The following is a 221026-nucleotide window of genomic DNA, read 5'->3' as shown; positions in this document are numbered from 1 at the left end:
TCTTTAAAGTGGTTTGATGCTGCTTTAAATGTATGGTGCGAATGTGACCCAATGTCAAACATAACATCTTCTAATGGGTCACTTAAGCGAGATCACCAAAACAAAACCACCCTTATATTGTGCAATCCCCTTTTTTATAAGCGTGCTTTAGTTAATTTAGCATTACCGTTTGCCCTTTTACATTCCAACTCTTCTGTTTCAGTTGTGCTTTTCAAATGCAGGTGGTGGGGAAGAGATGTGGCTTAGCTCAGCCTCTTCCAACCCCCCATCCCCACCCAGTTTATCATTATTTTGAAAGCACTCCTCGACAACAAACAATGCCCATTTGAAATTCGGACAATACAGGCTGCATTGTATCTCCTAGTATCGGGGACTTCTTCCAGCCCGCCGCACAGGAGCTCTGGAAGAAAGAGTTGCCATCCTAACATCCGCTCACATGCATGGGCCGTGCTCTTGCTCCCGTTGCCTGGTAACCAGAGGGAGGCCTGCCCGAGGGCGAGCGGATGCTGAATTAAATAGCATCTCGGGTCGGTCGGTCTCAACTCTACTTTCTGCTTGCTGTCGGGGGCAGGCTGGGAATGGGCTTTATTTACAACTGATGGATCAACTTGTCTTTGTTCTGCTGGGGAGCATTTCAGCCCAAAGAAGCCGTACGTCGTTGGTGATGTGCTGATGGGGACTGGGGCGTGGCCCGCTTTCGACCATGAAAACCATTCCCGTTTACTGTCATGAACTTTCAAGTACTGGAAGCGATTTACATATGTTGACACGTAGTTCCGTCTCAATATATGTTGAGGGATTTGTGTTTGCTGGGGCTCCTACCCCAGTCAAGAAAGGAAGCCATAGAAGACTGGATTGATAAGGGGGGGAGCATTTAACCTTTTGTTTTCCAGCTGTGTGTTCATTCTAAATCTCCCTGGAGTGGGGGGTTTGGGACAGAGTGATAAAGGGATCCGCATCTTTCCTTGCCCTGGCTGGAACCAGCTCTCCACAAACACCCCAGACCTCGGGTCTCCTAGAACTTGCAGAGAAATGAAGAAGGCACAGGTGCAGCCTGAGACTGTGTGGGAAAGACCCTGGAGAAGAGGAGGCCTAGTTGATGCTGAGAAAGCAAGGGGCCTTTGGTCCTCTCAGCTGCTGTGTGAGAGCAAGACCTACTGGGAAGAGTTGGTGAGATTGCTAGGCCTACGCTGTTTTCGGTTTCATGAATAAAGAGTTGACTTCACTGAGACCATATTTTTCTTTGACTGCTGACTTTGGCTCCTGACAATTAAAATAATAATCTTCCCACTAGCCCCAGCCAATATGGACAGGGAGGGTGGGAACAGTTGTGCTAAAACACCTGAAAGATTATGAGTTTCCCATTTCTGGGGGGGGGGAACTGCTCCTTCAGTGTGGTGTAGTGGTTAAGAGCGGTGGACTCGTAATCTGGTGAACCGGGTTCGCTTCCTTGCTCCTCCATATGCAGCTGCTGGGTGACCTTGGGCTAGTCACACTTCTTTGAAGTCTCTCAGCCCCACTCATCCCACAGAGTGTTTGTTGTGGGGGACGAAGGGAAAGGAGAAGAATGGTAGCCGCTTTGAGACTCCTTTGGGTAGTGATAAAGTGGGATATCAAATCCAAACTTTTCTTCTTCCCCAGTGGCTGGGAATACCAGATGCTGGGAACCATAAAGTGTGGTTGCACTCATGACCTGCTTGCAGGCTTTCAATTGAGGCATCAGGCTGGCTACTGTGAGAACAGACTGCCGGACTAGATAGGCCTTTGGCCTGATTCAGCAGGAATCTTTTCTATGTTTCTACATCTCTTTACTTCATAAGCTGCTTATTGGAGGGCAAGGAAAGGCGTTTGCTTCTTAAGCTGTACTCATCTGCCTCTGACATTACATTTTTGCTCTAACTCTGCAGCTGCTTTCCACCGCCTCTCGAAAATGCTTTTGAGATCGAGCCTTTGCAGTGATCGTAGCTCTACACTCACAAAACATTTCAAATAGGCATGCCTAATGGGGCCCAGTGCAAAGTGTTGTGCAACCATTTCCCTGGGAATCAACCTATCCAGTAGGTTTCTTAGGCTTTTGCACGAAATCTAGGGAGATGTAGACCAAGGGATGCCCAAGTACAGTAAAACAAAAAATTCCTTCAGTAGCCTTCCTTTTTGTTTTACTTCGACCCAGACCAACACGGCTACCTACCTGTAACCGGTACTTTTTAGGATGGTGAAAAGCGTGAAAAGTGCCATGTAGCTGTGATGGGATTTGCTAGCAGTCATATTGAAGCTGGCTCATTTCATGCCACTCTTTAGGGAAGGTAAACAAAAAATATGCCTTTCAGCTGCAGGGCTAAGCATGCAGAATTTGCAAGTGAGTGCCATCGAAATCATAGAATTGTGTCATCAACTGGTTGGACGCCAAGGAACCAACTGGGTAACCCCCAAGGATAGAAGGCTCACAGACTGGGGATTGGTGGTAGGATGTTAATGAGCAGTCAGAGGGAGAAGATGGGGAGGAGGTGGTGTCAGAAGCTGAAGAGCTAACAGGGCTTAGTGAGATGGGAGAGTCTGTGGCAGAGAGAAGCCCAGATGCAGAAATGGAAGCGGAAGCAGGAAAGGAGGGAGACCAAGAGGCAGAGATGAGTCTGGCTGGTGAGGAAGCCAGGTTGCCTCCCCTGACCCCCTCCTGCTGTGACAAGCTCCTCTTCCCTGGTCTCCCGGAACCAAGAGAGGCATGAAGCGGGAGGAGCAAAGGCAGGCATGCCTGCAAAGTCTCAGATTTATTGGGGAAATGATTAAATGAGGAGGGGAACCATGTACACTACTCCTTTGAGGAAAAAGTGGGGTATACATGCAGTAAAATAAACACTGTAGGCATATCTATTTTGTATACCTGTGAATGATTGCTGTGGCACGTATTGCAGAAAGTAAGGCATGTTTATTTGAAATTGGGGTCAGTAGAAAGGTGATCTTTCATTCAAGCGCTCTCAACACTTTTCCTATTCCTGTGATCAGACAAAGAATTGGGCTTTCTTCACTAGCTGCTGGTTTTGGTTTTTGTTTTGAAAGAAAGGCAATGAAGGGCTTTCCCCCTGGGATGTCTTGCCCACTGCTGATCTAGAACATGTGCAGAGAGGAGAGCAGGGAAAGATTTCCTAACTGTTAATGTAAGTAGCAGGTATGTCAAGAGAGACTAGGCTGTAAAACACTTATTCCTGGAGCCCTGGCTTTCTATATGTGGGGAGGTCTTTCCGGGGGGGGGGGGGGTATAGAATTCAGACCTGCAAATCGCTGCCACCTGCAGTCCTAAAGTGGCTGAGTCCAGGAATTGTTTTACCTGCCGGATTCTGCAGATTGTGTAAGGAGGCATTCCCAGGGGAATTGTGTGGAGGAAGAACCTGGGAGATTCAAGCAGCTTTGCTCTAGTGTGGAGGGGCGGCTGTGGTCCTGTAGTCTCTCATCGCCCGGAATCTCAAGTCACCTGCATCTTTTCTTGCGATGGAGAGCAAATAATTTGGAAGTGGCCATCTTCAGGGGTAGCAATGGTTCCCATACGCCCTGTGCCAGCAGTCCCTGCCACGGCAGGATCCCCTTCCATCCCGGCTTGGTAGGTTTTGTGACACGCCCTGGTTTCTTGAATGGCGGGGCTTGCTTCAGGGAAGCAGAAGCCGCAGGTTTCAATGGGCTCTGGTGTCTGGCTTCCGCTAGATCCACTCCCCATGCTCCCTGCTTCCATTAGACAATCTGAAAAATAAGCCCATGTGCATTAAAGTGGGAGTCATCCCATAAGGTGCCAGTGTGGTGTAGCAGGCAGTGTCAGGTAAGGAACATGGAGTAAAGGTAAAGAGACCCCCGACAGTTAAGTCCAGTTGCAAATGACAGGAAGTGGTGTTTTTCCGCTTCCGCAGACAGTTTTTCCCGGTCATGTGGTCAGCATGACTAACCTGCTTCTGGCGAAGCCAGAGCACCGCACGGAAACGCCGTTTACCTTCCCGCCAGAGCCATACCTATTTATCTACTTGCACTGTGTGCTTTCGAACTGCTAGGTTGGCAGGAGCTGGGACCGAACAACGGGACCTCGCCCCATCTTGGGGCCCTGAACCACCGATCTTCTGATCGGCAAGTCCAAGCAGCACAGTGGTTTAAACCACAGCACCAGACACAAGTTCAAATCTCAACTCAGCCATGAAAATCATTGTATGATGTTTGGGCCTTTATTTATACAGGCCAAGTGTTCCTACTTTCCAGGGACAGTTCTAGATTTACAGAAGCCGTCCCGGTTTCTGGTTTTATCCCGGAATGTTCCGCTTGTCCTAAGGACGTCCCAATTTTGCATCAGAGAAACATTGGAGGTAATGGCGGGATGGTCCCTATTTTCATTGGAGAAATGTCGGAGGGTATGCAGTTATGCCAAGGAGATAAGTAACTATACAACCTTTAGCAGCTCTTTCCAGCCTAGGACAGCCCTTGCCCCTTCACAGAACTATTCCACAGGGAAGCAAGAATTAATGTCAAAGCCTAACCCTGTAGAGTACATACTAGTGTAATTTCTTTTTTAGCTGCACAACTGGTACCTTTAATAAAATGTTGTAGTGTGAAGGCTCTTTTGGGGGGTTCCTTCCCTTTCTTGCGCTGCTGCAAACCAAGGGGTTCCACCATTCCCCAAACTCCCTCTTGTGCACGAGCAATGCTATTTTGACTACATAAACACCAGCACCCCTAGCCTGAGCATTAGAAATAGGTGAAATGGTACTTTCCTGTTTTTCTCCTTTCTCTCCCCATCACTGTAATTTTAAAAAGTAAGAAAATAAAAGTGGAGGGGAGATAAAAGGGTGGTTGTTGTGACAACCTGTGGCATAGCCTACTTGTGGAATCTTTCCTTCCAAGTGAAGACCAGTGTGGTATAGCACTTGAGAGTGTCAGACTGGAATCTGGGAGACCAGGGTTCAAATCCCCACTCAGCCACGAAGCTCATGGGCTGACCTTAGGCCAGTCATTATCTCTCGAGAGTCGAGACTAACCTACCCCACAATCTTGCGGGACTATGATTGGAAAGGGACAGGGGAGAGAGAACCATGAACACTCCCTTTAGCTCCTTGGAGGAAAAGCAGGCTGTGAATGCAGTAAATAGCAATGCCATATTTAAAATACAAATGCATTAGGGGGAAAAAAGGCCTCTATGAGGCTGAAAATGTAAACGAGAAGAGGCAATAGCACGGTATCTGAAGAAGTGTGCATGCACACGAAAGCTCATACCAATGACAAACTTAGTTGGTCTCTAAGGTGCTACTGGAAGGAATTTTTTTATTTTGTTTCGACTATGGCAGACCAACATGCCCGGCTACCTACCCGTCACTAGAACAATGGCATGGTGCTGGGTTGCCAAGCCTCCAGGCCTCACCCAAAGTCTAAAGGTTTGCCTGGCTCCCTCCAGGTGGCATGTGGAGGGCTGGCATCAGAGTGTGTTTAATACTTAGTACTAAGAAGACTGTGTATGCATATTGCAAGCTTCTGCCCAGCGGGAACCGACTGCGAATTATAGCACAGACAGTCTGGGGATGTGTTGACTGCCGTCTTCCATTTCCCCCTCCCAATTAGCCTCCATCTCCAAGGTTCACTGATGTGACCACCAGATGCTGCTTCTGGAGCTCATGTATGTGCTCTGAAACCTCGGGGTCTGGGGTGCTCCTGGCCCGGCAACCCTACACAAGGCAAGCCACAGTGGGGTGAGGAATCCAACAACCTACGAAGCCTGAATTTGGCTTTGGGAAAGTTTCCAAGTCCTGGTGGCAAAGACACACTTGGAAATTGTAGATCACGGAGGTCTGAGGAGATGGAGTGTGGGCTAGGGAAGATTTTTGGTGGTGAGAGTGTGCTTTGGAGACGGGAGTGTGGGGCTTCCATTATCTTCGTAGTTTCCTGCAAAGTCCCCATGGCCTAGCAGAAGCAGGAAACAAGCAAGCATGTTTTTAAGTGGGTTAAATAATTTATACAGTTTTTCTTGGCACAGGAGGAGGAGAGAGTGTGTGTTTTTAAGGCTGTCCTCTATTGAAAGAGATTTGTTTGATTTCTCATAGGCACTTGATCACTTAATCTAGTGAAATACAGAAATTCACATATGGGCAAACAATTATAAAAGAGGTGGGTGGGGAAGAACCAAATATTTTGGGGGGTGGGGGGAGGGTGTTAGTGCCTGCCAGAACAGATGAAAGCATTCTCTCTTGCGTATGTCACATTTTTTTTGCAAATATTTAACGTTTCAAAAAATTAAATTAATGCCAGCTTTATCTAATGGATTAATTTACTGTGGGCTACATCCTTAGAACAAGGGACGCAGGTGGCACTGTGGGTTAAACCACAGAGCCTAGGGCTTGCTGATCAGAAGGTCGGCAGTTCGAATCCCTGCGATGGGGTGAGCTCCTGTTGCTCGGTCCCAGCTCCTGTCAACCTAGCAGTTCGAAAGCACACGAAAAAGTGCAAGTAGATAAATAGGAACCGCTACAGTGGGAAGGTAAACGGCGTTTCCGTGTGCTGCTCTGGTTCGCCAGAAGCGGCTTTGTCATGCTGGCCACATGACCTGGAAGCTGTACGCCGGTTCCCTCGGCCAATAATGTGAGATGAGCGCGCAACCCCAGAGTCGGTCACGACTGGACCTAATGGTCAGGGGTCCCTTTACATCCTTTACATCCTTAGAACAGGACAGTTTAGTGTGGCATAAACACAACTCTGGGACCTTTGATAAAGCAGAATGCTGAGGTGGGAAAGTAGACTGCGCTCCTTTAGACTTCAGCGGGGAATCGTACTTTTTAACATTCTTCAGACAAACCTCGCGGCAGTTAGAGTTCTAGCTCAGCCAACTTTACGCTCTGCTTTTCCTTTTGCGGGGAAAGCTTTAAAAAAAATAAAATAGGAGAAGCATCCACCAATGTGATTGCCACACCTACTTATCTAAAGTATACAGTCCTCCCCACCACCTGATTCATTTTATTTTTACAGTGGTGCCTCGCGTAACGAATGCCCTGCTTAACGAAATTTCCGCTTAACGAAAGGTTTTTTCTAGTGGAGGTTGCCTCGCTAGACGAATTCGTTTTATGAAAAATTCATCTAGTGAATCACGATTTCCCATAGGAATGCATTGAAATTCAATTAATGCGTTCCTATGGGCAAAAAAAAAAAAATCAAAAAAATTTCAATGCATTCCTATGGGATTCGCTAGGCGAATTTTTCGTTATAAGAAAAGACCCGTGGAACGAATTAAATTCGTCTAGCGAGGCACCACTGTATTTTAATTAAGAATAAAAATGTGCACCCCACCACCGAGACCATTCCATTGTAACTACCCAACCTCCCAAAACTTCAACACTCTTGTGATGGTTTGACTCCTATGGTTACCAGATGTCCCCAGATTTACAAATCTGTCCTCGGACAAAATACGTCCCCGGATTTCATTTAATGTCCCCGGATTTATATTTTTAATTGTTATAGATTTATTAGTAGGGAATGAATGTTGTGTGCTTGGTTCAATGGCACAAGACACCATATGGGGACTTCCAGCGAGGCAAAATGGCGGGCACCACGGCAGCGAGCAGCTCCTGAAGCCAGGCAGAGCCAACTGCACTACCAGGCTGGCTCCGGGCTGCTGATACTGCCGCTGCCACTGCCGAGGGGGAACCGGGGATGCCCGGCGCATCAACTGGGGGAACCGCGACGCCCCCCTCCGCGACCCAAATCGAGCTGGGAGTGAGAGCGCCGGGTCACCCGGCCGACTGCCCAGCGGCGCTCTGGGGCCAGGAAAACCCCAGAACCAGCACAGGGAGAAGGAGGGGAGAAGGAGAAGGAAGAGAGAGAAAGAGGAAGGAGAGAGAAAAGAGGGGAGCCCCGACCTTGCCGTGCCACTGCCGCCGCTGAGGAACACAGGTAGGAGAGCACCGGGAGGGCAAGGAAACGTGGCTGATCCCAGGCCCGTCACGAGCCTACTGCACGGCATCTAGCACTCCAAGAGAGCAGGCTGGGGCCCAGAGGAAGGCCATGCGGCAGCGGAGACCACAGAAGAGAAGATATTACTTCTTAATAACTTTTTCTCTCTCTTTTTTTTAAAAAAAGTGTCCCCAGATTCTTTGAAAAAAATCTTGTAACCTTACCCTTTCCGTTTTAACAGTACAAAATTCAACAAACTCCCTCCATATCTCCTCAAAATCATTCCTCCTGCATATTCCCCGTCTTCCTTAATGACATGTTAATTTATCATTAACAGCTATATCCCACACCTCTTTATACCATTCTTCTGTTTTATATTCTGCTTGCCCCTTCTACTTCCTAGCTACAATAATTCGTGCGGCTGTCAATAAATTTGTGAGCGAGTCCTCCCACCATCTGATTCTGATACACCTGTAGATCTGGTCCGATTCTACGCTGGACAATGCAGATTCGGCATTTGGAGAAATCTGAACTCTGCAAACCTTATATCAAATGATAGAAAGCATTTATTACCTTTGGGGCTGTCATTTCCTTTGCGGCAAGCGATGGTACGGGCTCGGCAGATCACCGCATCGCCCCATTTCCTAAAGTAAACCCAAGTCAACAGCAAGGAGAAGAGCAGAGTACACAGGCAGATGCCCAAGACCATGTAGATGACCGCCTGCTGGTCACACGCACTGTCCATCTTGCACTGGACACCCTGGAGAGCAGCCACTGCTGGTAAGGTGGGTGCAGCATCCTCTGGAAGTCAGTGGAGGGGCAACAAGGTCAACAGCTGCTTATCTAGCAGGCATCCTCCATGGAGCGTTGGTGAACATCCTGTGTACAGTGCCTAACGCAGGGACCGGGAGCCTTTCCCAGACCCAAGGGCCACATTCCGTGCTGGGAAAACCTTCCAAGGGCCATGTGCCAGTGGCGGACAGGGCCAGAGGTAAAAGCTAAATCTTACTCTGGTCAGACCTCACCTGGAGTACTACCGGTATGTCCAGTTCTGGGCACCACAGTTCAAGAAGGATACTGACAAGCTGGAACGTGTCCAGAAGAGGGCAACCAAAATGGTCAAAGGCCTGGAAACGATGCCTTATGAGGAACGGCTTAGGGAGCTGGGTATGTTTAGCCTGGAGAAGAGAAGGTTAAGGGGTGATATGATAGCCATGTTCAAATATATAAAAGGATGTCATATAGAGGAGGGAGAAAGGTTGTTTTCTGCTGCTCCAGAAAAGCGGACACGGAGCAATGGATTCAAACTACAAGAAAGAAGATTCCACCTCAACATTAGGAAGAACTTCCTGACAGTAAGAGCTGTTCGGCTGTGGAATTTGCTACCAAGGAGTGTGGTGGAGTCTCCTTCTTTGGAGGTCTTTAAGCAGAGGCTTGACAGGCATATGTCAAGAATGCTTTGATGGTGTTTCCTGCTTGGCAGGGGGTTGGACTGGATGGCCCTTGTGGTCTCTTCCAACTCTACGATTCTATGATTCTATTATTCTACTTTGTACGCACACGTTACACTATTCTCTCCCCACCCCACCACACCCTGCCTGGTGAGTTGGCACATCCACCGTTCATGCTATACCTTTAAAGCCTTCCCTCAGAGAATTCTGGGCACTGTAGTTTCCCCCTCACAAAGTTACGATTCCCAGCAACCCTTAACAAACTACAGTGCCCAGAATTCTTTGAGGGGAAAGGATGTGCCTCAAATGTGCTTTGAAGGGGACTGGATCTTAGCAGCAGCATAGAATTATCCCCCAGCGTTTTGGTTTTTACAGGCATCCTCCGACACAGAAGCTCTGTAAACTAATTCTGGAGTGTTGCGTTGGGGCGGGAGGGAGTTGAGCTGTATTCACACTCTGAGAGGGAACACTCTCTCTATATTATCATCTGGGGCTGAGAATCCAGTGAGGGAAACCCTGCTTTCCAGCTCTAGTGTGGCCCATTCACCCCAGACCCTTACTTTTGCAGAAAGGGTTGCATTCCCTGGGGTGCTGCCCACAGATACCAACACAACTGAAGCACTGCCTCAGGAGCCAATCGTAGTAGAAGCCCTCACGCTTGCTGCAGTCCATGGAACCTGAGGAGAAGGAGACAAAACAGGGTTTGCATCCATTGTATTCAATAAATAACGAGCGAGCAAGATGCTCCAGTCGCGAGTCAGCATTTTCTCCAGTCCTGCCTGCAGTTCATTGGCTACCAGCTCATGTTGCCATGGGAACAGCAGCATCCTTGAGGTTGGAGAAAGCTGGGAGAGGGATTGCTCTCCTCTCGCCACTGAACTGCTGGAGCATCTGGCTTACCAGCCGGTTCACCTTATTCAGTGAAGCTTTTTGCACCTATTGCCAGCTGTTAAATCTGCCTGCATCCACCAAGCATGGCTGATGCGCCCTTCAGATGTTGCAAAACGCTTCTTGTGAGAAATAAGTGGTGGTAAATAGTGGTCGTGGTTATTTTTATGGGCTTCATAAATTAGCTCATTATAATGTTTTGTTGTGACGGGGATGGGGGGGGGGTCTGTGGCACTCCCAATGTGGTTAGATTCCAGCTGCTGTCAACCCCGACCTTCGTGGTCAGGGATGATAACAGCTGTAGTTTAAAATACATGGCTAGTCACAGATTCAACATCCCTCTTTGTAAATGAGCTCCGTAACCCGTGCCACTTCCAATTAGGGTTGCAGCTATATTCAATTAGCCATTAGACCAATTGATTAAAACCTTTTCAAACGAAGAAAGTATGCTTTTTGCTCCAGAAATTATGATTGCATTGCATTTATAGCCCACCTTTCCTCCAAGGGGCTCAAGGGGGTGTGCGTGGTTCTTCGCCGCCTCCTTGAATCTTACAACAACCCTGTGAGGCTAGTTAGGCTGAGAGGTTAGGCTGGTTAGTGACTGACCCAAAGTCGAAGTCATGGACTGGCTGGGCACTGAGGAGTAGTGGAAGCAACCAGCTGGGGGAACCAAGGGACGAAGGCTCAGAGCCCGGAGATTAGTGGTGGGACGAGTCGTCACAGGGAGAAGAGGGAGAAGACTTGGGAGGAGGAGGTATTGGAAACTGAAGAGGTAACAGGGCTTAGTGAGCGGGAAGAGCCTGTGGCAGAGAGCAGTCCAGAAGCAGAAGCTGATGCAGGAGAGGAGGCCAAGAGTCAGAGATTAATCAGGCTGGTGAAGAGTTATGGGTGTCTCCCCTTCCTGCTGCGACAAGCTCCGCTTGGGCAGTATGTTGTCCAAGGACGAGCACCAGTGGGAACACCTGGTGGACTCTGGAAGAGGATGTTGATGAAAACACTCCCCCTCCGACCCTAGAGCTTCTTTCCTACTTGGGGGAGCCCCCGATTTGAAGGGCTGTCCAGTCCAAGTTTGCCCAAAAGATAAATACTAGAGTTGTCAGATCAGGAGCATCCCAAACCCTGAGGTTTCACATCCCAAACCTCTGAGCTAGGGTGGCCCCCTGGTGATGTCACAGGATGGGCCCTGGAGATGGAAGTTAATGGGGAGCGAGGGGCAGTTCCCCACCTCCGAGTAAGGTACAATTTGTAGCTGGCTCCTACTGGGCTTTGTAAGCTTGCAAGCTGCATGTAAGTATTCTTAATAATACGTATTATTATTATTATTAAAGGGACTTTTGTCCACCTGGAGATTCACCTCCACCTGACATCTACAGGGGGCCAGGCACACCTGGAGACTTCAGGTCAGACTGGAAGTCTGGTGGCAACACCAATAAATACCCTTTAGAAAGGAGGGCAAGAGAGCCCTTGAAACTTCCCATCAAAGGTTAGTAGCACCTAAACAGCAGGTTGTGCAAAACACACAGCTCACCTGACCATCCATTTCCCCAGGACAGAGAAATCATAATCATTAAATCATAGTCATTAATTTTGCATTTAAGCTTACAAATTAACATATTAGATTTTTGTGTAAATTTTATGCAAATGAACATCCTATTTTGCCTCTCTCTTTTTTTTACACTGTATCGCCATTTCCTACCACCATTTTTCCAGGAATGCGAGCCAGGAGCCAGGAGAGATGATCTTTCTCTGGGACCATCAAGAGCTATTTCAGAGCAGCAATTGATGTCAGCTGATCTGATTCCAGGATCTGGGAGCAGCATGGTTGAAAAGAGGCATGCAAATACTGCAACTTTTTTAAAAAAATAAATCAGCACATGATCGCAGGACACTCACTGCAGGCACTGGCACATCCTTTAAATGGGCGCGGGTGACATGTGACAGTGCATGAAACACACGCTTGCAAGAGCTTGTCCCAGAACTCGTCCTTTGCACACAACATGGCAACTCTGGAAATAGAGAAGGGTAGAGTGAAAATCCCACCGTTATGCGGCAATGGCGCCAGGCTCACTCTCTGCAAAAGGGGAACTAGCGGGACCACAAAGAAGGGTACTAGGGGTGGGTTTCTCTTAGCCCACATTTAAAGCAGTATCATACCACTTCAAACAGCCATAGCTTCCCCCCAAGGAATTCTGGGAGCAGTAGTTCATTAAGGGTGCCAAGAGTGGTTAGGAAACTCCTCTTCCCCTCCTCAGAGCTACAATTCCCAAAGTGGATGAAGAATCAACCCCCCTCATCACAGGGAACTCTGAGAATTGTAGCTCTGGTGAGGGGAACAGGGGCCTCCTAAAATGTCTCAGCACTCTTAATGAACTACTGCTCCCAGAATTCCTTGGGGGAAGCCATGGCTGTTTAAAGTGGTGTGATACTGCTATAAAGGCATGTCATGAACGTGGCCTTAGTTCTCAATCTTAAATTTCAATCTTGAGCATCCTGTTCTCACAGTGGCCAACATAGGAGCTAACTCCTGGGGGCTAAGGTCCTTTTGCTCCCCTGCCCATAAACTACTGAGGGGGCCTTGGACCCCCAAAGTGATGGGCACTGGCATTCAAATGCTGTGTGTGCATGTGATGTGTGCGTATCTTATGGTTGATCATGTGGTGCGGGGCTTAACTGGGCCCCCCAACATTTTGTTCAAGTTGGCACCCCTGCCAGCCAGCCAGCCAGCCACATGCCCATGGTTAGCCTAAAAGCAGGACCTGAACCTCTCTTTCCCCCCTCCCAGCTGTTTCCAGTAACTGGCATTCATAAACATACTCCCAAGCATTAGGAAGAAATTCCTGACAGTAAGAGCTGTTCGACAGTGGAACTTGCTGCCAAGGAGTGTGGTGGAGTCTCCTCCTTTGGAGGTCTTTAAGCGGAGGCTTGACAGCCATCTGTCACGAATGCTTTGATGGTGTTTCCTGCTTGGCAGGGGGTTGGACTGGATGGCCCTTGTGGTCTCTTCCAACTCTATGATTCTATGATTCTTGATACTATTCATGGATTTGCTTAATTGTCTTTCAAAGCCATCCAAGTTGGTGACCCATCACTGCTTCTTGTGGGAGCAAATTCCGTAGCTTAACTCTGTGGTTTGTGATGAAGGAATCATTGAAGAGTTAGAAGGGAGCCCAAGGGTCATATAGCCCAATGCTCTGCAATGCAGGAATTTCTGTTGTCTGTCCTGAGTCTTCCAACATTCTGCTTCTTTGGGTCCCCAAAGTTCTAGCATTTCGAAGGAGAATAACTACTTCTCTGTGCTATGTATAATTTTACGTGCTTCTATCATGCCCAAAATGCTATAATCTGTCCTCACAGGGGAGTCACTTCATGCCCCTTGATAATTTGGATGGTCCTTCTCTGAACCTTTGGGGGAGCAAGGCTCCAAACTGGAGGTGGAGCCCAGAGCCTATGACGGGCATGACCAACAAATTCCCCATCATCATCCTTGCTTATTTCTACAAGTTTATATTGAAGAATGGAAACCCTTTTTGGAATACTTGAGAAAGAACTGTAGTCAATTGAAATCGCAGGCAGGATTTGAATTATGAGCAGCGGATCGAGAATGGCAATAAGTGTAACAGAGGAAATATGTTTCAGATATAAGGTAAAGGTAAAGGGACCCCTGGCCATTAGGTCCAGTCATGACCGACTCTGGGGTTGCGCGCTCATCTCGCATTATTGGCCGAGGGAGCCGGTGTACAGCTTCCAGGTCATGTGGCCAGCATGACAAAGCCGCTTCTGGCGAACCAGAGCAGCACACGGAAACACCGTTTACCTTCCCGCTGCAGCGGTACCTATTTATCTACTTGCACTTTGACGTGCTTTCGAACTGCTAAGTTGGCAGGAGCTGGGACCGAGCAACGGGAGCTCACCCCGTCGCAGGGATTCGAACCGCCGACCTTCTGATCAGCAAGCCCTAGGCTCTGTGGTTTAACCCACAGCCCACAAAATGCAGCAGATTATGGGTGGGAATAAAAACACCATGGTAAGGTAAGGGTGGGAAGCCACCCTGTTTATTTTGAAATAGAAATATATACTGAATTTGAAGTTAATGTGTTTAAGTTTTCAAAATGGAATAAAATGTATTAGAAATGGGGGGGGGAGAGAGAGAGACTTAGCTGATACTACGATCCCCTGGAGTGGTTGCAAGTAAGAAGGTTGAGTGAGGCTGGTGGGGCAGTGCCCCCCCCCATCTGCCCTAATGGTCAAACCACCCCTGAATGCTGGACAACACATTGAGGCCAGTGAAAAAAGGAATGTGGCAAAGGAAAGTGATATATTTTTTTAACCTAATTTCCCAAGGAGAGTCTTTGGACCCCATTCTAGTTGTTTGCCCTACATAGAATCATAGAATCATAGAATTGGAAGAGACCATAAGGGCCATCCAGTCCAACCCCCTGCCAAGCAGGAAACACCATCAAAGCATTCTTGACATATGTCTGTCAAGCCTCTGCTTAAAGACCTCCAAAGAACGAGACTTCACCACACTTCTTGGCAGCAAATTCCACTGTCGAACAGCTCTTACTGTCAGGAAGTTCTTCCTAATGTTTAGGTGGAATTTTCTTTCTTGTAGTTTGAATCCATTGCTCCGTGTCCGCTTCTCTGCAGCAGCAGAAAACAACCTTTCACCCTCCTCTATATGACATCCTTTTATATATTTGAACATGGCTATCATATCACCCCTTAACCTTCTCTTCTCCAGGCTAAACATACCCAGTTCCCTAAGCCGTTCCTCATAAGGCATTGTTTCCAGGCCTTTGACCATTTTGGTTGCCCTCCTCTGGACACGTTCCAGCTTGTCAGTATCCTTCTTGAACTGTGGTGCCAAGGAACTGGACACAGTACTCCAGGTGAGGTCTGACCAGAGCAGAATACAGTGGTACTATTACTTCCCTTGATCTAGACGCTATACTCCTATTGATGCAGCCCAGAATTGCATTGGCTTTTTTAGCTGCTGCATCACACTGTTGACTCATGTCAAGTTTGTGGTCTACCAGGACTCCTAGATCCTTTTCACATGTACTGCTCTCAAGCCAGGTGTCTCCCATCCTGTATTTGTGCCTTTCATTATTATTTTTTGCCCAAGTGTAGTACTTTACATTTCTCCTTGTTAAAATTCATCTTGTTTGCTTTGGCCTTGTTGTCTAATCTGTTAAGGTCATTCTGAAGTGTGATCCTGTCCTCTGGGGTATTAGCCACCCCTCCCAATTTGGTGTTATCTGCAAACTTGCTCAGGATGCCCTCAAGCCCATCATCAAGTACATGTACCTTTGGAAGACCAAACATTTATACAAGACGCAACAATGGTTATATTTTCTCTCTTTTGAACAGTCGTTAGAGCATGCATTAGATGGCCTCTCCAACCTCATTCTCCTGTGATGCTTTCATTGGAAAACACTCTCTGCACTGTGACAATTTCAGCTTCAATACGCCCTCCTGTGGTCAGATCTGGTTGTTGCCATGGCAGGGCAACGCTTTCTTCTGTGGCAAATACCAGAATGTGTGGCTTTGGCTATTTCCATTCTGTGCCTCCCCCTGCCCGCCCCCCGCGCGATATACACTTAAAGCAGCAGCATATCACCTTAAAGCAGGGTTGCCATATTTCAAAAAGAGGCTAATATCCATCTGATATTATCAGATGGAGAGGCCATACGATGCAGGCTCTGAGAACCACGAAAGTTGTTGAGCTTTATTTAGGAACACCCCAAAATTATTGAGCTTTTTATTTTTTTAGACTAACCCCAAAGTTGTTGAGCTCTTTTAAACAAAAACGCCAAAAAATGCAATTTTTCGATTGACTTGCCTAAGATCCAGGACAATGTGGTGCCAGCTTCCCCCCGGACGTCAATTCCACCTTTGAAAGCCTGAATGTATCGCAGTCCTATTTAAAGAGTCAGGAAATATCCGGCATTCCTTTTCGCGGAAACGACCCTACAGGTAGAAAACAAACACAGACGCAGGGTGGGATCCAGCCTCCTTCAGGAAGGGCAACTTGCAAGGAGCTGTGACTTTTCAGAAGTTTGAACCGTCTGTGTGCCAATCTCTCGTGAGAAAGAGGTCTGGTGTGCCTGTCAGTGATTTTTCAGCACCAAAGCCTTTTTGTCTTCCCAGACCTTTTAGCATCTCTAATATCTTTTAACACAATTGATGTAATTTTCCCGCCAGGAATTACAGAATTACGACAATTCTACCGGTTTTAGGTTTTAGCATATGTTTTGTTATGCTATATCTATCTATCCATCCATCTGATTGGCTGCCAAGGTTTGATTTGTGCCTGCCTATATATGTTGGCTTTTATGAGTGAATTTTATTATTTGCTATACAGTGGTGCCTCGCTAGACGAATTTAATTCATTCCACGGGTCTATTCTTATAACGAAAAATTTGTCTAGCGAATCCCATAGGAATGCATTGAATTTTTTTGATATTTTTTTTTTTTTGCCCATAGGAACGCATTAATTGAATTTCAATGCATTCCTATGGGAAACCGTGATTCGCTAGACGAATTTTTCATAAAACGAATTCGTCTAGTGAGGCAACCTCCGCTAGAAAAATCCTTTCTTTAAGCGAAAATTTTGTCTTACGGGGCGTTTGTTAAGCGAGGCACCACTGTAGCTGGGTTGGTTTCTGAACTATATGGCATGCTATTTAAATTTGTCTATTTCACTCGGTATGCTGCCTAGAGAATTATTATTATTATTATTTAGGGTTTTAGGCAACTCAAGAAGGAATAAACATGGAGAGGCTTTCATGAACAGCATTTCCCAACAGCAATGGTTGTTAGTGTCTTTTGGAACTGATGGGGCAGAAGGCAGGGAGGTCAACAGGAGGGGCAGCCACAGCCAATGTCAGGCAGGGCCAAATAATTCTAGATTTGGCCCCCCTCTGCCTCTCAGTTGAGTTCTGCAAGGGCAACGCTGAGGCTGAGGAGGAGGAGCAAACTGATAGATAGCGCACACACACACACACACTCACTCCAACATTTCTCCAATGAAAATAGGGACTTCCTATTCCATTAGGGACCCAGGTGGCGCTGTGGTTAAACCACTGAGCCTAGGGCTTGCTGATCAGAAGGTCGGCGGTTCGAATCCCTGTGACGGGGTGAGCTCCCGTTGCTTGGTCCCAGCTCCTGCCAACCTAGCAGTTCGAAAGCACGCCAAAATGCAAGTAGATAAATAGGAACCGCTACAGCGGGAAGGTAAACGGTGTTTCCGTGTGCTGCTCTGGTTTGCCAGAAGCGGCTTTGTCATGCTGGCCACATGACCTGGAAGCTATACGCCGGCTCCCTCGGCCAATAATGCGAGATGAGCGCGCAACCCGAGAGTCGGTCACGACTGGACCTAATAGTCAGGGGTCCCTTTACCTTTATTCCATTATTATTATTATTATTATTATTATTATTATTATTATTATTTATACCCCGCCCATCTGACTGGGCTGCCCCACACACTCTGGGCGACTTCCAACATATATAAAAACATAATAAAACATGAAACATTGGAAAAACTTCCCTATATAGGGCTGTCTTCAGATGACTTGGGGGTCGGATAACTCCATACTCTCCGACATTGCTCTGATGAAAATAGGGACATCCTAAGGAAAAGCGGGGTGTCATGGATAAAATCAGAAACCAGGACAGCTTCTGGAAATCCAGGACTGCTCCTGGAAAATAGGGACCCTTGGAGGGTCTGGGGAGGTGGCTACCGGCTGAGGCCAGACTGAGGTTGCCCAGCCTCCACAGCAGCCTAAAGTGAGCCAATCTACCTCAGGATTCAATCTCCTCACCCTCTCTTGCAGGTGCGGCCCTCCAGAGATTGCTGGACTACAATTCCCACCAGCCCCTGCAAGCATGGCTGATGGCCAGGGATGATGGGAGTTGTAGTTCAAGCAACATGTTGAAGGGCCGATGGTTCCCCACTAACGGTTCTCTTGCCTGTTTTTCACCAGGCTTTATAGATGCTGGCTCTTTTTGCTTCTAAGTTTTGTGCTGACAGAGCTCATACAGTTAAGCAGGCCGAGGTGACGGACGGGGTGGGGCACAAGTTGAATTTTCCACCTTGGGTCCTGACACCTGGGCTGTCTCTGGGTTTTGGTACTGACTTTCACAATGGTGTGGCTGTTTTCAAGCTGCGTTCCGGTGAACCTTCCTCAACGAAAGCCGTAGTAACAGTGCTCCGGCTTCCCTGAAAGCCAAGCAGCCTGCCATTGCCCATCTCCACATGCAATGCAGCCCCACGGAGCAGTAGGCCCTATGGACTCTCCTTCGTGGCCACACTCCAACTAGACCAAATGTGCTCTCCCCACCCACCACCGCGATCCTTTGTACAGTGGTACCTCGGTTTAAGTACACAATCGGTTCTGGAAGTCTGTACTTAACCTGAAGCGTACTTAACCTGAAGCAAACTGTCCCATTGAAAGTAATGGAAAGTGGATTAATCTGTTCCAGACAGTCCGCGGAGTACTTAAACTGAAGCGTACCTAACCTGAAGCGAACTTTCCCATTGAAAGTAATGGAAAGTGGATTAATCCGTTCCAGACGGGTCCGCGGAGTACTTAACCTGAAAGTACTCAAATCAAGGCGTACTTAAACCGAGGTACTGTACTGCACAAAGGGTTCCTTAGATTCCCCAGCAAACAAGCCGGAAAGTTCCCATGAGGTGACAGTTTTGAAAGTCACTGGCTTAGTGACTCAGGCCATATCCCCACAGTACATTTAAAGAACTCTCATGCCATTTCAACAGTCAAAGCTTTCCCCCAAAGAATCCTGGGAACTGTAGTTAAGGCTGCTGAGACTTGTTAGGAGACCCCTCTTCCCCTCACAGATTTCCAGAGTTCCCTGGGAAGCAGGATGGACTGCTAAACCACTCTGAGAACTTGTAGCTCTGTGAGGGGAATAGGAGTCTCCTAACAACTCTCTCTCAACCCTAAATAAACTACAGTTCCCATAATTCTTTCGGTGTGGGAAGCCATGGCTTTTAAAGTGATATATGACTACTGTACTTTAGAAGTTTGGAATTATGGTGCTGGAGGAGACTCTTGAGAGTCCCATGGACTGCAAGAAGATCAAACCTATCCATTCTTCAGGAAATCAGCCCTGAGTGCTCACTGGAAGGACAAATCGTGAAGCTGAGGCTCCAATACTTTGGCCACCTCATGAGAAGAGAAGACTCCCTGGAAAAGACCCTGATGTTGGGAAAGATTGAGGGCACAAGGAGAAGGGGACGACAGAGGACGAGATGGTTGGACAGTGTTCTCGAAGCTACGAACATGAGTTTGACCAAACTGCGGGAGGCAGTGGAAGACAGGAGTGCCTGGCGTGCTCTAGTCCATGGGGTCACGAAGAGTCGGACACGACTAAACGACTAAACAACAACAACAACACTTTAGAAGTTAATGGCGTGCATGTGACCTTAGTGTGCTTCCACACGCCAGCTGTTGCAGGCTTGGTACGGTTCATGCATGCAGGGTTTTTTGAAATGTCCACACCCTGTTGGTGTCATTCCACACTTCTTCCTCCATGTAAACTGGGTTTGCTGTTTCCATGTTGTTCGGTTTATTACTTATTATTACAGGGGGGAAATAGGGGAGGGCATTTGAACGGCATTACAAGGGTGTTGTGCATCCATGAACAACACTGAGTCCATAATGCAGAAGTGTCCTAGCGAGCATGGGCAATGACGAAGGATGATGGGAGCTGTAGTTCAGAACATCTGGAGAGCCAAACACACAGCTGCTCCATTACGTGGATTTATTGTTAACGGTCAGCGACGTCACACCTTGGAAGAGATGGCCTATGCATTTTAGGCTCCATCTGCACATGCATTTAAAGCAGTATCAGACCACATCATGGCTTCCCCTGAAGAATTCTGGGAACTGTATTTTGTTAAGAGTGCTAACAGTTCTCAGAATCCCCTTGGAAGAGGGGGTTGATGTTTAAATCCCTCTGGGAATTGTAGGGAAATTGGGGTCTGCTAACATCTCTCAGCACCCTTAACAAGCCAGGGTTCCCTAGATTATTGGGGTGAAGCCATGACTGTTGAAAGCGGTATGATACCACTTTAAATGCATAGTGTAGATGTGGCCTTTAAAACTTAATAAACCTAAACATTATCTGGGCAACACTGATACTTTATTCACAAGGCATATTGAATAAGAATAATCTTATTATTTATACTCTGCCCATCTGGCTGGGTTTCCCCAGCCACTCCGGGTGGCTTCCAGAACATGTAAAAACATAATAAAACGTCAACCATTTAAAACTTCCAATGATAATATTTTTACATAACCGCACCACTTGAAGCAGGGATGGGATGACCATGGTGGCTGTGGCTGATGGGAGCTGGAGTCCAACACTCTCAGGAGGAACCCTGGCTCAATGCCATTTCACAACCAGACCTTGTCATACGTGCGGAAAGAATATGGCTCTGCTTGTCTGTTTGCTAAGACTGCATAAGTATTGCATGTGCGGAATCCCAGGTTTGTAAGATTTGTAAAGTGGGGAAGGGAATTAAATTGTCACAAGAGAGCAACTCTTTGAGGTTTGCATGAGACTCCTGTCATCTTGAATACAACATGGTTGGCTGCCTGAACATGGCTTTGTGCTGTTTTTTTCTATTTCTTTTGGGGGACAGAAAGCTCTCAACAAGTCACTCTCAGAATTAGTTCTGACTGAAACCAAAGCTGCGTAGCTGGGTTCTTTCTGACTTGCCAGACCTGTTTGTATGTCCGTATGTTAAGGCGCGCTAACTATCCTGACTCTCTGCGTCTGCTGAGAAAGTGAGGTTATTAAGGGCTTGGAATTTCCACAGCTCATGTGAATTTTAGAGTCGGGAGACCCAAAAGGATTTCCCCTGCCACTTTTCATTTCCTTACGTCACAGCTTGCGGTATTTATGCCTGCAGTGTGCTCTGGGTTTTCTCAACCAATATGGATTGGGTCCAGAGTAGGGATGGATGGATGGACCCATCCGTTCCAGTTTTATCAAATTTTTTCCAGTTTTAATTTGAGTTTTCCCCATTTCTACACCAATTCATGATATCCCCCTTCCCAAAAAAAGCTCATGAAAACTCAACAGCATTGTAGTGTGAATTTCGTATAATATACACATGTCTGTATGCAATTATGCAGATTTTTGGAAAATACTTTTCTCTAATAGAATGCATGTTTCTTTGCTGTTTTCAGTAATATATGCGTTTTTAAATGCACAATTTACCCTATCAAATGCATTTTTGTACAAGTTATTTGGCTGGAGAACTACGCTGCAAAAATTGGAGAAGAGCAGGTTTCGAAGGGTGGTTGTGCTTCCGTTCGCATATTGTTTTGGTAGGTGTGAATTAAATAGCTTTGCCTATAAATGTGATATAATAAAGCATGCAACACGTTGGCGACACACAATAGTCTTCAAATAAATTTATAAATTAAAATACAAAACTTAATGCAAAAGACTTCCGCTTGATCGCGGAGCTGGTCGGACGGGAGATTCCCAGCTGCGGGAACCTCCGGCACTCTGGGGGCAAGGAAACCGCGGCAACGGCGATGCGGGTTTCCATACAAGCCTCATATCGAGCGTTATGAGGACAGGATTCGGCAGGTGTCTGGACGTCTCCCTTACTCCCCGGTAGACCCTAGTAAGGGTCGCTGAGAGCGGGTGAGGTTGAAGACTAGGGCGCCATCGAAGCACTTTCGCTATCCCCGGAGTGCGCAGCCGCAAGTCCGACAGATCTTCAAGCGATCAAGTTCTCCAACCAAAACAAGGCTAAATGGACTAATTTGTACTCCGTGAGTAAATTCAATTAAAGCCTGGATAATTTGGACAATTATTCGATTTGCGGGGGGGAGTTAAAATGGAGGTCGCTCCCCCTTCTTGCTGCGTTAATAACGGAAGCAAGTAAGAATTGCTGCAATAACCAAGCCTCTTGGACTTTTTAATAGCAAAATCCCACCCTCGGGTCCCCCTCCCGCGATAGGGCAGTGGGGGGGGGGAAGATAGAGACTAATTTTGCCCTGTAAAGTCAGTGAAAGAGAAGCCGCATCCCACCCTGGGAGGGAGAGACCGGATCAGATCGTCAAATGCTTCGAACAACGTAAAGGGAATGAAGTAAAATACAGTATCGGACAGTGTTTCTAACGGGAGATAAAGTGACTTTGCAACAGCCTGGGCTCCTGAGAAAAGATATTTTAGACTCTTAAGCATAAAGACAATTGGCAACGATTCTGATTTCTTGTGGTTTGTAGCCTGTGGACTGTATTTGAAGCTGTTTTTGGCAGCACGAAAGTTTCCATTACTGCGGATTGGTGGAACTGATGTGTTTCGCAGCTGTAGCCGGCTGAGACAGTGAGAAAGCGGTGACCTTGAAATTCCAAGCTTGCAAGTAAGCAAGCAAAACGGCTCTTCAACTGTGGGAAGCCGCTATACAGGAGAGAAAGCCTGATTAACTCCTTAGTGACTGTATAGCTTAACGTTGCAGGCTGGCATGGCAGGCGAGGGGCCGGGTCCAGGTTCAGGAGCTAGACCAAGGAGGAAAGCATCGGTTTCGCCAACCTTTGAAGATGAGGTGCTTAAATTGCTAGGTTCCCTTAAGGAGGGGCAGGATAAATTACAAGAGACACAAGATAAACATACAGAGGAATTTAAGGAACTAAAAGAGAAGATTGGCACTTTGAAACAAGATGTTCAACAGGTGAAGACGGAAGTGGCAGGAGTGGAAACCAGAGTGGCACATTTGGAAAACATAAGAGTGCAAGACTTGGAAAGCCAGCAATATCAAACGCAGGTGCAAATTGCGTTTTTACAGTTAAGGGAGAGACAGATGAACTTGAGGATAAGGAATTTTCCGGAGATAGAAAAAGAGGACTTAAAAGCTACTTTAATTCAGGAATTCATGACGACCTGGAATTTAACAAGAGAGGAAGTAGAACCAATAATTGTAAAGGCATACAGATTTGGAGCAAAATCAAAGAAGAAAGATTCCCAATTTATTAGTGATTGTATGGTGGTTTTTCAGACAAAGGAGCAGAGAGATAAAATTTTGGGTCTACACTACCAGAGAAAGTTAAAGGTGCAAGGAAAACAGGTTATTTTTTTCAAGGATATTCCGAAATTCTTCCTGTCGCTCAGGGAGAGATACACTGATTTAACGAACCTTTTGACAAAGAAAGGTATTCTCTTTCGCTGGGAATTTCCGGAGGGAATCTTCTTTAAATTTCAACAGAAGAAAGTGTGGATTAAATCAGTGGAAGATAAGCTAAGATTTCTAGAGCAACACGCAATAGACTTTGAGAGAGAAAAAGAATCAGATACAGACCCACAGGTGAAATCACCACCTTTGTTTGATCCGAATCTGTTGGGAGGAGCGGGACCAGGAGCAGCACCATTTTCATTATTTTCAAATTAAGCAATCATGATGGCGTTGAGAATACTTACATGGAATGTTCACGGTTTTAACTCTAAGGTGAAAAGAAATCAAATCTGCCACGTGTTAAGAAAACAAAATTTAGATGTGATATGTCTGCAGGAAACGCATGTGACAAGATCTCATAGAAAAATTCTGCAAAATAAAAATTTGGGAAATGATTTTATATCATCGGACAGAGTTAAGAAAAGAGGAGTAGTGATTTATGTCAAGGACAAATTGGAAGCCAAGTTGTTATTTAAAGATGATGAAGGAAGATATGTTGCGGTGGAAATAAAAGCGCAAGGCGAAAAATTTTTGGTTATTGGAATTTATGCCCCAAATGATGCTAAATCTGATTTCTTCCAAAAGTTGCATGAAAGACTGCTGGATTACTTGGATTACAAAATAATTCTGATGGGAGATTTTAATGGAGTTGTATCGACGTTGATGGATAGGTCACAAAGACAAAGAATAACAAATGAAGGCAGACTCCCTAAGACTTTTTTTGAGTTGGTAGATAATTTTGACATGATAGATACATGGAGGTTGAAAAACCCATTAGAAAAAGAGTTCACGTATTTTTCAGATGTGCATCAAACAGGTTCCAGATTGGACTATATTTGGACCACAAGAGATTTATCTCCCAAAATAATAAAGGCGGAAATTTGCCCAAAGACTTTTTCTGATCATAATGCAGTTTTAATGGAACTGAAATTATTTCTGCAGGGTTCGTTTAGATGGAGAATGAATGATGCCCTATTAAGGAATGAACAGATAGTGCAAAAAGCTCAGAAAACCCTTAAAGACTATTTTGAACTAAATTCAAATAACGAAACGGACACAAGGGTTATATGGGATGCCAGCAAGGCGGTGATGAGAGGTTTTTTAATTCAACAAAATACATTAAAAAGGAAAACCCAAGAGGCAAAGAAAGAGGGTATATTAAATAGATTAAAAGAAGAAGAGAAGAAATTAAGAGCCAAGCCAAAAAATCAACAGATACAAAAAGAGATAAAGGCATTACAGACACAGTATTCTCAATTAATAAATTTGGAAATTGAGTGGAAGGTAAAGATGATGAGGCAAAGAACCTTTGAATCAGCCAATAAGTGTGGAAAATTGTTGGCATGGCAAATGAAAAAGAGATTAAAGCAAAGCACAATAAGTAAGATAATACAGGAGGATAAGATAATAGAGAAACCTGCAGAAATTAGGAAATGTTTTCAGAAATATTATAAAGAATTATATAAGAAGGATAAAGAAGATTTGGGAGAAATGGATCAATTTGTGACCAAATATGGATTACAAAAAATCTCATCTCAAAATAAAATTATACTTAATAGCAGGATAACAAGGAATGAAATCGAAACAGCAATTAATCAAATGCAATTGGGTAAAGCACCAGGACCAGACGGATTGACTGCAAAATACTATAAGACATTAAAGGACTGGCTAATACAGCCTTTGATGGAAGTTTGCAACAAAATATTGGAAGGGGATCGGGCACCAGAGTCGTGGAAAGATGCCTTCATCACATTGTTGCCAAAGGAAGGGGCGGACAGGACTCAAGTTAAGAACTACCGTCCCATTTCCTTATTGAATGTGGATTACAAAATTTTTGCGAACATTATGGCATCGAGATTGAAAAGAATCCTTAAGGACTTGATACACCATGATCAAGCAGGTTTCTTACCAACAAGGCACATGAAGGATAATATACGGAATATTGTAGATATATTAGAGTTTCTGCAGTCCAAAAAGAATACACATGCGATCTTGATGTTTATAGATGCAGAGAAGGCCTTCGATAATATTTCATGGGATTTTATGAAGAAAAATATGGAAGGTATGGGCGTGGGTTCAGGCTTTATGAATGGTCTGAATGCATTATATTATGAGCAAAAAGCGAAAATTATAGTCAACAATGTGGTGGCGGATGAAATCAGGATTGAAAAAGGAACTAGACAAGGGTGCCCGCTCTCCCCACTGTTGTTTATAACGGTCCTGGAGGTTTTGCTGAATATGATTAGAAGGGAAGAAGAGATTAGAGGAGTAGTGGTGGGGTCAAAGCAATACAAATTAAAAGCCTTTGCGGATGATTTAGTGCTTACTTTAGAGGACCCAGAAACCAGCGTAGTTAAAGCGCTGGAAATAATTCAGGAGTTTGGACATGTTGCGGGGTTTAAACTGAACAAGACTAAAACGAAGGTCTTAGAAAAAAATCTGACGTTAGAGGAAAGAAATAAGATACAAGAGGCCACAGGCTTGAACTTTGTAAAAAAGGTGAAGTACCTGGGGGTAAACATGACAGCAAAGAACTTGACTTTGTATAAAGACAATTATGAGAAGATATGGAATGAGATAAAAAGGGATCTTGAAACATGGTCTAGGTTAAAATTGTCATTGTTAGGTAGAATTTCAGTTATTAAGATGAATGTATTGCCAAGGATGTTGTTTTTATTCCAAGTCTTACCTATAATTGATAATGTGAAATGCTTCAAGGAATGGCAAAAGATGTTATCGAAATTTATCTGGCAGGGGAAAAAACCCAGAATTAAGTTTAAGATTTTAACAGATACTAAAGAAAGGGGGGGCTTCTCCTTGCCAGATTTGAAATTATATTTTGAAGCCGCGGCTTTATGCTGGATGAAGGAATGGTTTTTGCTAGAAAATACGGATGTATTAGACCTGGAAGGTTTTGATAATGTGTATGGATGGCATGCATATTTATGGTATGACAAAGCAAAGGTCTATAAAGGTTTCAAGACCCATATAATCAGGAAAGCATTGTTAAATGTTTGGTTGAGATATAAGGATCTATTAGAGAGTAAAACACCCAGGTGGCTTTCACCACTGGAGGCCAAAGCCTTTAAAAGGCGTAATATGGAAGCCAGATGGCCAAAATATAAGGATATTTTAGTACAGGAAGGTGATCAATACAAACTTAAACCATATGACCAGTTGAAAGATGTATTATCTGATTGGTTACAGTACCATCAAATCAATGAAGTGTTTAAAATGGACCAAAAAGTAGGTTTTCAAAAAGAAGAATCTAAGCTGGAAACATTGTTGCTAAATTCGAAAATTAAAAATTTATCTAAGATGTATAATTTATTGCTGGAGTGGCAAACGAAGGATGAACAAACAAAGTCAGTAATGATAGAGTGGGCTAAAGATGTTGGGCATAATATAATGATACAGGATTGGGAAAAAATGTGGAAAAAATCTATAAAATTTACAGCATGTAATGCTTTGAAAGAAAATATGTTGAAGATGATGTATAGATGGTATCTGACCCCAGTTAAGTTAGCAAAGATGTACCACACACATGATAATAAGTGTTGGAAATGTAAAGAAAGTGAAGGGACGTTTTATCATATGTGGTGGACTTGCCCCAAGGTAAAAGACTTCTGGGATAAGATTTATAACGAATTAAAGAAAATGTTCAAAAATACGTTCATTAAGAAACCAGAGGCCTTTTTGTTGGGGATTTTGGGGGGGGAGATACCAAAGAAAGAGGTTACTGTTTTTTTGTATGCCACAACAGCAGCAAGAATGTTGATTGCACAGAAGTGGAAGATGCAGGAGCTACCTTCAGTGGAAGAATGGCAAATGAAAATGTTGGACTATATGGAATTGGCTGATCTGACCGGAAGACTCCGTGACCAGGGGGAGAAAGCGACAGAAGAAGAATGGACAAGCTTTAAGAGCTATTTGAAGAAATATAGTATTGTAATTGATTAAGAAGATAGGGATTTTGAATGTTATTAGAAATTGTAGTGTATTATGAAAGTAAAGTGAAGAAAGATAGAGGATGAATATAATTATAGAACATTAGAAAAGAGGAGTGTGATATAGTAATTTTAGAAATGGGTAATGAGCTAGAATTGCTATTTGTGATTAATAGTGAATCGCAGCGAGTAGGGAGCAGAGGAAGTCGATGCAAGAAGATTAGGATAAAGATTCAGAATTGTGATTTTTTCTTTTTTCCTTTTATTGTTTTGTTTTTGTGTGTTCACATGTTTTTTGTTATTGTATTATTGTTTTGTGTATGTTAAAATGAATAAAAATTTTTGAAAAAAAAAAAAAACCTTAATGCAAAAGCCACTGAGACTTACAAACTACCAAAACTGAAAAAAATGTTGGTATCTGATTCTGATGACCTTTTCAAGTGTTTTCAAAATTTTGACTTAGTGTTGCATGCTTTATTATATCACTACGTGTACTAGCAGCATAGTTACATTCTTTGCCTATAAATGTGAACTGAATAAAATCTCTCCCCCTATGCAGGAGGAGAGGATAAGCAAATGGGCCACATTCACCTAAGGCCCGGGAAGCTACCTTATACTCTCTCAGGGCATTGATAACTCTAGCTCAGTGTTTCCCAAACTTGGGTCTCCTGCTGTTTTTGGACTACAACTCCCATCATCCCTACTCAGCAGGACCAGTGGTCAGGGATGATGGGAATTGTAGTCCAAAAACAGCTGGAGACCCAAGTTTGGGAAACACTGCTCTAGCTCAACACTGTCTACAATGACTGGCAAAAGTTCTCCAGAGTTTCTTGCAGGGAGTCTCTCCCAGCCCTACCAGGAGTTGCCTCTTACCTGGAGATACCCGCCAAGTGCCCTGGAAAAAATGGGACATCTGGGGGGTTTTTTGCCTGGGATAATGGCCGCCATTTTGGGTGCTGTGCCCTCACACACTCTTCTTGTGCTTCGCTCTTGCTCCCCAAAAGTGCTTTTTTTGGGGGGAGGGCAAGGTCATGTGACACATCCAGGAGTGCATCCTGGAAGACATGTGTCTCTGTTTTGGGTCCCCAAAATTGGGACGATATGCATTGGGGATTGAACCCAGGACCTTCAGCTGCTCTACCACTGAGCTATGCCTGTTTCCCTGCTGATCCTGAACGGAATTTGTGAAAAAGGCCTCACCACTAGTTGCAGATATTGTAAGTCCCTCTGCGGGACCCCCTCCTCCTTTCTTATTGCTCCAACAACCTGCTTTCTAGCAAGGCAGATGGCCTCTACATAAGTCGTCGTCACTCTTCTTTCTCACCTCTGCTTTTTCCTGGACCAGAGTGAGAGGCCGGTGAACATACCAGCAGGTTTTGGCGTATACCAGGGGGAGAAGGTCCAGTGTTCTCTTGGCAGTGGGCCCCCTAACTGTGGTAGGGCACCTCAGCAGATGCCCAACCTCGCAAAACTTTGACGCCAGCCCTGATATGGAAAAAGCCATGCTTGGTGAAATTCTCATTCCTAGATAACTCTCGGGGGTCTCAGAGTTGCCTCAGCAACTAGGGCAAGCTGGTCCATTAGGACGAATGAGTCACTGACCCTCCAATTTCAGCCAGCCCCACTTGCCTGCCTTCCTACTCCTATTCATCATCTAGTCTTGGCCATGCCTCCCTCCCAGACGCTCACGACCACGTAGGAAAAGAAAGGGACTTGCATTTACTTACGCTTCCTCTCCTTCCTGGCCTGCTCAGAAGTTCTCCTAGCTGTAGGTCATCTCCCCTTTGAGCCCTGAGCCCAGTCACTCTGGTCCTTGCCAAAGAGGTTTATTATTAGTGCTCGATTTGATTAGCCTCTCTGCTCTGTGTTTCCTGGGGGGTTTCCCTCGCATTCTCTTGATGCAAATGAACCACACAATGAACCTCTTGAAATGGTAGGAGGTCCTTTTTCTCACCTGTCCCAAGGGGATAGAGAAACTCCTTGCTACACCTTTTTTTTCTGGAGAGAGGGGATACAGCTGAGTTTGTGAATACCCAGTGATGTGAGTTGCCAGTTCGAACCCTGCCATGGGTCGTGGACCTATAAGAAGGGGCCGATTCTTCCAAATATGGCTTCACTCCCCCCATTGCTATACCCATAAAGGTAAAGGTAAAGGGACCCCTGACCATTAGGAGGTCCAGTCGTGACTGACTCTGGGGTTGTGCGCTCATCTCACATTATTGGCCGAGGGAGCCGGTGTATAGCTTCCAGGTCATGTGGCCAGCATGACAAAGCCGCTTCTGGCAAACCAGAGCAGCACATGGAAATGCCGTTTACCTTCCCGCTGTAGCGGTTCCTATTTATCTACTTGCATTTTGATGTGCTTTCGAACTGCTAGGTTGGCAGGAGCTGGGACCAAGCAACGGGAGCTCACCCCGTCACAGGGATTCGAACCGCCGACCTTCTGATCAGCAAGCCCTAGGCTCAGTGGTTTAACCACAGCGCCACTATACCCATACTATTCCCAATTTACTTGGTTGCTGTTGTTGTTTTTAATCTGAGAGATTGATCACTGTTTTCCAATATTAACGGTTGATTCAAGTTTTTTTCACCATCACATTGGCTCTAAAGCTGGGGAGATGGACTAAGGGTGGGAGAGAAATTAAGTTTGTTTGTATTTTAATGAGAAACTACATAATTCATACTTTATGAATTTGCACTAGACAACCTGAAACACAGTTCACACTCCTCCCAATTGTGCAATGCCCTTCTCCCACTCAACAAAGTTTACAAAAAAGCATAGAATGGGGAAAATGTACATAAAAGGCATATATGGGGGGGGGCATACACAAATTCATTATTGGGGGAAATTGCTTTCAGAAGTGTGTGTATTAGTCAAAACTGATGGGTTTTTTAAAAAAATTCTCATGCAAATTCATCAACATTTTAGCAAAAAAATTCCTAGAAAAATACTTCCCCCCTAATAGACACATTTTTGCAAAACATGTTTTTCGTCTTCTCTAATGCAATGCATTTTTGCATTGTTACTAATATATGCATTTTTATGCACAATTTATTTCAGTCCATGTATTTTTGTACACCACCTCATGAGAAAAGAAGACTCCCTGGAAAAGACCCTGATGTTGGGAAAGATGGAGGGCACAAGGAGAAGGGGACGAAAGAGGACGAGATGGCTGGACAGTGTTCTTGAAGCTACAAACATGAGTTTGACCAAACTGCGGGAGGCAGTGGAAGACAGGAGTGCCTGGCGTGCTATGGTCCATGGGGTCACGAAGAGTCGGACACGACTAAACAACAACAACATTTTTGTACATGCTACTTGACCAGAGAACTGCACTGCAAAATTCAGAGAAGTTCAAATGTCAAAGGATGGCTGAACCTTGGTTCTCTTTGGTTGCTTTGGAAAGTGCAAATACCAGTAAGTTTGCCTTTAAATGCAAACTGTACCGAAATTCTCTCTGGTCTCTTATTCCTCACCAACTTTCTTCAGAAGCATGCTTCCTCCGAGCACAGAAGTGGCAGCTTATAGCCATCATGACTAGTAGCCATTTTTAGTCTTTTGTTGGCGGCCCATCTCCACAAGCCATGGAAGCGGATTCTACAGCTTTATAACTATGGTTCAAACAGGCATACAAAGAGCCTTCAGCAGTGTGTATCAGTGGAAGGGGCGAAACTTGCGAAGTTGTCTTTCCCAGTGCTTTTATTCCTTTAAAAAAAATGTTTAGGGGTACTCTCATTTTCCTACCCATATTGAAATACTGCCCCTCAATGAGGCAAACTTAGATTCACAAAATGTTTAGGGGTATGCGCGTCCCCCCAGAAAAAAAGCATTGGTCTTTCCTATGAGCACAGGGGTGCTGCAGCAAGGACGCCCCTGTTTTTCACTTCTGGGAGGGGGCTTCTTCCTTGCACCTTCTCTTTTTCTGCTTCAGCTGCTTCTGAGCTTTAGGTCACCTTAATGACACCCTCACTGGAAGGACAGATCGTGAAGCTGAGGCTCCAATACTTTGGCCACCTCATGAGAAGAGAAGAATCCTTGGGAAAGACCCTGATGTTGGGAAAGACTGAGGGCACAAGGAGAAGGGGACGACAGAGGACGAGATGGTTGGACAGTGTTCTCGAAGCTACAAACATGAGTTTGACCAAACTGCGGGAGGCAGTGCAAGACAGGAGTGCCCGGCGTGCTCTGGTCCATGGGGTCACGAAGAGTCGGACACGACTAAACGACAACAAAATGACACGCATCGGGCGGCCGGGCGGCCAGAAGACATGAAGCCAAACACCCATCTTTCTGTTCCGCCTTGTACTGCTGCTTGTTGTGACATGAATAATGAAGGCCTTCTCCCGCCCGCCCTGCCCCGAAAGGTGTTTCATGGGAAATATCCCTCGGCATCTTTGATTTCCTGCGAGAAGCATCAGCAAGCGAGAGGGGGAACTTCGGTGCAAAGCAGCAGCCTCGCTCTACGATTCAGCTGGGCAGCTGTTAACTACGCACTGTGTTTTTTGGCAAGGGTGGGAAGGGAGAAGCTGCGAAACTGTCATCTGTGGGGGTGCCCCAGATTTCTTTTCTCTATTTTAGCTTTGCACGTAGCTGCTCTAAGCCTAATTTACCTGCATACCACAACGGCGGGGCAGAGGGCCAAAATGCAGAATGGACTGTACCACTTCAGACAGTTGTTAGGGAATGGCTTTTTTGAAAGTTCTCCTTTGTCGGAAACTCCTTGCAAACAGAAAACCATCACAGCAGGGAAAGAGCTGGGGCGAGAGCCTTTTTCCTTGATGTGCTAGCTTTCTGCTCGTGGGGATTTATTAACCTCATTTTACCCAGGAGCATGTACAACTGAAGTCCACCACAGTCATTCTAACACGTCATTCCTATCTCATTCTTTCACCTGTGTAGACCAGGTCTTACCCCTAAGCAGGGAGGAAGAGGAGGGAGTTTCCTGCCCTGGAAAATCCTTTTTCTTTCCAGTCTTAGTGCATCCACCACCCACAGTCAACCTGCAACTTCCCATTTTCTAATCCCATGCAAAGATAAGATATAAGGCTTCCTGCCTCTTCAATTATCCATTAATTTGTTTAACTGGGGGGGGAGAGCAGGTTACACAACTTCACATAGTTTATGTTCAATCTATAACATTTTTAGCCAAATCTAAATACTTGGTTTTTGTTTGTTTATGAAATGTTTTCGAGTCACTTTGGATTATGTGGTTGCTATGGTGTGTCACCCAGTTAAAGAATCTTAGCCAACTAATTGTGTGACGTTCACTTCATTTTAATTAAATTTATTTGCATATGAATAAAAATAACAGTTATGAGGAAAGTTGTGCTTTTTGCTCTGTGTTTAGATCATGGGTAGAGAACCTTTCCAGGGTAGAGATGGGCAAATCTGGTTCCAGATTTCTTCTCAGGTTCCGAGCTCTAGCCGTGGAACCGGGTTCTGGTGCCTAACCTCCATCCGGTGTGACACCTCAGCTTGCAAATAAGCCCTGTTCACTCAGCACTTTTGGCAGTCACCAAGGAGGAAGAAAACCACGACGCAACACTGCATCATGGGAATCGGTTCGCAGGCGCCAAAGAGCTTCTGTCACAGCCATGAAGGCCTGAGGCCTCCGCAGCAGAGAGAAGACCTAGCAGTTTTCTGACTCAACCGAGGAAGGCAACCAACCGTGTCAGGGAAGCCAGCGCTCTATAAATTGCCAACTGAAACCCCCAGAGCATTGAGGCAGCCCCCCCCCCCCAGAGGGGATGGAAACTCCTGCGGCTGAAATTCACCCAGTCAAGCAGACAGCAAAGAAAAAAGCCAGTCAGAAATATTATGTGATTCCGGCTTCCAAAGTCACTTACAAGAAGTGGGCTCGTTCCTGCTTGCAGAGCGGGGAAACCTAGAGAAAAGGCCGTGTTGCCAAAAAAACTGCTTGTTTGTTATCATATGTGCTGACTGCGTGGGGCAGCCCGTTTCCTGTCTCTGGGAAACAAGGGGGACAAATTAGCTGCAATGTTCGTCATGTTGTTTGTGTCGCTATTTCCCCCCTTGCTTTTTTAAATTTCATTTTACAAAAAGATGCTGCACTGTAGAGGATCCTGTGAGGAGAGGGTTAAGCCACCTCTCCGTGACATGTCCCAGTCTGGCTTGACCCTCTCCCTACACACCAGCAGTGCAATATGCCAAATTTAGTTTCGCTCTCATATTGCCCTTACTGTCTTCTCTGGAAGGGGGAATTTCAGACCCGAGGGCCGAATGTGAACCTCCTATGGATTTTCCCCAGCTGTGCCTGTTTACTAGGCCTGCTTCCCACATCCACTGAGTGGTTTTTGTTGTTGTTGTAGTTCTGGCAGGAGCGTGTCCTTGCACTCTTGCTTGTGTAGATGCAGGATGGAGACGGGTGTGTGAAGTGTCTACAGAAACTGGCCAGAGGTGAGATTTGCAGTCACCACTCCATCCATTTTGGCCCAACTGGTTTGTTAATTTGTTCCAACTACACACAGACAAGAATACATGTTCGAGGAGTGAATTGCATTTGGCTGCAATTTCATTGGAACTGGTGGGATTTACTTCTGAGTAGACATGTTTTGGTATCGCACGGTTAGTCTCAAACACACGCAGAGGATAGTTCCATTGTGGCACTTTAAAAACTAGTAGGTGTCAGGGCCGGAGTCAAACGGAGATCAGCAGGAAAGAAGCTGAGCTCCCTTGTCAGTGAAGTTAACTCTTTATTCAAATAAATGGCATACAACTCAGCAACCCTTCCCAGCAGCTCCTGCCCCTATGAACTGAAGTTCTCTGCCTCCCACCCTCCCTAATTGAAATATACTCGGAGTCCTGTAGTGGCTTCATGCTCTTTATTGTGGCTTGTAAAACAGTGAATGAATTGCCCCCCAAACCTCAGGTTTTTATATACATTCTTTACACAATGAGTCCCGTCTGATTGGCTGATTAACTTCTTCCTGGAGCCTGATTGGTCTTCTCCTGCAAGCCAATCAGCTGTTGCATTCTAGGATCCTACTTGCCTATTGTTCTAGGACCCAAGCTTAGCACATAACACTAATGCTCCTCTCCTAGATGTTTCCCAAGCAGTCTCATGTTGCATCTGCGCACCTCTGGTCTGCTCTCATTACTCTGCACTTTATTGGAGACCGGGGATGGAGCTTGTCGCAGCAGTAGAGGGAGACTCCCTGGATTCCTCAGCTGCCACTTGACCACCCCCCCCTCTGCTTCAGCCTCAGAGTCTGAACTGCTCTCTGTCACAGGCTCTTCCTGCTCACTAAACCCTTTTGCCCCTTCAGCATCCAGCCCCTCCTTCCAATCTTCTTCCCCTAATATCTCCTTAGTGTCCCACCACCAATCCTGGGGCTCTGAGTCTTCCTCCTCTAGGGTTTCCCTTGGGGGTTCCCTGGCTGCCTCCCACTGCTCCTCTTTGTCCAGCCAGTCCCTGACAACAGGTGTATTGAGACATTTATGCTGTCATATGCCTGCTCTAATAACTGTGATCTCATGCCCCCCCCCCACACTTTTCAATGCTACCGATTATATGCAGGGCCAAACTACAAATGGTTGACCAGTGCAATCCTATACATTTTCTGCTCAGGATTCCCAATGGATACAATGGATCCTACACAGAGTAGACCCGTTGAAGGCCATGAACATGCCTAAGTTAGGTGCATCAACGCATCTGAGAAATAAATTAGTTGGATACAACCCATTTACAGTGCATGTCTCCACCCCACAGGAATCTTGAGAACCATAGGGTGCTGGAGATTCCCAGGATTCTTTGAGGGGGAAACATGTGCTTTAAGGGCAGGTCCTTATTAGACATTTGAAGCACATTAAATGTGCATAACTCTCCCCAAAGAATCCTGGGACCCCCTAGCTTGCACAGGCTGCTGGGAACTGTGGTTCTGCACAGGGAAAATCTGCAATTCCCAGTACGGTTTGGTGGGGAAGTCATGTGATTTAAATGTACAGAGCGGATCTGCCCTCAATCTACAGCCGGTGTGGGAGACCCATCAGCCCCTCTGAGCAGGGCAGCACGGCCTGTTCTGCCGTGAACTGAGCAGAATGGAAGGCAAGAGGTGTGGAGGGTGGGTGGGTGTGCCCAATTTGAAAGACCAGGTGCTGCTGAGCTACAACTCCCACCTGCTGCAGTAATAATAATAATAATAATAATAATAATAATAATAATAATATATTTATATCCCGCCCATCATTTCCCCAGCCACTCTGGGCAGCTTACAACAGAAAAATGAAATAAAATAATCTATTAAACATTAAATGCCTCCCTAAACAGGGCTGCCTTCAGATGTCTTCTAAAAATCTGGTAGCTGTTTTTTTCTTTGACATCTGATGGGAGGGCGTTCCACAGGGCGGGCGCCACCACCGAGAAGGCCCTCTGCCTGGTTCCCTGCAACTTGGCTTCTCGCAACGAGGGAACCGCCAGAAAGCCCTCGGTACTGGACCTCAGTGTCCGGGCAGAACGATGGGGGTGGAGACGCTCCTTCAGGTATACTGGACCGAGGCCATTTAGGGCTTTAAAGGTCAGCACCAACACTTTGAACTGTGCTCGGAAACGTAGTGGGAGCCAATGTAGATCTTTCAAGACCGGTGTTATGTGGTCTCGGTGGCCGCTCCCAGTCACCAGTCTGGCTGCCCCATTCTGGATTAGTTGTAGTTTCCGGGTCACCTTCAAAGGTACCCCCACGTAGAGCGCATTTCAGTAGTCCAGTAAGCAAGAGATGGTGGGAGTTGTAGTTCAGCAACATCTGGCAGGCCAATGCTTCCCCACTCCTGGTGTGTGTGTGTGTGTGTGTGTTTGTGTGCCACCCCGATAAACAACGAGGAAATACAACTACCAGACTTTTAGGAGACACCTGAAGGAAGCCCTGTTTAGGGAAGCTTTTAATGTTTAATACAGGGGGTCCCCAAACTAAGACCCGGGGGCCGAATGCGGCCCAATCGCCTTCTAAATCCGGCCCTCGGACGGTCCGGGAATCAGCATGTTTTTACATGAGTAGAATGTGTCCTTTTATTTAAAATGCATCTCTGGGTTATTTGTGGGGCATAGGAAATCGTTCATTCTCCCCCCCCACCCCCGAAATATAGTCCGGCCCCCCACAAGGTCTGAAGGACAGTAGACCGCCCCCCTGCTGAAAAAGTTTGCTGGTTTAATAGATCATCGTATTTTAATGTCTTGTTGGAAGCCGCCCAAAGTGGCTGGGGAGAAACCCAGCCAGATGGGCGGGGTATAAATAATAAATAAATACATTATTATTATTATTATTATTATTATTATTATTATCATCATCATCATCATCATCATCATCTTCGCACGGGGCCGTCGGACAGCGCCACCCTCACCTGGAGATAACAGAACTCTCCTGTGCGTGCGCTGCCCCTTTAATATTTACGGTTCTCCTCCCCACCTCCCCGCTCGAAGTTCATGCCGCCAAGACCAAGCCGGGCTCCTCCGCAGTGGCTTTTCTTCCTTTTAGGATGGATGATTTGAAGACGTAAGCCTGCCCGACTGAGGACTATGCCTAGCTGGGGGTGTCTCCTGGTCAACCGTGAGGGAGAGGAAAAGGGGCCACCTCCTGCCGTTTGCTGGGAAAGAGCCAGGATTTGCCCCACCCCACCCCCCAGGAAATCCCTTCTGCCGAGGACCCCCTTCCCAGGGTAATAATACTATTGCAGGAGACCTTCTTATGGTTACACTAGCGCTAGATCTTCCCAACTAAGTCCATACTCGGGAGGAGACCCACTGAAGTCAATGGACGGAAGCTGGACGTGAGTTGCCAGGGCTTTCAATGGGTCTACTCTTGAGTAGAAGCTTAGTCGGAGGCACAAGCCACGGACCTCCCTTTCTCGCCCATTGCATCGCTCAGGAAGCGAGCGGTGGGGGAGCAAAGAGTACCGAATCTCACCCAAAGGTGTACATCTTCAAGCCTTCTAAAACTGAGAGGTTTGGTTGAGTGAAAAGTTTGGTTGAGAGGTCTGGTTCCTTGCAAAAGGAAATAAAACGTGTACGGAGGGACTATCCTGCTTGGGATCTCTATAATAATTGTGTGGATGGTTTATTATCCCAGCAAACCCCTATCCTGTCTTCCGAACACCTCCCTGTGATTATTCATTATTTCTTACTATTCTTGCACAGAAATAAGTATAATTGGTGTCACCACTTGCTGTCATTCCCTCACTTCCAAAATTTAAATGCACAGTTTACCTGGGAGCAAATGTCATTGAACTGGGTGAGACTTACACCTGAGTAATTGTGCCTAGGACTGCGCTCTTAGAAGGTTATTATTATTTTTTTGAAGTGGCGTTTTGGCAAAGCTATGGGTTAGCATACAACAGGTAATAAAACAATATTAAAAGTATCTCGCACATATCTGCCTATCTAGATATGATTATATCTGGGGTTTGTGCAAGGAAACCACAGGTATTTTCTTTATTTGAATGGGGGAAATCCTGTGGACCTCTTTCACTTGCTGTGACAAAGATCTTTGCTTTTTATAACAGAATGGTGAAATGGTTCTGTCTACATCATGGTTAATCCAAACACAGCCTAGAAGGCATCAATGATGTTTTTCCTACAAGTAAATAATTGACTTATAACAGGGATGCAGCAAAAGTTCGCAGTCCTAACTTTGCTCTCCCCCAACAATATCTTCAGATATTTTAAATAGCATACAGCTCAGTTTGAGCCCCACATTGGGCAGAAGATTCCCACGTTGCAGGGGGTTGGACTAGATGACCCTCTTGGTCCCTCCCAACCCTACAATTCTATGATTCTATGATTCTCCATGTCTTATGTCATGAGTGCAGAAACATGCAGCAAGGTTTGAAAAAAGTGAGAACTAACATGTGCTTGTAATGCAATAATAAATGCAGATGGAAGGCTGTGCCCTTTGTATCTGAAGTATTAAGATTTATCCAAAAATCACAGCCAAACTTCAAAGATGAATTCCCCAAATACTGGAACCCAAACAATCCCTGTGTGCCAATGAGAAGCTTTACATTTTTATTGTTTGCACTCCAAACCAAGACATGGTTACTCCAAAGTAAGTCCCACGGATTTCAGTGGAATTTACTTCCATGTAAGCACAACTGGGCATTGCTGTATTATCCCCACAAGAGGCTTGGGATAGAATTCTATTTAACTGCACCAACTGCCAGCAGAATGTCTCCTTTCAAACTGAAACATTCTGAAGCAATTGATGCAAGCAGTTCCCTGTTGCAGCAGCCTATGGTGAGAAGAGACTTATTTGCATATGTAATACGATTGGCTACCTTTTACACCAGATTCTTCATGGGGCAATGCTCATCATTTATTCATAACAAAATTTATATACATTATCGCTTGATTGTAAGAGAACCTCTGAGTGGTTTGCAAAAAAACCAACCACGTTGTGGGTTAGTAATAACTACCGTTCACCAACCCACCCTCTTCCCATTAAGTAAAATGAAAGCAAAATACAGCCCCAAAGCTGATATATTTTGTTTATTTCATATAATGATTTCCACCCAAGACCTCAAGGGGTATACAGGTGAAACTCAGAAAATTAGAATATCATCGAAAAGTGCATTTATTTCAGTAATGCAACTTATTTATTTTTTTATTTTAATTTATACAAATGCTTTCTTTTGGAAATCCCACAGTAATAAAACAAATAGTTACAATAACACAAAAATTAACAAAAATAAGCATCGCTATTACATTTCAATTATGTTCCATTTATAATTGAACCGCCTAACGACAAATAATTACAATTACAACAAATAAAGGCTTGACGTAGCTTGCTTTGCATGTCATGCATCTATCTCATATATTGGTTTCACCTTTTAAGTTGCATTACTGAAATAAATGCACTTTTCGACGATATTTTAATTTTCCAAGTTTCACCTGTATATGCTTACTTCCTTTCTCATTTTATCCTTGTGACAACCCTGCGAGGTTGGAGAGGCTGAGAGATCATTGTTGCTCCTTCACTCCCTACCAGGTTGGCAATGGGAGGTGTGATTGACAAGCAGCTACATAACGAATGAACTACTAGGCTATGGGTTCCTTCTATGGCCTTTCAGGCATCCTTTTTAGTCTCATTCATGATTCTTTGGGTTCCTAATGCTTTTGGGAGTGGTCACGTATGACCCCACCCATACAGTGATAACATACTAGCATTGCGGAAGTGTCGCAGAGCGAACGGAAACAGAATAATTCCACCACCAGTGCTTCATTACTGTGTGAAGAACACGTTGCAGAAAACACCAAAAGTTTAATGCTTGATTTTATCTAGATCTTGCCAGATTGAATGCAATCTAAAAAAACAGACCTGTCCCATGTAGGAACTCATTTCAAGCACCTATGGATGGCACAGTGTTTACACAATTAGCAACTGAGATAATGACTTTTTGAAGTAAATTGCAGGCAAGTAAATTTGCATTGGGAACCTGTTGCTGGGGGGCAGAGGGGCTTTAAACCTTTGCTTCTTGCAAACGTTCAAACCCTTAAACCTTTGTCTCTGGTTGGAAATGAAGCAGTATGGCCACCCCAAACTTTTTGCAAGTGTGGATTGTATGAAAAACAGAAGTGTGTATGACTTCCGTTAATAGCACTGTGAACACAAATGTATACAAATTGTGATAAAAAGGCTGGGGCGAGACCAGACTGAGAAACATGGAAATCTTAGAATCAAAGAATTGTAGAGTTGCAAGGGACCACAAAGATTCTAGACCAACCCCCTGCAGTGCAGGAATCTTAAACCCATGGTGCTGAGATTAAGAGTCTTATGCTCTACCAATGGAGCTGTTATTCCTGTAGCAACAGCAGCAACAAAATTGGTCTTTGTGCTCTTTAAACAGGTCATGAGGAGATACTCTTGCCCCTACCTCGGTAGAGTTTTTTAATACCAGATCCGGTGGATCGCTGAGCACCCCCTTAGTGCGCAATGGAGAAATCTCAGCAGAAAGACCGGAAAAACCCCAAATCCTCTAAACAAGATGCCCAGCCTGTTGAACAGAAACTTGACACCAGTAACCGAGGGCTGAAGAAAGTGAGCAACAAGACAGTGATAACAGGAGGTGCTGGCTATTTTGGCTTTACCCTTGGCCGTGCCCTTGCCAAATCAGGAACTAGTGTAATTCTCTATGACATTAAGCAACCTATCTGGGAAATTCCAAAAGGAGTAGTACTCGTACAGGTATTTATAATTTATTATTATGATCTTAACACCCCACTTTTCCATAAGCAAAACATCATTTAGAGAGAGATTATTATCTTTTTGTAGCCCTACCTCAGCAAGGTTGGGTACCTCTGGCTAGCAAACCTTAATTAAGACTTTTCAGGCCTCCCCAATTGGTCTGCAAGGCAATTTCCCCAACCCAGACCCACCTGCTGTCGGGTGTAAGGCAGGTAAAGTGTGCTTGTGGGGGAAGGGTTTGCAAGCAACAGTGATCATTGACACTTGCCCCAGTCGGGGGTGGGGTAGGTGACTATGATATCTGCACGATCGGGGAGGGGGGTGTCCAATCCTGGCTGTTTTGAACTTTCCAAGGATCAGGAAAACCCTCATTTAAAGGGGAGGAAAGGTCCAGGACAACACTATGGGGTGGGCAGGACAACCTGTGGCTATGCCTAGATCAGGCATCCCCAAACTGCGGCCCTCCGGATGTTTTGGCCTGCAACTCCCATGATCCCTAGCTAACAGGACCAGTGGTCGGGGAAGATGGGAATTGTGGTCCAAAACATCTGGAGGGCCGAAGTTTGGGGATGCCTGGCCTAGATTAATGAGACAGGCAAGTGCAAATCCAGAGTTTTCTGGTATGGACAAACGCTCTCTCTTTCTACACAGACATCTGTTGGATTTGCTTTGCATTCTTTCCATCAGAGGGATGGATGGCGTGTGAGGCCTCCTCCAACTCTTTGCAGAGTATTGTCTCATGACCCTTTGCAATGACAGAGAATATCTGCACGATCCTTGCCCTCTCTTCCCTGTTGCTAGTGACCTTAGAGTGTGTATCTTGGCTTCTCAGCATCCTTTGTTGTCTGTTGCTTGGGGGGGGGAACGTTGCTGACCCCCCCCCCAGCGCCCCACTCAGGAGTATGTGATCTCTGTGTTCTAGGCAGACGTGAGGCACTATGACCAGCTATATGCAGCCTGCGAAGGGGCAGACTGTGTCGTTCACGCAGCCGCGTACGGAATGTCAGGAATAGAACAAGTGAGTCGGCTTCTCTTCATCTTGAGTTTCTGCAAGGAATCAACCCCTTTTATGTGGCTTTTCCAGATTTTCAGGAAAAAAATTTCCCGCTGTCCTAAATCAAATGGAGATCTGTTGGTAGTTTTTTCCAGGGTCCGCCCCTTTCAAAAAGGAAAATAAAACACACTAGACTCCCAGGCAAAGAAGCCCTGAGTGGATACAGACAGTGGATAGAAGTCTGGGATAGCTCAGTCTGTAGAGCATGAGACTCTTAATCTCAGGGCCATGGGTCCAATCCCAACATTTGGCAAAAGAATCCTGCATTGCAGGGGTTTGGACTAGATGGCCCTCTGTCAAGGAGCTGTCAGGTGAGCACAGGTCATCCACAAGTCAGGAAAGAACTTGAGACACAGAATGCAATTAGCATTTAATTCACAGAAAGGACCCTCCCCCCCCCCCGATCACTCAGCCCTCTTGCATCGAGCATCTCCCTGATGGACACTTCTGCACACTGGCTCCCTGTGTCCCACCACCACTGTCCTGGGTCTAAGTTGTCATCTTCTGTGTCCTCCCTGGGGGTCTCTCAGACGGGCGGGTCCCAACATTCTTCCTCGTCCAGCCACACCCTGACACCCTCGTGGTCCCTTCCAATTCTATGATTCTTTGAAAAAAGATGCCTGAGTGCTGCTAAATTAGATCACAGACATTCCCATAAGCAAACGCAACAGTAAGAATATGTACATTTTTAAAGAAGAGAAATGTTTTACATTGTACCGAGAGGGGTGCTTAAGTAAATTATCATTTGTTGTTCCACATACACATACACTTTTGGCCCCACCCATAAACATGTGACCTCTGGAGGACTATAAAAGATTCCCTATGCTTGATTTCACCCAAGACTAACTAGCAGTTCTCCAGGGTCTTGGGCAAAGACTCTTTCCCATCACTTGTGGTCGGAACCTTCTAACTGAAGATGCCAGGGATCGGACCTGGGACCTTCGGCAGGTACACGGCCTCTGAGCAATGGCCCTTCTTGACCGCTTTTTTCAGATAATTTGTGTGTGTGTGCAAAAGTCAACTTTTACAAGCTGGCCTTCTTGCCGCCTAGGGAGCAAGCCAGGCCAATTCTGCAGAGAATGAAACAAGCTAAAGCAATTCATTTTGCTTTGATTGCAGCAGCTGGTGCGACATTAAACCTCTTCCTGCTTTTCCTAGTTGCACAGGAGACATATTCGGTCTGTCAACGTCGGAGGAACCGGGGTCGTCATTGAAGGTGAGTACTGCCTCAGTGCTTTGTTTCGGATGAGCCCGGGCTGAGGATCATCGATGGTCAGCGTTGTTTACATACCACGTCTCCCACAAATAAATCTGTGCTCAAAAGCAGTTTGCACAAAAGCCAGTCTAAATACAATGATAAAGAATAATAATACAGTGGAACCTCAGGTTGTGGACGTAATCCGTGATGGAGTCATGTCTACAACCCGCAGCGTTCGCTTCCCGCAGCTGCGCATGCGCGTGACGCAATTTGGCGTTTCTGTGCATGCGCAAACGGCGAAACCTGGAAGTAACCCTTTCCGGTACTTCCGGGTTTCCCGCAGTACACAAACTGAAAACGTGCAACCCGGATCGTCTGTAACCCGAGGTACCACTGTACTGTAGTAGTAATTTATGATTTATATGCTGTCCATCTGACTGGGTTGCCCCAGCTGCTCTGGGCAGCTTCCAACACATTAAAACATAGTAAGACCTAAGACATTCAAAACTTTCCTATACAGAGCTGCCTTCAGATGTCTTCTGACAGTCAGATGGTTGTTTATTTCCTTAACGTCTTGTGGGAGGGCATTCCACAGGACAGGCGCCACTACCCAGAAGGCCCTCTGCCTGGTTCCCTGTAGCCTCACTTCTCACTATGAGGGAACTGCCAGAAGGCCCTCGGAGCTGGACCTCAGCGTCCGGGTTGAACAATGGTGGTGGAGACGCTCCTTCAGGTATACAGGGCCAAAGCGGTCTAAGGTTTTAAAGGTCAGCACAGACACTTTGAATTGTGCTCGGAAAAGTACTGGGAACTAATGTAGATCCTTCAGGACTGGTGGTATAGGGTCCCGGTGGCTACTCCCAGTCATCAGTCTGGGAGCTGCATTTTGTCTTAGTTGTGGTTTCTGAGCCACCTTCAAAGGTAGCCCCACGTAGAACATATTGCAGTAGTCCAAGCGGGAGCTAACTAGAGCATGGCAAGACAGTGTGTAGGGAGGTAGGGTCTCAGCCTGCATACCAGATGGAGCTGGTAAGTGTGCATGCACACGAAAGCTCATACCAATAACAAACTTAGTTGGTCTCTAAGGTGCTACTAGAAAGAATTTTTTTATTTTGCCCTGGACAAAGAACACAATAAGACAAATAATATAACTGCAACTTGATGCAAAAAAACCAAGAATCAACAATTAATAATTAATTTAGCAAGGATAAACATTTAAGAAGTAAGTATACGGCTTACTAATAGTTCAAGCTAAAGTATTCATTGAGCAATTCCCTTCTGGAGGCTCCTCGGGCTGGAAGGTGGAGCGAAACCAATCACCTCCTGATAGCAACCCCAGAGTCCCACCCCCCACGGTTCTTTCTCTTGAAAGAGATCCCTTTTGAAGGCTCCTAGGGCAGGAGGATGCTGTAATGTGAGCTGGGCAGAATCATTTGTTGGCTGCTGTTGCTCGCAAGCATCCTGAGCCCTTTCCCTCCATTTGCCCCCTTCCCTCAATGAAGTACTTTGTGATTCCTATGTCTCTGCAGTCTGCAAGCGACGAAGCGTCTCCAGGCTGGTCTACACAAGCAGCATCAACGTGGTGTTTGGCGGGAAAAACCTTTTTGACGTCGACGAGCAGAGTGCGCCTTATTTTCCTTTAGCAGAGGTATTGGGGCTGCTCCCCTTTCTTAGCATTTGGCTGCAACCGATGGTGCGGGTGGCAAGAGAGAGGAGGGCCGAGTGTTTTTAAATAACCTCCCCGCAACACAAGGGAAATTATGTGGGTTTTTCCCCAGCCTGTTGCTTTGGATCCAAAGCGTAGGGGTGGATCCAAAGAACTGGCGGAGGCTGGTCTATTAGCCCTCGGTCTGCCCTCACCCCCACCTCCACCTCCCTGCCTTCTTGCTTAGAAGCTCAAAGGTAAAGTATGGTACTTTAGGGGCAGTGATGGCCAGTAACGTGGGTGGTTTTAAAAGAGGATTAGACAAATTCCCAGAGGATCAGGCTATCAAGGGCTATTAGCCATAATGGCTCGGCTCTGCCTCCACGGTCAGAGGTAGCAATGCTTCTGAATACCATTTTCTGGAAACCAGAGGAAGGGAGAGGGTTCTTGTGCTTGGGTCCTGCTTGTAGGTTTCCCACAAGCACCTGCTTGGCCACCGTGAGAACAGGATGCTGGTCTAGATGGGCCATTGGCCTGATCCAGAAGGGCTCTTCTTAGTGTTAGCATATTCAATTCTGTCCACTGCCCAGCTGCATGTGAGACAGGCTGATTGTTTGGATGTGTGATTGCTGTACTTTCCCACACAGGAAAGCCGCGCGGCCCTGCTTCTAGGGGGGGGGGCAACTGCCCCACTGCCCCGCACTGGGTACGCCCATGCAGGGGTTGGTTGGATGGGAGGAAAATGGATGCTTGCGCATTCGGCTGCCTAACAGCGTCCGCAATCACCCAAGAGATTGCAGCAGCAGAGAGAAGGAAAAAGAGCTCTTCCATTGTCTGGAGAGGTGGCTTCCCAGTTTGCATGGAGAAGCCGTTTTCAACGGAGCCCAGTGATAGAAGCGTGCAGTTGGATTGAGGCAGCGCTGGGTGTTGAAAGTGTCCAGGGAACCAATTTTGCTCCAAGCGCAACCACCCTTGTGCTACCTGCTACAACACTGCCACCAACTCTTGCTCCTGCTACTTCATCTCTAGACTTAGGTAACCACTAGAGACCCTGGGGCACGCTGGGATTCAGAACAGCCCCATTTTTCTCTCCGTATGATCCCTGTAGGGTTACACCCCATGCTTTGGGGAAATTGAATCCCATCTTCTCGCAGGTCTGTTAGGAGTAAGACACGTGGAATTCTTTTCACACCACATCACTTTCCCTACTGCTGTCCCATACTCCTTTCTGTAGGACAGACTGACCCCCTCCCCACATTATTTTCACTCTTAAAAAATAATAATGTTATTACAGTACAGTCTTGGGTACAGTATATCCTAAGGGAGCAAGTGTTCCCCAGATTCAGGGCAGCCAGAAATAAACCCCTCCCATCCATCTTTCTAAGTTGGCACATAGAGGTGTTCTGTGTGGTCCTCCTGCATTTGTGGAAGACCCTCTGCTGGGGATTTACCCATAACCCCGTGGTAAGACTTGGAGCTGTGATTAAAATCTCATGATATGGGCTGTTCTTTGGCACCTGGGATGTAGATGGTGACTGACTGAGTGGGAGAAAAACGTATTACTTGTTCAAGTACGTCTGTTGGCTTACACGCTTTGATATTTGCTAAATAATCCAAAACTAATTAATTTGATTTCTTTTTTAGCAACTGAATGAGTATTCCAGAACCAAATCAGTTGCAGAACAGATGGTTCTAGGAGCAAACGGAGTGTCCTTAGCAGGTACTTTTCTGTGATCTTAGCCTGTGATTTTATTGTATCTTTCGTGACCCCCAGAGTCAAGCATTTAGGTTCAGACTCAAGAGGCTCCAGCTATGAAGTTATTCCAGGTTCAAAGCTCTGGCCCTGCTCTTGGAGACTGGGAGACCGCAGAGCCTGGGGTTGGCAGGCAGGAGTCCGCAGAGGACACTCCCATACCACCAGGGCCTATAGGCTCAGAGCCAGGCCCTCCATGGACACCTGCCCTTGAATCTGAAGAAGCCAGTGCCTCCCATTGCACCTCACTGGTCCAGCTGTATAGGGAGGGATGCTCATCTTCAGGATAGAAGGTTGCCCCTTTAAGACTCCAAAGCTATCCATCAGAGGAGCCTAGAAGTGAGGGGGGGGGAGATATGCTGAAACCCCTGGCCTCTATTGTCCCATGTGGTACAGCATCAGCCCTAAACATGGCAGTTTCTTCGATCGACATGTTCGGAATCAGCCAGCGGCTTCTTGTCCTGTTTCCTAGGAGGTGGCAAGCTGCACACCTGTGCTCTTCGACCGCCTGGCATCTATGGGCCGGAAGAACAAAGGCATCTGCCCCGGCTAGCCGTACGTATTGTGACTTGCTCAGAACACTTTCCTGTGGATGAGGGGGGAAACACTACCATATGAACCTACCTGGACCCCGAGATCATCTTCTGAGGCCCTCCTTCGTGTGCCTCCTCCTCAAGAGGTTCGGAGGGTGGCAACACAAGTACGGGGCCTTCTCTGCAGTGGCTCCCCGTCTGTGGAATGCTCTCCCCAGGGAAGTTCGCCTGGCGCCTTCATTATACACCTTTTTTACCAGGCCTTTGGTTGATCAGATCTACATCCTATGCCCTTTTAAAATGTAGGGTTTTTATGGGGGAGGGGCTATTGGGTTGTTGTTTTTATTTTTATTAGGTATTTTGTGGTTTTATATCTTGATTTTATTCTGTGAACTCCCCTGAGGCCCCTGGGTATAGGGCCTGGGTATACATTCAAATAATAATAATAATAATAATAATAATAATAATAATAATACCACCATGGGATGAGACCAGTCATCCACACAATGGAAAGCCATGCAAGGAAAGGTTGAAACAGCTAGATATGTTTGGCATGGAGGTGAGAAGACCGAGAGTGGGGTGGGGGAAATGATAGATAGGGCTCCTCGAACGCAAGAAGGGTTGGCGCATTGAGAAGAGCAAATACATGCCCTGGGTTTACTCTACTTGTAACTGGCAATGTTATGCTTCAATCACACCTTCCAACAGTTGAATATTCAAAGAGGGATGTATATCTGCACATTTGGGGGACCAGAGACCCGGATGAACTGGGTTCATGTCAAGAATCTCGTGCAAGCTCACATCCTCGCCATGGACGCTCTCACTCCTGAGAAGAACTATATAGCTGTGAGTATATCGTTACATGTGCTCCAGTTTTTCAGGCGCCGAACCTTCTGGGGATGTGCAGAGCATTTCCTTGGCATCAGGCATCTGGAAGGCTGTGGCATTTTTGGGATAATTGATTTACTAAGCAGCTTTTCGGCAGACGTTGCTCGGTAATGCTAAGAAACCCACAAAAACACCAGTGTGGTTTGAAATCAGTGGTTAACATCAGTGCAGCATCAAAAGTCCACCATGTTGATTCAAAATGGCTTCCAGGTGTATCCAAACATAGATGAAAACCTGCTCTTTGCTCTCATGCAAAATTTGGCTATAGTATCTTGGGAGGTGTCCAATTCCCTAGAAAGCAGATGTTCCAATATATATATATTAAATTTATTATATGGCTCACTGCTACAACTAATTTCTCCCATGAACTTTCCCTGACCCTGAGGTAATAATCTGAGATTCTTCTCTGTAGCCCACCTCCAAGGAAGGTCTGAAGTGTGGGGATAAGAGAGCAGGACCTTTCTATAGCATCCCGCTATTTATGGAATGCTCTCCCAAGGGAGGCCCACCTGGAGCCACCAATTTGGCGCCAGGCAAAGCACAGGCATTTGGATAAAGGTAAAGGTAAAGGGACCCCTGACCATTAGGTCCAGTCGTGACTGACTCTGGGGTTGCGGCGCTCATCTCGCTAAGGGAGGCGCCCGGCGTACAGCTTCCAGGTCATGTGGCCAGCATGACTAAGCCGCTAGGCTCAGTGGCTTAGCCCACAGCGCCACCCGTGTCCCCACATTTGGATAGCACCAGCGAAATGACGTTGCACTGTTAAATCTGTTTTTGATATGTTTTGCCTGAGTTTATTGCTTTTTTATTGGGTTTTTCCCCGAGCACAATTCAGAGTGTTGGTGCTGACCTTTAAAGCCCTAAACGGCCTCGGTCCAGTATACCTGAAGGAGTGTCTCCATCCCCATCATTCTGCCCGGACACTGAGGTCCAGCGCCGAGGGCCTTCTGGCGGTTCCCTCACTGCGAGAAGCAAAGCTACAGGGAACCAGGCAGAGGGCCTTCTCGGTAGTGGCACCCTCCCTGTGGAACACCCTCCCATCAGAGGTCAGAGAGATAAACAACTACCTGACATTTAGAAAATACCTAAAGGCAGCCTTGTTTAGGGAAGTTTTTAATCTGTGATATTTGATGTATTTTGATGTTTGTTGGAAGCCACCCAGAGTGGCAGGGGAAGCCCAGCCAGATGGGCGGGGTATAAATAATAAATTGTTGTTGTTGTTGTTTTGTTTTGGTGGGCAATCAATTTAATGCACCTAAACCTTCGGAGCTCCCAGGAAATGATACAGTTCTCAGTTGAGCACAAAAGGTGTTCAGGTAGGTTATTTTCCTTCCTAAGGCTGCAGGCAAAGTGTACATGTAAAGTTTGTGGTTTCCCCTCAGCAAAAATGGATGAATGAATGAAGTGAAGTTCCAGCAACAGGTGGGTAGCTGCGTTGACAATGTCTGCCTTGCATGATCGTTGGCCATGCTGGCTGGGTCTGAGGAGAGTTTAATGTCCAACAATGTCTGTATGGCCACAAGTTCCCCATGTCTGATCTCTTTCCCCTGTGTTCTTTGTAGGATGGCCAGGCATATTTTGTCCACGATGGCGAGAAGGTCAACATTATAGAGTGGTTAACCCCACTGGTGAGTGCAAGAGCTGTTTGGTATAGACACAATTGTGCTCTAAAACCTCTTAAGCTTATTGGCTGTGGTGGTTGTGTGACGGATGGGAGCGCGAGTCCAGTATCATCTGGCCGGCTTCAGTTTCTCCATTTCTTTTGTAATGTGCCTTGAGTCTCATATGGCCTGATGTGATGCAATAATTAATAAAGGCAGCTGTATAGTGTTTTTTTGGGGGATCAGGTGAATATAGGGGGGGACCCCTTTACAAACCATATATTATTATGTATAATGCAGCACACCTTTGCTGAGTATTTTACCAGTGAAAATTTCCAGACACAGAAGTTTTTTGTAAGAAATTCAATAACAGGAGTTTTAATTTGTTTTGGTCTTATTTGACTGCGATTTTAACCTTCTCTGTATTTTAAATTATGGTTGTAATCTATGAGCGTTTCATTGTTTCATCTTTTTCGTAAACCGCTTTGAGGTTTTCCTACAATCAAACGGTACAGAAATGTTATGGAATGGATCGCATAGATCAATAAATGAAGAGCTGCATCCAAAACTGTCTGGATTCAGTATTTCAATGTTTCTTTCAGTTTAAAGCATTGGGTCACAAGAAGCCATGGATACGTGTTCCTATTCTTTTTGCTTATTATTCAGGTAAAATATTTCCAGTTGTTTGCTCAACAGTTGTTTGGGGTTTGCTTGTTTTTACAGTAGTTTAGACAAAACCTTGGGTTTGCACTCGGTGTGAACCAGGAATTTTATCTTGCAACAAACCATGGCTTGAGAAGCTGGCTTGTTGAACCGGCCATTGTGGTAAACCATAATGCTTAAACTGAGATGTTTGGAAGCAGAAGCTAAACTCTGCAGAAATCCTTCTCCCAATCACAAAAGATATGAGTTTCTGAAGCTTGTCAGCCATTGTTTAGCGTCATGTGCAGATGAGCCCATCTCAACTGAGACCTGAGGGGGCAGAGGTTAATGTTTTCCAACCCTGATGTTGTTCCATAAAAAATAGCATTCTCCGTACACACATACCCCTGGCCACAACTGCATTGCCTTGTGGGAAGGATGGGGAAAAGTTTCTGTGGGGAAGTTCACTCCTATGCAGGTGTTGAGGAGGGGAGGATTTTTGATCAGGACAACAGCACGTGAAGAGAAGGATCAGCCTTGCACAGCACGGCCTCAGCCCAAAGTGACAACTGTTCTGAAACCCAAATGTTACATATTTAATTTAATGTATAATTTAACCCAAACTTTTTGGAGCTGCGGTCACAGGGAATCTTATTAAGGAGACAAATAACAATCCTGATGCCAGAGAAGAGTTAAATTGCAGCTCTTTTTAGCAATACAGTGGTCCCTCGACTTACGAAGTACTCGACTTACGCAATTTCGAGTTACGAATGAAAAAAAATGGCCGCACACTTACGTTTTTTTTTGACATCCGAAAGGAAAACCGTTGCGGTTTAGATGGGGTTTTCTCGACTTACGAATTTTAGATGTGGTTTACTCGACTTGCGATTTTTTCTGTTTCCAATGCATTCCTCTGGGAAACCACTTTTTTCGACCTACAAATTTTTCGACCTATGAATGTGCATTCGGAACGGATTAAATTCGTAAGTCGAGGGACCACTGTATAAACAAATAAGTTGCTAAGGTTCGACTTGAGAAATGCAGTCTGGGCTCAGCGGCAGAGTGTGTATTTGCGTGCGGAAGGTCCCTGGGTTCAATCCCTGGTATCTGCAGGCAGGTATTGGAAATACGTCTGTCTGAATGGAGCATTGCTGCCTGTCTGTACTGAGCTAGACAGACCCAAGCATTTGACTCACAGCTTTGTGCATGCGCTGCTATTTCAAGTGACCATTGTATTTATCAAGTGCTTTTTTTTCTTTGTACAGCTGTGGCAATGGAACACATGCACCACGTGCTCGTGCCCATTGTTGAAATCACACCTTTGGTCACCAGAAATGAGGTAACGCATGTCTACGTTATTACGTACTGGGTTTGTTTCATAGAACCAGGAGTGTAGAGTTGGAAGGGACTGTGAGGGTCATCTACTCCAACCCCCTGCAATGCAGGAATCTTTTGCCCAACATGGGGCTCAAACCCACAATACTGAGATTAAGAGTCTCATGCTCTACTAACTGAGCCATTTGTTGTAGTAATTTATACCCTACCCTTCAAGCAAATTACCAGGGCGGATTACAAAATAGAAAAGCACAAGAAAACAAACTTAAAAACATACCAAAAGCCCTTGTAGTGCAGAGGGAGCTTTGCAATCTGGCTGGCTGGCTTTTGTCCTGCACAAAGAGCCCATTTTACAGGTGGAGAAATCTCCCAGGTCACACCCCAACATTCTAACCATTGCGCCACACTTCTTCCCCTTCTAATTTTTCTTTCGTCTTTTCTCTGTTGTTATTCTTGGCTTGCATGACATACATCTGATGTTCTTGATGAATTGGCATGCTGCCATATATATATATTGTTGTTGTTCATGTTGGCTATGATACCGCCCTTGAATCTCTGAGGCAAAGGCTCTGGGACATATCACATAGTGATCTCCAATCTCAATCTCATGTGGCCCATCAGCAGAAGGAATCCACTATGGGTTCGATTTCCAGACACCTGCATATCTTAGAAATTTGTCTGTACCAACATACTGGCGTCTTTTCACCAAAGCCAGATTAAATGTATTTCCATCAGAAGTGTTAAACGGCAGACTGAGAGGTATCCCTTATCAAAACAGGATCTGTGTGTGCTCTCAGGATGTCAACTGCATGAGGCATATTTTATTGCATTGCAGACAATATGATCAAGCGAGGGAACTATTGATTAAACCACTATTGGCAAATCGGCCGGGTCAATCTGAAGCCTACTATATTAAATGTTTTCTGGATGACAAGTCCAATGATATCACAGTGGCCGTGGCAAAGTTTCTATTAGTAGTCATACAAATCAAAGATCAACATACCCATGACTAAACAAAAAACCATTTGGTCTCTCTTCCCTGGGGGGTTGTCTATATGAGTCTGTATTTTATTCTGTATCTATGTTATGGGTCGTTGGACCGCAATAAAGATTATTATTATTAAAATAAACTATTGTGCTTTTAAAAAAGAGGGTTCAGCAGAGTCGTGGGTGAGAAAGCTATCACTGGCTACATACCACAATAGCTATGTCCTGCCTCCATTGGACGCCTCTTAATATCACCTGCTGGGTGTCGCAAGTGGGGAGAGGGCTGTTCTTCTCAGCTCCTGCTTCTGGGCTTGCCAAGGGCATCTGGTTGGCCACGACGAGAACAGGATGCCAAGACTAGGTTGGCCTTTGACCCTTACCTTCCAAGTCCCGGACTGCAGAATCCGGGACTGGAAGCCGCGTGACACCGGAAGTTGCGTCAACGCAACTTCCGGTGTCGCTTTGCCCTTCTATGGGCACCAAAAATGGCCGAAGCCAGCTTCGAAAGTGGCGTCTATGCATGTCCGGAAGTGCGTAGACACAACTTCCGGTGTCACTCTGCCCATCTATGGGCACAAACAATGGCTGCCGCCGACACTGGAAGTCGCATCTACGCACTTCCGGACATGCGTAGACGCAACTTTCGAAGCCGCTGGCGGCCATTTTGGGTGCCCATGGAAGGGCAAATCAGAAAAAAAGAGAAAATAACGGAGAAAAAACGGGAGACGAAGTGATACGGGGGACCGCTGGAAAACGGTAAGCAAAAACGGGGTACTTGGCAGCTATGCTTTTGACCTGATGCAGCCGGTGCCTTATTAGGTTCTTACGAAAAGCATCATTGTAAACGTGTGATGGAAACGATGATGGGATGAAGGGAATTGTGCTGCAGCGACATCTGGAGGGCATTGAATCTGGGAAGCCCACCCCAGAACAGGCACTCTCCGTTGTCATTTGCTTTCATGCTGTTTTAAAACCATTTTTAAAAGAAATCCAACTCCTTTGCTTTCGCTTCGCAGGTGTGCAACATTGCTTACACGAACACATTCAAAATAGATAAAGCCCGGCAACAGCTTGGCTACACTCCAAAAAAGTACTCGTTTGCCGACTGCGTGGATCATTTTTTGAAAACCAGGCCCCGCAAGAAGAGTTATTTCATGTTCAAATGCTTCGTGGTGATAGCCCTGTTCATTGCCCTGATCGTCCTGGCAGTTTACCGCCAAGAGGTTTTCGAGTTTGTTCACGAGAGCTGGGAAAAATATCGGCATCTCGTCGTGCGATAAACCAGCCGTTCTCAGGCACAGGGTTGGCCGGGGGAACATTGCCCTTGGATTGCATGGTCTGTTTTTCTTAGCTCTAAAGTAGTAGGCAGGTACATTAAGAGGAATAAGAAACATACAAGGAAATCGTCCAGTGGCGGCTAACGAACAGAAAGCCAAAATGGTCACCAAAAATCACACTCAGGAGACTAGCACAAGGGGAGAGGGTGTTGTTTTTATACCAGCGGCGTCTGCCTTCAGTTGGTTCCTCGTTTTTTTTGTCAAACTGAAGAAGTGGGGGGGGGGGCTTTCAAAGGCTGCGTACAAATAATCTTCCACAGACACATCAGGATGGCCTCTTGCCTCTCCAGGTGATGCTGAGAAACGGGGCCGACGAAAGTGAGGAGATCCGGGAGAACAGTGCCAAGAGCGAACCATTTTGCACAGCACCGGATGTCTCTCGCCAACTTTGTGGCATGAGCTGAAAATAAAAGCACACCTGAAAACCTGTGTGTGTTTCTCCAAGAGCCAAAGCGGACAAAACTGGCTTGTGGAAAAGCAGGTCCACTGGTCTCGCCATCTATATACAGTGGTACCTCTACTTACGAAGAACTCTACATACGAATGATTCTACTTACGAACGGAGCTCCGTCCGCCATCTTGGATGCGGTTTAGATAGGATTTTTTCTACTTACGAATTTTTAGATAGGGTTGCTTCGACTTACGATTTTTTTTCTCCCAATGCATTCCTATGGGATTCGACTTACAATATTTTTTTTACTTACGAATGTGTGTTCAGAACGCATTAAATTCGTAAGTAGAGGTACCACTGTATATAAAAATGTAGAACGTGCGTGTTTGTTATTCCACACCTTTCTCCACAACCGCTTGCCCGATCGCCCTCAACTTTGCCCACAACATCAGAGTGACATGTGGGGGTGTAACCATCCACTTACATTGACCAGATGACACACCTAGCACAGGTAGAAACCTGGATTTCTGTACAAAAAAGTGCTCCCTCCAGTGGACATCCGGGGAAGCTGGGAAATAGAAGGCAGAAGAAGTTGCAACACAGCGCCCTCTAGTGGCGGCTACACTGGTACTACAGCTAGAAAACCTTGGCCCTCTATCGGAGGCTACACTGGTACTGCAGCTACTAGGCCAAATGGAGGCTCACCTTTACGGACTAGGCTGAATGGAGGCTCACCTTTACAGACTAGGCCAAATGGAGGTGGGGGCTCACCTGGGTGTGGGTTGGGGGCAGGAGGGGACGGGATAGGTCATGGATTGGGACAGGGTGGGAGGAATCACAGGGATGAGCCACAGTAACGCGTGGCCTGGCCAGCTAGTGTTTACATATAATATGTGGTTGGAGAAGGCGGTGGTCTGTCCTTTACATGAGAATAAGCACACTTGAGGGCAGGGGAAGGTTTCTCTGTGTTGTTTGAAAAGGGATGGGGGGGAACCTGTGGCCTTCGAAATTTCATTGGACTCCAACTTCCATTGGCCCTGTGATGTCGTGAATTGAGCATAATGGAAGGCGAGAGGTGGGGGGTGGGGGCAGGCCGAATTTTGGCCTTTCCCAAGGTGAAATTTGAAAGACCAAAGACAATACATGGAGGTTGATGTTCCAACACCACCTGGAAGGCATTACAGTGCCCTCTGGTGTAAAGAGGGGAGCGCATCTGCCTCAACCATCTATTCTTGTTTCTTTTTATGTGTTGGCTCCTTCAGTTTTGATAGCGGGTTAATTTATAAGCCCCGCCTTTCAAGAATCCAGGTCCTCCCCAGCATTAAATGCAACATTTAATAATGCTTCACTACCGCACTTGGTCTAATCATCAAAAATACAGCATGAACTGAGACCAGGCCACACCATCTCATCCCTTAGCCATAGTCTGTTTCCATTAAGTCAAGGTAAAATATTAGGGTTTCAAAATATATTGGGATGGGGCCTGCCTAATGCTGTGTGTGTTAGCATTGCCCAATTGTGGGGCCACCGCCCAAAAGGCTCTGGCCGATGTGTATGTCAGCTGAACTCCCTTTCCTGGTGGGCATCTGAACAAGGCTTTGGACCTGAACAACTCCAGGTCTGGAGTTACGGACAGGCTTCTATGGATGTAGGTGAGCCTTTAATTTCAAGGTCACTGCCAGTATTTTAAAATGGGCCTGGAAGTGCACTGGTAACCAATGCAACTGGTACAATATTAGTGTAATATGCCTTGCCTGCCTGGTTCAGGGTATTAACTTGGTACTGCAGTACCTTCAATTTAATGTTGGAGGGGCTATTCTTGGTTTTAAAACACCGTATTTACCATATTTTTCCGTGTATAAGACTAGGTTTTCCCCCTAAAAATAATGTCAAAAAATAGGGGGGCGTCTTATACTCTGGGCCATTTCCCTTCATTTTCTTAAATCTGAGTCCCCCAAAATAGGGGGCGTCTTATATATGGGGGCATCTTATAGACGGAAAAATACGATACTTGAATGTAATGCGCTTTTTTTTCTTTTTCTTTTTTTTGCCAAATTACGTTGCGAAAATTAGGGTACACATTAGATTTGATGGCACCAGTCAGCAAATACTTATTTGGTTTCAAGGTTTTTGAAAATTCGATGGCACATTCAATTTGCGTAAATACAGTAGGTGTGATTGGGTAGGATGTGGCAAATCCATAAATTGGATTGTGTTCCATTGAACTAACAATCTTATGGTATACTAGCTGGCCAGGCCACGCATTGCTGTGGCTCATCCCTGTGATTCCCCCCACCCTCTCCCGACCCATGACCTATCTCGTCCCCTCCTGCCCCCAACCCACAGGCAGGCGAGTCCCCACCTCCATTCGGCCTATAAAGGCGAGCCTCCATTCGGCCTAGTAGCTGCAGTACCAGTGTAGCCTCCAATAGAGGGCCAAGGTTTTCTAGCTGTGTTCCTTCGACGTCCACTGGAAGGTGCTATTTTTCCCATAAAATGTTGTTTTTACCTGTGATAGGTATCACATTTCTTTAATGTAAGTTCATAGGAACCTCCACACAGTGGAATGGAACGTTGTCTCCAAATTTGAACGGAATCGTTCAAGCGATTTCTGAGAAAGGTGCTGTGTCACCTACATGCACCCTTTACATTTACTGTATATATATATACAGTATAGATAATTGTAGAGTTTGAAGGGACCCTGAGGGCCATCCAGTCCAACCCCCCTGCAATACAGAAACATTGCCTCCTGCTGTCCTTAGGTGAGCTCGAATTCAAGTAAGGATTACTCCCTTACTCCCAAGTAGGGATGGGTGGGGAAATTCGTTTCAGTTTACATTCAAAGATGGATTTATCAAAATCACCCTTTCCGAAGCAATACAAAATTCATGGATTGTATTCAGGGAAACTGATTGCAAAAATGTGTGCATTAGTCAAACCCTCATATGAACAAAAAGCTGTATTTTTAGGAGAAATTTGCACCAAAATCCTTAAGTTTTTTTTTTAAAAAATTAAATAAGAAATTGCTGTAGAAATAAGGAGAACTGAAGACTGGGGAAATGAGCAACGGAGAGAGTCGAAAGTGACAACCGAAATGGGCATGTCGTTCCATTCCTACATGGTTTTGCAGTTCGTATATATTTAGTTCACCGTCTTTCCTTCTTCTCCCCATTGAATACCCGTGGTTTTTGTCTAGGACGGTAATGAATGGGCTGATAACAGAAAGCTTTACCTGCACGTCAGGCCTGTTTTAGAGAACAGCTAGAGCTGCGAGACAGAACGGTATTTTCAGTCCCCAGGGGGAAACAACGAAATAAAAAGCTAAGTATAAAAGAGAATTTCACCCGGCAGTCTTGCGAGTGTGTGTCTCCCAACTGCATTTCTTAAGAAGAATGCAGGTATCTGAAGAAGTGTGCATGCACGCGAAAGCTCATACCAATGACAAACTTAGTTGGTCTCTAAGGTGCTACTGGAAGGATTTATTATTATTATTTTGCATTCCTTAAGGGCATTGCAGTGATCGAAATTGAATTGCAAGCGCAGCTCATCACGATCCCGAAACCCGCCCTAGCTAGAGAGAGAAACCGGGAATTTGAAGAGCAGCAAAATCTTTCAAGATTACCTTTCCAATCCAAATAAGATTTCGGGTGGATGAGAGAGAAGGGGGGAAAAAAGATATATATTGGCAGCGGTGGGATTCGAACCCACGCCATCGAAATGACTGGAGCCTAAATCCAGCGCCTTAGACCACTCGGCCACGCTACCATCCGATTGCAGAGAGGCTCTGAACGGCATATAAGGGACGTCGGGAAAGTCTTGCAGAGCTATTTCCAGCTTCCTGTCTTTTCCCCCTTCCCCGTTCATTGCAAAAGGGAAGAAGGAGCTTCGCAGCAAAAATTCCCCTCCAAATCTTTGTTGCCCGCCGCCGCCCTTCCTGCCAGATAAAATGGTTTCCCCGCTGCTCCGAGCAGAAAAGCAAAAAAGGAACCAGCCTGCGGACTCATCGCACTGCCATGTCCTGCCGGTTGCGGATTTATTTAAATAAGTGAGCAAGGAAATAAAACGCGAGCTCTCCGACACGGTTTGCTCGCAGTCCCCGCTCCGAAAGTTGTTTTTTTTTTAAAAAAAAAAAGGCCTGGAGATTAGGATTGCTCTGCGTTAACTGCGCCCTAGAAGGCAACCCCAGACGCCCAAAAATACATTAAATAATGGCGTCCCTCGCACCGAACTGCAAACGTGGACCTGATTATTGCAAGGGATGCTGTTGTTCCATATTGTGGGCACGGGGTGGCGCTGGTGCTCCAGCATTTTCCTCCCGGGTCGCAGAGTTAAGAGAAAAACGTCCTAGACTGAGACTATCATTTGCTTCATCCTATTTTCTTGCCCCCTAGTTGCCATAATTCCCAGAAGCTTTCATGTGTTAGATAAAATGGGAACCAAGGAAAGGACAGTGCTACTCTTATTTCCCCCCACTTCTCCAAATATGCATGCAAGCATATTGCAGTTTGCATTTACCCCCATACAAATGGGTGGGTCTTTATTCTCTCTTCCCCCCTCCAAATTTCCTGGGGTGGATGAGGGTGAACAATTGAGGCTATATGCCATGGGCAGGCAAACAAAGGCCCCGGGGCCGGATCCGACCCAATTGCCTTCTCAATCCGGCCCCGGACAGTCCGGGAATCAACATGTTTTTACATGAGTAGAATGTGTCCTTTTATTTAAAATGCATCTCAGGGTTATTTGTGGGGCATAGGAATTCGTTCACCCCCCCCAAAAAAAATATAGTCTGGTCCCCCACAAGGTCTGAGGGAACAGTGGACTGGCCCACTGCTGAAAAAGTTTGCTGGCCCCTGCTATATATGTCCAGATAATAACAGTTGTACTAGCATGTATGAATAAATTGTTGGTTTGCTACAGTCAGAGACCAACAGGATTAAATGCACAATTAAAGCCATCCATTTCCTTAAAACAGTTTAAAACAGATATATGAAAATATGCTCGCTTGCTCTTTCTTAAATGAAGCAGGCAAGACAAAATTATCCTCATCTGCACTAAACTCAGAAGCTTATTTATTTATTTATTCATTTAAAAGCTTCAGCAAAACAACACCGATCTACAGAAGATTAGGATATTCCTGAGAGATTTCTTAATGGGGGAGAATCAGCACACTATGCATTTAAAGCACAGAACAAAAAAAACCCTGTAGAGTTGGAAGGATCCCGAGGGTCATCTAGTCCAACCCCCTGCAATGCTGGAATCGCAGCTAAACAATTCCTGATAGAGGATGGCCATTCAACCTCTGTTTAAAAACCTCCAATGAAACCCTTGCACCCACAATAAAATACTTCTGGGAACTGTATAGACTTTCTGGGTGCTGGAAATTGTAGCTCTGGGGAGGAGTAAACTACAGTTCCCTAGGATTCTTTGACCGGGAATGTGTTTTAAAGGCACATTTCCATACCCAAGTATAAGGACATGACCAACAGATTCTACTCCTCCACATTTGAAGCACACTTGCTCTCTCAAATAATTCCGGGTGGTGTGGTTGGTTAAGGGTTGGTGAGGGGGGTGAAACTATAGTTCCCAGAATTCTTTGAAAGAACGCGCTCTGAATGTGCTTTAAAGGTGTGGTGTATACACGACAGAGGGGAAATGGACATTAGCCAATCGGAAGAGAGTGAGGGTGATAAAGGAAGAAGATGACAGTTTAACTGGCAGATAGGGCCTGGCTAGCGAAAGAGCAAGAGGTGCTTAAGGGTCTGTCTGGCAGGATAAAGCTTTTATAATTTCCTGAGGAAAATGACCTAGAAAGGGGCTAGAGGCAAATTAAAAGCAGATAGTCGTTCTATTATTATTATTATTAATAATAATAATCTATTTTTCCCTGACAGGAACTCAAAGCGGCTAGGAAGCAATAGATTTAACAGCAGTTGTTCTGTTGTGGGGAATTATAAGTGAAGCTCTTGTTTATAGTACCTGAAACAGTGTTTCTGACAGAAAATGAGCACTCATTCATGAAACTATAGTCCGCTATCTCATGAAAAACATCAAAGCGGTTTACAACAAAAGCACACAAAAACCGCACAGTAAAAACAAAAATGTCTGAAAGTGTGTGGGAGGGGGACCCACATCAGTCAACTATTGTGGAAAAGTTGTATTCTTAACTTCCTGACTAGGCCACTGTCTAAAGGTAAAGGGTAAAGGGACCCCTGACCATTAGGTCCAGTCGTGACCGACTCTGGGGTTGCGCGCTCATCTCGCATTATTGGCCGAGGGAGCCGGTGTATAGCTTCCAGGTCATGTGGCCAGCATGACAAAGCCGCTTCTGGCGAACCAGAGCAGCACACGGAAACGCCGTTTACCTTCCCGCTGTAGCGGTTCCTATTTATCTACTTGCATTTTGACGTGCTTTCGAACTGCTAGGTTGGCAGGAGCTGGGACCAAGCAACGGGAGCTCACCCCGTCACAGGGATTCGAACCGCCGACCTTCTGATCAGCAAGCCCTAGGCTCAGTGGTTTAACCACAGCGCCACCTGGGTCCCAGGCCACTGTCTAGTTTTATTTTATTTATTTTTAAAAAATTATTGAACAAATTTAAAATAATACATTATCTTTTCACATTGTCAATTACATTTTCCCCCTCCCCCCCTCCCCAAGACTTCCCTCAGCTCCCCGCCCCCCGGTTTTATTTTCACATTCTTTTCTCTGCATGTTATCAAATTGTACATATCTTCTTTACCTTGTCTACCTTATGTTCTACTAATCAATTGTGGGTATTTATTCAAAACCTGCCAAGGAGTCCAGTTCATTTTGTTGTCTCAAGTAATTTGTAAAAAGTTGCCATTCTTCTTTAAATTCACGGTTGCCCTTCTCTCGCAGTTTATATGTTAACTTTGCCAGTTCCGCATAACTCATCACTTTTTCTTGCCATTGTTCTTTCGTAGGGATTTCCTCAGACTTCCATACCTGTGCCAACAAGGCTCTCACCGCTGTTGTAGCAGAGGCTGTCTAGTTTTATCCCTCACCGGGTGTTAATAAAATTACAATTGTCATAAAATAAATCATTTTTTTAAGGCAGTTATTCAGGCATCCCCAAACTGCGGCCCTCCAGATGTTTTGGCCTACAACTCTCATGATCCCTAGCTAACAGGACCAGTGGTCAGGGATGATGGGAATTGTAGTCCAAAACATCTGGAGGGCCGAAGTTTGGGGATGCCTGCAGTTATTGTTGCCATCTGTGCCTCAGCTTCAATTTGCACCTGGTTCAAATTGGTCATGAGGAACCCCAACATCAAAGAGTCCTCGCTGCGGAATTATATCCTGCTCTACCACATAAACTTATTTATTTATTACATTTATACCCCACCTTTCATTCAGGGACCTCAAGGGGGCTAACATATTACCACCACCATCCCCGGCTTGACCCTCATAACAGCCCTGTGAGGCATGGGCATAGCCAAAGGGGGGGAGGGGGCAGCTGTACCCCTACATCAATACAAATACAGTAAATGCAAATTTTAGGTCCCCCCCCCCCCAACAAAGATCCTGGCCATGCCCCTGGTGCGAGGTAGGCTAGGATGAGCGAGAGTGACTGCCCCAACAGGGCTACAGGGCCAGATTTTAGGTTTGATGAAGCCCTAGGTAATTGGGCCGTTTATATCTCCAGCTGTCCTTTGTCAACAACAAATTGTCACTGTTTTTTGTGTTCAATATACAGTGGTACCTGGGGTTAAGAACTTAATTCATTCTGGAGGTCCACTGTATGCTATACATATAGTAATTTATGGACCTAATAGGTATCTAAAGCCATTTTGCACATGCAGGATGTAGGCACCCTACATATAGAAATGAGCAAACCGGTGATATTTTAGGGAGCAGACTAGCAGGCAGGGCCCATTACTTACATCGAAGGAGCCTACACAACACAAAACACTGTTGCTGTATGTAGGTTTTATTTCATTTGTTTTTTATCTTATATTTCGAAAATGTACATCCAGGTTTTTTTTTTCTTTACATTTTTGGGGCCCCCAAGAGAATGGGGCCCTAAGCTATAGCTTGTTTAGTTTATACGTAAATCTGGCACTGCAAGTCCAGCACGCTAACCATTAGGCCACAATGTGGAATACCCGGTTTCCTCGGTTGCTACTGACAGGGCGCGGCGACCAGGGCTGCAACCACCCTAGACTGTGCGGCCACCACGCTACCCAGTTCTGACGAGGCACCTCGCCCTCGCCTCGCGCTTTAAACGCGCGCTCGGTGCGCTTTAAACCCCGTCTGCAAGCGGACGCCCAGAAGCCCCGCCTGGCTCTGCTTCTCGGCTTGGAGAGCCGCCTCTTCTCTCCTTCCCTCCCTCCTGCTCCAGCCCGGGGTGAGAACAAGGCGCGCCGTCGGATCCGTCGCTGCGTAGGGAGAGTTCAGCAGGGAGGCTGCAGTCGCCGCGCTCCGGAACGTGCTCGGTGCGCCCCAGTCCCGTCCCCGGGGGAAGCAGCAGCAGCAGCCGGCGCGCGCGGCTCTTGCACGTCGTCGCCTCTGCTCCTGGCACGCGTGCAAAAGCCTGGCCCGCCTCTCTGGAGGCGAGTAGCTGGGCCGTCCTTCTGCAGAAGAGAGAGTGAGAGGGGTTGGCGAGGTGGAAAGCAAGCAGGAACCTTCGTTATTTTGCAGAGGTTGTGGATCTGGGTGGAAAGGTAGGCCCGGGGCTTGCAATTGATCCTGTGGTTTGTTTGGGGTGGGCAAAGCAAGGAAAAGCGTTGGTATTGGCCTCGTGTATATTTGTGTGGGTTTAGGTCAGCTTGCGTGCATAGGGGACGCTTGTGTTTGCAAGGCCGCCTTAGCTGCCTTTGCAGACGGCCCAAAGCTCTGGCTAGCGGCTATCGTGGCAGCCCGGGGAGGTTTCTCTTCCTGCCCCTCCTTAGGAGCGGTCAATGCAAGTAGCGCCCGGGCTGACCCTCCTGCCATCCTTCCCTCCCATCTTCTTTTGCTGACACGTCTGAATTCCTGGGAGCGTCCGCGCTGCTGACCTCAGTGTTGGCGACTGGGGTGTAGGTAAGGTTGCATCAACACAGAACTGTGCTCTGTGTGACGGTGGGAGTTGCGAGCGGCCGTGTGGACAGAAACAACCGTCTATTGTGTTCCTGGCTGCACAGTGGGCATTTTGTTTTATTTGCCTCTCGTGATTCGTTCTGTCGTTCATCGGGATCGGAAAGGATTTAGGTGAGATTGCTCGTGTGTATGTTGGGCTTTTGTATTTATTTTCTGAGATCATGATTAACTAGTGAGTGTTTCTATGAACCCATCTCCAGTGCATTGTCCTTTAATGAGAACAGATGCGGGGTGGGGGTGGGGGAGGACAGCTCCCCCAGAGCAGCTGTTGGTTGAATATGTCTCCTGATTTGTTTGCAGGGAGGTTAGACGAAGTTGGCTGTTTGTTGAGCGTCTGTCCTCATCTGTTTGTGGGGAGGTCTGATGAGAATGCATCAAGCGTTATCCCACGCTTTCCAGTGAACGTAAGAACCTGCCTTATACTGAGTCAGAAAATTGATCCATCTAGTTCAGTATTATCTCCACTGACAGGCAAGGGATACCCCTAGCTCTCTTTATTGGAAGAACTGATCTTTTGGGGGAAGCTGATATCTCTTGTACGAGATCACCAATTTTAATTGCACAATTCGAATTTGCTGCTGCAAAGTGATTGAATTGCACCCGAAAATAGGAAGAGTTTGGAAACACCTTTGGTTGCATGTGTCCTTCTGTAGAGTTGTTGGGTTCTCTTTTACTTCAGAGCTGACTGAACACCATATTTGGTTAGGGGAAGGAATTCTGTCCCCGATTAGACCGCAATCCTATGCACAACAACTCAGAAGTAAGACCCATCGAATTAGGAAAGCAGTTATAGGATTGCCGCTTTACAGCACAATCCTAGGCACTTAAAAACAAGTCCCAATGTGTTCAGTGGGGTTAGTCCCAGGTAAGTGTGAGCAGGATAGCAGCCTTAGTTATATTGTTTTGAAATTAATATACTGTATACTGCTTTATTCAGCTATGCATCCTGGTGGTTGACTGGCGATCCTCGACTACTTGTTCTGTTTAAAGGAAGGGATTTTCTCTTGTGGCTGAGAATGTGCTTTGCATATGGAAGGTCCCAGGATTTTACCCTCGGCATTTCTAGGTATGAATGGGAGTGAGCCTGGACAGTTGTTGGCAGTTGGTTTAGACAGCACCGAGTTAGATGGCACTAGTGGTCTGATTTGATACCCTGGACTGATCTGTGAGGAATACTGATACTTTGCTTCAGGGATGGGCCCAATTCTCACGTATCACCAAACCATGGCTAAGTGTGAACCGGTGAGTGTGTGAATGCACAAAGCAAAAACTGTTGCTGCTTTCAACCTCCGCCTCTCCTGCTGCTGCTACCGGTACACGATCTGTAGATAAGCCATGGTTTGGTATAGCGTTGTATCCAAACCTGGGCTTGTGGGTTGTCTCGCTCCCAACAAACCACAAACTCTGACCAAGATTTGTTCTTGGGGGAGACAAACCATGAGCCTAGGGTTGGAGGTAATCATAAGCCGAACTATGGCTGAACTCCACGTAATGCTTCTTCTTCTTCTTCTTTGGCGATCACTCGTAGCCGAGTAAGATTGTCTTCCGTAGACACGGTTTTAACAATGAGTCCGTAAGTGACTGTGGAGGCCAATTCTGGATCCACACCTCCTTCCACAGTGGGGACATTGGTTTCCGGGCGGGAGTTGATCACGGTTTGGATTTGCCAAGCGCGCCTTCCTCTTAGCACGTTTCTCCCTTGCGTCCTGAGTTCGAGTGTCTTCAAAGCCCATGACACCTTTCGTAAAGGCTGTTCTCCAGTTGGAGTACTCGCAGGCAAGTGTTTCCCAATTGCTGGTGTTTATACTTTTTTAAAAAATTGCCTTGTCTTTAAACCTCTTTTGTTGACCACCAACATTACGCTTTCCATTTTTAAGTTCGGAATAGAGTAGTTGCCGGGGGAGTGAAGCACACAGGATTTCTCCCAGCTATGTGGGCATTATCCCTTGTTCATGCCTGACCATGTGTTGAGTTTCTGCGTCACGTGAACAGGGCTATGGACTCCCTGTTTCCGCTTCACTCTGTAACATCTGTGTTAAAACCACTGTGATGTTGACAGTCCCTAGCTGTAGCTGCAGCAGGAAAAGGCTGAGCAGGCAGAAAGTCATTTTGTTCAAGATTCAGCTATCCCAGCGTCAATGCTCCCAAAAACAGGACGTTCTGTGCCTAAATGATGGGTAGCGTTCAGCTACCTCTTCTACGGTAGTACAGACACTAACCAGCTTGGAAACTTGTTTCTGTGGGAGCACATTTGAAAGTAATGAAGAACAAGAAGGCTGCATAACTGCTTGAGGAAGGAGAATGGGCAAAGGGTTTGGAGTCGTGTTGGAAATAAGGGGAATGAATGCTGGTTTCCCCCACAATGCCAGCACCCTAAATTAACATAGAACATGATTGAGAAGTGAGAGCTGGACCATAAAGAAGGCTGATCGCCGAAGAATTGATGCTTTTGAATTATGGTGCTGGAGGAGACTCTTGAGAGTCCCATGGACTGCAAGAAGATCAAACCTATCCATTCTTAAGGAAATCAGCCCTGAGTGCTCCCTGGAAGGACAGATCGTGAAGCTGAGGCTCCAATACTTTGGCCACCTCATGAGAAGAGAAGAATCCTTGGAAAAGACCCTGATGTTGGGAAAGATGGAGGGCACTAGGAGAAGGGGACGACAGAGGGCGAGATGGTTGGACAGTGTCCTCGAAGCTACGAACATGAGTTTGACCAAACTGCGGGAGGCAGTGGAAGACAGGAGTGCCTGGCGTGCTATGGTCCATGGGGTCACGAAGAGTCGGACACGACTAAACGACTAAACAACAACAACATGATTGAGAAACCCAAATGAGGCCTTCTAGGCCTCCCCCCCCCCCCCCCCGGCCCTTGAAATTCTCCCCAGGCCAAACTCCCCATTTTTACCCCCATGTAACGTGTGTCAGTGAATTCTGCTTGTCTGGGGAGAGAATAGGGGAACTAGCCTGCTGTTAGGATGGCCAAATCAGGAACACCCCAGACCCTGAGATTTCAGAGTACAACCTGGGACCTAGGCATTATACCCTCCAACTCCCGGTAAGAAAAATCCAGGATCAGCAGTGCCGTGGCACCGGAAGTTGCTTCTATGCATGTCTGGACATGCGTGGAAGCAACTTCTGGTGCCGGCGCTGCCCGATTTTCGGTGCCCAGACATGGGCAGAGCGGCACCCAAAATCGGTTCTGCGCATGTCCAGACATGTGCAGAAGGAGCCTCCCTGGCAGGTAGGAATTCCGGGGGATATACGGGGTTTTTCTCTATTCAGGATAACAGTGGGAAACGGGTTTAAATACGGGGGTTTCCCACGAAAAATGGGAGACTTGGCAGCTATGGACCTAGGGGTGGCCCCGGTGATGTCAGAGGAGTAGGGCCTGGAGACAGAGGTTAATTGGGAGAAAGGAGTGGAGGAAGTGCTTGGGCTGCAATTTGTAGCTGACTCTTGGTGAGTTGAAGCTTGCAAGTTGCATGCACAATCTGATAGATAGGTGATTAAAGACACTTTGTTGGACCTGGAGATTTAAGCTTTCCACCTGGAGGTGGGCCAGGCAAACCTGGAGGCATCAGGTCAGACCTGCAGGTAGGTCTGGCAACCCTGCTTACTGTACCAGGGTATTTGTCTGAGGGGCAAATTTGTCTGGTAGGACACCAGAAAAGTGTGTCATTTGTATGGTGTTTGTGTGGACAGCGTTTTAGAAACTGTGGCACCACAGTCCTGTACATGTTTACTTGAAAATAAGTCTGGCTGAGCTTTTTCCCTGGTGAGTGTGTCCCACTGAACACACTGGGACTTCCCCTGTGAGTAAACATGCTTAAGCTCACAGTGCAAAAGAGCATTTACAGTAGGACATTGCTGGGTTTTAATGCACCCAGTGTTACGTAATGGAATTAAAGATTCTATAGTTGAACAAAGGCAGGGATGATTCTGATACCCAGGAATAGCCATTTGTGTTTTTCCAAAAGTAGGCTTCTGCTAACCGGCAGTTCTGCTAACACTGAGGTCCAGCACCGAGGGCCTTCTGGCGGTTCCCTCGTTGCGAGAAGCCAAGTTGCAGGGAACTAGGCAGAGGGCCTTCTCGGTGGTGGCGCCCGCCCTGTGGAACGCCCTCCCAACAGATGTCAAAGAGGAAAACAACTACCAGACTTTTAGAAGACATCTGAAGGCAGCCCTGTTCAGGGAGGCTTTTAATGTTTAATAGATTACTGTGTTTTATTTTTCTGTTGGAAGCTGCCCAGAGTGGCTGGGGAAACACAGCCAGATGGGCGGGGTATAAATAATAAATTATTATTATTATTATTATTATATATTATTATAAATGACAACGAGATTGCAGCCTGCTTCTTTTTCTAAGCAGAGAATGTTCCTGGACTGTTTGATTGCAGGTTCTTGATGTAATGACATGGCAATCAAAGGCACTCAGTCAGCAGATCTGCTTATTGACAAGCTTGGATATATTCACATACCGTAGTTATGGGGATCTGAACATGGAACAGATGGAGGAAGGGGTGATACTTTTCTCCCCCCCCCAAAAAAAAACATGGCTGCAGAGTACCAACCTCCTGCACAGTTAAATGTTATGCAATCGTTGCTGTGCCAGCGCACCCAAGTGTTGCAAAAATAAATAAGTAAATAAACATTTAACTCCATATGTAGATATCTCATCATGTCCTACATTACTTGATCAGATTATAACTTCATGGGGCTGAATCAACACACCTATCTGGGTTTTAAGTCAAAGAAAACCATACTGTGGGCTTACCTGCATCACATACAAAGACGAATACGAATTTGAATTTTCTGCATGGTTTGTGCAGAGTCTACTTTGCATTCAAACACTGCATAATTCCTTCACGTTCTGGGTGTTACAACCCAAGGGATGGTTGTGTTTCCTAAAGCTCGATGTACACTGGGTACAAGCCCTAAAGAAGACGTAAAAATAAATTTTCAAGATAGAAAATGGGTGGGGAATTGTTTCCGACAGTATTTGTTGGAATGCTGTGTAAAAGAACCGCTGCTGTTTTCAACATAAGGTAGCAGGCTCTGGAAACCTCGTGGGACAAAGACAGCGTTCTGACTTACACTGTGAGCGCAGGCAGGAAGAAATGGAAATGACGGTCATAATCATCATTATAATAATTGATTCTGTGGTTTGGGAGAGAAAGTAGTTGTTGTCTCTGCAGATTTACTATTGAATAAATTTTGAAAGTAGCGTTAGAAGTATTCTGTAATGCTGTTTCCCTCCCTGTTAGTAATTCAATCAATCAGTCAATCTTTATTATTACAAGTAATTATTATTTTGTAATGCTGAATTTAGAGCCCTGTTGTACTGTTTCGGGTGCCGATTTATACACACCTAACCTGGGCACAAGCCTCTGAGAGCACAGGCAGAGGATAGCAGTCTTGTATGCTTTTCTGTACTCTGTTAGATATGGTTGTTTTACTGCGTTGCATTCCTGCATTGCAGGGGGTTTGAATAGATGGCTTTTGGGGGTCCATTGCATTTCCTTAGCACAGCTATAGCTTTGCAGCTCTAATCCTGGCAAGTAACAAAATGCACTTTCTAAATTCCATACTGAATCGGTAACCCGTTGAGTTGGCAATCCTAGGCACAATTACCTTGGAGTAAGTCCTAGTGGACTCGATAAGACTTTTTTTCCTGAGCAGACATGTCTAGGGTTGTCTCGAGCCTCGAGTCTTGTTCCATTCCCAACTTGCACACTTTCTCAAGATCGCAGGCAACATTTGGAGATTACAGAGTGTTTCCAGAGAGTGCTGAGAAACAGTTTGGGGCAAGACAGTTCTGGGAACCAATGCTTCTGGCCGGGTGGGGTTTTTAATACGTAGGCAAAAGGTGTTATTTTAATGCAGTGATGGTGAAGCCATGGCTGTCCAGACATTATTGGACTCCGGATCCCTTCAGTCCCAGCCAGCATGACCAACAGTCATGGATGATGAGCCATGTTGTGCATGTTGCATGTTTTATGATAGTCCACCATACATCTGGTTCCCCATGCTAGTTCTAAAGAAATGTGGGTTTTGAGTTAGAGGGAAAGCTGCATGAATCCCACTTGCTTTCAGCCTGATCCCTAGATGTGTCTGGGTATGTTTTTATAATCTAAATATGCAGAAATGTTCACGATCCGTGTGCAGGGGGCAATGTATGGAGATACAGGGGGGAGGGGACAACAGAGGACTCAGACAAAAGTAAATACTGGGAAATGCAACCCAGAAACTGACATTTCCTTCGCCAAGGGTGGGGGCCAATGTAGGAAGATACCGGGGGTAGGGGCCAACACTCCCCAGGGACAACAGAGGCCTCAGACAGAAGTGCATACTGGGAAATAAAACCCAGAACCTAACAGTTCCTTCTCCAAAGGTGGGGGCCAAGGTATGGAGATACATGGGGGAGGCGCCAACACTCCCCAAGGACAACAGATGAAAGGATATCCTACCAAAACACAGGGATGAGCCGGGGTGGAGGGAGGAGGGGCAGGATACGTCATGGATCGGGACAGGGTGGGGGGGATCACAGGAAAGACCCACAGCAACGCGTGGCGGGGTCAGCTAGTACTATATATAAAATGATAGAGTTGGGAAGGTACCCCATGCAGTACAAGAATCACAGCTAAGGTTTTGGTTGATTGTGTTTATTGTAATTGGTTTTAGGATTTATGCTGTCTTTGTAAGTTGCTTTGAGTCACTTCCATGAGTAAAGTGATGGGGGGGAAAGATAGTCTCACCTTTGTTTATTTGGAAGTAGGAATGGGGTAGAATTCAGTTCACACTTAAACGTGTTTACAGGCAAAATTGTAACTCTGAAGGGTAAACTATGGAGCCCAGAATGACACTTGCAGAATGGCGGCAAAAGCAGGAAGTGTCCAATTTCCAAATATCACAGCAGGAAACCTAGTTGTTGGTCATGGCCCTCAAGACCTAATTCGGGCTTATCAGCCGACAGATATTGTCGCAGAGAAATCAAGTGTAGTCCTAACAAGAGTCTAGGGACCTGTCCCAGAACACCTTGCTCAGTTCAGTTGTGAGATGCAATTTTAAACTTTGGCAGAAAAGCGGTATATAAATGTAGTCAGTAAATAAATAGGCTGTGTGTACACAACAGGCAGAAACTGATAACGGGTGCAGAAGTCAGCATTCTAAGAATTTCACCTTATGCTATTCAGTTTCTAGTCCTTATGCTTTTTGAAATTCAGGAAAGGGACAAAATGTTGCAAAAAGGAGCATATTCAATTAAGTTTCATCCTTCATCTCTTGGAGAATTCACAGAATTTGGGGGAAGCAGAATTTGGATTACCTTATTTTGAGGGACGAGGGAAGCACAGAATATATACATAGCACCATGATGAAATATCAGGTTGACCATCAACAATAAGAACCTTCTTGGAGCTTGAGCACAGGGCAAGTTGCCATCCTTTTAGATGGACCTTTTAAATAAAGATCTCTGTCTTCTTATTAGCACAAGGTAGCAAGACTGGCCTCATTGCACAGGCTCATTGAGGTCTCGAGCAGCAGAATGACTGGGGGTGGCAGGAAAAGAGTGCTCATTTGGCACCTGTACATGGCTGCCTCCTTCAAACAGAAAGCACAGGATGTTCTCCTGGAAGCAAACAGCTCTCTGCTCCTGCATGTCAGGAAGATAAGGCCTGGAATTGGATCTGTTTCAGAAGCATGATGGTGCAGCTTTAGTACTCAAGCTTAGAGCACAAGAGAAGTGCATTGGAATATTCTCTGCATGAAATTTCCAAATAATAATAATAATAATAATAAATATTCATCTCCAGGGTGTGTGTGTGTGTTCTCCAGATCTTGGGGAATATACATGGGGAGGTCTAACAGACTGCAAAAAAACACAAAAAACCAACGCTCTGAATAATTCTCGCCCTGGTTTTCGTAATCTTTAATGGTTCATGTGGTTGTGTGGCTTGGTTTAAGGCCAGAAATCAAACCAAACAAACTTGTTCCCGTGGAAACAAGGAATGCCACACAAGGTTACTTATTACTTTATTGTTTAGTGACAGTTACTTATTAGGGAATTCCAGCCGAAGCTTAAGGAGGTGCCATTTATACAATTAGCAATTGCATGGGCGACTTTTTAACAGTAAACAGGGGAGGCTGATTTGAGTTAGGTGGCAGGAAAGGATTAAAACCCCTTTGTGCCCCCCTGCCAGGAACCTCTTGGTTAGTATTGGGCCCCGTGCCTGCTGCTTATTTTTTAAAATGTAAAAGTTGTGGTGTGAGAGCCAATATGGTGTAGTGGTTAGTGTGTTGGACTAGACCTGGGAGACCAGGGTTCGAATCCTCCCTCCGTCATGAAGCAACACTGGGTCACCTTGGGCCAGTCACAGTCTCTCAGCCTAACCCATTTCACAGGGTTGTTTGTAAGGATATATGCCATCTTGAGCTCTTTGGCGGAAAGGTGGGACAGAAATGAATAAATCCATATAAATCCATTCATGCAATTGTTATTGTCTTCTCTATGTGTTCAATACTGGGGTCCTTCATTGGGGCAGGATCCGTCCAGCCATGGAGGCAAACAAGGCAGCTGTCTAGGTGGCTCCCCGCTTTTAAGAAGTTGGGTGGGGGGAAAATACCTTGGTGCCATCGGTTGTTTCCTTTAGCTTGATATTTTCTGCTCAGGTTGAATAGCCTCATTGAAAGTTGTCTTGCTTTTCCACAGAGAATTACATATACACTTGCCTTTCACTGGGAAAATACCACCTCTAATTTTAGCTTGTGTCTTACTTTAGAAGAGGTCAGAGGAGCACTGCACTGTGCCTGACGGTGAGATCTATGGCAGGCCAGCTCTTAGCAGTAGTGGTGGCTAACGGGTCATTTTTCTCCTTTACCTACAGGGTTATTGTTTTTACAACTGCTGGTACTTCTGTGTGGCCTTCTGCCTGCCCCACTCCTTTCCTGCCACGTGTGGAGGCTTGCGTTCAACTTCTGCTGCCGGAAGTTGACCCACTATAGGTAAGCGCCATTCCTTCTTATTGACTTTAACTGTAGGGTGAATTCACCGCGTGGATCTTCAGCAAAGATCCACGCGGTGCATAGTCTCTGTGCCTGGGTTTCCGCATCTGAGATAAAACGGAAAGGTCTCTTTAAGGCACTACCTTGCTTTTGCACCAAGCAACCTGGGAGTCATTGATGATTTGTTATTTAGTGTGGCAGCACCTGCACTTTGGAACTCCCTGCCTCTTGAGATCAAGCAGGCTCCTTCACTGTGCTCTTTTTGGCGCCTGCTAAAAACAGTCTTGCTTTGACAAGAGGACCCAGATGTTTAGAAAGCCGAGGTAATTCTAATCTGTTTTAGTATTTTAACTTTTGTATGCCTTAAAGGATGGTTGTGTGTGCAAGATCATTAAGGTATAAGAACATAAAAATAAGATAAAAATTAAGCAGAAGCAATAAATATTTAAATAACCAGAAGGGGAAGTTGAGGGAAGTCACCGGGGGGGGGGGGAGAGCTTCTTTTTTCTTTTGTATGATAAATGTTACATTGTGTTGTATGATTGAATATTAAACTGTAAAAATCCGATAAAATTTCATTTAAAAAATAAAATAAAGTAGGCCTAGGGTCGTGAATTTTTCTCCATGTTATCACTTTATCTTTTTGTAAACCATTTTTCGGTTGTTGGTTTTTTTTACATCCGAGCACTGTATAAGTGTTACGAAGTAAGTTAGTAAATAGATTAAAAGAATGAATAATTCCACCTTTCATTTCTAGAAGAAATACCAATTGTTAATCAGAGACACAGTATGGAATCAGTTTGAGGCTGTGTCTTTGTTGTTTGTTCAGATAAGTTTCATGTGTAGAGTACTGATGGCCTTCAACAAAATGTGCTTCTGTAGCCAGCCAGCCAGCCACAATACTCCATTGATTCTATTCCCTTTTCTACCTAGTGTTCCATTCAACACTCAAAACAGTTTTGTGTACCCACTGAGCATGCTCAGCCCTCATCAGACTGTCTGGGGAAATCATTTATTGTACTTCTGAAAATCTTGGGGTTTCCACCTGGGGGTTCTTTTATGTCTGTAGGTGGTGGCATTTTGGCTGTGCAAATTTTGGCACGTGCAACCTGGACATGGGAAATAGAGGGAACGATTTACCCTCATACTAGGTTTGATGAGTTTGAAATGTCTTGGATAAACACCCACCAAAGTGCTGGCACTAATTGGACCAGTGGCTCAGCTGGAAAGAGTTGCTGGGAGGCCCCTTCCCAAGAGAGTTGGGTTGGGAAATATATGGATGCATTGCACAATTTAGCCTTTTGCAAGTAAGCGTTTGAGCTCCACCCGCCCACCCCAAATCTTCCCCTACCTTTTTAAAAAACGAGTCCTGTTCAGAACCGATCATGATGAGATGTATTATTTATCAGGCGCCATACAGAAGATAGAATTACATCACCCTGCCCTCAGGCTTGCAATCTCATAAAAGGAGAGTGAAAATAAAGGCATGGAACCGGAGGGGCAGGAAACCAGATCAAAAGATAGCTGGGAAAAAGGCGAAGGGGAGTCTCTTAAACAATGGAGGCACACCTCTATGGTAGACATAGAAAAGGACTGTAGCTCAGCGGTGGGTCATCTGCTTTTCTATGCAGAAAGTCCCAGGTATGTCCAGTTAATGGCTGGGAGAGAATCCTGCCTGATGCCCAGGAAAGCCACTGCCAGATGGTGTAGAGTCTAGACCAGGCACCCCCAAACTTCGGCCCTCCAGATGTTTTGCACTACAATTCCCATCATCTCTGACCACCATAGCTGCCAAGTTTTCCCTTTTCTCGCGAGGAAGCCTATTCAGCATAAGGGAAAATCCCTTAAAATAAGGGATAACTTGGCAGCTATGCTCCTGCCTTCTTCCCAAAGACCGCTCCCTCACTTAACCAGCTCTGGGAAAGCAGCATGAGGACTGGGGGAGAGGGGAACGTCCAATTTTGGCCTTGCTCACCCCCACAAGAAGGCAGTGTGTGGCCCATGGGTTCCATGTCAAAGTACAGTATTCTAGTGACCCACGTGGTATGGAAAGTTAGGCTGCCCTGTTCTAGGTGTACCAGGCTGGCATTAATTGGAAGAAAAACTATGGCGTGTTTCACACCCCACTGGGTTGCATCCAGCTAAGTTCCTCTGCAAGCAGGCCCATAGAAATTAATGAGGCGAGGCAGCCTTTGGGCTGAGAGAAGTTCACACGCCAATATATGCCTTTTTTAAAATTACGCTGAGGAAAGGAGTTTGTGAAATCAGCCTAGTGTGTGAAAACAGCTGCACTCTCTTCGTGGCGCTCCTTTAAAGATTTGGGCGGTTCCCATGGTGGTTAATAAAACGATGAGACGGTTTGAATGTTTCTTTTATTGCAGAGTGCAGTTCATGAGCCAAGGGTAGTCAATGGATATCTCTCGTTTCTCTTTGCTGCTGTTTCTTCATTCATTATCTGGGGGAAAACCGGTGAAGTTACCTGCAAGCTCAGGCTTGTGGTGCTCCAACCGAAGCTGGAGAAATATCCCAGATCCTGGATAAATATGAAGTGTCTCATTGTTGAGGCCTGTATTCCCAGCCAGGGCAGCTGTTCACCTTCCTGGGAGGGAGAGAGGGCTGGAGCAGATGTTGGCAGGAAGCATGAAGCCGTCCAATTGCTACATCTCAGCAATGGAGAAGACATGCCTAGCCTCACCCACCAGCCAGGCCGTATGCGTGGACTTTTTCAGCAGGGGGCCGGTCCAGTGTCCCTCAGACCTTGTGGGGGGCCAGACTATAAGCCCCCCCGACTCTCCCCTCCCTTCTCCACAGCACTGGACGAGCCCTGGTGGCTGCTTACCTGTGTCTTGCGAGCGGAAGGGGCTGGCGGCGGCAGAGGGGCTCCAGAGAGGGAGGGGCTGCTTAAAATGGCGGCCACTTGAGCGCTGCTGCTGCTCCTGGCACCTACAAAGCCCAGACCCCTTCCTCTTCTAGGCAGGGCGGGGAGAAGCCAGGAGGAGGGAGGGAGGAGGAGGCAGCGCCGAGGGAGGGAGAGGGAAAGAAGGAACATGCTGGCGATCCACGTGGCAATTCCCGGACCGTCCGCAGGCCAGATCCAGAAGGCAATTGGGCCTGATCCGGCCCGCGGGCCTTAGTTTGCCGACCCATGCCCTAAAGAATCATGGGAGCAGGGTGCTGAGAGTTGTCCCCTTGCAGAGCTGCAGTTTCCAGGGTTCCCTGCGAAGAGGAATTGATTCTTAAATCACTCTGGGAATCGGTGCCTTGGGAGGGGAAGGAGTCTCCTAGGAACTCTCAGCATCCTGTTTAGCCTTCAGGGCCATTTTCACCAAACCATAGCCACTTGCCCCCAAACCTGATGCCAGATGGGGTAGGGGGCAGTTAATGATGGTTCATTTCCTGGAGGAAGGCATATTCCCACAGCACCTTGCACTGGGATGGGAATTGGTTTCCGTTGAAACCACTGCTAAAATGGAGATACGTAGAACGTTGTGTGTTTTAAATGATTTCAATTAAATGTCTTAAACAGCTGTTTCTAACTTTTTATGGATGATTTTGTTTTATTTTTTTGCAAACCGCTTTGAGGTTTATTCAGGGTTTGTTTTGTTTTGTTTTTACAATCGAGCGGCACGTAACTTTTATTAAATGAACAGATGTGAAGCCTAAAGATTCCTACATACTGACCCATTCCCCCCCCCAATTAATTCAGATATTGATCTCCTGCCTTTCCCTTCCTTAGGTTCCTTCATTTGTAATACTGGCTACTTCAATCCCCACACGATCAAAGCCACTCTCCCACCAGTATGGCGGAAGAAGACCTTATCTTTCACATGGAGTGCTTCGATAACACCAAGCCGGCGAAAGCAGTCTCTGGGAATTACCACGACACCGATAGCGAGGATGATGATAATTACTATATCTGCCCGATAACAGATGACCCTGTTGCAAACAAGGCGGCTAGTGACAAAGTCAGCAACTATTACACCAACTTGATGAAAAATGAGCTGAATTCATCCAGCGCTTCTCCGAGGAGTTCTTTTGACATCAAGGTCAGTTAGCACCAGTCTCTATCTTTCCTGGCATTTCCTGGGCTGGCATGAGGTCAAAACTTTCTTCCCCTGCTTTGTTTCTTGTAACTAATTATTGTGATGTACAACTTGCGTGCATTTTACCCAGACCTGTAGCTGCTCTCAAGACAGTGGCCCACCCGGCTTCAGACAAATTTGCAGTTTGCTCATTTTTTGTGCGTAGACCAAAGTGTGAAGCGGTACACATTCAGCTTGTGCGTTTGTAAATACGCAGAGGACACAGGTTGTAGAGCTGCAGTTGTGGAGTTGTGCAGTTGTGGAGCTGCAGTTGATCATGGCCACAATTGTTGGCAAAGTCTGTTAAATAATGCAGACGGAGTCCAAAGAGAATATAACATCCTGGTAATACTTTGCTGAGGAAACTGAAGAAAAGGCAATGTATAATTTGAGGGGAAAGGAACAGACATGTGCTGTCTTTCTCTCTTCAGGCCTTGTACATAGCAGGGAGGCGTTCAAGCAAGCATACAAAGGAAAACTCCCTCAAAACTACACAGCCTATCAAGGCAGTGGGCCACCTCAGCAAAACATCATGCCACCTGAACTGCAGCCCTTGTTGAGCTGGCTTTGGTCCATTATTATAATAATTATTGGCTACTCTCCGTTTTCAATTACCATATAATTACTTTCTGTGATAACAGTGTATTACGTATTCTTCAGCCATTGCTCTCACAATAAATAAAAGCACAACTAGTTGCAGCAAGCTGTTTAATAAAAACAGCATAAATGAAAGGTAAAGCCAAAAGGTATTGGCAGGTAAAATGGATTTTCACCTGGTGCATCTGGCAATCCTCTCTGGGAAGGTTTCCCCCGGCTAGGGTGCCATAGCTGAAAAGGTCCTGCCTCCCACTGCCACCTCTCTTCCTTCTTCCATATAACTATTTCACAATGGGATGTTGTCACTGATGTTTCTTAAGAAGTATCACTCTGGGCCAGAAGTTAGTTGTCTGTCAGTGAAAGGCTGTTAGGAAGCAGAGGAGAGGAACACCACTTGAAAGAGAAGTGAGCAGGACTGTATTCTAGATGATCATAGAATTGTAGATTCTATGATCCCAGGGTCACTAGTCACAATCCCCTGCAGTGCAGGAATCTCAGCATCCAATTTGAAACCCCCATCCAATTTGAAACCGTACTGGACCCAGGCTACATTGGTGGATCAGATGACAGGTGGCATATAGAAAAACGGGCTTTCAAAAACTTTCACCAAGCACAATGGATGTGTTGATTGTCTTGAAAAGTGACTTTCATTCCAATGCTATTTTGCTCTGTTCTACATGTCTTCTGCTTAATTGTTTCTCATGTATGTCCTTTAGAATGGCACTCAGCAGCATTCTAAGCATGGCTCTGCCGTTGACCATAGCCGGGTAGGTCAAAAATGAATGCGGTAAACATTTTAAAATAAATTTCTTGTTTGAGGTGGGCGAGTGGTTTAAAACCCAAATCCCACCATTTCCAGAAAAATCATATGCAGTTTTATGCACACTTCTCTTTATAAACACAGTTTTGTATGCAGCTTCCCCTCACATAAGCATTTTCACTAATTTCGCACATTTTGTGCACAGGATTGGGCTGAGTGTCTTGGAGAATGAAACAGCCATTTGTCTGGAGTTGTAATATTCACCTGCATCCTTTACATACTAACATGCCTTTTGCTTCATGTGGTGAGCTGGGATTTTTGGTTCATTTTCAAGCAGCTTTTGCAGCCTCAGTTTGATTATATGTAGCTTGTTTTGTGTTCTCCCCCCCCCTTACTTTTTCCTCAAGAGCATGTTTGAGTTTGACTATATCACTGGGACATTAAAAAATAAGAATAGGAAAGCATGAGCAGATCCAAAGAAAGCATGCATCTGGCTGAGATTAGCAGTCGAGTCGCTCCCACCAGCTGAGACAGGGACGCACTCCCAAAATATTTTGTTGTAAAAGAAAATAACTTTGCATTAAAAGAAAAACACGAGTTCAGTCTCTGCTCTCGTGTTGATTTATCATTTGTTGTTTTGCCAGTGCTCCCCCCCGGGGGGGGGGTTCTCAAAGGCAGGGCTGGATTTAGGTTTGATGAGGCCCTAAGCTACTGAAGGTATTGGGGCCCTTTATATGCCCAGCTGTCCTTTGTCAACAACAAATTGTCGCTGTTTTATGTGTTGAATATATGCTATATGGCAGGCATGTCCAACAGGTAGATTGTGATCTACCGGTAGATCACTGGATGTCTGTGGTAGATCACTGGCTCCCCCCAAAGAAGCCGAACAACTTTGGCTCCCCCAAAAAGCTCAACATCTTTGCCCTGCACCCCCCAAAAAGGGGGTAGATCACTGCCAGTTTTTAACTCTGTGAGTAGATCACAGTCTCTTGGGAGTTGGCCACCCCTGCTACAGTATATGGTAATTTATGGACCTAATAGGTATCCAAAGCCATTTGCACATAACAAAATACTGTATGTATTTTATCAAAGTAATTGTTGAACTGAAATACAATTAAGAAGAAGTATATTACAGTGGTGGCTCGACTTACGAATTTAATCCATTCCAAAGGCAGCTTCGTAGGTCGAAAAATCCGTAAGTCGAAAAGCGCCATTGGAAACGCGATTTCCCATAGGAATGCATTGTAAACGGAAAAATTTGTAAGTCGAAGCAACCCCATCTAAAAATTCATAAGTCGAAAAAACCCTATCTAAAACCGCTGCGGTTTCCGTTCGGTTGTTGAGAAATTCATAAGCGTGCGGCCATTTGCCCCATTCGTAAGTCGAAAAAGTCGGTTGTCGAGTTGTTCGTAAGTCGAGGTACCGCTGTAATAGTGAAATAGTGAAACGTAGAGGCCCACGAGACATGTGTCCGCAGACAGATATCCTTAATCCTGCACAGTTTTCAGGGCTCTCCCTGTGTGCTTCCCTTTGCAAGATTGAGATCCAGAAGTACGATGGGAGATCAATGATTGTGCATTATCTCTGATGGCCCTTTGTGAATAACTCAACACTTTCCAACTTCTGCAGCAAGCTTGGAAGCATGCCATTGAGAAAGCCAAGCACATGCCTGACCCGTGGGCGGAATTTCATCTGGAGGACATCGAAACAGAAAACGCAACACGTTACAGGTTTGTTGGCACTTCTGCTTCTAGTACTGATGTTGCATGTGTGCCCTCTGGGCTTGGGCAGGGGGGAGAGGGATGCCACATCTTATTTTGCCACATAAGGTGAAACAGGAAGTGCTGCTGCAGCAGCCACTGCTCTTGCCACTACCTACCTGCTCCTGCTGCCGTTACGTGCCCTACTACATCCACCAATGGTGGCACAGATTACATACAAGATCTTGCCTATTTTGGGTGAGATCTCGCCCCAAATCGCATGAGATTTATTTTTTTGGTGCTCTACAAAATCTTGTGCGATTTCAGGCAAGATCTCGCCCCAAATGGGCACGATGATGCCCAAAATCGGTGCCGATTGCGGCAGCACTTCTCTGCTGATGGCAGAGGTGGCAGGCCAGGCTGGAGACCTGCAGGCCTGCAGCCTCAGGCAGTGACCTCACCCTGCCCAACGGCTGAGCCGGCACTGGCAGGGCAGGGCTATGTGTCAAAGGGGTTTGTTTATTTTTCTAAATACTCCATGTGAAAACAAGTGGAAGTATCTTGAAGCAGAGGCAAATATTAATATCTCTCTCCCCCTGAGTATGGACTTTTTAGCGGCACCCTAGGAGAAAAAATATTTGATCAGGAAGATGTTAGGAGGCTTGCCGCTGATTGATGTGCAATTAGGTTAAACAAAATGGGCAATAACCACATTACTCCTTTTAATTAGTTGTTGTGTTTATGGCTCTTGTCTGTATGCCCTGATAGGTTCTTGCTTGCGGGTGTTCTGTTCTATTTCACATTTTATTATTAACTTCCATTGCAGGTTTTTAAAATAAATACCTACCAACAAATTAGGCAACCTTTATCTGAAACAGGGTTAAGCTGGTTATCCAGAGTCCGTGCGGCTTGTCCATTACTGCCCCCTGCCTCACCCCTTGTAAACATGTCTTGCACGTATCCTGATTTTTGATTCTCCAAATCTTATCTTTTTCTTCTTTGTCCCAAGCTACAGTTGTGAGCTCGTTGCTGTTGTCTTAGGAATTAAATCTTCGTAAGGAAGAAAATCCTTCCAACGTGTTTTTATGCAAAGCTATAAATAGTTGGGCCTCTTGGTAACGCGCTGTGCCATTCTTAAAATAGTGTTTGCTTTCTCTCGGGTGTGCGTGCTTCTCTGTTACGCACAGCCAGAATGTAAATCTTTTAAAAAGGACCAGTGCAGGCGTGCTCAGAGAAGAACTGACCTCTGACTTGTGTGTGTTCCTGCTGGGCAGACAAGCTCATCGGAACATACTGTACATAATGCACATCTGAAGTGTGCATTTGCTGGTTGTGAAATGAGTGCAACTAAGCATTTTATGGCAGGATTACATGAGGAAGGGTGGAATAAAACTGTCAGAAATAGATTGTTGCCCAACATATTTCAGTTATTATAGCTCTCTCTTCCTATTAAAAAAGATAATGAATCGCAGTCTCTGCAGAAAAAGACAGATAATATTTGAAATACATTGGCTGATAAATGGTCTCCTGCACGACTTTAAGGAAAGTGTTGGACACACCCTTCTTCCCAGTTCAAGTCAGTCCTTTGCTTAATCTGAAACCCCCTTCCGCCTTTCCATTATAAACAAAAACCTCAGGAAAACCAGTCATGGAGCTCTATGGAAATCTGTAATTCCTCCATAAAATATTATAACCACATGAATACACTTTTGTTTCGACAAAGTTTTCCAGCTGGATGAAAAAGTATCCACTGTTTTTCAAACTTCCATTGTTTCATACTGTATTTTAAACTACTTTCTGCCCCCACCAAATGCTGTCCCGAGAGTTTCCCCAGCTCTTGGATCAGATTTGGGAATGGGGGCAAGGGCTGCGGAAGGAAGGGGGAATAATAGAAAATTGCCTCCTAGTGCTCCTTCATGGAGGCCTTCACAAGATCAAGCAGCTTCTATGAATGGTTGCAATGGCGGGGGGGGGGGGCGGGACAATGGCTAAAATGCTTTGGTCTGAAAGACAGTTAAATTGATCTTTTAATCTACTCCTTGACGATACATGATGGGTGCTTATTTTTATATGTTTTATTACAAATATTGTGCATGTGTGTTTTAAATTCTATTTTCCCTCTCTGATTATTTGAGGGGGGGTGTTATTGGGTTGTTCTTGTTTTTATTTTGATTATATGGTTTGTGTTTTTATATTGTGATTTTATCCTGTGAACCTCCCTGCGACCCGTGGGTATAGGGCGGTATATAAATGTTAATAATAATAAATTTGTGGTATGTTCATACATCTCCTTGAGACTCACATGAAAGGCAATTCACAAGTTAATAACACAGACCAGTTCCTCCAATTTCACATGTGCTTTATGTGTGTTGCATAGCATGTGGAAGCAACACACGAATCCACATGTACAGAACTGCACATAAGCCAGATTGTGGCTGGTTCCACACCATACATTTAAAAGCTAATTTAAAGCACGCGCACACACCCAAATCCTAGAAACTATAGTTTTTACCCTTCACAGAGCTACAGTTCTCAGCTCCCTTAACAAACCAGAGTTTCCAGGATTCTTAAGGGGGTGGGAATGTGCTTTAAATGTGCTCACAGAGGCCTGGTTTCAGCATGTCTGATGCTGTTTGCTGTGCTGATCCTTTAAAGGAAAAAATAATCCACATTCTTGTACTTACAAGGGAAAGAAAAAACTATTTCAAGTATTGTGCAGTGCACGCCCCTCCCAAAACCCTTATGCACAGTCACATGTGGCTCTGCAGAAGTTTTAAGGACAGAAAGAGACAGTATTTCTCCTTAGCTGGTGCCAAAGTTATGCAGATGATGGCTATCTGTCTCTGGCAACATTGCTGTTTCAGCTGAACATGAAGCGACCAGCCTCTGTTTTGTTTTCGTGATAAAGGAAAACCCGCAGTGAAAACAATCACACAACTAAAGCAAGGGTGTTATTCTGCCCTTCACGGTCAGCGGGAGGTGGGGGTTGTTTCTTGTTCAACCAAACAGTGATTAAGGGTGTTGAAAGTGGGCAGTGGTTTGTATTTCCAAATACTGTACAGTGGTACCTATACTTACGAATTTAATGTGTTCCGAATGCACATTCGTAAGTCGAAAAAAATTGTAAGTCGAATCCCATAGGAATGTATTGGGAGGAAAAATTTGTAAGTCGAAGCAACCCTATCTAAAAATCGTAAGTAGAAAAAAATCCAATCTAAACTGCATCCAAGATGGCGGACGGAGCTCCATTCGTAAGCAGAAACATTCGTAAGTAGAGTTATTCGTAAGTAGAGGTACCACTGTATGGTTTTCTCTCTCAGCTCCTGTCCATTGAATTTTATTTCACTGAGAGGAAACCCGAATTGCATTCTTCCCTTCAGAGTTGTTATATATATTTATTAGCTGATTTACTCGTAAAAAATGAGTCAAAGTGATTTACAAACACAACAGGAATACTAAAACCAATTATAATAAACAGAATCAACAAAAATCTAACAAACACGTCTGTTTATTTTATCCTGTTCCAACCAAAGAGGCCACAAATACTTACAAATGCTGCAAACAAAATGTTTCCCTTGCTGCAAACAAGGGGGTGGAAACCTGGGTAAAATGTAAAAAGAGGGTTCCAGGCAAGCCTCCCGTGTGTGTGTGTGTGTGTGTGTGTGTGTGTGTGTGTGTGGCATTCCACAAGCAGGGAGCCACCACTGAAAAGCCCGCTCTTGTGTTGCCACCTATAAATCTCCTTTGAATGGGGAACATGGAGAAGGGCCTCAAATGATGATCACAAATATTTCTCTGACACATTTTAAAAACTGATGTTTTTCATTTTTAATGTTGTGTATGTGTGTGTTTAAATTGCTTAATGTTGTTTCTGTGAGGCTCCTTGAAAGGGCTTGTTTTTTATCTTGAAATATAGCGTAAGTGTATCGTAACAAACAAACAAACAAACAGCAAACAATTCGTTATTACTTCTACTTTGACTCCTACCTCCAGAAGGTTATCTTCCAAAGTATATATGGATATAATAATACGTAAAAAATGCATAACTCCCTTGGGTGGGGTACACAGATAATATCCCAATAGGGCAAATGACTTGGTAGAAAGTGAAATAGCAATTTTGCTAGGCAGCCTGCCAAAGAAAAATGGCTGCTCCTGCCCTTAAAACAGTGGCGTGTGGCTGAATGATTTGCCCCTTGTATACTTAATCCCATTTTCATTTGTCCCTCTTTGTTTCTGTACTGCTCTCTGCTTATTCACACTAGCAGGCCAGCCGCCAGCAGACAGTACTCTCAGGGAATTGCTAGGACTCCAGGCTCTACTGACTCATGTCTTTAGCATTTTTCTCTCTCCCCCAGACCTTCCAGTCAGGTTTGTTTGGGAGACGCGAGACAACAGCAGGGACATTTCTCTTCCACTATCTGTGGGTTTCCCAAGAAGTGTCTGGTTGGACACTGTAGAAAGTAGGCTACTGGATTCTGCCAGCCATCAATCTGACCCATAAGGGCACTTCTTGTGTTCTTAATTTCCCACAATGCCCCTGATGTAGCATCACACTGGGGCACTGTGGGAAATTCAAAAGTGAACAGCAGACCCTCTCCATTTAAAGTCTGGCAGTGTGGTTAAAACAGATAATAGTTTCTTTTTCTTCCTTGGTGATTTTTAACTATCAGACCTATGTTGTTTCTTACTTACTTGGCAGATACAATGCTGTTACTGGAGAGTGGGTCGAGGATGAGGTTCTGATCAAAATGGCTTCACAGGTGAGAACTTTGCAAATTCTTGGCTTCTGGTCCCAGTCCCACCTACCTTAATGGAGGCAGGCAGCCCCACGACAGTGGGGGATTGTCAGCGAGTTTATTTGTTTATGGCATTTTAAAAGTCCTGCTCTTCTTCCAGGATATCTATTAGCCCCCCTGCTTTATCCTCAAAACAGCCCTGCAAGGTTAGATTAGGCTAAGAGTTAGTGATTGGCCCAAGGTTACCTGGTGAGCATTGTGGCTGAGCGAAAACACACGCCTGAGTCTTCCCCTAATCCTTTTCTAGCCATTTAACCGCCACAGTGTTGTGTAATGGTTAAAGTGTTGGACTAGGATCAGTGAGACGCAGGTTCAAATTCCCTCTTGACCATATGGAGCTTGGGCTAGTCATTATCTCTTAGCCTAACCTACCTTACAGGGTTGTTGTTGTTGTTGTTGTTGTTGTGATGATGACATGGGAAGGAGGAGAAATGTGTACACTGCTTTGAGCTCCTTGAAGGAAAAGTGTGGAATAAATCTAATAAATAAGTAAATGGGAGTTTGTACTGAGCCTGTTGTTGCTTCAGACTGCTCCATTCTGGAAATACTTTTCCACAGAAAATGCTAACTCTGGGTATTGATACACACATTTATATGCAACAGGGAGTTTGCCCCTTTTTGGCCGGGGAGGGCAGTAGTCTCCTGCCTCTCACCTGCCGAGTCTATTTCCAAGTCTCAGTACTTGGCCTGCAAGTTCCCTCTGGACCTTCATTGCTTGGAGTGAATCCGCACATTACCGCACATTTTGACTGGGATGCTTAACCCTTCCCACACCGGCTAATTTTCTCATGCAAATAAATGCCTTCCAATGATTTTTTCCCTCTCAGATCACCTTCCCATCTCAGAGCCCAGTTAAGGGAGAAAGTGAATTAATAACACCTGGGAATTAATAGCATCTTGAAGGGGATACAGTACTTGCTGGGAATAATTGGATGGGGGACACTCACTGCTTCCTTCCCACCAGTTCTAGCCTGCAGCTCAACCTCCAAAGCAATTACAAAGCTTCTGCTTGTGAGCTAAGATAAAAAAATAAGTGTACTCCTTCTAGGGCTTAACTTATGCTTAAGATAAAAGGCGCTGTCTACATATTACAGAATGCTGTGAAAAGAAGCCATTAACTCCCACTTTAGCTCTTTCTTGCCCTCCCAGTAAATTTAAAATACAGTAAAGTAACCTAGTTCAGGGTTTTGTTTTGTTTTTGCTTGATGAGCCTGTTTTTATATCGTTTGATTTTTTATATTGCTCTTTCATTAAGGGCTGGCCTGTTCTTTACTGTTGCAAACAGCTGCTCTGAGTAATATGAGTGCACTAGAAGGGCAGGAATCAGGATATAAATATTTGAATACACATATAAGGAAAACATGGACTTGGAGAGTGTACCGGAATTTCCAGTACAGATGCTTTAGTTGTTGTGACTGTTCTCTGCATTCTCAAAAGGATGCCTGCAGTTCGTAGGATTTTATTTCAGTTTGGGGGGGGAGTAGGGGGGATGTACAGGCAGAATTTTTCAAATACAAATAACCTTCGGGTGAGTAATGATTGATGATATTTATATTGTTTTCAGCCTTTTGGCCGTGGAGCAATGCGGGAATGCTTCAGAACGTAAGTGTATCTCTGCTTACAAATTTTCTTCGACTGTATTTTGCAGGATGGGAGATTGAGCCTAAAAGTGATGAAAAGAAAACAATCAGGGCCAGAGAGAGAGATGTGGGACCACATTTGGCCCTAGACCTGAGATTTCCCATTCTTGCCCTACAGGCTATGGGGTGAGAACCCAACAAATATAAGAATGTCACCTTATTGCAGAAATTATCCTGGCTGCCAAGCTATCATGTTTTCAAAGAGCATTAAGTTCATTCTCCCCCGCCCCCTATTCCTTGTCCTCTCTTGGTCTTTGGTCTTGCAGGAAAAAGTTATCTAATTTTTTACACACTCATAACTGGAAAGGTGCCTTTAACTACGTTGCCAAGAGATACATAGAAACCGTCAACAGGGATGTCTACTTTGAGGACGTGCGACTCCAAATGGAGGCCAAGCTGTGGGGAGAAGAGTACAACCGGCACAAGCCCCCCAAGCAGGTACCTTGTTCCAAGTCAGTGAGCAAAAAACCCACCCCCACCCCCACCACTCAGGGGAGCCAAACAGTTCATTGAGTTTCCGAAGCAACTTAGCCATGCGAACGCCATTAATGTTAATGCCGGTTAATTACGCCGAAGAAATCCATGGCCATTTCACTGACAGCTTAATGTAAGTTGAATTCCAAAAAAGCATTCAGTGGAACCTGCTGTGATTTGTCTTCCACAGTGGAGTGTGTAACACGGGCAACTGTCCTGATGGATTGGGCACAAGGCATAATTTATAACTGGCTGCAATTTCCTCTGTTCTTTAAATAGAAACTTGAATTGTTTTCAAGTGAAGGCACTTAGGCAGGCTTCCCCAAACTCTGCCCTCCAGCTGTTTTGGGACTACAACTCCCATCATTGCTAGCTAACGGGACCAGTGGTCAGGGATGATGGGAGTTGTACTCCCCAAACAGCTGGAGGGCCGAATTTGGGAATGCCTGCACTTAGCTGTGTGACACACCCTTCTGCCCAAATGCCATAAAGTGCATCAGCAATTCTGCACTTATTTCAGGAAACGGATCCTCAGCATTTACCTGCATACGTTTATCTTGGGAATTGTAAGTCCTGTCAGGGGGAAAGGCAGGGTATAAATAAATATATTACAACAATAATAGCAAGTTTACCCCTCACAGAACTACAGTTCCCAACACCCACAACAAACTTCAGTTCCTACAATTCTTTGGGGGGGGGGAGTGTGCTTTGAATATACCGTATTTTTCGCTCCATAAGATGCACTTTTTCCCTCCTAAAAAGTTAAGGGGAAATGTCTGTGTGTCTTATCGAGCGAATGTGTGGTCCCTGGAGCCGAATCGCCCATGGGCAAAAAGCAGATTGTGCTTTTGTTTTTTTTAATAGAAAGAGCTAAAGGCTAACAAGAGGGAAAGAGGGGTGTTGAAAAGAAGCCGCTCAGCAGCTGATTGCAAGAGATTGGTGAGGGAGATGAGAGAAGCTAGCTCCCTTCCTGGCCACACCCCCTTGCCCAGGCCTCCATTGTTGAATATTTTGCAGAGGGAGGCTGCAACATGTGACTGGCTGATTGGATTATCTGGCTCAGGGGTTCCCAACAAATTTTTTTCGAGGACCCCTCATCGAGCCGCTATTGTGACAAGGACCCCTATTAATTCCTAATCCTACTAATCCTATTAATTCCTAACACTACTGTTTTGCAAAGAGGCAGCGTGCGCCAGGGAGGAGGGAGGGGAATGGAGAAGACAGGGTACCTGCGCAGTAGTGCACAAATGAAGCCGACGCGTGCAAAGCATCTTGGGGAGGTGAGCGTTAGTAGAATGCGCGCACTGCCTCTTTGCAAAACAGTAGTGTTTGTAAAGCGCCACCTAACGGCATACAGCAGAACTACTGCCTATCTAATTCTAGTTTTGCGCTAGACTCTGCTCATGCAGGAAGCGGCCAAAACAAAAAATCTGTTATCATACAAAATATATTTAATATATTTTTAATTCTAATAGCATCTTGCGGACCCCTCTGGCATTGCTCGCGGACCCCTGAGGGTCCGCTGACCACCTGTTGGGAACCACTGATCTGGCTGATTAGATTATCAGAAGCTGCAGAACTGTGAATTGAACAGGATTTTTTCCATTTGCAAAGTAAACTCAACAACTTTGAGCTGATCCTTTTAAAAAAGGGGCTTCTCCTCTTTGCAAAAGAAGCTGCACAACTGTGAGCTGATCCCCCCAAAAACAGGGCTTTCCCCCTTTCCTCCTCTGAAAACTAAGTGTGTCTTATGGTCAGGTGTGTCTTATGGAGCAAAAAATACGGTGCTTTGGAAATATGGTGTGTATGCTGCAGCCCGTGTTCCTTTATAGCCTCCTTTTTTGGCCAGAGCTTACCATTTGACGTGAATTTTTTTTTGGGGGGGGGCTCACTGTTTCTTCAAAACTTCCTTGCTTTCTTTCTCAGGTGGACATAGTCCAGACCTGTATCATTGAAATGAAGAACAGAGTTGGCAAGCCTCTGTTCCACCTGGAACATTACATCGAGGGCAAATACATCAAGTACAACTCAAACTCAGGATTTGTGCGAGACGACAACATCCGCCTCACTCCGCAGGTGAGACTTTCTTGGCAACTGGATTAGTTTTAGAGGGCTAGCTGTGAGCCTTTTCGGCCTGAGCTGGCTGTCATCAGAAGCAGATGCCTGGTCCCAAGCGTCCAGGCAGGGGGTCAAGATTCGAGGCAGTGATTGGAAAAGTCGAGCAGCAGCTTAGACTGTGTCCTCAAGAAAGAAGACATGCCGCCTGGGCTGAGGACCAGGCTCAGATCAGGGCTTTACAGGGACCAGAGGACAGGGGTTGGTCCCATTGAGGTCACCTAACTGAGTGTTCCGGCAAGCTGGTACTGCAGCGCAGATGGTGCTCACACTTTTATGATGCTCACACTTTTAGGGCTATCCCTGCTTTGACTTCCTGTCTCTGAATTGGAGACTATCTGTACATGAACGCTCCCTGGTGCTTGATATACCTGTTATATGGGGCTCTGTGATACTGCTGCCCTTGTAATGCTTTTTTTGCTGAGTTATTCTAGCTTGGCAATCTAATACCCCTTAAGCTTTTATGGTTCGAGCTTTCAAGGTTCCATTACATTTTAGTTAGGAAAATGGGAATACCTGGGTACCTGCTTAATGAAGGCAGGAGCTCCGTCTTCTGCCTTAAGTTGTCTTGGAGCCGGTCGAGGTGTTATACTCGTACCTTGATAGCTTCTGAAAAGTTGGAAACTGTGTGGCCAAGCCTTTATTTGGGAAGCAGTTAGAGGCTGTGGCCTCTCATTTTTGGGTGGTCAAGCCTCTGTAGGTTGCTTGCTTGTGCGTACAGCTTCCCGGGCGGAGGATTCCCCTTCTAGTTCCATATTTATTTGCAGCAAGAGCTGTAGCTCAGGGGTGGAGCACCTGCTCTGCATGATTCAATCCCCAGCATCTCCCGATAGCACTGGGAGAGACGCTTATTTTAATTCCCGGAGAGCCACTCTATTCAGCATAGATTAGGTGTTCCCAAACTGAGGTCCACAGACAAGCTTCATTCAGGTGGTTCACGGCACGTCTGTGAATTTGTGGCTGAAGACGGGAGACAGCGCACCCATCCCTTGAAATATTCCTATTAGCTTCCACTTGCATTTTTATTGCTTCTTCTGTTGCCTGCGTTGTACCTTACTGTATTTCAATTTGCATTCTGCAGAATCCAAATTGAAACACAGTAAAATGCAATGCATGAGAAATAAACGAAGCAATGAAAATGCAATTGCAAATCATATGGCATCTAGCACAGAGCATTGCAATTGCTGCAGACAGGCAGAAAATCAGTAAGTGGTCCATCAAGAACCTCCGCAACTCTCAAGTGGTCGACAGTTGGGGCGGGGTGAGCAGGAACCTTGGGAACAGCTGGGGTAGACAATGCTGAACTAAATGGGCCAGTTGGTCTGACTAGGTATAAGGCAGCTTCCTATGTTGCTAAGCTTACAATTTCCTGCAGGCTTTTAGCCATTTCACGTTCGAACGCTCGGGACACCAGCTGATTGTCGTTGACATCCAAGGAGTCGGAGATCTTTACACAGACCCTCAGATCCACACAGAGGGTGGCACAGACTTTGGCGATGGCAACCTAGGTAAAACCTGGCCTGTCGTTTTTGTAGCCTTGGTAGTTCGCTAGTGAAGCGATTCATAGAATCATGGAATTGCAGATTTGGAAGGGACCCTGAGGGTCATCTAGTCCAACCCCCAAGCGCCGAAGGGCTTTGGGGCCGAGGCTGAGGCAAACTGCCCCTTACGTTGCAGCCATTGGTCAAGGAGCCCTAATAATGTGGCTCCTTGTGGCTTATTTCCCTTGAAATAAAATTCCACAACCCTGTTTAAACATGCCATTGTCCATGTGCAACATTTTAAACTCCCAAGGTGTTTTGACGACAGTGAGAGATGCCTGTGTTTCTGCACAATTTCGGGGGGAAGATTTGAACTTTGCGTACTGAAATTCTTCTTTTGATATCCTCAGGTGTGCGAGGGATGGCCTTGTTCTTTCATTCTCATTCCTGCAACAAGATTTGCAAAAGCATGGGACTGACACCTTTTGACCTCTCCACCAAAGAGAAAGATGCCTTATTTCGAAGTAATAAATTGCTTGTAAGTGCTCCCTTTTAACCACTAAACTGTGACCCATTTTGTTATTGTATCCAGGCCTGCTTCTAGATCTAGACAGCTAAGCAGCATCTAATCACTGCTGTTCCATTTGGGCTGGAAATGGAGCGTATAAATTAAAAAGATGCCTCTGGTTATTCAGGAAGCAGTTTTGTTCCCCCCCTCTGCCTCTGCCATGGTCCTGGATCTGCTGTTCGCATTGGAAGGAAAGCTCATTTCCACCAGTGGGGTCTTTCTTCCAAAGCATATACTGGTAGCATCCAATTGAGATTGGGACAATTTTACCCCTTTGTCCTTAAGGGGTAAAATTCCTCTTACTCCAGGCACAGAACTCACTACAGTGGTACCTCTACTTACAAATTTAATGCGTTCCGAACGCACATTCGTAAGTCGAAAAAAAATTGTAAGTCGAATCCCATAGGAATGCATTAGGAGAAAAAAATTGTAAGTCGAAGCAACCCTATCTAAAAATTTGTAAGTAGAAAAAACCCTATCTAAACCGCATCCAAGATGGCGGACGGAGCTCCGTTCGTAAGTAGAAACATTCGTGAGTAGAGTTATTCGTAAGTAGAGGTACCACTGTACTTGCTTTTTTTTTTTAACCCATTCTCACAATTTCTAATTGCATAAATAAGGACACATCCATGCAGTACGTGGCTTTCCCAAAATAATCCCAAACACTGTGGTTTGTTAAAGGTGCTGGGAATGCTAGCTCTGTGGAGAAGGAACTACAGTTCCCAGGATTCTTTGAGGAGGGGAGCCATGTGTTTTAAGTGTATTGTGTGGATGTGACGCATCACGTCTAGTTTGGGCCCTGGGTCTGTTTCAGATATTTTCCTTCATTGTCCCCAGTCTACACCTTCCCTTGAAACGGTTGGTGAAGACAGGGCAGCTCTTTATGACTGCACTAGTGGAATTCAGCCCGTTTAAAAACGGGCGCTAGAACGCTGCTGTCCTGCAGCGCCGGCATGGGACAGAGCTTCGGAGGTCTCCGAAGCCCCGTCCCATGTCGGCGCTGCGTGGCGAGGCGGCGGGGGAGAAGAGTGCTTCTCCCCCCCCCCCCGCCGCCTCACTGCGCACCTCCCGCATGAGACGGGGCTTCGGAGACCTTCTCCGAAACTCCGTCCCATGCCGGCGCTGCGTGCCGAGGCGGCGGGGGGGGGGGAGGAGCGCTTCTCCCCCCCCACCGCCTCGCCGCGCACGCCAAGCCTGTCCCCGAGCCGAAGTGCGGCGCGGCGGGTGCTTTTCGCCGTTTGCCTCCCCCTTCGCTCCGGGAAGGCAAACGGCGAAAAGCCCCCGCCGCGCCGCACTTCGGCTTGGGGACTGGCTTGGCGGCGGCGGGAAAAAGAGGAGGAATTCCTCCTCTTCTTCCCGCCGCCGCCAAGCCAAAGCCGGCTTCCCTCGGCGCCCGCTGCCGCTTCGGCCGAGGAAGCGCCGTCCCATGCCGGAGGTGCGCGGCAAGGCTGCCGGGGGGAGCGCTTCTTTCCCCCGCCGCCTTGCCGCGCACCTCCAGCATGAGACTGGGCTTCGGAGCGGCGGTTGGCGGAGCGGCGGTTGGCCGTTGTCCCTCCGTCCAATCCCTGTGTCTCTGGGGTACATGCGCAGTACCCCAGGGACACACGGGACAACTGGACGCAGGGACAACTTGGACATTATTATATAGGATAACAGTAGCATTTCCCATGCTGGCAGGGGCTGATGGGAGTTGTAGTCCGCAATACCTAGAGGGCACCAGGTTGGAAAAGGCTGCACCGGGCCTGCCATGCCTGGAACGTGTCACTGGATCATGGTTTGTCTCTTCAAATGTTGTGAAGAGAAAACGGGAACCTGGTAATTCGAGGCGCTTCATGTGGAGTTTTTTGTTTTGTTTTGTTTTGGCAAGGAAAATGCTAAGACCGTTCTGCGAGGCACAGAAGAAAAATGTGGCAGCAGCCGTGTTAGAACCGTCTCTGGCAGCCGGCCTCCTCTGCTTTTCCGTTTGTCCGAAACCTCTGGAGATGAGAGCATGAGTGATGTGGCATTCGACTCGTTGCCCTCTTCACCTTCATCAGCGACGCCCCACAGCCACAAAACTGAACATCTTAGTAAGTGGCGTATAGGGTTGTCAGAGGTTTCTGGCTCACTCTGCATTTAGGGATGGGCCCGCCCATTTTGGCCAAACCCAGACCATGCACGGATCAGATATATGGAGGCTTCCTGGGAGCATTATAAAGGTTAGAGAAGGTTAAGGGGTGATATGATAGCCATGTTCAAGTATATAAAAGGATGTCATATAGAAGAGGGTGAAAGGTTGTTTTCTGCTGCTCCAGAGAAGTGGACACGGAGCAATGGATTCAAACTACAAGAAAGAAGATTCCACCTAAACCTTAGGAAGAACTTCCTAACAGTAAGAGCTGTTCGACAGTGGAATTTGCTGCCAAGGAGTGTGGTGGAGTCTTTTTCTTTGGAGGTCTTTAAGCAGAGGCTTGACAGCCATCTGTCAGGAATGCTTTGATGGTGTTTCCTGCTTGGCAGGGGGTTGGACTGGATGGCCCTTGTGGTCTCTTCCAACTCTGATTCTATGAAACGCATGTAGATTTCCCCCGATACATCCATGGGTTGCAAAAACACAACTGATATACTTATAAGCTGTGCCTCCTTTATTTTCAAAACATTTTACAGCTGGTAGCTTCAGTGTATTTACATGGTAAAACAATCTTTTATAATGCTCCCAGGAAGCCACCATATATCTTAAATAAAGGGAAGGTTCTATATTTCATAGAATCATAGAACTGTAGAGTTCGAAGGGACCACAAGGGCCATCTAGTCCAAACCTGCAATTCAGGAATCTTTTTTTTTATAGACACCCTGCTGCTGATTTTCTCTCCCTTTACTTTTTTTAATTTGTATTTTATTATGTATTTCCAACTGTTCTAATTGTATTTATGTAACTTTTTTATTTTTCCTTGTGCGGATAGCATTGACATTTGTGTTCTGTGTTGTAAACTGCAGGCTCTTCCACACTTCAGTTTGCCCTGCTGCTTTTCCCTGCGAAAACCAACAATTTAGTGCTGAATCGGAATAAACGGCAATCAGGTTTCCCGCAGAAAATAGTTGATTTTCTGAGGGCGAGCAGCGGGGCAAAGGCAGAATCTCTCAGCTCTCTGCTTTCTAGGCATGGGACAAGCAGAAGTGTGAATGGGCTCTGCTCTGTGGTCTTTTGACAAATGGTGGTAAATAAATTTTAAAAATTTATTTTTAAAGCGCAGGGGAAGTGTATGGAGAAAAAGATGGCTCCCCTCCATGTGCCTATGGGGGTTGTCACCTTTCCCCCCCTGCACCAGATCCCTGGTAGCCTTACTAGAACACTGAATGGGGGGGACCACCAATGACTGCTCCTTTTGGTGGGGAGTTTAATTTGAGCCTAAACAGGTTTTGTGCACACCCCGTTTTCCATCAGTGATTTGCCAATCAGTTGTACCGTGGTCCTGTTTTAGGGTCTAGTTGTTCTGGCCCTGAAGTGTTTTGTGAATCAAGACTATTGCCATTGAGTTAATCATTGCATAACATTTTGCCCCCTAGACTGGCCGGTATTCAATGAAGTGGATAACTTGGTTCATGATGGCCTTGACAATCAACGAGTAAGTGCCAAAGTAGGTGTGTGTGTGTGTGTGTGTGTGTGTGTGTGTGTGTTTCAGTGTGGAACGTCACACAGGCACCTTGTGGGCCTCTATGAGAACAGGATGTTGGTCTAGATAGGCTTTTGACCTGATCTAGCTGGGCTGCTCTGATGTTCTTAAGAGCTGCCCCAGCTACACAGAGTGAGATAGGAATCTGATTTTAAAAGCAAAGAGGCATGCACCCGAGGAGTGCATTGCAGTACTGTATCCTCTTCTCACCTTTCATTTTGTTGTGCCCCCCCCCCCGCCCCTCTCCCCAAGTGCACACACATGCAGGCTCATCTCCCACCCTGGCCACCACCATTTATGCTTGAAAAAGTGTTTTTGCTACTCTCCCCGCAATCCTAATTTATTGCCAGAGGGTGGGGGGTGGGTAGAAATATCTTCCTGAAAATGCAGCTGGTGAGGCAAGATAAAATCTTTATAATCCTGAATTCAGCAAGGTAGAGGCAGGTAGGAGCCGGCATGACCTAGGGACAACCTTGGAGAACACATGTGAACTCACAAGCCCCACAGTGGTGACTCGTTTTCAATGTGATTACATCAGTTCTCATGTAATTAACATGCGTGTAGGTTGCCATGTTCAGTTTGAGCCCAACATTCCATGCAGAGGGACTATGAGCTCTTTATTTTTATTTTTATTTTATTCGTTTCGTTTCGTTTTCTGTGGGTGATTACTGTTTCAAAACATAACAAAAACAAAAATTTAATGTAAGATCCTCACTCTCGTTCCATGCAATTGTAAAATGCCGCAAAACTATCCTAGTCAGAAAGGAGAAAGAAGTTGAAGATTTTCAGGAAAAAGAGTGGAAATTGCTGGTGTTTGCATATTTAGTTCATGTCCAGAAAGGAAATCAAATCTGGTGAATATGATCGGTATTTGCTGCTGCCGTTGCTTTCAGTCTGCAAATGATATTAATTGATTATGCCTCCCTTGCATTTGGGTTTCCTTTGCGCTGAAATGAATGGGGTGGTATAACATAATTACATAAATTATGAAAGTTACATAATTTTGCCACAACAAACAGTGAGGCTGACCTGTTGGAATAGAATGGAATGGAAACTGTTGCATGTAACGAATATAGTGTGGAATGGAAAATAATCCCGTCTTGCATCCCTGCTCCAGAGCAAACATCATACCTCTGGTGGGCATTTATTTCAGTATAGACTTAGCAATCTATAGTATAGACAAGCAAGGGATCTTTATTACCTGCTGCTGCTTCTACACACGTTCTCTCTCTCTCTCTCTCTCTCTCTCTCTCTCTTTCTCTCTTTCTCTCTTTCTCTCTTTCTCTCTCTTTCCCAGTCATCTTGATTTTCCATCATTGTGCCGCTAGTTCCGTGAGCTAGTTAGGAATAATCTTTTCATGTCCAGTTTGTTGTGTTGAGAAAACAAGGTGCAAAACTGCCATATGACCGTCCTGGAAATAGCTGAATTTATAAAGCAGGGGTATTCGACCTGCCTTTGCACATTGAAAGTTCAGAGAAAGTACAGGCGTTGTATCCTGTTATTTCTCCTTAGGACTCTGAAAATGGAGGTGACAGTGGATACCCCAGTGAAAAGAGGAGTGAACAAGAAGACATAGATCACCGAGAAAAAGTAACGCCTTTCCCCTCCAGAGTTAATAATTAGCCTCCCCCTTGCTCCTCATCCTGTTTTGTATTATATAAACCTTATATAATTTGCTGCTTGTTTTTCATTCTGTGAATTTTGAACTGTGAGCAGAAGCTCACAGCAGCCACCTGGAGGGTATCAAGCTGCAGTTTAAGGACAACTGTGACTTGTAGGTCTGGAAAGAGTGACCTGATTCTTTGTGGGAAGTCAAGTGTGTTTAAATGCATAGTGTGAATGAAAGAAACGCCATGTTGTGACAGGTGCCTGTCTCCTCTGTCCATCTCTCTCTTTAACATCAGAGGAGAGAGGACAGGAGGAGTGTGCCAAAAAGGAGGGGGCAGGTTCACCTGCACTTTTCTGCTCACCTATGGGCAACTGCTAGTCACCCCAGGTGAGGTAGGAAGGGACACACTGCATGTCTCTTCCAGCTATTGTTATAAGAACCAGTGCTTTTTCCCTAGAAAAATAGGTCGGTACCGTGAAGTTCTTACAGCAAGTGCCCCACTTGTTAACAACAAAAAAGAGGTGCCAGTACTTTGTACCCTTGAGGACCCCCTGAAAAAAACAGCACTGATGAGAACTAACATCATTTTTTATTCATTTTCTGCTTCACTATTTGAAATAATTAACTTTACTCATATTGAAATGAATGCATCACTCCAAAATCTTGGGAAAGGCAATTGTTTCCTAATGTTGCAAAGGTTCTTAGCAAAATCTGAGTCATATTCTGCACCTTTCTTTTCTTTTAACACTGTGTAGGGGCATTCCAATTGCAACCGAAGACATGAACCTGATGAAGACAGTTTGGGCAGCTCTGCACGGGTAAATAAAACAGAAAATATCTTCAGGCAATAGCTGACTGCTGTGGTTTGGGTCCTTACATATCATATGCATATTAATGCACTCACTTTTTCTTGGAGTAATATTTCACCCTGACTTTTTAATTCTTTTTCCTCCCTAATTAGAGAAATGCTGTTGTAAATAAATCCTGTGTGACCACTAAAACCAGTATCCAGAGCAGACTGGTGATTCTGCATGAATATTTCAGTTACATGCTGTTCTTTGCTTTAATTCCCCCCCCCCCGCCCGCTTTTTGATTTTGTTTTCATTCTATTCTGCTGTTGCTGCTCTGTCCACACTGTTTGAATGTTTCTCTACAAAAGGCTCCAGATCTTGGAGTATGCAAAAAAATCTCTCATTAATGCTGCTCTTTTTATTCCATATTTACTTCTATTATTATTATTATTAATAATAATAATAATAATAATAATTCAAATGAAACTTCTTTTGATGTGTGCATTCATTCCTCCTTACTCATAATTTTCAACAGCAATTAAAAAAACAAATCCTACCAGCTCATTCTAAGCTAGAAGAAGCTGAAGTTTAGGGTTGTCATATTTCCTGACACCTGCAAAGTTGTTGAGCTTTTTTGGGGAAACCTCCCCCCCCAAATAGTGATTTTAAGCTTCTGGAACTGTTTCTGCTGCTTTTTCCATCACATTGCCATGAATCTGGGTTTCCCCTGACATTTTGCTGATTCGGCGAAATTCTCCCATGACATCATTTATACACTCTCTAACAAGGACATGTCAGGAATTTTCCTGACGTATGGTAAGCCTAGCTTGAAGGGGTTCTCATTAGTTGCAAGTCTCTCTGAAACAAAGATATCGTTTCTAGCTGTAAGAAGCAGCTAGAGGATGCTAGCAAAAGAGAAGCCTTAATTAAAATACAGATTCGTTTGTTTTTAACTGCCAAAAGAATTGTTAACAACTTAAAATGACTGAATAGAGGCGTTTGCAATTCGTTGGCGGAAGTCCCCAGGCATCTATACTGATGGGGACAGATGGACACATTCAAATTACCACCTGTTATTGCCAAGCTGCAGTCTGAGACTAGAACAGCATGCTGTTATCTAGCCTGCCTTTGCCTGCTATCTGCAGCATTTCAGGAGAGATGGTTTTAATTGTTACTGTCCTATTCCAGCTTTCCTCAACCTGGTTCCCTTCAGGTGCTTTTGACTGCAACTTCCACCAGCCCTAGGCAGCATGGCCTTCGATGGTGGCAGTTCCAAAACATTCCAAAACATCCAGAGGGGAACATTTGGGAAAGGCTGATCTGAGGGCATAAGCATGTGCCTTGGTGTGTCTCCCCCCCCTCAAATTTCTCCATAATGCATTTCCTGCATTGCAGGGGGTTGGACTAGATGTCCCTTGGGATTTCTTCCTGGAAATGGTTCCTTGCTTTTCAGGCTGCTGTGGTTTTAAGGCTATTATTTATTCCAATTACTATTATTTATTTCTCACTATTCCCGACACACCTGAGTTTTAGTTGGTTTTCACTAGGGACTGAGCCTTAAATAGGCAAACCCTGCATTCTAGAACTCCCTGCCAGTGAGGTTTGGCAGGAACCACCCCTCCCATCCTTTAGACGTCTTTTGAAAACCTTTTTTGTATGCAGGCAGGCATTTACAACATTTTTTATTTTAACCCATCAGTATATTTTTAATGCTGTGAACCGCCCTGAGTTCTATGGGCAGTAGACAAATCTAAACAACAGCAATAAATTGAGATGATTATTTATTGATATTTTTTAAAATGAGTTTAATGCCTCTCTTGTTGATACTATCCTTGTACATAACCTTGCAATGCTTTTATGCAAGTGTGGATTATGAATTCAGAAAGAAGAAAGACCACATAGATGTCTGGGGTACTGGTGGCGAAAGCTTCTAAGGACACTTTCCAGGCCTCTGGTTGTGTAGTGCACCCTTAAACCAGGAGTTTGTGGGTGTGACCTGCCTGTTCTCCAAAGTAACCAGAAGTTCTGGTTGCGGGCAGAGAGTTATGTTTTGATGTTGCTTTCATCCCTTTGCTGCCGTGCATATTGCTGTTTTAAAAAGCCCAACTACAAAGCTTTGCTGATCAAAACCCACGGCTCCAGAGGGATCTCTCAGTTGGCACTGTTGTTTGGATAGGGGAGCACGCGTTCTCTTTTCCCCCCTTTTCTTTTTCTTCCTTTTTTTTTACGTTTCAAACTCAAGTCACGATGCATTCGCCCTGTTTTAGGTCAGTGTGGAGAAATGGAATCTCTACAACGCTTCCAGAGTTCACATTCACAGACCCTCCTGTGTGGCGGTGGAAGTGCAGAGACTCAATGCCTTGGAGCTTGAGAAGAAAATTGGGAAGTCCATCCTTGGGAAGGTTTGATCACCACACAGTCTCTTGCATCCGGCAGGCACCAAGTATCACCTGAGCCCCGATGGCTCACTCTGCAGAAAGGATGAGGGTTTTCATATAAATTGCTTGTCTCCTTAAGTAAAGAGGACCAGCCTGGTTCTAGGGCCAGAAAAAGGAATAAACCTACCATCTGTGCATCAATTAATACTTAATTTTCCATTGACAATGCATTTAAACTTGCTGGGTGACTATGGAGTTGTTAGCATTGCCGGGGATAGTACAATTTAGATTAGAGAAAGGGCATCAGAGAAAGGAGTTAAACACCTCCCTCTTTGAGCCGCAGTCTTCCAAGCTGCTCAGTGAGACTAAAAATTAGTAAAGCAAAGCAAAAAAAGGTTTAGTTTGGCCTTAATACTCAGGGATGAGCTGCTGCTATTTCCTCAGGGGCAGCAAATGGCGAGGAGATTTATTTTTTCCCTGGGGAGGGATTCATAGTATTTTTGAGGAGGCTCAGGATCAGCACCCAGCATCCATGCTCATCCAGCTCATCCATATTGCTGCCTTTTGCATTCAGGGGAAGCAAGAGAAGCTGGGCAGGGCACCAATAATGAAGCTGTGTCTGTCCATACAGCCTCAGTTGCAGTGCAGAAGTGACTTTGAAAGCATTCAAAATGTGCTGTTTCTTCCTCTGGCCAGCATGTGTGTTCCTCTGAGACAAGCTAAATACATGGTGGCGTTAGGTGAGATAGAGTGCCCGGACACTGAGGTCCAGCACCGAGGGCCTTCTGGCGGTTCCCTCGTTGCGAGAAGCCAAGTTGCAGGGAACCAGGCAGAGGGCCTTCTCAGTAGTGGCGCCCGCCCTGTGGAACACCCTCCCATCAGATGTCAAAGAGAAAAACAGCTACCAGATTTTTAGAAGACATCTGAAGGCAGCCCTGTTTAGGGAGGCTTTTAATGTCTAATAGAGTATTGTATTTTATTTTTCTGTTGGAAGCCACTCAAAGTGGCTGGGGAAACCCAGCCAGATGGGCGGGGTATAAATAATATATATTTATATTATTATTTATTATAGAGCATGCATTTGGAACATGTTCCACACATCACTCTTTCTCCAGCTTGAACAGGAGGGAGGGGGAAAATATTAACCTAGGCCGTATTAAGATAGTCCTGTGATTCCACTCCCAGGAATTTACCTTGCTGACTTTTAAGGTTAAGAAGTTGCTTAAGGGTTTCACGGAACAATGCCCAGTGAGTGTTCTAGGTGCTTCTGGCATGGTGGCATTGCTAACACTAAACACGGCGTGGATGTGCTCAGCCCCCTAGATGGGAGACCACTATCAGTTCCATGTAAGAGCAGACGTAACGTACATAATCATAAAACAATTCCTTGAAAATGTTTTGCGGAGCTGAGCAGGCCATCGGGTTATTCTTAACTTTACCATAGTCATCTTCCTTTCTGATTTCTTCCGTTCCCTTGATGTCTCTGTCTCATAGGTCCACTTGGCCATGGTTCGGTATCACGAAGCAGGCCGTTTCTGTGAGAAAGACCAGGAGTGGGACGAGGAATCGGCCATTTTTCACCTGGAGCATGCAGCTGACTGTGGAGAGCTGGAAGCCATTGTTGGCTTAGGGCTCATGTACTCCCAGCTACCCCATCACATTCTCTCTGAGGTCACACTAGAGGTGAGCAAGGGCAGTGCTTAAAGTTGCCAAAACCTAGAGAGGAAACAGGACCTCCTGCATGACTATTCCTGCACCTCCGGACTCGTGTTTCAGCATGAACGCAGAAAGAAGTCGGGGATGTTGGATATTGTAGCAGCGGAGTTTCTGCATCAGCAGGGGATTGAACCAGATGACCTTTGGGGATGCTTCCGACTCTTGTGAATCACATTTGTCTGTACACCTTAAGATGTGAAGTGTTAATAAGACAAACACACATACTGTGGTACATTTAGGTAATTTTAGAGGATCTAAAGAGGGGAGGGGCTCAGATGCTAATGCATAGTAGTACATGTATTTCAAAATATTTTGGAGGGGACCCTTGCGCTCATTCTGTTGAGTTGGACCCTGGACATTGCTTCAAAGCCTGGCCTGGGCAAAGCCACTGCCCATGTATCTTACAAATACTGTTGCTGAACCCTGATTTGCTGCCCAGGAGGCAGTTTGCCCTGCATTGTGCGTGGAAGGCTCCCCGTTTTCTGAAATGGTAATGATGCCAACATCCTTCCTCTCGTTAGCTGTCACATTCAGCATTCCACAAATGCAGTGTCTCTTCCTGGCAACCTGATGCCCAGCTGCACTACAGTAAAACATATCCCCCTCTCTGATTTCTCTGTGGTATGCACAGAGGACATTTGGTGAGGTGGGGTGGAAGTTGAGCTGGGAAGAGGGCTTGTGGGGAGGAGCTAGGTGTAAGAAACTGGTTGAGCTTTCCCCTGAGCCTTCTGCACATTCCTACCACTCCAGGGTGGGGAAAACTTTATGGGCTCCTGACCTTACAGGTCCTACAGTTGCCCACTCCGTCCCTCCACCACTCATCCATTCCATATCTTTAATTAAGATGATGCACAATGTTCCAGTAGATTAAGATCCCAAACAAAAACCTCTTGACACTGGTTCAGCTTTTTCTACAAGCAGATATGGGAACTATGATAATTGATGGTTACCCTTCTTTTTGCTTTTACAGGACATCAAGGAAAATAGAATCAAAGGGTTTGATTATTTATGCAGAGCATCAGAAGCAGGAGACCGTCCTTCCATGATTCTTGTTGCTAGAGCATTTGATACAGGCATGAACCTTCCTCCTGACAGGTACTATTTTGTTAAGGGTCTCTGACAAGTGGCAGGTGTGTGTGTGTGTTGATGTGTTTATTCTTAAATCACTTTAGGAATTGTAGCTTTATAAAGGGAATAATGGTCTCCCAACAACTCTCAGCACCCTTAACAAACTACAGCTCCCATCATTCTTTGGGGGAAGCCATGACAGTTTAAAGTGATACCATAGCGCTTTAAATGTATGCTGACATTTTCTTTTTCTCACTCTCTCATTCTGCCACTTTTTCCTCCTTATGGCCACCACTTCTTTTCCCTCTCTCTTATTGCCACCTTCCTTCCTCCCTCTCTATCTGTGCCATCTCCGTTTTAACCCACATGAAATATGCCAAAGCCTGCATGAAATTAGGGCACTTTCCTGTGGCCAGATGGCCCACCCCTATTGCAGAGTTTGGCGGATCGAATAACAAGACTCAGCAGGATGCAAGATCAAATCTTTAAGCAGCTCCAAATGTATATCCCCCCCTCCCCTTATTCTTGGAGTTTTCCATGATTGATTTGTTGTTTAATTACTCAGATGCCGGGACTGGAAGGAAGCCGTACATTGGTATGATTCAGCATTGAACATGACAGATTATGACGAAGGAGGGGAATACGATGGGACACAGGATGAGCCCCGGTATCTACTCCTGGCAAGGGAAGCCGAGATGTTGATGACTGGAGGGTTTCATCTAGACAAGGACCCACAGAGATCAGGTACAATGCTGGATTCCCCCCCCCCCAAAAATTTTTTTTTCACTTTCTGTGTTTTATCTGTGTGTCTTAATCTTTATAAGCTGCCTTGAATCCGACTGTTTGAGACTTACACTTCTCTGAATTCTGCAGTGCGGTTCTCCAGTGAAGGAATGTGTACAAAAATGCGTATACTGTACTGGGGGAGCGTTTGCATAGAAATGCATATCTCAGTGAAAATAATATACAAAAATGCTTTTGTATTTGTTTTGTAAAAATGTGTGTGTTAAGCAAAATTGCATGCATGCGTACGTTAGCAGAAATTTGCATTATTTGCATTAATTCAAATTTCAAGAGGATTTTTGTTAAAATTATGAACTGATGTGGAAACGGGGAGAAGTAAACTTAGGATTGAAAAAAATGAAAAACAGAGACAACCCGAAACTGACAGGAGCTGCCCTTCATGTGGTGCTTCATCCTGTTTTCTTTAAAAATAATAATTGTACAGAAGGAACATTAAAACAAACAAACTGAAATAAACACTCAAAACATTCCAAAGATCACATTGAGAAAAGGAATACACAGGTGAACCACACATCCTCATTCATTTATAAATGTAAAATGTGTAGGATCAATTGCAACAGTTAACAACAACCTTCTTTAAACCTTGGAGAAATTTAGTGGCATGATATCTAAATACAGTGGTACCTCCGCTTACAAACTTAATTCATTCTGGAGGTCTGTACTTAACCTGAAACCGTTCTTAACCCGAGGAGCACTTTTGCTAATGGGGTCTCCTGCGCCGCCGGCGCACGACTTCCACTCGCATCCCAGGGCAAAGTTCGCTACTGGGAGCACCTACTTCTGAGTTAGCGGAGCTCGTAACCCAAAGCGTTCGCAAGGAGGACAGTATGTAACCAGAGGTTCCACTGAAAAGAAAATCTAGAGTATTGAGATGAGGTTAGGATAACATACCTCTCTGAAAAGAAAAGTGAACAGGAGGTTCTTCTGGTGAGGAATTAATGAAAGAAATCTCTGGTTTCGCCAGAAGCGGCTTAGTCATGCTGGCCACATTACCCCGAAGCTGTCTGCGGACAAACGCCGGCTCCCTCGGCCAGTAAAGCGAGATGAGTGCCACAACCTCGGAGTTGTTTGCAACTGGACTTAACTTTCAGGGGTCCTTTACCTTTTTACAGTTGTCTCTGATTACTTAGCAATGTTGTGTTAGTTTGCCTACAAGCGCAGCCTTCCAGAGCCTATCTCATCAGTTTTGCATAGTTAACAAACGATGGCTTCTCCGTAAGAGTGGGATCTCCACCTAGGCTGCTTCCAGGAAACAGATTATTGATGACTTAAACTGACAGATCCGTTCATCTCTTAACTGGAGACGTCCTCCATGTGATTCTCCACCCATTTTTCTTAGGTGAGCTGTTAACTGAAGCTGCAGAAGCTGCTATGCAAGCCATGAAGGGGAGATTGGCCAACCAGTACTACCAGAAAGCAGAAGAGGCCTGGGCCATGATGGAGGAATGAAACTTGAACCAAGACTTTTTCTGTGTGTATGTATGTGTGTGTGTGTACGCGCATATTAGTATAGATGCTTTTTTAAAATACTCTTCTTTTGTGCAAGGAGCATGGGGGGTGGGTGGGAGGAAATTTAAAAAAAGGTTTTTTAATGTGGTGTTAACTGATAATTGTGTTTTTCATATGACGATTTTTCTAACTCTGTTGGAGCAGAAATACAAAGCAGGAGCGGTGAAATGTACTGTTACTGACATTCAGAGATGCAATATCAGTTGCTGTTGATAATTTTGTACAAATGGTCCAACCAGGGAAGCCCGTCTCTTCATTTGGAAGAAATAAAGCAGACATCCACTTTTATGGTAGGCGCAATAGAAAGTTGCTTTATGTTTTACTTCCCTCTTCTATCTCTGCCTCCCTCTCTTAGGAAATGCAGATATTTTTGCATTTGGGTCTCTTTTGTTAGAAATGCATGCTTGTTATTGGTTCAAGATTTGATCCTCCAGTCTAAGACATAATAGATGTGAGGATCTTGGGAAGATGGCCCTTCTATCCCCACAGTTCTTGACTCTATGGTGATGGGCAGGAAGGCAGCCTGGAACCTCCTTCCTTTGAACTTGGAAGAAGCTGTAAATAAGGAATACATCCAAGGGTGATACTTTCTTCATCATACAACCACTGTTGCCTGTTAATCATGGAGCCAGGATGGTGGTAGACTACTTGGTCTGATGCCACATGGAGCAAACCATTCCCAATTTCCTGCAGTCTGCTGATTTTGTTTTCCCCCCCTGCTCAAGCTTTTAAAATCCTTTAAAAAGTAAAACCCTGAGAGGTGATTCTCTCCAGTCTCATTCTGTTCTGTGGTTTAGGAGCCAATTCAAATATTCAAGAGGTCCGTGAGGAACAGTCCTCTTAGAGAAATGTCCCACCTCAGCGTTTACATTTGAAAGTGCTGTGTAAGTCTCCCTGCAAACAGCTAGAAGCTTTCAGCCTGATTCATAATCCTTTCATGACTTTGAAGAGTAAGGAGATTTAGATGTGATGTTTTGATCAATCAGGCAAATTATATTCCACATTTTGTTTTGAGGAGATGCAGCCTTGTGAGAGAGGACCCATACCATATGCCTTTCTGTGTGTTTGAATAAGTTCTTAATGAACAATGGAAATACACTGAAGAACTGGAAGGGGAAACAAAATTCTGCTCATGGCATGTTGTTGCCAGGTGGTTGTTTTTGTTCATTGTAATAACTCATCTATCCTGAGAAAGGGACCTGTTAGAAATGGAATCCTGGGGTTTCATGTCTTAGTGCAATTTAACACGATGGCTTTCTTGACTCTCAGCCTTTACATTAAAACTGGGATACTGTTAAAGTCAAGCTGTCCAAAAAAAACCCAAAAAAACTTTGATGGCAGGTGTCGCCTAATGATCCTTGGAGGTATACAGTGCAGAAAAGAACTAATGCCTCCTTATATTCCTCAGTTGGCTTTCCAACACAGATGACAAGGACACCAGAATAAAGTAGATATAAATCAAGGGTGGGAAACCTTTTCAGACCAAGGGCTTCCAATTCCTCATGGGCAACCTTTGGGTGTTTGTATGGCAGTGCTGGGCAGAGCCAGAGGTGAAAGTGGGAGTAGCAACAAGTGTGACACTTACCTGTTGTACAGGAGACTACATTTCAGCCACACAAAATCCAGCTATATTCATACACACACACACCCTACACATTTATCTATCCAGGCAAGCAAGAACACATACAATCACAGCTGAAGGACACATTCTAGCAAGGTAAAAGCACTAAATGAGGGTGTGGAGAAGAACATGAGGTGGGTTTATCCTGGTGGGGTGGACACACAGCATGGGGAGGATCAGGCAAAGCAATCCAGATGGTCACATTTGATCCCTAGCCCCAAGATTCCCAACTCCTGATGTAAATGAATACAACAGTAGCAAATAAGGTGCTATTTTTGCATATCCTGATGGAAATGAAAGTGTACGGACATGGCTTCCTCATTAGAGCCCTTTCAGAGGAATTGCTTTTCTGCAATTAGCTGGAAGTGAAATTAAAAGGAGATCCAGTATAGCAATTAATAAGCACTATTATTGTATAGCAATGTCCTTCTCCATAGTCAAGAGCCATCTAATGTTCACTCACAAATGAGTCCCTTTTCAGCAAAAGGCCTTCTGCAGTGTTAATTAAAAGCTCCTCGCAGGTTTAGCCCATCTTACTGCTTCATGTTCAGTGAACAGGAATTAGTAATGAATTTTCCCTTTAATCAGCTTCTCTATGGGAGTGAGCTTCAATTAATAGTTTTCTCCTATTTTGTGTGTGACTTTATAGCATAATAGCACTTTAATATCAAGGAGATCACTTTGCTGTGTTAGCTACCACTGCCACCCTCCACAGAACACACCTGTTCCATGGTAGCATCCTTTTTCTACCTGCTTTATTATCATTAGTGACATCTTCATTCCCAGTGAAGTTCCCAGAATCCTCAAGCCTAATTCTGAAATGCAGCAGATTTGATGGTGAATCTCTATCTAGACTTCAAACTACATGCTTTAATGTTCATGCATTATTTTATTTTATTTTTAAAAAAACCTATACAGTCATACCTTGGGTTACGGCCGCTTCAGGTTACGCATTTTCGGGTTGTGCATCGCACCAAACCTGGAAGTCCCGGAACGGGTTCCTTCCGGGTTCCGGCGCATGCACAGAAGTGCTAAATCACATTTTGTTCAGAAGCACCGAATTGTGACCCACGTGTGCACAGATGCGGCGCTGCGGGTTGTGAATGCTGCGGATTGCAAACGTGCTTCCTGCCCAGATCACGTTCGCAACCCGAGTGTCCACTGTATATAGAAAACTAGATATCAGGCAGAAGGCTAGAACTAGGACCTAGCATCTAGATTTCTACATGCAGAGTAATTTTTTTATTTTTTATTTTGTATAGAGGAGCACTCAGTCATGTGATTCCCCCACCTGCAACCCAAAGTTGCAGACTCCTGACTGCATCTACTGCATGTAACTATTGGGCCTCTGGCTCTCCATTCCTTAAGAAAATATTTTTGATGTGACAAGCACTTTCAATTAAGTAGCAGACTGTTAATCATTAGTTAATTAACTTTGTTGTCTTTGTACCAAGCCACTCAAGAGATGAAAGCTACTTCACTGCAGAAATATAAGACCTATTAGTAAGTCCCCTGCAATGTTCATTCATTACGCACCTTAATTTGCCATGTCCATGCTCTTTGGAGAATTCACTTGTTTCCTGACTTACTAACCTAAAAATCCTGAAATCACCTTTCAGCTGCCACCAGCACTTCACTTTTGAGATATTCTCCTTCTGGGTTTGATCATCTTTGGGGCATATTCCACAGCAAGAATTGCTGGAGGGTACGGTCAGGGGTCCTTTTACCTTTACTTGATGGTTACGGACAAGTACTCAGAACTTGTTAATGATTTTGCTGAGATTTGTTGCAAAGGATAAGAGGCTTGAGTTCCTGTATCATGTTTACATTGCCTGACGGAAAGGAAGCAGCTCAAAAATGTTGCGATAGGTACATTTTCAATAAATTTATGAAGAAGAATCTTATCCAAGGCTTGTGTCTTTATTTCGGTGCTCTTGTGTCAGGAATGTCGACTTCATTATTGATCTATTTTGCTATGGCTGTATTACCTCCATATACACAATAAAAACATATACACAATAAACATATACTGCATATACACAATAAAAACCACATAAGGATTTGAAATTACGGACTATCAGCTAACTATTACCGGGGGGGGGGGGTGTTAAATTTTTTTCTGCATAAATTGATGGTATGGAAAAGTTTTCAGCAAACATTTAAAGGTGAATGTGGAAGATGCCTGCTGTGTCACTTAATTGGAAGAGCATTCTACAGGACTGGTCCAAGGAAATGAAAAGTTGGTGTGACCAAACGAGCCTCATCAACTCAAAAGAACGATCTGTGATGCTCCTGCAGATGATCTTGATGGCTGTGCTGGGATATTTGGGTTCAGATGGTGCCTAATGTACTTATGTCGTTCAGGGTTTTTGTAAACCTTGCACCTTGATCAGGGGTAAATGGATAACCAGTGTAGATGGCAGCAGTCTGGCTTCCACATTCTGCACCAGCTAGAGCTTCTGGACCAGGTCCAAGGGCAGCCCCATGTAGAGTGCATGGCAGTGCAATGCTCAAGCCCTCTGTGGGTTTCCCACAGGAATCTGGTTGGCTTTTGTGAGAAGAGAATGCTGGACTCGACAGTCCATTGAATTGCACCAGCAGGGTGCTATTTCATTCATTCAAGTTAGTATACAGTATTTCTAATCTGCCAGTCTCTGGGCAGGATACAATACAGTTAAAAACCACCCTTGGTGACCTGGGCTTGGACAGGACATTGTTGTGGGGTGGTTAGGAGTTGGGGAGAAGTTAAGATTAAGGCAATCATACTAAATCCATGCTTTCCAAAAACAACACAAACTAAAATGGCCATCCTTTGAAGTTTGCACTTAACTGGATTCTGCAATGCAGTTCTGCAGCCAAATAATGTGTGCAAAATAATGCTTATACTGGATTAAAGTGTGCATAAAGATGCATATAAGTAATGTACAAAAGTGTATTGTATTAGGGGAAATTCCTTTGCCAAAAATTGAATATATGAGAATAAACTAGCACCAACATTTGCATTTTCATGTGGACTTTTAAAAATTGTAAACTTGCATGGAAATGTGGAGAACTGAAAACCATCTGAAGAAGTGTGCATGCACACGAAAGCTCATACCAAAATAAAAACTTAGTTGGTCTTTAAGGTGCTACTGAAGGAATTTTTTTTATTTTACTTCGATCCAGACCAACACGGCTACCTACCTGTAATGAAAACCATAAAAATGAGAGAGAACAAAACTGGCAGATTAACCCATCCTTAAAAAGGTAAAGTGGCCCCTGACCATCAGGTCCAGTTGTGTCCGACTCTGGGGTTGCGGCGCTCATCTCGCTCTATAGGCCGAGGGAGCCAGCGTTTGTCCGCAGACAGCTTCCGGGTCATGTGGCCAGCATGACAAAGCTGCTTCTGGCGAACCAGAGCAGCGCACGGAAACACCGTTTATCTTCCCGCCGGAGCGGTCCCTATTTATCTACTTGCACTTTGATGTGCTTTTGAACTGCTAGGTGGGCAGGAGCTGGGACCGAGCAACGGGAACTCACCCTGTTGCAGGGATTCAAACCACCGACCTTCTGATCAGCAAGCCCTAGACTCTGGTTTAACCCACAGCACCACCTGGGTCCCTAACCCATCCTTAAGGTCCCCTAAAAGGCCCTGTCACGGGTCTCTGCGAACTGGGCAGCCCTGGTGGTAGCACAACCAAGGCCTTAACTGTTGTTGTATGTGTACAATGTCCCATAATTCCAGGATCTGGGAAAGAGACACTTCCGACCTAGTTTGTCATCTCGCCTATCGTAAGCTTGAGGAATAAATGCAAGTCACTATACATATAGCATGCATTTTCATTTGCCAACCCTTCATCGAATCGAATGAACTGGGATGAAAGCACTTCCTGAAGAAAACGTGATCTCCATGCTTCGAATCATAGAACTGTAGAGTTGGAAGGGGCCCCAAGGGTCATCTAGACCAACCCCCATCAATGAAGGAATCTCAACTAAAGCAATCGTGACAAATGGCATGCACCCAGATGAAATGCACCCAGAATCTCTTGTCATTTTCTAGAAATTAACATTTTAAAATGAAAAGTTGGTCTCTTGTGTGAAAACCCTGGAGATTTATTTATTAGACTTTTTAAGTCACTAGCTGCCTGAAGTTCTTCATTAAAAATATAAATACGCTAAACCAGGGGTCAGCAAACTTTTTCAGCAGGGGGCCGGTTCACTGTTCCTCAGACCTTGTGGGGGCACGGACTATATTTTGGCGGCTGAGGGGGGGGGATGAACGAATTCCTATGCCCCACAAATAACCCAGAGATGCATTTTAAATAAAAGGGCACATTCTACTCATGTAAAAACACGCTGATTTCTGGACCATCCGCAGGCGCAACATGGAGGCTATTGCCTTCTTGCGTCTCTTATGACAACAGTAGCAGAAAGGATCTTCCCCAGCTGTAGAAACTAAGTTGCAGGGCCTTGGTTGTTTTTTTTAAGACATGGTGTGAGGAGTGCAGGATCCGCTCTGCACCTTAATTCCCCAAAATTACTCTCCTTAGTGCTTTTCTTCTGAACCAAACTGCAAACCAAGGAGTGATGTTGGCTGAAGGGGCAAAAACGCTTGCAGTGCCAGATTGCCAAATAAGCAGAGTCGGTGCCTCTCTATGGGTCCCATGCCTTTTAGGGGCCACGCAACAACAGAGCAAAATAATATTGATTTGATCTTGAAAGAAAATTACAATCGTGTTCTTAGTTCACTGTTATCCCACTAGAGCAGGCATCCCCAAACTTCGGCCCTCCTGATTGGACTACAATTCCCATCTTCCCCGACCACTGATCCTGTTAGCGAGGGATCATGGGAGTTGTAGACCAAAACATCTGGAGGGCCGCAGTTTGGGGATGCCTGCACTAGAGCATCTCTCTCTCTCTCTCTCTCTCTCTCTCTCTCTCTCACACACACACACCCACACACACCCACACCCACACACCGGGGCCTCCACAGGGTTTAATCTGGCATTGGGCTGTGGAGAGAAATAAGTGGCAATGGCATAGAGAGAGTTCAGGCACCTAGAGAATACTGGGAACTATAGTTTACCCCTCGCAGAGCCACACTCCTCGGCACCCTCAGCAAACTACAGTTCCCAGGATTCTTTGGAGGAAGCCATGTGCTTTAACTGCACATTGGATGTGCTACAGAGGTGCGGCCTAGGTGTGAACTTGGAAACTTGGAAACATTGTTATTTAAACCTTTCTGGCAACTAGATGGTCTCCAGGAAGACCCTCAAGGTGAGGATGAAGACAAGATATTTGCTCCCACCGTCAACTGGTTTTCCAAGGTACGCTGCCTCTGAATCTGCAGGTTCTATTTAGCGACCGTGGCTGATGAGAACATCGGGTGCTGGGTCAGAGCCGAGGAGCAGCTGGGTCAGGATCCTGCCTCTCACAAATGCCTTTGGGAAGTCCACACAAGCAGGGCAATGAAGGCAATTGTTGGTCTCCCCATCAACTGGTATTCAGAGATATACTGCCTCTGAGTATGGAGGCTCCATTTAGCCTTCATGATGAATAATCAAGGGAATCTTTCCCCAAAGAGTAGCCTAATTCTGATTATAGAGTTGCTTTCCCTCCTCCAAGCTGACCAGTCACACATAGTAATAATAATAATAATAATAATAATAATAATAATAATAATAATTTTATTTTCTTGGGCTCCTTGATCACTGCAGATGGTGACAGCAGTCATGAAATTAAAAGACGCCTGCTTCTTGGGAGAAAAGCAATGACAAACCTAGACAGCATCTTAAAAAGCAGAGACATCACCTTGCCGACAAAGGTCCGTATAGTTAAAGCTATGGTTTTCCCAGTAGTGATGTATGGAAGTGAGAGCTGGACCATAAAGAAGGCTGATCGCCGAAGAATTGATGCTTTTGAATTATGGTGCTGGAGGAGACTCTTGAGAGTCCCATGGACTGCTAGAAGATCAAACCTATCCATTCTTAAGGAAATCAGCCCTGAGTGCTCCCTGGAAGGACAGATCCTGAAGCTGAGGCTCCAATATTTTGGCCACCTTATGAGAAGAGAAGAATCCTTGGAAAAGACCCTGATGTTGGGAAAGATGGAGGGCACAAGGAGAAGGGGACGACAGAGGACAAGATGGTTGGACAGTGTTCTCGAAGCTACGAACATGAGTTTGACCAAACTACGGGAGGCAGTGCAAGACAGGAGTGCCTGGCGTGCTCTGGTCCATGGGGTCACGAAGAGTCGGACACGACTAAACGACTAAACAACAACAACAACAATAATAATAATAGATCCATAGCATAACCGTTAACTTTAGTGCACCTAATATTATTTCATGCACTGTGCTATCTGCACAAACACAGCCCTGTCTCAAGTTTCAGATCTTTATGGAGAAGGAAAATAAAGTTATAATTATTATTTAAACAGGGATGACCAAGATATGGAAGGCTAACTCAGATCTTGATGGTGAAGGAAAAGAAAATTATTATTATTATTATTCCAGGGCCAGATAAGATATGGAAGGTGAACTTGGGATCTGGATAGAGAAGGAAATTTTAATTACAGTATCAGTAATGATTTAAACAGGGATGTCTAAAGCATGGAAGGCTGACAGATCTTGATGGGAGAAATAAATGTATGATTATTATTAAAACAGGGCTAAGTATATGGAAGGCCGACACAGATTTTTTTGTTTTTGTTTTTATAAAATTTTATTAAACAAATTTAAAGTAATACATTATCTTTCACATTGTCAATGAAGGCCGACTCAGATGTTAATGGGGAAGAAAAATTAAATCAAAGCATTAGTATTATGGTGATTACTGCCATTTAAACAGGGAAGAATAAAATCTGAAAAGTGGAGCTATACACCTTGATGGAGAGGGAAAAACCGAAATTAATTACTTTTATTCCAACAGGAATGAATAAACGGGGGAAAAAACACCATAAACTTTTATCACTGTAATTCAAACCGGGATGAGTAAGAAGATATGGAAGCCGGTCTCCTCCATCTCGGTAGCGTGGCCGAGCGGTCTAAGGCGCTGGATTAAGGCTCCAGTCTCTTCGGGGGCGTGGGTTCGAATCCCACCGCTGCCAGTACGCTTTTGCTCGCTTCCTTTTACTAAAGGGAACTTCTCCGCGACGAAAGCGAAGTCTGCGCACACAGCGCCCCCTGGCGCCCGCGTCCCAGCAGCGCCGCTTCCCCGGCGAGCATTATGGGTAAGAGGAGGAGCCGAGATGTTTCCCCCCCCCCTCCCACGTGCCTTGCCGGAGTTACACCAACATGGCTGCTGGCTGAGATTTCCCACCGCCGGACCTGCAGGCACGTTGCCGCGAGGAGGAGGAGGAGGAGGGGGCCGGGAAAGGCAGCCTCTCCCCTCCACCCCTTGGAGCCACGAGGTAGGAGAAACAGCGCAGCGGCGAATTGCCTCCCCTTCCCGGACTTTTGCAAGCTTCTGGGGTTGGTAGCAGGCTGGTCTATTTTGCAAGGCCCGGGTCGTGTGGATCCTACCTCTCCCTTCCTCCTCCCCTCCCCTCCCCCTCTCTCTCCCCCTGTTGCAAATCTTGGGAGTGGGGGGAGCAGGAGGGGAAAGTAAGGTGTGGGGGGGGGGAAGAGAGACACGCGCCAGCCACTGCAATCTTTGCCTAGCAAAGTGGGTGGGCCCTAAAATCTAAGGGGGCATTTCAAGGGGGGCGGTGAACTGCATATGTGGCGAGGGGGCCTTCACGCTCCTTTTCCTTTCTCTCCAGCAAAAGTTACAAGGCCAGGGGTTCGAAATCCAGAGCTCCCCATCTCTCTCCGCACCCCCACCCCAAAAGCAGCCTCCCTGAATATATGTGAGCTCTGCAAAACCTTCCCATTGCTGCATAGTTGCATCAGCCACGCTCCTTCCCAGCAAGGAGCCTTCAGGAATAATAATAATAATAATAATAATAATAATAATAATAATAATAATAATAAAGGAATGAATGCTTTGAGTGAGTTTTTCAGGCTCTCCTTCCTGAAGTCTTCCCTGGGAATATTCTCTCCTGATCAGGGAGAGAGTTGTTTTGGCTAGGGCAAAAATCCGTTTCCTCTTTCTCTGCTGTATGGTTACATCAGGGTGACTTGGGAGGTTTATTCACTGCCAAGAAAATGATTTTTTGTTTTTGTTTTTAATGAGCAGGTGCCAATGGACACCTTGCTTCTTTTCCCCAGACCGGGGTGGGGAGTTATTAGTAAAATAGAATAACCTCGGTTTCCCTCTGCCACGAGTTCCATCTTACATTGCAAACTTGTTGAAATCTCCTGAGAGAAAATAATTTTCGTCCAGTTCAGCTTGAGCTTTGCAGTCGTGGCGGGACATTTATATATGCGCAAGGGTTCTTAGATAAATGACATTGGGGTGGCTGTTTTTCACCTTATCCTTGGCTGCTGCTCTTTTACCTTTAGGAGTTGAATGTGGGTTTTGCTTGTTCAATGCTAAATTACTTTAGAGCAGGGAGTGGCACTCTGTACTTGCACAGCAGTTGCAGTGACAATGAATGAGCTTTACCAGGGAGTTATTGGTGACTCACTGACCAGCTGACCTGCCCTGGCTCCTGAATTGGCTTCTATTTATTACGCTGCCCTAACACAATATTGGATGAAGGCTGTCCAAATACGTAGATTCCTCTGCTAGGGTTGCCAACTCTCCCCACCCTTTACAGTCCCTGGTTACTTCTGTGCCTGTAGCAGCACTTCGCTCAGCAGAGCTTTGTGGGCATTAACATTTCACAGGCTACTGCCAAGAAATTAATCCGCTCTGAATTCTGCAGATTGAGCAGCTGACCTTATATATACATATTATTTTCATAAAAATACAAGGACTGAATAAAAAACAACAGCCCTGTCTATTCCATGCAACAACAATGCTACACTTCCATGAGGATCAAGTCTTACCTCAACCCAATAATATCTATTATTTATTTTTTACACGTTTACTCCACCTTTTCTCCAGGTGCCATCCATGGTTCTCTTCCTTCCTAATTTATCCCACAACAACCCTGTGAGGTAGGTTAGGCTGACTGTGACTGGTCCAAGGTCACCCAGTGAGTTTCATGGCTGTGCAGGGATTTGAACCCTGGTCTCCCAGGTCCAACACTCTAACCACTACACCACTTTGCCAGGGGTTGGGGGAGGTGTTGCTGGGTCGTATGCCATGTTCATATATGTTAAAAAAAAACAAAGACAGACCATTCCTCTCCCCAAGTCATTGTCCTATTCTCTTGCATCTCTGAACTGACTTCTCAGCTCTTCTGCTATGGTAGCTCATTAGCAGGTAAATATTATTATCATTATTTGTTTACACATCATGGAGACAAACTTTACCACTCATGAAGTTCTGCACATCAAGCTGCTGTTATGCCAAGTTTGCTAACAAAGGAGAAAAAAATAGTCCTGGCTTAACTGAATTTTGGTGATTTCTCTTTCTTCTTTTCCAGTTCTCTTGAAACAATACTAGCAACACCACTTTTCTTTCCATGCTACTATGGCAAATGAAGAAGATGACCCAATTATACAGGAGGTAAATAGATACATGTCTTCCATTTGCATTGGCTTCGGGACAGATTAAAGAACATTGTATGTTTCAGCTTTGTGGTGGTTTTGGCCACGGAAATCAGCGGCGAGTAATTGGTTCAGGTTGGGCTCCATGATGAAGCCCAAATAAATATGGTGCTGAGCCTGAGTGGCTGCCAAAGAGGGTTGTATCGTTCTTGGGGATGATTTTGTAAACTTCTAGGCGCTAAATAAAATGTAACATGCCTTTTTTTTTATCTCCCTCCTTTTGTTAGATTGATGTGTACCTGGCCAAAAGTCTGTCAGAGAAGCTGTATCTGTTCCAGGTATTTTAATTGTTGAATTAACCTGTTTAAAGGAAGCAGGGGCCAAGGAATCTGTTCTCCTTCAGATGTTAGACTTCAGCCAGCGTTGCTTCATTGGAGGCCGGGTGCGCAGACATCTGTGGGAGCCCCAGTGACAACCTGGAGCTTCCCCAAGCTTCCTGTGACCTTGCCTGACCTCCACCGACCCCCACCCCATGAGTCACTCCTGACTCCAACCCTTGTCACTTCAAACCAAGCATGGCCAAGTGATCAGAGTCGGTAGGAGTTGTAATTCAACATCTGGAGAGTGAGAGGCACAGGTGGGGTCCGGGCAACAAGGTCAAACACTCCCAACTAAAGATATAAAGGCTAGTTTCTAACAGTGAGGAGAAGGGTGCCAGCAAATCTCAAATCCTACAAATATCGGGTTGTATCCATTGTGGCTATTGTGCTCATTCAACAGGGCTTCTCCCTCTGCTCACCTCCCCTGCTCCAGAAGGTTGGGTGGGACCCCCAAAACGAAATTGGGGAGAGGAAAGGGAAGTCCTCTTATTCAACATTGGATTTCAGCTGGAAATCATGGTTCATTGCGAGGAGGCTGCCTCTTCTCACCCACCCATGTGAATGCCCCCAGTGACAGGTTTCCCCCATTCTTGCACCAAAAGTAGTGGCTTGTTTTAGCCTTAATAGCAGCAACATCTTTGTGTTTTCACAGTATCCCGTTCGCCCAGCTTCGATGACGTATGACGACGTAACTCATCTTTCGGCAAAGATAAAGCCAAAGCAGCAAAAGGTTTGAGCTTATTCTCTCTCCTTCTCTCTTTTTTTATAAAAAAAGTTGTTTAATAACCAAATCAAGCTGTTTTAAAAAGGTTATGGCTTAGTAGAGCCACTGCAGTCAGTGTGCCAGACCTAGGACAGCCGGGGTGGGCCATCACCAGGTAGGGCTGGGGACATTCTTCATCCTTAACCCTTGAAGGCTGCTGCCAGTACGTGGAGACTGTGTTGGGCTAGATCAGGCACTCCCAAACTGCTGCCCTCCAGATGTTTTGGCCTACAACTCCCATGATCCCTAGCTAACAGGACCAGTGGTCAGGGATGATGGGAATTGTAGTCCAAAAGGGCTGAAGTTTGGGGACGCCTGGGCTAGATGTACAAAGTTGTCTGGCGATTTATTTCTTATTTCATAGAATTTGTATACCTCTTGATCATAGGAGAAAACCTCAAAGCGATCTACAAAAAGGATAAAAACAATAAAATTACCACTAAAATATTTACAGCATAATGAAAAGCACAACAAACCACAGTAGAATAGACTTGAAACAAATTAAAACTCATACAAACTTTCTAACCACCTGAGAAGGGTTGTCTAAATAAAAATGGATTCAGCAGGTGCCGGAAATAATAAGTGAAGGCGCCTGCCCGGTATCAATAAGCAGAGAGTTCCAAAGTTTCGGTGCTGCCGCACTAAAACAATTGAGTTGCTACAGATGCAGTGAGAGTATTATGTGGCACCTGTAAATGTGCCAGTTCCACCGATCGAAGCAGTCAACCATTCCCATCAGGCTTGTTTTCTGGACCCTTGATCACCTTGGTTGCCCTCCTCTGCACACATTCCAGCTTGCCAACATCCTCCTTAAATTGTGGTGACCAGAATTGGACACAGTATTCCACGTGTGGTCTGCCCAGGGCAGAATAGAGCGGTACACTTGCTTCCCTTGAACTGGACACTATTCTTTGGTTTATGCAGTCTAGAATAGCATTTGCTTTTGTATGTTGTCGCTCTTGAAAACCTAATGCATATTTTTTTAAAAAAGATTTAAACACATCTTCTTTTTTATAAAAAAATATCCCTCACTCCTAATACAGGCTTACAGTTACTGTTACAGATTTTAATCGGACACTTTGTGTTTTGGTTCATCTTCCCCTAATTATTCTGTTCTGCTTATTAATTGTCAATGTTCTGTTGATCTACTGGTGCTTAGGTTGAGCTGGAAATGGCCATTGACACTTTGAACCCCAATTACTGCCGCAGCAAAGGAGAGCAGATCGCGCTCAACGTCGATGGCACGTGTGCAGATGAAACGAACACGTATTCCTCGTAAGTACCATTTTTGCTATAGCTCAAGGAACTGGGTTTTGACGCCACCATTGCTTGGCCAGCAGAGTGAGGCAGTGGAGATGTGCTGGGCCTGTAACCGAGACGCCAAAGCCCTAAAACGCCCATCGCTGGCATCTCCTAGGAGAGACTCCTTGTCTACAAAATGTGGGCACCAGCTGCATGCCAGTGTTGGTGATATTGAGGTAGATGGACCACTGGGTCTGGCTTTTGGCATAAAGCGGCTTCCTGAATATAAGATACTGAGTGTTCTGGGGGACGGCAGAGGATCTGCTTTGCAGGTTTCAATCCCTCGTACCTCCAGAGAAAGCTGTGGAAAGCTCCTGCCTTCCTTGGAGAGCGGCTGCCAGTCAGAGTAGACAATACTGAGCTGAATGGACCAATGGCCTGACCCATATTAACGCTGATTTCCGTGTTAAAATCTAAATACGCATATTGCCTGAAAGCTGAGCTATCATACATGAATTGAGCAATTTGTGTTGCAGCTGCTCAACCTGTGGCTCTTTTATCACGTGTAAAAAGATATGTCTGGATTCTTTCCCTCTTCTGGACACAGAACAACCTTCCACCCGTTCTACACATCATTATTTTCTCTAGTAGAGTTGCTTTCAATCGTCATCCTCTATCTGAATCTTTGGGTCCAAACTTAATTACTTAGACGTAGGTCTCTCTTTCTCCTCCTCTTCCCTTTTCTCCCTCTGTCTTGGAGTGCATTTCCATAGTAGACATACTGGTTTAGCAGCCATCCGTCTTCCCTAAAGAACTCCTTTTATTGTTTGTGTATGTGTGATAGAGATATCAAACAACAGCTGGCATTGATGACCCCCAGCTTTCCAGGGTGGAGAAGCCAGGTTTAGATGTGAAGATCTTGATTGTGTCTTTGTTATCCCTTGTCCCCAAACTTGACTTCATATTCTGGTTTGAAGTTGGGAATCTAAACCACAGTTTCCTGGTTCAAGTTTCAGTGTAAACGATGGTTTGAGAAACTCAGGAAGCATAGAATTGCGATACTCCGGGAGAAAGTTCATGGGGCCAATACTCATTCACAATCTGAAAGACCATGGCTTATTGGTTATGTCAGAGCTTTCTAAACTTTTCATGTTAGTGACACACATTTTAGGTGTACATCATTTTGCAACACAGTAATTCAGTGTTGCGTCATTTCCCGACACGATAATTCAGTTTTACTAGCAAACTAACCCCTTTCCAGTCCTGGGAGTAGTATGGAAGAGCATTCATGCAACACAGTTACACACTGCAGCCATCACACTAATGTGTGGTGACACACAGTTTGGAAAGCTCTGGGTTATGTAATTTACAAGTTGTTAACATTGAACTGGGCCTTGGATTGCAATCCCGCACATGTTTGGGGGCAAACTCTGCGGCCTTACTTCTGAGCAGACATGCAGTGCATAACTAGAATGTATACATTTGTACAGTGCACATTCCCCTTGTTTCTCCTTAAAAAGCAGTGAATGGGGTCTGATTCTGGGCTGTGACCTGCTAGTAGAATACCACTGCTCTGGTAGATATAATTGAAGCAACTTCATGTCCTTGCAGGAAGATGATGGACAAGCAAACGTTCTCCTCCTCACAGACGACCAGTAACATATCGCGATATGCTGCTGCAATCTACAGAAAAGGTTACTTTCTTAAAATTTAGCTTTTATCAAATATTTTCTCGTGTAACAAACAAACAAAGAAGGAAAAGTAGAAAAGGTTGACACTTGAATTCTCAAGACTTGTACCAATTTTGGTAGAAGGGATGGGGAGCCTATGGCCTTCCAAGTGACTCTAAAATGCTGTTAGCCTCAGCCAGCCTGGCCATAATGGGAGTTTGTCAGTGAGCTTCCAGCCCCAATTCAAGGTGTTTGTACTAGCATGCAAAGCCCTATATGGCTTGGGATCCAAGTATCTGAAAGAGCGCTTTCCTCAGTATCAACCATCTTGATGCTACAGTTGGCGGGTGAGGCCTTGTTGGTGGTGGCACCATTGGTTTTGACCTGTGGCAGGGCTTTTTCAGTGGTGGCTCCCCAGTTGTGGAATGCCCTCCCTATTGAGGCGCATCTGTCTACATCCTTATTAACTTTCAGGAGGTTTTTGAAAATCTTCCTGTTGACACAGGCATTTGGTGGCTGAAGTGTATTGTTCCTGGCAAATCCGAGATCATTGGATGTTTTAAACGATGACTGCTTTTATTTTATTTCTAAAAGATTTTTATTGCTTTGACATATGCTTTTAGAATCTTTTAGAACTGTAATTGTTCTTAGAATGTTTACAGTTTTTGTTTTTCACTTGTGGATCTGTTTGCCGTCCTTGGCTCCTTTTAGGAAGATGGGCGTGATATGAACAAATACATTTACTAAATAATTGAAATAAAGAAATTCACTGAATAAATACTAGTCCAGATGCTCCCGAAGGGCCACAAATTCCTCACCATTCATTTAACAATTCAAATACTTGAGCAATCACACACATACGGATTTAAAAAATGTCAGGATTCTGTTAATGAGATGATTGGCGACAGTATTTCCATCGTCCTGCCTGTGTGCTCAGGAGTGTGGCTCTGCTTGCTTATTTCCACCCTGGAAAGTGAAAATGGCTGTGAAAATGTCCATCTTTTTCCTCCAGGTGAGCTCCACCTTACGCCTCTCCATGGAATCCTGCAAATGAGGCCGAGTTTCACCTACTTGGACAAAGCGGATGCCAAATACAGAGAGCGGGAAGCTGCTAATGAGCGTGAGTGGCTTGCTGGGCTTTCTCTGTCGACTGGCTAGTTAGATTGTGGGCCTTTCTCAGCGGTGGCCGCCAGCCTAGATGGCTTTAAAAGGAGGATCAGAAAAATTTCGTGGAGGAGAGGGCTTGTCGACAGCTACTAGCCATGATGGCTGTTCTTCCTCCATAGTCAGGAGGCAGCTGTGATTCTGAATACCAGTTTCTGGAAGCTGCGGGGACAGAGGGTGCTGCTGTGCTCGAATCCTGCTAGCGGGTTTCCCCGCGAGGAGTCTAGTTGGCCCCTGGGAGAACAGGATGCTGGACCAAATGGGCCACTGGCCTGATCCAGCAGAGCTCCTCTTTTGGGGTGCAAACGGCTACAGGCTTGGACGGCTCCAAAAGTGTGTTTGTGGAGGATCATCCCATCAAGGGATAACTCAGTGATGACTATGTATTTATTACACACAGAGCTGGAAGCTATATACTAAAGAACAAATTGTCATTATCATTGTTATTAAGATAAGATATCTTTATTGTCATTGTCCCCTTGTGGGAACGACAAAATTACTCAGTTGCTACATCCACTCAGATAAAACATTCTGCATAATCCAAAATTACAAAACCTAATTAAAAACAGTAAATATAATACAAAATAACAAGTAAAATGAGATGACTTCAAAGTCCAGGCTTTCCATTTGAGGCCAAAATCACTCTAGAGAAGAAACTGTTCCTGAGACGGCTCGTTCTTGCCTACATTGTTCTATATCTCCGTCCCGATGGCAGGAGCTCAAAGAAATCCTTTGACTCAATACACAACACAGGGTGCGTTGGATCTCTTGATATGCCTAGTGCTTTTCTATGGCACCTGGTGGTGTAGATTTGTTCTAAGGTGGAGAGTGAGCAGCCAATAATGCTCTCTGCTGTTTTAATAATTCTGCACAGCCCTGCTATCCTGAGAAGTACAGCTTCCGTACCACACACATAAACTGTATGTGAGCACGCTCTGTATGGCACAGTGATAGAAGGCAAGCAGCAGCTTTTGTGGAAGATGGTTTTTCCTTAAAATTCTCAAAAAATATAGTCTCTGCTGCGCCTTCTTCACAAGCCCCCTTTAACGTTTAAATAGTGTCTTTGCGCTGTATGCCTCTATACCTGGGTCTTGGGATTCTCCTCAGGCCTCACCTGCCCCTGCTTCGAACCCCCAAGCATATTTGTCTGGTTGGGACATATACTGGCTTGTTGGGGTGGAGGATGCGAGGAGGGATGTGTGAATGTGTGTAACCTACTGTGTACCAAAGTCAACATTTACATTTGGTGCTTTGCCCCTTCTTGGCCTCTGATCCTCCCCACCACCAGCATGTGGCCCTCAGGAGGCCATTCAGAATGGAAAACGGCCCTCGGACTGAAACAAGTCCTCCCGCCCCTGTCTGAGGTTCCCCTGGCAACTCCAGAAAATGCGGTGGCTTCCATCTTGGAGATCACAAATACCTGCCTGGAGAAATGTTGGCTGTCAAGGCATTTTAGTAGTGATTTTCATGCTCCCCTCCCCCTTGTTATAACAGCTGGCGATTCTTCCCAAGATGAAGCAGAAGAAGACGTCAAGCAGATCACGGTAGGCCCAAACTCCCTATTTAGCAGCACTTCAGAATCTGTAGCCTAGAAATGTATGTAGGAAGCTGCTTTGTACCAGCTTGGACTATTTGTTTAGCCCAGTAATGCCTACTCTGACTGGCAGCTTCTTTAGATGAAGAAGCTGGGGACTGAACCTGCAACATGCTGCCACAGAGCTAAGGCCCCTCCCTCTGTGAACTTCCCGTGTTTCTTTAACCAAGAGTGGCAAAACTACAACTCTTCCAGATGTAAGGAACATAGAAACCTGCTTTATGCCATTGGTTCATCAAGCTCAGTAGTGCCTACACTGACTGGCAGCAGTTCTCCAGGGTTTTGGGCAGGGGGTATTCCTAGTCCTACCTGGAGACGCCGGGGATTGAACCAAGGACCTTCCGCATGCAAGACAGATATTCTACTGCTGAGCTGCAGCCCTTCCCTTTGCTCTTGCACTACAGCTCCCATAATCCCTGGCCCTTCGGCCATGCTGTCTGGGACCGAGTTCACTAATGACTGGAGGCTACAACTTCCTTGCTTTAAGGCTGTGCTTCTCAAACTTGGGTCCTCAGCTGTCGTTGGACTACAACTCCCATCACCCCAAGCTAGCAGGATCAGTGGTCAGGGATGATGGGAGTTGTAGTCCAACAACAGCTAGGAGACCCAAGTTTGAGAAATGCGACTAAGGGAATGGAGTTAGTGAGGGGGGGAGCATTAGACCCAACCTTTCAAACCCATTTCCTTGATCAGCTGAGTCTCATCTTCCCTTTCCTATCAGTCGCATCCCTTTTTCTAACTTCCTGGTCTCCCACAAGTTGCCTTCTGCTTCTTCCTTCGCCAGAGAACCTTCTTGAGTATGCTAGGACAGTGTTCTCCTAGACCAGGCATGACCAAAATCTGTTTCTGGGTCCAATCCAGCCCCTGTGTAAAATCCTAAAAAATTCTGCAATCCTAAAAAAAAGGTCAACAACTTTGGTGGGCCCTCATGGCCCTTCACTTCATCAAATTTGGCCCTCTTTGAAAAACTGCTCTAGACAATGTCCTTCAGCACCAGCCCCAGATGTTGGGCTGTGACTCCCATCCTGTTCACCCTTGAGCATATAGTCCTGTATCTCTGGGTGTCACCACTTCAGACAAGGAAGCGAGGGATATCGTAATGCTGCTCTGTGCCTTTTGCCCTGCACATAGAAAACTTGGTGTGATGCCTCAGTCTGCATAAAAGGACTGTGTAAAAGAATCTGGAAGTAATTCATAGGTGAGAACAGCGTAGGAAAGTAGAGGCAAGTCCTCATCAGCCATGAGGGCTAGAAACCCTTTTCCTCCCGGAAAACAGGAGTAATGACAGGTGGAGCTGTGAAAAAGTGCAAGGCAGTGGTGCCAGCCGCAGCTGCATTGCCAGTAATTTTGGTGGCTCCTTGGTTGGTGGTCTTATTTTTTAAATTGTATGTTCTTGATTGAAAACTAAAAAGTACAGAATTACAAGTGCACAGAGTAAGAGAAGACACAAAGAAGAAGAAGAAACAAGAAACAAGTGCCCATGCAGAAAACAAAACAGCATGAAAAAGAAAAAAGAGATTGTGTAATAATAATAATAATAATAATAATAATAATAATAATAATAATAATATATTATTTATTATTTATATCCCGCCCATCCGGCTGGGTTTCCCCAGCCACTCTGGGCGGCTTCCAACAGAAAAATGAAATGAAATAATCTATTAAACATTAAAAGCCTTCAGATGTCTTCTAAAAACCTGGTAGTTGTTTTTCTCTTTGACATCTGATGGGAGGGCGTTCCACAGGGCCGGGGGGGGGGGGTTAGTTAACCAGACCTTAATCTAATATGGTATTTATAAAAATGAATTCCAAATATTGTTAAAGTCATGTTGATTGTCTCTATTCTGCCAGAATTTTTTCAGTGTAGGACATTGTACAAATAAACGTTTTAGGGAAGAATTATCCCTGCCGCATCTCCAGCAGCTTGATGTCTTTGAGATAGTCCTTTCAAAAACGAACAAGGTTTCTGGCTTCAGTACATTTTAAAATCCTTGTGTACCACTGTGGACTCAGAGAGGATTTCCATACATGGGATTGTGGGTTTGACTAGGTTTCTTCTGTCTGATATTTTTGGCGCTTGGATCCTGTGGCTAATCATGGGGATATGACGCCTTTTCCAGGTGAGGTTTTCCCGCCCCGAGTCGGAACAGGCCCGGCAACGTCGGGTTCAGTCTTACGAGTTCCTGCAGAAGAGGCAGGCGGAGGAGCACTGGGCTCACTTGCATTACTACGGTTTAAAGGTAGGCGTCTGGGCGCATGTGCTTGTATTTAAGCTGCAAAAGTGGATATGCTAAATAGACGAGTGTTTGCACAGTGAGTTTTACATTTTACACTGCCCCCTTTGCAATAAACAGAGAGCTGCAGTTGCATGCAGTCGGGCCTTGATTAATTTAAGGCCACTGGGCTAGACTAACTCTCGGGGTCCCTGTGATACTGTCAGCCTGTTCCTGTAAAAGTCTACTTCTCTGTATGGGGCAGCTGCACATTCCTGCATTGCAGGGGGTTGGACTAGATGACTCTCAGGTCCCCTTCCAACTCTATGATTATGTTGTCTTTTCGGCAATTGCTAAAGATGTCCCTCTTTTAACAAACCACCTAAGGTCTTTATCCCAGCTGGCTTCTGTCTCGGATTTGAACTGATTTTACCTAGGTCCCGTTGTTGTTTTAAATTTGTTTTTATATATGCAAATGTTTTCGCTGCTTTTATTTTTTTTCTCCGTTCTAAATTTATTTATTCAAAGATATATAAAAATACATACCCATTGCAAAGTATAATTTTATAATGCATTGAGATAGAACAGCTACTTCGTCTAAAAGGGAACAGAGTCAGGAGGAGGAAAAGACAAGGGAAGTTTAAAGCTAAAGAAAGAGAAAGTGAGAGAAAGGGGAAAGAAAGAAAAAACTTAAAAAGAAAGAATGTTATAACTTGTTTTATGTTGTGACATGGTTTGATTCAAGATGGGAAGCCATTCATAAGTGAAATAAATATTAAAATAGTGTGTATTCTTGAATACATTAGAGATTAATTCCAAGTAAGCCTAAGTAATACTTGTGAAGTGTTTCTCTCCCCCTTTTTTAGTACCTTTTTGCGATGATGTGGGGAGAGGGGACTTGAAGACTGTTTGCTAGCGTAGGCCAGGGCAGTGCTTCTCATGCTGTATGATGTGATGGACTGACCTCCCCACCGCCCACCCCAACAATTGTGCCAAGGAAGCAGTTCACTTGGTAGACCATGAGACTCTTAATCTCTGGGTTGCGGGATCGAGCCCCACGTTGGGCAGAACCATTCCCGCATTGCAGGGAATTGGACTCGATGAGCATCATGGTCCATTCCAGCTCTACAATTCTATGATTTCTGTGATCCTTGAAGCATTCCACCCAACCTGGGCTGTGGTGGAGTTACTGCAACCAGAAACAGGTGGCTCGCAGACCAGCACTGGTCTAAGAGATGTGTGACACAGGAAGTGTCCATATACTTCTGGTTTTCTCAGTGCATCCAACAGGACTTTTTTTGGGGGGGGGAAGCTTTGCTTTCAAAACCCCTTCAAGTGTATCTTACAGCAATTTAAGGGGAATGCCAGCTATTCTGTTTCATATTATACAGGACAAACGTGGAGATTAAAACACGGCGGGGATCTGAGCAGTTGTTCACAGAGTAGCCCTTAGGTCTCTAAAGATTGCTTGGAATCTGTACCCCATCATGAATCTTGGGCTTCTCACCCCTTCTTTCCTAGGACAGCCGTTCCGAACACGAGCGCCAGTATTTGTTTAGTCAAGGTCATGGCATGGCCGGGAACACTGAATTAATTAAATCTCCAAGGTAAAAGGTCTTTCTTTTAATTCCTTGAATTGTTTCGTTAGGGGCAGTTCTGAAGTCGGGGGATCAGAGGCGCACTTTTAATGCATTCTTTATTAGCATGCTTGCAGTCGTCGTCCCCTGCATTTAATAAATTCCAGGCCTGAAAAAAAGCTTGTATACGTAGACTTTCTGTCGGCTTTCCCACCTCTTCAAAGTTAAATGGCCAATTCACAATGCCATGGGCCTAGTTCTGCCACTGCTACCGTCTCCCCAGATGATGTTTGCTGCTGTTACTTTCTCACAGCTGCTCCCCTAGGGCTCCAATGAGCTGTCCTGGCAGGTTTCGTGTTCCTTGCGTGTGGGAAGGCAAAATGGGAGACGAGTTTCTGAATGAAGATTCCCTAGACTGGGGGGCGGGGGCGGTAGTCAACCTGGTGCCCTTCAGATATTTCCGAACACGATTCCCATCAGCCCTCACCATCGGCCACCCCAGCAAGGGATCATGGGAACTGTTGTCCAGGCCGCCATGTTGGCTATCCCTTCTCCAGGCCAGCAATGTGACCTATTCTTTCTCTTTCCCGCAGTGAGTACTTGATGATGCTGGTGCCTCCGAGTGTGGAAGATGAAAAGTAAGCAAGCCAGGGGCCACATTCCATTCTGACCCATCTTCCGGGGGCCGCGTGCCAGTAGTGGGCGGGGCAACAAATGTAAATATTGCCTTGTGCCGGAGCCTGCTTTCTAGGCAGGCAAACAAATCAAGCAGGGGGCGTTTTCTGTGAAGCTGACCTGTTCCCATTCGTAATAACTGTTGTCGCATCTCCTGCTCCCATGCCCCCCCCCCGGCTGATTGGTTTCTTCCAAGCTAATATAGTGTAGTTGTTAAGAGTGGGAGGGCAGGGTTCAAGTCCCCACTTTGCCATGCAGCTAACTGGTTAACCTGTACAGTGGTGCCTCGCTTAACGAATGCCCTGCTTAACGAAATTTCCGCTTAACAAAAGGATTTTTCGAGTGGAGCTTGCCTCGCTAGATGAATGCGTTTTACGAAAAATTCGTCTAGCGAATCACGGTTTCCCATAGGAATGCATTGAAATTCAATTAATGCGTTCCTATGGGCAAAAAAAACAAATTCAGTGCATTCCTATAGGATTCGCTAGACGAATTTTTCGCTATAAGCAAAGACCCGTGGAACGAATTAATTTTGTCTAGCGAGGCACCACTGTAACTAGTTGCTCGGCATAACCTACTTTGCAGGGTTGTCGCGAGGCTGGAAAGGGGAGGGGGAGAGCCACGTATGTCGCCTTGAGCTCCTTGGAGTATAAATGAAATAAAACACTTGCTGAATGGGGGGAGGGCAGCTTTCCATAAATTGCCAAACCTCACTCAGTTCTCTGTGTTGGTTTCCCAAATGGTACCTTTCTTTCCCTACATAGGGACAAGCCTGTAGCCCCAAGTAATGTGCTTTCCATGGCTCAACTGAGGACTCTGCCCCTTGCAGACCAGATCAAGATCTTGATGAGAAACGGTACGCTCTTCGACATTACGCAACTCACACGGCCTCTGTGAACTCTTTTGACTTCCTGCATTACCAGCCCCTCCTGCTCCCGCTTCCTGGTTAATGGATGCAGCCTGCCATATTAAACAGGGAGACACCGGGCCCCACCTGAAAAACATATTTAAAGCAGTATCTTGCCACTAGAAGCAGTCATGGCTCCCCTCCTCCAGCAAAGAATCCTGGGAACTGTAGTTTGTTAAGGGTGCTGAGAGTTGCTAGGAGACTCCAATTCCCCTCACAGAGCTAGAATTCCCTGAGTGGTTTGACAGTCCATCCCTCTTCCCAGGAATTGTTGCTCTTTGAAGGGGAATAAGGGTCTCCCAACAACAACTAGCATTCTTGACAAACTACGGCTCCCAGGATTCATTGGGGGAAGCTGGGATAGCTCAGGCAGTTGAGTATGAGACTCTTCTCAGGGCTGTGGGTTCGAGACCCATGCTGGGCAAAAGATTTCTGCATTACCAGGGGTTCTTTCAACTCTTCAGGTCTATGATTCTAGGATGGTTTAAAGTGGTATGATGATGCTTTAAATGTATAGAGCAGATGGGCCATAGTCCACTGCTTGCAATTATTTGCTCTCTTATCCTATGAACTTTTTACTTCAGTCAGAGATTGGAAAGCCTGCGGACATCCAGATAATTGCTAGACTCTAGCTCCCATCAGCCCCAGCTGGCATGGCCAAGGACAATGGGATTTGCAGTCCAGCAACATTTGGAAGGTCACCGGGACTCCATCCTTGACTTAGGTATTTGAATCTCTAAGGAGTGTTTACATTTTCTGATTTCCCCCCTCCTGCAGTGAAGGTCATCGCTTTTGCAAATCTGATGAGCCTCTTGGCTTCTGGGACGGATCCTACGGCAGCCTTGCGGTGCATACAGCAGGTGGCGCTGTTGGTGCAGGGAAACTGGGTTGTGAAAAGGTAAAAATGCCTTTTGTTCTTGGGGGACTCACCCCTTGCAAAGCAAGCCGGTCTGTTGTTCAGATTACGGCAGCTCTTGTTGCTGCTGCTGCTGCTTTTTTACAGCTTTAAACACAATAGCACACAATGGAAAGCATGACAGTTTGTTAATCTGAGACAAAGGTGTAATGCCTGTGTGCCCATTGCATATTTTCAAGCTGGCTCCTTGTTGGATACAGACCATGCACCTGAGCCATGCAGGATCATAAACAGTGACTCCCGGCCCCCAAAGATCTTAGGGATCAGGCAGGGATATAAGCAATCAGGTGACCCTTGAAGTATCCTGGACCAAAGTTGTTAATGGTATGCCCCGCGGAGGACCTTAAGGTCCACAAACAACAATATTCTGGAGATCCCGAGCCATAAGATAGCTAGATTGGCCTCTACTAGAGCCAGGGCCTTTTCAGTACTGCCCCAACTTGGCGGAACGCTCTTTCCCAGGAGACCAGGGCCCTGCGGGATTTGCCATCTTTCCGCAGGGCCTGCAAGACAGAGCTGTTCCGCCTGGCCTTTGGGTTAGACTCAGCCTGACCCCTGTGTTTTTCCTCCCTCGTGGATGGATTTATGGACTACTTGAAATGAGGCTGCACTTTAAATTTTAATACTGTATTTTAATCTGTATTTTAATTAATTGTTTTATGTTTTATTGTAATTCTGTTGGTGTGAGCCGCCCTGAGCCTGGTTTTTGACTGGGGAGGGCGGGGTATAAATAAATTATTATTATTATTATTATTATTATTATTATTATTATTATATTAATGGCCTTGTAAGTGAATGCGATAACCTTGAACCTCATGCAAGGTTCTCCTTGGAAGTTTCTGATCAGAGGGAGACGCTTTTACGTAGACCTGAACTGTAGAACTACTTCTTTTTCCTCCTCCTCTTTTTCTTTTCTTTTAAAATTTAGTTTTAAACTTATTTACTATGCCGTCATTGTACGCACCTGCATTGCACACCTTTCTGGTTCTTTCAAAACCCTGCCAAATAGAAACCGGTTGTGTCACATGCAGTTCTGTGTAGCTTTCACTATTGTGAAATTCTTTCCGGCTTTAATCCATACAAAGCACTTTGGTTTCTCCTTGGAATGCCTTTAGCTGGTGGCTTGCAATCCCAGGCGGCGTTTCAAGGTGCCGTTGGACGGGTGCTTGGAATTTCTGTACATGCGTTATTATTGGGTTGCACTGTGGCGCCCTGAGGTTAATAAATGGTTAATAAATGGTTTGTCTTTAACAAAACAGCGATGTCCTCTATCCAAAAGATACCTCCAGCCCGCACAGCGGAGTCCCGGCGGAAGTGCTCTGCAGAGGAAGGGATTTTGTTGTGAGTATTAAAAAATAAAAACAAGAACGTCAAATATTCCTTTTGCTGCAACAGCATTGCAAAGAAGTTCAGGAAATCCGTTTGCCCACTTGTACATTTATCTTCTCAGGTCCACAAACCCTAGGAAGCCACCCAACACAAAATGTGTGTTTTCTACCAATCATGCCCTTATTAAGGTGTTTTTTTTTTTAAGTGTTCAGAAGCGTTGGGGGAGTGGGCAGGAGTTTGTTGGTCCCTCCCAGACCTCCATACAAGGCTCACTCCGTGCCCAACTTTCACTCGGCACTTTAGCAGGTGCTAGCCAGATTGAAATGTATGTTCGCCCTGGCGAGCACACCTGTGTGTTCCTGCTTGTGTTAACCATTTGAGGTTTAAAAAGTGGAGGGGGGGAGAGCTTAGGACGGAATCCAACACCACACCAAGGCCATTGTTCTGACAGCGCAAGGATTTCTGCTTGTTCAACAGAACATTTGCCCCCTCTCTGCTGTTGGTGTGTCCCCTTAAATCTGTCCAAGGATTTTCCCCAACCCTCTGGAGCAGCATTGGGTGGGAGGCAGGTGTCTTGTTGTGTAAGAGGAAATCCTTGAATTGGTGGGACTGGTTAGTAGAATATATATATGTGTATGTGTGTGTCTAATTGATTGTATTGCACATATAAAGGTAAAGGGACCCTGACCATTAGGTCCAGTCGTAACCGACTCTGGAGTTGCGGCGCTCATCTCGCATTATTGGCTGAGGGAGCCGGCGTACAGCTTCCAGGTCATGTGGCCAGCATGACAAAGCCGCTTCTGGCGAACCAGAGCAGCACACGGAAATGCCGTTTACCTTCCCGCTGGAGCAGTACCTATTTATCTACTTGCACTTTGACGTGCTTTCGAACTGCTAGGTGGGCAGGATCTGGGACCGAGCAACGGGAGCTCACCCTGTCGCGGGGATTCGAACCACCGACCTTCTGAGCGGCAAGCCCTAGGCTCTGTGGTTTAACCCACAGCGCCACCCGCGCCCCATTGCACATATAGATAAATCAAAATGCACAAACTTAAATTCATTTCAGGTTTCTGTGGCTCACTCTTAAGATTTTTTGTTTTTGTTTTGACCTACAACAGGTTAAACAAGCCACTGCAAGCTTTGGGCTTCCCCTTCCCCTTTCACATGCCAGCAAGAGGAGACTAGAATTCACTTCTAATTTTAAACAAGCCACAGTTCCACGGGTTCAGATGTAGCTTAAAAAGAAGCTTTCCAACTCAGGGGTGGGGAGAGCAGACAGGCACAGAACCTGTGGCTATCCAGATGTTATTTGGACAATTCAAATCATTTTTGCTGATAGGAATGGGAACTATATTATTATCTGGTTCCCCACCATTACATATTTGCATGAGGTTTGAATCAGGCCTCCAAGACGATTCAGGTGCAACATTGAACTATGACTTGCTGCAATGTATGAATCAAAATTGCATGACTAATTATGGCATGTAGGTGGCCACCAAGCTGGGAAGTAGAGCAAGCTCTTATAAACAAGAGCTTGGGTAAACTGTAATTGGGTGTTACATCTTAGCCAACAAGTCATGGTTTGGGTCATTGCTCCATCCATCAAGCCCACTACTTGGGACAGTACACAGGGATTTTTTTGAGGAAGGGGGAAAACCATGCAAAGTTGCAAACTGTTACTTATTTGCACTTTTGGATTGAATCTAAACTATGGTTAGCACAAACCAATCTTTGGTGTTATCTGTGGAGTGTTTGAGATATAACAATGTTTTAGAATAGTTTGTGTAGTTTTGCTGTCCATCTTCCCTTCCCTCCCATTTCTAGGATGTGGGTACCTCTAGGAAGCGGGGCTGGAACCATAACTATGGCTCGGGAGTCACAGCAAACCCTGGTTAGCATTAATTGCTTGATGTTTAGTTATATTATGTTGGAAGCTGCCCAGTTATTGGGGCAACCGTGCAAGATGGATGGGGTATTAATAATAATAATAATAATAATAATAATAATAATAATAATAATAATAATACAAGCCAGGCGTCCTGATGCTGGTTTGCTGTCTACGAAAAACCCTAGTTTGACGCGACATCACAGTAAACCATAAATGACATTCCTTAAACACGGTTTAGTGGGATTCCTGAAACTGAAACCTTATCCTCTCCAATTCCAATGATTATACAGTCCCTTACACATATGAGCTGTTTTACAAAGTGAAGCCCACAGGTTCCTTCCCACTGCCCAGGCAGCTCACAATCCTAAGAGATTAAAGTAGAGAAAGAACACAAGGAGCATGCAGAGATATAAAGATTGAAAAGGGTCAGTGTGGCAGATCAGAAACCTATGTTTTAAAAGGGATGTGCTAGTCCAGGCATCCCCAAACTTCGGCCCTCCAGATGTTTTGTACTACAATTCCCATCTTCCCCGACCACTGGTCCTGTTAGCTAGGGATCATGGGAGTTGTAGGCCAAAACATCTGGAGGGCCGCAGTTTGGGGATGCCTGTGCTAGTCCTTTATCTTGGTTTAAAATAGTCCGAGAAGGGCCCTGTGCAGACATAACATTCAAAACCTTACTGATAACCAAGGTTTGTTGGGTTCTTAGAACCATGGTTTAGCTTGCTGGAAGCCCTGCTCCTGGAGCTCATGGAAAAGGAGAAAACTTTCAATACTTGCAACTTTCAATACTTGCTTGTCGCTTTGCAAGCAGAGAGAGGGAGAGAGAGAGTCTGGCTTTCTTCAAAGTTTACTTAGTGGGAGTTTTTTAAAAAAATCCCATCTGTGACTGCGGAAGTGGCCTTGCGATCCAGAGGCAACAGCATTAACTATAATCTCATTCACAGGGAACATCATAAAACTCTCCCAGCTTAAAGTACACATGCCTCAAAGCTCTGACTAACAAAGACCGATGAATAGTCACTCACTTCCAACATGCCAGCGCCTTTAAGCCATGATCGTTTTATTCCAGCTAGACAAGTAACTTCCTTAAATTACTGTTATAGACACAGATATACACAGTCAATTCAGCTACCCTTCCTTGTGACAAGATGGCATTTGTTCCACTCCAGTTAGCTACCTGCAGTTATTTTTTCACGGGCGCCGCCTTCTTCCTTACAGATAAACGAAACGAGTCCAGTAACTCTGCATATTTTTTAATTACAACATGCAAGTACAGGAGTATTGGGTATGCAACTAAAAAAGTGGAGAAACCTGCCTTTTCCAAAGTGGGTTTAAAAGTCTGTGGGGACCTCAGATGCTGGAATGCTCCTTAATAAATAAATTAAAATTCCCTGCACACAGAAAACTAGCATGCCAGGGAGGCATTTTTTTGTGTGTGGGGTGGTGGTATGGAGAAGCATTCCTTTGTAATGAGAGCTCACCCGCAGTCAGAAAGGGTAAGCCCATGGAATTTGCCACCCCTGTAAAAACTAGGCCATTTAAAGAAGCTAATAAGCTAGTTTTTGATGGAGAGAGTGTTTATGTACAGAGGAGCATCCTATGACTTTGGAGGCCCTGCTTCTGTGCTCATCAGCAACATCACTTAGGGTGGCAGACATGAGAGACGGGGTGTTCTCGGTGGTGGCCCCTCTGTTATGGCACTCCCTCCCAGCTGAATTACACATGGCTGCTACAATATGGATGTTAATTGGACCTTCAGAACTCACCTATTCTGAGCAGCCTTTGCCTCAAGCAGGGCTGGGGAACCGCTGGCCCTCCAGATATCACTGGACTACAACCACCATCATCCCCGAGTACTGACAATGCTGGATGGGGCCAAGGGGAACTGGAGTCCAACTTTTGGTGGGCCAGAGGTTCCCTGCCCCTGGCCTAAAAGGACTTAATGCTTGATGGATTTTTTTTTGAGATTTCCGAGTCATTTTTAAAAACTATTTTATCTTACGGAGTTTTTGCCCATCTAAGAGAAGGAAAACTCTTGATCCTCAGCTTCTGGGAGAAGAAAAGGCTAAGGAGTAAACTCTACACGAATCCAGAGTGGAGTCCCCGAGACAGCTGGATGACGCTTTGTACGCCTCCTTCCTGCAACTCCTGCAGCCAAGCTGGTGCCAAATGTATTGTTCTGCTTTCCTTTGGACCACATCAGTGAGGCCCAAAAGGGAGGGTTTGTTGCATGAGCAGCCCAGGACCTCCATACACACCTGCCTGGGATTGTACCCCAGCAAAGTCACTTTGGTGTTGCTAACATAATTTTTTGACTTCACCCCAAGAGGTGCACTCCATTGTCTCTCAAGACTGAAGCCAACAACAACTCATCCTTTTAAACAGGGAGATCTGTACCTGGGATCTTTTGCATGCAAAGCAGCTGCTCTAACACCAGGTCTTTCCCCTCCAATAAAGTTAAAGGGACCCCTGACCATTAGGTCCAGTCGTGACCGACTCTGGGGTTGCGCGCTCATCTTGCATTATTGGCCGAGGGAGCCGGCGTATAGCTTCCAGGTCATGTGGCCAGCATGACAAAGCGGCTTCTGGCAAACCAGAGCAGCACATGGAAACGCCGTTTACCTTCCCGCTGTAGCGGTTCCTATTTATCTACTTGCATTTTGACATGCTTTCGAACTGCTAGGTGGGCAGGATCTGGGACCGAGCAACGGGAGCTCACCCTGTCGCGGGGATTCGAACCACCGACCTTCTGAGCGGCAAGCCCTAGGCTCTGTGGTTTAACCCACAGCGCCACCCGCGCCCCATTGCACATATAGATAAATCAAAATGCACAAACTTAAATGGAAAAAAGAAAATACAAAAAACTTACGTAGAGAGAGCGAAAGAGAAAAGATTAAAAGCAGAAACTCCAGAAAGGAAGAAAGAAGTAAGAGATATAAATATATACCTTTCGTAAGTATACTGTATTTAAATCTTGAAAAGAAAAAGAAAGGAAAGGAAAAAGGGAACATAAATAAAACTACATTAGTTCATTCTTCAGTGAACTAAGACATTTCAGAAAAAGAAACACACTTATTGTGGACTTCCGTCAACTTCACAACAGTTCATTATTTCTAATTAAAGTCTACCTGTCTGTATTTCAATAAATCCCTCATCTTGGTATCAAGGAGCTTTTTCCTTTGCAGGGTTATTCTAAACACAGCCAGATCTTAGCTGATGAACCTAGATTCATCAAGTAGTTATTTAGGCAATCCCATTCTTTTTTAACTATCTTGTTAGACTTATATCTTATTATATCCGTCAGCTTCGCAAGTTCCAAGTACTCACACCGTTTGCACAACCATTCTTCTTTGGTGGGTATACGGTCTTCCTTCCAATACTTAGCCACTACAACCCTTGCTGCTGATGTTGCATAAAGAAATAGTTTTGTTTTCTCTTTAGGGATATTGCTTGTCAAAATTCCCAAAAGAAATTCTTCCTGTTTCTTTGTTGAATGCAATTTTTAATAACTTCTTCATCTCCGCATAGGTCGTGTCCCAGAACTTAGTAGAATAATGCCCTTTTCCATAACCATTTTTTTTGCCCAGAGGAGGCCTTTACTTGCTTCCAGGCTGGAAATTCAGTACATCAGGTTCAACAACAGTACCTTCATAGTAATAGTTGTGCTTTTTTAAGATTGCGGCTCTTTTCACACTGGGAAACGGCCTCTTTTTAATACAACCGTATCCTTCTCTCTCCCTTCCTATGGCGTTTTTTTCCTCCTCAGATGTGGAAGTTTACACAAGACCGCTGGGTGGTTCGGAAGGAAGTAGCGACAGTTACAAAAGTGAGTTCCTTTTATAATTCTTTTGCTTCGTTCAGGACACTCATTTTGGTTCAACCTTCTGTTTTCAATCCAGGGCTTTGATACCTTCTTTCAAACCATTCAGTATATGGTGAGCCTCATGCCCCACAGCAGGGTGGCGAAAGGGGCCTACAGCTTTATAAGGGGGGGGGGGTTAGGAAACTATAAAGAATTGGGCCTTGCTGATCTCCCCCTTGCTGTGGTGTAGCCTCCTAAAGGTAGAGGCCCAGTGTGCTTCCCTTCAGCTCTCTGGTCCGAGGACAAAGCTGTTCTCTGGGTCTTGAACCTCCTTGCCAAGCCGTCTCCCCACAAAAAGGAACAAAAAAAATTCTACATTTTCTGCAAAGAAAATTTGCAACTGTGACAAATCACACAGATCATGCACCGTTGTTGCTAAAGCGTTTTGTCACGCACGCACGTACACATGTTATTGTATTTTAATATTCTGTTGGAAGCTGCCCAGAGTGGCTGGGGAAACCCAGCCAGTTGGGCGGGGTAACAACAACAACAATTTGTTGTTGTTTTGTTTTGTTTTATTTTTAATAATCATCAGGCATAGGCAAACTTGGCCCTCCATATGTTTTGGGACTACAATTCCCATCTTCCCTGACCACTAGTCCCGTTAGCTAGGGATCATGGGAGTTGTAGTCCCAAAACATCTGGAGGACCGAATTTGTCTACGCCTGATTCAAAACAATCTGCTCCATCTTTTGGTACTGCGTCATCAGGGTTGACCCTTCCGAAACATCAACTTCGCTGCTACCGGTAAGTATCCAGTTAATGGTTTAAAGGAACAGTCAGGTTTTGCCCTTTGCAATGAATTCAACAGGGCTAGCTCACTTGACGTTTGTAGGCAGTCATTTTGCAGATCTCCATAAAGACGGACTCCAAAAATACAGAGTCTTTGTCACGTTCCCACCACAGGTGCAGGAAGCGTTCCTTAATTTTTTCACGCACCCCCCCCCCAACACCCTGGGTAGGAATTGGATTAATATGCACGAGGCTTAGAGGAGCATGTTCCCACTTCTGAATAGTTCCCAGTGCACTTTCCTGAAATGAAGCGGCAATTGCTTTTTAGGGGAATTTTGGCTTTTTATTAGTATACGCACTAGTTTTACTCCTTAAGCATACGGATTGCACAGGCAAGTTGGAGCTGGTTTATCTATCAGACTTAATGTCATCTCGTGAGTTTCGGCTTCTTGGAGGTGTAGTTTGGCCTCCCACGTTTTTCTTGTGGGGCCACACCCTGACGCCTTGTGTGGCCGCTGATCTCGTTTGAAAAAGGGGTTTTGGTTTCTCCTAAGCAGCTGGTTACATATATCTATTGCTTCGTTTGTGCAGCTCGGCCCAGAAGATGTGAAAGATTTCTTGGAGCATATGTCTTTCCTGAGGATAAACAGGGGATGGGAATTCAAGCTCCGCTACGACGAGGATTTTGTCCAGAAGCACCCAGATGTGGTCCAGAGGCAACAGATGCTCTGGATGGGCATCCAGGCCAAGTAAATGGTTTGCTTTTCCTTGGGGGCAGGAACAGGACTGAGATGGGAAAGGAAAAAACGTTGGTTTCTCTGTTGCATCTTCACACTACCTGTTGCAGTACAGTTACCACATTGCTGACAGATGCTCAAATACCTCCAGCAGAAGAGAGTCAACCACCTCCTGTGGCTGACTCTTCCCCTGACCGGCAGATCTTACCGTGTTAAGAAATCCCACCTAATCTTGAGCGGCAATCTGCTTCCTTGCAATTTCCACCCGTTGACTCCAGACCTGCCCTCTGGAGCAACAGAAAACAAGTCTCCACCAACATCTACATGGCAAACCCTTTGGTTTTCTTTGCTCCAAGCTAAGCAGCTCCTTCAGGCTGCAAAAGTATGACCAGTTTTTGAATGCATTCCTCCATTTGTATTCTCCCCCCACATGTAGAAAGCTAGCACATCAGTGCTGGGCCTGAAACCTTTCTTCCTAGACCCTTTTTTTTGCATGCCGATGTGGTTCTGTGCAGGAAGGGGCCTTGCTGTGTGGTCACGGCTCCACAAAGATGTGTTTCATTGGGTGCTTGACATTTTCTGGGTTTTTCCTTGAACTGTGTGGCGGTGGGATAAGTTGTTAATGTTCATCATCTGGGTGTAGCTATTTGCAAGGCACTGAAATGCTCCTCCCACCCAATTTCAGGTTGGAGAAAGTCTACAACTTGGCCAAGGAACATGTAGCACCAAAGAAGCAAGCTGCACAAGCAGGTGAGCCAACTTAATATTTTTATTTTATTGCTTTTATACCCCCCTCCCCTTTTTCTCAGAGGAGCTGAGTGCTTCTCCACCCCTTCATTCAGTCTTCACAACAACCCTTTGAGGTAGGTTAGGCTGAGGGTGAGTGACTGGCCCGAGGTCACCCAGTGAGCTTCATGGCTGAGTGGGGATTTGAACCCAGGTCTCCCAGGTCCAGCCATAACACCACACTGGGAAACAGAAAGGTTTGATGCAGATTTTGTAGGCCGAGAAGTTCTGTGGACATCTAATGATCTTGTTCATGGCTTTTCTGTGAATGGTGATTCTTTCTCTCCCACACCCACACTTTATGGCTAGGGCCGGGCGATATCTGGTTTTCAACATCACAGTATATCACCAGCCAAAACATTGCGATATATCAATATATTCACCATGTCTGAAATAAGGATGGGAGCGTGTGGAGGAGAACATGACATGGTTGGCCATTTGAATACTTTAAAGGACCCTGTGTGTGAGTGATGAATTCTGTTTTTTAAATCAAAATTATACCCCACCCTTCCAAACAAGTGATAAAACAATAAACCTTTTTTTCGGTTGGGGGGGGCATTGAAAAAAATCCTATAGAGATAGAGACTGAGAAAGATTTCAGCTTTAAAGGCTTGTTGAAAGAGGGAGGACACAAAAGAGACAGCGAGGGCAGCTCCTGTCTAATATTCAAGGGGAGTGCATTCTAAGGGGGAGGTGCCACCACACTAAAAGCCCAACTCCTGCATTGTGCAGAGCAGACCTCCTGATAAGGTGGCACCTGCAGAAGGTCCTCACTTGTGCTCGATTGGGGGCAGTCTTTCAGATACGGTGGAACCTTGCTTCTCAAACGGCTTGGTTGACGAACAAATCGGCTCCCAAATGCCAAAAGCCCGGAAGTAAGTGTTCTGGTTTGCGAACGTTTTTCGGAAGCCGAACATCCGATGCGGCTGTCGGCTATTGGTTCCGGGGTGCCTGCGCCTTGGTTTTTGAACCTTTCGGGAGTCGAGAACCAAGTTTGAGAACCAGGGGTTCCACTGTATTATGCTCCCAAGCTCTGTAGGGCTTTATGCACCAGAACCAGCCGCTTGCATCAGCAGATCTCTACGTATATTGTACGCTAGAAACTGACTCTTCTTCCACCAATCCCTTCCCAGGTGTGACCGAACTTGCTCCCTAGACACCCTACCTTGCTTTTCTTTCTCGGGATCTCTGTGTGGCCTGCCTCCTTCTCACATGTGCTTAATACAAGGATGGGGAACCTGTGTGGCTCTGCAGATGCTGTTGTGTTCCATCTCCCAGCAGCCCCTGCCAACATGGCCTACGGTCAGGGGTGGTGGATGACAGCCAAGGATAACTCAAGCCACGGTTTACCCTCACACCCCTTCTGTCCGCTTGTTTTTTGTAGCTGCCCCCTTGCTGGTTTCTGGAGAGCAGCGGGTCGGCCTGGCGAAAGCAAGAGTCAAGCAGACCTATGGGCAGTTGGAGCAAGACTTCCAGAGGCTGAAAGCGGAGGGCAAAGCCAGCCAGGGCACTTGCCCGGTGGACATATTTGGCGTCCGTATAAAAGAAGAGCCTGTGAGCGATGAGGAGCCTATGGACACCTCTGTCTGCGAAGGTCTCAATAATGGACTGGCCAACGGCATCCATTCGGAAGAGAACTCTGTGGACTCTGTAAACGGCCTCTTGCCGGTCCAAGAGAGAGTCACGCAAGAACTCAGAGCCTTTGTGGCGGCGACATTTAAGAAACAGTATGTGCTAACCCTGAATGAGCTCAAACGGTTATTTAATCTCCACGTGGCTAGTCTGCCTCCTGGGAATCTCCTCTTCAGCGGCATTTCCGACAAAATGTTACAGGACATGGTGTTGGACATGGGCTGCAAACAAATTATGGTGCCTGTAAGTGATTTATTTATTTTTTTGCTCCTGTTTTTTGTTTATAAGTGCCTTTGCAGCCTGTGAGTGGTGGCTGGTTCAATTGATGCGGCAGGGGGCTGGTGCACGAGGCGGGGTCATGGTATTTCTGTCCATTGGCTTAGCTGCTGTGATGTCATGGAGGTGCTAGGCAGCCATGGTTTGGAAGGGCCCTTGTGAGACCTGGTAGCTGGAATTCTAAGGTCAACGGGGAACTTCTGTTTTAATGTGTTGCTGAAATATTGTCTGAAGGCTTTTGGATGCCGTTCTGTGGGTGCAGATCTGTTGTGCAGTTCTAGAGCCTTTTAATGCAGGCTATTGGAAGGGAATGGGACCCAGGTGGCGCTGTGGGTTAAACCACTGAGCCTAGGGCTTGTTGATCAGAAGGTCGGCGGTTCGAATCCCTGTGACGGGGTGAGCTCCCGTTGCTCGGTCCCAGCTCCTGCCAACCTAGCAGTTCGAAAGCATGTCAAAATGCAAGTAGATAAATAGGAACCGCTACAGCGGGAAGGTAAACGGCGTTTCCATGTGCTGCTCTGGTTTGCCAGAAGCCGCTTTGTCATGCTGGCCACATGACCTGGAAGCTATACGCCGGCTCCCTCGGCCAATAATGCAAGATGAGCGCGCAACCCCAGAGTCGGTCACGACTGGACCTAATGGTCAGGGGTCCCTTTAACTTTATTGGAGGGGAAAGACCTGGTGTTAGAGCAGCTGCTTTGCATGCAAAAGATCCCAGGTACAGATCTCCCTGTTTAAAAGGATGAGTTGTTGTTGGCTTCAGTCTTGAGAGACAATGGAGTGCACCTCTTGGGGTGAAGTCAAAAAATTATGTTAGCAACACCAAAGTGACTTTGCTGGGGTACAATCCCAGGCAGGTGTGTATGGAGGTCCTGGGCTGCTCATGCAACAAACCCTCCCTTTTGGGCCTCACTGATGTGGTCCAAAGGAAAGCAGAACAATACATTTGGCACCAGCTTGGCTGCAGGAGTTGCAGGAAGGAGGCGTACAAAGCGTCATCCAGCTGTCTCGGGGACTCCACTCTGGATTCGTGTAGAGTTTACTCCTTAGCCTTTTCTTCTCCCAGAAGCTGAGGATCAAGAGTTTTCCTTCTCTTAGATGGGCAAAAACTCCGTAAGATAAAATAGTTTTTAAAAATGACTCGGAAATCTCAAAAAAAAATCCATCAAGCATTAAGTCCTTTTAGGCCAGGGGCAGGGAACCTCTGGCCCACCAAAAGTTGGACTCCAGTTCCCCTTGGCCCCATCCAGCATTGTCAGTACTCGGGGATGATGGTGGTTGTAGTCCAGTGATATCTGGAGGGCCAGCGGTTCCCCAGCCCTGCTTGAGGCAAAGGCTGCTCAGAATAGGTGAGTTCTGAAGGTCCAATTAACATCCATATTGTAGCAGCCATGTGTAATTCAGCTGGGAGGGAGTGCCATAACAGAGGGGCCACCACCGAGAACACCCCGTCTCTCATGTCTGCCACCCTAAGTGATGTTGCTGATGAGCACAGAAGCAGGGCCTCCAAAGTCATAGGATGCTCCTCTGTACATAAACACTCTCTCCATCAAAAACTAGCTTATTAGCTTCTTTAAATGGCCTAGTTTTTACAGGGGTGGCAAATTCCATGGGCTTACCCTTTCTGACTGCGGGTGAGCTCTCATTACAAAGGAATGCTTCTCCATACCACCACCCCACACACAAAAAAATGCCTCCCTGGCATGCTAGTTTTCTGTGTGCAGGGAATTTTAATTTATTTATTAAGGAGCATTCCAGCATCTGAGGTCCCCACAGACTTTTAAACCCACTTTGGAAAAGGCAGGTTTCTCCACTTTTTTAGTTGCATACCCAATACTCCTGTACTTGCATGTTGTAATTAAAAAATATGCAGAGTTACTGGACTCGTTTCGTTTATCTGTAAGGAAGAAGGCGGCGCCCGTGAAAAAATAACTGCAGGTAGCTAACTGGAGTGGAACAAATGCCATCTTGTCACAAGGAAGGGTAGCTGAATTGACTGTGTATATCTGTGTCTATAACAGTAATTTAAGGAAGTTACTTGTCTAGCTGGAATAAAACGATCATGGCTTAAAGGCGCTGGCATGTTGGAAGTGAGTGACTATTCATCGGTCTTTGTTAGTCAGAGCTTTGAGGCATGTGTACTTTAAGCTGGGAGAGTTTTATGATGTTCCCTGTGAATGAGATTATAGTTAATGCTGTTGCCTCTGGATCGCAAGGCCACTTCCGCAGTCACAGATGGGATTTTTTTAAAAAACTCCCACTAAGTAAACTTTGAAGAAAGCCAGACTCTCTCTCTCCCTCTCTCTGCTTGCAAAGCGACAAGCAAGTATTGAAAGTTGCAAGTATTGAAAGTTTTCTCCTTTTCCATGAGCTCCAGGAGCAGGGCTTCCAGCAAGCTAAACCATGGTTCTAAGAACCCAACAAACCTTGGTTATCAGTAAGGTTTTGAATGTTATGTCTGCACAGGGCCCTTCTCGGACTATTTTAAACCAAGATAAAGGACTAGCACAGGCATCCCCAAACTGCGGCCCTCCAGATGTTTTGGCCTACAACTCCCATGATCCCTAGCTAACAGGACCAGTGGTCGGGGAAGATGGGAATTGTAGTACAAAACATCTGGAGGGCCGAAGTTTGGGGATGCCTGGACTAGCACATCCCTTTTAAAACATAGGTTTCTGATCTGCCACACTGACCCTTTTCAATCTTTATATCTCTGCATGCTCCTTGTGTTCTTTCTCTACTTTAATCTCTTAGGATTGTGAGCTGCCTGGGCAGTGGGAAGGAACCTGTGGGCTTCACTTTGTAAAACAGCTCATATGTGTAAGGGACTGTATAATCATTGGAATTGGAGAGGATAAGGTTTCAGTTTCAGGAATCCCACTAAACCGTGTTTAAGGAATGTCATTTATGGTTTACTGTGATGTCGCGTCAAACTAGGGTTTTTCGTAGACAGCAAACCAGCATCAGGACGCCTGGCTTGTATTATTATTATTATTATTATTATTATTATTATTATTATTATTATTATTAATACCCCATCCATCTTGCACGGTTGCCCCAATAACTGGGCAGCTTCCAACATAATATAACTAAACATCAAGCAATTAATGCTAACCAGGGTTTGCTGTGACTCCCGAGCCATAGTTATGGTTCCAGCCCCGCTTCCTAGAGGTACCCACATCCTAGAAATGGGAGGGAAGGGAAGATGGACAGCAAAACTACACAAACTATTCTAAAACATTGTTATATCTCAAACACTCCACAGATAACACCAAAGATTGGTTTGTGCTAACCATAGTTTAGATTCAATCCAAAAGTGCAAATAAGTAACAGTTTGCAACTTTGCATGGTTTTCCCCCTTCCTCAAAAAAATCCCTGTGTACTGTCCCAAGTAGTGGGCTTGATGGATGGAGCAATGACCCAAACCATGACTTGTTGGCTAAGATGTAACACCCAATTACAGTTTACCCAAGCTCTTGTTTATAAGAGCTTGCTCTACTTCCCAGCTTGGTGGCCACCTACATGCCATAATTAGTCATGCAATTTTGATTCATACATTGCAGCAAGTCATAGTTCAATGTTGCACCTGAATCGTCTTGGAGGCCTGATTCAAACCTCATGCAAATATGTAATGGTGGGGAACCAGATAATAATATAGTTCCCATTCCTATCAGCAAAAATGATTTGAATTGTCCAAATAACATCTGGATAGCCACAGGTTCTGTGCCTGTCTGCTCTCCCCACCCCTGAGTTGGAAAGCTTCTTTTTAAGCTACATCTGAACCCGTGGAACTGTGGCTTGTTTAAAATTAGAAGTGAATTCTAGTCTCCTCTTGCTGGCATGTGAAAGGGGAAGGGGAAGCCCAAAGCTTGCAGTGGCTTGTTTAACCTGTTGTAGGTCAAAACAAAAACAAAAAATCTTAAGAGTGAGCCACAGAAACCTGAAATGAATTTGAAAAGAAGAAACTTGTTCTCAAAAATACCAACTAGGTGGATTAATTGCAGCTCACTGTGTTCCTTTAGGAGGAATCAAAAACTTTCCAAATGATGTAGGACAGAATGAAGCAGTTATTGCTGCCCATCTTGGCACCATTTGAGATGGCCCCTGAAGAAGGAACTCAGGTTCCAAAAGGCATTGGGCCTTGCAGATGGCACTTCGGGGGAACAACATTCTTTCCTACTTGAAGCAAACCAGTATATTTTGGCGCAGGGTCTGAATTGAACCCAAACGGAGCTTGTTTCAAATGCAGGAAGCAAGAGACAAAGGAAGTGGTGCAGTCGAGAGTGTGCTTCTTTCTTTAAGGAGACTGGCGAATTAGATTTATCGCATGTCTGCAAAACTGTTGCTATGAATGGTGTTTGTTTTTAACATGTAGGGGTGGACTACTCCAGAAAGGCAATAAAACGGATTCACATCATAGCATACAACAGCTCTGGGCACTGCTTGGCCTGGAAACCCATCTTTTTGCCAGTGCGCTGTTCATAGGGAATGAATTCATCTTCTCGTTGCCATGAAAGCAGCTTTAAATATTTTAAGTGCGCAAATTGCCGCTCCTAGTTCCTGGGTGTGTGAGCGCGGGTTTAATTCTGGGAGCTGTAGCTTCTTTAGAGTGCTAACAGTTGATAGGGGACCCCGTTCCCTTCGCAGAACTACAATTCTGAAGGCAGCCCTCTTTAGGGAAGTTTTTTAATGACTGATGTTTTAATGTAGTTTTAATCTCCTGTTGGAAGCCGCCCAGAGTGGCTGGGGAAACCCAGCCAGATGGGCAGGGTATAAGTAATAAGTAATAATAATAATAATAATAATAATAATAATAATAATAATAATAACTACAATTCCCAGAATGGTTTAATCCCTCTTCACAAAAACTCTGAGAATTGTAGTTCTGTGTGGGGAATACCGACCTCATAAGAACCCTTAAGAAACTACGGCGCCCAGAATTCTTTGGGGGAAGGCATGACACACAAAGGTTGCAGGTTCAGTCCCCACATGGGACAGCTGCATAGTCCTGTATTGCAGGGATTGGACTAAGTGATCCTCAGGGTCCCTTCCAACTCTACAAATCTATGATTCTATGGCAGTATAAAGTGGTATGATACTGATTTAAATACAGAGTGCAGATGGAGTAGCCAGGGCCAGCAATAACTGCCTGAGGAACTGTGAAAGTGACTCCCACTTACTGACAGCAGTGACACAATGCTTGCAACAGGGTTGGGGTTATTTTATGTTTGGCCTCTAGAGTTAACGTATGTGGTTAACTTGCTGGAATATTACAGCTAGGTAAACATACAGGGTTGCAGGCAGCCAGCTTAAGTTCTGCTCAGAGTAAATCCATTACAATTAACAGACTTAAATTAGTCATGCCCGTTTGTTTGAGGAGGCCTTCTCCGAGTAGGACTAGCACTGAATACAACCCATAATCTCTCCATCAGACAATGTGTATAGAAATCGTTAGCTATGAAAAAACAAGAAGTATTCAAAATCTTTACAGTGAAACGTTTTGGCTTCTGCCTTCTGGTGCTCATCACGTTATAGAGAAGCTGAAGGTGGAAGCCAAAACGTTTTGCTTCAAGATTTTGAATACCTGTTTGTTAGTCGCTGTAATAAAGTATATGGTGTTGTCGGTGCTTAATTACATTCTTCCAGGACCCAGAGCAAACCTGTCTGAAGTGTGGTGATGATGCTTTTAAAAAACTGTGTTGTTGTGTGTCATATGTAAGATTGACAACCTGCTCTTTGCTTTCCCTAATTATAGCGCTCTGAAGGCATTACGGCAGCATTATGTGGCTTTTTAGACCATGCCCCAGGTTGAAGCAGAGCTGTAGGCAATAGAAAGCAAATAAACAGGAGGGTGTTTTGTCTCAAGGGGTGTAGGAAACCCTCACCAGCTTCGGCGCTAAGAGTCCTGTTGAGCCCCCATGAGACTGGTTTAAAAGTTGACGTAGAAAAGCTAAGACCTCTTCATCTCCAAGTGCTGGCAAACCTATTTGCTTGGATCCAAGTGGGGTGGCTAATACAATCAGAATTGGGGTGGGTGGGTTTCCAGTAAAAACGATTAGGCACTAGATGCTAAAGCTTTGTGGTGTTTGTTGGGCAGGCTGCCATTGACCGTCCTTTGCTTTAAACCCGCAGAAGCAAAGTTTGCTATGTAAACGAGTTTTAAGTCCTCCTTATGTCCTCAGGATACAGTCTTACAGGCTTTCCACTCAACTGCTTGCCAGGGGATACCGAGTTGTTGTTCTTCCTGCATTAAGTTGAAGCTTAGATTGTAGACTCTGCGTTTTGTCTCCCTGGATGCAAAATCCTAATTGAATTATTCTTTTTTCCAATCCTGTCTTTAAATACCCTAAAGCCAATAATCCTCACCAGTGCAACCTGTTTGATTTTTTTTTTTTTAGTTTCCCCCGCAGACGACTGCGTTGCTGGATGAACAAAAGGTCTTTGCACTTTGGGAAGCTGGTGACATGTACGATCAGGTAAGCTGGCAATTGCAGCTGTTGCTCCAGCAGTTTCATGACTTTCAGCTCATTAGGGAAAAGGCTGGTCCAAGAGGCGGTTTTATCCTCTGGGGCTCAGGGTACCATCCACCCTTGATGATACGCTGCTTTGATCGTATAATTCTTCCTGCACAGAAAATATTCGCTCTGCCTCTTGCATGCAGAAAGTCATGGGGAAGGACTGTGACTCAGGGGTAGAGCATATTCAAAATCATAATCTGCTTTGCATGCAGAAGATTTTGGGTTCAAGCGTATAACGCAGCAGGGCCGTCTTAAGCCCATCCAGCGCCCTGGCGCTAGGTCCATCCAGCGCCCCCCTCCAGCGCCTCTCCAAGGGCCCGAGAGTGCCAAGCGGTCTGCAGCAGCAGCGGGAGGCCACCTCCGAGGACTCAGCGCTGCGCCTCCTTCTTGTTTCCCCAGCGCTAGGTTCCGCTCAGTCAAGCTTCGCCACCAGCGCGCGCACCGTGGGACCAGCAAGAGCTGCTTGGACGCTGTGTGCGCGCTGGTGGCGAAGCTCGACTGAGCGGAACCCAGCGCTGGGGAAACGAGAAGGAAGGTGCAGTGCGGATTTCTCGGAGAAGGAATGCAGTCCTGGCCAGATCGCCGGAACCCTGCACTCACTTGGCGCCCCTCCAGCGCCCGGCGCTGTGGTTCTCCGCGCCACTAGCCTCTATGGCTAGGACGGGCCTGTAACGCAGCTCAGTTGGTTAGAGTGTGGCGTTGATAACACCAAGGTCACAGGTTCAATTCCCGTATGGGACGGCTGCATGTTCCTGCATTGTAGGGGGCTGGATCCTTGAGGTCCCTTTCCAACTCTACAATTCTAAGATTCTAATCCCAGGCATCTCCAGGGAGGGCTGGGAGAGAAGCCTGCATGAAATCCTGGAGAGGAGACAATACTCAGCTAGAGGGGCAGTGATCTGGCTCGGTATAAGACAGCTTCCTATGTAAGGTCCTAGTTTCAACCCTGGCATTTCCAGTTAAAAGGGTCGGATGGCGGGCAGTGGAAAAGACCTGAAGGACCACTGCCAGTCAGGCAGGACGCAGGGAGGCTGGAGTCTGACTTGGGAGAGGGGGGCAGTGGTCTGTGAGGACCTGTGCCAGCCAGGAGGCAAGGATCAGTGGCAGGGGAAGAATCAGAGCTGGAGGGAGATGAGGAAAAGGCAGGAAGGGCAAGTGCTTCTCCACTCTCCCCTGCACCACTGTCTCGCAGACCCAGGAGAGAATTGAAGTGGGAAGAGCAGAAGCAGCTTCCATGCAGGCGTCATGTCTTGCTATGTGAATGCAGCCCATCAGGGGTAGAAGGAACATAAACTGTTACAAGGGAGAGGCCCCCAGTTACTGCAACTGCTCCATAAAGCATGGACCTGAAAATAGCTGCCTAGGTGCTAGATTGTAGTAGTAATAATAATAATAATAATAAATAATAAATTAATAATAATTTATACACCACCCATCTGGCTGGGTTTCCCCAGGCACTCTGGGCGGCTTCCAACAGGAGATTAAAAATACATTAAGACATCAGTCATTAAAAACTTCCCTAAACAGGGCTGACTTCAGATGTCTTCTAAACATCAGATAGTTGTTTATTTCTTTGACATCTGATGGGAGGGCGTTCCAGAGCTGTAGAAGCAACTCAATTGTCAACCTTTGACAATGAAGAATTAACTCTCTGCCATGTGCATTCCTTGGCTGGGGAGTGCCAAGGGTGGTCATACCCTTTGAGACCTAGAGACATTGCCTTACTTCACAGTTGGCACAAACCAGGATTTTCAAATCCACTTCGAGCCGGATTTCCCAATTCTGACTTTCCAGCTGGTTTCAAATCGTGGTTTGTCAATTTAGGCACCAGTCAAGCCTTGCTATGATTTCTGAACTGAAGCGCTCTAAAATTAGTGCACTTGAGTTGTTGTTTTTCTCTATCTTGCTCTTCTGATCAGTGCAGTGGGATGAATCTCTTGCAGCAGGCTGAGACCTGGCTAAGTCAGTTGTTTTGCATGATGTACTGAACAGAGCAATCAGTTTCTCGATGCTGATAGACCATCCTGCTGGTCCGGGATTGATTAGAAGGAATCTGCTGAGAGGGGCTGTTTCTTTTCCTAAGTTATCAAAGAGTGGTGCAAATTATACTTATGCCTCTAGGTTTTGTTTTATGCTGACATGAGCTTTTTCTTTCTTGTTTCCCTCCTGTACTAACTTGAAGTTCACTCATTCTCTCTTTTCTCAAAGCACCGGCAAATTTTGCTCGAAATCTTTTCCAAAAACTACAGAGTCCGCAGAAACGTCATCCAGAATCGGCTGGCCCGGGAATACGGAGAGGAACTAGATAAACAGGAGATCGATAAAATCTTGAAGGTATACATTGAATGGGGTGTGTGCAAGCAGTTTTAAAAGGAGATAATCAACGGGGCCCCCCGTTAATAGGATCAGTCCCTCTAACCCACGGATGGTAACCTTCCAAGCTTAACTGGACTACGATTCCTATCATCCCTGTCCATTGGCTTTGCAAGCTGGGGCTGATGGGGGTTGAGAGTCCCGCAGCATCTAGAGGTCAACACCGTTGCTCTTAATTCACTTTGCAAATAGAGCTAGAGAGGGAGTAGACAGACTCTGGGAAAGAAGAGAGGTGGTTGGTACCGGTATTAGAGGTCTGAACGTATCATTTGAAAACTGACTTCTGCAGAGTCAAACCATTGGTTCATCTAGTAGCTTGATATTATCTAGGCTATGGGTAGGCAAACTAAGGCCCGGGGGCCGGATCCGGTCCAATCGCCTTCTAAATCCAGCCTGCAGACAGTCCAGAAATCAGTGTGTTTTTACATGAGTAGAATGTGTCCTTTTATTCAAAATGCATCTCTGGGTTATTTGTGGGGCCTGCCTGGTGTTTTTACATGAGTAGAATGTGTGCTTTTACAGTCATACCTCGGTTTAAGTACGCTTCAGTTTAAGTACTTTCAGTTTAAGGACTCCGCGGACCCGTCTGGAACGGATTAGTCCACTTTCCATTACTGTACTTTCAATGGGAAAGTTCGCTTCAGGTTAAGTACGCTTCAGGTTAAGTACAGACTTCCGGAACCAATTGTGTACTTAAACCGAGGTACCACTGTATTTAAAATGCATCTCTGGGTTATTTGAGGGGCATAGGAATTCGCTTTTGTTTTGTTTTCCAAAATATAGTCCGCCCCCCCCCCCAAGGTCTGAGGGACAGTGGACCAGCCCTCTGCTGAAAAAGTTTGCTGACCCCTGATCTAGGCTGATGGGCAGGTGGCATCCAAAGTGTCCTCCTTGTGTCTGGAGATGCCAGGGATTGAACCCGTGTGCAATGCATGTGCTCTACTATTCAGATGCAGCCACTCCCTAAGTATCTCTTCAGAATCTGTTCATTCCCGATGGCAGAGAACAGACCACTCACTACCTGCTCTTTAGATGCAAATTTCTAATGATTTGCTAGAACGTGTTTACACACGTGTGTGTCCAGATGCATGCAAATGCATTGATGTCTGGGTGATAACACACTTAGCTTTATTACAGGATTGCTTTGCTCAAGGCGATTCCCAAAGGCCGCTGCCTTTTAAGTTTACTTTTAATCCATCGCCCTAATTGCATTGCATAACTGACTTACAGCAGGTCTCTACCTGGGGCATCTATATTGCTTAAGCTTTAATTAAAATCACCTTTAAAGATTATTTATTAGATTGGTCAATTAAGCAGCCGAGCAAGGGCCAGCTGTGGTTTTGAGGCTGCAAAGCTTTGAAGTCCCCTTTTTCTCGCGCTGTGACCCTCTTTGCAGAGTGGCTGCGAGAGGTGCAAAGTCAGTTGTGAAAGGCTGTTTTATAACAAACTATAAATAGCTACTGTTGGGTGGGAATAAACTTCCGATATTACAGGTTTTTATCGTATGGTTCTTGGTTTCACGAATCCTGGGAAATCTTGCTGCTCCCATCCCTAGGTAGGCTTTTAATAACCCTGGGAGGTGGGGTCCCATTGATGCCCTCACACCTGTAGAATATTCTTGGAGTTCAGGGACCATTTTCAACCAAAGGACCACATACCCTGCTCTGCAACCTTCTGAGGGCCATATACCGATAGTGGGCAGCGCCAAGGGCAAAGTGGGTGGAGCAACAAATGTAAATTGCCTTCGCTGTCCTTTGTACCTTCTTTCCAGACAAGCAAGAGGCATTGAAGGTCATATTCCAGCCAGGCAAAAACAGAGCAAACAGGGAGAGGCCAGAGGGCCGGATAGAGAGCCCTGGAGGGCCACATTTGGCTCTCAGGTCCAAAGTTGCCTAGCCATATTCCCCTCACTTCCCAACTTCAGAGGTGAATACCAGTCCTCATATAACCATGGATATATCATCAGGCTTTGGGGAAAACCCCTAAGGCTTGCACAAATAAGGACCCCCCCCCCATCGCAGCAGCTGAATGGGCATGCTCAGTGAATGGCCGCACTATGCTGGGGGTGAGGTCGAATGGCATATTCCCCAAAAAGGGTACCGCTAGCTGGGGGGGTGGGGAGTACCTTAACTGGGGTGTGCTAGACACTGCAACGTTTTGTTTCAGATCCCAATCGAGTGTCTTAATCTGACCGGTTTTGTTCTCTAGATTTGGGAGATGTATATAGCATGGGTTGGTGGGGAAGCTGAAAAGGAGGCAGGCCAGATGGCTGGATGTGATCTCTGGGAGTGCATGTGCTCTCTCTTTTTAATCTGCATTCAGACAGCTAATTAGTTAATTGCACCAATTAGCGGATTCGTGCTTTAATGGTGCTTCCAGCCAGGTAACTGAGTTGCAATGCTGTGTTGTGATTGTTTCTGTAAAAAAGGTAAAGGTAAAGGGACCCCTGACCATTAGGTCCAGTCGTGACCGACTCTGGGGTTGCGCGCTCATCTCGCATTATTGGCCGAGGGAGCCGGCATACAGCTTCCAGGTCATGTGGCCAGCATGACAAAGCCGCTTCTGGCAAACCAGAGCAGCACATGGAAACGCCGTTTACCTTCCCGCTGTAGCGGTTCCTATTTATCTACTTGCATTTTGACATGCTTTCGAACTGCTAGGTTGGCAGGAGCTGGGACCAAGCAACGGGAGCTCTCCCCGTCACAGGGATTCGAACCGCCGACCTTCTGATCAGCAAGCCCTAGGCCAGGGGTCAGCAAACTTTTTCAGCAGGGGGCCGGTCCACTGTCCCTCAGACCTTGTGGGGGGCCGGACTATATTTTGAAAAAAAATATGAACGAATTCCTATGCCCCACAAATAACCCAGAGATGCATTTTAAATAAAAGGACACATTCTACTTATGTAAAAACACCAGGCAGGCCACACAAATAACCCAGAGATGCATTTTAAATAAAATGACACATTCTACTCATGTAAAAATATGCTGATTCCCAGACCGTCTGCGGGCCGGATTTAGAAGGTGTTTGGGCCGCATCCGGCCCCCGGGCCTTAGTTTGGGGACCCCTGCCCTAGGCTCAGTGGTTTAACCACAGCGCCAAATGATTCCCATTGGAAGTGTTACCAGGGAAGGTTGTGTTCTCCGAGGATCCTTCTAGTTGCCTAGATTGTATCAACAGAAGTTTGCAGCAGGCACCAAAGCAGTTGCTTTTTTCAGCCAACAGCTCTTCTCTGTGGCTCCCCTGGGTTGCTGCCGCCCTATTAACCTCATGGGGAGCAATGAGGGAGAGTCCTTGGAGTTGTGCAGTTTAGAGGAGCTTAGCAAATAGCAAGGGTGGCAGTGAATTACACACATAATTAACTGCTCGGGGCTGTTGAGAATGATGGCTTCTTTCCTTTCAGTTTCTCAAATGTACATGTTGGAGGCACATGTTGAGAATCCTGGGTTCGTTGAATGAGCATTGACAATCCAGTTAAACCCCCGTATTCCTAACCTTCTGGGGTCCACAAAACCACTTGCAGTGGGTGGGTGGGGGGCTAACTTCCTTCGGGTGACTGTGTCAAGCACAGAAAGGACAGCCTCCATTTCTCCTCCAAGGATGTAGAGCTGGGGAGAAGCGGGTATCAAACCCACAGACTAGACCTCTTCAGTTTTAGAGCTGGAAAAGCAGCTGGCAGATTGTTGGTGCTCAGAAGTCCCCCTGATGTTGTGTTATGCAGGACAGGGACGGGGCTCAGGGGACCAGTTTTTGTTGGCTCCCAACATCCGGCAGTTGCCACCTCTTTACCTATTTTGCATTTGTGCATCCTTGTGAAGTGTGCAAATGGTAAAGCTTTAAATAAGTTTACACATTTTTATTTATTTTTAAAAAATGCTATGCAGTATATAGTTTGTAATGAAAATGATATTAATGTATTCCTCCCCCCCCCCCACATTCTTGGTATTCTCATCTTAGAGGACAATGGCTGCCTGTTCACCCTTCCCTCACCCCACCTCACTGACCTTAATTCTGGTGGTATGCAATTGGGGGCAGAAATCTTCTGTTGCACGTCTACTTTAGAAGATTATAACAATACTTCTCAACAGCTTTCCCCTTTCTTCCAGGACTGCTGTGTAAGCCAGGGTGGCATGTGGTATCTTAAAGGGACAGTACAGCAACCGACATCTTGACAAAAGGGGTTTTGCTTTAATTGCATTGGATGAACTCCAGGACTGAAGCAGAAAAAGGTGGAACAGGCGGGAAAGCAGAATGATGAGGGGCAGAGCCTGTTCTCCTCACAGCCCTATGGATGGATGAAGTTATGGACACAGAGCTGCTCATCTACATGTCTGCATGGCATCCAAAATGCCACCGTTCAACACAAAGAGAAAAATTGGATCTTTGCGAGTTGTTAGGTTAATTTGGGATTCCTAATATATTAACTTATCACAAAAAAGGAAAAAAAAACCCACCTACTGACCCAGATGTTACAGATCATGATCTAATGTTTTATTTTGTAACTAATGCCAATAAATTGCAAGTTTACACTTAGATAGTGGGAAATCATTTTTAAAATCCCAAATGTTCTTCTAGTTCATCTGCATCCTTTTTTGGGAAAGCAAGGAACACCCCTACCTCTGGTTCTAGGGAAGAGTTGTATTAAATACTGTCTCAAGTATGAAGCTGCCAATTGTTTCTGGAAATAGGAAGACGCATTATGGTTGGGGGTGTGTGTTCTTTTTTGCATAGCTAGCAAATGGTGCCTCAACTATGTGCAGTTTGAATCACCATACTTGGTGCCAGTACAGATCCTCTATTGCTTCAGATAAAATTTCACCTTGAAGGTTGACAATAACATTAGCTTGAGCACCACCACTTTCTACCTTTGCCCTGAAGGTGGGTTTTTCCAAAGAATCATAGAATGAAAGGCTGTAAGTGTAGTTAAACGTAGGGTTTTTTTCTGCTGCTAGTTGGGAAATCTGTTGAGAACAAGTGGGCTTGTTAGCCGCTATGCATTTCATTTTAAATGTATAGGGTGGTGGTTGCTAGTAATCTTTTATACAATAGGTGCACTCTGTAGTTGTGATTTTAATGATCAATGATAACACAGCTCATCAACCTCCCAAAAAACATTTAGGCACATGAGCTGGACTGCAGTGTTCTGGAGTCAATGCAGGTGGAGATAACTTTATTCTTTCAAAACAGACATTTGCCTAATACAGCAGCAGTACCAAGTATACCAGTGATAGACTGAGGCTGCCCAGAATATCCTTCCCCTTTCCCACCCCCATAGCTCTAAAGGTATTGGAAAAAGCATTAAGTGGTTTTTCTACAAGCTTCCAAGCACCTAGTTAGTAATCAACTGGCAAATCTCACTTAAACACAAGACATACACACACACACACACATCAGAAGCTTATTTGTTGAAGGGATTTATTTGTGATGGGATTAAAAAAAATTCAGAGTAGCTTACAAATCTTTAAATAAGCTTAAATACACAGTTTGGTGGAGTGTTTCCATATCCAGGAAAAATATGTAATTCAAGAACAAGAAGCCATTCCCATTTTACACTGTACATAAGGCAGAGATGTTTGCAATAGCAGAAACCAAATTAAAGCTGCGATATCCCTTAAGCCGCACATGTTCAGTTTAACTAGTAATGTCATCATATCACTACTGTTGACAGGTACAGTACATTTTACCCTTGAAAAAACATGTCATCTTATACAGTACTGGTTAACTGGTAAACCCTTCTAAATCCTCAGCTCCGTTACTGAGCAACTTTAGGGAACAGAGGCCTGTTCTTAGAGCTATGTGCTCAGTAATTTAAAAGCACTGCGATAAGATGATTTGCTTTCAAGTTCAACTTGCAATCGCAGAAGGTTCTTTTGGGAACAGTTTTGTACAGCCTAGAAAATTATGCATAGTGACACCTACCTATTCCTTTTACATCTTGTTCAAGGTTTTCTAGGCTACATGCAGCCATCCTCCATGTTAAATACAGTATTCTTAAGACAAGTGAACAATTACATGCACGTGGTCTTGGCAACAAATGCCATTATTAGCAGAACAGTGTGTTGAACCCATAACCTTCTGCCATAAGAACACTATACATTAAATATACCTCAAATATACCCCCCTATCACACCATAGTCCCTTTTACATACAGAACATTTGCTACTCCAATGACAACTCCACGCATAAGAGGCATGGTCACTGGTTCAGGCAGCTATGATGGGGCCCAGCTGATACTCAAAGCATTAATGCTCAAAATCTTACCAGTTTAGTCTTAAACTAGGTATGCAGTAGAGGTGAAAGATCCAGGAACAGAAGCTTAAACTGCCAATTCATGTGAAATAAAGGTCCTGCATAAAACATTCTCTGGCATTTTCCCTTTGATGTGACATTATAATCTACGTCATACAAAGCTAGCATTCAGCTCAAGCCTTATTTAGTTCAAAGTACTTAATGTTTATACAGTGAGAAATCCTGCCGATAGAATAGCCGGACCTATTTAAGATGTTCAGCGAAAAAGACTGCCTATATTTCACAGAACAGTGGAAGCAATCTTTGCTCATCTTTTCAGGGGATGAAAGCTTCCGAAACTCCCAACTAGACACCAAAAGATTGCCTGCCTCCAGGAGCAATTCGAACTAGCATACACACAGAATGGATACATACAGAACACTTGTTACTCAAAAGTAGCACACTCAGCAATGGCCACTTCTCTGTTCCAATCATACCTATAGCAACAATTTCTTTTCAAGACAGCAGCCATATACTTTATTTCCAGAAGAACCAACGTCCATCTAATCAAGCAAATTAAACTAGTGATGGATCTCTGCATGACGTTTCTTGTTAAATTTATTACTTTAAATTATAGGTCTGACAAAAGCAAATAAATCTTTGGAGTCAAATATTAAATGCAAGGAGGTTGCTTTTTAAAAACGTACCAGACTTGCAATTTAATTTCATACCATGTTTAATGGCCAAATTGCCATTGTTGAAGATAAACACAACACTACAGAAGAATTTCTATTTTCCAACTCAGGACCGCAGAAAGAATCCAAAAAGTAGACCTCCATGAGTGACAACTCTATATGCTGCCCCTGGGTGGTTTCCAATTCTCCAAAATACAACTTTTATTACCAGGCATTAAGTGCAGTTAGCAGAGTCACCTAACCGTTTCATTTGCCAATTTAGCATAATCTGCAATGTCCGGAGCAAATCAGTTTATCATTTGGTGGCAACAACCGTGTCATACACACACACACACACACACCAAATCAAGTGGACCCAACCCATCCTACAAGTTTAAAGAAGTCAACCTACATATACCCTAGCAGAACAGACATGCAGCAGTGTTTCAAATGAAACATTCAGACAGCTACTTCAAGAACAATGGTTTTCTAAGGTAGTAGTGATGTTCAGAAAGTTTGTTAAGGCTGAGAAGGAAAGGATTTATACTTTGCTCGGTGTTCATCTATTTCCTGTTTGGTTTTCTTGATACAACTAAAGATTTCCTTAAAGAGAAGCTTGTATTCGGGTGGAGGGTTTGAAGGCAAGCTGGCTGGGTCTGGGTCAGCATTTGTGGGTTCAGCTTCTCCAACACACATGTCCAAGGATTTATTCCCCACTCTGACATCTTTGGAATACTGTTTAGAAGTTTGTACAGCTTTATGTTTCAATGACTCCTCGTCTAGTTGACACTTCTTCAGGAGTTCTTCATACTTGACCTTCAAAGCGTTATACTGTGCATCAACCTCATTAAGCAGAGAGATGCCCCTTTGCTTTACAGCCTCTGCCCGCCGGATACAGGTTTCTTCATGGCCCTTTATTAGAAGATCCCCACCTGCAACACTGCCAAGGAAGGTCTCGCTGGTGCTTCTTTTGAGTGCTCTTCTGTCGGGTTCTGGGACAGTTAAAAGAACCCCATCGGAAGAGCTCCAATCTGAAGGGCTCTGACTCAGCTCTCTCTCTAAAGAATCTTTGAAGGAAATAAAAAAAGACTCTGGAACTAGCTTTTCCACCCCATTAGCAAAGGTGCTTTCAGACTGAAATATCTGCTTCATTTCAGCCACTTCAAACTCAAGCTCTTCAGCTCTGGCTCGGTATAGATTGATATCCACCAACCTCTGCTCAAGATCACAGTTCTCCTTCAGCATGAGACGGTACTCTTCCTCCATCGTCGTCCTCTTCTCTTTTTCCATGCTGAGCTGTGCTTGCAAAAGAGTCATTGCCTTTTTTAAGCTCTGGTTTTCTTCCTCCAGAGGACTCAGCTGGCTATCCACAGAAGTAATTTTTTCCGCAAAAACATGGTCGTGTACAAAATACCTAGACACAAACAACAAGAGCCAATGAAAAGCATTAGTTCGCTCTTCCCAATAACTCATTTTTTTGTATATGTTGTAGAGAATTTAACCTTATACATTACACTCATGAGACCACATTTTCATGGATGAATAAAGCACAGCAATGTGTTCCAGTTTCTAGACATGAACCCTAAAGTGAAAGAGCTGCCTGTATTAGGTCTCTACAAAAACTAGAGATTGTACCTTGCCTTTGTAAAAGGCTAGAAATACCTAGGTAAGCATTGTAGAGTTAAATCAACAACTTAAACTAGATCATTTTCTTCAGAAAGAGGATCTGGGTTGGACAATTTTACAGTTTCTACTGTCCTGAAATTCAGAGAACACGCATCTATATCAACTTGTAACAGTCACCATCGAGTCTCCATCCCTATGACACTCTACCAACCTTCTGAAAGCCATACTGTTGCTGCAATATTCCTAAGGATACAAGACCAGTTCTGACATAAGGCAAACACCTTAATGGTTGACCTTAAAGAAAAAGGTCTGTCACTAGTTGGCCTGAAGAAAACAGGAACTAGACTTATTTAGAGACCTTTGAAGGGCTAATGAAAGAGACCTAGATTTCCCGGGATCTTCCTTTACAAAAATCCCCAACATCGTTTTCAACTAAAGTGCAGAAAGCAGCCCCAAGTTATCCAGAGCTTCAAAAAGGTCAGAAAAATATACACACGTGGCTATATATGACAGGTTCACTTAAGAGCTGATGAGGACAGATCTTCAATAACAGTATTTGACTTTGGTTAATCATATGCCATCACTAAACTTGACACATTTCCTAATCAGAATATGCTCAACTTTTTTTTACTTCTCTGCCAAAACTGAACAACATTAAATAACTTTGCCACATAAAAAGACCGCTTTTAAAATGAACTTGAAACTTACTGGCGAAGGTCATACAATTCCTTCAGACATGCAAAACTATGAACAGATCTTGGATGCTCACACCGTTCACGATTCGCGTACCCTTGCCCAGAATTCTTCAACTCTTCCACTTGTCTCTGGAGATCATCAATATGTGCTTGAAGACTTTCAATAGTCTCAGTAAGGCTGAGGAAAAAATTGCACGGACAGAAGTACACAAATTTGTCAGCATAAGTCAAGTTTGAGACATCAACAATTGTTTAAACTGCAGTTTTCTTTGAGAGGTGTTTGTGTTCCAGGATCTTGACTCTGGGAGTCAGAAACTCTGGATCTATTGGTTATTACTTGACCCCCAAAGTATGATTGGGAGAAGGTATAAGGCAGGCATCCCCAAACTGCGGCCCTCCAGATGTTTTGGCCTACAACTCCCATGATCCCTAGCTAACAGGACCAGTGGTCGGGGAAGATGGGAATTGTAGTCCAAAACATCTGAAGGGCCGAAGTTTGGGGATGCCTGGTATAAGGGTTCATTCTTTTTCCACCACCATCCCGTGGAGGAAAAGCCAACAAGTACCTCCAAAGGCTCCATGTCACTTTAACATACATCTCCCTGACCCAGATAAAGACTGCTTTTCTAGTGGATTCCATTTTGCAAGATTAGAGAGAAGCTACAGTATATTCAAACAAGGACGGAATCTTTCAGTTCAGCTGTTAACTTAATGAAAGTGGTGGCAGGAGGGATATAGGGGGACAAAGGAAGAAAAGTCAGTACCTACTCCCAACCTCAGCCCAGGCAGAATCCGGGGGGGGGGGGTCAAACAACTATTGAATTATACAAACATTGTTGGAGTAAAATATGCATTATATATATGGTGCATGTTAAGGAAGGGAAACAAAGTGCCACAGGAGCATATTACCTTATTATCTTTTGCTGTGAGGCTCTACTGTCAAAAACTAGCTTTTGATTAGCATCCTCCAGTTCTCTGGCAGTGACATCAAGCTGTTCGTAAACTTTGGCATGTTGATCATTCATTTGACGCAGAAGTTCCACCTGCTTTGTAAGATACTACAAAATAATATATGGTTAATGTTGCAAATGTAATTAAAGAGGGGTTTCTCAACCAGCAGTTGAAATTACATTACTTTTTCTGCTTTCCTTGCAATCTCAAGCAATGATAGTTAAGATTAGCATGAGGATACTGAAGTACATAAGCTTTCTTCTTACCCCAAATGAGAGGCACTATGCAACTAACCTTTTTCAACCTTTTTCAAACAACTCAGGCCAGAGTAATCTCTCAGACCGCTAAAGGTCTTTGCAGGAGTAAACACAGAGCTTTCCCATTTTAACTCTCCAAGCACACAAGTCATGGTAAAGTTACGTAAAAAGGAAGATAAAATTAGGCCTAGGATTCAACATAGTTGAAGTACATGGCCCAACAGGCTTTCTATCTCAAACATGACCCTCCACCATGGCAAACCATTTTGGAAATTGATGGGAACATAAAGTTTGAGACTGACTAATCTCTTGTTCACAGTGAAACACTCCACTGGGCATGCTTTAACCCTTAGCCACACTTGAAAGAGAGCTTGAGATTTTGACTCAAGGGTTTATTTCTAAAACTACAAGAAGCTGAAAAGACATAATGGGTAAATAGGGCATCACTGCATAGCATATCTTGTCAGCTGATAGTGAGTTCCTACTTTCCCCCTTTATAAATTGAGTTACTCTTGCAATCCCCGTCAAGGGGCTCCTGTTTTAAATCTATATTAAATGTTTAGTGGAAGCTTCTTTATTCAAGAAGTATAACGTGGTTTATTTTTAAAGCTGTGAAAACTACTTTCAGATAGCCTTGGCTAAGAGGTGTCTGGCGTAAGAATACTAAACCATTAACTTTAAGCTGCTTTGCAAGAGAGGCAAACTCTGGATTTCTGCCTCAAACAGTATTCAATCGCATGTTTCCAACTATGAGAAATAGAAATGCAGTAAAATGACTTGTGATCACTGGTGAGAACAGTTCCATTTAGCATATTTCAAGTGAATCGATATGCCAAAGAAGTTGCACAGGAAGAATTATGATAACTGAATGCTGGAGTTTTGTACATGTTGCTAATACATGAATCTTTCGGAGAACCTAAAGTTTAAAGCCACTACTCTAAGTTGCCTAGTAGCCTATTGATTATATAATCAAATCTTCTGTGCTGGAATCTTTTTATTTACCTCATTAAAATGATTGATAGGCTTACATTTTGAGAAGTCTAAAGCAGGATTACAAGTTAATCTAGTACCACCCGCAACCTTTACCCTATTAGAATCAATTAGACATATTACCTGTTGCAATTTATAGTCAGCCTGTGAGCAACACAGAGTTTAGCCAAGGTTAGCATTAGCCTGAATCTCAGTGTAAACATGAACCAGATTAAATTTGTCTGCTATTCTGAAAGCAAGCTGAAGATCTTGTTATAATGAAGCACTGCCAGCTAAAATGACATCTACAATGTCATGTTATCAGAAACACGGAGAGGAAGCTTTCAAATTGATCAGAACCAACTTGTAGTTGAGAGTGCAACTAGCAATGCAATATTGTATATTGTTGCTTAGAAGAAAGCCCCACTTGAAATCAATACGAGTTATTCCCAGGTAAACTGGTAATCGGTTGCAACCAAAACCATTTAAAACATGCTTTACGTACAACTTCAAATGAAGTACATAACACACGCACACACATATGCTCCACACCAGCTTTCCTCAACCTTTTGCCTTCCATATGTTTTGGACTTACATTCCCATGAGCTCTGACCAGTGGTCAGAGATGATAGTTGTGGTCCAGCAACATCCAGAAGGCACCAGATTGGAACTTTATTCTGTACTCTTCTCATTCTGCAAACATCCATACTCTAGAGGAGCCACATACTCCTTTAGCAGAAGCAGATTTGCACCCTTGGTTGGTAGACACAAAAAGCTGAATCCATGTAATTGAACAGAAAACACCACCCTCAATTGCAAAGCCTTTTACTGGGGGAACAAGCAAACTGTTGCATTTATTTGGTACATTAATATTCTATTTTTTATTTTTAATAATAATAATTAATAGAATTTATATACTGCCCTATAACTGGAGGTCTCAGGGCAGTTCACAGAATAAAATCAAAACATAAAACCACAAAATACATAATCAAAATAAAAACAACCACCCAATACCCCCCAAACCCCCACATTTTAAAAGAGCATAGGATCAAATCTATTCTACCCATCAGTTCTACAATTCCCATGGCAGCTTGTAATACAAAAGTTAAACATAAAAACCAAATTGATAGGCACTGAACACTACAGCTAACTTCAATAAAAATACATTCATACACCAATATGTTATTTCCCCCCTAGATCTAGAAAAAGGAAGGAAAAGGAAAATCCTCAGTGCCTTGTACACATCGAGCCTAAGTTTAGCAAATTAAATATTTGGCTTTCATGTGTTCAAACACTTCATTTCCATTATCTTGCAGTAATTCTAACCATGACCCCATAAGGAGTAACCTAATATTGCAGGTAGGCAGTGGGGCCATGCAAAAGACAGCTTGCCTGGACCATCTGTGAGTTCATGACTGAAGATTCAAATAAGAGGACTTTCTGGTCTGAAGTACAGTCACTGCTCTAGGCCAGAATAATAGGCATATAGCCTTTGGGCTGTCCCTTATGCTCACTTGTACCCAATGTGCAGTTGTTACCTCTATCTCCTGCAGTTGCTCTTGATTGGTGGAATACATCTGCTGCAGGGATGTCTCCAACTCTGTGTTCCGATCCAAGAGCGTCTTCCCAAGCTCAGCAGCAAGATGGAGATCTAAAATGAGTTGTGTGTATTTAAACTGGTGCAATGCCTATTGTGTTTTTCAAGTCAAACTTTGGTAACAATGGTTACGGCACTTAAAAAAACCAAAACCAAAACCTACAATTCCTAAGAACTAATCAGAGTTCACATTTTCCCAGGTTTGTTCTCTGTGTACTTTATGGATGCTAGAGTTCCGTCCATCTCTTATTTTGACCCTCTAATACATCCTCATTGCAATGTAAGTAGAGAGAAATTAGTGATACCCTTCTAGGACTTACCTATTTCAAGTCATACAGTTTAAAAAGCAGATGCTTCAAGTACTCTACTCAATTTCCTACCCAAGCTCTTGTGCACTAAGGTGCCACCTGACCACTAAGTTTTCAAGTTCAGTGCTATGTAGGCAGTAAACAAGCACAATTAAAATATTCTATTCAGTCAGCACCAAAGTTTCCATAGTTGCTTTTGCTTCCTCTCCAGTATTTGGTATAGACTCTCAGGCATGGCCAAACTTGGCCCTCCAGCTGTTTTGGGGCTACAATTCCCACCATCCCTGACCACTGGTCCTGTTAGCATTATCTGATACCTAGTCATCACTACAGCTCTATAAATGCATGTTATTTAAAAACAGGTCAACTTCTGTTGATACCAAAGGCTTACAAGTTGCAACATGCTGAAATTCAACAGATTCTTAAAACCTGCACACCCTAAATATGAAGGAGGAGGAGGAGGAGGAGTTTGGATTTGATATCCCGCTTTATCACTACCCTAAGGAGTCTCAAAGCGGCTAACAATCTCCTTTCCCTTCCTCCCCCACTCAACAAACACTCTGAGGTGAGTGGGGCTGAGAGACTTCAAAGAAGTGTGACTAGCCCAAGGTCACCCAGCAGCTGCATGTGGAGGAGCAGAGACGTGAACCCGGTTCACCAGATTACAATTCCGCTCTTAACGACACTGGCTCTTCACGAGAAATTGGTAAAATCAAAATCTGTCATGTTAGCCATTTATCAAGCTCAAGAGCATTCCCTGCCATCGGCACCTCTTTTCCAACTGTGAGAGCTTACATATATTCATGCTGCCTGTCTGTGATGTGTCAAGAACCTGGTATAACCCTTAAAGACGAGTTTTCCTTAGCTATCATGCTATTTGTCAACATGACAGTTCTCCAATTCACTTTTGGAGCAGTGCACCCTTGAACAGCATCACACAAAGCCCACAGTTTGTACTATTTCATTCACATTTTTATCCTTTTTTGTTTCCAGTTTTTAAAAACATTTAATAACTAACATGCGTTTTAACTAAACTAACACGTTTTAAGAAGAGACTTCTCCTAGCAGTATTTGCAAGACTTAAAAGCAGATAATTTGCCACTGACTGAACAAGTTATTCTGGTTACCAAGTGTTTAGAATACAGAATTTTATTTAATGCTTTTCCTTCACAGCTACATAGATCAGCATCTTAAAATATATCAGGAAGAACTCAGAGACTTAACAAGTTGCCTCCTCCTATGCCAAGCTAGCTTTTTAAGTAACAAGTGGCCATTTTTTGCTCTACGCCAAAGTTACACCAAAATATACTCAAGCTAGAATTCAACATAATCCTCTTTAACAATCTCTGGAACTGCCATGAAGACAGCTGTTGTCAGGTTTGGAGGATAAAATGAAGAAAAATGGAGAACCTCTGTTTAAATGCCACCCAGAAGAGCGGCAATACAAGAAAACTTGATTAATACTCAAGACACAACCTTCCTAACCCATTACTCAACCATTAAATGCATTTGCCTATGCTTAGCAGTTCAAAGTTCAGTTACTCCATCACTAACAATTTCCTGAAAGTGGTATTAGATTCCCTACGAAGCTGCATTCAAAATTTAAACAGCAACAGGACAACAACCCCATTTCAACTCTGACTTTCTACATCCACCGTACTGTTAGACCTATGACAACACTGCCACACCCATGCAGAGCCAGTGTCGTGAAGTGGTTAAGGGTGCTGGACTAGAATATGGGAGTCTAGAGTTCAAAACGCCATTCAGCCATGAAGCTCACCAGGTGACCTTTAGCCAGTCACTCTCTTTCAGTCTATCCTACCTCACAGAACTCTTGTGAGGATACAATGGAAAGGGTGGGGGGAAACAACCATGTATGCTACCTTGAATGCTTTGGAAGAGAGAAGAAACAGAAATGTAATTTTAAAAATGCACACCAGGGATGTAATTGAAAGTTTAGATTTGGAGCAGCGACTGGGAATCTGTGACCCTCCAGGTTTGTTTATTTCATGAAATTCATATACCTTTCTATATGACTCAAGATTCTCCCTAGGCCTTGCCCCTTCACCTTCCTCAAATGCTTTTGCCTGGCTGGAATATGCCCTTGAATGCCTTATGCCTGCCTGGATAGGTAGGTGTATGTGTGTAGAAACCTCTGATTTGTGTATAGCTGGAATGTGAAGTTAAGAGTAACCAACTGTTTCACTCACTTTCTCCTCTGCCCCAACAGTGGCAAGCAGCCCCCCAGAAGGTCCCCCACGGGGGAATGTGGCACTCTGGCTCAAAAAGGTTTCCCACTCCCGTTCTGAATGCTTGATAAAAAATGATATCTTTAATAGCGATTCCATCACAACAGATGTTACACCAGCTGGCCTGCAGTTCCCTTGATTTCTTTTTAAAAAATCAGTGTTCTATTGGCTGCTTTCCAGGCCTCTAGTACAGAGGTCAATCTTAGGGACACGTTACATATTTTTGCCATATAGTCAGCATTTTCATATTTGAGTTCTTTAACTCTAGATGCCAGACAGACAGATTTGTTAATTTTTAATTTGTCCATGACATCAAAGAAAGTCTCTTGTCACCACTGTTCACTTGAATTCTCTACACTCTCCGCCTGCAAAACTAAGTTCAGGCTCTACATCTTCTGCAGTCATAGTAAGGAAGCCATCACTGAACCTAAACAAGGAATGCTTCTGGAAATTAAAGCCTCTTTGGAAGTTTATATTTCTCCACCAACATCTTTAGTGCCTGGAGAATTACCATACCAGTTTTGCAATTTGTCATTCCAACTAGATTAAACAGTCCTGAAGTAGCAATGTACAGTTCTCTGCCTGAGGCTGCAAAATGAATCATAAATGCCACATTCCAAATATTGAAATGCATTAGCAGTATAATAGAGGGGAGACTGAAGCTGTTCAAGACAACTGCTGATAATGAGACATTATAAATCATTTGTCCACATGGTGTAAGACAAAAATTACAAAGCTTAAGGCAAAGTTATACAGTACATGTTTATTGAAATCTTCCATTGGAGAGACAAAAGCATATTTTAACTTTTAAAAAAATCAGTAATACTTTGAACTGGAAATTCCAAACAATGGAAAATCATTTAAGTGTCTCAGAAACTTAACACTTTGTGTGTGTGTGTGTGTGTGTGTGTGTTTCTAAATCACACCTTCCCTTTTCCACAGCTTGAAAATGCCAATTTAAAATTGAATGTTGGCAGAAGAATGGTTAGTTGACTGCAATAATGCAATGAAGTTGGACTGTCAATGCAAGAATGACAAAGATCAAGCTGACTTATTAAAGGAGCTACATATTCAAACAGTTGTATAACAATGCAGCAAGAAAGAGCTTTGACTATATAAATACATCTCAGACGTGCCTTTGACTGTCCCCATTTCCTGGCTATTTCAAGGTTTTTAAACTGGGTAATACAAGTCCTAGATACTATTTGAAGAAAGAGCTCTATTTTTAAGCACACACTGCAGTTCATTGGCTTATGTAGAAGTAATGCATGTTGAAGTTACTGGCACTACAAGAAATGTTGTTACGTGAGCAAAAGAATACATATATCACAACAGCTTCTGCACAAACCAATATAACACTGAACAAACAAACAAAAATAAAATTGGAGAATTTCAACAGTTACACTTCCAGCATCCAAAGGTGAATTATGTGACACCCCTGCAGCTTCCTAGATACAAGTCAGAGTCTAATTCTTGGTCCTTGAAAAAGCCAAGCAGAGCTGTACTGTAAAATATTGGCTGTTTTTACCATAAGAAAGGCCCTCTTTCTATCTCTGTACCCCACAAGCCTCCTCCAGACTGCATACCAAACTCATTTTTCTTCTATACATACCCTACTCAGCAGCACAATTATGTTGTTGCCAGCTTTATGGAACATCTTATAGCACAATCTGCCTTATTCCTTGAAATGCAATTTATTCTAAATACAAATACATGGGCACCTGTAGTTTTTAAACATTTACCGTAAGACGCAAGAACAGGGTCTCAACCTTTCTATGGCTTACTTAGTCTCATTGAAGTAAGTAGTGCTAAAATCTTGAAGGTCTTCCACCAACTGAATTTCTCTACCGGTAGTTTAATTCATAGAATCATAGAGTTGGAAGAGACCACAAGGGCCATCCAGTCCAACCCCCTGCCGAGCAGGAAACACCATCAAAGCATTCTTGACATATGCCCGTCAAGCCTCTGCTTAAAGACCTCCAAAGAAGGAGACTCCACCACACTCCTTGGTAGCAAATTCCACTGCCGAACAGCTCTTGCTGTCAGGAAGTTCTTCCTAATGTTTAGGTGGAATCTTCTTTCTTGTAGTTTGAATCCATTGCTCCGTGTCCGCCTCTCTGGAGCAGCAAAAAACAACCTTTCTCCCTCCTCTATATGACATCCTTTTATATATTTGAACATGGCTATCATATCACCCCTTAACCTTCTCTTCTCCAGGCTAAACATACCCAGCTCCCTAAGCCGTTCCTCATAAGGCATTTTTTCCAGGCCTTTGACCATTTTCGTTGACCTCTTCTGGACACATTTCAGCTTGTCAGTATCCTTCTTGAACTGTGGTGCCCAGAACTGGACACAGTACTCCAGGTGAGGTCTGACCAGAGCAGAATACAGTGGTACTATTACTTCCCTTGATCTAGATCAGGCATGTCAAACCTGCGGCCCTCCAGATGTTTTGGCCTACAACTCCCATGATCCCTAGCTAGCAGGATCAGTGGTTGGGGAAGATGGGAATTGTAGTCCAAAACATCTGGAGGGCCGCAGGTTTGACATGCCTGATCTAGATGCTATACTCCTATTGATGCAGCCCAGAATTGCATTGGCTTTTTAAGCTGCTGCATCACACTGCTGACTCATGTCAAGTTTGTGATCTACCAAGACTCCTAGATCCTTTTCACATGTACTGCTCTCAAGCCAGGTGTCACCCATCCTGTATTTGTGCCTTTCATTTTTTTTTTTGCCCAAGTGTAGTACTTTACATTTCTCCTTGTTAAAATTCATCTTGTTTGCTTTGGCCCAGTTGTCTAATCTGTTAAGGTCATTTTGAAGTGTGATCCTGTCCTCTGGGGTATTAGCCACCCCTTCCAATTTGGTGTCACTAACGAATTCATATTCATTAACCTAGAAAAACTCATACCCCAATTTGATCATGAATTCAGACTAGAACCAGTGCTTCTTGCAAATGTGCATTAAATTAAACTACATGTTTAATTTCACTGGTCTGTAAAGAGCTTTCCAGAAATCTAATTACATACTGTACATGTTTATTTGGAAGTTAAATTTCACAATGTTCAAGGGGCTTACTTATGAGCCTTTTAAGCACCCTCACTCTTGAGAAAGTCCCACTGAAGTCTGAAGGATTCAATTTCCTTAAAAAAAAAACTTGTAAGAAATTGGCTTGTACTGTACCTATATCTTTAGCAGAATCTAAACAGATTTAAATGCCCCTGAGCACACATAAGATACAGATACTTTTTTATGCGACCACAGCCCCAAACATAATAAAACCAACAGCAGTACCAGTAAAATACAATTGCATACAAAATCCATTAAAGTGGTTTGCGATGCTGGGCACGCATTTTGAGAACCATGGCTTCCTGACTTTCCATGGTCCTCTCCCCTCATCATGCATCCTCAATGTGTCTTCCATAAGTTATTGTCACAATTCCAGTTCGTCCCCCCACAAATAGCATCATAACAGGTGTCCCCAAATCCCCATTACTCTTCCCCAGACCAAGTACCTAACTTCTCTCTTCCTTCCCATTGCACTTTGGTCACCCTCAGCCACTCAATAAAGATAAAGGGACCCCTGACCATTAGGTCCAGTCGCGGACGACTCTGGGGTTGCGACGTTCATCTCGCGTTATTGGCCAAGAGAGCCGGCGTACAGCTTTCAGGTCATGTGGCCAGCATGACAAAGCCGCTTCTGGCAGCACACAGAAACACCCGCTGTAACGGTACCTATTTATCTACTTGCACTTTGACATGCTTTCGAACTGCTATGTGGGCAGGAGCAGGGACAGAGCAACGGGGATTCGAACTGCCGACCTTCTGATCGGCAAGCCCTAGGCTCTGTGGTTTAACCCACAGCAGCACCTGCGTCCCTAAGCCACTCATACCCCATAGCATACTACCTCCCAAGCCTCTACCCATACATCCCTGTTTTTGTTACTCTCTCCCCATAAGTTCTCATTTCTTCTTCCTCCTCTCTCCTTCTCTAGCCGCTTTGGTGTGCTTTTATTATGCCACAAATCACATTTTGGGGTCTAAATGGCAAGCGAAATGACTACAGATACAGTGGAGAACAGAAATAAATCATTAAAGCTGAATGTAAAATGTGCTTTGATGATGGTAAAAGACATGATGGGAGGGGGAAATAAACCCATTAAGCTAATGAGTGAGGGATGGAGTGACAAAGAACTAAGCCTGTGATCCTAACCATGTTTACACAGAAGTCCTAATGAATTCAGTGGGGCTTATTCCCGAGGTCATGAAAAGGTGCAGGTGAAAAGCTTGAGATGAATGATGAGGGATACACTCTAGAGATGAGCTACTTTGGGGGGAGGGGAAGCCATGAGCAGGTGAACATGAAAGGGATGAGTAGAAATACTCATTTGAGAGCAGGAAAAGGAAAAACAGAGAAACTATGACTGTGAAATAAAGGAAAGACCTATTGCTGCCAATATCCATTAATTGTTCTCTGCTGTTGAGAAGGGTCATTTTGTACCAAGAGGCAGCTTGGTGTAGTGGTTAAGGTCCAACCTTTCTTCAACTTGGGTCTCTAGATGTTGCTGGACAACAGCTCCCATCATTCCTAGCCAGCATGGGAATAGTAGTTGAAGAACATCTGAGAACCCAAGCTTGAGAAAAACTGGGTTAGACTGGACCAGAACCAGGGAGAACAGGATTCATAATCCCACTGAGCCATGAAGCTCCCTAGGAGACCTTGAACCGGTCACTCGCTCTCAGCCTAACCTACCTCACAGGGTTGTTACGAGGGTGAAATGGGATGGGAGGAAACTATGTACATTACAGTACCACCATTTCATATTTATATGCCACCAAAGCGCCTCACCGCTAAAACAGAAACGTGGAATGCAATCATTTAAAAATAAAATAAATGTATACTATCACCTTCCGCTCTGTGGACGAAAGGCGGGATTATAAATTAAGAAGCCGACGGACACGGGCTGTGCTTTTTCTTTTTCTTTTTCTACATCCCACTGCCCTTTAACGCCAGCCTTCGCTTCTCTTTCGCCTGGGCACCCGGCGTCTTCTTCACACGGGCGTGCCCCACGCGCATCTACCTGCGACACGTGAGGATGGATCTCCGCGCTTCCGAAACCCGCTAGTCCTCAGTAAGGCGCCACAAGGCTCTTCACGTATTCGAATAATTAAAGGAAAAAACCCCAACTCCCTCACTTTCCTCGACGGTTTCATGGTCTCTCTTCTTCTCTCTTTCCCGCAGTTTCCACCTCGACTCCCCTCAGCCATTGTCTTCCCCCCTCCCCTCAGCCATTGTCCCAATCCCACCGTCTTCCTTCTCCGGCGGCTTCTCCTCGCCGCCTCTTTCCCAGCCTCCTCCTGACCCACCCGCAGCCCCTCAGGACCCTCGGCCGACCCTCTGCTCCGCCGCCGCCCTCACCTTGCTGCAGGTCCTGCTGGTCGTACCACGGCTCATCTTCGCGGATCTCGAACTCCTCCACCAAACTGTCGGTTAACATGACGGAGACGGAGACGCCGCCGCCGCCCTCGCCTCCCAACCCGAGTAGCAGCGCCGCCCGCGAGCCCCCGGCACCGACGCCCGCTCCTCGCCGAGCCTCTTTATCCCTTGCCCTCCCGCGCTTCTGCCTCAGCAGAGCGCTCCGCTTTAAACGCGCTTCCGAACTTTCCCGAGCGCTTCCGGACTGCGCCGAACACCCCGCCCGAAGAGGAAAGCGGGGGGGGGGGTCGGAGGGAGAACGCCGAACAAGGAGACGGGCGGCAGTAGCAGAGCAACGTGGCAAGAGGCTGGGGCGGTAGCGATTCAAAACACGGAGTCAGCCGGAGCCCACCCTGAGAAGAGCCAATGGCGGGCCGGCGACGGCGGGCCGTCCGCGGCTCCGCTGGCTTATCGCGTGCGGGCCGCTCTCGGTTTGGCCAATGGGGTGGAAAGGGAGGGGCCAGGCTCCAAGGCGAAGACCCGCCCTCCGAGTATTTCTGAGCGGCCCAAGCGCGAAGGCTTGGTTAGTATTCGCGGGTCGGGGGGGAGGTGGGTAGGGTTGGGGTTGTTGCTACGAGGCGCGCGCGAAGCGGGTTGCTAGGGAGGGCAGGCAGGCAGGCAGGCGGGGTCCGAGCGCGGTGGGCTTGAGGGGGGGGGCGATGCTGTGCACCCTTACCTGCGAGTAAACCGCGTTCACAACAGTGGGGCTTATTGTCGGGTAAGGATTTCGCGTGGTTTTCAGAGCTGTGGGGGAAATGGACGGACGCCTTTGCTTGGGCTCCGGAATAGGGCTCTCTATCAAACACCTCTGAGGAGGAAATAAGCCTTCAACTCCTCTTCCCCCCAAAAGAAACAGCCTGGTCACATCATTATTATATCTTGGGAGAGGACTTACTAAAATTGCATTATAAAATCTTGATATGTGGCGTCCTCCTGTACCTGTTTAGTCGGAAGTAAGTCCCAGGAGGGCTTTACTCCCTCCTAAATTAAGATTTAAGTAAATACATTTAGGGCCTAGTCGTCACAAGGTGGCTCACGCAACAAAATTCTCAAAGCCTGTTAACGAAACAGAAGCTTAAAAACAAGGCCGCAGTAGCTCTGTTTAAAAATGTTCATAGTGGTTTTAAAGCAACTCAGTGCTGGAGCTTCAGAAATCGAAGAAAAACGAGAGTGTTTTATTATCAGAAACAAACAACCTCATGATAAAAATATCAAATAGATTGCTTTCGTTGAAGTAGGCAGATAATGCTGTTTTAGGCAGATTCTCCTAAATTCCTGGGTTTGATAGGTGTTAGAACTTAAGCAATGCTTGGAGTGTTAAAAAGGCTGCCAGACAATGGATTTAGTAATATTAAAATACAGGCCAAACCAGCTTCCAGGTCAGGAAACCACCGGGGAGATTAGCTAAAGACAAAGGAAAGGCAATGGCCATTAGAAATTTAAGAGACACAAGACTGGGCCAGCCAGCAAACAGGCAGAGCCCCACCCAGAACTCTGAAATACTGTAGTTAGCTGAGCCAAAATAGTTGCAGTCTGTAAAGTGTAGCAAGATACAGAAAGGGTGATCCTTGGCTGGTGTCTTTTTAAATCATAGAGTAGAGACCAGAAGGGCCATCCAGTCCAACCCCCTTCCAAGCTACCCATAGGCTGTTGTGGCTATGGGAGAAGCAATAACTTCTCAGAGTGCAATGCTGGGAGGCCTCCATTGCAGGCTCAGGTTGTATATACTGTATGTGAAATAAACCATGTATCATAAAGACACCACAGTCCCTGCTTTTCTTCATTTCCAGACCCTGGAACCCTTGGGATTTTGCACAGTTTGGAGATTGGGGCGGTGTGCAATGATACAATTACTATAATTGCCTTTTGAGAAATGGACTGTTAAGTACTGCTTGTAGATCACAAATAGCTTTTAAGTGACAGAAAGTGAAGAGTAGGCATAGTGAACAGTTCTACGAATGGAGAAAATGGAGTGTCTCTAGGATGGGTATCGGGACCTGTGTTTTTAAATTTATTCATAAACAAACTAGAGTTAGGAGTGAGCAGTGAAGTGACTATGTTTGCTGATAAGGTGTTTGGGGTCTTCCAACAGGCGTCTGCTGGGCCACTGTGAGAAACGATGCTGGACTAGATGGGCCATTGGTCTGATACAGCAGTTCTTATGTTCACTGCTGCTACAATAAATGTTAAGTTTTAAGGTACTGCGAGGCTCATAAAACAACTGTCCCTTTTGTTAGAGACAGCTTGTGAATCAGGGTAGCCATATTAAAGGAGGAGAGAGGGACCTCCTGTATCTGATAATTGAATAGATCGGGAAATCACGGCAGGACAAGCTGCACCTGTCAAGCTTTCCTCTTGTATGCAGCTATTTATGGACAACCTTTGGACCTTCAGGTGTTGTTGGATTACAGTTCCCGTAATTCCTGACCATTGGCTGTGCTGGTTGGGGCTGATAGAGGAACTGGAGTCAGTTTCTGAAGGGCCGCAGTTCCCGCCACCCCTGTATTTAAAGGTTAACGGCAACCTTTTCATTCTGAGGGGGGAGCCACGCCTCCTTTTAGCAGAAACAGCAACAAAAAATTGGCATTTCAAAAGCTGGGGAATGTGCTTGAATCAAACTTTTACTGGATTAGAGGTCACCTTCAGATAATTGCATTCTTCAGTTTTTATATTTAAATTGCTTTTTCCTGATGAAATTATGTGGACTATTCAGGACTTTTCTGCCATATGTAAATAGCTTTAAGTAGAGTTCCTTCAATTTTCCAGTAACATTGGAGGCTTCTGCTATTCATACTTTTAATACAAGCCCTTGTTTTATATAATACAGTCACGTCCAGGTTTCAAGAGACTGAGATCTACTCCCACTATAAAAAAAAAATGGCAGTGAGCTATCAAAGCCTTTTTTTGAGTGGGGTGTGTGTGTGATCTACCGTGATCTGCCATGGATCCCCTGCGATCTACCTGTTGGACATCCCTGATATAATACATACTGTGGCATCATCAGCAGACAGAGTTTGAGTATGATAGTGGAGGTTACAGAGAAAACCTGACTAGTGCTCACTGTTCCTTGTGTTGATTATAATGCCATTCATGCTTACCTAAGGCATCTGTTTAAATGGAGGAATCGATTTACTTTAATCAATGTCATTATATGTCTACTTCATCTGTTGAAGCTAAATATTGATAAAGGTCATCTTTGCCATCTGATTATCTGTTTCTAGATTGCTGTTTCACCATTTTATTCAAGCATTTCTAACAGTTTGTTTTGTGGTTCAGGTGGATTCAGTATCCCAATTTTTGTTCCGGTATCCTAAAAAAAATATATTCTTACTCCATCTTCTCCCCCACCCACTTGCCCCAGTTATGTGGTGGGAGAGGTGTTCCCCTTTTAGTTTTCCCTTCCCTTCCCTTCCTTTCCCTTCCCTGGGTTTTTTTTTTGTTTGTATTTTTTACTGGGAGACATTACTGAAGAGACTACCACCTGAAAGCATTTAAATACACAGCTATGGTATAGAAGGGTTTGATCCTGATCATTTTTCTTGTCAATTGTAACTGGAAGCTGTGAGGACAAAATATTTATCACAGTGTGAGACAAGGATAAATAGATTAGAAAATGCTGCCCTCTTGTGGATCATGTGAAACCACTAATCATACCGTACATAGATTGAAACAAAATAAAAAAATTCCTTCCAGTAGCACCTTAGAGACCAACTAAGTTTATCCTTGGTATGAACTTTCGTGCATGCACACGAAAGCTCATACCAATGATAAACTTAGTTGGTCTCTAAGGTGCTACTGGAAGGAATTTTTTTTATTTTGTTTCGACTACGCGAGACCAACACGGCTACCTACCTGTAACTCATACATAGATTTACCATCTTGATCCATGGAAGGCATTTTGCATTTATGGATATTAACCAGCAAAAATAAAAATAGGGGTGTGTTTTTTACTAGATTGGAGTGTTCATCTTTGTAACTTTCAAATTACTGTATTCAAATTCTGGCAACTGCAGAAAACCAAATAAATGTTAAGCTTAAGATTTTAAAAATACCTATGTATATACAGTATTCCATCATTTTAATTTTGCCTTCTACCTTCCTTCTGCTCACTCCTTGTGTGCAGGCCAAAGTCTGATGTAGTCACACACGTTTCCCATTATATTTACATCCATCTCATGACAAAATTATTCCTAAAGGGCATTTTTTATTTTTTTTATTTTTTTTACAAAAGTGTGGTTAATAGACTCCCTTTCAAAATATGAATCCATATCTAACAGTGACTTCCCTCCTAAAGCTGCATTGGAAATGTTGTGGTAATGCTCACAATTAAATCTGCAAATAAAAATTGAAAACTCTCTTCCATACAGCAGCAGATCACACAAAAATGTTTCAGTTTATTAGGTGCAACTATTCAGTGGAACTCCCTTGAGATATGGTGTCATTGGACATATTTAAGTAGAACAGGGATAGACTGTTTGACTACTGCTATGAGAATTGTTCTCTTAACATCTGGTGGTCCTTGGGTCCTCTATCCATGAAGCAGAGCCATTTGTCTGTGACGCTATAGTTAAACTAAACAAAAGAGCCCTGCTGGATCAGACCAAAGGCCCATTTAGTCCAGCATCTTGTTCTCACAATGGCCAACCAAATGTCTCTAAGAAGCTTCCAAAGAGGACTTGAATGCAGGAGTACTATTCCCAGCACTAGTATTTAGAGACAATGGAGGTAGCACATAGCCTGTAGTTGCCCATAGGCTTATCTGCCATGGATTTGCCTAATTCCCTTTTCAATTCATTTGAGATGAGCAGCGGGCTTGAGGTATATCTGCAAGCTGATTTCCAACCCTAAAATTCTGTTATTCTATGTACAAATGCTTTAGATCAGGCATCCTCAAACTTCGGCCCTCCAGATGTTTTGGACTACAATTCCCATCATCCCTTACCACTGGTCCTGTTAGCTAGGGATCATGGGAGTTGTAGGCCAAAACATCTGGAGGGCCGCAGTTTGGGGATGCCTGCTTTAGATAATCTGCAATTTGCCTTTCTGTTTACTATAATAAAATGTCCAGTCATGTGCCATATACTGTAGTGTTACTTCCAGTATTGTGATTTCGTTGTTTGGTGTTTTTCTCCTCACAGTCCTACAAACGTTGCACAGATATGCAAATGCCACAAAATTATCCAACTATTCATGGGAATGAAACTACAAAAATCTATACAGTATAACACATCTGAGGGCAAAATCTCTTCATTGGAACTGTAACAGCCTGTAACTTTTTATCATATTATTTACCTCCTAGGGGAAGAAAAATAACCGCCGTGGGAAAATGAAGTTTTTTTCAAGGATTCATCCAAATGCCCTTGCATACTCAATGACGACATTAGGTGCTGGGATGATGAACAGCATCTTTAATTTCTATTATGTTAAACTCTTTTTAAACAAATACAAGATATCTGAAGCCGCATTCCATCAAGCACAGGTACAGTCAATGTTAACATTAGTTATTCTGTTGTTTTGGGGTGTTTCCCAGGTCGTTATTTTGAATACAGAATTAGCAGTGCCAGGGCCGGCCCTAGGGCAAGGCTGGATGGTGCGGGCTGCCAAGGGGGTGTCGTGCTGAGCCTGCCAGCCAGCCGCGCTGGGAAACGGGGCGAGGGGGGGCGCCGGAGGGATCGTCGCACCACGGCGCCCGGGTGCCCGATATGCTTAAGACGGCCCTTTTATTTAATTCAGGCAATTTCTATATTGCTTTTCAAGGCCTCCCAAGGCACCCTACAGTAAAAATGTCACAGCAAAACAATGAAACCATTAATAATTAACAGCACAATTGAAATGAATATGTTATTTTAATCAATAAAAACAAACCAGCAGCAGATTAAACCATATACAACACCACTGTCTGCTCCCTCATTGCCAGCTCAGGATACTAGCTATCCAAATTCGACTAAATGAAAAGCTGGTTGGAAAATAAGTTTTATGGCTTTCCTCAAAAAAATCATGGACACTACTGTAATCCATTACTGTTTGTATGGTTATGTGTTAGTTTGTGTTATGTATTCAGTGGTGTGTGCCTCAGAGGTGGCCTCGTCAACCAAGAGTTGTTGATATGCCTTGTTGAGCGTGCACTTAAGGGGAATGACAATTGGGGTCTCCCACCAAGCGTGTGGAACTGGCTCGAGGAGCCCTTGTTCGATGAGGTGATCCAGTTCTGCATCAACCTTAGGCTTCAGGGCGAATGGCGAAACTATTACTGACATTGCCTTGCGACATATGATGAATGTGGTTAATCTATATATGTAAAAATGGTGAAACTGTGGTAACTTTTCTCGGTAACCGCTTGACCGATCCCCCTGAAATTTGGCCACAATTTGGACACAACGATCCATGCCACTTCCCGAGTGTTCGCAGAACCTTGGATGCCTCACATCTCCTACCTGCGCAGGTATAGACCTGCTTTTCCACAAACTAAAACGGCGCCCTCAAGTGGCGTTATTCCCTCAGCTCCTCCTCCTACACCCCCTCCCTCCCCATGGAGTCTACGCCACACCCACAAACCCCGTCTCCGCCACGAGATCCAACACTCCGAACCGTTCCCTCTCACCGTCCTCCGATCCATTCCCTCTCACAATCACACCCTACGGAACGCTACTGTTTTGGGTAATTTTATTTTTATATAGTTATATATGTACCTTTGAAAGATACATACAAATACTTTCAATGTATTTCCTCGTGTACCACTGGTACATTTTCCAGTGGGTTTTCCAGAGTCAAGACACCACCATCGACTTATGCTTTTAACTTGTAATTTTGTTGGCCCACTTATTTTGTTATTCTTATCTTTTGTGGGAATACCTTCAAAATCAAAATAAACAATAACAGAGATAACAGGCATCCTTGTACGGTTCCATTCATAACCCTACACACCCATCAGTTGTTGTACTATATACAATAATATTTGCACGTTGTTCAGTATAGCTTCTATGGCCTTTAGGAAGGTTTCTCCCAGGTCCACTTCCCTCAAAACACTTTTCATAAATAGCCAAGTCATGTTGCCAAACGCTTTCTCCATATCAAATAATATCAATGCTGCCTGTTTTTTGTTATGGACTTCTTAGTATTCTATTATGTTAATTATATTTCTAATATTGTCTTTTAACTGTCTGGCAGGAAGAAAGACTCCTTGGTCCTTATGTATTAGATAGCTCATAATTTTTTTAAGCCTGTTGGCCAATATTGCTGCGAATATTTTATAATCGCAGTTTAGTAATTAAATCGGGGAATTTTTTAAAGGGTTTGTCAAGTTTAGGTATCAAGGTGATATACTGGTAGGCCTCTTTCCAAGTTTCTGGTACTTGTCCTATTTCCAATACTTTATTCATAATGTATTTTCAATGTAAATTAGGGACATGAGAGAGGGTCTTCTTGGTGGCTTCTCCCAGACTTTTAAACTCCCTTCCTAGAAAAGTTAGACTGGGTCTCTCCTTGTTGTTCTGTCAACAGGTGAAGACTTTCCTGTTCCAACATGTTTTTGCATTAAACTGACTGCTTTTAATGAAAGGGCTGGTGCCATGCTGTTTTTATTGTACTTAATTGTACAGTGTGTGAGGGGTTGTCTCTCTGTGTGCAGCATTTGAAACTCTCATTATTCCAGGCACGTTTTGTGATGGAATTTCATTAATATGAGCAGTTTCTGAGCTCTAGGCGCAGTACTGCACCCAAGAGTTCAGATTAAAACTGCCCCTGCTGGAGGGAAAGAAGGACCTTTTTCTGCCTCCCCACTTTCAGCCACTCTGAGGACTGCAGAAGCAACTCTCTCATAAGACTATAACGGGGGGCAGGCAGGGGAAATATGGCTTTTCCCCCTCTTTCTTTTTTTCTTGCAGTCTTAAGATGAGGACTAGACCATGTGAAAAATGAATTTAAGATTTTAGCTGCAGTTCATTCATTTTCACCTTTGTATTCTTGTTACTAAAAAAAGTTCGCCTGGACACTCCATTGCAGTGCCCATAACCGAGGTTTAATGTGCCATTTAGCTCCTAGCTTTCATATCTTAGTTTCTAACACTATCTGTGTCTGTATAGGTGTTTTTCTATGTTTTTAGTTCTTATTTTTATCTATAAGCCACCTTGAGTCCATGTCAAGGAAAAGGTGGGGTATAAATAAATTAATAAGAATAATAAGAATAGTGCTTAGAATCAGTGTTTTTAATTATATGTGCAAATGCAGTAAACAGGATGGCACACACCCACACCCACATCTTGATTTTTGTGGAAGTTCTCCTCAGCAGCTGCCATCAGCAGAGACACTAGAAAATTATTTTCTTAAGCATCCCTAAGCCCCAGTTTCCCATCTCTACTCAACTTAAGAATAAAGCTCATTGGGTGATCTTGGACCGACTGTTATCTCTTAACCTAAATTAGGCTTGTAGTAAAGGCAAAAGGAGTGAGGGATATCCAAGCTTCTTGGATGAAGGTTAAGAGACAAGTAGAATGAGTGCAACGTTTTAAATCGCCCCCTGTTGCGATAGCATTTTCTTTCCTTTACGTTACTAGTGTTGATTTGTCATTTATTTACTGATTTAAAACTTTTTCATTTTATAATTCATGTTATATTTTTATTGATACGATACGTTTTCAGTCGTACAAGCTACTATATGATTTGTGTTGAGCCATGTAAATCGGTGCAAATGTTTGTAAATAAATTGGTGTGTTTTTTTGTGTTTTTTACTCAGGTTGTTTTTATGATCTGGAATGCCATTAACGACCCTCTCTTTGGCTATATTCAAGACAACTCCAAAGTGCCATGCTGCTCCAGGCGCCAGTTTTCCATTTTCTATGGAGCTCCCTTGTATGCTTTGGCCTTTCTTCTTCCTTGGTTTCCTTGGAAACAATATGAAGAAGGTGACTGGCTTAGCGGACTTCATCTTATCGTTGCTTTGTGCGCTTTCGATGGCCTGCTTACGTTCGTCTTGCTAGCACAGTGTGCCCTCTTTGCAGAAATTTCAACTAGTCACGAAAATAGGCTCCAGCTTATTAAGTATAATCAAGTGGCAACCTTGGTTGGCTCCACCAGCATCCTTTTCTGTGGCTTAATTTCAGATAACATGGAGAACTTCACCTATTTTCAAGCATTTGCTGTTCTGGTAGGAGCAGTTGCCACTGCTTGCATGTGCTACACTGGAATGTATAGCACCACTCAGTATGAACACAAAGAAACTCTAATGGAGGGATTTGATGAAAATGCTGAGAGCTCTCTCTCTTGGTCCTCTGTGATTTTGTTGACAAAACAGATCATGACTCAGAAAAACTTTTTGCTTTTTGTGACCATGAACTTCTTTCAAGTCTTCCACTTGGCCTTCTGCAACAATTTCATGATGATCTTTGCAGATAACCTCATCCCTAAGGACGTTCTATCATCATCTATCAGAAGTATCATGTATGGGGCAGGTTTTATTTGTCCTCAGGTAGGCAGAGAAACCTTTTGTTCTTTTCTCTTAAGACGAAAATATGCTGGTTCTCAGCAGATTTATTTGCTTACACTGATTGCCAAGAATAATTATGCATTACCTTGCAGAAAACCTTTATACTGCAAAACTAACCTTTGGTACTACTGATTTGTGCCAAAGGAATTCAACTGATGCACGTACGGTTTGACTAGAGGGGAAGCTGCTTCTCGAGTGTGTGTCTGTATGCTTTTTGGTACTTTTGTAAAAAAAAAAAAGGTTGGTAAAAACCTATAAGAACAAGTATGGGATTAAAAATTGTGAGGGATCACATTTCTGAAAGCCGGTTAAATCTATTTTGTGTTGAACCTGGAGTTCTCAAAAGGTAAGGCTGGCCTCTCGAGGGCAGGGGAATTTAATAACAAATGGCCCCTTTACTATTCATGTTGGAGGGCAACATATTTTACTTACTGATTTCCTTTCATTTTTTCCTATTCAATAGTACTGTTTTTTCCTCCGTTCCTCTCTTCTGCTTTTTTTCCCTCACTCAATTTGGAGATTCCCTATACTTTGAATATGTGAATAGCTTACCTTCCAAGTTCCGGACTGCAGAATCCGGGACCGGCAGCCATTTTACACCGGAGGTTGCGTCGATGTAACTTCCGGTGTTGCTTTGCCCTTCTATGGGCACCCAAAATGGCCGCCGCCGGCTTCAAAAGTCGCTTGTACGCATGTCAGGAAGTGTGCCGACGCAACTTCCGGTGTCGCTTCGCCCATCTATGGGCACCAAAATGGCCGCCACCAACACCGGAAGTCACGTCTATGCACTTCCAGACATGCGTAGATGTGACTTTTGAAGCTGGCGGCGGCCATTTTTGGTGCCCATAGAAGGGCAAATTGAAAAAAAATGGCCGCCGGCAGGAGAAAATAATGGAGAAAAACGGGAGACGAAGTGATACGGGGGACCACCAGGAAAAGGTAAGAAAAAAGGGGTTTTCCCGGGGAAAACGGGAGACTTGGCAGCTATGGAATAGGAGAGCCACATCTATTTCATAGGGAAGGGAGGATAAAATGTGGGACAGCAGTAGTTGGAGAACACCACATGGATGAGGGGGACTTAAGAGACACAAGGGGTTCATGAGCCACATTAAGCTGAGGCGCATAGATGGGCCCTTAGCATGTTATACTGGATACATGAATAAGCTGTTTAGCTAGTACAATAGCTATGTATTTGCAAGTGACATTTTGATGTGGGTTTATAATTATTAAAATCCAGAAAAGGCAACACAGTATGTATATGGCTCGATCTAAAATGCCACTTTATTTTTTATTGCTATTTTCAGAATGCAAATAGAACAACAAGAAAGGAACAGCGTTGGCTCCTATTAACAATTTAAAAATCCACCAGTCCTTTGGACAGTCATTTGTCCAAACAGATATCCAAACAAGATTGGTTGTTATAAGGCATATGTTCAAATGTTGGTGATGTAATGCTGATGATGCCTTTCTGAAGGATAGGATGGTCAGGGTATCCTGTGGTGCTTTCTGGTTAGAAATAATTTACTATATCTTTGACAGGGTTTCAGTACTGTATTAATGGCGCTTAATATTTCTGTTATATTTCAGTGCCTTGTGCTAATCAGTCAAAATTTGTTGAAGAAATTTGGTTACTATAAGGTGGTCTTGTTTTCCTTCTACTTGGAAGCAATAGCTGCCGCTATCATGCTTATTGTAGGTCCAGAACACTACTACTTATTGGCCATTTATCTTACAGCAAACATGTAAGTAACCTTAGTTTTAAGAGCATGGCAATTTTTTTGACCAGGATTCAGAGAGGTCTACTTCACGTGTGGCCCAAGGGTGGGGGGCAGAGCAGATAGGGGAAAGCAAGATGCCCTGAGTAGGCTCTCCATGTATTATGGGTGTGATCAATAGTGGTGGCTTGCTCACATCTGTGCTGTTCTGGGCCCAGGGCAAGCCTTTTGATTCTCCCTCCCCCCCCCCTGCACACCAACCATGGCAGCCATAGGACCTAGCGCCACTGTTTTAATTCCCCCACTATTCTATCATAGCATTGTGAAATTATGAAATGGTAATGCCTGAGCACTGGGGGAGGTAAAAACATATTAAAGGAGCCAAGGTCCTCAAGTAGTGTGGGTTATGGAGGCACCAACACTAGGCCTCATTGCAGAGGTCCTCTTCTGTTAAGTACATGTGGGGGTTTCATTCCTAGCCCCAATGTGTGTTGGTGGAGCATGCATAACCCCATTACACCCCCATTACTCCTTCCAGGTCCAAAATGACCCTCCCGTCAGTGGTCCGTATCAGTTGGACTCCCAAAAATGGTCACTGTCTGTACAAGCACTAATGCCATTAACTAGGAAAATGACTGGCAGTTCTTTGGGGATTCTTTAAGGCAGATTGGGTCACAGATGATTTGGGTTTTTTTTACATTTTTGATAAGTAACGGTGATTGTCCTAAAGTGGAGACTGTTGGGAACCACTCATTCTAGTTTCCCAAATCTGGAATGTATTATTTTATCTACTTACTTATTTAAATGATTCATATGCTGCTTAATTCCCCAAAAATCTCTTAAGTGTTATTAGACAAATGAGACAAGTTAACAGACAGTGAGATCTTTGGGAGGAAAGCCAAGATTAAGTTTTCAACAGAAGTGGACTTTATTCATTAATTTCTAGAATCCTTATTCTTCTGGGTCCTCATATCCTATTTTAAAATTTGTTGTTTTGTTAATGTATTTATGTAGTAGTTTACTATGCAAATATTTTATGGTACTAAAAATATCCAAATTTAATTTTTATTTGTCCAAGGCAATTCAAATCTAAGTCACTTCTCTATTTAGGGTCATTGTTCAAGCTTCTTTCAGTCTGTTTAATTTGCCTTTGGCTGATATTGTTGATGCAGATTTAAAGAAACATAAACGGAGGTAAGCATGGTTTGTTTCCTTTTTATGGTATGCAAACTTTCATTGTAGATAATAAATGTTAAATTGTTTTTCACTTATTATTGGGAAGTCTCAACTTAGCATGTTCGTTATACTACATAGAATTATTGTTGATACATTCTATAACACTTTTCAATGTATGGAGTGCTTTATCCCCCCCCAAAATACCCAAACAATTTGTCAGTGACCTTGAGTTGAGCCATTTGGAGACTGATTTCTCCCAATTTATTAAATTATCCCTATAAATTGCATACAAAAATACATATATTAAGAGAAATTCACATTAAAATGTTGATGGATTTTCATAAGGACTTTTAAACAAAAAAAAAGGCTCAGTTGAAGTATAAAAAATGGAGATTAAGATTGGAAAAATGAGAAACTGAGGAAAGCTGAAGTTTACCGAGTCTTAGTATTACTATTGAAGAACTGAGTATAATATTAATAGTGGTAAATTCCAGCATATATAATGCTTGACTGTGTTTGAATATAACTTTCTGCTGAAATATTCAGTTTGCAATTTAAATAATAACTTGCAGTCTTTTAAAATTATTGCTTAACATTTCAGATCACCACTTTCCTCCATGGTTTTTGGAACAAATGCCTTGTTTACAAAACCAGCCCAGTCTTTAGCCCCTATGCTTGTGGTTACCATACTAAATCAATTTGGTTATGCAAATCTGAATGGGAAGGTTGCTCACCTTGACCCAAGGTAAGTAAGAGACAATTAATTGCCATGGTGATGTTTTAATCTGATGAACCCTTCGGTGTATTTGGCTATTACAGCTTTCTTTTTTTATTCTGAAATTAAATTGTTGGGAATTTGTGTTGTGAAACATGTTATCTGGAAAGTTGCAGTGGTTGAAGGTAATTTTTGTTTTACTATACAGTATTCATAAAGAATTTCTCTTAAGTGCATTGCAGTTTTCACTTGTGCTTCTTGAACATTAAAAGTTCAAGATAAGGCTAGTGAACTTTTCCATGCAATCTGTCTAGTCTGTACTTGGTTAGATCTTCATTTGAATATGGCAACAGTGTTTCCTGTGTTTGCAGCAACGAGATGAACATACCTGACAGATCACATAGGTCCAGTTCACATGACACACAAAACTGCTCTTAAACCGTGGTTTATTGAACAAACCACCCGTAAACCAAAGAGCATTCTGCAGACTTATCAAAGTAACTGGTTTGTGTTGTCATCCTCCGTCCCGCCTAGTTCCAACCCACAACTGTCTCTTCATCTAACACCCTTCAAGCCTTTGTGGCAACTGCTGGCATTTCCTCACCGTGCCACATTTCATTGGCCAGATGTGGTAATCTTTGTGCTGATCTTCTGCAGCTGTCCTCAAGGAACCACTTTCCTCCCTTCCCCAGAAAAAAATGCCTGTATACCTTTGCAGCTTTAAGGGTTTTTTAAAAAAACAATTTTGCAACTGCTGTTTTTATATTCACAACCGACAACCGCTTTTTATTGTACATTTATGCTTTTAGATTTGTAATCAGAACCTGTGTTGGAGCCACCTTATTACTACTTCCCTATCTCTCATAGGTGGTTTGGAAAACTTGCTTTTACTAATGCACACTTAAGTATTTTCATTTGTCAGTTCTAGTGACTGTCAGGAACAGAAGCTCATTTTTAAACCCCTCTCACTCAACACCTGCTCTGTTTCAAAACAGCATTTTATTCACACTCCCATAAACACAGTGCTTGATGTTTTTATTTCAGTGTGTTAAAATGCAAACCTTTTCCATCTCCAAAACTTTTAAAGAATTAATATTTGCTACCTGTGCTTTTCCTTGAAAAGTTGACAAGATTTATTGAAGGTAGTGAATAGATGCCAACTCAGTAACACTTCCCCCCTTGGTAACCTAAGTCCTGTTTATTTGTGTAACTTTGGATTTAAAGTGGTACCTCTGTTTAAGTACACAATTGGTTCCGGAAGTCTGTACTTAACCTGAAGCGTACTTAACCTGAAGCGAACATTCCCATTGAAAGTAATGGAAAGTGGAGTAATCTGTTCCAGACGGTCTGCGGAGTACTTAAACTGAAGCGTACTTAACCCGAAGTATGAGTGTAATTGGCTCTGGAAGTCCGTACTTAACCTGAAGCGACCTTTCCCATTGAAAGTAATGGAAAGTGGATTAATCCGTCCCAGACAGATCCACAGAGTACTTAAACTGAAAGTACTCAAACCGAAGCGTACTTAAACTGAGATATGACTGTATTGTTGTTTTACTTTTTAAAAATCCAAATTAATTTTTTTATATAAAAGCTGACCAAATTTATCTTTCATTCATTTACCAACCAATAACAGTTAATCATCCTGCAGTCGAAACACCTGCAAAGCAATAGTTTAAAGAAGTTGCTTTTAAGTGTTCAACTCTCCAGTTCAGGCTGCTGCTATGAAGGGGGTACAGGGTAGAGTTGGGAAGGGAAGAGGATCCTGCTACTAGACAAAATGTGCTGCAGCAGCAGCAGCTTCAGGAAGTGCACCAGTGAGAGCAGCTGAGTACTCAGGGCAGCTTGTCTAGTCTAGTGTCTCTGTTGCTTGGTGGGTGATGACAAAACAAATTATGCTTAAACCATAATTAAGGTTGTGCCCATGTTTGCAGGTAACACTAAGCCATAATTAAGGCAATAAGCCAACAAACAAACCATTTTTGTGAACAGACTATAGTTCAGACACTGCTGGGTTCAGATGTACAGCTAAGGCATGGTTTGTTAACTAAGGTTTATTTAAACCCTGGTTTAACATATTGTGCAAATAGGGTCATAAAGTAATAACTTTTTCTCTCTTTTTGTAAACCGCTTTGCTGAAGCAGCCCTCAGTTGCATCAGCCTCAGACGTCCACAGGACACCATACAGCCTCTGAAATATTGTTAAAATGAACAAGACCATTCACAACATGTGCTAGTTTTCAGGCCCCTTCTGGTTCCCCAACAAATACGTAACAGAATGGCAAAATGCTTCTGTAAAACAGGGTGTCAGTGGCATTGTTCAATAAATTTGCATTCAACACCATTGATTTCTCAAAATCAGATAAAACAAGTTTAATTTGTATAGTATTGGTATTCCACTTAATTTATGTATACAAATGGGATGGATTATTTCCTCATTTGAATTAAGGAAGCATGATCTTGTTGAAGTGCTGTAACACAACTCTGATAAATATATACTGCAATGAGTTTTGTTTTGTAGTGATTGTTGAAAGAGCAATTTTTTAAAAAACCTCACTTCTCTTCCAGTTTGTTTCTAGGTCTCCATGATGCCATGTTCTACATGATCTGCCTGGTTCCTCTTTGCATTGCACTTATACAGGTTCTGACGTGGACACCCTTTTCCATTCAGAATAGCCACCTTACACTTTGACATTGAATTGTAAATGTGTGGATCGGGAACCCAACTGTTCTGTTCTACATAGAGGTCAGCTGAACAAGAACATTGGACTTCCTTGATTCAGGGGCATCATCTGCAGCCTGAGCCAGTAAATGCTTCTCTGTTTTATCTGTAAATCCTGTGTGTGCCTTATCATCATGCCATATCTCTCTCTAGTTCAACTGTACGCAAGTTAGAGATATCAAATAGACTTACTGAGTACACCAAAATGCCACTACCTCACATGGACGCCTAAGAGATAAATGCATAATGGTATGGTGTGATTCTGTGAACAATAAACTTGACACTCTTTTTAGAAGAACTAAGGGCCCGTGATAAATCATAAGAAGCTGCATTTGAGCACCCTCTCTCATAAAATGTGAAATGCTACCTCTTTGCTGTAAGCAAAACAAGGTCACCCCCCCCCCCAGGGAATATTGGAAAATGTATGTTAGATTTCTCCCCCTAACTCGGGCATCCCCAAACTTTGGCCCTCCAGATGTTTTGGACTACAAATCCCATCTTCCCTGACCACTGGTCCTGCTAGCTAGGAATCATGGGAGTTGTAGGCCAAAACATCTGGAGTGCCACAGTTTGGGGATGCCTGCCCCAACTGGTATTTGGTCTGCAAAACACAACATGGTTTCCCTATGTGGGACACCTTAGCTCTGCAGGGGTTGGAAAGAAGAGCAATGACAGCATTGGAGCACATTGGATAAATTTGTACAGACTGTTCGGTAAAGAAAGCTTTGGCAGTATTTAGAGGAGGGGGGAGGCATGCATATCTGCGCTGTGGAGAGAACATGAACTGGTGTTTATGTTTACATACTCATGACTACATGAGTAGTGCTGCAGATTGTCATTGGCAACGGAAAAGGGAGAGGCAGAGGGGGAACAGTATAGTTCATGCAGCATAGTGGGAAACCCAATTAATCCACATGGTGGAGATGCAGGTGGCTGCCTGAAGCTTGCACGGAAGCCTGTGGCTTGTGATGGGAAAACTTGATAATGAAAGAAAAAGTCTTTGGGCATCTCCAAAGCATAATAAATGTGATTAAATCAAACTGCTGGGTTTATGGTATTGTGGGAAAAATAAATTTACTGGGTGGCAGGCTCGTTAGCTTTGGATTTCTTGGCTGCTTGATGCCATGCAAATAGGGATAATCATATGTAAAACTGTACTATAGCCCTTGGAACTTGCATTAAAATACACTATTTGAAATTGTCTGTCACATTTTCATTATTGTCAAGTAGCTAAATGCAGCATTTTGGATTTGCCCGTGTTAAAGCCTTTTTCATCTTTTGAAAAGATGGCGATTAATGAAAAACTAATGCTACTTGATATGTTACAAAGTCCGAATTATGCCATAATAAATCCTACCATCCTGTTCTTTATCCAATAGATTATATATAGTAGCACTTTTATTTCTCATAAAGCAGTCTTTTATTTTATTAAGCCAATTCTTTTTAGCTCAGTTCTTAATTCAACATTGGAGGAACAGACTTAGCCTGTTGAAGGTGGGTTTTTAGGGCTCCTTCCCAGATTTGTTTTCTTGTAGAAAAGAGAATTGTGGTATCATTTTCTAGCCTACTTCTTACCCCATTCATTAGCTGATAGTGCAGGGATATCTAATTCTGCCTCTCTCCCACCCTGTACATTTAAAGTCTCCTCTAAGGCTGCGATCCTGATGTGGGTAGGAGGAAACCTGAAGGCAGTTTAACTGCCAAATCTAGTGCTGGAGCCAGCAGCCTGGAAGTGAGGAGGTAAGAATGCTGCCCCTGTTGGTGTGGATCTTCCCCAGCCATACCTGGCAATGCCAAGGATTGAAACTGGGATCTTCTACATGCAAAGTAGATGCTGTACCCACTAAGCAATGACTCTTCCCCAGCCATAATGAAGTGACTCACCAGCATCCCCTCACCAACATCATCTTGCTACTCTTCTGAAGCAGCTGTTTTATTTGAGCCAGGGTTCCCAAGATCTGGGTAGGAAGGTTGGGTCCTCTTATGTGAAATAATGGGTGAGGGAGCTCTCTTGAGCATGTACAGACCACACACTCGTACAGATTAGAAACAGCCCATTTCTACCCCTACACATTTGGAATTTGAGCAAACGGGGGGGGGGGGCTTGGAAATCAGTGAGCGTGGGAAAAGTGGGTAGAACAGGCAAAATCATAGCTGCCAAGTTATCCCTTTTTTTAAGGGATTTTCTCTTATGCTGAATAGGCTTCCTCGCGAGAAAAGGGAAAACTTGGCAGCTATGGGCAAAATTCATGGGAGGAGGGAGGTCTCCCAATGGCAGTTGCCCACCATACCTAAATAGAACTGCAAAGGCCAGAGGAGAGCCATCACGTTCTCACAGAGGCCAGTTTGGCCACTGGGGGGAACGGGTGCTGGAGTAGATCGGTCCTTTTAGCCTCCTCTTGTATTCTTTGTATAGTCTTGTCACTCCTGCTTATTAGACTCTGAAGACAATAGCAGACGGGCCGCCACCTTCCTTGCTTGTTTTGTGGGACATGTGCTTGGCCACTGGGGGAAATGGTGCACTGGTCCCGTTCCGCGGCGCTATGTTCATGCCTTCCTGGGTGCGAAATCTGGGCTTTTATTTACCACCCACCATCTTTATTCCTCTGCACCCGTTATTACTGTACAATCGGCCATTCCCCTTCAGCATTGATTGTCATAGCCGAGCCCCAGTGCCGCAGGGGGCGTCCTCGCCCACCCTCCCGCCTCCGAGCGAACGCAGCCTCCCTGTCCTGTCGAGGAAAGGCCGCCTTGGGAAGTGAAGGCGCCTTCCTCCTCTCCCTCCCTCCCCCCTCCCTCTGCGCCTGCGCCCCGCAGCGGCGGCCATTGTGCCGCCACTCGTTTTGAAAGCAGCGCCCCCAGAGGCGCTGCCCTGCGCCGCGCCGTGATTGGCCGAGAGGGCGGACAGAAAGGCTGGGCGCCTACCGGCCCGCGCGCGAGCTAGCGAGGCGTTCTCTCGTGCGGGTGGGTTGGGTTGGGTTGGTTGGTGTCTCCGGCCATCCCGTCCGGCCTGGGCCTTCCTCCCTGGGCTCTTGGGTTCCGGCCTCGCATGTATGCATGTGTGTCTGTAATGTATGTGTGTGCGTGGATGTGCGGGCACTGAATGGGGAGCTCCGCGCTGGCTGCCGCCGCCGCCGCCGCCGTTGCTGCAGCCATGGAGAAAGGAGGCGGTGGTTGCGGGAGGGGGTGATTCAGCGCCCCTTTCTTCCCTCTCCCACCCACCCCCACAACCCCACCCCACCCTCATGAGACTCTGCCTGGTCTGGCTGGGCTGCTACACCTTGTCTCTGTGGGTGCTGAGGAAGAGGATGTGGTCTGGGCCTGCCAGGTACCTGAGGAGCCCTTTATCCAGGTCTCTCTACATGAATATGATGGGCAGCCACAGCCAGCCAGCCCCGGGCATCAAGGAAAACCACCAGGTATGGACCCACCAGCAGGAGGAGCAGTACTTCTAGCCCCCCCCCAAAAAAACCCTTTTTGTGAGGGGGGAGGGGCGGCAGGAGGAAGAAGGGGGAGGGGTATGTCTTGAATGGGCCCCACATCCATCGCCTAGCCCGATCCCCTTCCCCCTAGATAGGGAAGGATTTCAGGGCTTGGGGTGTAGGGTGGCTTCTCTTTTATATTCATCTCTCACTTCTTTTGGAAGCGTGTGATTTGAGGTGAGATATGATGTTGTTTTGGGGAGAGAGGAGAAGAATAAAAAGCTCCTTGAGGAGAGTTAACCTCTGCCCCACTGAATACACTCAATTCTCCGCACAACACACGCACAAAAAGAAGATTGGGAGAATCTCTCCATACTTGGCCTACACGAAAGAGAGAGAGAGAGAGAATATGGACACATCCGGGTGAGAGATCAGGAGAAAGATTTGTGTGTGTTGTGCTTTGTGCATTTACTCTGTGCACAAAATAAAGGAGGGGAGGAATAAATCTCTTATGGGACATCCTTTGATTGTCGGGGAGATCAGCGAGCTTCTGCTATTTCTGTGGGTAACAAGACTGGCTCCTTTGCCCCCCTTTGAGTGCAGGGCAGGAGACTTTGGGAGAGCACATGCTACTGGTGAAAGGTGGGGATACAGGGGTGGGGGGGAGGCGAAGCTGGAAAGTTGCAAGGAGGAGATGAGGATTTACTTGGAACGTGATGGGACAGGGAACAGGAAACTTAACGTAGTATAATAGTTCTCTTCCTTTCTCTGCCTCAAAATATTCTGAAGTACAATCGGGTGAATTTGTGCTGAATGTGCAAATATATAACAGCGGGGAGGAAACACAATCTGTGTTCAAAAACAATAGTTCTGGCCATGAGGCGGCTTTGTGGCTTTTGTAAGTATGAGCTAAGCAGGCATAGGGAGTTGCTAGGGAAAACAAGGCACAACCCAATTTTTGTATGCTTGTACCTGTATAGACAAGACTTCTGCACACACTTAGAGCTGAAAATTCCAGCAGTGCTCATTGGTGTGCTGTTGCAACTTCTGCTCTCTCTCATCTTTGATATAGGATAACTATTCCCCTTTGTGTCCATTAACAGTATGTGATGGATAATTTAGCAGTCCATCCTCAAATGCTGCTCTTCCTTTAGAACTCACAATAGGACTCCCAAAGTTTGTTTTCTTCTCCCAACTCCAATCCATTTGTCATCACTTTCGTGTTCTTTTCCTTACCCTTGTGACCTGACGGCCTGGAAACTCGTTTGCAAAACCTGTGTGCATCCAATCCATCAATCCAGTTTATTGAACGTGACACCTGCCTATCTATATTTCTGTCATTGCTTCCTTCCATCCTGACCATATATTTATTTATAAATATATTTTTAGCCTGACATTCATCACATGATCCCCGGGGCATTTTACGACCTGATTAAAAAATACATCAGTTTGAAACAGTTAAGAGCAGAGAAAAACTCAGTGCTAAAATTCCATCAAGAGTTTAGTCACAAATTGCATTAGCCAGCCTCCCAGAACACCTGGGTAAATAAACTGGCCTTTGCATGGCACCGATGCCATAAGCATCAGGACCAGACATGCTTCCAGGGGAGAGACGTTCCATGGAGTGCCACCACAGAGAAGGCCTCACTCCTTGACCACACGTGATCTTTCTCCTCACAGCGTTTTTTCATCTGAACAATCGCAGATCTAGCCACTGAAGTTATCTCCCAACCTATACCCGCCTCTCATTCCCACCTCTAATAAGACCCTCACGTTTCCTTCCTTCCCCAAGGACAAATGTTCTGCTTTGAATTGATGCATGTGGCCTCACCCACCTCTTTTTGCTGCAAGCAAAGTGCAGCACAGTGATACTGAATAATGTTGCAGTTTGACCTCCAGAGCAGAAAATTTGAACTTGCATAGTGAGGTTGAAATACTCTGAAATGTATGCAAAGAGAACAGGAATCAGTGAAGCAACAAGATTAAAGGAGCTCTGGAGTGGCCGTGTGCAACAAGTTAGGTACATGTTTGTAATGTATTATGCATGGCTGGAAAGCTCCCAGGCACGCTTCTGGAAACTTAACACCATCGTCTGAAATCTGCAATATTTTTTCCAGTAATGTGGTTGTAGGTAGCTTTGGGCTCTCTGTTGGCATAAATTGAAGACTTAAGGAAAGGAATGCTAGTTTGTTCAACCTGGAACACTGCGTACAGACCACTGTGTACAGACCATCTTAAAAGCCAACTGGAAAGAATGGATTTGTGTATTAAAACACCCAAACCATTTTAGAGTCTTCCTTTTAGCTCTTTTGGTAGAGTAGGGTAGCAAGATTGAGAGTTGTATAGTTGTTGTTTAGTCGTTTAGTCGTGTCCGACTCTTCGTGACCCCATGAACCATAGCATGCCAGGCACACCTGTCTTGCACTGCCTCCCACAGTTTGGTCAAACTCATGTTCGTAGCTTCGAGAACACTGTCCAACCATCTCGTCCTCTGTCGTCCCCTTCTCCTAGTGCCCTCCATCTTTCCCAACATCAGGGTCTTTTCCAAGGATTCTTCTCTTCTCATGAGGTGGCCAAAGTATTGGAAAGTTGTATAGAGCTCATTTCAAAGCACAAGATTTGAATTGTTTGAGATATAAATATAAATTGTGTGTTAATAGTGCCAGTAGGTCTTGATATATGAACATTTGTATGCATAAGTATTTTCAGGCATTGAACAGGGAACGGCAAATGCTGGAATGTTGACGTTTGAGCTGCGAGAGCTTTGTAGCACTGTCACACCGATTAGATAAGTATTATTCTGAACAAAGTTGATTTTAGGTGAATTTTGCAGTCTAGAGCCAAATAGTTGATTGGGCCCAAGAGTGTCTTAAGAGCTGTCTGCTTCTGTACAAGCCTGTCTGACCCTTAGGAGAGGTCCCAACTTGAGGCAAGGCAAGTGATGAGTGAGGATGGGACACTTTCTGTTATTGGCACCCCAACTGTAGAATGCCATCCCCAGCCAGGGCCAGTCTCATGATGCCAATACCTGTGAGCTGTAGCTTACTGCTTACAGAGTACAATTTTCAGCACCCCCAACTAACTACAGTTCTCCGGATTCTTTGGAGGAAGTCATGTATGGTTTGAATATGACCTGAAAGGCATTGACTCTCAGGGTCGCAGCCGGAGTTCCTCATCACCTGATCCTTCTGTTTGCAAAACATGTGCTTTTCAACTAAGCTGCCACCCCTCCCCAATCTGAAGACAGTGTTAGAAACTGAGATATGAAAGCTAGGAGCTAAATGGCACCTTAAACCTAGGTTATGGGTGTAACAATGGAATGTCTAGGCGAGCCTTTTTATAACAAGAATACAAAGCTGAAAATGAATGAACTGAATCTAAAATATTATGTTCATTTTTAATATGATCTAGTCCTTCCGCTGCCCACCGCCCTGATATTCTTAAGAGGGACTCTTCACCAGTTTCCAGAGAGTGGCTGGAAGTGGGGAGGCAGAAAAAGGCCCTCCTTTCCGTCCACTCTGCAGTTTTAATCTGAAATCTTAGGCGCAGTACTGCACCCAGAGCTCGAAAACCGCTCACACTAATGAAATTCCCTATTTCAAAATGCGCCTAGAACAATGGGAGTTTCGAATACTGTCCAAAGATCGTTCTCCTTTGCTTAAGCCTGGCACCGCAGTGCCAACTAGGGCTGGGCGATGTTAGATTTTGAACATCACGATCTGTCACCAGCCAGATGTCGTGGTTTGGCGAAACAAGCTGCATTTGGCCCCAGCCAGCTAGACACGGGTGAAACGGCCACAGCTCTCTCACCACCAGACCTGGGGCCCTTTCACCCCAGCACTTCGCAGGCTAGGGCCAATGCAGCTGGCCCAGGCCGCTACTCAGCTGGGGGCGGGAGGGCTCCCCCTACCCCAGCTGAGCGAGCCCTGACACCTCAGCAACATCGGGTTTCGCTCAGTTGTGGCGTAGAAGAAGCTCCCCCCACCCCATCTGCAGGATCAGATCACTCAGATGGGATGGGGGGAGGCTTCTTTCATCACCACCCCATCTGAGTGCAATCCGATGCTACAGCAGCATTGGGCTTTTTGCAGTTGGGGCGTAGAAGAAGCCTCCCACCCACCCCAGCTGAGCGATCTGATGCTGCTGTGGCCTCAGGGTCGCTCAGATGGGGGGGCAGTTTCACAGAGCCCCCACCCCACTGCCGGCTTGGGCAAGCTAGCGCGGACTAGGGGCTCTGTTCAACGCTTGGCTGAAGGAAGCAGCAACCCATAAGTTGAGCAGTTTAAAGATGCGGAAGGGAGGAACAAGCATGTTGCCGATACAGCTTGTTCCTCCCTCTGCGCCATATGAGGCAAGACCATGATGCTGGTTTCACTCAATGGTATATTGCTGGTGAAACCGCCGTGCTTCCAAATCCCTCTGCTAGCAGCATCCCCTGGATGAAGCTGCGCTGCTAGCAGAGGGATTCAGGAGCGGAGCTGTTTCACCAGCTCTATACCGCTGAGTGAAACCAGCTTCACGGTCTGCTCCTCGATATATCGCCCAGGCCTAGTGCTGACATGTGAATAATGATTCTTGTCCCTTTTCTCCCCCCTGCAGTGGTACGTGTGCAATACAGAGCAGCTGTGTGAATCTCTTCAGCCTATCTTTGTCCAGAGTTACCTTGACCAAGGAACACAGATCTTCTTGAATAACAGTATTGAGAAATCGGGCTGGCTGTTCATTCAACTCTATCACTCCTTCGTGTCCTCTGTTTTTAGCCTGTTTATGTCCAGGACGTCTATCAATGGGTAAGTGCCAAGTGGAAAGTGGTGAGGGGGAGGGTGTGTAAGTCTCAAGCTCAATCGGAAACATTCTTGCTTCTGTAAAATACTCAACTGGTTGTGCGGCTTGACTTTTGCACCAGGGAAGTCCACTTCCAGATCCTATTATCTAAGTGCTTTCCTAAGTGGTGTCTTATGAGATGACTTGGGGGCAGCTATGCCACGTGGTTTGCCCTGGTTTTTGGAGGGGAGCAGGAATTGTCACTTTGACAGTGCAGCAACAACTTTTCCATGAAGAACGAGCGTGCACCTTCTGATGTGTCCCTCTCATTTAGTATCCTGCTTCCTGTATCTTGTTTCCAGATGCCTCTTGGGAAGCCCCCAAGGAGGACATGAGTCCCTCAGAGACAGATATTCTGAGAGTATATCGTCACCATGGCTAATAACCATTGACAGTTCGTCCTAACAGCCAACATACCTTGTAGCATGCGGGATAGCTCAGTTAATATTGCCTCCTGGTATCTTGCTTGGGGCTTTTTTTCCAGCCGGAACTCTCAGGAACACAATTCTGGCACCTCTCAGTTGGGCGCCATTGCCATTCTAAGAGAGCGAGGGGTGGTGTTCATGGCGGCTTCCTGCACCCCTTTTCCTGGAAAAAATAGCACGATTATGACATTTCCAGCAGGAGCAAATGGCGAAGAGGGACATTGTCATATACCTGGCCTCCTAGCACTAGCGCTGCTGTAGCTTATCTAGAGGGGGAGAAGCAAAGAGGCAGGAAGGTGGGCTCCATGTGGATGTACCAGTGCGAGTGCTGGATTGCCTCTGCCAGTACAGCCACACGGCGTTAACCCCCACCCCCCTCGTCCCCGTCTTTCTCTCCACACTGGTGCCGGGGGAGCTACTTCTGATTTCTAGAATTCCTCCATAGGTAGCATCCCTGCATGAAACATTTAAATGCCTGCTTAAGACATTTTTGTTCAGGCAAGCCTTCCTGGAGATGTAGAATGCTGAAATGTACTTTAATCTCTTTTTGCTTGCTGTTGGATTGTTTTAAATAGCACTTTTAATAATTCATCGTTTTAATATTTAAATCCTGTTTTTTTGTAAACAGCTTAGAGGTGTTGTTCCAGTTGTGAGTGGTATATCAAAGTTGTGAAATAAATAAAATAAAAAATCCCATTTGAGCCGGAACAGTTCTCTTTGCTTCCAAACTCAGGAGGAGCATGCTGTAAAGCTTTTGCTCTCAACTACTATATATCAGTGTATACAGATAATAATAGTAGTAGTAGTAATAATAATAATAATAATTTATTATTTATACCCCGCCCATCTGGCCGGGTTCCCCCAGCCACAAAATATTAAAATACAGAAATCCATCAAACATTAAAAGCTTCCCTAAACAGGGCTGCCTTGAGATGCCTTCTAAAGGTCTGGTAGTTGTTGTTCTCTTTGACCCTCTGGAAGCAGGGAGAATGGTATTCAATCAATAATCAAATGGTTCTCCATTCTCTTCAGCCTAGGGAGACTGAAGACAGCCAAGTTTGTAATGGAGTTGCTTGCCTCGAAGGGTCTGTTAAAACTGGATTTTCATAGGAAACTTGGAGCAGGTACTCAACATGGAGAGAGCTGCCCTTTAGTGTCCTTGAAACAAAAACGCCAGTCTGTTGGTACACTTTAAGGCCACCTCCTCTGCTGTGCCTGAGCTTTGCCTGAGCTGACAGACTGAACTAAAATGCAACTGGAGCCCTCAGCCAGACTTCACTGTAGGAAAAGCTTCCTTAGAAATGAGCCCATAACTAGGCATTCAAGCTGGGTGAAGACTTAAAAAGCTGCTTTATTGGGGGGTGGGTCCTCTGGATTCAAACAGAACAGTGATACTGAGGAAGAGACCTACGGTACTACTACCAAATCAGTATTCTTGAAATTACACGTGCACACTACTTACTGGCAGAGGTGAAGGGGGGGTGGGGGGGGCAGGCACAGTATTAATCATTTCCCCACCCTGTGACTAAATCACACCTCAGAAGGGCAACTTAAAGTAGGAAAAGTCATGAGGGAAAGAATTATACTGTTCCAGCACCACAGCCTTAATCTAATTCCATCTTCCCCAGCTGCTTTCAGGCTGATCGTGGATTTTGATAAGAGATCGTCCACATTAATTATTATTATTAAAATTTATATACCGCCCTATACCCGGGGGTCCCAGGGTAGTTCACAAAATAAAATCAAGATATAAAACCACAAAATACCCTGTGGCTCCATGCTGGGTTGCTTACTTACTCTCTCCCGTTATTCTCTCTTCCCAACCCTCGCACATCACCCCTTCCTGAATGAGAGGCTGAGCTCTATTTCTGCTGCATCTCTGAATGGCCAAAAATGAAAGACTCCTCATTGCCTTTGGTGTTTTGTTATGCTGGAACAAAAGTACATTGCTTAGGAGGGTGTTATGGTGGAAAGATATTTGGTCAAAATGCACACTAGACCTTCCTTCACTACGTAAATAAGCTGTTGTGTTGTGCTGATTAAAACATCAGATTCAGCCTAGAGTAGACACAGGTTTTGATTCTCCACTCAACCATATAGGATACTGGAGGGCCTTGGGCTATTCACACACACACTCAGCTTAACTACTCCACAGGGTACTTGTGAGCACATACATACATACATTTGTATGCCGCCTTTCCACAGTTCAAACTGTGCGGAAAGTGGCTGACAACATGGAAAAATACATACTGTAGTTTTGCTCCATAAGACGCACCTGACCATAAGACGCACTTAGTTTTCAGAGGAGGAAAGGGTGAAAGCCCCATTTTTGGGGAGATCAGCTCACAGTTGTGCAGCTTCTTTTGCAAAGAGGAAAAGCCCCATTTTTAAAGGATCAGCTCAAAGTTGTTGAGTTTACTTTGCAAAGGGAAAAAATCCTGTTCAACTCACAGTTTTGCAGCTTCTGATAATCTATCATCAGCCAGATAATCCAATCAGCCAGTCACATGTTGCTGGGGAAACAAAAACCCTCCCTCTGCAGAACATTCAACAATGGAGGCCTGGGCAAGGGGGTGGGCCGGGAAGGGAGATAGTGTCCCTTATCTCCCTCCCTGATCTCTTGCAATCAGCTGCTGAGTGGCTTCTTTTCAACACCCCTCTTTCTCTCTTGTTAGCCTTTAGCTCTTTCTATAAAAAATAATAATAATAGCACGATCTGCTTTTCGCCCCTGGGAAATTCGGCTCCAGGGACCACATATTCGCTCCATAAGACGCACAGACATTTCCCCTTACTTTTTAGGAGGAAAAAAGTGTGTCTTATGAAAAATACGGTAATTACAAACCTATCCAAAAGCAATCATAAACAAGACATAAAACACACCAGAAAGGACACAAGTGCACAACCAACTTGAACAGTTTCCGCATAAATCATAATAAAATCTAAAAATAAAGATACAGAAAAATTCACAACAGGAGCAACCTCTCCCCAACAAACTACCCTAAACAATACTCCAGCCCAAGAGTCTGTTCAGCAGCCTCAGCTTTTGTAGTTGGAGTCAGTCAGGCCCTCTCAAGCCAAGGAGACAGGGAGCAGGTTTTCCAGGAGTCACCCTTTGCTGAAGATTAATCACTACCTTAGGCTCCTTGGGGATAAGCAAATACTCAAGAACCTGGTTTTAGTTGTGCAGACCACTGGGCATGCACACACAGTGAAACAAACCCTTAGTGTGGGGGCGGAGTATTTGCTAACTTCAGGTTGAGTAAGGTGGGAGCAGTTGCTTTGGGGAGACATGCGTTAACACCTGCCAGGGTGACGTGCCTTGCCTAACGCCGCCTTAAGCAATATGCTGGCAGACAGCTGCTTGAGAGCTATGCATCCTGTATCCCAGTCATAGATGCAACCCCGGCAGTCCTTCCCATGCATTTGCACCCAGCTGCTCAGTTTCCTTTAGTGCCAGGCCCTCTCAAGGACCCCAGGCTTTATGTTTTCCTTTGATGCATGCCTGACTCTACATCCTCTTTAGCTGAGTGAAGGAAATACCACGACTCTTCTTTTTTAACACACCCTTTTACACGTTACCCTGCAATACAGTTTGATCTGAGCTGCTGCAGTTTACATGAGAGAGAGAGAGAGAGAAGAGGAATTATGTCACAAGCCAATCATTTTTCTCAGCTAGACATTTCCTGTGGGGTGCACAGTCGACTGCAGTGCATTTCCCCTTGTATCCTCGCTGTTTTTGCTCCAATCCAAAAGATTTTTGTTGCTTTGAATGCCTTCTTGCGGCGTCTTTAGGAATAATGCCCTTGAGCCCATTCACGTGAGGGATGCTCAGATGTACTGCCAGGGGGTTGGCTTTTTAAAAGTGAATGCCACTTGCTTTCATGTTTTTCTTCCAACGCCCGTTATAAAAATGGCAGTTCCCTCTGGACCATTACATTCCATGCACATCAGTTCATTTTTACTTTCCCCCACTTTTTATCTGCTCTCATTGTCTTCATCAGCCATTCTCTCTCCTTCCCGTGTCCTCTCTCTTGATCATGATTTTGCTCTTTGCAGCTGGGACTCGCTGGCACCGATCACCTTTTTACCCTTCAGCTTGAGCTCCTTCCTGTGGTTGACCTGACTACATTGCTTCCCTCTTGTGACGCTTGCTAACCAATTATTTTCTTTCCCCCCTGGATTCCCCCCCACGCTCCTTATTCTTTCATTCACTTGCACCTCTGGCACAACTACTGTAATCTTACAATATAGACTTCAAAGTGGGACAAGCAGAGAGATGCCATTGATACAATCCACAGAGACCCCAATTGTCCCTGCTGCAGGTTCCTTAATGAATGGCTCATTTGCCATTCCACATTCTTTTCCATCGCACAAGGAAGCTTCAGATACCTACTGTGGTCTTGGCTGCTAGTTTATACCGTTTTAAAATATTAATCTCCTTTCCCACTGCTCTAACGATGTCATCTTCAGCATCTCTTTCAGTCTGTTTCTTCTTCTTCTATTCTTTTACAATCATCTTCCTTGTCACGCTTGTCCTTTTAAAGCTAACCTTTTTTGAGTCCTCTTCTCCTCTAATGCCTTTGAATCTAAATTCAGCATGTAAGGCAGGCAAGTCCAAAGTCCGTTTCGGGGGCCTAATCTGGCCCGCCAGTTGGTTTAATCTCGCGCCTGTGGGTGTTTATTTCCTGGGGTAAAATCATAAAAAATGCTCAACAACTTCAATCCTAAAAAAAGCTCAACAACTTTGGATGGCCCTTTGGTCGGCTCTCACGCATGTTCACTTCATCAAATCTGGCCATCTTTGAAAAAAGTTTTGACACCCCTGATAAGGCTTCATGGTATTGCAAGTTGGATGTCAAGTAGGTGGAAAGTTGTCTCTCTTATTGGGCCAGGAAGCTTGTTGTAAAATGCTGCAGTTCTTCACTTTGTTGTTGTTTAGTCGTGTCCGACTCTTCATGACCCCATGGACCAGAGCAAGCCAGGCACTCCTGTCTTCCACTGCCTCCCGCAGTTTGGTCAGACTCATGTTCGTAGCTTCGAGAACACTGCCCAACCATCTCATCCTCTGTCGTCCACTTCTCCTTGTGTCCTCAATCTTTCCTAGCATCAGGGTCTTTTCCAGGGAGTCTTCTCTTCTCATGAGGTGGCCAAAGTATTGGAGCCTCAGCTTCAGGATCTGTCCTTCCAGTGAGCACTCAGGGCTGATTTCCTTAAGAATGGATAGGTTTGATCTTATTGCAGTCCATAGGACTCTCAAGAGTCTCCTCCAGCACCACAATTCAAAAGCCTCAATTCTTTGGCGATCAGCCTTCTTTATGGTCCAGCTCTCACTTCCATACATCACTACCGGGAAAACCATAGCTTTAACTATACGGACTTTTGTCGGCAAGGTGATGTCTCTGCTTTTTAAGATGCTGTCTAGGTTTGTCATTGCTTTTATCCTTTTTGGCGAAGAGGCTTGAATAACTCAGAGAAGCTATGAGCTATGCCATGCAGGGCCGCCCAAGACGGACAGGTCATAGCTGAGAGTTTAGACTAAATGTGATCCACCTGGAGAAGGAACTGGCAAACCACTCCAGTGTTTTGCCAAGAAAACTCCATGGACAAAGACAACAGGAATATAAAAGTTATGACGCTGGAAGATGAGCCCCTCAGTTCAGAAGGCAGTTATTCACTAGGCAACTTTAAATGCTGGCTAAGGGCCAACGCAGGTCAAGCTCTATCTGCACTATTCATTTAAAGCAGTATCGTACCACTCTAAACAGTCGTGGCCTTCCCTAAATAAACCTGGGAACTGTAGATGTTAATGGTGCTAACAATTGTTAGGAAAACCCTGTTCCGCTCACGTGACCTACAATCCCTAGAAATAGGGGCTGAATGTTAAACCACTCTGGAAATGGTTAAAACGTTTCCCATCGCTATGACTGCACTGGTTTGAAATTAAAGAAATGTTGTCTCCACTTCCTAAATTTGCCCACTTCATTCATAAACAAATAAAACCTCATCGTCTTTTAACATTTCAGGTTACTGGGAAGAGGTTCCATGTTTGTGTTTTCACCCGAACAATTTCAGAGACTGCTTAAAATAAATCCAGACTGGAAATCCCGTCGGCTTCTCGATTTAGGAGCAGGAGATGGAGAAGTCACAAAAGTCATGAGTCCTCACTTTGAAGAAACCTATGCTACCGAGTTGTCTGAAACTATGATTTGGCAACTTCAGAAGAAGAAATACAGGTATATTGCTTGCTAAGTGGGCTGTGTGCTACGTCAACGATACTACGTTAGCTATCTTCTCCCCCACCTCTGCCATGGTCTTTCAAAGCATACAGGCTGTTACAAGATTTCTATCTGATAACGATAATTATTTCTGCAAATTAGGGAAGATACTATCTGTTTGCTTTTTTAAAATAAAAAAATCTCATTAGGATTTACAGTCGTACATTGGAAGTCGAACGGAATCCGTTCCGGAAGTCCGTTTGACTTCCAAAATGTTCTGAAACCAAAACGCGGCTTCTGATTGGCTGCAGGAAGCTGCGCCAGTCGTTTGACTTCCGAAAATTGTTAGAAAACTGGAACATTTACTTCTGGTTTTTGATCGTTCAGGAGCCGAAACATACAAGTTCCAAGGCGTTCGGCAACCAAGGTACAACATCCTGCCTTTCTGGTGGTTTTTCAGACATGGGGCAGGAGAGTAATGTGTGCATTTCCCTTGCGCTTGCTGAAAGGAGGAAAGCTGGACAATAGCCGTGTTGTAGTTGTAGTAAAAAAGGTACGGTGGGTAAAGGACCCCTGGACAATTCAGTCAAAGGCAACTATGAGGTGCGGCACTCATCTCACTTTTCAGGCCGAGGGAGCCAGAGTTTGTCCACAGACAGCTTTCCGGGTCATGTGGTCAGCATGACTAAACCGCTTCTGGCGCAGTGGAACACTGTGACAGAAACCAGAGCGCACGGAAGCGCTATTTACCTTCCCGCTGCAGCGGTACCTTTTTATCTGCTTGCACTGGTATGCTTTCGAACTGCTAGGCTGGCAGAAGCTGGGACAGAGCAATGGGAGCTCAACCTGTTGTGGGGATTCGAACTGCCGACCTTCCAATCAGCAAGCCCCAGAGGCTTGGTGGTTTAGACCACAGCACCACCCCGCTTCCTTTGTGGTTGTAGTAGTGCAGCTGGGACCTTGGTGCCATGAGGCCAGCAGCAATCAAGACTCTTGAGTCAGAGGCTGCAGAATCTCCAGCTAAGCAGCCAAACAAGGAACCGGGCCAGCTTTAGGGCTCTAAGCCTGTTGGTGGAGACCAGAGTCCACTAGGCCTGAGGCTGTCAGACAGGAGCCCCGAGAACAACTGTCAAGGCTTGTAGGTCTAGAGCCAGGACCCTCACAGGTATCAGAGACTGAGAAAACAAAGGCTTCCCACAGTACCTCGCCAGTCCATTGGTATAGGGAGCTAACAAGGCAAGAGGGTATGGAGAAGTGCCAGACGGTTGGCCCTTTAAGAATCCTAAGGTTATCCACAAGGGGTGGAGCCTTGGAGACGTAGTCTAGTGGCAGAGGCTTGAAGATGTTCTGTCTGCTCTCAACCTTCATCAGAGCAAGTTGCTCACCTGGAGCTATCTGTGGTTCTGCAACTCCTGACTTGCCTTGCTGCTTTGAGATCCAGCTTCAAACCACAACAAGACACAGGGGCTGTTGACTTACTGCAAAGGAGATCTCTAGTGTCCAATTTAGCCTGAATTACCTTTGTGGGTCTCTTAACTTTTAACTCTTGAAATTTTTTTGTTCCTCCTTCCTTTCTCTCGCCTGCACCTCTGCCCCCCCTCCCCAAAATTAAATGCTGTAGCTGCAGTAGGACAGAAGCTACAGCTTGTGTTTTGGAGGATGACTGTACCATGATCATTTCTTTTCTTTTTTAAAAATAACCCATTCTTATTTTTCTGAATGAATATAATGAAAACAATGAACATTTAGAACAGGTATATCCAGCCGTTTCAGACCCAGGATCCACTTTTAACCCAAGCAAGCATTTGGAGACCTATTTCTTAAACCTTTACCATATATTTGCATTGCGGTACTGCTCCTGCTGTGACCCACTTTGGATCAGGCCACAACCCACTAGGGGCAGGCATGGCCAAACTTGGCCCTCCAGATGTTTTGGGACTACAACTCCCATCATCCCTAGCTAACCGGACCAGTGGTCAGGGATGATGGGAATTGTAGTCCGAAAACATCTGGAGGGCCAAGTTTGGCCATGCCTGCACTAGGGGGTTCTGACCCACTAGTTGAAGACCAGTGGTTTAGATCACATTAGAAGTATGGCCATCAGAATGCATCAAGTAGGTGTCCCTAATCTGGTGACCTTTCAGATACTTTGGACCAGGGGTCAGCAAACGTTTTCAGCAGGGGACCGGTCCACTGTCCCTCAGACCTTGTGGGGGGCTGGACTGTATTTTGAAGGGGGAGTAAATGAATGAATTCCTATGCCCCACAAATAACCCAGAGATGCATTTTAAACAAAAGGACACATTCTACTCATGTAAAAACATGCTGATTCCCGGACCATCCGCAGGCCAGATTGAGAAGGCGATTGGACTGGATCCAGCCCCCCGGGCCTTAGTTTGCCTACCCATGCTTTGGACTATAATTCCCATGAGCTCTAGCTAGCATGGTCAATGGTCAGAGATGATTGGAGTTGTAGTCCAAATTATCTGAAGGACTCCAGATTGGGTAATGCTGATGAACAAGTGCAAAGACCTGTTTGGCTGAGGTGAGTTTCTGGCAAAAAATATGCTTGTGACTCTGGGAAGTTGTAAGCCATACAGTACTCCCTTTTCTTTACAAATGAGAGAAATTCATCTTGTTTTGATTGCCTCCTGACAAAGGCTTCTATTATGTGTCAGCTTCTCCAGCCCCATTATTTGCCAAGTTCTGCTGTATCAACTGTAGCTGATATAACCTGTTCAAGTTTTCTAGTGTCTGGCGATTTCAAGAAAAGCTGCAGCTAACAAAGCTAATACAACCCCTTTTGTATTAAAATTGTCATTTTGAAGTTATTGCAAACAGATAATAATGCTAACACTGGCTCTGATGGAATTATTGACTGTATTACATCTGCGATCATGACAGACACTCTAGGCTGCCACTGTTCTGCAAATGTGACAAGTTCCTCTGCAGAGAATTTAAGGTCCTGTCTGTTTATTCCCTCTTCAGCATGTACCCAGCAAATTGCTGTTCATGTGATGAAATCTTTCTGGAGTAAGACGTACAATGTTGATTTGCAGATCTCCCACTGCAAAATAGATGCTAACACTATAAAGCCCACACTCCTTTTGCAGAATCGTCTGCATACTGGCCTAGACTTAATGAGCAGAGGTTAACCCATTATTTGCTTACTTTGCCTCACATCGTTGTAGGCAGAAAGAGAACAATCTCTCCTTGTCTGGTTGTAACCCTCAGCATTTTCCCCCCTCCCTACCTATACAGAGTGCTCGGCATCAACGAATGGCAGAGCACAGGGTTCCAGTACGATGTCATCAGCTGCTTAAATCTTCTCGATCGCTGTGATCAGCCATTGACTGTATTAAAAGATATTAGAAGTGTACTGGAGCCTACGAGAGGCAGAGTCATCCTGGCATTGGTTCTGCCCTTTCATCCATATGTGGAGAATGGTAAGTGTTTTAACAGTTGATTGATGGGGGTTGGGAGGGAAGGAAAGGGGGACTTCCTCACTCCTGCAATTGCATGAGAATCTGTTCTGCAGGTGTGTCCCAAGAGCAGTTTGCAATTGCAGACAGCCTGCCTAGAATCCTCCATGGGTGCTATATGTCTTGCCTGGAGTGGCCTGGCTGGCCTCACTTCCACGGTTGCTCCCATGCTGCTCTGAAATGTTTAACATGTACGCCAGCAAGTGCAGGCAAACCACATTCCCAGAGCTGTATGGAAGCAACAATGGCTCCACGTATGTAAAGTGCCTCTTAGGAGGACTTATTTAGAGGCTTAAGCCAGTCATATCCTGTAGTCAGAATAAAAGGCTGGACCACGTTAATTTTTTAAGGAGCAATACCTGGTTGAGGTTATGTCTCCACACCCGAAGAACGCTGGTTGTAGTTGCAAAGGAACCTACTCCACCCATGCCCCAAGCTGACTTTTATAATAGTTCATTTTTTCCAATACTCTCTCTTTCTCTCTGTTTTTTGTGTGTGTGTGGTTCTGAGTTTTTGTTTTGATTTGTTCTGAGTGGTTTTTTTTAAAACTCACATATCCAGCATTTTGGTCAATAATGTCCACTGTACAAAGCAAATTTAAAATAACCAAAGGAAGGAAACTAAGCTTACAGCCTGTTCATCATGCGCAAAAGCTACAAAGACAAATCTTAATTTGTAGGGAGTCTGTTCTTCCATGGGAATAGATACCCATACCTCAGCATCATGCAGATGACAAAATGCAAGAAAGTACTTTGTATACGTTCAAATTTTGGCAGTCGTGTTTTGCTGGGGATGGGGGAAGTTAACATGCAAGAAAAAGAGAAATGAGGTGATGAGAAAAGACTTGTTCTGGCTTTGAAATCCAGGCTTTCTTCTTTACAAGTTCAGTTTCTGCATTACCTTCTATTCCCACCCTTTGTTCATCCACTCATGAAAAGTGGGAAGGATGTGTTGTCTCTCTCTGTCTTTCTTAAAAAAATTGTGTAAGCTTATAAACCATCATTTGTGGCAATAATATATCTTGTGAGGAAGAGGTAGTTCCAAACTGGTTTGCGAGAAAAGCACAAACCAAAGTTTCCTGGTTCGGACAAAATGCCAAACTATAGTTTGCAACAAACCAGGATCTGTGGTTGGGAGCTGATGGTGCATGGCCAGGGGACAGGGCACAGTCCAGAGACCCCTTTTTGCACCCTATCGTTTGGGATCCCATTTGAACCACCACAACAGATCTCTTAGCTTTTGTACTGTTTTGAACTACATACATACAAAAGTAGAAACATTTGACTTCCCAATTAATTTTGATAAAATGCCATGTTGACAAAGAACTTTTTTTGGGGGGGGGGTCTTGCTTCAGCACTACTGAGGAGTGCGCACAATTGTTGTTTTTAGTATTTATATTCCATCTTTCTCTCAAATTAGGATTCAGGGTGGCTTACAACATTTAAAACAGCACTATGAAATACAAAGCGATAAAAACAAGCTAGTTAAAAGCAATAATTAAAATACAGCAGAACACATTCAAAACCAAAAATTTAAACCCACTTTGCCCTGTCCGCAGCCCAGTGTCCGCTCCTCCGTTTTCAAAGGCCTTAGGAAGGCGTTAGCCTGCTGGTGGAAGGATATCAATAGGGAACCAGTCTAGCCTCTCTTGGGAGGAAATTACACAATGTGGGAGCAGCCACAGAAAAAGGCTCCCTCTTGTGTCACCACCAGCTGTGTCACTGATGTCGATGGGACTGAGAGAAGGTGCTCACCTGAGGATGTTAGCACCCAGGCAGGTTCGTGTAGGGAATTACGATATTTCCTGTAACCAGGGCTCAAGCATAGAGGGCTTTATAGGATACAACTAAGTCATGCATCACAGTGGCCAGATCTGATAAGGAACGGGCGCAGTTGGTGTAAATGCACTTCTGGTCACTGCAGCACCCAGGTTCGGGGCAGAATCCCAGGAGTACAGTTGTATGCCTGTAGATGCTTCTTAACCACAGGTGTGTTGCCAGTTTTGAAGGGACCTTGGGCAAGGTGCCCTTGCAGGGGGAAGACAACACCGCCCTCCTTGCTCTTCTCCTTTCCTGCCTTGCCCTGGCTGCTCCACCACTGCTTCCCGACTTCCTTCCCACAAAGCCCTTCCCTGGTTGCTCTGCCACTTCCTGCTTTCTCCTATACTGCTCCCTGCTCTGCATGCTTAACAGGCAGCAGCACGAAGTGGTCTCTTAAAGGGAGAGGGGTAAAAAAAGCAGAACTGGGGAAATTAAGATGTTTGGTGCAACTTGCACCTCAGCAGGTCTTTTCCTGCATAGCAAACCCACCCAGTAATTTAAAGGGGATACTTCAGCAACTGTCACCAGCCCCAGTATGTGCCCTGGACTGGTTGTTCACACCATTCTCCACCATGGACCAGAGTTGCTGTTTCTGGTCCATTTAGGGGGAGCCCCCATAATGTACCATGCAAGACCTAGGCCCCAGAATCTGTGCTTAAGCTGGCCTGAGTTGTGAAATGGTCGTCGTTCTTGCGTTTTCCATATCTTACTTTGCAATTCTACAGTTCTGTTTCTCTCTGTGGGGTTGTAACTTCTCAGGATTTCCGGGGTGCTGCTGTTTCTCTCCCACACCTTTATGTCCAGGATCCTGTTTGGTAACTGTACAATAAAACTTAACACAACTTCCTGGCAAGGCAACCAAGCACATATTGGCATTTGTTTCCTCATGGTTCAAAGACCAGTGTTTGCTTTGAGATCAGGATGCTAGATATGTGGGCCTCTGAAGTACAAGATGGGCTCACCTTTTGAAAAGGCACAGGCAGCTCTAAAACTAAGCAAAGAAGGGTGAGGGTGGGCAGGAGAATGTGGGGAAGATGGAAATCAATGAAGGGAAAAGGAAGGAGGACCACTAAAAACTCAATGACTTTTCCGATGAAATAGGTTGTATTCCATTAGCCCCTGCTCGAAGTAAACCCACTGAAATTAATTCCAGTTCTAGGCAGCTCCTGGCAAAGGTGTAAATGCTACATTTACATTTAACATGTTAGCTATAGGGTTGCCTTGGTGAAAAACACCAAGAAAAAATGATTTTTCAATTGACTTGCGGACATGCCTGGAAGCGAAAGGAAAGTCCGATGCTGTAAAGAAAAATATTGCATAGGAACCTGGAATGTAAGAACCATGAATGGAGGTAAGCTGGATGTGGTCAAAAATGAGATGACAAGAATAAATATCGACATCCTGGGAATCAGTGAACTAAAATGGAAGGGAATGGGCGAATTCAGTTCGGATGACTATCATATCTACTACTGTGGGCAAGAATCCCGTAGTAGAAATGGAGTGGCCCTCATAGTCAACAAAAGAGTGGCAAAAGCTGTGATGGGATGCAATCTCAAAAATGACAGAATGATCTCGATACGAATCCAAGGCAGACCTTTTAACATCACAGTAATCCAAGTTTATGCACCAACTACTGGTGCTGAAGAAAGTGAAATTGACCAATTCTATGAAGACTTACAACACCTTCTAGAAATGACACCAAAGAAGGATGCTCTGCTCATTACAGGGGATTGGAATGCTAAAGTAGGGAATCAAGAGATAAAAGGAACTGGCAAGTTTGGCCTTGGAGTTCAAAATGAAGCAGGGCAAAGGCTAATAGAGTTCTGTCAAGAGAACAAGCTGGTCATCACAAACACTCTTTTCCAACAACACAAGAGACGACTCTACACATGGATATCACCAAATGGGCAGCATCGAAATCAGATTGATTATATTCTCTGCAGCCAAAGATGGAGAAGCTCTATACAGTCAGCAAAAACAAGACCTGGAGCTGACTGTAACTCAGATCATCAGCTTCTTATAGCAAAATTCCAGCTTAAACTGAAGAAAGTAGGAAAAACCACTGGGTCAGTAAGATACAATCTAAATCAAATCCCTTATGAATACACAGTGGAAGTGAGGAACAGGTTTAAAGATTTAGATTTGGTGGACAGAGTGCCTGAAGAACTATGGATGGAGGCTCGTAATATTATACAGGAGGCAGCAACGAAAACCATCCCAAGGAAAAGGAAATGCAAGAAAGCAAAATGGCTGTCCAACGAGGCCTTACAAATAGCGGAGGAGAGGAGGCAAGCAAAATGCAAGGGAGATAGGGAAAGATACAGGAAACTGAATGCAGATTTCCAAAAAACAGCAAGGAGAGACAAGAGGGTCTTCTTAAATGAGCAATGCAAAGAAATAGAGGAAAACAATAGAATGGGGAAAACCAGAGATCTGTTCAAGAAAATTGGAGATATGAAAGGAACATTTCGTACAAAGATTACCATAATCAAGGACAAAAGTGGTAAGGACCTAACAGAAGCAGAAGACATCAAGAAGAGGTGGCAAGAATACACAGAGGAATTATACCAGAAAGATATGGAGGTCTCGTACACCCCAGGTAGTGTGGTTGCTGACCTTGAGCCAGACATCTTGGAGAGTGAAGTCAAATGGGCCTTAGAAAGCACTGCTAATAACAAGGCCAGTGGAAGTGATGATATTCCAGCTGAACTATTTAAAATTTTAAAAGATGATGCTGTTAAGGTGCTACACCCAATATGCCAGCAAGTTTGGAAAACTCAGCAATGGCCAGAGGATTGGAGAAGATCAGTCTACATCCCAATTCCAAAGAAGGGCAGTGCCAAAGAATGCTGCAACTACCGCACAATTGCGCTCATTTCACACGCTAGCAAGGTTATGCTTAAAATTCTACAAGGCAGGCTTAGGCAGTATGTGGACCGAGAACTCCCAGAAGTGCAAGCTGGATTTCGAAAGGGCAGAGGAACCAGAGACCAAATAGCAAACATGTGCTGGATTATGGAGAAAGCTAGAGAGTTCCAGAAAAACGTCTACTTCTGCTTCATTGACTTTGCAAAAGCCTTTGACTGTGTCGACCACAGCAAACTATGGCAAGTTCTTAAAGAAATGGGAGTGCCTGATCACCTCATCTGTCTCCTGAGAAATCTCTATGTGGGACAAGAAGCTACAGTTAGAACTGGATATGGAACAACTGATTGGTTCAAAATTGGGAAAGGAGTACGACAAGGTTGTATATTGTCTCCCTGCTTATTTAACTTATATGCAGAATTCATCATGCGAAAGGCTGGACTAGATGAATCCCAAGCCGGAATTAAGATTGCCGGAAGAAATAGCAACAACCTCAGATATGCAGATGACACAACCTTGATGGCAGAAAGCGAGGAGGAATTAAAGAACCTTTTAATGAGGGTGGAAGAGGAGAGCGCAAAATATGGTCTGAATCTCAACATCAAAAAAACCAAGATCATGGCCACTGGTCCTATCACCTCCTGGCAAATAGAAGGGGAAGAAATGGAGGCAGTGAGAGATTTTACTTTCTTGGGCTCCTTGATCACTGCAGATGGTGACAGCAGTCACGAAATTAAAAGACGTCTGCTTCTTGGGAGAAAAGCAATGACAAACCTAGACAGCATCTTAAAAAGCAGAGGCATCACCTTGCCGACAAAGGTCCGTATAGTTAAAGCTATGGTTTTCCCAGTAGTGATGTATGGAAGTGAGAGCTGGACCATAAAGAAGGCTGAGCGCCGAAGAATTGATGCTTTTGAATTATGGTGCTGGAGGAGACTCTTGAGAGTCCCATGGACTGCAAGAAGATCAAACCTATCCATTCTTAAGGAAATCAGCCCTGAGTGCTCCCTGGAAGGACAGATCGTGAAGCTGAGGCTCCAATACTTTGGCCACCTCATGAGAAGAGAAGAATCCTTGGAAAAGACCCTGATGTTGGGAAAGATGGAGGGCACTAGGAGAAGGGGACGACAGAGGACAAGATGGTTGGACAGTGTTCTCGAAGCTACGAACATGAGTTTGACCAAACTGCGGGAGGCAGTGGAAGACAGGAGTGCCTGGCGTGCTATGGTCCATGGGGTCACGAAGGGTCGGACACGACTGAACGACTAAACAACAACAAGATCCAGGACAAGGTGCTGCCTTTCAAAAAAAAAAAACCCCAAGACATCAGTTCCGCCTTTGAGATCCTGGTGATGTCCGGGAAAATTCAGACGTATGGCAGCCCTAGCTTAGTATGACACAATAGGTAGGAGCTTTTTGCTATATCAAGCTCACTTTCCCCCCTTCGGATGTTAAATGTGTGAATCGCGTTTCCAGTTCTACCGAACCCGTGAATGTGCATCTGCTATGATAATTCATCCATTTTGTGGCTTTTATCCAAATGTCCCTGCAAGAAAAGAAGCGAAGCATGCTCAGTAGTTTGCTAGTGTGCAATAAAACAAAAAAAACTTGATCCCAAAGAGTGATGTTTGCTGCAGTGGTGCACCGCACTTCTCTCTCTCTTGTTGTTTTTAAAAAATACCACATATATCCATATACCAGCAAAGGAAAACTTATACCAGCTTCCCAAACAATTGCAAATTCTCCGAGAGCTTACTCAGTGAAGGGATCCCTATACCATACTGGCATCCATTGGCAAGCTCAAAAAGATTAGCTTTCTATGAAATATTATTCTGTCCGGAATCTTTACGGTATGTGTAATACTGTTGTATTTTTAAGCCTACTTTCTGTAGCTTGTTTTTCATTGCGACATTCCCATTTATACAAGATACATTTCTGTGAGAGTTGCAGGAAGAATTATGCTATTGTCAGAACAGCTATGCCACCTCCAGGTTGAAATGGATAAGGAAGGACAGGTGCCAAGTCACAGCACAGACAAGACATAATAATTCTTTTTGCATTCATTGCTAAACTTAGAATACTAGAGCAACATTGGCAAAGTAGCACAGCCTATAACCCAGCCTCTGTGCTGCCGCCCAATTGGTTCCTTTCCCCTTCTGTCACTGATGCGCTGTGGTTGCCCGTATGAACACAGTTCCTGCCCCCTTTCAGTGCTCCTGGCTACTTACATGCCTCCGCTGCCTGTTGTGCCTCTTTTTGCCAAACTCCTTTGCGATTGCTCGACAAACGGCTGCTTTGCTTCCCCCACCCTGGAAATTTAAAAGAGGCTTTGAACACTTGTCCTTGCCTAGCAGTGTAGGGCACCCTGGTGGGTTGTTGTTTTTAAAACAGAAACTGAGAAAATGACCCCTTCTGACACTGCTGATGCAATAGGAAACATGACTGTTGCTAACAGTTGTAGGGCGGGGTATTTATCAGCTGCAGGACCATAGCCTTATACAGAGCCAGATCAGACCATTCCAGCCATCCCTCTCTTTGCTGTTATATTGTGGAAGGGAGCACAAGTTGGTCAGTGTGCCCTGACAAATAACAGCAAGCTGATTATTATTATTATTATTATTATTATTATTACAGTGGTGCCTCGCTAGACGAATTTAATTCGTTCCACAGGTCTTTTCTTATAACAAAAAATTCGTCTAGCGAATCCCATAGGAATGCATTGAATTTTTTTTTAATTTTTTTTTTGCCCATAGGAACGCATTAATTGAATTTCAATGCATTCCTATGGGAAACCGCAATTCGCTAGACGAATTTTTCATAAAACGAATTCATCTAGCGAGGCAACCTCCACTCGAAAAATCATTTCGTTAAGCGGAAATTTCGTTAAGCAGGGCATTCGTTAAGCGAGGCACCACTGTATTATTATTATTATTATTATTATTATTATTATTAATATATTGCTCAGTGCCCAAATAGACTTCTAAGTGGTCTCCAAGTATAAAAACCAGTTACACAAATCTTAAAATGCAAACATTCATAATTAACTACAAAACCCATGTACATTAATGACATGAAATAACTAAATAATAAAATTGTAATACACAATGAAAAGTACCATTTGGAATACCAACGTCTGTAATGATATCATGCAATGAAAGCGATCCCATTTAAACACGGCAGCAATGAAAAGAGGAAACATGGGTCAAGGTGCCTCCGAAAGAGAAAGGGTGGCAGCTTTAGCCAAGCAGAGGCCCAGGCCTCTTCCTTGCATTGCTTCGTTCCCTGCTGGTCCCTCTCTCGCTTTTGTTTCGGTCTAGCCAGGCGCCCGTCTCCACATATGCAGCACACTTGAGTGTCAGGTGTCAGCCCTCTGCCCATCACCTGCCTGTTCCCCATGGAGCTCTGTCACCAGGCAGACCCAATGAGGAAGGGACCTTGCTGTTCCTATTGCTAGCCATGCAAACTGGCTACCTCAAGAGCCGCCCACGCGGCGCATGTGCTCCCTTTCTCTTCCCCGTAACACCACAAGAGGAAGGAGGAGGAGGAAGCAACCCCAGCAGAATTCTGTGTTTCCGTCTCAGCATAAAGTGGTGCATTGTGGTGCACTTACTTTTCTGGTCCTCCTTTCTAAAGCAGAAATGGATTAGGGGAAAACTTTTGCGTCCTGGATGTTGTCGGACTCCTAAATTCCCTGAATACTGACCATGCCGGCTAGGACCAATAAGGAGTTGGAGTCCAGCAGCATTCAAATCGACTGCAGTTTCCCCACCTCTGTTCCAGATTGGCAGCAGTCGTAGTCTGGCTCCATTTCCCCAGCTGGAGAAATTCAGTCAGGAGATGAGGCTGCACACATCTGTTTTCAGACGTCATCATAGCTGCCAAGTTCTCCCTTTTTTTAAGGGAAATTCCCTTATGCTGAATAGGCTTCCTCGCGAGAAAAGGGAAAACTTGGCAGCTATGGACGTCATATGCAGCAGCAGCAGCGGTTCCCTGGAGACTTTGAATTAACTCGCCATAGACTGTTGTGTAGCCTACAAACTTTGTGATCTTCCAGCTGTTGTGTGTATAAGATTGCAGGGGTTTTTTAAAGGCTTGCCATATGCCAGCCCACTGCAGATTTGAAATGCAACAGGCTGGACATGCACCCAGGTGTTGCCATGTGGAAAGATCATATTCAGGGTTCCAGCCAGCCATGTCTTCTTTCAGGATAATCCCTCTTCCCCCAGTTTTCTAAGGGGGTTTCTCTCTCAAGGGTGGCTACTGAACATGCTTAGGCCTCACTGAGTAGCTTGGAAGGGTGTCTCTCTTAAGAACTGGGGTTTTAACTAAAGTTTTTTGTCCCTCTGCAAACCCCAAGCTTGCTGATACCTCCCTCCTTTGCGTGGGTAGTTCCTTTTCCTGCTCATATAAAGATTCACCCTTGGAGAATTCATTAACTACCTTGTGTACAGGATTGCAAACACTTACGCAAACATTGACATGCCTCTCTGTTTTCTTGAGTTTAGGCTGTGGAAACAAAGGTGAACAATGCATTTTAGCAAAGGGGATTGGTACCCCCCCTCTCTCTTTTAAGCAAACATTACAGAGATTGGAGATGATGTGGCAATGGGTATTTTTGCTGTTGCCTTCAAGGAACCATAGTGATGGGAGCCACCTGTCACATGGAGAAGTAAAATGTTTGGGAGGTTAAATTGAAGAGCAGGTCATGTTGGGTGAAAAATGGAGATACGGATAGAGTGTGGGATTTAAACTGTGGCGTCCCAGGTTCAAATCACTGCATGGGCAGGAAGCTCTCTGAGCAATTTGGGCAAACTGCATGCTCTCTTAACCTAACCCACCTCTCGGAAGTGATGATTGCGAAGATACAGGTCACATCCACACCACACAATTAAAAACACATGCCTTCCTGCAAAGAATCCTGGGAACTGTAGTTTACCCCTCACAGAGCTACAAATGCACCCTTAACAAACTATATATGGTGTGGATGTAACTGCAGTGTACTTGGGGGTGGGTGGGGGATATAACCCACCCTGAGTTCCTTAGTGGATAAAATACATCAGTGTGCCAACATATTTTAAAACTGCCCCCCAAATCATATACAAATGAAATAAGCATAAGTATCGTATCATAAAAAAATCTAGCACTAAATGATATATGCAAGCAGCAGAAAATATCCAGTGAAAAGTGGCCAACTCAGCTGCTAGACCAAAAGCCAGGCCCAAAAAAGAGGGTTTTGTCATTTAGACAGAATGCCATCAAAGAGGGGGCAATGCAGACCTTCCAAGAGAGAAAATTCCAGTGCCAGCGTGCAGCCACTGAAAAGGGCCCCTCCTCTTGCGTCTCTACTAAACACACCTCAAATTGGGCAGGAGAAAGGAGAGGTTCATCTGATACAAGTTTGTATTGGAGCAGGTAGCAGGTAGCCCTTGTTTAATGCTTTGAAGGCTGAGGGGATGGAAGTAAACCAGTAAGTCAACGAGTTGTTGTAACAAAAGAGTCATATGCTCCGTATAACCTGCTCCATTCAGCAGAACCACCACAAATTCAGGCCCTGCAGTTTCCATAACTTTGTAAAAGCAGCCTTACGTAAGGACTATTGCAATAGTCCAAATCAGAAGATGCACCAATTGTACGATTCAGCATAAGGCAGCTTCCTATGTATATTCCCAGTTTTGGGGTGTGTGTTTTTTTAAGAAGTGGATGTGGCTCACATATCTAGCTTGGCACCAACCGAATTTGCAGAAGTGGCGCGGGTGTCATAATCACATGCCCTCTTTTATTAAAAAAAATATATATTTTCACAGCAAATAGACTTGCAACCCAAGGCTTGGTCTTGGGTTTTGTTCATTGAAAGCATTGTAAAGCTGTTAGGATCTGGTATAGGAGAGAGATTGAGAGAGAGGAGACACACACAGAGAGATGAACATACCTTAGTGAATAACTTAGAAACTGCCAACAAGGCAACAAGATAGAGGAAGAGTGTAACTGAGATGGCCAGCATGCTGTACTCAACTCCTCGGCTGTATGTTCCACTCCCTTTTTTAAAAATAAGAGCGACAAAAAGAATATTGTTAGTTTAGTTTAAGTTTGCATTATTGGCATAGTATGAGTGATGATTTTCTTGTGCTTTTTAATGATTTTATAAAAAGGAACACGTAACCATCATCTGAGACCTAAAAACAGTGATGACGGAGCATAAAGTAAGCAAACCACCGGCTCTTCTATGTAAGGAAGGGAGTGGGAAGGAGAGAAAAAGTAGGTGTGGAGGAGCATCTAGACCTGGGTGGCAAGAGGTCACCATGTAATCCAGCTGAAGACCCAAAGGCACAACAGATTGTGCAAGTTATTTGTATATAAAGACCTATGTAGATGTCACAAAGAGTTCCATATGAAGTTATATTTTGCAGGTACAATGTTCAAATGGGAATGATTATTCATATATGTCCTAAAAGTCCACCAAAGAACTGCAGAGACCTCAGGTTCTGTGTTTCCAGTTTCTTGTTTTGATTCCACCTTGAGGAGTCTAGACCAGGCATCCCCAAACTGCGGCCCTCCAGATGTTTTGGCCTACAACTCCCATGATCCCTAGCTAACCGGACCAGTGGTCAGGGATGATGGGAATTATAGTCCAAAACACCTGGAGGGCCGAAGTTTGGGGATGCCTGGTCTAGACCATCAGAACATGAGAAGAGCCTGCTAGGCCAGTTCAGATATAATGGTTCCAGCTTTATATGCCGCTATTTATAAAAACCGGTCAGGTCTGCAAGCTCCTCCTCCTTCCCTGAAACACCAGCTTCAGCACTTCAGTCAGGATGAAAGCAAATCACCATTTCCCATTACACTCAAAACTTGCTGCTTAGTGCTGGTTTCCTAACCAGGATCTTAAACTAAGATCAAACCATGGTTTTAGAAACCTGGTTATCAAGCAGACATTAAAACAGAGTTTTCTGCTTCTGAGATAGCAAGACACTCTTCAAATTGGGCTGAAGCACCAAAACAAGGGAGGAACACGCAGGACAAAAGCCCATTCCCAGCTTCGTAAACCATAGTTTATCACTTAAAACTATGGTTTAAGAACAAACTTAAGGTAAAGGGACCCCTGACCATTAGGTCCAGCCACGGACGACTCTGGGGTTGCGGCGCTCATCTCGCTTTATTGGCCGAGGGAGCCAGCGTACAGCTTCCGGGTCATGACTAAGCCGCTTCTGGAGAACCAGAGCGGCGTATGGAAACGCCGTTTACCTTCCCGCCAGAGCAGTACCTATTTATCTACTTGCACTTTGACGTGCTTTCGAACTGCTAGGTTGGCAGGAAGAACAAACTTTGTTGGCCTCTAAGGTGCTACTGGACAATTAAAAAAAATTTTTTTTACATAGTTTATCATGTGAATCAACCAACTGAGTTAGAGAGAGTTAGGCTTGCTTTGTATCTCTCTGGTTTTGATTAGTTTGAATATACAGTATGAAAATCATTGTGCAGAGCCAGAGCATTAGTCCAGCAGCCTGGCATAAGCTTTCCAAGGTCTCAGGCAGGGATCTCCCCCCCCCCATACCTACCACCTGATCCTTTTAACTGGAGATGCCAGAGATTGAGCCTGAGATCTTCCGCATGTGCCTTAGCGAATTTGCTTTACCGTTTATTAAAATAGTATTCGTAGGGAGCAGTCTTTGACCTGCAAGTGAGATATAAACAGGGCTTTTTTCTGGGGGGGGTGTGCAGGGGTACGCACACCCCTAAACATTTTGTGAATCTAAGTTTGGCCTCATTGAAGGGCAGTAATTCAAAATGAGTAGGAAAATGAGAGTACCCCTAAACATTTTTTTTAGGGAAAAAAAAGCACTAGATACAAACCTCCTTAAAATAATAAAGAGAACCCTTCCCCGCTCAAAAGAATAAAGTAGCAACCAACCTCTTATCACTAACACTGTTCCGATTCCAGTTTGCTTGGAGGTGGAGGAATTGGAACTTGAAATTGCTACCCCACAAAAATAAATTGCGCTGTCTTCTTCATTGATTTCTTTGATCTCAAGCTGAGCCTGGTTCATAGATTTTGAGTGAACCAGTTTGAACTTTGTGCTGTTTATACAGTAGGGAGTGCACAAGGCTTCATGGGTACGCGCAAGATATCGAAACCACAGAATGGTCGGAGTGGATGTGGGGCATCCCTGAGCAGAAAAAGTACACGGTATAGTGATATATTTTGATGCAGGGTAGCCTTCCATGAATGGAGGTTGAGATACTGTCACTTTGCAAAAGTCGGCACCTATTGAGGAGGAATAAACATACCCCGATGAGAAAGTCAATTGAAAAAGGGCGAGGAGTCGGTTCTCTGCATATTACAATCTGGGAGCTTGCTGTTACCTGTTAATTGCACAGTTTCCGCAAGCCGTTTGAAGGCTCCAGTCATCACCTCCACTAGCGTGACTTACAACCCAATCCTGTGCATGATTCTGCAGAGATAGAGGAAATTAGCTTCCCCCTGCCCCCACTGTTTTTTTGGTCAATTGCCTCACCCCACCTCTGCCTGAGTTTTTCTCAAATAAATCTTGTTCTCATGCTTTCTGCAAGAGCTGTTGTTTTTAAAGCTTAATGACAACAGAAAGGATTAAGAGAGAGAGAAAGAGAGAATTCCTTACCTGCATAATACGTCACCCAGATAAATTGCAGCACCAGAATCAGAATCCATTGCTTGAACATTGCCATTTTGCCTGCAAAGTTTCCTCTGAAAGGGTTTCAGCTCAAGAAAGTGGAACTGAAGTGGAGACGGAATGGAGAGCCCTTGTCAGTTACAGTTCTTCATATTGCACAACTGAGGAAGTTCCTAGCTCTGTATTTACATGATGTAAAATAAAGCACAGGGTGTCTCTCTGTGGAACTGTTTTCGGCTTATTTGCTGGGAAATCCTTACAACACTACCCTTCAGGAACCTTTAAAAAAGGAGGGGAAAGAATTATTTAACTAAAGTAACAAGTAAAAGTAAAGGAGCCCTGCACGGTTAAGTCCAGTCAAAGGTGGCTGTCGGGTTGCAGCACTCATCTTGCTTTCAGGCCGAGGGAGCCAGCGTTTGTCCGCAGACAGCTTTCCGGGTCATGTGGCGAGCATGACGAAACCGCTTCTGGCACAACGGAACACCGTGATGGAAACCAGAGTGCGCGGAAATGCCGTTTACTTTTCCGCGACAGCGGTACCTATTTGTCTACTTGCACTGGCGTGCTTTCGAACTGCTAGGTTGGCAGGAACTGGGACAGAGCAACGGGAGCTCACCCCATCAAGGGTATTTAAACCGCTGGCCTTCCAGTCGGCAAGCCCAAGAGGCTCAGTGCTTTAGACCATGGCGCCACCCGCGTCCCAAATTATCCTTTCCTGAAAACAGCAGATTCCTATTGTTACATCTGGTTCAAGCAAACGGAAAGAGGGAGAGACGCTCACCAAGTCGACAGATTATAATCATTATGCTTTCTATCCCATCTTTCCTTCGAGGAGTGTGCACAGTTCCAACTACACCTTGTTTTCTCTTGCCCTTCACAAGGCAGTACTATGGAGAGGGCCATGTGAGCAACAGGGTTTAAGGTCACATCCACACCAGGCATCAAAAGCGCATGGCTTCCCCCCTCCCCCCCCTCTGTTTTCCTCTCCATCTCATAGCACTAGAACCTGAGGACATCCAACAAAGCTGAATGTTGGAAGAAAGTGCATGGTTAAGATGGAATTTGCAGTGGTGGCCGCCAAGCTGCATGGCTTTTAAAAAGCGGATTAGACAAACCTACTCCTATCAGTACCAATATCAATTTTAATTTTGAGCTGGGAAAGAGGAGTACATGGTTCACACCCGCTTCTCGGTTAATCTCTGCGAGGACCCTATAAGGTAGGTAAAGAGGCTGTGACTGTCCCAAGGTCACCCAGAGAGATCGATGACAGAGTGGGGAATTTGAACCCTGATCTCCTAGGTTCTAGTCTGACACTCTAACCACTACACCACACTGGCTTCCTAGAGTTCTGCTATGGGGCATCTATTTAAATTAAGCAGGTAAAGTGGAAAGCAATATGTTGCTTAGAGAAGGATCTGAAATACTTAAAGCTTGAATTTGTTTTATTCTGGATTGTTTTATTTGATGTCTTAATGTGTTGTAAACTGCTTTGAGATTTTTTCTTTAAAATATAAAGCGGTATAGAAAGAGATTAATCATCATCACTGTATGGCTCTAGACATCCCATTGTGGCGACCATAACCTAGGTTTAAGGTGTCATTTGACAATTTGCTTATCTTCTGAGTTTCTAACACTTGAGTTTCTTTGGGCTGCAAAAGTTTTACTGCCTCTGTCGTAAGTCTTCACATGGTGGGTCATATGGTCCCTGCACTTCCTTTCTCTTGAAAATTGGGAATGAAGTGGCTATCACCCAAACTGCTTTGCCACTTCACTCACAGAAACCACACTGTGTAGTGATGAAAGAGCATTTTGAACATTGGCAATACTGGAACAACTTAGACTGAGGCAGGCAATAGTTTTCAAGAGCCTTGAAAGTGGTTTGAGAGAGGTATCGCTTCCCACGGTTCATGTACTCATTTTGTCCCACAATTTAAAAATAAACATTTTGGAGTTTTGAATGCAGAAGCACACACATAGAAGGAAATAAATTCAAGCATTGGGGAATAACTCTCCTACCTATTGTTGCAAGAAAGTAGAATAATTTGGAAGAAACCAAATGATTAAAATTATCTGGTACTTTTTACAATAACCACTACAATAAAGGAGCGGTATATATTTTTTCTTTTAATTTTATTGATTTTTCATTATAGACAAAATGAGGTGCTCATGACATCAAACAAAACCACACCCAACACCAACACCACCCAGTTACATTCATTAATCCAAGAAATATGGAGAATAGTAATAATAAGATTTCAGGGAGACACACTGTTTAATTAATCAGTTTTGCAGTATTGGGATAAAGAAAAACACAGAGGAGTAATACATAAATGGTAAAGGGGGGGATCTCATCATGAGTTCCAAACTGTGGCAGATTGCAATGGGGAATTAATATCATTATCTTTAAGGAATTTGTAAATTGGAAAGGCAAACCAGGTTTTAATAAATTTAACTTTTATAAATTCCATCAAGTACTCTCAGTTTGTGCACAAGTTTTTCCATATACCCATCCATGTTTCAGCGAGGGGAATTTGCATTTCTTGACCTAATAGGGAAAGGAGGTTTCTTTCCCTTGCTCCTGGTTTTTAGAAGATGGATTAAGATGATTTTTTTTTCACCTTTGGATGCTGCCTGGCTGTTTGGGAAGAGCTTGCTCTGGGCTTTACAGCTCTTGACTGCTCATAGGATTTGTCCATTATTGTTCTTGATTTGTTGTTGTAATTTCTGCCTTTCCTAACAGATTCGCAGCCTGCCTTGTTAGAGCCATTAGGCCAAAAGGGCAGAATAAGTGTGTCACGGATGGGGGGTGGCTGCTCCCGAGTAAGCACTCCACACATCGTCTGGATTTTCAGAGTTTTATTGTGCATTCTATATACAGTGCTGAGATGTCTCAAATCATGTCTGCTGAGCGTGGGGCAGAAGCCTGCAATGGCGTCTGGCAGGCTCTGACCCAGCCTTTAAGACTGGTCCCCAAAATGCCCCTCCTACCGCCACTACGGATCCCCATTGTGTCAAACCTGCATCCGCCCCTTCTCTGCTTCCCAACTGCAGTTGCGGCTCCAAGATGCTGCTAGAGCCTTGGAACCTCCTTCCCCTTTCCTCTATCTCCCGAGGCTCCAGGATGCTGCTAGAGCCCTGGAACCTCCTTCCTGCCTTGCTGCTCTCTGTCCCGTCTTGTTGCCAGTTTGTGCGTGTGGGGAGAGAGGTCTGCTTCCTGCCAGTCCTCTCTCTGACAAAGTGAAACAGATTTAAATAGAGATAAATAACTAACGCGAACCCCATGTTCTTTTTCAGTAGGTGGCAAGTGGGATAAACCTTCCGAAGTTTTGGAAATCAAAGGACAGACGTGGGAGGAACAGGTGAACAGCCTGCCAGAGGTTTTCAGGAAAGCTGGCTTTGCCATAGAGGCGTTCACTAGACTGCCGTACTTATGTGAAGGTGACATGTATAATGACTACTATGTCTTAGATGATGCTGTCTTCGTCCTCAAACCAGTGTAAATGTGTCTTCTGAGTCAAACCCAAGAAGCAGTCTGTGAATGAAGCATTTTGATTTCGGGGTTTTTTCTCGGTTTTTATTAATTACAGGATGGGAGGAAATAAAATTGTGGTTATCCATTCTAAATCGACATCATGTATGAAGTCTAAAGGTCAAAATACTAATTTCTTTGTAGTATGTTTTGGAAGGGGGGGGGGAAAGAACTCTTTCTTTTTTTTAAAAAAGACAGAACTCTTCTGTTGATGATTTCTTAAACCCCCCACGATGCACCTGCAATCCAACAATAAATCGAAGATATTTTTATACCTAACTATGGATAAGGATCATGATCCAGCCATAGCCAGGAAGCTACATAAACTGACCCAGTGCAGCTGGTTTTTCAAGGACATGCGAGAATACTGGCAATAAAGCTGTCCATCCAGTATAAAAAAACTGGATTTTATCAAGTGTTGGGATGGATTTTCTTCCATGTTGATGAAGTTATTTTATCTGTTGGTCTTCAGCACATGTTTTTAATCATGCTAATAAAACTTTTTTTGAGATGACTCATGTATCCAATCTTCATTTATGCAAACAGAGTCTTGTGTAGCCTTAGATAACTTGGGTGTGTGCATGTAAACATAGGAAGTTGCCTTGTGGTCTGTATCATTCAGCACTGTAAACCCTTAATTTGCAACAACCTGGGATGAACTATTTCCCAGCTACCTACAATCCTTTAACACAGGTGGGGGGACCTCTGGCTCTCCGGATGCTGTTGGACTCCAACTCCCATCAGCCCCAGTTTGCATGGCCCAATGGTCAGGGGTTAA

General features: G+C 44.8%; 8 protein-coding genes and 2 non-coding genes across 32 annotated transcripts; 6 read left to right on the top strand and 4 right to left on the bottom strand.

The window, feature by feature from the left end:
• Positions 1-2714: 2714 nt before the first annotated feature.
• Positions 2715-29217, bottom strand: TNFRSF13B (TNF receptor superfamily member 13B). 2 transcript variants are annotated; one of them, XM_088656939.1, is made up of 4 exons: positions 29135-29217; positions 9917-10033; positions 8479-8706; positions 2715-3732 (listed from the first exon to the last, which is right to left on the bottom strand). In XM_088656939.1, the coding sequence occupies exons 2-4, from the start codon at positions 10026-10028 to the stop codon at positions 3461-3463; spliced, it is 612 nt and encodes a 203-aa protein (XP_088513065.1). In that variant the 5' UTR covers positions 10029-10033; positions 29135-29217; the 3' UTR covers positions 2715-3460. The 2 variants fall into 2 exon arrangements, with proteins under 2 accessions (XP_088513065.1, XP_034987996.2); XM_035132105.3 differs by lacking the exon at positions 29135-29217 and adding an exon at positions 12138-12250 and having other exon boundaries at positions 2719-3732.
• An 11043-nt stretch (positions 29218-40260) lies between these two features.
• SDR42E2 (short chain dehydrogenase/reductase family 42E, member 2) lies at positions 40261-53992 on the top strand. The gene is made up of 11 exons (XM_035131624.2): positions 40261-40598; positions 41521-41616; positions 42811-42868; positions 44380-44498; positions 46140-46215; positions 46721-46803; positions 47490-47627; positions 49232-49297; positions 49873-49936; positions 51178-51251; positions 53251-53992. Exons 1-11 carry the CDS (start codon positions 40347-40349, stop codon positions 53512-53514), a joined length of 1290 nt encoding a protein of 429 aa, XP_034987515.1. The 5' UTR covers positions 40261-40346; the 3' UTR covers positions 53515-53992.
• Positions 53993-57645: 3653 nt separating this feature from the next.
• TRNAL-UAG (transfer RNA leucine (anticodon UAG)) lies at positions 57646-57727 on the bottom strand. Its single transcript has one exon. It is a non-coding gene; the product is annotated as a tRNA-Leu (tRNA).
• A 4589-nt stretch (positions 57728-62316) lies between these two features.
• EEF2K (eukaryotic elongation factor 2 kinase) lies at positions 62317-107331 on the top strand. Of its 13 annotated transcripts, none has more exons than XM_060282576.2 (20): positions 62328-62646; positions 71947-72064; positions 75801-76110; positions 77460-77510; positions 79133-79233; positions 83903-83963; positions 85564-85601; positions 85906-86077; positions 88040-88189; positions 89604-89736; positions 90120-90247; positions 92145-92346; positions 93824-93882; positions 95444-95521; positions 96296-96358; positions 98599-98733; positions 100204-100392; positions 101396-101520; positions 102059-102237; positions 103637-107331. In XM_060282576.2, exons 3-20 carry the CDS (start codon positions 75865-75867, stop codon positions 103744-103746), a joined length of 2220 nt encoding a protein of 739 aa, XP_060138559.1. In that variant the 5' UTR covers positions 62328-62646; positions 71947-72064; positions 75801-75864; the 3' UTR covers positions 103747-107331. The 13 variants fall into 13 exon arrangements, with proteins under 13 accessions (XP_034987973.2, XP_088512809.1, XP_060138559.1 ...); XM_088656681.1 differs by lacking the exon at positions 77460-77510 and adding an exon at positions 63362-63465 and having other exon boundaries at positions 62562-62646; XM_088656679.1 differs by lacking the exon at positions 62328-62646 and adding an exon at positions 62982-63004.
• Positions 107332-112431: 5100 nt separating this feature from the next.
• Positions 112432-112513, top strand: TRNAL-AAG (transfer RNA leucine (anticodon AAG)). Its single transcript has one exon. It is a non-coding gene; the product is annotated as a tRNA-Leu (tRNA).
• Positions 112514-112678: 165 nt separating this feature from the next.
• POLR3E (RNA polymerase III subunit E) lies at positions 112679-152711 on the top strand. Of its 2 annotated transcripts, XM_088656688.1 has the most exons (22): positions 112679-112816; positions 113168-113254; positions 114881-114963; positions 115232-115282; positions 115977-116054; positions 117247-117362; positions 118941-119023; positions 120012-120119; positions 121658-121707; positions 123878-123997; positions 125492-125577; positions 126141-126185; positions 126987-127078; positions 127907-128027; positions 129305-129386; positions 135032-135091; positions 136451-136608; positions 137282-137346; positions 138767-139257; positions 145689-145766; positions 148017-148142; positions 152285-152711. In XM_088656688.1, exons 3-22 carry the CDS (start codon positions 114928-114930, stop codon positions 152348-152350), a joined length of 2112 nt encoding a protein of 703 aa, XP_088512814.1. In that variant the 5' UTR covers positions 112679-112816; positions 113168-113254; positions 114881-114927; the 3' UTR covers positions 152351-152711. The 2 variants fall into 2 exon arrangements, with proteins under 2 accessions (XP_088512814.1, XP_034987976.1); XM_035132085.3 differs by lacking the exon at positions 113168-113254.
• An 865-nt stretch (positions 152712-153576) lies between these two features.
• CDR2 (cerebellar degeneration related protein 2) lies at positions 153577-169455 on the bottom strand. Its single transcript, XM_035132087.3, has 5 exons — positions 169155-169455; positions 161117-161229; positions 158311-158459; positions 157415-157579; positions 153577-156494 (listed from the first exon to the last, which is right to left on the bottom strand). Exons 1-5 carry the CDS (start codon positions 169231-169233, stop codon positions 155600-155602), a joined length of 1401 nt encoding a protein of 466 aa, XP_034987978.2. The 5' UTR covers positions 169234-169455; the 3' UTR covers positions 153577-155599.
• Positions 169455-186215, top strand: LOC118093170 (solute carrier family 68 member 1). Of its 4 annotated transcripts, none has more exons than XM_035132060.3 (7): positions 169455-169734; positions 174511-174690; positions 177943-178674; positions 180280-180434; positions 181518-181601; positions 182185-182328; positions 184864-186215. In XM_035132060.3, exons 2-7 carry the CDS (start codon positions 174538-174540, stop codon positions 184985-184987), a joined length of 1392 nt encoding a protein of 463 aa, XP_034987951.1. In that variant the 5' UTR covers positions 169455-169734; positions 174511-174537; the 3' UTR covers positions 184988-186215. The 4 variants fall into 4 exon arrangements, with proteins under 4 accessions (XP_034987951.1, XP_088512816.1, XP_088512817.1 ...); XM_088656690.1 differs by lacking the exon at positions 169455-169734 and adding an exon at positions 169763-169929; XM_088656691.1 differs by lacking the exon at positions 169455-169734 and adding an exon at positions 171303-171396.
• Positions 186216-188097: 1882 nt separating this feature from the next.
• METTL9 (methyltransferase 9, His-X-His N1(pi)-histidine) lies at positions 188098-220762 on the top strand. 2 transcript variants are annotated; one of them, XM_060282999.2, is made up of 5 exons: positions 188098-188436; positions 193039-193229; positions 199713-199922; positions 203166-203350; positions 220017-220762. In XM_060282999.2, the coding sequence occupies exons 1-5, from the start codon at positions 188263-188265 to the stop codon at positions 220217-220219; spliced, it is 963 nt and encodes a 320-aa protein (XP_060138982.2). In that variant the 5' UTR covers positions 188098-188262; the 3' UTR covers positions 220220-220762. The 2 variants fall into 2 exon arrangements, with proteins under 2 accessions (XP_060138982.2, XP_034987291.2); XM_035131400.3 differs by having other exon boundaries at positions 220014-220762.
• IGSF6 (immunoglobulin superfamily member 6) lies at positions 204581-216947 on the bottom strand. Of its 5 annotated transcripts, none has more exons than XM_088656676.1 (6): positions 216708-216932; positions 215981-216334; positions 214001-214107; positions 212512-212577; positions 210300-210380; positions 204581-209617 (listed from the first exon to the last, which is right to left on the bottom strand). In XM_088656676.1, exons 1-6 carry the CDS (start codon positions 216772-216774, stop codon positions 209576-209578), a joined length of 717 nt encoding a protein of 238 aa, XP_088512802.1. In that variant the 5' UTR covers positions 216775-216932; the 3' UTR covers positions 204581-209575. The 5 variants fall into 5 exon arrangements, with proteins under 5 accessions (XP_088512802.1, XP_034987295.1, XP_088512804.1 ...); XM_035131404.3 differs by having other exon boundaries at positions 212539-212577; positions 216708-216926; XM_088656678.1 differs by lacking the exon at positions 215981-216334 and having other exon boundaries at positions 216708-216947.
• Positions 220763-221026: the final 264 nt, after the last annotated feature.

This window comes from Zootoca vivipara, chromosome 13 (assembly GCF_965207765.1).
Source record: "Zootoca vivipara chromosome 13, rZooViv2.hap1.1, whole genome shotgun sequence".
NCBI lineage: Eukaryota > Metazoa > Chordata > Lepidosauria > Squamata > Lacertidae > Zootoca > Zootoca vivipara.
Note: the sequence above shows the minus strand (reverse complement) of the source record. Positions and strands in the feature narration are given on the sequence as shown.

Bases quoted from the DNA above. Each gene is read 5' to 3' on its own strand.
- TNFRSF13B (XM_035132105.3), bottom strand. From the start codon at position 12,243: ATGTTGTGTGCAAAGGACGAGTTCTGGGACAAGCTCTTGCAAGCGTGT. The intron at 10,034-12,137 runs GTGAGTGTCCTG...CCTTCTCCTCAG, and splicing joins AGGATGTGCCAGTGCCTGCA to GTTCCATGGACTGCAGCAAG. The intron at 8,707-9,916 runs GTAAGGGTCTGG...ACTGACTTCCAG, and splicing joins ATGCAACCCTTTCTGCAAAA to AGGATGCTGCACCCACCTTA.
- SDR42E2 (XM_035131624.2), top strand. From the start codon at position 40,347: ATGGAGAAATCTCAGCAGAAAGACCGGAAAAACCCCAAATCCTCTAAA. The intron at 40,599-41,520 runs GTATTTATAATT...TCTGTGTTCTAG, and splicing joins AAGGAGTAGTACTCGTACAG to GCAGACGTGAGGCACTATGA. The intron at 46,804-47,489 runs GTACGTATTGTG...ACCTTCCAACAG, and splicing joins GGCATCTGCCCCGGCTAGCC to TTGAATATTCAAAGAGGGAT.
- EEF2K (XM_060282576.2), top strand. From the start codon at position 75,865: ATGGCGGAAGAAGACCTTATCTTTCACATGGAGTGCTTCGATAACACC. The intron at 77,511-79,132 runs GTAGGTCAAAAA...CAACTTCTGCAG, and splicing joins CTGCCGTTGACCATAGCCGG to CAAGCTTGGAAGCATGCCAT. The intron at 102,238-103,636 runs GTACAATGCTGG...CATTTTTCTTAG, and splicing joins CAAGGACCCACAGAGATCAG to GTGAGCTGTTAACTGAAGCT.
- POLR3E (XM_035132085.3), top strand. From the start codon at position 114,928: ATGGCAAATGAAGAAGATGACCCAATTATACAGGAG. The intron at 123,998-125,491 runs GTAGGCGTCTGG...CTTCTTTCCTAG, and splicing joins TGCATTACTACGGTTTAAAG to GACAGCCGTTCCGAACACGA. The intron at 139,258-145,688 runs GTAAGTGATTTA...TTTTTTTTTTAG, and splicing joins GCAAACAAATTATGGTGCCT to TTTCCCCCGCAGACGACTGC.
- CDR2 (XM_035132087.3), bottom strand. From the start codon at position 169,233: ATGTTAACCGACAGTTTGGTGGAGGAGTTCGAGATCCGCGAAGATGAG. The intron at 161,230-169,154 runs GTGAGGGCGGCG...AACTCATTTTAG, and splicing joins CCAGCAGGACCTGCAGCAAG to ATCTCCATCTTGCTGCTGAG. The intron at 157,580-158,310 runs GTAATATGCTCC...TTTTTTCCTCAG, and splicing joins TCACAGCAAAAGATAATAAG to CCTTACTGAGACTATTGAAA.
- LOC118093170 (XM_088656691.1), top strand. From the start codon at position 171,343: ATGGGCCATTGGTCTGATACAGCAGTTCTTATGTTCACTGCTGCTACA. The intron at 171,397-174,510 runs GTTAAGTTTTAA...TTTACCTCCTAG, and splicing joins TCACTGCTGCTACAATAAAT to GGGAAGAAAAATAACCGCCG. The intron at 181,602-182,184 runs GTAAGCATGGTT...TTAACATTTCAG, and splicing joins TTAAAGAAACATAAACGGAG to ATCACCACTTTCCTCCATGG.
- METTL9 (XM_035131400.3), top strand. From the start codon at position 188,263: ATGAGACTCTGCCTGGTCTGGCTGGGCTGCTACACCTTGTCTCTGTGG. The intron at 188,437-193,038 runs GTATGGACCCAC...TCCCCCCTGCAG, and splicing joins GCATCAAGGAAAACCACCAG to TGGTACGTGTGCAATACAGA. The intron at 203,351-220,013 runs GTAAGTGTTTTA...GTTCTTTTTCAG, and splicing joins TCATCCATATGTGGAGAATG to TAGGTGGCAAGTGGGATAAA.
- IGSF6 (XM_088656676.1), bottom strand. From the start codon at position 216,774: ATGGCAATGTTCAAGCAATGGATTCTGATTCTGGTGCTGCAATTTATC. The intron at 216,335-216,707 runs GTAAGGAATTCT...CCTCCTCAATAG, and splicing joins CTGGGTGACGTATTATGCAG to GTGCCGACTTTTGCAAAGTG. The intron at 212,578-214,000 runs GTATGTTCATCT...TTGTTTCCACAG, and splicing joins TTTCTAAGTTATTCACTAAG to CCTAAACTCAAGAAAACAGA.